Here is a 241,577-nt window from a genome sequence, read left to right as displayed (position 1 = left end):
ACGCACGCACGCACGCACGCACGCACGCACGCACGCACGCACGCACGTACGCACACACACCCACACACACGTTAGATTAATTTAATTATTTTTTTTAATTTAGATTAATTTAATTTTACTCATTTGCTGTCTCCACAAATTACATTTTTTTCTTATTATACCATTGTATTGGTGTATATAATTTTTGCATAACGACAATTGTACTTTGCCATTGGAAGATTTGCTGTACCCATAGCACAGGTTTTCTCGACCCAAGCAAAATTAACCGTATTAGTATGGGATTTTTTTTAATTCGAGCTGAGGTAGTATTATAGACTCTTATAATATTCATTTTTGTAACAAAAAGTAGCCTAGCCTATGTCCGTCTTCTAGATTCCACCTATCTCTATACCAAATTTCATCAATATTAATTCAGAGATTTAGTCGTGGAAACGTAACAGACAGAGTTACTTCCGCATTTATAATATTAGTGTGAATAACATGTGCCTGATACACATCGATTACCTGGCCACAAACTAAGGACCAGTGCTAATAGAGAATTCACCCTGGGGCACTACCCAGAACACCCAAACCAGAACCAATTTAGAAAAGTTCAATTCCTAAATTGGTCCTACAGCGAATCCACCACGGATCCTCTTCATCCACCGCCCACATAGCAAACCGTTGAGCAACCGAGGTGATCTAATACATATTTTGGATTGTGCTCAAGTTTTTCTACTGACAAGTAAATGTGGTACGATCATAACATTATTTTGGTATAAAAATTGTTATTTGTTATGCAAGGCTGCAAAGTTGTTGTTTGACGGGAATGGAATCCTGAACGTAGCGAGGGTTTCAAGGCAAGAGACGCAAAGCCATTTTGCTGCCGAGCGAAACGCACAACTTTTCACCTCACTATAGCGAGGAAAATGGTAGATGAATGAAAAATAGTTGAACTAATCATCAAACAAACAACAACATAACAAATCACTCAAACATAACAATAATTACAAACATAACAAATCATCAAATTTTGAGTGTTCGATCTTTGTATTAATAATTATAACAAACTAGTGGAGTAATTTCACAATAAATAATTGAATATCAATTCAATAAAAATTTAAAATATAACAAATCAGTTCAGTTTTTCGACAAATTAAAATAATTTTATAAACATAATCTCAGTACACTACTTCTTCTTTCTCAGTACATTACTAAAAAAATCGATCTCAAAGGTACGTGGAATTACATGTATTTGCCAAGTTTTATTGAAGTCGGTTACCGGAAAGTGCGCAAGCCCGGTTTCTATACACTATACGGGAATAAAAATCGTTTCTCACTACTCAGAGTATATTGAGAAATACGCCTTGAATTGGATAATAGCAAAATCATCCATTAAAATAATTACTCATAATAAAATTCAGGCGCTATTTATAAAAATGAATCTTCATGCGTGAACAGCCAGCCTTAGAGGTGGTGGTATTTTCTTCAAAATTAAATGGGACCATTAAAGAGGTACCCTCTTTCCAACAAAAAAAGAATCATGAAAATCGGTTCACAAACGACGAGTTATCGCGAAACACACATACAAAAAAAAATACATACAGTCGAATTGAGAACCTCCTCCAATTTTTTGAAATCGGTTAAAAATCAGTTATCGTTGTGAATTTAATGTCAACAATAAAAAGAATAAAATATACCAACCATATTACCTAATAATGTACAACAAATCGCGTACTTGAACGTGTCATTATGTTTTTTTTTATAGCCTATAAAGGAAAAGTTAGGTGCACACACAGTCCATCCTTAAGTTCGAATTTCAAAAACATTTTTCACCACTCTATCGTGGCAAAAACGCTTTTGCACCCAAACTTCTAACGAGAAAGACGCCTTTCTTAACTGCCTCTGTGGCAGAACGGTCATCATGCCGGACTGCCACGCAGAGGTCCCAGGTTCAATTCCCGGGCCGAGAGAAATATTTGTATGACCTATATTTATTTCTCTCGTGAGTTTGGGTGTAATTTGTGGTTGTCTATGTGTGTGTCCATGGCACCCGCGACACAGGGTTTCCCTAGTGCGGGGCTATGTTGAGTGTGTGCGTTAAAAAAGTTGAATTAAGTTGAAAGTTGACTTTCCGAGCTAGTAAGGCGAAAAAGTAATTTTTGTATTGCCGCAAATGAAACTCAGGAATAACTTTTGTACCACATTGTTTAATGTTGGAGTAGATAACTGGACATTGCGGTTGAGCTATCCTACTCTCCTCTCGTAGCTTCCAAACCTGCATTCCTATTCTGCATTCCACGCCTACCTTTCTATTCTACCTTAATAGTGCGTGAAATTTGAAATTGAAACTATTTGACATAGCAAAAGGACTTAAAATTATTCAATAAGACCAATTTATAAAATTTGTTTCTACTTTGTATTATGTGATCACATAATATGAGCATATATAACAACAACTGTCTTTGTAGATTGATCACGTTGTCTATATTATTCTTTGATTTGTTGATATTCACAGAGAGAATACAATTGATTAATATAGCAACTTCTATATGCAATGGTTGGGAATAGCAAATACTACGCACTATGTAATCTTCGGTCTAAAACGGTATTCCCAACCATTGCATAAAGAAGTTGTTATATTAGTCAATTGTATTTTTTCTGTGAATATCACCAAATCAAAGAATAATATAGACAACGTGATCAATCTCAGAGTTATAAGATGATAACAATCTACAAAGACAGTGTATAAAAAGGGTTTGTCTTATTGTTGACACTTTAAATGGATCAATACAGTTTAGCGGAATGGCTGTGTTTATGTTTAAGAAGATTTTTAACCACAATACGTTGGTGATAACAATTTTGGTTATACTTGTAAGTTGTTTCATTGAAATTATTATCCAAAATTAGATTGATTTTTATCTCAAATGTTAAGTCGACGATAATAAGTAAACAATTTAAATAATTCTACAGATTACGCTTGAAATTGAATCTTACTGTAATCTAAACGTTCCAAACGATGAGTTTTGTGTTTAAAGGTTTTTTTATAATACCGACAAGTCTTGCGCCTGGTGTTAAACGACACGCCTATCCATAACAGTTGCAGTGCCACTCAGAGCTTTTAATCACAAAGATCTTAAGGGCACTGCCATAGTGCCCGTCACCTTGAGACATAAATTGACAAGTCCCACGTGCCTGTAATTTCACCAGCACCCTTACCCTTCAAAACCGAAACACAGTAATGTTGACATTACTGCTAGGCGGCAGAAATAGGTAAGGTGGCAGTACTTCCCTGGATGAGCTCTTTCCCTGGTTTCTATAATCTTTTATTTGGAAGAATTATTAAGAGGACTTACTACGGCACTGTAGTTAAATTGTTCTTAAAATTTAATTTGTATTGTATTGTAAGTTTGCTTGTTTCTTAATTTAATTTTCTTTATCAGCATTCTTCTTTTCAATCAAGATGCGTCGATAAAAAAATATACATTTTTGTAATAATGTGTGGATAATGTTACTGATTGAACAATTACCGATATATTTTATTCTTAGTATGTGTAATTCACCTGTTACATAAAATAAATTTGTTCGTCATACCTCAACAAAATATAATAAGAGTTACAATAGATGTTAATCTAATGCAACTCTCTTTGCATAAGGTAACTTTTCTATCCAAGGATTGTCTAAAGACATTGCTTTTGATTATTTCATAATTATGTTGCGGGACATAGTTTGACTATGGTTCATTTTGTACTTATCAGTTGATTGAGAAGCATTATTATGTTATTTACACATTTCTAAATTTATCAGGAATGACCCCGTTAATTTTAAATTGTATATTATCCATTATTTACTAGGCAGTCTGAAACATGGCGGGCACCATAAAATTAAGATATTCTTACCGTTTTACCTTCTCAGATTCGTTCAACGCAAGGAATCAACCTCGGTCTCTTCGCAGGGGACACTAAACCCAATTGTGCACCGGTTATTATAAAAAAATATTCGCACAAATCTCCCGTCGTTATTAATGTTCACTCTAATCCCCTCATATCCCCTTTATCTCGTCCCAAACTACCCGCAAAACCACCTCCTTTAAAACTATCTGATCCTGTCCGATCACTTTCACCTCTGAGAAAGCCTTTTTCCCCCTTTTCAGGAGGCTTACCTCTGATCCCAGGATTACCTTTTGTACCTATGTCCTTAAAACGACCACCTTACCTACCAACATTACCAATAATACCTAAAGTACCATTCCTTCCAGCAATAACAACAGTACCGTCTCTTCTGCTCAAGCGTACTTTACCTTTTCAACCTTCTTTACCGATTTCTATAATAACTCCTGTTCATCCATTACCATACACTCCAATACCATTTAAACCAATATTTTCTAGTGCACCTACGATGTCATTGAAGCCTTTAAAAATACCCATTTTGGGGAAAAGATCACCACTTCAAAAGGTGTTGGATGCAGGAATTAGAACAGTGACTCTTCCGTACACTATGGCAAAGAGGCAGGAGAATATTTTAGGGAAAGTGTGAATATTAAACAAAATAGGATCTTTAACGAACGCTGAATTATCAAACATTAAGAAATGTCTACCTTTGTGATATTCATAAACGTATTTATTTGCAGAGATTTAATTTCTTTTTATGTAATTTTAAATGAAATTAAATTCCAATGAAAGCATTTTCTTTAAAATGGTTTAATTTTAAATTTTAAAAAAATACAAAGAGGTAAGTACGTACTTTCACTAATAAAAAATAAATAAATATACTCTTACTAATAACAAAATTTTATATTGTTATGAAAGTAAAATACCTTCAATCGTAAATTAACTAAAGCTAAATGATTCAAAGTAACCGATTTTTACCTTAACATTTATTTACTTATGTCAATCGCACATAAGCCTAATCGTATAAAATAATAAAATATTTGTACAATACATATAGGTCATAATATAGGTGCAGATCATCGCGTTGCACTCTCAAGGGGCAGTATGTATAGTTTTCAATCTACACACCATCCAGTACTGAATCTTGGCACTCATTGGCATAAGCACTATGCGAGTTTTTCTTTAACATTGTCCATAAGAGCGTTGACGCCTCGTACTACAGAGTCCTTCATCTTGTTGAAGTATTTGACCAGGGGGTACCACGGGGGTTGGTCCTCTGCCCGGCACGTGAAACACTCTTTGAGCCCTCTCGGGTAACGCAGAGAATTCTGAAGAAAGGCACTGCCCTGAAATGTTGCAATTAACACTAAGAAATATAAATAAAAATAAATCTTTATCTTTAATTTACCTTTACTTATTTATATTTTACCTAAAAGATTAATAAATAAAGATATTGTCTACGAAAACGTTTGGACTTATTTGATATTTTTTACACGAGTGTAAATTGAAAATTATAGTTATTCATTACAATCATTTATTTATTATTAATTACAGTAATTTTGTCTGAAAGAAACATAGAGAAAACATTCAATAAAATACTTAATTAAGCACTCACTCTTTTATTTTATAAGCACTCTGCAAAAGCAATTTAGTACTTGTCAATAATAATAAATGTGAAAAATAAACAAAGTTCCATACCTCTACAACAGCTACGATAAGTACCACGCCGAGTATCACCAGCACGAGCCTTCCTGAATTCATTCTCAAAGTAACTCCTTGCAATCAGATACGTGACCACACTGCCTGCATAGCACCCCGTCAATAGCCACTCCATCTTTCACTACTTCACAATATCACCTAAGATGCACCTTTAACTATGTAGATTCAATTTTAAGATCACAACGAAGCACGTAATATAGATAAGCGGAGACTGATTTCTCGACATCCACTTCATAAAGTACCACAATAAAATAATCAATGCCAATGTAATATTTTCGTGAGCTATTTAAGAGCCAAGTTGTCCATCATGATCGTTAGATTATGACGGTATTCAATTACGACGCGATCGTTTGGTTTCGTGTTCGGAGTAGAAGCACGTCATAGGTAACACCTTTTTTATCAAATGTTAATTTGAGGATTCCCCCGTCTATATGACGTTTTAGAAGGCGATAATATTACGTAAAACACACGTTTAGTAAAATATGCTTTACAAAAGGTGGTTTATTGTAACAATTTTCATATTTTACCAAAACTGGCTTGCAAATTTTATTACATTAAATATTTTATAAGTCTGAAATTAATTCTAATAATGTAACTAGAGTTATTAATTAAACATGTTATAAGTAATTAATAATAAATTATTGTCATGTCACGCACAAGTAAAAATAAAATAATAATAATATAATAAATTCATGTCATTATAGGTCAAATCAATTATATAGTCTTTGAAGAGCTTTATATGAAAAGAAGTCTGTAATGGAATAGACATTTTTATCTCTCAGCCATGACATCAGCTTATGTTTAAATAAATGATTATTATTTATATCTTTTATATTAAAAGGTAAAATTTATATATTTATATTATTATATATTATATATTTTCACACACATTGCCCCAGATTGTCTCTGGTAGTAACTTAATTTGGTACTACTGTGATTTACTAATCTGTCTGGGAACCTTGAAATTTTATTGTGAACGTCCCGTGTCCTTTTAAAACGTTTATAATTATTATTGACAAAAATAGACACTTCAAAAATGTTTTAAACAAAGGTATACACGATTCTCGGGGACCTAAGCTACATATTTCCCGTACACAAAAAAGTTATGAATAATGATGAATATGAATAATTTATTGCATGTAATTCGTATTATTTTTATAACTTTCGTGTGATAAGAGCACATTAGACGGATGATCACGTGTAGTTTGAATAAACCAAGAGGGTACGAAACATTTACGAAATTGTGTCCTGAAAATCTAGGTACAAGTCTCCAGAATATCACCGAGAGCTAGAGAACTTGGCTACTCGCTCTACCATGCAGATAACCAAACTCGCAAACTAAGTTATTCAGGGCGGTACTCGATTTCGCTGATGAGCAAATATTGCTCATACGTGAGGATTCGCAGTTATAGCATGCGCTCGCTATAATGCGAGTGTGCCGAGATCATGCTCCGTTACGTGGTGATTACCCTTTATCTGGTTCGTATCTTTTGTTTCCTGGAAGACGCCAAGTGAACCTATAAGGGAAAAAATAGTGCAGTGATTTTGGAGATCTCGAGAAGTTTACTTGCCTTGCTTGAAAATTAAGATGAAAATCCCGTTAAAACACGCGTATCCGTGAATGTCGTTATGATAATAATACAGCTGTTGTTAGGTTTACCCATAAATAATACTAAACAATTAGTTTCAGATAGAGCCAAGCTTAGTGGAGGCTCCACCGCCATTGAAACTCGCTATAGACTGTTCTAAAGGATCGGTGAGTGACCTTTTAACATAAGTGCTTATATGCGTTTATTATATATCATATATGCAAAACATTAATACGTACTAGAATGAAAGGATTAGAACAGGCCACGTCTTTTTTAACCGACTTCAAAAAAGGAGGAGGTTCTCAATTAGAGAACATACAGTCGTTCTTTTTTTGTATGTATGTTACGCGATAACTCCGGTATTTGTGAACCGATTTTCTTGATTCTGTTTTATAGGAAAGCGGGTACTTCCATAGTGGTCCCATTTCATTTTGAAGAAAATCATCCACCTCGAAGGGTGGCTGTTCACGCATGAAGATTCATTTTTATAAACAGCGCCTAACTTTAATTTAGGAGCAATTACTTTAATGGTTGATATTGCTATTTCTCCAATTCAAGGCGTTTTTCTGTCGATATACTTTGAGTAGTGAAAACCGATTTTTATTATCTCCAGTATCAAGTCCTGTATAGTGGCGAACATATTTCAATAAAACTTACCAAATAGACGTAATTCCACGTATTTTTGAGGTCGGTTTTTTTAGTACTCTATACTGAGATTATTTATGATATCAAGTGAGAGAACGGACAAGTCGTGCGCCTGGTGGTAAGCGACACGCCTGTTCATAACAGTTGAAGTGTCGCTCGGTGCTTTGAATCACAAAGATCCGAGGCGCACTGCCACTGCGCCCGTCACCTTGAGACATAAGTTGAATTCCCACGTACCTGTAATTTCACCAGCACCCTTATCCTTCAAAACCGGAACGCGTTTGTTCACATTACTGCTTGGCGGCAGAAACAAGTAAGATGGCACTACTTCCCTGTACGAACTGTTTCTCAAAGAGGTTTTTACGGATGGAATAAAGAATAACAAAATAGTGTAATATTATTTTAGAGCAGTTGACCAATAATAAAATAATAAAAGTTTTTACACTTTGCGGGGAGACCCGTAAGACTTTACCGAGCCTCTCAGATTTCCTGCCATCTCCCCGCCATTTTTCGCGCTATGACACTTTCGCTACATTACAAGACTGAAACTAACAAATGGCGGTGTAGATAACCGGAAATGCACAGTCAGTAATGCGACAATTAAATGAAATTAAAATAAATTGCCTAAAAGCAATTACGATTAATTATTTAAAACATTAAAAGAAGTTTTACGATTCTTACAATATTATTACGAATTAAAATGACAAGTTGCAAAATTAATAATCTCAGTACACAGTACTAAAACAACCGACCTCAAAAGTTTGTGGATTTACATCTATTTGCAAACTGCGCGAAACCTAATTCATCCCCTTGTTTGCCACCCTTAGAGGCGGAATATTTTCTTCATATTTAAATGGGACCACTACCGAGGTTACGTCTTTCCAACAAAAAAGAATCATCAAAATCGGTTCACAAATGCGTGAGTTATAGCGTAACATACGTCGTACAGTCGAATTGAGAGCCTCCTCCTTGTTTTGAAGTCGGTAAAAAATCACCAATTGATAACAAACTGAAATCAATAACACAATCGACCCTTTTTGCGCAGACTAAAGATCAAAACCACATTATTAAAAAACGTTAACAAATTAATACTATGCCATGCTCCATGTCGACACCACGACAAAACCAGAGTTGCATAATCTACTCACTTTCACAAATAAACAAATACCGTAGAAATAAATTAAAACATCTTTAATAGGTCATGTAAATTATTTATTTTGTCATAAGTAGTTCAAACCACCATCATCATAATTTGTGTTACCCACAAATTTTAATAAACAATTAGCGAAGAACTGGTATAACGCGCTTAGGATAGGGTTCCGTAGTTATAACGCAATATCAGCTCAATTATTTAGCAATAAAAGCGACTTAAAGTTGAAAAAAATTGGGAAATATGTAAAAAAGTGTTTTATCTTCACATATATCATAAACCCTCCAGCATAAAGATAAATTGTTTTGTTAGAACAAATTTCTTATCTGTGAAAATGTTATTATTGCTTCTTATTTGCATCGAATTCATTGACTTACAATTATATGGACGTCGGGTCCGCGCTAAAAAGTGTCCGCACTTGTAAAGCGCTAAAATCGTATACAGAGCGCGACACTCCGCTTTAGTCTTCATTTGTTCTACGGACAGCGCGATACTGCGATGACATTACAATTTAAATTTCGAATAGGTTGACTTGGGACATTTTTTTCGTGGTTTTTGTATTAGACCCGTCGTCCATTTATTTGTAAGTCAATGATCGAATTCGATGTTATTATTACATTTAAATTTCGAACATCTGTGAAAAAGAAAACAATTTGATTCGACCTCAATTCTAATATCAGTCGAGATGAAATTTTATTCGAAATGAAATGTCAATAGCAAACAACTTTGACAAATTTCACACGTTACTTGATATCGAACGATATGATAGTTGGGGCCGACTCTAATAGTCTAATTTATCTATGAATTAAATAAAAACTACAATTGTGTGACATGCGCGAGAAAAGTTTTTATTTGCCGCCATTTCGCCAGTCGTAACATGCGGTCCCTGAACACATCATAAAGAGCTTAAATATGTGTATAGATAAAGCAGTGTATGAAACTGTACATAATTCCGGTATTGAAGGGTAAGGGTGCTGGTGAAATTACAGGCACACAGGACTTGTCAACTTATGCCTCACGGTGACGGGCGCAGTGGCAGTGCCCCTGAAATCATTGCGGTTTAAAGCTCTGAGTGGCCCTGCAACTGTTATGCACAGGCATGTAGCTAACCATCAGGCTGACGACTTGTTCGTCCCGTTACTTGATATTATAAAAAAAATATTGATCATGTGCTAAATTTATTTTCTGAACTTTGACAAATATGCGCAACAATATTTTGTATTGTGTGTTATAGACTACCTGATTCAAAAAATAGCGCTTGCTCATGTGGGTAAATGGCACTAATCCCAAATAAAATAAAAGATCATATCATAGCATATCCATATCCAGTATCCATAAAAATCTGTGCAATAAGCGCCATCTAGTTGATTTGCTTGTTATCACTAGAAATTAGAGTAGCTTTGATAAATTGCAGCTTGTCAATGTAAAAACAAATTAGTTACAAAGAAAACAATATTTGGTACTCGTCGCGACATCTGGTGTACCAGTAGGTACTAAATACCTGATTACGCTTTCTTGTGTCGCTATTAGCAGTCTCTGAAGTTATTGATCCATAACAGGACTAAGAAATATATTCTGAATTATTTTGGATTCATCACAAGGGTAGTTCAAAGTTAAAGCAAACGACGACCAAAACACCACTCCAGAAGCGAACATTCTGTTATATTTAACAAAATCTGTTGTAGGTCATCTGATTCTATTCGTCTGTTGATGACCTCGATAGTCCAACGGTTTGCACTGTGAGCATTGAAGGTGGAAGTCCGGGTTCGATTCTCGGTAGGACGAGATTGGGAAATTAAGTACCTGGATTTTTTTATAATATCAAGTGATGGGGCAAACGAGTCGTGCGCCTGATGGTAAGCTACAGGCCTATCCGTAGCAGTTGCAGTGCCACTCAGAGCTTTGAACTGCAAAAATCTGTCACTCTGAGACATAAGTTGACAAGTCCCATGTGCCTGTAATTTCACCAGCACTCTTACCCTTCAAAACCGTAATGCTGGCATTACTGCTTGACGCCGGAAATAGCTAAGGTGGCAATACTTCCCTGGACGAACTCTTTCACAAGAAGCTATACTGCTACTAAATGATGTTCTGGGTAATGCGCCATAGTGAATTCCGTTTCTCTGGTACTCACAGAACAGGCAATTCCCTAGTTTGAGATCATGCCTCTACCAAGAGATTACATTGACAGTTATCACTAGCGACCACGTAAAATGTTTGTATTGTAATGAATGTATTGCCCTTAAAAATATACACAATTTTATAACGAAAGAAGATATCCATAATACTGACCTTAGAGCTAAATCCAAACTCATAAACGACTCTTTCATAGATTCCGCAGCATCATTTCCTAAGTTTAAAAACTACATTAAAAATATTTTAATTGAAAAGTCATATTGCAAAATACGCGCTAGATAAAGATATATGGAAAGACGACACGGCTCTACATTCCACACAAATTTGATTCAAAGTGTATTCCATAGCATTTAAGTTTATTTGAAACGAGCAATTCCTAGACTTTCTTGCTCGTTCTTCTCAGGGAAGTCAGCATAGTGAACGAGCAGCGGCTTAAAAGTGACATTTTCAAGTGTACATTTATTTTACATATGGAATAAATGATTGTTTGACTTTGACTTTTCGTACAAAATGTTGTTTCTTCTTGTGACCACTAGAGACCCTGTATAATTTGCCATACAACATTGTGAAGTTATTTACGCAATCGCTGGCGACAGCTGTCACAGTAAACTTTGACAGCGAGACCCTAATTATCGAAGTAATGTATCAAACGCATTACATAATTGTAATTACATGCTTACGAGTAGGTATGTAAAGAAACTTTTCGCTCATTAAAATTAGCTCTAATTTGCTGAACACATAATATAACATTCTTGTATAAAGAAGAATGCTCAGCAAAAATATATGATTATTTTGCAAAACGTACTTAATTGATTTATTTACATTAACATTTTTATTTAATGAATGTAAAGTAACGATTACGTTTTTGATAAAATAAAAACTGTGATGTCTTATACTGAGTCACTCAATAGAGCATCAAGGTAATTTTCTTCGATAATTTGTAATTATCAATTCCTTTTTAAATCATGAATTTGATAATAGTAATGTGAGTACTCAGAGGCTAAGCTAAAAAATAGTCCACATTTCATAACAGTGTTTTCGTATGTTTTTGTGTTATTTACATTTTTTTTTAATCTTTAACGTTTCGTTATGACTGGTACTATTTCAGTGAGTTAATTGAGAACTGAATTAATCACATCAATATAAACATAACAACATTGTTTTTCAAACTGACTTATTAAGCTATCACTTTACTACCTCTAATTTAAAATCCGACTATATTATTATTTATTACCTATTTAGTATTACAGAACGATGGTAGGCCACTGGAAGAGCGATTGCTTCTCAGTTGAGCGCTCTAGTTAAAGGAGACTAGTGCCCAGCAGTGGGACGTATGTAATGATGAGGTTGATGATGATGATTGTAATCTATTTCGAACATTGTTATTAAGTTTTATTGAATGCCAAGATGTTTCACCATCTTGATATTCAATTAAAACTTAGTTATATACAAAGTGACAACTCTAGTCAGCGGCTGGTAGCTGTATCCTCGCTGAGTGAAGAAAAACTTCCATAGATTTCTCACAGATGTTGACTACTGCCAAGAAGTCGTTAAAAGCCTTAACAAGGATCTGCAACAAACACATGGAAAAATTCGTGAGGTCCGTTCCGTGGCTTAGTCGTTAACGTTGGTTCGAATCCAATCTGATCGAAGTGATTTTTTTCTAAGTGTTTGATCTTTGTTTAACAATTATTACGAAGATTCTCAATTCAGTTTTCTTAACAGAAATCTTAATAAGGCGTTTAATTTATACGACAAATGCAAACACTATGTGGAAAGATGTTATTATCATAGTTTACAAGGACTAGTTTACTAATACAATACGCACGTACATTCATTGCTGGTAACCGAACAATGTAGGTACGGGTTCAATGCAACGTTAAAGACCTATGGGAAATAATATGCAAGTATTACTAATAACATAACTTTTGAAACAATTTCAGGACGCTCCCTACAACTCCATCTACAAACCAAGATCACACCAAAACTCGAATAATCAATACAGATCTGACTCGTTCTGCAGCCTTATTCATAACTCAATCCCAGAAGCCGTCAAGGACGGGAAATTCCTTTTAATCAGAGATCCAGACCAAAGCAGTTTCGGAAACGAACCAATTTCTATATCGGTACTACCTCCTAAAGGTTTCATTCCGAAATTTGGACCAAAATTTAAAATACCAAAAGTAAGAGTTCCGAAATTGAAAGTGCCGCGCTTAAAAACGTTCGAAGGCCCGTTGGCGCCTAGAGTCGGTTCTCCGATGAGGTTTGGAAGCCAAAGAGATTCTGCCGACGAGGAGTCGAGTGCTGAACGTATGGAGAGGTTAGTCACACTGCACAATTTATTATTTCTAATCTACATTTTTAAGTTTGACTAATGGAATATTTGTTTTTTTATAATACCAAATAACTTAATGAACAAGTCGTTCGCCTGGTGGTAAGCGACACGCCTATCCATAACTGTGACAGTGCCACTCAGAGCTTTAAATTGCAAAAATCTAAGGGGCACTGCATTGTGCCCACCACCCTGAGACATAAATTAACAAGTCCCACGTACCTTAAATTTCACGAGCTCGTTTATATACCCTACAAAACCGGAACGCATTAACTGCTCACATTACTGCTTGGCGGCAGATATAGATAAAGTGGCGGTACTTCCTAGGGCGAATTCCGTCCGAAGAATCTGAGGGACTGGTTCCGCCCTAGCACACGTTCCCTTTTTCGTGCAGCAGCTTCAAAAAAGAGAAGAGCTGCTGTGAATGCTGCTGAATAACAGCTGATGGTCGCCTTCGTTGAGAAGCGGCACACTAAGAAGAAGAAGCATACGATCTTACGATTTTTTGTATCGATTTATTTCAATGCATTTTCTAGCGAATCGAACATCAATAGAAAGGCAAAAAAATCGCCTAGATCAGAAAGCATTCCGTATTAATATCATTTAATTTGAACAAAACTCAATTTAAATACAACAAATATTTAGTTTTAAATAGTTTTTGCCCTCTAGTCTAGGCTCTGGGGTTTCTCTCAGAGAAAAATTTAAGGGCACTGGTATCATGACTGTGCCATCACAGTACATTTACTCAAATATTTTATATGCCCGTAAAAATGTACATAATTTCAATAAGAAAGAAGATATCCATAATATTAACCTTAGAGCTAAGTCCAAACTCATGGTACCACGATTTCGTTTAACCAAGGTAAACGACTTTTTTATGCGGAACTGTATACATGTCATGTTACAAAATTGAAGACTACGTGTTAGATAAAGATGTATGGAAAGACGACACGGCTCCAGAATCCACACAAATTTGATTCAAAGTGTATTCCATAGCATTTAAGTTTGTTTGAAAAGAGCAATCTCTAGAGTCTCTTGCTCGTTCTTCTCAGGGAAATCAGCGTAGTGAACGAACAGTAGCTTAATGTAATGTAAATGTGACGTTTTCAAGTGTAAATTTATTTTACCTATGGAATAAATGATCTTTGACTTTGACTTTGACTTTGACTTATGTGCGAAAACTAATTTGAAATTTATCATGAGCTTTACGGCGAAGGAAAACATCGTGATGAAACCTGTACGTTGAAGAAGGTTCACAACCCTCGGAAAACGTGTGGAGTCCCCAACGCGCATTGGACCAGCGTGGCGGACTATGGCCTAAACCCTCGTCTAAAAGGAGATCCGTGCCCAGCAGTGGGACATATAAATGGGTCGATGATGATGATGTTGATAATTTTCAATAATTGTACGATTACCACTTATCATTATATCATCGGTAAAAAAGACCTAAAACGGACTGAAACGGACTGAAACGGACATTTGTATAATTATTACAGTAGTAAATAATTCATTTGCAGGTTCAAGAAAGGAGTGCAGAAGATGCTGCATGTTGTCAAAGTTCTGGGTCAAATTGACCAATACTTGTCGGAGAGGACTCGCATAATAGTCGACAAACTTGCTAAGACCTTTTCCGAGTGATGATCACAGTGATTTTTATTAAGACTTTTTATTGTAATATTTTTTGTAATAAAGAAAAATAGTGTTTTATTAATTGCATTGAATGAATACTCTTTATTGCACAAAAGACACAGAATACTCGGCGAAAATTTGAGTGATTAAATGAATAAAGTATTAGTTATTGCACATTAACATTACAATGGCAACACAGAAACAATGTAATGTAAGTATCACAGAGTATGCTAATGTGCAACAGGCGAACTTATGGCTAAGTAACAATTTCTTCTAGGATAGAATTTAAACATCATATAAAATAATTTATACCTTGAAAAGTGTAGTTGTAAGTAGCATGCTGTTTTTGATACCTTAACTATCACTTATTATTTGATTTTTAAATTCGGGACTTTATCGTGTATAAAAACATTAATTACATTAATGTAAGAGGAGAATCAGAAGATGTTGACACTCGCCTCTTCAGTTTCTTCGAGACCATCGACGTTGCAACACTTTCGAAATGTCGTGGTAAATAAAGTATGGTTTTATGCACGATTAAGCTCCGAACTTAAAATCAAATAATGTGCGAAAGTTTAAATAAATGTACGCTTACATCACTTTTTTTCGTTTTGAATCAATTCTTACTTCTTACTCGTAGAACCTGTAAGAACATCAAAACAATACACAAATAAACTAGATTCTATTGACAATTGATTACAACAACCTAACTGTTGGTATACAAATATTTTTAAATTAACGCTCATGTATATAATTTTATTTAATATAAATTTTTTTCATATAACAATTCACTTTACGTTTAATATAAACTTAAATTCCATAATTTCTTTCTTTATAACAATCATTAACACTTACACTCATTTTTAATGACAATTTATGACTTATAAACCTCAGTTTACATAACTAAATAGATTGATATATTGATATGATTGACAGATATACATTTCACCTAGAACGTGATCGTAAATGCAAACAATAAAAATTATCTGAATTAACAATATGATTATAAAACGTGAATATTGTCACGAAAATTTTATTAAATAAGGGCTGTATCTATTAAAATCGGGTGCACCCTGCTGTCATGCTTGTCTCATAAAAACACGATATTTATTTTTTAAACCTTAATATACTTTTGTTACCAATTCACACTTTACCAAAAAATAAGAAACAGATAATTAAACACGAGAGGCTTTTATAAAAGTAACAGAACTGAATTTCGTCATCTAAATGCCTATTTACAATCGATCCACAGCGCAGGTCATAAGTCGCGTGTGCCAGAGGAACCCGTAACTGACACTACCACTGGTTGCTTGGAGTAACGTTGCATTAAAGCCATCGTTGTCTCGTTTGAGGATGAGGGCTAAGAGAAGACGCTCGGAGTAAGGTGAGTTTCGAACGAAGTTGTCGCGACCGAGATTTATACAATCGCATCTGATTTATTCTCCTGTAAGCCGCATTAATCCACGCTCGAGTGTACTGAGCTGAATGTGGCACCCTTCCTAACAAAACTCCAACATACGCTTGAACCTTGTCGTCCCACGACGGTGCATTCGCGAGGGCCTGATCTAGCCCTTCATAATTATTCATCAAACTGAACATGTACCTCCCCACTTCATCTTGCAATCTTTCTTCAGTTTCATATTAACTAAGTTGATCCATAAGCGTGTCTTGAAGCTCCACTGGAGTACCACCAATACAGAAGACCGTGCCAGTCAAATCGAGTTTTTCCAGGACAGCAGCCGTCTCTAAGGCTACTAGGACTCCAGATTCATATCCTAGTAAGCAGCTAAAAGAAAAAATAATTATTATAGTAAGCAAAACTATTTCAATGAGAAAACCTGGTCTAAATGTTTACAAGTACTTGGGCGTATCTCTCGGTAGTTTCCTGAATGCTTTCTTGCAACAAGTCGAGACCTGGCTGCAACACGATGGCGGGCATCTTGACTTTTCTCGCACAGCATTCGGAATCTCTCATGATGGCCTTCCATTCCGGGTATGACGCACAAGTATCTCTGAGTTACATCGAAATCGTCATCTCTCTAAAACGATTCAGGCATGTGAACATTTTGTTACGAAGTTTTATCATAATTCGATATAAATATTATCAAACCGGGTACTCATAATTAACCCGCTATTAATAAGGGTGGGTAAGAACACCAACTCTGTGGTAGCCAAAAGTTCATCAGGGTCGATGTAGGAGAAAAAAGTTTCAAGACCACGCATTTCCTTGAATTGATAACCGAATATAACTTCCTCCAGATGCCTAATTCTGGTAAATAATAACAATAGACAACGTTAAGAACATCATTAGTTAATATTAATATTATGTTGTTTGAAACTTACTGCCGAATAGTCAATTTCAAAATATCTTCTTCGTCATATCCAATATTGTGGACGTTACGTAGAAAAACTTGAATGATTTGTAACTTTGTTATCTCAATATCCATGTCTTGAAGAGTAATGTGATCTAACTATATAAGAACTATACGTTAAAGATCACATTGGCTTAAAAACTTTCTTACAATATCATTCGTAATGAGACGACTAGGGAGCCATACCAAAATAAATTGTTAAAGATTAAGTTTGTTTAACAATTTTCTCCACATTCTTGTGCTCAGAACCAAAAGGTCGCCAAAGTCGGCTTGGGGGTCAGGTATCTTGTGTATATGACTGTACTTAATTTCATATAATTTCTACTGCCCCTGCCGTTTGAGGGTTATAATGCCGGTCCGCCTGCCACGCAGAGGTCCCGGGTTCGATTCGAGAGCCGGTAGAAATATTTGTATGGGCTACATTTATTTCTCTCGTGAGTTTGGGTGTAATTTGTGGTGTTATATGTGTGTGTTCATGGCACCCGCGACAGAGGTTTTCCCTAGTACGGGACTATGAAAGTGTGCGTTTTTTGTTTAATTATTTTTATGTGTCTTTAATTATTGTAATTAGTGCGTTCGTAAGGAATAAAGTAAAAATTAATAAATAAACCATCTGCTTTGAACAAAGTTCCAAGTTCATCTTATGACGATCCTTGATGGAGAATGGATATTTGATATATAATTTAATGACAACAATATTATAATGAATTGTTAATTTTCTAATTATTGTGTGCTTTTCTTATAATTTTCCTTTTTGTCTGACGATCTCAATATAATTTCTTATACTTTGACGTGTAGTGCATTTTATACTGTAATGTTATATTTGAGATATAAATGAATCTGAATCTGAATCAAGTAGTTCTATTTACCCATTGTTGCATACTTATAGATCGCCAATGCACACTTAGCCTATTTTAATTTACTCACAAAACTTATTATTTACTTATTTACAACACCAGACACTTGATACTGACTTGACTTTGCTGACCTGTATCATTAAGTTTAATTGTTATTTTTCTATGATTTTCATTCATTTTGTTCTGGTAAGTCGGTTTCCGTATACCCATGTTATCGTGATGCTAATTTTATTATAAGTAGATAAATATCGATTAGTATAATCAACATAGCGAGAATACACCAGTCAACATTGAATCTTTAAGTAACTAAAAACACCAGTACATAGACCACATACGGTAGGAGATAGGGTTGCGAGAAACTGACTAATCATTTCCGGGACAATTCTACTATTGTAAGGGAGATAGATATGAATAGGTATTTTTATTAGGCCTCGATAATATTTTTAATCGTTGTATTATAAAGAGAAAATACACAGCGCTGCGTCTGCGGGAGTTCTTTTATGAAAAGGACTCTAGTAAGTATGTAAAAACAACTTCTGAATGTTTGGAATCCGGGACGGGACACGGGACAAGACGAAGCATTCCGGACAACCCAGATTTCCCGGTCATCTGGCAAGCCTAGTATGGAATGATCTTTCACAGTCTCCGGACTGCGCAGTGACTGCCTTGTGCGTTGGCGTACACTGAAAGGGGTAGGAGCTAAGTGTCGTATTCCAGAACTGTACTCAATGCTCAAGTCAGGATTTGAGCAGACTTGAGTATGATTTCAAGCACTGGAACTACGACCCTAATGGCAAGGACTTGAGTATGATTTACAGTGCTCACTGCAATACTCAAGTCCTGACTTGAGTATTGAGTAGAGTTCTAGAATACGACCCTATGAGTCGGAAACTTGTCCGACGCTCACAAGATTTTCTAATTAGTTAGGTGCGATGTTGCTTTGAATTAGACTGTTAAATTAATAATTCATTGAATTAATAGATAGTAATATTCATTACAAAGACAAGTGGGGTAGTATTTTTTTTTAATATTGTTCCTTTTTTGTTGTGAAAACAAGTGTGAGACACAGGTTATGGACGCGCCACCACTTAGAAATCCAGACAAAGAAATATAAATGTACTATAACGTCGACGTACGAATTTTTCGTTGGTGTATACTTGACTACAAAAATATTACATATATCTTTCATCATACAATACTCTAGTACTGTTTGATGGAAAATGTGATCAATATAAATATTGTTAGTTACTTAATTAGTTAGTTAGTTAATAGTAATATCAGTTAATGTAATAAAAATTTAAAATATTATTATTAGTAGCAATAGTTACAATTTCTCTTGTTTGATATTATTTCTTATAATTTAGTATATTTTTCTTTTTCTTTTTCTAAAACAAAACGCATTAAGCTGTGCGATGACTGTAGCTACCTACGTATAAACCTGTTAAAGGGGTTGCAGTAAGTAGAATAGATTTAAGTACCAATGTAATTTCGTTTTGGAAAATAAATTTTTTAATTTATTTCCAAATCGAATCACGAATCACGAATCTATTTTGGCCACTTATACTAAGACTTTCGACCACGCCGCGGAATAATCAAGGCTGGGAAAATCATTTTTATACGCCAATTTGCCTGCAGCATTTGATAATCACACACATTTGAATGTGATTATGCAGTTGTCAACATTCGACCTCTCGAAGTTTTGCAAACTTTTAAAAGACTCTATATCCATACCCAGCGACCTTGTTCTCCTTCTTTATTATCCCGGTAATTAATCGAATCTTATAATCTCAAATTATATAAAATCATCATCACCGTCATCATCAAAACGTATACGTAACGTACGTACTTCTTGGCACGGATCTCGAGAGTTTAGGCATAGTCCGATGCGCTGGTCCAATGCGGGTTTGGGACTTGACCCGTTTGTCCGAGGGTTGTGAACCTTGGACGTGCAGGTTTCATCCCGATGTTTTCCTTCACTGAAAAGCTCAAATTACATTTCGCATATAAATTCCGAGGTGCGAGCCCATATTTGAACCATATTTGGCCTCTGCTTGGGAGGCGGTAGGTCATACCAATAGGCTACCACAGGCTTCTATACAGGGTGAAAACAAATCGCTGATCATTTTTTTTTCTGTGCGTAAGATTCAGTAATAGAACACATTAGTGAACGAAAACAAAAAAATCCCCATTTTTTCATGTTAATGTTTCGCAATAATTTCTAATGCGTGGTTACCTCAAAACACACACCGTTCTTGTTGCAATAGCAACGGCGTCTGCTAATCTAAAATAATAATATTTTGCTTTGCACGACTGAACTTCTACTGGTAGAAGTTAAACTTGCAAAATAGATGAAAAAAATTATTTCTTTATTTATTTTGCTTAGTGTAACATTTTCCTATTCTGTTTCGTACTATCAGTATAATAAACCTCCTTCTAACGCTGTCGAGTAAAAATATACTTGATCGTAGATGAGGGGAGTGCATCCTAGCGGGTTAATCTTTGTGACCGTAAGGTAAAAATCATTTGCCCGAGGTCCACTCAAGTGAAACAATCAGATAGTCCACGATCGTTGATAAAGAAAGTCAAGATTCGCTCTGGGTTCTGGGTTCGCTGTGGAGGGAAAAGTGTCGTTTTTATTTTGACTTTCAATTATTTTGTGAAATCTAGCTTAAAGTGGAATAGGATAGTGCTATTGTGCCTTAATCGAAGATTAAAACGCGAAATTATACGAATCTCCAACTAAAATACCCGTATCGGCCCGTTCGCGCGTTCTAAGGAATCCCGAGTCAATCCAAGCACGCCGCCTCAAATTGCCTATCCTCTTCGGGGCGGCCATATTTACAGAAACATAATTAAACGAAGACATGTCTCAAAGGACTTGTATCCAAACCAAAATTATTAATAAGAAAAAATAATAAGAAAGTCAAATTTATGACTACCCTAATAATAAATACCACCAATACCAGTAATTTGGTTACCTATAAAGATAATTTGACATTGACTTTGTTGTAGTCTATAAAAAAAAATTAACATGACATCTTCCAATATAATTAAGAACTAATATTTATTTTAGCGCCATCTCGTGAAGATGGTACAAGTTAATATCGATGCCATCTAGTGACAGTAAATACTAACTATTACGATGCTTGCTTACTTTTTAATTTTTCTATTAAATACTAGATGGCGATCTTTAAATTATTCTTCTACTGGCCGTCAGATGACACTGTAACTAATAAAATAAAAATAAACTATTTTTTTTTCCATATGGCAACAAAACTTGTTTTCGCAAGAAAACCTTGTGATTGTGGAGCATCATAAATATATATTTTGATAACGAGAATCTTCATGAACTCAACTTTAAGAGTGTGTAGTTTTCTGAATTAATAGGTTTTTAGCGGTATGTTTTAATGTGGCTAGTGAAAGTATCTCATTCCAAGTGGAGCTGTTAAAGAAGCTGCTCGCCATGGCTGGCGCGGGCCCATCCGACGGCGAGCCGGACGGATGGGTCGAGTTTTGCGAGCGTCAGGCCAAAGCTGCCGCCCAAGACTTCGCCAAGGCGTGCCTGCACTATGTACAGACCAGCAACGATCCCTCCCGGCCCGCGCCACCTTCACATAAAGACGTACTCAAAAGATTCGTAGACTGCTTTTCGGACCAGTTTGAATTCGAAATCGTGAAGCTAAAAGCTCAACATAAGGTTCCAAACGGAACTCATGCTCACGATGAGAGCGACTACTCTGAAGACACGGACTCTCCAAAGACTCAACACAAACCATTCTTCCGGAGACTATCATTTAAAGGGCTAAGGCGCGGCAAGGGCCTGTTCCACAAACAGCATTCCGACGAAGTTGAACTGTCGTCGAATTTAAACAAACAGAATAAGACTAAGTTAGCTAAGATAGTTGTAGAGTGTAGGAAAGAGGGCTTGGTGAATTATTTGACTCCAGAAAGCTTGGAGCAGCCTGGAGGTCCCCAGAAGTGGGAGAGATGTAGATTAGCACTTGTGAAGACAGTGGGGGGTTATATGTTAGAATTCTACTCCCCACCCAAAGCTCAGAAGCCAAGAAGTGGTGTTTTTTGCTTCCTTATCACTGAAGCAAGGGAGACTACAGCTTTAGAGATGCCTGATCATGAAAATACATTTGTATTGAAGGTGAGTCATGATTAAATTATGAATGAGGAAAAGTATTGTAATTTGTAATCTATATAATGCCTTCGCTTGAAGTAAATTAGAGAGTAGCTGCACAGTCTGGAATCAGTCAGCTGTAAATCACAATGTTGTAACAAATCCAGTCATTTTGCAGTTATTGTACTAATGTCTTTATTTTGGGCATGGTATTGTATATGGGGTTATTTGTAAGATACCAACAACCCTACAGGATGAAGTATATTACTAACATCATGAACATTAATTTAGTTCCATGACTCAATCATTCATCAAATTTCACTTTCATACAAAAATAAAAGTATTTAAATAGATCACTCCATACATTCCCAAATCTGTGCGGTAACAAAAGAAATTGTCAGAAAGGATGCTTACTCTTGCACATTGGAACTTACTACTCGTGTCTTACTACCAAATATAGACCTAAAAACTTAAAAAACTATTTTTGGTAAACTTGTTACTTTTCGTGCAGCCTTGCAGCTGCCTTAGGGAGATGCCACATGGGCGTTGCGTCAGCGTTGCGTCGTCGCAACTGCGTTATACTACATATAAATCAGAACGACATGCCACACGAGCTATTCCATCGACGCGCACTGCTCCAACACACCGTGTGGCATGTCGTTCTGATTTATATGTAGTATAACGCAGTTGCGACGATGCAACGCCCATCTGGCATCTCCCTATATGTTGACGTTTTTGACCAGCATTAACTGACTGTGTTCTTCGAAACTGTTGATCAACATTAACTGACTGCATTGTTCGAAACTGACACTGGCCCAAGCCTAGTGGCTGCCATTAAGGAAATAATAATAATATGGTCTAGAGAGGTTGTTAGTATTTTACAAATGAACCTGTATATCTCTAGAAGGTCTTTGTATCAATATTGTAGCTTGACATTCTGTGAAATTATAGATGCTAGGGAATCAAATGTATTATTGGCTTCGTTTTCTTGGTGCATTAGTTCTTAACTGTATATAGTGTAAATGTATTTACAATAAATTAATGAATAAAATTTACCTATTAATTATTTACTACAAGTACACACATCAAAAGTGTCCAGGGATCAGCACATTTTTGCCAATAACGGAAAATTAGGTTTATTATTTTTTTTATGACCATTGAATTTTTTGGCAATTTCATAATTTGGTTTGTCATCGAGTATATAACCAAAAATAGAGGCGAAATGTCATTTAATTCTCTAGAAAATTACTTAACCTAACTCTCTGTGTTTTCACAAATAAATGAATTATTATTATTATTATTATTATTATATTACTGTGACAACTGCACTCCGATTGGCTAGCCCGAGTTCGAAACAATTGACGGGTGTCGTCAACTGTTTCACTTCAAATCGACCAATTAACTTGAGCTTTGCTATAATGGACGAAAATTGCAAAATTACATATTTAATTACTGATGAAATGTGATTCTGTTTGTTTTGTAATTAGATGTCAGAGCGGCATTGTTAGAGATGCTATCTTTATTACAATAAATACAGAATATTTTTTGGAATATATGGAAACGTACACACAGGTCAGTAGTTGGCCTGTCTATATTTCAGTGCAAACGAGAGTTGATATTTATAAGAGCTGTAATGTGTTTCCAGGAATATATGGCCCTTATTTAGTCTCTATTTCTGGTTATATACTCGATGGAATTTGTAAATGTAGCCATTCTTTGTTTTTTGGAATCCAACATATGATTGGTTTGAATTGTACATAAAACTATTTTTTAAATTATTATTTCTTTTCCTTAATTATTTAATTATTGAAATTCGTAGTGTAGTAATTAGTAGTTAACAGTGTTGGTGACACAATCATTTACTGTAAAAAAATTAGTTAAAGTTTTAATTGTGTGTATTGTTTGTTGCCCCAAATAAGTTAAAAAATAAATAATTTTGAAGAATCACACTACATTCACAAAATGCCACCTGCATTTGCACCTGAACTCAGAGGCTTCGTAGTGTTTATTGTACCTTCTCTGGCAAGAAAGACTCAAGTAAAAACTTTGCAAATCTCAAATAAGCATATACAATTTTGTATATTTACTTCTTACAGGCAGACAATAATATGGAATATGTAATAGAAGCAACAGATGTGGACGATATGAAGTCGTGGCTTGCGACGATCAAGTACTGTATGCGCTCGGCGCCGACATCACAGCCACCACCTGAAACGATGGCTGGCCAACCCGAACCGGCCCCACCGGACCTGCCGCCGAGAAGGGACTTACCGGCCAGTACGAGTAATGCAGATTTGACTACGGACACACCAGAAGAAGGAGAACTCGGTAATGACAACATAGCAGTAACGCCTCCTGCTCGGTATATTTCTATTACACCTGTTGTTTGAACTCATAAGTTTCAGACAGCAATAAACGTGGCTACAAATTACTAATTCTAATAATTATAGGTTTTTTTTTAAATTAAGCGAACAAGCTCGCTCCGAAAGTTAACCTGTATCGCCTCTCATTTGAGACTGGTGTAGTTCCCAGGTCGTGGAAGTTTGCAAACGTGCAATCTGTGCCCAAAAAGGGAAGCAGAGCTGACCCTGTCAACTATAGACCTATTTCAGTCACGTTCATACTCTGCAAGACTATGGAACGTGTACTCAACAACCATCTCCTGTCATAACTTGAAGACAATGACCTCCTCAGTGATCGCCAGTATGGATTCCGATGAGGGAGATCTACTGAGGATCTTCTTGTGTATGCCTGTCACATATGGAGTGAGGCTATAGAAAAGCAAGACAAAGCACTTGCAGTGTCTTTGGACATTTCTAAAGCTTTTGACAGGGTCTGGCATGCAAGCCTTTTAAGCAAGCTTCCATGTTATGGGCTTCCCACTGAGCTTGGCAATTGGATCTCGGATTTCTTGAGTGAATGTTCCATTCGAGTGGTCTTAGAAGGCTACTCTTCCGAACATATGGCGATAGAGTTCCTCAGGGTTCCGTACTGTTAATTCCAGGTACCTTTGCGTATGCTGATGACAGCACAGTTGTAGATAGGTACTTGACCAATGCAAAGGTCAGAGGAGAGGAAATCCAGTCTTGTCGAGAGTCCATGGTCAGCCGTTTAGATTTGACGCTCAAGGCAGCCCCCGATTGGGGCGATGCCAATCTTGTAAAATTTAACGCTACCAAAACGCAGGCGTGTCTATTCTCCACTAAACGGAGTCCCTTTGAGCTGACTCCGACTTTTCGTGATATATCCATACCAATAGCCGACCGTCTCCAGCTACTTGGAATGGACCTGTCGTCCAATCGGAACTTCGGCAGATACATTGAATCCATGGCCAAAAATGCAGCCAGCAAGCTTGGCATCCTTTCCAGAGTGAGGCGTTACTTCACACCGGGACAGTTGCTTCAGCTGTATCAAGCACAAGTCCGGTCGCGTATGGAGTATTGTTGCCACCTTTGGGATGGCTCTGCTACATATCAACTGGCCACCTTGGATTCAATTGACAAGCGTGACAAGAGCCTTATAGGTGACTCGGAATTAGTAGAGGCGAAGCTGCAGAGCCTTGAACACCGCCGTAAAGTTGCCTGCTTATCGGTATTTTACAAGATATATCACGGAGAGTGTACAATGGAATTACACGATTTAATTCAGCCTTCCCCTTTCCATCAACGGGGGACTAGGCGTAGGCTTGGCTTCCACCCCTATATTGTGGATATTCCAAAGATTCGCACGAAGCGTTACGCTTCCACACTCATTTGGCGAACGCCTGTGGAGTGGAATTCTCCGCCTGCAGACTTGTTCCCTGAACGTTATAACTTGGACCTTTTCAAGGCGAGAGTGAATAGGCATTATCTAGGTGTGTATGCTCCATCGTCGACCTCATCGTCACTTTCCGTCAGGTGAGATGTAGGTCAAATGCACACTTATATTAGAATTAAAAAAAAGCCTAATCAGTCTTGCCTTTAGGGATTGTCATTAAGGCAAATATGTCATAGTTTAGATCATCACGTTGCTCCAGTATGAGTGGGTTCTTCAGATGTTTTCGACGGCTTTCGACAATCTATTAGGTCAAGCAAGTGTTTACAAGATTCGGATATGCTCCTGAACTGCTTTGATCACATACAGTCCTATTGTTTTAAGCAAGTTTTCTTTGAGAATTTTTTTTAGGGATTCTTCAGTAGTAGCAGTAGAGCGTCTTGTTAAAAGAGTTCTTCCAGGGAAGTACTTCCACTATTAGTATATTTGCCGTCAAGCGTTATGTAAGCATTACTGCGTTTCGGTTTTGGATGCTGGTGAAAAATACAGGCACATGGGACTTGTGAACTTATTGATTATCACTAGTATCAGGTTTCTTACCACGGTATGACTTCTTTTTATTTTCCCGATATTTCGGAACGGTTGCACGCTCCATGGTCACGGGTTGACTGGACGTCGGCAGATGACAGCGCGATTTTCGTCGAACAAGTCGTCGACAGCGGAAGAGGGTAGACAGATATGTCTGCTCATAAAGCTGTCATCTGCCGCCGTCCAGTCAACCCGTGACCATGGAGCGTGCAACCGTTCCGAAATATCGGGAAAATAAAAAGAAGTCATACCGTGGTAAGAAACCTGATACTAGTGATAATCATTTAGTGAATAACCACAAAAGTCTTAAAATCTATATTGTGAACTTATGTCTCAAGGTGACGGGCGCAGTTGCAGTGCCCCTCAGATATTTGCAATTTAAAAGCTCCGAGCGGTACTGCAACTGCAATGGACAGGCGTGTCGCTTACCACCAGGCGCACGACTTGTTCGTCCCGTCACTTGACACCTTACAAAAAAGAATACCTACAAAGGATATAAACATTCTTGAAAACTAGGATAGCTATCTCTGTTAAAGTAAACTTGAAATCGTCATACTGATTAAACTCAACCGCTCATTTGTAAGTCATGGTACCTGTCTTACTAATTTCCCTGAGAAGAATGAGCAAGAAGAATGATCTAGAGGGATTGTTAGGGTTCCATAAAAAGCATGCTTCTGTTTCAAGCGTCGTAGTAAGTTGTGACTTCATAAGATCACACCAGCTGGGTTGTCTTTGCAGGGTCGATAGCGGAGGAATGCGAGTCATCACCGCGCCTGTCGCTGTCCGAGTGGCCGTGGTTCCACGGCACGCTGGCGCGATCGGCGGCCGCGGGGGCCGTGCTGGCCGGCGGGCCGGCCGCCCACGGCTGCTACCTCGTCCGGCAGAGCGAGACGCGACGCGGGGAGTATGTGCTCACCTTTAATTTCCAGGTGTGTATTATATCTCTAAGTGCTGCATCAACAAATATGGAAATTACGGGCTCCCCGGTAAGATCAGGGTGCGGCGGGCGTCCGGGCCAAGCCCTCCGCCAGTGATACGCCTTCACGGGCGTCTGGCGGCCCCGGAATCTGGTTCTGGATCTGGGTACGGACTCGCCGGGGCTTGTAACAGCTGCAGAGACAGACATGTTTGTCTGCTCCGGTCATCGAGTATATAACCACAAATAGAGACGACATAAGGGCCATCCATCCCTGGTAACTCAACAGCCAAATGGGCCTTATATCACTTTTAAATATCAACTCTCAAAAGCTGAAATAGTACAGCGCCAAAATTGACCTGTGCGTACGTCTCCGTATATTCCAAAAATATTCTGTAATTATTGTAATAAAGATAATATGTCTAACGATGGAGGCTGTTCCATTCGACGGTGTGGGAAAAACAGCAAAACATCTAATTACAAAACAAACAGAATTTCAGCGATGAAATGTGATTCCGTTTGTTTTGTATGAGTGATAGAGACCCCTTCGCCTGACGAGTTGCCAGGGATGGACGGGCCTTCTTTCGTCTTTATTTCTGGTTATACACTCGACGGCTTGACACACCGAAAGGAGAAACAAGCGTACGCCACTGACCCGCGTCATGTCCGCCGCAGGGCCGCGCCAAGCACCTGCGCATGACCGTGAGCTCCGGCGGGCAGTGCCGCGTGCAGCACCTGTGGTTCCCCAACGTGCACGACATGCTGGAGCACTTCCGCGCGCACCCCATCCCGCTGGAGTCGGGCGGCACGGCCGACGTCACGCTCACGCAGTACGTCGTGGCGCAGCCCGCGCCCGCGCCCGACCGCCAAGTGAGGGTCTAGCTTAACTTGTTGTCTGTTCCACCATTGTACTTGGCTGGCAATGCAAATTCAACTTTTTCATTCTGGCAAACACAAACTAAACGTCACTTTTTTTGCTCCATCATAACATGAAATGATGCTTTTGCCAATTTCGCGGTCGAAAGAAATGTATAAAAAGAAAACAGTTCTATTGTGACTTTAATCGGTGTTGACGAGAAATTCTCACGTAAGAATCTAAAACAAAAGACAGCACGCTGGGAAGAGGTGCTACCGCATTTGAAAAAAAAAACCAGCCCCCGTAGAATGCCGCCTCGACAAAGCTATTATATCCACATCTGGCTGTCAAATTCGAGTGATAAACCGGTGATAAATGATAAGTGATGAGTGATAAATTTTAAAATTTTATCACAAGAGTGAACGTGACGTCACATTTTTATTTCATCGTGAATGCCGGCGACCAATGACTGCAAAAAATTAACACAATGCCAAACATGGCTGCTAGGTCACAGCTGATTTAAAACATTTGCACAGTAATTTTATCAACGTAAAAATTGAGCGCGACAAACGAGATGAAAAGACATTATTTGTTTCATGGTTTTCGCGGCGATTGGTCAAACGACAAAGATAGCTGCATACGCAATTTTGTATCGTTGTCCTTGTTCCTCAAAATGTATTACAATAAGTTCATTACCAAATAAGCAAACTTAGTGATTATCACTAATTTCAGGTTTCTTACCACGGTATGACTTCTTTTTATTTTCCCAATATTTCGGAACTGTTGCACGCTCCATGGTCTCGGGTTGACTGGACGGCGGCAGATGACAGCGTTAAGCTTTTCAGCTTTTTCTTGCGCTGTCGACGACTACTACCTTCATCGCGATTTGTTGTGGCGTTACCATTGTAACTCACTTTTTTCACACAACAGTGAGTGTGGTTTGTGTGAAAAGTTAAACTTAAGTTTAGTTTGCGTTTACCTATATCAACAATACAGTTTTAATATAACTCCACCGTGTTAATGTTACAATGGCAACACAGTGAGTCTGCCATTGATTATTCCATTGTCAGCCAAGTACACGGCTGCAGTGTACTCATCGCGAGCATTCGAGCAGTGAGTAAATTCAGTCGATTACAAACTTACATGCAATTCAGTCAGCCCTCTAGTTGTTACAAAATAAAGCAAAATTCGCCATAAAAATATATTATTAGGTCGCTGGCCACCTCAACACTGGCAAACTTGTGGTAATGGAACTTGTTCAATAAAGTACTAGGCTGCTTGCTGTGTGTACTTTTCATAAAATTATAGAGCTATCTATAGAACAAAAGGACTGCCAATTGCCATATAAAAATTGTAGCCTATGACGAACACTGTGTGAGCGAGAAGATAATTCGATCCCTCCTACGTAAAGTATTTCAATTAATGAGTGAGCATAACACGTGAATTTAGCATTTCTCAGTTTTATTCGAGACCGAGTTTTAAAAACGACGAATTTAACGAGCTTTTCCGAATAAAACTGAGAAATACTAAAGTCACGTGTTTGCTCATTTCAGTGAATTCAAAACTTTAAAACGCTCCCCTGTAAACTTGGCAATTTCGACATACTGTACTTTACGTAGGAGGGGTCGAATTGAGGCTATGATCGTAAAAGTGGTATAGAATTGCCATAATCCATAGTAATGTTAGGAATACAGTCAATTTTACGTGCTATGTTTAGTACAATACAAAATTACGTAATTCTAGAGAAATGCCACGTCGTCGTCCACTACTCTACACATGTATAGTTGCACCCAATGTTGGTAGGGGCAGTCCAACCTGTTGGCAACAACGGCTAGGATGCTATTACCGCTGCAGCGCATACGCATCATGAGTGAGGCGGCCCTCTTTCGAATAATGGCATAAAAGCCAACAATGTGCGCCTCCATGAACATGCCCTACATGCACTACATGTTGTAGCATCCTGAAAGCATTGTTATATTGCACCCTTTATGTATTCAGGGTTCTCTGCGTATACTTGACCCACAGGCTGCTCATATCATTATTTAAAGCAAATTGTCTGGTCTCATGATCTTTACATCTTTGGTGCAACGAGCAAACTTGCGGGCGAGCATATTGCATTTAACAGACAGGGCCCTTCTCTCCCTCTCCATGTCGGCACCATCAAACAATAACCGACATTTAGATTTTTTCTAATTTTTAATTACTTTAAATGATATTAAAATGCATTTAATTATTAAATTTTTACATGAAAATAGCATCCAAATATAATTATGTACTTTAAGTATAATTTAAAATGTTGTTGTAAAAAATATGGGGGTTACACCACTCAAGTCTCTATTCATAATGTCTATCCTCGTATGCGAAAGAAGAACAAAGCATGTAGCCATTCATCTTCTTCTAACTGAAGAATCCATCGAAATAAACGATGTCAACTAAAAATGATTATAATGTTACGATCCCGCCAATGCCAAGTTGAGGAGCGCACGCGTTTTTAACTCAAAGATTGACCGGTAAATTCCGAAAAAGTCACATTAAAACTTTCGAAACATCTGGAAACCAGTTCTCGAACGCCTCGACATTTTCAAAATTTAAACATTTTGAAATAATCTTCTTACCTCATGGTCTATAGAAAATCTATTTTGTACAAAAATATCTCGATATCAATAAAGAAGCTAGATTGAAATTTTGAAATGTCTATTAATAGACTTCCGTTTTTATACTGGGTTATTTGTCAGATCTTTACATCATAAACAACAACTTTTGTTCCATGACGTAATAATTCATTCGATTTTACTTTTGTACAAAAATAAAAAATGTCTAAATAAATCATTCTAAAAGTGACAACTCTGTGCAAAACACAGGCAGGGTTGCGAGTCGTCGGAGAGGACGTTTGCACGTTTGAACTTTATCTACAGATCTAAATAGGACAAAAAACTTAATAGTTTCTTTTTGGTAAATTTATTATGTTTTATCAAAAGCTATGGAAGAAAAGTTGTTGTATAAGATGATAGTAATATAGTCCTGCAAGGTTGTTAGTATTTCAAAACGAACCCTATATATTGTATTCAAAACATAATCGATAGTTTTGTTTTCTCACTAAATTAAATCTGTTAAGTCTATTCTGATTGTTTAGTAAAGCTTATTTCCCTCAATATTACAAATTTCATACAAATACAATTACATGTAATTTTATACTACTCTTCGAAAAGTGAGCGTCAGTTTACAAAATAATTATATAATAGTAAGTCATAATAAGTACTGAATAGTGTACATATACAAATCAACATAATTAATTATACTAAATAAATAATTGAATTAAACTAACAATGTCAAGTGTATACAGGAAAATGTCAATATGGATTCTGGATGGAATGTAACGAAGCGCTATCTTACATGTTTGTGCTGTCTTTTGTTTTAGATTCTCATCTGAACACTTCCGTGGACCAATCCATAAACACCGGTTAATGTCTTATTAGAACTTGGTGGTTTTCTTTCCAAAAATATCAAAATCATCATTGTATGTAATGATGGAGCCATAAAAATAAAAAGTGAAGTGAAGCTCTATCTTCTATTAATTTGGTGGTCAAATTAGATAAAAAACATTTGTAGAAAAACTTCTGGACGTTTATATGGCGAATTGTCCATTTCAAACCGCGGCAATGTCCTAGAATAATCAAGTACATTTTTGTAAAATACATTCAGCAAGCATCCACTAAGTAGCTTATGTATACAATAATCGTTGCAACGATGTGTGCGACACGAAAATCACTTATATGGAACTTGTATATAGTACTGCCAAGCCTGTGTTGAAGCTCGTTAATAAATCACCCGTACAATACAAATTAACGTAACCTACGCCTTGAAGAAAATGAATTATTTCTACATGCATTGTCAATCGAGATCTGTAAATAACTTTTTTCGGACAATATTATAAACTACGACCATTCGTGATGCTACGCAATGTGTTAGAATCTCCATTACTTTCAACTTTGACATTTAACGTGTCAAAGGCTAATGTGTAAATAAACAATTCAAAGTTCAACTATCTACAGTCGCTAATTTAATTTTTTGGGTATAACATGTTATGGAATTGTTATCCGGTTCTGTTTATACGAATATTCATCAGAAGATCAAATTAGTAGTTAATTTCATTGTTGGAGTGTTCTATGCGTATAAAAATATATACGCTAAAAATATATTTTTATTTTTTTTTATTTATTTATTTTGGTACAAACAGTCATTACAATATAAATTAATACAGAAATTTGAACTATACTATAGACGACGAGTACCGAATATAACACGTAAATATTAATAACATTACTAAAAGAGCTTAAATATATAAGTAGAATACAAAATAAACGCGTTTTTGAACAAAAATGGTTAACCATATGGGTGCTTAGACAAATTACTACTTAGAACTAGAGGAAATTAAAACTAAACTAATTAACCGGGATATAAACCGGCTTCAGGTTTCATAAACAGTAAATAATTTGTTGTGGATGCTTACCTTAAATCTGTTCAATGAGATACCAAACATATCCGTGTCATAAAATGTATTATTATATAAAGATAACGAACGATGAAAATAACTGTTTCTCGTATAGTTCTTACGGAGTCGTGATGGTACGAAAATTTTTATTTTACGTTGGGGGCGTGCTGGTAAACGAGCTTTATTTATAAAATTAACCTGCGATAACAGAGTCGGTGAATCAACCCTATTGTTAAGTATTTTGAAGAGAAAAACTATGTCAGATTTCTTACGGCGATTTTGTAAAGTAAGTAATTTATTACGCTTAAGAGGGTATTCGTATGGTTCAATTCGAACGAAAATTAAGAATCCTGATGAATTTCCACTGGACTCTTTCTATTCGATCGATATTACATTTGTAGAATGGATTCCAAACCACGCTTCCAAAGTCGAGAATGGACTAACGAATGAATAATATAAAATTTGACTTGCTTAAATGGTTTGGTAATGCGATTAATAAAGCCCAGGCTTCTAAAGGCTCGACTGAGTATTGTATCAATGTGCGAGTTGAAAAATAGTTGATCATCCATAACAATACCAAAATCTCGATTGGTTCTTACTCGTTTCAAAATAGAATGCTCAAGGGCATAAGTATAATATGTTGGACATTTCTTGCGGGTATAAGCGATGATGTTACATTTGTCTATATTTAAGAAAAGTTGATTTATGGTACAATACTCCCGAGAGAGTTGCAATGTCCGACTGTAGCAACTCACAATCGCTAGGAGAGACTACTATTCTATAAAATTTGGTGTCATCTGCGTAAAGCAGATGATTTGAGTGGTGCAAAGAGTCTCCTAAATCGTTGATATATAAGGAAAACAGTAGCGGACCTAAAAGGGGACCCTGCGGGACACCCGAAGGAATCGGCAGGAATTTAGAACAGTAACCTCTTAAACAAACCGTCTGACTTCGGTTGCCTATGTATGACTCGACCCATCTAAGCAAACTGCCATGTACACCGATCTTGTTAAGCTTTTTTAAGAGCAAATCGTGATTAATTTTGTCAAATGCTTTGGAAAAGTCTGTGTACGCGACGTCTACCTGTAAATTTAGTATTATCCATAGCGCACAATAAAAGATTAGTGAATTGAATCATGTTTGATTCGACACAACGTGACCTCATAAAACCGTGCTGGTGTTCCGAGATAAAGTTTTAAGCAGAATGGAACAATTGTGCAGTTACAATCTTTTCAAAAATCTTGCCAAGAATGCACAGTTTAGAAATAGGTCGGTACTGGGTGATTTGATCTTTTTGATTATTTTTAGATATTGGGGTTATGAGAGCCCTCTTCCAGATAGAAGGAAAGACTCCCGTACTCATAGATTGTTTAAAGATACTTGTGACGGGTTTAAATAAATCTGCGGAACATTTCCAAATTATAATTGCGTGAATACCATCTGATCCGACTCCTTTGTTAATATTGACACATTTGAGCTCCTTCAAAATAATAATTTAGTTCTATCGAGTTGATAGCCACTGTAGTACCAGAATAGTTAAAGTCAATGAAGTAATTTTGTTGTGAAGATGACGATATAAATACAGATTGGAAATATTCGTTAAATGCATCGCAAATTGCGCTACTTTCTGATAGAACATTACCATTGTAGACCATATTTTGAGAGATGTCACCAGATTGTTTTTTCGACTTTACATAGGACCAAAAATATTTAGAATTTTGTTTGATTCTTTCCTCACATAATGTATTATAATAAATGTAGCACTCCTGTTCCATTTTACGTAACCTTGACCGGATTTTGGAGAATGTATTGTAATCCCGATTATTACCGTATTTTTTCCACTTTTTGTGAAACTTACGTTTCTCGTTACATAATTTTATAAGTGGACGGATGTACCAGGGAGGATATTTATCTCTGTTATAAGCAATACGAGTAGGCACATGTTTTTCTAAAAGTTTATTAAGTATTTCATAAAAAAATTCAATCGTAGTTCTACGTCAGGCATTGAGGAGAAAACATTATCCCGATCAACAGTCTTAAGTCCAAACGAAATGGCTTCAAAGTTTGCCAGAAATAACATTTTTCAGGTTTTACATTAACAGGTTTGTTTTTTAGAAACATAGGAAGACTTAGAAGTAAGGCAATATCTAAGGATTTATGACGAGGATCTTCGGGTACTAAAGGAAAAGGAGAACATTAAACTTTACAAAACTTGCTACAAAATACAAGGTCCAAGAGTCTACTATTATTATTGTATACGCAGTTATATTGGGACAATAAAGGTAGGCTTAGGAAATCAATCGTCAAAGATGTTAATAAATCAGTATTGGCGCGTATACACACACATATTTAGGTTGTCGTCATCATAGTACCCGGTGGCATTAGTTACATTAAAGTCCCCTGAAATAAGAAATACATCGTCTGGGTGAGAATGTATAATATCGCAAGTCCTATCGTAAAACGACGTGAGAAGCGATTCATAGCGCGGGCCGTGCGGTATGTAGGTACATACGGTATGGAGATACGTCTGCGTATTAGTGAGAGAGCCACCAGCAGCGCTGGCGCCACGCAGCGGTACGCTCACCCAACACTCGTCCGCGGCCGGCGGTGCACACCATGCATGGCGCGCGACAGAACACAACTCCCGTCGCACTGCCACACACACCCCACCACCCCGTCCCTTACCGCTGATGCTTGAATCACGGTCGCATCTAAAAACTTCGAAACGGTTGTCAAAGACTTCTGAATTGTAAAAGGAGTTGTTTAACCACGTCTCTGTTGTGCAGATAAGGTCATTATTGCTATTCAAAACATTACTCAGGAATTCATGGGATTTTGTGCGCAGGCCCCTAACGTTTTAGTAATAAATAGATATCATTTTAGTCCCGCTATTCATTTGAAATAGGGTAAAGTTTCTACTGTAGTAATTCCTATTGACACGTACGAATATTTGTAAACAACAAGTACGACACCAACATTTTCGGCACCTCTATGAAATTACAAACATCCTTAAAAATTCTAAGCATCCCACAGAATTAAACTAAAAGATGAAATAAGAATTAACATTTTACCATGGTGGGGTACATAGAAAAACAATTAAACCTTGACATATCTTTGGAATGTATAAAAACAAAATTATGGTGTGTTGTGTAAAAATATTTCAAAAAACAAAACAAATAGTAAATACAATAAAAAACCCAACGAAATAAACATGCTATTAGTAACTTTATTTTAATAAGATCGGCTTCGTTAGATATTGAAATTACTTTTGAAGTGTCGCTTTTACGAACAAATATCTCGCAATCGTTTAACCAGATGTATTTGTAACAATTCTTTTCTAAGCTTGCTAAACGTCCATATAATAATTTATTCTGGGGAGCAAGATGGTCTTTTACAAGAACGGGACGTGCCGGGTCGTCTATGTAGAGATCAGCTGTTGTCAGTCCGCGTCGAGCACGTATTGCTGCCAACATATCACTTTTCCGTTTACGTTGGGAGAACCTCGCAATTATGTTAGGTACGTTCTGTGATGAAAGGGGTCCAACGTCCTTTTCAGTGGAACTCGGGTTAATGTATCGCCTGACACGGTGAATATAATCGATATCAAAAGGAGTCATGGTGAAGCCCGCTTTAATTGCAAGCTTGGTGAGAATGTTGTTCAGATTTTCTCCTTTTGTGACTGGTACTCCCGTAATTTCTAAATTGTTAATCCTGCCCTGTTGATCTCTTAGTGATAATTGCTCCGAAACTACAAAAAATAACACTTAGTGTTAGCAAGGTCCTTTTCCAGGTCCATTAGCTTTAATTTTGTGGCGTCACTTTCTCGTTTCTGTTCTGCAATAGATGATTTTAATTGTATCTGTTCTTGCTGTAAATTATAGTTGGTTTGTTTAATTACAGAAATTTCATTTTTTATGTCACGAAAATCCTCTCGTAATTTAATCAGAATATCGTTTTGATTGTCTAATTGTGTCTTGAACGATGATCGAAGATCCTGCCGAACTCCAGATAATGTTTTATTAAAATCTTGCTGGTAATTGGACAAAGTTTTCTTTAATTCGCGGCGAAATTCGGTGATAACAACGGTAACGTCACAGTCAGGGGTCTTCCTTTTTCTGTTCGTAGTATTAATAGAAAAATCATCGTCCCTTAGAGTCGAAAGGTCAGGGGTTAATCCTGCACATTTAGCCGGTGGACTATGTTGCAGACTCATTTTTACTTATTGAGTAATATGACAAATAAAAAACACGAAACGGCGCGCACAGCTAGATAATAAGTGGGTAGAACGTTCACGGAGCATAGTACATCACACTAAGACACTAGGGAAATGTAAACAAATATTTCACAGTATTTGAACGGAATTGCACTTAGTGAGTCTTTACTGGTGTGATAAGTTTAAAGTATTAAATTCACGATATGATGCATTTCGAATGTTGTTCGTCTGAGTACAAACAACACACGTCCGTACGGTAAAAAACCTGACAATGAAAATGTGTTTAATGGTATTTAAATATGTATTTAATAGTTCTTTGGATGTTTACGAATCTATCTATATATATTTTTTACAATGAAATTTTTTTAAACCCACCGTAATTTCAAATTATCAAATTGAATGTTTATTAAAAAGAAAATAAAAAAAATTGTGTTACAAAAAACATCTAAAGATAAATTTATGCATTAGTGGTAATTTATATTCTTCTGAATTTCGGGACTAACGTATTGTTTCTTACAGCACTATTGTACGTAACTTACAATTTTATTGTAACATAATTGAATTTCGACATAGAACATTTAATTTTTATATCAAAGTATGTAAATAACGATTTTTTTTTTCAAAATTGTAGTTTACGTCAATTTATGCTTAACGCGACACGTACCGACTGTCCGGCTTTGCGACACGAAGGCAAAGTACTTTATATATTATAATAGGTTATTTTGCTTTATTGAGATATTATTTTTAAAAGCGAGTAAAACTGTATTCAGATTTTTAATTAGCTTGCAAATGGAAAAAAAAGTCATAATAATACAGGATTTTTGTGACACCGATCGAAAAGGTTAATTGTAAGGATTAATTCCTTTTAAGTAACATAGCATGTTAACTTAAAAAACACCAAGAAATGTCATGTTAAAAACTTTTCTTCCGTATCTCATAACCGTGAGACACCTGTATATTTAGTAGGCAGCATTCACAACGTTATTTACATGCCTAGAATGTATATTTAGTACTCAATTTCAGTTATTAAGAGTAATTTTTAACACTTTATGTAGTATATCTGTAGTGTTGTAGCAATTGACATTTCCTGCGTGTTATTGTTTCAATTTTTGCTTTCTAATTTCTAAGTTGATTTGCTCAGTAGTTTAGCTGTGTCAGATTTAGATTGTGTGATTTGCTTCCGCCATTTTTAAAGAGCACCATTGTATGTGTTAATGTTTCTTTACAAAATATTTCGTTCTCATCAAACAGCTGTAATAAAAAATATTGTTCTGATACTAAACATCTGAACTAAGCTAGAAAAATATAATTTAAAAACGTTCATAATGAAATGTTTTTTTTGTTGTTTGAACACAATCAAGATAGATTAAAAAAGCCCAGTTGCTTTGAATTATTGATTCCTCAGTATGCATTTTATTTATTTATAATTGATATAGGGAATAAATTGTATCATATTTATATTGTAAGATTTATGGTTAATTTATATTGACATATAAATTAACATATAGTATAGTAAGTATATTTTAGATTTTCGTAAAAACAGCATCACAATATTTTTTGTACAAAATACACAAATTTGTGTAATATTCGTGTACTAGATAGAAAAGTAAATCCTACGAGAAAACGAAAGTTTTTTTTTGTAACAAAATTATTATGCTTCGAATATGTGATCTGATCAGATATGGATAAAAATTGGTTTCATTATTTTTGAAGATATTTTACCAGTGTCGTTATATGTTATTTTGGTAGTTTATAATGCTAACCCCTAAATTTTTAGGGGTAGAGGCTGCATATGCATTGTTCTGGTGCCAGGAATCTTTATGAAGTTCTAAATAAAAGTTCGGTTGAAATCATTAGAAAATACTTACTTACCTAATCTGTCATAGATTATTTCAAGATGGCTGCCGTATGGTATGCTAAGTATGGTACTGCGAAGTCCCAAACCTAATTTCACTAAATCTTATTAATATAATATTTTAATGTAATTTCCTGGCACTAAAATTGTATTTAATGGACTGTTCATATTAACAATTAGTTTTAGGAATTTTGTACAGGACTAGTCGAAAGGGGGTGACAATTAGGAAAAAAGGGGTAAAGTTAGAATTATAACAATATGTTTGAACAAATAATATACATTATTATGTTTGTTAAAGATCTGTTGTTGTTGGTCAAGTTGGTATCAAGTTGGTACAAAATCTACGAAATAGACATCATACATAATGTAGGCTGTAGGCATTATTACAGCCATTATTGAAGGGCCATTGCATATTGCTTACTGGGGTTAATAAAAAAGGTTAAAATGAATGTTTCATACTAAATTAATATTTCACTCTCCACCTTAATTGAGCTTAATAGACATATTTGAACATCATTAAAGTCATAAGTGTCGTATATAGATAATTAGTCAAAATGAAAAAAAAATACTCCAGCCAAATTCGACATAGAATGTTTAACAACAAAACGGTGCTAGGCAACTAATATTGGTAATTGTAAATAACATCTTTTGTCAATGCTCACAGTTGGGCTAGTTCTTCCCACGGCCTGCTCGCGTTATTGGAATATGAATAAGTTTTCTATTGCTCTTCAACTGTTTCTTCTTTTATTTTTTGTCTATTCAGACATGAACATAAATTATGAGCTTATTAGACTCATATTCCAAGTTGAAATAAAAACAGAAAAATATGTCGCTTGACACTATGATGTAGGAAATGACACCCGAATTATATAATTAAATATCGCCCAAAATGTCGCTTGAGTCAATTCGCCTTTTAACCGTCGATAAAATAAACTATTTCCAGACTTGCGCGAGACCGACATAAAGCGAGAGATACTGCGATTCTCGCATAGAGATCTCGCTCTTCATGTCGCTCTCGCACAATTAGTATTAATCACCGCCATCCAGATGTGGGCCGGGATTTTGACCTTCTACAATTATGATCTGTAATATGGAAATTAGCAATCCGAGTTATTGGTCCGTGGTATTACAATAGTCTAATCGAATTTCGGGGAAAAATATGAAAAATTTTAGTAAATCTAAAGTTGTCACCTTAAAAATCATAATATTCTTGTTTGTTTGTTGACATTTATTTTACATCGAATTTGGCTAGAGTATAGGTTTATAGTGCATACTACGAATATTGGTTATTGTACTGGTACGCTTATCGTCAAAATGCTCATTATTGAAAACTTGATTGTCAATTAATCTCCAGAAATTAGTTATTTTTCGTATGTTACAATTTAAGTTGTACAAAACAAACTTACGTTTTTCTGAGCTTTAATATTAATTCTTGGTTGTATATTTTATTATTAAACTCTTTTCATGGAATGGCTTTGTGTTATTATTTTGCGATTTTCTTTTGTTTCCGTGTTTTTTTTATCATGATTGTGTTGTGTCTTATGTTGCGTTGTGTGGGTAAGTGATTGTTTATGCTATTTCTTTATTTTGCTGTTGTTGTTGTGTATTAATTAGGTGTATAGGTATAAATCATAGTTTGCTTTACTATATTGAGCACATATCGGTCATTATTACCCCGAGAAGTTACTAAAGGGGCAACTTTGCACCTGCTTTTTTTGTATTACATTTTTTTAATTGTAGGTATGCACCTCCACAAAACGTTTTATTAACTACATGTGCATTACATTGCAAATATTCTATAAAATTCTGCGTAGGAAATTTTCTTTAAAATATATAATTACTTACATATTTATTAATAGGTGTTTTTTTTATTGTCTAAAATAAAAATAATATTGTCTAAACTTTTCGTCTATTTTTTTTAGATGGTCACCCACGGCAGCGATGTGCGCATGCGCCGGGCAGAACTCGAAGCGCTGTTGGTCGCAAGCGGCGCACACCACGACAATCGCGCTATAGACAACCAATACAGTTTCGTTTAGCGAACACGATATACTGGAGTCCATTTTCACGCGGGGTTTTTGTGCTGTGTACTTGATATGTACGGCCAGGAAGGGAGAGTTCCTTGGGGATGCAACTGTGCCCGTTTTAGGGGGCAAACTGATAATGATGATTTACCCCCGTATCATAAAAGTACTCTGCACGATGATAAGTTTTGAACTAGGGAGAGGAATTGGATATTAACATTTTTTTCCTTACCGATTTTGTAGTGCATTTTCACGATTTATCATTTGCATGTTTAAAATTTAAACCATTCTGGTTTACCCTATTTTCCAAATTTAATATTTGACATTATACAGGGTGTAATGGTTAAGTGCAAAGGCTTTAGTTGACCTACTTTAAGAGGTAATAAGAAGTTTACTGATAATGAAACTGCTTTATATAAAGTAATGAAACTATCTTTTAATTGAATAACAACAATGATGTTTAGTTTTAAGTAAGTTCAAAATGTTGTATTCAAAGCAGTTGTTCGATACTTTAGTAGCCTCTCTGCGAATGTCATATTATATGTACGGAAACGTTTAAATTTTTAATATTTCTAGTTTTATTTAAAAAAGTTATTAATGTCGTTTTACTCATTAGTAATTAGGTAACGTACTTTCGATATTAGTTCAAAGGTTATTGATATATCTTATGTTTACGAAATAATCGCCTGGGCACACTTAACGGTTACACCCGGTATAGAAATCTTTTTTTTTATTCCAAAATCGTTATTGCAAGTAATAACGGCTGAACTTGACGGACAATGCAATTTTTATTGATGTTAATAGGTTTCAGCCTGTATTGCCATTTTCAAGACTCGAAATAAAGGTGAGCATCACTGATGTTACAATCCACAATTTACTTAAGTGTACATGAGCTGCATTACGACTCGCAACTGTGTGAACAAGTGAAGTGCTCTATCTTTTGCTATTTAAAACAGAAATTTCACCATTTGTCACTTAGCCGCCTTTTAGTTAGTGGACGGCAGCCAATTTTTTATTCAATGTAGTCGGAATGCAGCTCATGCACCTACGCATATATGTGTTCAATTTTGTAGTTAAATCTTGTTTAATGGAAATTCATCATTGCAACCACTTAGAACAATTTGTTTAAGCGTAATGTTTACTTTGTGCAATATATAATCGATTATTATTTATTATTAGCTTCAAGCTTAGCCAAATTTATGTACTTAGAAAATTTGTGTATTAGTATAGGACGTATGATTTAAGTATCGCTTTCGAGCTTAATTTTAAACAACATTCTAGATAATTTCGATGTTATGAAGTGGAAGTGAAATTTTGAAAGTAGTGATAGTATAATTCAAAAGCCTATTCGTTCGCTCGCGTTATACATGGTTATTTGTGAAATACTAAAAACCTCGCAGGACTATGTTACTAACATCTTAAGGTGCGTCTACGCTTACGAACCGAGCACGAATTCGTGTAATGTGGACTGAGTTATGAGCCTCGAACGAGGGTGCGCCGAGCGTTCGGCTCGTCTATGCTCCGCCAATTATCGGTTTTTTTAAAAACACAACGGCATTCGCATCTAGAGGTGGGCGTTTAAACGAACTAGAGGAGGGCGTTTAAAAATGCACAGCACAGCACGCTTTTCAATTTAAATGTAAGCGTTAACAACGTGCTTATCTTCAAGTCCCGCCATCTACGTTTCCTAAACAGATTAATTTGTCAATGTTAATAATAATAATATAAATAAAAATAAAACTCGTATTTTACAAATAAACTTAGGTACTTATCTTAAAACCTTTAGTGGTCTACTCTTTATTTTCGCTATGGACACAACGTTGCAAGCTTTTTTAACATAAAAGTCTTAAACAACAACTTTTGTTCCAAAACTTAATAATTCATCAGATTTTATGATTTATAATAATATAATAATAATAACGCACACAATCAACATAGCCCCGTACTCGGGAAACCCTGTGTCGCGGGTGCCATGGACACACACATAGACAACCACAAATTACACCCAATCTCACGAGTGAAATAAATGTAGGCCATACGAATATTTCTCCCGGCCCGGGAATCGAACCTGGGACCTCTACGTGGCAGACATGTTATATTAACCGTTCGGCCACAATGGCATTTGTTTTTAAATCTTATTTTCAATAAGGGCTGTAACACTTGGGTGTCAATGTTGTCCTTGTGAGGTTAGACCATGTTGAGTATTCTACTCTATCGTGACGCATCGTAGCGAGAGGCAAGACCTCACATATGAGTACAGTTTGAGCCTTCTTCGCCAACGGGTCACCCAACACAACAATTTAACTCCCAACCAACCTGCCAAATATCCCCTAATTGAAATTGGCTTCTTATTCCATCAGATGTAGCATATCTTCAAGTTTCTTACAAAAATTACACAGTGGAGATTCTGCTCTTTATAATAGATGATGGAATTTATTTAAGGGAAGGTGGCCAGCACGAACTCTAAAATTACAGATCTCAAAAGTGTCAGATAGCATTATTTTTTGGTAAAATTATTGTTTTGTAAAAAATCATGGAACAAAAGTTCTTGTTGATGATCTTAGTAATATAGTCTTGCAAGGTTGTTAGTATTGTACAAATAACGCGCGTCGCGTGATAGCCCTGTGGATGTTGACCCTTAGGCCAAAGTCTAGTGTACTATCACAAGTTTCAATATTGTCAGAGTACAATTTAATTGTTGGATAATTGATTGGCTACGACACAAAGGAATGGAAAACAACGCTCCAGTATAAATAAATTATGTAGGTACCTATCTAAATGCTAAATTAAATTCTTGAGCTGGTTCTTTTTATTTATGTCATTGAAATTAAAAAAGTGTGTAAAAGATAGGAAAGTCAGCTGTTGAATATTACTAGGTCTACACGGGTTATTCGCAGACAGATACTGTGGAACATCCATGTCGCCGCACACGTGTACAATGCTAGCAATGTGAAATCATCTTGCAACCGATAGTAATTACTTTTTTCACTCGCGTACTGCTGTAGCACTCGCGTACTCATGAAAGGTGGCCATAGTATAATAATAAAACAAGTATAGTAACTCCATACATAAGTAGCAACGCCGTTTGTATGTATGCGCGCCCACATAAAAATGAAAGGCGCATGTGAGGCTATGCAACGCGAGTGCATCGCGAAATTATGCAAATGCGTGCGTCCATATACGGCGCGCGACCGGCGTGCGCGCTGTTGCGTATGTATGGAGCTACCATACTTGTCTTATTATACCTCTATGCTATCGCGCGTTTCCGGCTCGTGTCTGTTGCGGTTACCCGTGTGCTGCTAACTCTATATCATGCCTAACGTGATCATACGTCCCGCTTTGACAAAACAGTAAGGCTAGCACGATAGAGCGCGACTTGCGCGAGAGCGATATAGAACCGCGAGATATTGTTATTATCTATGGGAGTATAGCAGTATCTCGCGCTTTAAGTCTCTCGCGCAAGTCGCGCCCAATCATGCTTGCCCTACAGGACACACGTGATAATAAATTTTAAGAAATGGCGTAAAATATACGAAGCCAGCCCACCAGGCTATACAAGTTTTTTTTTTGATCATTAAGCATTTTTAGTTTTCTTTAATCATTAAATATTTCGTAACTATCATAAACACACACACATGTTTTATTTTTAAAACAATAACAAATTCACGTGCGTCCCACTTTGAGAGGAAAAAATTATGGTCACGTTAGTCATGCCCCCGTATCGGTAAATATGAAGTTGTTGATTCACATAGACACATTTGTAAATCTTCGAAAAGTTGTGGTTATCGTACGATAATCTACTTCGTGTATTTTAAGGACAATTGCTGTTGTTACATCGTACATATGTTTAGTGATAATATAATTAACAATATCGAAAATAGAGTACGTTAGCATCAAAGAACTTATATGTATCGATATCGATGATAAAAAAATAATGTAAAAATGTTTTGTAATAGATATACTCGGTAACAGGCCAAACTGTCGCTTTTTCAGAATGCAAATTGAGCGCTATGGAAATGATAAATGTTACAATTATTCAACAAAGAATTTCCACTCAAATTGTGTATTGTAATAATAATAATGTACCAAGCATCCTCACCAAGTACCTGGTCACCCAGAACACCGGCCAAAATCGATTTAAAAACTTTCGTTTTTGTCGTTCTATCGAGAATTGAACCCGAGACCTCCGCATCAAGCGCCCAGTGCTAACCGCTTGGCCACCGAGATCGTCAACGCACCCCTTATGGAAGAATGGCATAAGTAGAGTTACGTGAAACTTGTTTATTGCTCCATTAGAAAAATATAACCCACATATATCCAATTCTTGTAACTCTGTCTATCATGTTAGTCGAAAGAGTTACAAGAATTGGAGAGGAAGTGGATTATATTTTTCTGTATCTAATGGAGCAATAAACATGTTTGACGTAACTCCACTTATGCCATTCTTCCACGAGGGGTGCAAAATATGTATAAAATTTAGTTAGCATAGTAAAAATTGTACTTAAAGAAACAAAGTTTCAACTTAAATTAAGTGTGCATTAGCATACAGGGGATAGCTTAAAATCCTATTGGATTTATTTGTAACTTCTTACATGTCTTTACTCAAATCTATTCGTATCAATGTATAAGTCATATATTTCGGCGATGTGGGCAACCGTAAACTAAATTAATGTTCAGTGCATCTGTCTCTTTCGGTATGAGTAGGAAAAAGACAAGAGATTTTTATTTAAGATTAGAGCTGTCAAATCGTGACCTTCGCTATCAAAGTTAACCGATTCGACTAGGTGTAAACACTGTCGGGCCACTCGGTCGCCTTCAGGAAACAACGGTCGACTAAACAAGTTTCAATTTCAACGTGTCGGGAGCTCTACCCTACCACGAAGCGCAAGGTTTTGTGACGTCTGAATAATTTATTGTGTTTGTGCGCAAACTTCTATTTTTAGTGACTTGATGATTTTATGGCAAAGGAGGCAGTCGACGCAGTGTAAACTGCATAGACCACGCCGCGTTTGTCAGCCGAATTCCTTCCTTCTTCAAGGCGAAATAGTCTGCCGAATGTGTAGATACGCCATAACAGGACTAAAACTTAATTAAATCCTTTACTAGTAACAAAAGTGAAGAATACACTGAACTTAAGTTTACGTTTGCCTGAATTGACGCCATTGAGGTAAGAAAAGACAGATTATGGTATAAAAATACATGTCGTCTAGATAGGAGTAACATCTAGTCGATCGTGGACTAGTTGATAGTACTAAACTAAAATTTAATCATCCGTCTCTTTCTTACAGATAATGAAAGAGATAGATGCACTGAATCTAAATTTAGTTTAATAAGTCTTTGCCCGAATGGCCGCCACTGTAATTGACAAGATTTAACAAACTCACGTAACGCTGAATATTTCTTCCATTAAGCCGAGTCGCCCCTACCTTTTTTATGATACGAACAGTCATGCGCCTGGTGGTAAGCGACACATAACAGTTGCAGTGCCACTCAGATATTTAAATCACAAAGACCCGAGGGGCACTGCCACTGCGACCGTCACCTTGAGACATAAGTAGACAAGTCCCAAGTGCCTGTAATTTCACCAGCACTCTTACCTTTCAAAACCGAAACGCAGTAATGCACACATTACTGCTTGGCGGCAGTAATAAGTAAGGTGACAGTACTTCCCTGGACGAACTCTTTCACGAGGAACTCTACTGTATCAATTACAAGGTTAATTCTTAGACTCGACTAAACGGAATCGACGTTACAGTAACAAGAAACAATGCAATTTTATTGTAAATGGAAACGTGTGTAAAGTATGTGTAGTTCGTTTGGTAGTGCAATATTTTTATGCGAAATATTATGTGTTCTTATTTTACCGAGGCATTACGACGAGTTGAGTGAGAAATCTGAATTTAAACCACTAGTTTTGGTTGTTATTCCTACTATAACCACCACCTACCAGTGACGGGAGGGTGCTTATTACAAGGTAATCTGATGTAGATTGTAGGCAGTAAAACATCTCAAGCCGAGGAGAATCGCGTCGTCTTCGTATCGGATCATCGTTTAGGTATGACGAACAGACTTTTATGTAAAGCGTGTATCGAGGGGGAGGTAATGACCACGTATATCCTACGTATCTCCGGCGTGAGAAACCTGCAGGCGAAGTATAGGTACCTTGGAGTGTCGAGGTCACTCTCCTAGGTCTTCAAAATGCAAATCCATAGAGGATTCTGAGATGCTTGGAGCTCAGGTGGACCCTGATACGCAAAATAGGAGCCTAAAGTCCGAGTACACCAGCTCGTTACACCACACCTAAAAATCGGGTCAATAAAGCCCTCCGCCATTGCTATCCGCTCAAATAAATAATTTCTAGAGTTGCAACTAATATTCTATTTTATTCGGCCTACTGAATACCTAAAAACAAGAGGAAGAAATAAGAAAATCACAGATAATTATTATGAATTTTATTATGCTGAATATACACGTAAATAGTTCGCGAAAGCGCAATTTTTCGCTTTTCACCTAAAAGATTAAAGGAAATGTGAGTGATTTTTCCAAAAAATTAAAAAGTAACATGAAAAAAAAAACTACCTGCTTTCTATGTAGATTATTCATGACTAAATAAACTTTCATAAAATCACCCTAGTACTTATTATTTGCAAACCAAAATAAAATCAAGGTTTAGGTTTAGTCAAACTGAAATTAAATACTTACCTAAACAATTACTTTCTTCTTTAAGTCATAAGCTTTAAACAAATAATAAAATTGAAAATTAAAGTACTTTTTAGCCTCATTGTACAAAATTATTTAAAATACATAATCGAAATTAATAAGTGGTATTTTTCGTGTCAATTTTTGTATATGAGTTAATCGTTAATCAGATCGAATATTCTATTCGGCCAAACTCGACCCCGAAGCAAAGATTCGGTTTTCGACCAGAGGCCGAATATACTATTCGTTGCAACACTAGTCATTAGAAAGATGTCCTCGACATTTACTTTAATTAACAACTTTTGTAACTATAGTGAAAAACAGAGTGGTTTGCATTAATAACATATTGATGACTTCACCATCTCAGTCTGCCGTGACCACGAGCCCGAAACGTTGGTTTATTTGAAAAAATAAATAAAACAAAAATACGCGAATAAGACCGTAAAAAAAATTGAATTTCCGGTCAGTGGAAAAAATATAACTTAAGTCTTCAATTTTGATCGCGTGTCTACTAGAGCACCAGGGCCATTGATTGCAGCCGGGCGCTACATAGGCTAACGCCGGCGCTGTAGACCAGATTTCGAAACTGATTGGCTGACCACCCCTTAGTCAAGATAAAAAAAATTATCCAAAACCACCACAAAAAATAATCGAAAACACGTATTTTTTTATATTAACACAAAAAGTCACAATGATAAAATATGATATATATAATGTCACTACATTATACACTAGTTCATATACATAGATAATTTAGGTTTTTTTTTCAAATGCGGTAGCACCTCCTGGACAGCATCAACGCCCACCGCCCCCACTCTAAAACACTTCAGCACCCTCTGGGGGGCGGTACGGACCACTTTAGGAAACTATGCTGTAGACCAATAGAAAACATTTATTCACAATGCAATTTAGCTTATTCTTAATATTATTTTATTAAATCAAAAAATGAACTGTTTTGATTTGGGTCACTCTTCTTGAGCGGCGATATGATACCTTTTTTTATCGCCGCTCAAGAAGATTGACCCAAATTAAAACAGTTCATTTTTATTTGATTCATATGTATCTCTACCATCTAAATCAACTTAATCCATCGCAGGATGTGAGAAATTTCACATTTTCAATAATGACTAGGTATTGCAACATTTGGAGCCTGACTTTTTTAATTAATTTTGTTTTATAATTGCGACGCGTCTCTTAGTCCAGCGTAAACGTGCTCGAGTTTTTAAAATTTTACTAGTCCGGTAAAAAGACGCCATCTAGTCGCAAGAAACCAGATTTAGTCGGTTCGTTTCATAAGTTATTTACTAGAATAAGTTTATTCCAGCGGCACCATTCCTGAATCTCGAGAACCACGCCACCTAGTTTAGATCTGTTTGCACTAAAAAAGTCGTGATTTAGTCGCTTATTGTCGTAAAAAGTAGATTTATTCTTTCTGTTTTAAAGTTTGTTTTACTGGCCATGCTGGAACATGCTTATTCCGGCGGCACCATTTTTCAATCTCGAGAACCACAGCACCTAGCTTAGATCTGGTTGCACCCAGAACAAGTCCTGAATTAGTCGGTTCTAGTCGTAAAATTTTAGAGCTGACTGATTTAGAATGTAGACTTGACTAAAAAAAATCAAAAATTCGACCTGGTCACCTGGAGTAACGGATGCATTTGCGACTAGAAAGAGAAAGTCAACAACAACATACCCAAACTAGATCGAGATGATCTTCCTGTTTAGGTCAAGTGCCATAAATAAAAAGAGTGAATGAAAAGACTGATGCGACTGAAGCGAGAAATGTATGTCAGAAACAGCGACTGGAGGTCCGTCGTCTCTGCCAATATCATTGGGACCCTGTCGTTATAGCTCGTAGCAATAACATCATTGCTTTCATAAGTCAATACAAACGCTTTCACTATTAAATTTACGACAAAAACTACAAACTTAACTGTGACAAAGTCGTGTCGGTAGTTACTAAACAATTGCTGAAAAAACCGCTAGTTAATTTGACGTTGTGATCATGTCGGCTTTAATTTTATTAATACATAGATCGAACACAAAGAAAAATTCCTTCGATCCGGCTGGACTGGCTGAGTGAAGAAAAACTTTCATGGATTTCCCACAGATTGGCAAAAATCTCGTTAAAACCAAAAACAAAGATTTGCAACAAGCACATTCAAAAAATCGTAAGGTCTGCTCATTGACTTACAAATAAATGGACGACGGGTCTAATACAAAAACCACGCAAAAAATGTCCCAAGTCAACCTATTTAAACGTAGTGACATGTAAAGGAATATGAAAAAGCTAAAACGTTGAATTTAAATTGTAATGTCATCGCAGTACTGTCTTATTTTGCTTGCTTCGTTGTCAGTCGAACAAACGAAGACTAAAGCGTGAATGACGCTCTGTATACGATTTTAACACGCTATAAGTTCGGACCCTTTTTAGCGCGGACCCGACGTCCAAATAATTGTAAGTCAGTGGATCTGCTAGTTCGTTTCGTAGCTCAGTTGGGAGAGCGTCAACCACGGTATGGCGTGGTTGCTGGTTCATGTCCAGTTCGAAGGTATTTTTCTTTGTGTTCTATCCTTATATACTACGGACACATAATTCGAGCCACCTCGCATTTTTGTCGTGAAGGGCTAGAATACAAAAATGTGTTGTCATCGAAGATTTTCCCCCGGTTTTGCAAATCCAAATTCCCAACAAGGACTTATGGAAAAGACGTTCAGTATACTAGTTTCAAATTTACGTAATACTTTTTGATCAATCAAACATTGTTTAAGCTTATGGCACTTAATACTGAACATGCGTGGTGGCTCGAATTATGTGTCCGGAAGTGTATTAATAATTATAACCAAACTAGTTCAGTAATTTCACAAAAATAATTGAATATCATGATCGTAAAATATCATGATATTTAATCAACTTATAAGTTTAGTTATTTTACAAATAGCCTTTTAGCATAAATGGGCGTTAACTTGCCAATCAGATGTTAATCGGACGTAAACAATCCAATTAATAAATCCGTACAAAATAACTACGTTTGTGTTGAACATTTTTTCAAGCACTTAATTTACTGCATGAAAAAATATACAAAAAGAAATTTAACACAAGCGCAGCTATATTGCACGATTTAACCTTCACTAGATTCGCGGAGTGGCAAATTCATTTACTTCCATTTTTTTTGTAAACATTCCATTTCCGTCAAATTGCAATTTACGTCTATTAATGTTGGACGGTGTCACAGATAAGTTTGTTAAGTAACTTTTAGACGTAAATATTTCAATACAAATATCAAGTTGCCTTAGCTGTTTTGTCTTGAATATTTACGAAGATCGACAGGTGAATTAAATACATATGTGCTTTATAATATTGAAAGAAGATTGATATTGGAATTGACAAAAGTAGTAGCGCTAGGTATAGATGAAGCAAAATGATTATTAAATGATGGGAATAGTAAACCACATACTGTGTGCTGTCAAGTGGAGACAATTCAGACAAATAAATTGGTGTAAGAGCTAATTTTTTTAAATATTTAAATTATAAACAAAAACGTTTAAGAATGTTTAACCGCGACTTGTAATCATGTAAATCATGGAACAATAACTGTAAGAGGACTGCTATACTCCACGTTCCAGTTCGAAATGACATTTTCTAGAAATAACGTTTGCTCGAATTTTCATAACCTCGAAAATAATTTTGAGAGGAAAATGTTTTTTCTTTTAAACCGAACCTAATCGTGTCTTTGCGATAAACATCCAACATTTCCTGAAAGAACAACCGTTTCGTTGTAATTCGGTTTTCGGTGTAATGAAAATTCGAACAAACGTTATTTCGGAAAAAATCCGAGTTTGTGATAGGTTGCCATACATTACATACGTTAAGATCGTAACACCGAAAAAGGTCAAAATTCCGTCTTATATATAAATGGCGCCGCTCAATAGCCTGAAAGTGGTTTACATTATGTAAATGGCCGTGGATAATTATCAATTCATTTCTCTTTAATGTGAAATATAATTCAATTCCTTTTTTTGTAACGTTACTCAAATATTGACATTATTTTATTAACTTTGACAAATAAACCTGTCAATAGAAGACATTACGTGCTACAAACTAAACATGGTTAGATGGAGCCAATCCTAGACAAAAAAAAAAGAAAAACCGGCACTAACCATAAAAATTCGTGCAATAAGCGCCATCTAGTCTAGTGCATACTATCATTACAAATTAGAATAGCTTTCATAAACAAATTAGTTACAAAAAAAGACTAATATTTGGTACTCGATGCGACATCTGGTGTACCAGGTAGGTACTAAATACCCGACTACACTGTCTTGTATCGCGATTAGCAGTCCAGTTATTGCTCGATGATTTAAACAAATAATCAACGCAAAAAAAAAACACGTGAATTTCATAGAAGCAAGGGATAATATGGCGACATTCCTTTGATGTAATGTACGTTTTCAAATGTAAATTAAATGTATAATTTTGTATCGAATGTATTTTATTTTCACAGCCTTCACTTACAAAGTTCACTATAATCTAGACATGGCAGTGTGCCAGGCAAGTTGTGGTTTCTAATTATAAAAGTCAAATGACGAAAAGTTAAAATTAATATGTTTTGTTTCTGTAACGCCGAATCTAAGACCAACTTAAAGAAGAAACTAGATTATTTCAAAATGAAACTATTGTATATGGGAATGCATTTTAATTTAACAGCTTTTACTTACTAAAAAGTATCTTCCTAGTGTATTCAAGAATCTAGGCATGGTAGTGTACCAGGCATGTCGATTCTAATTATAAAGGGCAAATGGTAAAACGGTAAAAAAGAGAAACCGTAGTCGCCTAATGGTTTGACCTACGACCTCTCAACTGAGGCCGTGGGTTCGAGTCGATAAACTTTGGAAAATGTGTAGTCCTCAGCCCGCATTAGGTTAGCGTGGCGCACTATGGCTGAAACCCTCGCCTAAAAGGAGACCAGTGCCTAGTAGTGGGTAGTATGAGTTGATGATGATGATGGTAAAAAAATCCGTGTAACGCAGAATTAAAAAAGTTTTAAAACGTTGATGCAAATTTCAAAACATTTACTCAAATATGTGGGATCAAATACATCGGTTATTTGGTATGGGCTCCATGATAAAAATATATCACAAACCAAGTCAGTGCTTCGAGAACTTGGCCTGTGGGCACTGTCAACTACTAAAAGTCGTCCAACAAAGGCACTATGTAAAATTCTGAGAACATCTGTCGCTGTTCTTCTTTTTCTAGTTTTAATTGAAGAAGCAAAAGTCCATTGGAACTACATCTAAGCACCACCTGAAAATAAATTATATTATCATTTGATTTTAAAATGAAAGAAAACATAGTGATGAAAACAGTCATCGTTGCCCATGGATATCTGCAGCATCAGAGGAGCTGCCTATGCGTTGCCAGCCTTTGAGAGCCCTTTTGAGCTCTGTTTTATGATTTAAAAATTTACAATGCAAGGATACGGGGATGATCCTTTGGCGGCAGGTGCCATGATGGAAACGTAACAGTGGCACCAATTCGAAAAGTTCCTCTGAGAGCCAACTTTTCTCTGAAGACTAAGGAACTAAAACCATCTGTGAATTTGTATGTATAAAGCCCCCACTAACGTGAGCCACCGTTATGTCATAGTATAATAAGACAAGAAGTGTAACTGCCACCTATTTGGTGCCTTTAATGCCTTCACTTCGCTCGGAGCGTAGGGTTGTCACATTATTATTTTATTTGTACCTATAGGTTGTAAACAAATTTGAAGAAAATGAAACTATTCATCAAATTTCGTGCTATTTAATAATAATAATAACGTACACACTCATAGTTCCGCACTAGGGAAACCCTTTATCGCGGATGCCATAGACACGCAATAGACAACCACAAATTAGATGCAAACTCATAAGAGAAATAAATGAAGGCGATACTAATATTTATTTGCCGCGCTGTTATGTATTACTACTATAGTTATGTGCACTATGTTTTAGACCCTGTTCTTTGAAGAGACCTGTCTGTACTGTAAGATGAATAAACGTTGATAACAAACCTTGGTAGAAACCGCGAGCGCCTTCATAATAAGCCTGATATGCGGTAACTGGTACTTGATAGTAATGGAGTTCTCGCAGCTGAAACCTTGCACCATTTCTGATGTCTTCGGCACATCGATGCAAGATCGGTCCTGAAGTATGAAAATTACAAGATTATACAGGTGAGATTTTTTTTCATGATGTTTGATGTTTCTGCTCATCAGCACGAGCAACATTTGTTATAGGAACACATACAGCAACAGCTGTTACATACGAAATCTACTATTCTCTAAAGGGCGTCCTACGGTTATGAGACACGGAGGGAAAGTACTTTAAATATTGTAGATAGGATATTTTCTTTCATGGAGGCATTAATTTATTTTTAAAAGTAAGTGATACTGCATTCAAAGACTTAAAAATTTGCTTGCGTCATCCATCAGATTCAGCCGGTCAGCTATTGAAAAGGGTATTTTACTGACCACACTGAAATAAGCTTATATCAGCGGCACCATTTCTCAATCTCGAGAACCATGATTCCTAGCTTGGATCTGATTGCACTAAAAGTCTTGATTTAGTCAAATATAAATTAATATAAATATACATAATTTCAATAAGAAAGAAGATATCCATAATATTAACCTTAGACCTAAGTCTAAACTCATGGTACCACGATTTCGTTTAACCAAGGTAAACGACTCTTTTATGGGGAACTGTATACGTTTTTATAATAAGATTCCGGAGCATATATTAAGTTTATTATTTCCTAAGTTTAAAAACTACATTAAAAATATTTTAATCGAAAAGTCATATTACAAAATTGTAGACTACGTGTTAGATAAAGATGTATGGAAAGACGACACGACTCCAGAATCCACACAAATTTGATTCAAAGTGCATTAAATTATATTTAGCATTACAGTTTTTAAGCATAGCATTTAAGTTTATTTGAAAAGAGCAATCCCTAGAATTTCTTGCTCGTTCTTCTCAGGGAAGTCAGCGTAGTGAACGAGCAGTAGATTAATGAAATGTAAATGTGACGTTTTCAAGTGTAAATTTATTTTATCTATGGAATAAATAATCTTTGACTTTGAGTCTGTTCTAGCCGTAACAAAGTAGATTTAATTGTTCGCTGTTTTAAAGTTTTACTGACCCTTAACGGCACCATTTTTCAATCAAGATCTTCCTGTTTAGGTCAAAAATACTGAATAAATTTAGCTAATAAATGACGACTTTTTACTGGATTAGTCAAACATAAACTCGACCTCATTCACGCTAGTATAAGAGACGAAATTCATCCACGTTATTCAGACGACAGGCGAGAAATAACATATTTACCTGCATCCCGTAGGTGACAATTCTCACATTTGGATAATCTGGTGACAGATTTAGTTCAATAATGTCACACGATCTTTCAATATCAGCCAGTAAGCCCAGAAACGCAGGCGCCTTCAACACGAGTTTGGCTACTTCTGTGGCGTTCTCGTCGCGAAGTTCCAGCACTGAATCGGCTGTTTGAGTTGATATCTCGCAGTCCGTCATTATGTTGTTGAACGATTGGGGTTGGAGGCTGTAATAGAGTTAAGGACTTATATCAATGAAAACTGATGCGCATGGCAGAAAATGTCAATTATAATAGAGGTCAATTAAATGGAAATAATTCAAATAGAAGTATACTATTGTCATTAATCACAAGTTTTTTATCATGGCATGACTTTTATCGCGGTATGAGCTTTCTTGATAATGGAACATGAGATAACGTTGAAATTCGAATTCATATCATTTATTTCGGACTTATAATAACTATATACAATTAACAAGTTAATACCGACACTAAATTATCATAATAATAAGCAAGCCAGCTCCGTTGACATCTTGGGGCATTTGCTAGTAGTTTCCAGCACAAATGCAGAATGCGGTGCTGCTCGATACGGTTCGCAACGTACTGTGGCATTATTGAGGAATGCTGCTAACCCCATTTAAGCTCAGGCCGAGGCGGTGCAGCGGGAAAAGCGGTTCGGGGGCGAACCTGTGGGAAGCGAATGCGTATCGGGGCGTGCCACACAGCATTCCCAAGCGTAGTTCGCGGCGGAATAGCGGAGCGAAGACGGCCAGTGTGACACCAAAAGCAGCCACGTTTCATTTTCTACACAGATTTTAAAGAAAGAACCGTATCGCTATCGGATCCCAACTTGCACACAAGCTCTAATAACAAGCCGTACAATAGCCAGTTAGTTTTTAATGAAGATCAAGAAAACTTTCTGCTTTTATTAGTGCGTTGTGCTTCCACGTTTATATGGCGAACGGCTATGGAGTGGAATTCCCTGCCTGCAAGGCGAGAGTAAGTAGGCATTGCTTAGGTGTGTATGCTCCATCGTCGACCTCATTGTCACTTTCCATCAGGTGAAATGGAGGTCATATGCGTACTTATATTTAAAAAATCATCATCAGTAACACCATCGATTGAGGAGACTACGATTAAAATGATTTCCACTACACCTCTTATATTAAATGAGAAATGTATGAATTATAAACTAATAGTAGAAAGTGTATAATATATTGGGCTTACAATCAGTTGGAAAAAATTAAAATCTCTCAGTTACAAAATAACAGTGCCTGCATTGAAGTTGTATACAATAAACTTACTTTGTAAGTGTATTATTTATTACTTTTGAGAATTTTGCATGCATTTAAAAATATAGCTTCATCATCAAACCAAAACGCAATATCCAAACTTAATGAATGTGGAAATAGAACGTGAGTGAAAATGGTTGATTTCGAAGTGGATAAAACATATAAAATTGTGGAGATTAGACGTATTTCGTCGAAATATCGCTACGACGCAATGCAGACTGTGGTGCATTTAGAAAATGGATAAGTTGTGACATTACCATCGAGATTTTATAATATAAACGAGGATTTATTAAAGTATCTGCAAACTGGTGGTGTTTACATGGTGAACATTGGAACACGCGGGAAGACATTCGTCGTAAAGTTTATGAAATTACCATAAAACGTTTTTTTTTCCAATATAATGTAGCGGCACGAACAATTAAACAGTTTCACACATGTCCGCACAACAAAAAACAAAAATGAATGGTTGACTATTCTAGAGAGCAGTGAGTTGTTATGGGGGGTAGATGTACCATTGATTCATATAATTAATGGAATCTATAACCTCCTTCACATGCGGTACATTAGCTTGGAATCATTATAAAATAAAACAACTTTTGTTTTTCATTTTTATTTTTTTCCCCTTAATAGTGTAAAACTTGCAAACATCCCTCAACATAACCTACAAAAAATATCATATTTTTTTTATCTTTTTTTCTTTAAATAGTTTATAACATGTCATATTTGATCACATTTATTTATCCAACGGTCATGCTTCTTCCAAGGTTCATCTTCATCCTGCCAGTACTTCAGCGTAACCCCGCAACAATAACATATGGTTTTATCACCACCGCCAGTATAGAAGAAACCAGCTTTCGCCAATTGGTAAGGCTTTTGTCGTAGACACGTTGGCCAGTCTCTAAAAGTTGTCAACCTTTTTACCTCAGTGCTAAACAAGGGAAATTCACACAACATCATCACATTATCATCAGCTTCAGCACCATCACCATCAGCACGAAAGGCAGGAACATTTTTATTCTCCGTTGCAATATCCCTCATATCCCTTACTCCACACTCGCTCACGCCCGGACCTGGATCTTGCGGCTTCTTCTTCAATCAATACAGATGTTGATAATGATGTCACATTCGAATCATATAATAGTATATCCACAGGATAAAGAACTCGACGCCTCAGAGCTTGCGTGTCGTGGTTTTTTTCTCGTATATTATGATGTCTTCATCATCATCATCATTGTCGGCCAATAATGGAGTTTTCATATCAGCATGATCGTCCATCTCCTACCCGATTGCAGCTGCTTCATAATTATTCCTTCATCATCACCGGTGGGAAGAGTGTATGTATTCATTTTATTGCCCACAATGATATATATTCTTTATTGCACCAAAAAAACAAACAACAAGAAAAAATCTGTGAACAAAAGTGAGCAAAGGTGGACTTATCTCTAAAAGAGATCTCTTCCAGTCAACCTATGATGGTGAGAGCGTAAGTTGTAAGCGGGCAACAGCGTGCAAGATAGAGAGGGTGAAATACTATAAACTATCGAAAAAATTTGTATAAATACCGATACACACATAAGTATTATAAATAAATACAATAAATAACGTATAATAAATAGCATCATCATAATATATATAGATATATATAAATATATAATAATAAAAAAATAATAATAATTAAGAAACAATAAGATGATTACGAAGAAAGTTCTGCAAGAAAGTGCGCTTTCAAACTTTTCTTGAAAGAAGCAATCGACGGGCTCGCCTGGATGTGGGAAGGGAGTTTATTCCACAACTGCACTGCACGACAAGAAAAGGAGTTAAAAAAAGTGAGTGATAACTGAATTAGACTCACAAGTACTGCGGAGACAGCGAGCGCCCACCTCTATTCGCTTTCAATTATAAACTAAATAAATATTCCAACCAATTCAATCCTTATTATAACCCCATACAAACTCGCACATCTGCTGCACACACATCCAACAAACACAAAGAAGAGGTCGTTGACCGCCGAACTGCGCGCCAGACCCAGCCCCACGTCGCCGCACGTGCACCCATCATTGACCCCACAGCTCATCGCAAACAGCCGCACCGCAAAAAACAATACACCAAACCAACGTCACCTGGCTCCCCGCAACCCCCACCAAAACGTCACAACTCACCACCGGTAACCTACCACAAACTCGAAAATTTTTTGTCCGAAATAACGTTTGTTCGAATTTTCATTACACCGAAAACCGAATTATAACGAAACAGTTGTTCTTTCAGGATATGTTGAAGGTTTATCGCAAAGACGTGATTACGTTCGGTAAGGTTAAATTAGATTTAAAAGAAAAAACATTTTCCTCTCAATATTACTTTCGAGGTTATGAAATTTCGACCAAACGTTACTTCTGGAAAATGACATTTCGGACTACTGATAGATAACCCTCACCACCAAAACCCCTTCACACAAAAACCAACCATATGCTAACCAACATAAGACCCACACAAAACATTACTCAACCAAACAACTACACTCACTCAGAAACAAAACGACATAACTCCTTCGCTTCGCTCGTGGTTCAAAAATAGATTCCTGAGCGTAGCGAGGGCTTCAAGCCACGAGACGCAAAACAAATTTGCTGCCGAGCGAAACATACAACTTTTCACCTCACTATAGCGAGGAAAATGGTAGATGAACGAAAAACAGTTGAACTATAAAACATCAGTTTTTTTAATTAAAATAAAGAGTTTATCTTCGGATGCGTTCTGAATTTACACCTCATCGTTCTTGCTTGTACTTTTATTTTGTGTGATTAAGTGATTATTGAAATTATTTTAGTTCTTCGACGAAATAAAATAATTTAATAAACACATATAGTTATCATTGTCAAATTAATGTTCTCAATAATAAGGATAAAATAAACCAGTCAACGAATTTATATTACATAAATAAGTAATGTAAGACAACTCGCTGTCATTATATTTTTTTTCATCGAAAGAAAATTTAGGTGTACCAGTCCATCGTCAAGTTCGAATTTCAAAAACCTTTTCCACGCTAGCGTGCAAAAGCCGCTTTTAAGCGCAGATTTCTAATGAGAAAGTGAGCCTTTCAGAGCTAGTGAAGTGAAAATACAATTCTTACACAAGTAGCAATGGTGACCCCTCACATCTGTAGTACATTTTCAAGCTGGACTCTTCTCCAGAGCCAAAAATATTGAGAGTCTCTGCTAGTACTGCTATACTTATCTGAAATGTACAATACTATCTTCATCATCAGGCTATCACAGTCCACAACACTTATGTAACAGACTAATTTACTATAAAAATGCTATGATGCGCAATTCACATACAACTAACCATTAGTAAGGCCATGGACCAATAAGTCAAAAAGACTGCTAATGTCCATACTTCCGATTGTAACTATTCGTAACTCTGAAAAAGGTCAAAATTCCGTCTTATATCTAGATGGCGTTGATCAATAGCCTGAAAGTAGTTATATTAACTAATTCCTCTTTAATATGAAATATAAGAAGTCAGTTTATTTCTTTCTAATATTATTCAATTATTGGTATGATCTAAAATTACGTTCTGAATTTTGACAAATATGCGTGTCAATAGATGGCATTGTGTGTTACAAACTAATTTATAAATTAATGCTTTCTAATATGGGTAGATGGCGCTAATCCTAATCGAAATAAAAGAATAACCGACACTATTTATAAAAATCTTTGCAGTAAGCGCCATCTGATTGATTTGTTTGTTATCACTATAAATTAGAGTAGCTTTGATCAATTGCAGCTTATCACTATAAACTGTTACAAAAATCTCTCTCTAACAAAGTACCCCACAACTTTCTTTCTGCGTCACCGACGACGCCACTGGAATCGATACGTTCACCTAAGAATAAACACCTGGTCATTGGCGATGATCGCCATGGTTTTTATATTTCTTACATTATACCCATCTTAGCGAAACGCTTGATGCTGGCGAAAACCTAAAACGACACCGCCAATAATGAAAAAGAAGAAGGTACTTGGTACCCGTCGCGACATCTGGTGTACCAATAGGTACTAAATACCCGACTAAGCTGTCTTGTATCGCGATTAGCAGTCCTCTTGAGGGTAACCTATCACAAACTCGAATTTTTTTTTCCGAAATAACGTTTGTTCGAATTTTCAGTACATCGAAAACCGAATTATAACGAAACCGTTGTTCTTTCAGGATATGTTAGATGGTTATCGCAAAGACACGATTAAGGTTCGGTTAGGTTAGGTTTAAAAGAAAAAAACATTTTCCTCTCATAATTACTTTAGAGGTAACGAAAATTCGAGCAAACGTTATTTCTGGAAAATGTCATTTCGGACTACTGATAGGTAACCAACCCCTCTTGAGTTATTAGTCCACGGTAAGGTTATTTGCATGTACAATGTGTGCAAAATGATCTTAAAAATATCACAGTGATAGTACATGAACCCTGTTTGGGGTATTGCAACTTATGATATTTTAGAGAAAATATTATAATAAAATACAATTAAATAATACACAAGGGGGGTGAAAGAGCGAAAAGAACGTTGCGCGTTTCGCGTCACGCCTTAAAGCAATTCCGTGTCCGTAAGTGTGGTGAATACCTAAAATAAACTACTTCAAAGCATCAAAGCACTACCACCAAGAAGGCTTCGGTCCATAGAAGCACTGAGATTCCTGAAGGAGGTTGGATGCTTAGTTTAGATAGTTACCTTGAACATGACATCAATGTCGTCCCTCACATGGTAGTTGGTGAAATTATCAGCAGGGATGTAAGCCGAGGCCTGCACACACTTGCCCTCCTCCACGGTCAGCTTTAGACCTTCAGGGAGGGCACAAAATATTGCCAACTGAAACGCAAAGAAGAAAATTTGACAACCTCGAGGCCCACCATTGGGATAATAAATAATAATAACGCTCACACTCAACATAGGCCCGCACTAGGGAAACCCTGTGTCGCGGGTGCCATGGACACACACACAAACAGAAATTACACCCAAGCTCAAGAGAGAAATAAATGTAGGCCATACAAATATTTATCTCGGCCCGGAAATCGAACCTAGGACCTCTGCGTGGCAGTCCGGCATGGTTATCATTCGGCCACAGAGGCAGTTTGAATTGGCAATTGAATTGGGAATGAAGTTTAAACGTGTCAAAGGGAGTTAGGTTCATTTGTTAGTTCGATGATGTCGATACCTCCAACGCTATGCCAATTTACTTTTTGGACCTGTTCTGTTTTTATTTTGTTGTTCTCTTTTTTTTTTCACTAAATTCGTTTTTTTCGAAGTTTGTTTTTTTTTAATTTTTTTTCACAAAATTCAGGGAGCATAATATTATTAGTAAATAAATATGGCTGTTTATAAAAATAACAGAAAATGACTTAAAAATAAAGTTCATTGGAGTTATCGATGTGGTCTTTATGGCACAGGAAATTCTCTGTAAGACCAGGTGGTATGGTTCCCTAGAACATTAAACAGGGCATCTGAAGGCCATAAGACATAGAGGGAAATACCTTAAATATTTTAGGTAGAATATTTTGTTTAATGGAGACATTATTTCATTTTTAAAGTAAGTAATACTGCATTCAAAGGCATTTAAAAAGTTACAAGAACAACAATATACGCGATTCAAATCCGGAAAAATAGTTTCATTTCAATCGCGAAAACAAGAACTCGATAGCTAAGTACTATATTTTTATGAAGTGTTTTGGATGTGTGACTTGGAGTTAGGTTCATTTGTTAGTTTGATAATGTGGTCCTTATAGCACAGGAAATTCTCTGTAAGACCAGGTGGTATAGTTCCCTAGAATATTATACGTATCCCCATACTATAGGACATGGCGGGTAAATACCTTCACCAGCATTGGGTGAAATCAGGCTGGATGATGATAATGACGATATTTTTATGATGCCAATTGATAGGGTTGGGTAAGGATTAGTAACATAGTATCTAATTCAGTACTGGAGAATAATAGCACAGCATTTACTCTTGTTTTAGATAGCTCCACTACATCTTGAAAATGTGGCGATTGTGGTAAATGCTAATTTTAGTATTGCTAAATAGTGTTACTTTTTAAAACTGCTTAGTGGCTTAAATAATGGGTTCCCAAACTTTTTGTCTCTCTACCCACTTAAGGCAAAACAAAAAAATTTCAATGCCCACCACAACAAAAAATAATTGAAAAAGCGTATTTTTATATTAACGCAAAAAGTCACAAGGATTAAAATTATATACGTAGATAAGTCAGTTTTCCAAATGCGGTGGCACCCTCTGGACAGCATCTACGCCCACCCAATTGCTTCCGAGGCCTCTACAGCCCCCCCTAGAACTCTTCAGCGCCCACCGGAGGGCAGTAAGGACCACTTTTTCAAGGGTTGTGCAATCTACTTTTCTTATCTGCCCCAGTTTATTTAATTGTAAATGCACAATTTGTTAAAAGTTCACAAAATTTTGTGAACTTTTAACAAATACCACTTGTCTCATAAATATATTGTAAAATTTTGTGTCACACACAAAACATCAGTGTTATTGCAAACTCCAAAACACACATTTCACACACACACAAAAAACAAACCTGCCTAGTTTTACAATGTGTCACACTTGCCTCCTGAAACTGTATAGCCTTCAGCAGGCTACATAGGGTACGTCCAGAATCCATAGATGCTGTGAAATAGTAGTCAGAAGTCCCGCTATCCATTTTGCTCCAACTCAAACATGGATCGTACGAGCATGAGGTGTTGTTCCTGTGTTACTACATGCTCTGTTGTTCGGTGTAGAATTTGGGCAAGGCGGCCTTAAAATAAAATTCAATAAAGGCTGTTAAACAGGGAAAAATCCATTGCATAAAATAACTTCTATTGGATACTGTTATATTATTATTAGGGGCCTGCAACTTTATTGCTTAACCTCTAGGGGATGCAAGTTAAATAAAATTATTATGAGGCGACAAAGCTCGGTGCTCTAATTTGCCACTTTTAAGTTTTTTTTATAATACAAAGCAATGGGACAAACAAGTTGGTGCCTGGTGTTAAGCGACACGCCTGCTGCGCCCATCAGCCTGAGACATAAGTTGACAAGTTACATGTGCCTGTGGAATGCAGTAATGCTCACATTTATGCTTGGTGGAACAAATAGATAAGATGGCAGTACTTCCCTGGACGAAGTAGCAGTAAAACTTTTTTATAAGGATTTCTACTGCTACTGATCATAGTCCATTCAATAAACACCTTAATCTAAGTATCCTTTTAATCTAGGTATCACAGACAGCCTGTATGCAGAGCGTGCTTTTTTTTTATTTTTTTTTTTATTGTGACTCGGCAAAATGACTGCACCGCGCCTGATGGAAAGTGCGAATACAGTCCAGAGATGAGAGTAACGGATGGAAAACACAAATATCTTCACTCCGTCACTATCATTTTGGAGGGAATAGCACTGCATTTTCTACTCCAGTGCTCTCCAGTGCTCAGGATTACTATCATAGTGATATTAAGTCAATATACTACCAGCAATAGTTGACGCAGTCCCGCCTTAAGGGTGGATGTGACCACTGTTACCTGCAGCTTACTTGTTCTTGTCACCAATGGCCTTAAAGGACAAGATCAAGTTTTTTGAGTGGTGAAATTTTGAAGTACTTAGTTAATTTCATTCTTTATAGTAATATAAACAAAAGGTTTTCTCAAAAAAGTCTCCAAATAAGATTTGAAGAGAGCTGCAAAGAAAAACGGTTTGAAACTGGAACTGCATCAAGTTTGCCGATAGTGCAGTTGATAAGATAAGCCCTAAGATACCTGACCCCTAGCCGATCTTTTACTTCTGAGAGTCATCTTATGCATTCATCTGAAAAGTGTAAAGGTAAAGTATGTAATGTAATTAAAGAGGAAATTGACATCTAAGGTTTCTGAAAATGTCATTGACTAATGATGCAATAACGCAGTTGTACCAAAATTAATGTTACGACCCTCAGGTTAAAGGTTAAGTTTGTTTAACACCTTTCTCCACACTGATTTTCTCGGAACCAAATTGACAATACAGTTCGGTACGAAAGACGGTTAAGGGGTCATCATGTTGGCCAACTAAACTATAATAGTATAGTGTCAAAAAAATTACCCGCTAAAATATGTTTACAGCAAACTTGGATTTTCTTCTCCAACACGTAATGTTTAAACGCTAAACATGGACAATAATTGATCTTCGGGAATATTCTGTAGTAACTGTCGTTTTCGCCGTTGATTTCGATCAAAACTCGTAGTTTATTCGCTGTCGTGTAGGCGACGAAAGTTGGATATTTTTCGAGTATGTCTAGAGCGCGTTGTAATACATTACCAAAGACAGAATGAAGTGATAACAGTTCCTCGTCTGTAACTATTAATGACATAAGTTTAGTTCCCCCTTAAATTAACTTTTTTAAACAAAATAGACGTTGGAACTTACGTTGCTTACTAGCCTCGTCCTTTAACCTGTTTTCTACTGAATTTAAAACGTGTTCTGCCACAGTGGGTATTTTAGATAGCGCGCCAACGCTCATTATTCATTAAAATTTCTGTTTTAAGGGAGCAATCCGCTTCCGCAAATCTTATTTTCGTTAATATTTCGACAAAAAACAAAGTTGCCGCTCGCGAGTCAGAATTTCAACTTTTTTGTTTTTTTTAATTTTTAGCTCTAGATACTCTAGAAAGATTGACATTTGCGGCCAATTCATGACCTTGGATTCAAGACAATGTGGTACGCAGGGCTTATTACTCCAGCAGGGGTATTAAATGAAGAGTATCACCAATTTTACTAAATTACATCATTAAATGTATCAATTATATTCTATTTTGGTACGATGACGGTATTTGGGCACAGTTGAGGAAATTAATCCAACTTTATAAAAAATAATTTTGCTGATGAAATTACAAGTACATGAGACTTGTCAACTTATACCTCAGGATGACGGGCGCAGTGGCGGCACAGTGGCGGTGCCACCAAATCTGTATTAAGTGTAGGCGTGTGGCTTACTACCAGGTGCACGACTTGTTCGTCCCGTCACTTGGTATTATAAAAAAACTTAATTTAATAAAAAAATAACCGTTAATATTTTCCCTTTTACCCCACGACGACGTGGCGAGGAAATAATCATCGATAGTATATAAGTCTATATAATATAAGACATAAAAACAAATAGTAATATTTAGTGACTCTTTATTCATAATATAAGCTGATTTAACTTTTAACTTAATTTAATTTTTTTCTAGGCATAATAGGAAAGCTGTCAAGGTGAAATATTTTCTTTTGGGGTATTTTTTACTTTCAGGTGATAATTTTGTTATCTCAGACTTCGTTCGTTTTTGTCAAAATCAGAATATATTTTTTTTAGCTTTTTGTTTTCCAGCACTAGTTGAATATTTTTTCTTTTCAGAATATATGCAGGGCTTCCATATAAATTTATTATCTCTTGTAGGATTACATTATTTTTCCTTCTTTTTCGTACATACATACTTCCATTTCTGTCTTTGTATCTCTTGGTCTTTCTCTCCTCCGATTCCCGAGTAAGTAACTTAAGCATTTGTGTTATGGAAATCGAAAACAACGACAGTACGACAAACACCCATGCAGACCCGAGACAATATAGATAAGTTAGTTTTTTGAATTAACTCGACCGGGGATCGTACCCGGGGACTCAAATATGGCGAAACCATGAAAACTCACAAAACACTGGACAACGGAGGTCGTCGATTATATAGCATTTGATCGGTAACAAATATAACTCCATAATTTTGTATGGTTAGAAAGAGCTCAATGTGATCACAGGCTTTTCCATATCATTACGTGACGAAAACCGAAAAAACCGACAATAAAAAACCAGGACAATATAACTTAACTCTTTGAATAAACGCTCGCAAATGTGACCAAATGAAGCCTTACTACGTAATTTGAATTGTACACTATAAAAACAAATAAATATTTAAATAGTCTGATAGGTTTCTTACCGTAATCACTGAAATTTCGTGACGACCTGAAATTGGGGTGCGATCAAATTCACAGTTGACGTTTTAAAATAGACGTATATCTATGGTATACATACATTCGTTGATAGAATGACTATACCTACATTAAAATTGATTATTATTAGTTTTTAATGAATCTGTAACTGTTATGAAAAAAATGTTAATTAATGACAAACAATTGTCTAAATTCTATGACATTAATCAGACAACAATTGTCCGAACGAAACAGTACGCGTCATGATGCTATGTAATGTGTAATATTATTCTAAGTGTGTAATGTTGACATCACGGAGTGATGTTTGCTCTTAACATTACTCGTAACAGTACGCGTGATGCATCATTATAAACAGTACGCGTGTGTGATGTATTACCCGAAACATCACCCGCGTGATACATTACCTGAAACAGTACGCGTGATGCGTAATGTAATGAGTGATGTTGATATTACGGAGTGATGTTTATAGTCTAAGTAATGCGAGTGATGTTGTAATGGTAACACCACGGAGTGATGTTTGTTTAAGACTTGAATGCACCTTTTTGCTTGTAGTACTACCCCCACATCACATTAATCTATAAACTTTTAGACTGTCTAAAATAAACAATTGTCTAAACAAAAACAATAATCTATAAATTAATGACAAACAACGAGGGGACTGCGTAAAATGTGCTTTGCCTCTAAAGTAAAATACAATTTCGAGTTAAGTATATAAACACGTTATAAAACTGCCTTGTTTCTTATTTAAATTTGTATTTATTTCGGTTGTGAATAGAAAATCGTTTACGTTTCCTTTTATGTGGTCTTTGCACTCTTTTTCTATTTTTTACAACAGTTTGCGCATGAATTTTATTTTGCGTGCAACAGATCGCACCTGTCATTTCTCGATATACAGACCACTGTGCTAGTTTGTGGAAAATTAAAATAAATTATTTTTTCCACAGAGGTAGAAACATGGATTATTTATAGAATTACATAGGCATAAAAACTAATAAAATTAAATCTATATTTTGTAGAATAGGTGGTCTCGAAAGGTGAGTAAACGAGATTGAACTTAAAAAGAAGAGTTAAGTTCGATGACAAAAAATTGTAATTTTGACGTAGTGGAATGTGGTTTCAGGTTATTCCTGAGCTATGCCGGAGCACCTAGAGCTGCAGCATCTTGTGGACTTATCCACGGCAAGTGGTGACGAGACTATACCTAACCTTTTGGAAAACAAGAGACCTCTGTTAAAAAGATGCCCATATTTGGGCTTAATACTGGCTACTCTATCGTCCTTATTCTTTTCACTATGTTCAGTTATCGTCAAAAGCCTTGTCAACGTAGATCCCATGCAGTTAGCCATGTTCCGTTTCATAGGGGTCCTATTGCCCACTGTACCTGTAGTTATTTACACTGAACAGCCAGTATTCCCTCCAGGCAAACGAGTTCTGCTTGTTCTGCGCTCTATAGTAGGCACAGTGGGTTTAATGTTAAGTTTTTATGCATTCCGGAATATGCCTTTAGCTGACGCCTCTGTTATAGTATTTTCTGTACCTGTATTTGTTGCATTGTTTGCTCGAGTTTTTTTAAAGGAACCTTGTGGTATTTGGAACACAGTATCAATAATTTTAACTCTAGTAGGTGTGGTACTTATTACCCATCCTCCTCTTTTATTTGGAGATGATGTAACATCTGGTCACAATGATAATTATAACAAGTTAAGAGGTGCAGTTGCAGCATTTGTTTCTACAATATTCGGAGCTAATGCTTATGTGTTGTTAAGAGTCTTAAAAGGCTTGCATTTCTCTGTTATAATGACAAACTTTGGTGCTATAGCCATATTGCAAACTTTATTATATTCCTTTGCATTTGGTGTTTTGTGTATGCCGAATTGTGGCACAGAAAGGTGGTTGGTTGTTTGTTTGGCATTATTCAGCTATTTGGGACAGATTTTATTAACAATGTCTTTGCAAATGGAACAGGCAGGACCTGTGGCTATAGCTAGGTCAGCAGACATAGTATTCGCATTTCTTTGGCAGGTTATGTTTTTCAACGAGATACCTAGCATGTACTCTGTATTTGGTGCCATTTTAGTTCTTAGTTCAGTAATGTTGGTAGGTCTTCGGAAATGGGCGTTAGCATTGCCTACAGATTCTCAGTTGCGGGGTAAATTAGGTGTATTAGCTCAATAATGAGGTTTAGTGGATCTATTACTGTTAACTCACAACATCTTCATATATCGACTACACATCATTTTAAAAATAATCCAGTAAGACGTAAAGACGTATGTAAAGAGGCACATGTTATTTTTATGTTGGCACTTTAGTCAGTTATTCAAAAAAATCAAAGACATTGCATTTAAAATAAGCTATATTTAAATTAAAGACACAATAATTAATGTAAACTTTTGAAGCATTTTTAAGTCACAATTCACCCTAAAAGACTGTTACCTGTGTCCTAACTTGAGTTGTGTAGTTATTGTTTACACTCTGATTTTACATATCATGTGATATTTCTTTGTTACCCATAAGTAATCTTTTAACTTATTTATAAGTAACTAATTTTGAGAAAGTTTTGTCTAGTTCATAGAGATAACTATGCAAGTTATAATTTATAATGTTTCTGTAACACTTTATATTGAGTAGTTCTCAAATACTTCTAATAGTATTTTATCTAGTCAAATAATGTATTGTTAGTATATGGACGTAAGAAAAGTATTTTTTGTAGCACACTTCGGTGGCCTCCCAAGTTCGCAATGAAAATTGCGAAATTATTTCATCGACACTATGTATATTTATTCATATTTAAGAGCTTTGCTCATTAATGTAAATGCATTATTAGCACTAAAGCATACACAAAAAGTTATCTAGTGTATTCGCAAGCTTTCAAGTGAAACTTTCGATCAAATAATGTAAATGCATTATTAGCACTAAAGCATGCACAAAAAGTTATCTAGTGTATTCGCAAGCTATCTGAAGTACTGTAATGTATCATTTTTTAAATTATTGATAACGAGTTCATAGATTTTTATACATATTATTACATAGATGAGATTGCTGCATATTTGAAATGAAACTTTGTTTAAAAAAAATTGGAATCCGAAAAAATAGTTTAATCTTTAATATCATTGATAATGTTATTCTCAAAGGTATATAATTTGAGGGTGTCGTTCTTAATTTCGAATAACACTATTTCCACTCGACAGTACTTCGACTACAAATTAATTCGAGAGAACACTACTTCGACAAAACACTCGTTCGACAGGTCTTTAGTTCGACGGAACATGAAATCGAGAAATAACCGCTTAAGCAATTATTAATTATTTCTCAGACTAGTTATTAATTATTTCTCAGACTAGTTATTAATTATTTCTCAGACATATTTATGTATATGACATATTCCGCTCAAGAATAAAGTGGTCTCTCAATACAGCAAATATTTATATTAAATATTGTGTATTCTGTCGGAATAGTGAACTGTCAAACATGTGTTTTGTCGAATAAATGTGTTAGTCGAAGTAAGTAATGTCGAGCCGAAATAGTGTTATTTGGAATTAAGAATGATATCTATAATTTGACCCTGCTAAGTCGACGAAAAAGGGCACAGTGTATTAAGGCGCACGCGTTCTGATATATACCACATATTTATTTTCAGTGTGTATATTCACATTGTTGTTAGAACGCTATATGCACACTTTGATTTAACTGTTTTTATTGTAAGTGACATAAAGTTGATTTCAAATTTGACTATGGTTTTGTTCCATTTTCATTTTTAGGTTGAAATTTGACACATAGCAAATTAAACTATTTCGTTTCGGGCCCTTTACTGAGCCCATGGTCAGTCAGTCGCGAAAAGTTGGTGTATTTGAAAAAACAAATATACGCTACTTAGATTAGATCTGATAAAAAAAATATTTTCATTTGCTATGATGAAATTTTTTTTTTTCACTTACAAATTTGATCGAAAGTTTACTTAAATATCATCTTAGATCTATCTAGTCACGGTTCTGTTTCTCATAGTTTCTAAGTTAGCAAAGAGCTCTAAATAGTTACCACTTTCTGTAAATACTTACACAAACTATTTATTAAAGAATTGTGATATTGTACTTCTAGTCTTAGAATACTTATTTATTTATGTTTTTGTGCTTGATTAAGTAATAAAATGTTACTGAACAGTTTTCTTTCAATTAAAGTACACTTTCTCTCTCTATATATTATATCTAGCTCTCTGCTCTTATAATCTGTTAATGCATAGTTTTGTTTCGTTTCTTGCCTAAATAACTGGAACTCCATTAATGAACATATTAAGTGATGCTGGTCGTATTAGAACTGCCTATAGCAACAACATATGTGATAACCTTAGAGGATGGAGTCTCTAAACACATTAAAATTCAAAAAAGTGGTCTCGCTTTCCTTCCTATACCTACCCACAATGTTACGAGGTTTTGTGTATATACTAAAGCCAAGTCCAGGTTTCTTCAAGACTTAATAAAACCAATTATTATACTTACATGGTTAACCGTAAAAAGTTTGCGAGATATATATAATAGGGTTTCCTACAAAAGTTGTTCATATTAATTTTACAATTAATCTAAGAATAATATAAACTAGGAATCTTCCAATAACATAATATGAAATCAGCCTGCTCATTTTGATTCAAATCTGAATTGATTCGACCGGGTAGTCTCGAAATCAGATGGGTTTCTGAGCGAGAAGACGAACCTGATTACTACTATATCTTTCTAATTTGTAAGTTAAATCAACTATTGTTCCAATTTGAAATGTCAAAAGTTTCCGATTGGTCAGTTGTGAATCGCAATTACGCGCCTCGACTCGGAAAAGACGCAGTTTCCGATCGGGAGAGGCAATAAAATCTTATATGTACAAATAGACAGGTTTTTTATAGGTACTCGAGAAAAAGTTAGGAAAAGATAATTTTTTCGCGGTTCTAAAGATGTCCGCATCATAAAAGTTGGCAGTGTTGATTGGTATACATAATTATGCCATTGGAAAGCTCAAGGACCATAGGGGTCATCAATGGCCACGAAAATGTTCTTCTTTTTTTAATTATTTCAGGTGCCCTTTTAGGTTTTCGCCAGTATCGTGTTTTCCGCTTAGTACCTATAATTTTACATTTTAATTTGAATAACATTTTATTAATTTGACCAACTTCTGGCTGTCCTGACTGTTTTCATTCAATACAATAAAATCATTATTCTAAGAGATTGAGTCTATCAGTGTTAAAAAAAATTAGTCAATTTTATTCATTTTGTATGAAAAAATATTTTATTAAATTTGACCAACTTCTATTGACCCGATTTCTGCGATTCTGCCCATACAATGAAATCATACTTCTAAGAAACGGACTCTGTTAAACGGTCTCCACCTTATTTTTTTTTTGATTAATGCTAATTTAAAAAAATTATTCAATTTTATTAATTTTATATGAAATATATTTTATGAAATTAGACCAACTTCGGCAATCCCGATTTTTTCGTCTCATACATCCATACTTACATACATCATTTCATTGATCCTTTCATTTATGAAAGGATCAATGAAATGATGTATTCGAGTCGATTAGCACTAAAAATATTTTGATCAATTTTGTTCATTTTTATGGCTCAGGCGTGACCAAAAAATTGTTCTCACAAAAAATACTTAATTGTCCCTAAGACAGTTTCTTTGTATCTTCTAAGGTTTCGGATTTCCCCATACTGTCCCATTATAAAAAACACTCTGTATATATATATAAATTATTATTAATTGTTGGTAAGTACGCTAAATAAGATGCCCGCAAATTATAATCTTACGTTATTGCTATATAGTAATCACAAAGATCGAAAATAAAAGGAAAATTGTTACGAGTAAGTGTTAACGGTAGTTAACACCTAGGTTAACACAGGATATTTTTTACGGTGAAAGTAGCACTATACCTAATTCAAAACTGGTGTTTTCATTAATTTAAAGTTTTTAATACGATTACTTGCGCAATAATCGTAAAAGTTAGTTGGAAGAAATCCCTTTATGGGATAAGCTTGCCGTTAAAAACGAACGTTTTAAATTCTTTGTTAAAATTTGTGATTTATTTTAGTGTTTATTAGGTATAGTGTTAGTCGTACGTGATACAAAACTGCAAAGTAAAACAACTTAAAAAAAACAGACGTCAGTAAATATTTAAGCAAAACAAGGATTTATGGTATGATTTTCTTTTGTTGAATAAGATTATTGTAAAAAAAATTATAATGTTACCATATTACGGAACTGGCCAAATTGGAAATAATAGTTCTTAAAAGTAATAGATGATTTTTGATCGATGCGAGTATTTTTTTGAGATATAGAAGTACGAAATTATGATTCATAATACTATTTCAATTAGCGCAAGAGATACCAGGCCAGTATTTTAGTCTTCAAATTGAGTGAATTCTCTGTGTTCTTCTTCTTCTTTTAAATGTTATGGCTCCATCGAAATAATCAATGATTTTGCCAATGTCAAGTAACAATAACTATGTACGGTAGTTTAATATTATTATAAAAATTGTACAAAAAAAATGGTGATTGCGCCAATGTCCTGTGAGAATAATGTAATAAATTCTCTGTGTTACAAAATTTGCAGGATTCAATGATCTTTTATGGCAATTACATTTTTATTTGTCACTGTCAAAAAATAGTTTACGTGAGTATGGTGTTATTTTCTGTTTAAACAAATGTATCTGTTTTTTCGATTGCTCAGTATTAATTATCTATTATAAACATGGCAGACAGGCTCACACAGTTACAAGACACAATCAATACGGTAAGAAGTTTAGTTGTAAATTATGTCGAAAGATTCACACGAAGTTTACAGCATTTTTTCTTTTTGTCCAGCAAGCAGAACACTTCTGCAATAGCATAGGCATATTGCAACAATTCTCGACACCTAGCAAGTTTCTTGGTTTCGATCGTAGTGGCTCTCAAACGCCACAACAGCAGCAAAATCAAGAAGATTATGCAGTTTTGTTCGCGACTCTTATTTCACGATGTGCTAAAGACATTGACACATTGATTGAGTCTCTACCGAGTGAGGAGAGCTCTACAGAGCTTCAAGTTCAGAGCTTGAGGCGTTTGGAGGCTGAAAATAAAGAGGCTGCAGAGAAATTGGAAGAGGTAATATTTTACTGTTATTGTCTGGTGAAACTACTCGAGATCCTTGTCAAGACTTATATATACGCCTATATATTTTTTTTTAACTTACACACTCATAGGGATACCCTGTGTCGTGGGTGCCATGGACACACACTCAGTCAACCACAAATTACACCCAAACTCTGAGATAATTGTAGACCATATAATTATTTCTCTGGGCCTGAAAATAGAAGAAAAAAAGAAGAAAATAGAAATTGGGACCTCTGTGTGACTGATCAGCACGGTAACCGTTCGGCCATTTAGGCAGTTAAATATGTATAACACATACATACCTATACAACATTACAAGGTGCTCTCATTTCACTAATGTTGTGGTTGTAAGAATGGTGTCTATTTTACATTAAGGTATTGTGTACAGTGGACATAGCAAACAATTTACGTACTTATGTAATATTTATTTACTATTCTTTCAAACAAAGGTTAAATTTTTAAATTCTACAAATAGCAATTTAATAAAAATATTGATTATTATATATATATAATATATTGATATTTTATTACAACCATTTTACATTATACTGGAAACCTATATTATTATTATGTTAAATGTAATGATGCATAACATCAGTTGAATTCGTAAACCTCCTAAACTCCAATAATGTGAATTTTGGAGTAGGCACGAAAATCAGAATTACTAAAAAATAATTATACGACATTCTATGATTATACCTCATAACTAAAAGTGGTCTTACATAATATTATATTTTAAGCTTTAATTGCTCAAAATGGGTTTATGAGGTTTAGAAATTTAGTCTACAATATGATGGTGTAAAAAAAGATAAGAAATTTGAAATAAATTTTTAATAATTGTTTATATTCCTGCAGGTAGTCCGTCAAGGAGAAATACTTCTAGAAAAGATCCAAGGGGCACTTAGTGATATTGCCCAAAGTCAATTGGATATGCAGAACCCAGCTCTGATTTTGAATAAAGATATCAAGCCACAGTTATAGGGATTGTGGAAACACCGTGTTTATTACAGTAGATGATAATTAATATTATATTCTTATAAAAAAACAGCTCCTTGACCCCATATTCAAGGTCACTTGTGTCAAACCAAAACACTGCAAGTCCCACTATAGTGTTATGTAATTTCATAACAAGAATGTTTTTACAAAAGAAATTCTTTTTGCAGCTTTTCTTCAAAATGCTGACTTTGATATTAGATACAGTGTATTGGTTTTAATTGTTTTTAATTTAAATTAACACACTCATAGCCCCGCTCTAGGGAAACGCTGTATCGCGGGTGCCATGGACACATACATAGAAAACCACAAATTACACCCAAACTCACGAGAGAAATCATAGTAGGCCACATAAATATTTCTCCCGGAAATTGTACTCCGGATCTCTGCGTCGCAGACCAATATTGTAACCGTCTGGTCACGGAGGCAGTTTAAAATTAAGAAAATAATAAAAAAAGTAAGAATTTTCACTGAATAAAACACGCATAAAAAACTTTAGTACATAGAATTGTTTTTTGTAATGATGTTTTATTTCTGCCAGCGGCAACGTGGAGAGGACTTATATTTAAATTTAATACTGAAATTCTCCACATAATTAATATAATGAATATGAAAATCAGTCAATTAAACAAAATTCTTCTTTTACCGTAAAGAAGAGAAATTGTAGCCAAGTAGAGAAATTGTGTTTTTGGTATGATTATTGTGAAGTCAGGTTAAGTCAAGTTAGTTCGAGAGTCTAGTAGGGCTAGCATGATAAGTCGTGACTTGCTTGAGAGTGACATAAACCACGATATCTCTATGCGAGACTAGCAGTATCTCTCGCTTTATGTCGCTCTCGGCTAGTCGTCGCGCCCTATCATGCTAGCCCTTCGGGTCAAGAACATGTCACGCTGCTGTGTATGATAAGAAGGGTCCAAAGTCCAAAGTCTCAAGCTTAACATTTTCTTGACTATTTCATTTGATCTAGTTTATTTTTTATCTGTGATCTTTATATCAATATTTACGTAAGAATAAATGAACTTACAAAAATACCTGAGTAAAAATATCTGAAAAAATTATTATTGTAACTCTTGCATTGTATTATGTAATCAATGGTAGGATAATCGGTTTCTTCTTTTTATTATATCGATGGCATGCACTATAATGCCTGCCATCGTGGTAAAAGGATTTGCCAATCGGCGTAGGGTACTCGTCTTGTTGCCTAGGGTGCGCCAGACATACAGGGAAGTAATGGTATGTCGTGTGGGAAGACTGCTTTAGTGCACCTTATTAGTAGGGCTAGCACGACAGCATCTTGCGCGAGAGCGACATTAAGCGCGAGATACTGCTATTCTCACACAGATCTCGCGCTTTAGTGCATAAACCTGTACAGATTTTTCGTACATAATTATTCAACAGAAGCGACTGTATCGATGCAGTCGCGCGTTTGTATCGATGCAGTCGCGCGTTTGCATCGCTGCTAAAAGTCGCCGAGTGTAACCACGCTTATATGTCACTCTCGCGCAAGTTGCGCTCTGCCGTGCTAGGCCTACTGATGCTTATTTACGTTTTGCGTACAATTCGGTTGCTCACTAACATGGAATGCGTTTTTGTATCGAAAAAATCCCGTGACATTATTGAATCCATGTATAAAATTAAAGGAAAATAAACGTTTAAAATATTTGTAATTTTTTTTTATACTGAGATCCCGTTGTCACATTACTGCTTCATCATTAGACCTTTAAGAGTCAATACAACCTCAAATGGCTTTGGTTGATCCCGTATAACGGTGAAAGTGTTGAATCAATCACTTTGAAAAAAATGTGTAGTCAAATTGAGGATATACACTGATTACTACACAATGTGAAAACACGATTCTTAAAAATGTTCACGATAGAAAAAAACCACAAACTTACCTCGAAATTTACAAGAAAATCGCTTTATTCAATAGGTACCTTACGTATACCAATGTTTTTTTTATATCAACTGAACTAAATAGAACACCTATACGATATACATTTTTTTAAATGGCTTAATTTCGTTTGTAAAAAAATAAATCCAGTGTTCCCGCCGTTCGTCCCGCGCAGTAGAAACGATTCAGTACAGGAATAATTTGAATTCGAGCTGAGGTAGTATCAACTTTGAAGGCTTAAAAGTGTGCCAGCGTTTTAGTTTAGTTTAGCATGGCTACTCATGATAGTCGCGACACGCGCCACAAAATTGGAATAAGCGCGCGCTATTGGCTGTCTCCATCAGATCTAATTTAGATAGCCAATAGCGCGCACTTACTTCAATTTTATCGCGCGCGTCGCGACTATCATGCGTAGCCATGCTACGGGGGCGGGCCATTTAATTCCTGCCTCAATATATATTTCTTTTAAGAAAATATTTAATGAAAAAGTTTTAGTAGCAGTAGAGCTTGTGAAAGAGTTCGTTCAGGGAAGTGCTGCCACATTATCTATTTCTGCCGCCAAGAAGTAATGTGAGCATTACTGCGTTCCGGTTTGGAAGGGTAAGGGTGCTGGTGCAATGACAGGCACTCATACACCCATGTGCCTGTAAATCACCAGCATCATTCATTAATTTCAATGTCACGGGTGCAGAGGCAATGCATGTCAGATTTTTGTGATTTACAGCTCTGAGTGGCTCTGCCACTACTCTGCCGTCCACTAACCAAAACGCTGCTAAGTGACAAATGGTCAAATGACCGTTTCAAATAGCAAAAAATGGAGCACAAAATTCTCTTTTAAAAACAGTTTGACTGCCTTAGTGGCCGAACGGTTACCATGCCGGACTGCCACACAGAGGTCCCAGGTTCGATTCCCGGGCCGGGAGAAATGTTTGTATGGCTTACATTTATTTCTCTCGTGAGTTTGGGTGTAATTTGTGGTTGTCTACGTGTGTGTCCATGGCACCCGCGATACAGGGTTTCCCTAGTGCGGGGCTATGTTGAGTGTGTGCGTTATTATGTTATAGTTAAAATTAGTTAACTTGTTCGGCATATCGGAACTTACCCTAACGATGCATAGCATAACTATAGTTTTGTCTTTGTTATTTACTTTCTGTGTAAGACACTGTATCTGATAAAGACTAGTTATCCCGCTTGTTAAGAACCGTACTGGTGACACGGCTGATAAATCCAACTATAGACCAATCTCACTAGCGACAGTGACAGCTAAAGTTCTGGATAGGATGTGAGATGATCACGTAAGTGGCCAAATACTATTACACGATTCGGCTTTAAAGAGGGCTTGTCAACCGAGACTGCCATTTTGTCACTAAAATATGCTGTTGATTACTATATCAAAAGAGAGACCGGGGTATATGCCTGCTTCTCAGACCTTTCAAAAGCTTTTGACCTAGTGGCATATAATATGCTCTGGACAAAATTGAAGAAAGCGGGCATATCACCTGAAGTAGTTGATATTTTCTCACATTGGTATAGTAATCAAAAGAAGGTAGTAAAATGGGCAAATGCTCAATCTGATGAGTATGTTTTGAGCTGTGGCGTTAGGCAAGGAGGATTAATCTCGCCTAGACTTTTTAATTTGTTTGTTAATAAATAATTTTTGTAATTGGGTACCTACTAATCCTAATACTAACATAGTTATATAAGATGTCATGTACTATATATACTATACTAACTTGTATGGACTGCATTGTCTGAAATAAATTATTTTCCTTTTTTTATTTTACTTATTATTTATTGCTGAAATATCGTTAAACAATTTCAATATTCGGAAAACGGGGTTATGGTTTTTATGATATCTCAAAACATTTTTTTGTCACTTTTTTAGTTAGTTAGCGGACGGCAGTAGGTATTATGGTCAGGCGTATAGCTTACTATCAAGTGCAAGACGTGTTTGTTCCATCACAGTATCATAAAAAAAGTTAGTTCCTTCCACGGATTTATATATTTCATAAACAAGTCCGTGGTTCCTTCAAATTAGTTTGTTCGTCGTCGTTCGTTCAAATTGTGGTGTGGGTCAAATCTACGGCTTAACATAATCGACTGTGAACTGGCACCCGGTAGTATCTCACTTTTGACAACTTTGCAGGTGAAGAAAAAATCATTTATATAGCATCTGGTTTATTATATAAAAATACGTACTACATACATATATGTGTAATAAAAATATTTAAAGATTACGTATTTTTTTTGTTTTGGCTTCTGTCCCACTGAGTACAATTCTGCCAGTGTACGTATTTTTATTTAATAAACCAGATGCTATACAAGTGACGCAAATACTTTTTTTCTTCATTCTTTAAAGTTGTCAAAATTGAGAAAGTACCGATTGTCAGTTCACAGTCGATATTACCTATAAGCCTTAAATAATTTCAGGTTTTCGTCCCTGAAAAGGTTTCCAATGTTTCAGTACAGTTTCATAATCGAAACATTCCAAACTGAGTTTTAAGTACTGCAGACAGTAACATACTACATACTTTACAGTACTCTGTACAGAGCTACACCTTACCCAATAAAACATTCCCCTGTATCAATACGAAAGAATGCGCAGGAATTGTACGTTTACACCCAAACTATCTCCAGTATCCGGAACTTCCGAGGAAGAAGCAGTCCTTCACTTCCAGTTACGGCTTCCTGTCGCACCTCAATATCCGCACCGGCTCGACTCATCAACAAAACCTGTCTCGAAGTCACATTCACGGCCCAGCCTCTCGCCGCGCCTTCAGTTGATAACCGACCTCCTTGCCGCGATCACGTCGCTCCACGTTGCCGGTTTCCGAACGAACTCTCACATTTCGCTACTTCTATTCTAAACAGTTTTCCCGCGTAAAAGTTATTATAAATATATTCGTGATTTTGTTACTTTTGAATTTTAGAACGGTATTGTGAACTGTTGTCTCTATAAAATGAAGTGACTGTTTTAAACTTTTGAGTGTTTTTCTTTGGATTTGAATTTCGAAGGAGGGAGTGGATGTGAAAACTGGAAAGGGCCCGGAAGAACGGGTCAGCTCTCCCTTCGAATTTCCTATACAGGTAGGTTTTGTATTTTAGTTTGTTGTGAAATTATTTTATATTTAGGTATGTATGCAAATTAGTATTATTTAAAAAAGTATATTGAGAGCTTCCAGACAATAATTCTTACTTTAGGAATGTAATAAGCAATAAAACAAAACAAAAGAATGTGTTTAGAGTGATTTGATCAGAATTTGAATTTTAAAACATTTAATTATACGAAATATTTAATAAATTAGAAAAAAAAAATTTTTTTTAATATCAATTAGACAAGTTTTAAATATGTCCATATATTAATACAAAACGTCAATTAGGAAATTTATTACGAACTTAATGAAGTATTTTAAGGAGATGATTAAACGGCATTCGGCCTCGGTATTGAAAGATACAGCTAATTAAACATGAAGCGATCGTTTAGAATTTTCCACATAGTACATTCTGTGTATAATTCTATATTGAAATTTTGGTTGTTTTAATATAAGTAGGCATAATATTAATTGCGCGCACTCTTATCAAGAAGTAATATAATGATAAGTTAAAAAATCTTGCACCGGATTAAAATGAATTTTGTATTGAACTGAATCCCTAATTACCTAAACAGACATTTTTCATATATTTCATAATCTGTGGTTTCATATTTTTTTTATTACATACATGGGTATTACTTAATTCAAAAACATGCTATCCAATTAAATAATCTACCTATGTACATATAGGTAAGTATTTTTTATTTATTTATTTAAATTCACCAAAGCTTAATACATTCGGTTACAACAATATTTTACACACATTTGACAGGGTGTTACAGTTAAAATGCTTAACCAATTACAGGTGAACATGCCATGATGAGAGTATTAAAGTTAAGACAATTATTATTAATTTACTGTTAATTTTTTTTTCTGTACTTATATTACATATGTTTACTGTATTAATAAATTAAATTATAAAATAACAAATTAAATTATAATTTTACATTGGTATACAAAAAATGTTAGGTACATACTTGGAAATGGTACCATAAAATGTGATTGTAATCACATAGTTACTGTAAATATTAATGTCCAATAAAGAATATTTAATACATCAATAAAAAAATCAAAAATTAGCAACGATATTAAATACTTAACGAAAATATGTATATGTTGGTGGCACATACAAAATGCGCGTGTGTCAATCAAGGATTTTACAGATGGGGAACCAAGACAACGACAAAATTTTTAAACAACTTCATAATCTATAATCTTTTTTCTTTTTCCGAATAAACTAATTGTATTTCGTATCTACTTGGACGCTGTTAAGTAATAACGTGTCAACCAAATATGATCGTAGTTTTGAGAAAATGGCGCCTAAAGAATGGATTTATGACAAAAGTTTTTATAATTTTTTTAATATTTGGAGGTTTTAAATCAGCTTCTTTATGTTTGTAAAATGCAGACGAGATGACAGGCTGCAATTTGGCATTAAAAGTCTCAATTTACGAGTTTTTGTGTGTTATTAACACGTTATTGCTTATCAGCATCCCCTTATCTTTACTCTTTAACAACAAGGGATATCTACGTACGCGTTAGAATCTTTAAAATGAACTGAAACAATCACACACGAAGGTACCGTCTATCAAGATAGTGTAATTGCGAATTAATTGCTGTCCAGATTGCTGTAATTACTGTACACTGTGGAACAGTGCGAATGCGGTACTCTTTGAAAGTCAATGTCTTATTCAGTACGTTGCTTTTGCTTGTTAATTAGTTGGTATTTCTTTGTAAAGCAGCTAAAAAAAATAAGTCTGTTTACTGTTGATTTACCGAATGTTGTAATATGGTATTCTTTATTACATACAAAGAGACATTGCATAAAACAGCTATCTACACAAAAGCGAGGTGCAATAGTTGACCTCATTGCGAAGTACCTATCACTTCAGGAAATACTAAAGTTGATTAAGTCAACTTGTGTATGACCGCACTATCTTTTTGTATGATTTTTGATACTTTGTCTTTGGTTTTCTTTTTCGTCTTGTTGTCTTTAAAGAGGATGGTGTCGTGCACAAAGGACCATATATTTCTAGAAAGGACTGTAAATTATATTTTTGTTGAAAAAAAGGTTCAAAGTACTTTCTGACAGCCTTCGTCTAACGGTTACCATTCTAGACTGTTGGCAGTCTCCGCTTGGGCAGAGGTCACAGGTTTGATTCCCGGATTGGGAGAAAGATTTGCATGGCCTACATTTATTACTCTCGTGAGTTTGGGTGTAATTTATGGTTGTCTACCTATGGCACCCGCGATACAATGTTACCCTGGTGCGGGGCTATGAGTGTTGCCGTAAACACAACTGTTGAAAATAATAATAATAAATCTGCCAGACAATTGCACCTATTATCTAGTCTCTAAGAAGGAATTCCACGTAAATAACATGAGGAATGAAATGAGTCTTATTTTCCTAAATTTGCTCTACCGGGAATTAAACCAGATTGGCCAACCAAAACACGTCGACTCTATCTTAAATAGAGCTTGCTCTAAATTTGAAAATTTGCTTTGCTCCAGCCTTCAAGTTTCTACTAAATTATCTACTTTCCTATTTAATTATCACTGTTTCTACTGTGTAACTTTTGACAGTGTTGCCATTTAAATGATCGTTTCCGGTAATTATCTGTCAAACTTCTTTTGATAGATAACTAGTGGAAACAGTAGCCCGAAAAGACTGAATATCAATCCCAGGCGGTCTTTCATTGTACTCGGTTGATTGGCACAAGTTAAGGTTCTCATTGGTTGATAAGTAGTCACCTCCGAAGACCGAATGCACTGGAGGAAGTTGGTAATTTTTTTTCTGTACGACTTCTGTGTATTCTGCCGACTACTTTCATTTTCTATGTACTACATAAATTTAAACTAAATTACGCTTACATTTATACATAACGCTGATGTTTGTAGATACACCTTTTTATTCTAATAATTGAATTAGTAACAGACATATTTTATTTATGATATTGTGACAAGACGAACAAGCCGTGCGCCTGTTTGTCCATATGCTTTTGCAGTGCCGCTCAGACTCTTAAATCACAAAGAGTCGAGGGGCATTGTCATTGTGCCCCTCACCCTGATACATAAGTTGCCAAGCCCCATGTGCTTGTACCTAATTTCACTAGCCCCTTACCCTTCAAAACCGGAACGCAGTAATGCTCACATTACAGCTTGGCGGCAGAAATAGGTAAGGTAGTACGTGCCTGGACTGACGAACTGCTACTAAAATGTTTTGGGTAGCAATAAAAAAGTGTATATTATTAAAAGGTTTCACAATTTTTTTAAATTGGTACCGAGCATTGTCTTGATCACTAAAAATCGTACCCTTAGAAACGACCTTAATGGCATGGCATAATGATTATAAACTCTTGGGGATAGATGAAAAGATTCCGAAATCGATTCCTGGTTGGATCAATAATTTAGGAAACGATCTTGCTTGTTAGTATTGTTCTTTGGAGTATTTCCAGATTTTATTGTGTTAATCTGAGGTTTTCTACAAGTAATTAGCTACTTTGCGATGTCGGAATTTAATTGTCTGGTACATTACCTATAAGTTATTTCATCGCTACCTTAGTTAATAACAACACAATAACAATATTTTTTAAATAAATTGCTATCCACTCATCAGATGGGTATTTAATAACATTATTTTGATTGATGAGCTACGTGCGGTTTAATTTCCAGTTAAAATAACAGAGTTCACATGGTGGTTCACCTCAAATAAAGGTGATTACCTACCTGTAATGTCAGGGGCGGTTTGAATACAATTTGTAACTTAACATATTAGAATCTCACTTGAGTTCTTACGAATAAAAAACACTTTTGAGACTGTTTGTAATACCTTATCTGTTTATTCCTTGTTCTTCCAAGAGCGTCATCTCTTCCACTAGGCTTCGCTCGGGAACGTTCCCTTGTACAATTTCGGATGTCTCATGTCAAAAGTTCCTTCACCAAACTGTTAGACATGTGCGACAACTGAAGATGTTTATTATAATAATACGAAAATAGAGTGTGTCGAGAGTGAGGCGTTAAGACAACAGATTCCGGACCTAACGTTGTGGGCAGTGGCCACATGCAACAGCCTCTTGTCTAACGAGTCGAAGGTGTAGTATAACATATAAAAATCTATTCCATTATTTGACTCGGGTACACGGGTCTTTCGTTTCCTATCATACCGATTGCCATCAATCTTGTAAAGTTAAAATTATCTTTTAATAAATCTTAACTACATAATAATTCAATGTTTTGTATCTACTCGTATGTGCCAACCAGAAACTAATAGAGAAATCATTACATTTGGAAGACGGATTGGCAATGGCCATAAAGCACTAATCTAATGCAAATGGAGATGTTTTTGCTTGTGTTTTATAATTATAGAAATTAATATGTATTTTTATGTAATATGTGTATACCGTTACACCTCCAATTGCTGTTAAAGTACTTGTCATATTATGTTAAAATCGTACAGGCTATGTAAAAAGCATTATGTATTATGTCTAACATGGTTCGGTTTTCAATATTCGTATTTCCAAGCGTCCAACGATATCTATCTATATTCTGTTTCAACTGAATCCCAACTAATATTATAAAATATATTTGATAAAATTCCACAACGACTAAGCCAGGCAGATTGAATGTTTTCATGCATATTAACTGCCTCCGTGGCCGAACGGTTACCATGCCGGACTGCCACGCAGAGGTCCCAGGTTCAATTCCCGGGCCGAGAGAAATGTTTGTATGGCTTACATTTATTTCTCTCGTGAGTTTGGGTGTAATTTGTGGTTGTCTATGTGTGTGTCCATGGCACCCGTGACACAGGGTTTCCCTAGTGCGGGCCTATGTTGAGTGTGTGCGTTATTTATTTATTTATTTATTATTATTTATTATATTGATTCTTTTGGTAATACATGTCACAAAACTATTGAAATAACATATACCTACAATACTAAAGAAAATATAAAGCTTTTTCATGCAGACAGATTCAGTAATAATGTACATTTTTCGTGTTTTTTTTAAATAAGTACGTAAAATCAGCATCCGCGTCCGCTGATGTGTAAAAAACCTGCATCAGCAACAACCCTGGTCTAAACCCCTGAACCAATATTGATGAATTCTGGTGTAGAGACAGACAACTTCCACCTAATACCCATTTTCACTTGTTTTAGAAAATTATTCAACAGTCATTGAAATAGATCATAATTTATATTGCAACTTCGAAACAATATTTTATGTGATAATCTTAGAATATCCAACAAGCGTCTTCAAGTTCTTTTTAGTTCTCAAGGAAATGTCAATGTCAAGAAAGTAATGAATCAGGCAGCCAATTCGGTAGCACTTCATTGGATGAATGGATGAATGGAATATTCTTCAACTTACATTAAAATAATACTGATAAGTGATAGCACAGAACAATAATGTAAGTAAAATAAAATTAATTAATTTAAGTATAATTAGACAGCATGATTGAGTTGACTGAGTTGTCTTTAAACCATTGACTGACTTATAAGAATCACGTGTATAGGTACTACGCCTGTGTGATATCATAAAAAAAAAACAACATGTTATATCTAGTTTAGTCTTTTGAAGTATGTGTGAGAAAAAGTACAATATACCTTTAGTTGACATGGACATTATTATGTCTGCCCAATGTGTGGCGCATCGCACTTGTGTGCGTGAAACTATACCTACTTATTTTTTTACAAGTCAACTTCTATAGTAATTTGTGTTTTCACAAATTAATGAATTATGATATACTTCGTTATATTCAGCTATTTACTATTTATGTCCCACATAGGTACGTACCTGTATTTATTTAACAACTTTGTCGTATGTTAAAAAGAGTAATAATTAAGTTATTTCCTATAAAATATTGGTTAGTCTAAAGTTTCTTTTAATCTAAAAATAAAGTTTAAGCCACTTCTACTACAAAACCGGACGGCAAAGGTTCATAACACGATTCTGCTTTAAATCTCTATTAATCTTGTTGAGTTTTGTTGTTGATATATTGTTTGACAGCGTTCACGACATCTGTTGATTAAGTACTTTAGTTTAAAAGTATTTCAAATAAGACGTTAAATAACAAATTATCATCATCATATTTTTTTTATTATACCAAGTGACGGGACGAACAAGTCGTGCGCCTGGTAGTAAGCGACACGCCTGTCCTTAACAGTTGCAGTGCCACTCAGAGTTTTAAGTCGCAAAGACACTGCCACAGCGCCCGTCACCTTGAGTCATAAGTTGAAAAGTCCCATATGCCTGTAATTTCACCAGCACCCTTTATTTTTATTTTTTTTTGACGGGGGGGAAATCTTTATGGATACCCCTGAGCCCAAGTAGACTCAGGAGTTATGTGGGGACTCTCCCTCCAGACTGGAGGGACTACCCCACTAGAACCCCCCCGGGTTTCCCTCTCGCCGGTTACCGGCACCAGCACCCTTACCTTTTAAAACCGAAACGCAATAACGCTTACATTACTGCTAGGCGGCAGAAATAGGTAAGGTAGTACCTACTTCCTGAACGGATTCTTTCACACGGAGCTCTACTGCTACTAATCATCATCGTCATCATTATCAGCTTCTCGAAGTTCACTGCTGGACATACGCCTCTCTTAATATGCTCTATTTCGTAATGTAAGATCGTTACTCCATCTGGCCAGAGTGCATCCTACAGTACATTTGCCGGACCGTGATTTCCTTTCCCCCAATCGCTTATCGGTTCTTCGACAGATACAGCCAGCCCATTGCCAACACAATCCAAAATTGTCAATATAATAATCTCAGTATAGAGTACTAAAAAAACCGACCTCATAAGTACGTGGAATTACGTCTATTTGCTCAGTTTTATTGAAATATCCCCTAGTTCGCCACTATACAGGACTTGACACTGGAGATAATAAAAATCGGTTCTTACTACTCAAAGTACATTGAGAGAAAAACGCCTTGAATTGGAGAAATAGTAAAATCAACCATTAAAATAATTAAGTAAAATTTAGGTGCTATTTATAAAAATGAATCTTTATGCGTGAACAGCCACCCTTAGAGGTGAATGATTTTCTTCAAAATGAAATGTGACCACTATGGAAGTACCCCCTTTCCAACAAAAAAAGAATCATGAAAATCGGTTCACAAATACCGGAGTTAACCTCCTCCTTTTTTGACGTCGGTTAAAAATTTACATTGAAAACAATACTATGTTGACTGGTCCTTTATCAGCGTACTTTGCGTACTTGACACCTGGGTAAACAGATCCATTTCATTGTTCATTCAACCAGCAGGTTAACCAAAAATTTTAGACGTAAAATAAAATAAGGATCGCGCAATCAGTCATTGTACTAATTTAGTACTTTTATGAAGTTTGGGAGAAGCTTTATCCCACAGAATCAATAAATTAAAAAAAAGATGCATTCTTAGTCAAAACAAACAACTACACTGTTCCCACTCACTTCAGACTGTTTTTTTTAAGATATCAAATGTTGGGAGGAACAAGTCGTAGGCCTGGTGATAATCGACACGCTTGTCCATAAGGCTCAACTCACACTGGCGCAGAATCGAAGCGTCGCGTCGCGTCCTGTTTTTCTACTACAACGCCTGGCAACGCGCGGCGACACGCGTTTCCATATTTACATAACACAAATTTGTACCTTAATAATGGGAAAATAGAGATGAATATACTATAGGCGAAAAACATGACGCGCCGCGCCGCGACGCTTCGACTCTGCGCCAGTGTGAGTTGAGCCTAACAGTTGCAGTACCACTCAGAGCTTCAAAACGCAAAGACCTGAGGGACACTGCCACTGCGCCCGTCTCCTTGCTGACATAAGACAAGACATAAGCTGATAAGTCCCATGTAGGTACCTGTAATTCTAACAGCACCCTTATATCCTTCAAAACCGGAACGCAGTAACGCTTGGCGGCAGAAATAGGTAAGGTGGCAGTACTTCCTTGGACGAACTCTATCATAAGAAGCTCTAACGTGTATCATGTGATATTTAAATCAAGTAACATACTTGCAATAATATTTACTAAAGTCCAAGTTCGAAATTGAATCGAGTTTTATGAAATAGGCGAATATAATTTATTATTGAGAAACTCAATAATTCTATGAAACGTCACTTCAAATGTGAATTTTATATATAAACTGTTGGAAAACTTGTTAATCAACTACGACGATGTTCTAATAACAACATGGGCATGTTTTGAAGAAAAATATCCGGTGTTTCGAATAAATAAAGTCACCGCCTAACCTTAAACGAATATGTTAAGGTACACTTTTGATTGCAATCCTAACCGACCAGCGAGAAAATTGTGAAAATGGTTCACAATGCATTCGTTCATTTCCGTAAAATCAATAGCCCTGATGCTTGGACTTTAAATAATAGCAGGTACTGTGTTAACAATGCAGTCACGAGCTGCCTTGTTGTCAGCCATTCCGTTCATATTTTACTTGCAAATACATAGGTATTAAATTTCTCCACCAGCATTTATAAGTTTGTATGTACTAATACGAGGCTAACATGAAGTTTCGTCGAACAAACTTGACCCTAAAAGGTTGAAAGTATATACAAACACATGCAGAAGGTTTCTAACGTTAACATTAACCTAGCAAATGCAGTTTTTGGATGACACTAATAACAACCATACAGGGTATGACAGTTATCAATTGTCATTGTCATTATCAATCAAGATGGCGACAACAGACTCAGATTTAAAATGTTTCTAGAATGCAAAGTTAGTAATAACATAATAATAATATTTTTTTTATTTCATATAATTTCAATCCATAACTTGTTAGATACACACACTTATAGCTATGTTAGTTTTGTATTATAGCCTTAACTAAAACGTTCAACGTCAGTATTTTGAAATCTCTATGGCGCATGATTATAATATCAAACAAATAAGGGAAGCTAGTTTGAATGTAAATTCGAAAAATAAAAACATCTAATTGCAAATGACAGACGCTTATCCATGGAAATCTTTACGAGAGAAATGATAGCGGGCGACAGCTGACATGCTATTCTAATGTTCATTAAGCAATGACCCTTGACATTACACATATTTTAAGAATTAGATACGTCGTTTTGCATCCTTGGTGGATCACCAATAGTGGTTTAAAGATTCTAGGAACGAAATTAGTTGATACCTTTTATTCTTATATAGGAAAGTTATAAAATTTAACGTATAAATAATTTGTTTTAAGTAATGCTTATTATTTTTGTTACTTTCATGCTATAAAAGCAGCTTTGATGATCTATATATGGCATGATTTGTAGGTCAGTGAACATATCTGGCTACTCTAGAGATTGTATATCACTATGATTATGAGTGATATAAGATCTCTACAGTAGTTACCAGATTAAAGATTGACAGGGAAATAGGATAAGGATGGCAGTATAATTAAACTAGGTTAAATTTTAGCTTTACTCCACAGTAACCCTCGTGCCTAGTGGTGAAGGTCGTCTCTCACATTGGAAAATAATAACAATCGACAATAAGGAATAGAACTTTCAGAAAGTATTTAAAATAAACCATAATGGTTAAATACACCCAAGAAAAATATTATTATTATTTTATTTAAATGAAGCTTTTCAAATCCCTAGAAAAAGAAATCATACTACATCTTTTTTTTGATTCCAAGTGACAGGACGTACAAGTCGTACGCCTGGTGATAAGCGACACTCCTGTCTTTAGCAGTTGCAGTGCCACTGCAACTATGCTAAGTTGACAAGCCCCATGTGTCTTTAATTTCACCATCACTCTTATTCTTCAAAATCGTAACGCAATTATGGTCACTTCACTGTTTGGCGACAGAAACAGGTGAGGTGGCAATACTGATACTAATGTCATATTGTCAATGAAGAACGTGTAACGTCATTGACATAGGTGGTCAATGTGCACTTGTTACTTGTGAGAATTTGACGATTTTGTTTGATTGAGTCCTCAACAAAGAAAAAACAAAAAACAAACGGTGAATGCAGTGACTTTTCTTTGCTTGTGTGACGTCACGTGGTATGGTTGGTGTTTGCTTATCAGATTAAAAATATAACAATTTTCCGATTTAATTTAACGATTTTAAAATACAAATTATTTATTATTTCACTGATATATTGATTGAATTATTTTCTGATTTTTGTCCGATTACCTTTTGTAACTTGACATGACGCGGTAGTGCAATGCATTACTCATTTCCAATGTATACCAATCGCGAAAATCTAAGAACCCGACTTGTCAGAGGTCCTAATAGAGTTGTGGTCAATACGAATTTGTGAATATCTGTTACGTATAAGCGAAATATTAGAAAAAGGCCGACGTGGATGTTGCGAGAAAGTGTTGACCCCGCGGAACCGGCTCACCGCTAAACGTTTCTCGCTTGGCTCTGTGTGATTGGATGGTGATATTTTGGCACTGTTTCAAAGCTACACTAAAATATCTACTTCTCTATTTACATTAAGATTTTGAATATCGAATTCTTTGGTTGTCGCGTTTGATACACACTGGAAATGTAACTACTTTCTTCTACTTCGTTTTTTTAGAATTAGAAAACCCGAAAATGAACAAGGAGCGACAAAACATTTTTTTAGGCAATAAATTACAGTAATGGGAAAATATGAGACAAGTGACATTAAAGCGTGAAACACCCAGAAAGCGGGTGCGGGTCGGGCGCGGGTCATATCGGGACCGCAGCCGACCCGCACCCGCTTTCTGCATGTCGCTTTATAAATGACACGATAATATGTTTAAGGTCAGGTAGGTTAAGAGGAACATGCTTTATTATGAGTCAAATGTTTTGAGCTCTAGGAAGAACAGATAGTCTTATACGAATTTTGAAGTATGTTAAACTTGTCTTTGTTTATTAGTTTTAAGTACATATATTTGTCGAAAATGTGCAAATTGTGACTTTAGAAACGTTTCTCTTCCCCCAAAAGATGCCAGATAAAAAAAAAACGAAGTATAAGTCGCGTACGTTTTCAGCCAGTCAGCCGTGACCATGGAAACCTGTAAGCCGCAAACGTAACGTTTGTTTGTTTGAAAAAAAAATTAACATATGCGATTTTGATCCGAGAAAAAAGATTTACCTAGTTTTCAATGTTAAACAATGTAAAATAACAAATTCAAAAAGCTTGCGCACCTTAGGGAACAGCCGCATCAACAAACTTTAGGGTGCGTACAGATCTGGATCTCGCGTGCTGGTTAATGTAATGTCGTACGTGAGTGTGAGCACGCGAACAGATCGCACAAACATGGAAGAAAAAAAACACATTGGATCAGGGATTCAACAGCACACTTTTGTAAGACTTACTTTTTGTTAATTTACTTTATTTATTGTAAATATATTTACACGGTATTATACAGCTAGAACTAATGCACCGCGAAAACTAATTATGAAAATAATAATAACAATTTGATATAAAAAAAGTAAAAATAATAAAACGTTCCTCCAGGTACGGCAGTAGGCACGTGGGCTTCACGAGCCGTACGACCTCCGCGTTATGATAATAAACTAGATACACTTCACAAACCTCGAATTTCCAGTTGTTTGGCGCCATAAAAATTTTATATAGAAAAATTGTTCGTGCTTATTTAAAACGTATACAGCCGACCGTTACGAGGGGAATCTTTTATATACGACCATAAATGTAGACCCCCTTTGCTGCAAATTTTCTTACCTTTATTTGTTATTCCGAAGTAAGTATGTACCATCACTACTCTCATTAAATTATATGCATAACTAAGTAACTATTATATTATATTGTATTTGGCAAGTTTTATTGAAATCGGTTACCGGGAAGTGCGTGAACCCGGCTTCATCCCCTAGTTTACCACCCTTAGCGGTGGAATGTTTTCTTCAAATTTAAATGGGATCAATACGAAGGTACCCTCTTTCCAAGTAAAAAAGAATCGTTAAAATCGGTTCACAGATTGTACAAGAGTTATGGCGTAACATACAAAAAAAAAATACAGACGAATTGAGAACCTCCTCCCTTTTTTGTAGTCGGTTAACAATAAGGTAGCAAGAGTAACTATTTTTATTAGACGAACTCTAAAAAAAAGATTCAAGTTATGATAACAACGTTGATATGAACCTTTGGCCACATAATATCAGAACTTTTAATCGAAGTAGTTTTAGAACACGTTTAAACTTATTCTTTTTTCAAATTAAACAGATGAATGTAGGAAAGAAAGAAAGAAAACTGTTTATTACACAAGCACAGACACGCATATAAACAAAACAACAGAGGAACAATAATAATAACAATTGAAAATGATTTTTTTTTACGAGAAGCGAGAAAATACAGATAGTATCCATCCATGTCTTTCGGTGATTATAGAGTCACTTGAAGATTAACAAGCAGCCTTGTGTATAGTGTGGCGATTATGAAAACGGTCTTATGCAGTAAACGTTGTGGTATTATAATAGTAAGCAATACATACAAGCAACTTTTACTTGTCCTAAGGAACACCGCCATACTTTCACCAATCCGTTTAATACCCCAAACAATCCAAAGATAACGCGTTACCAGGCCAACAGAAGCAGGCCGAAGTTTACCCCATATGCAACTAAGCTATAATAAATAATGATACAATAATAATAATAATAATAAAAGAATAAAAAAAAAATTAGAACAATTGATAATGCATGCACCTAATTCACTGTCATGCGTGTCGTGTCTGGTGCAATCGGGACTTGCTCAGCTTTAGCCACAAAAAGGCTTTTTTTTAAACCGTTTCGTGGCGCTGATTTTCAGCAAGCCCGGGCGAGTGAGCCACTGACAACAATACATAACTCAACAATAAATAAATAATCAGATAAGAAAACCTTCACAATAGGTAGTGTACGTATTGCAGTAGTAGTAATGTACATAGAGGGCAGCTCCTTACTCGACTTGTTAGCGAAATTGATCTAATAACATATTTGTGATCAACGAAACAAAATCTACAACCTCTAATCGGTTTTTTTTATATCATAATTTATATAATTTCACTTGTATTGATAAGCAAAATATTTTTTTTAGCAAAAATAACTTTAGGTGAGAAAGTTACATGCGTTAGGTATGACAGAGGGCAGCATAGTATGTAACTTCATGTTTGGAACACAATACTGAGTTTGGTATCTATAGTTCAATACGTATACTTACCTATTACGCACTGATAAAATGGACGCTAATGAAGCGCGCACATCAAGATTCTTGATAGAAACAATCACAACATGATCAAATTCATTCTTATAATTTATTTGCTACTATCATTGTGGAAACAAGTTACATTATCACATTAAACAACATCTTGTTTATTGCAATCACTTTTTATGTTACCAAGTAACGGGACAAATGAGTCGTGCGCTTGGTGGTAAGAGACACGCCTACTCATAATTGTTGCAGTGCCACTTGGAGCATTAAATCGCAAAGACAGCGATACTGCCACTGCGCCCGTCACTCTGATACATACGTTGATGAGTCACAAGTATCCTTCAAAAGTGGAACGCAGTAATGCTTACGTATGGAGACAGTGCTTTCCTGGGTGAACTGTTTCACAGAAAGTTGTATTGAACTTTTTCCAACCGAATTTAAAAAAAGGAGGTTCTCAATTCCACTGCATGTTTTTTTTGTGTGTATGTTATGCGGTAACTCCGGTATTTGTGTAATTTGAGGAAAATATTTCACCTCTAAGGGTGTGGTAAACTAGGGGATGAATGGCTTTTGAGGTTGGTTTTTCTTAGTACTTTGTACTGAGATTATTCAGTGTAAATTCAGCCCGTCACAACTTACTTTCTACGATACTCTATCTCACGACGTTTAAAGTCGTAACTCCTATTACACCTTATTTATTACCACGTGCAGGTATTTCTTAGTAGGTAACAGGGAAAATTATAAAACCGCGATTTAAAAAATAATTCGAAAAATCAATGCCATCTAGCGGTATAATAGAAACAATTTCTAAAGCACATTCCACATTCAAACAATTGTATTATTACTAAAATAAACCTGTACCTAATTATAAATAGGTATGGTTGGTTACTATCAATTGAATTAAGCATTCTAAAAAAAGCTATATAGCATAATACATAAGTGCTTAATAAACCCTGCGTTTTGATATCAGAGAATATAAAGGTTTAATGTTTAATTTATTCAAACTGTCGATTTAAGCCCTACACTTACAAATGGATTTAAAATGTAATCTTCATATCGACTAGATTCTTCGAGCTCAATAATTATTGGAGCAAAAGAAATACCTTTAATGGTATGGTATCAATTGCAAAAAGAAGTGTAAATAACGCCCTAGGATTTTAAAATAAGAGTGCAAATGATTGGAATTAAAAGCTGTATTTTGCGCGCCCATTTTCGTCTGACGTTTTTGTTTTATTTTCATAACGCCATCTTGCGGTTCACCTTGACATTTAGCGCATCCGAGTTGAGCTTGAATCTTCTTTTGATTTTTTTAAAATGTACTCTTAATTTAAAACAGCGTAGATTTGTTTATTTTTGCCGTTGTGCAACGTGCACGTTATTAAGTTAAATAATTGCGACCGTAATTTAAATCGATTTACTTTTTCATGCCGTTTTATATGTATAACAACAATCATAAAACAACTCTGGCCACTTTTGGAATTACAGTAAATAAAAGTTGCCAATCACCTTTTACCATATTTTAAAACAAAAAAAAGTAAATGGCGTTTCCAAATAATTCAAGCCAGTTTGTCAAGTTTAATTTTTTACAAAGAGAAATTATCAAGCTGTGTTTGCTTCAGATTATTTTTAATTGACACTTTTAGTTTTCTGAAGATTGCAGGTCTTGAAATTGCAGTGTATTTTGACGGAAAGCACAGATGAGGATATCACGTGTTTCTGTCACTTCATGCAAATTATTTACCTTTCTTCTTTTTCGGCTCCCCGTGAATAGCGTTTAAACCAACGACAACATTATTTGATTTTTGTTTTTTTTTAACCTGAGGATGTGACACAAATTTCTCTATAAAGAACATAAGAAACACAGCTAGGGAGAGCAAAATTTTACATTTTACAAAATAATAGAAATCATTATAGTATAACATATAGGAATTGAAAATATGAATCCACTATTTGGTGTTTCAAACAAGCACATAGTCACGTCTAGGACCTATAAACGGCCCAAATCGTTGCTTTATTTGAAAAAATTTTACGCGAATAAGATTCGAAAAATTAGTTTCATGTACAATGTGTAACAATAAACTTAAGAACTCGATAAGTATGAGTTCTTCAGTCGTTCATCGTTAGTCGTTCATTACCATACTATAATAAGTGCAAGTAGGGCAACTCCCGCGTGTTTGGCGCGTAAAAAATGCCTACACTGCGCTCGGAGCGCAGAGTTGTTACACTATTATTGTACCTACACAAACATAATTTGAAAAATTTAAAGGTGTTCATCACAGTATTTCGTATATAGAAATAACCTTTGTTAATGTAAGAAAGAAAGAAAAGAAAATAAGTAATTTATTCAGCACAATACAATATTAATAATTAGTATTAAAAGTGTATTATTGCACTGAAAAGGACCTAACTCAGCTAATACAGCGGCAGGGCCACAGCGCTGGTTTTCAGTTAATGTGAACAACGTCATAATATTAAAAGTAATATACAGGTTCTGGTAGTGACCCGTTTACCCCTGCTACTCGCGGTTACCGCTCTTGTTATAGCTAAATGTAAATATATTCTCAAACCTCAAATAATCTTTATTGCATAGGTAAGTAAATTCCTTCCCATTGAAAACGTCATTTTGATTAAACTCTACTGCTTGTTCGTAAGGCAGATTCCATTAGAATATATATATATTCCATAGATTTCCATTGACTTTGACTTAATTGGTGTAGGTACTTACGTATTGATAAGATACCAGCATCGCAAATTGTATCTAGTTTAAACTACCACAAACACAACAATAATCACATCTACTAGGTATTTAATGTCTTTTTTATTAAACCAAGCGATCGCATCCATTCTATAATTAATGGCGCGTGTGATGATCCGCGCTATGCAACGCGAGAGCGCCGTGAGATTATGCAAATGTATGCGTCTGTACACAGCGCGTGGTGGGCCCGCACAAATACAAGCCGTGCTGCTACGTTTATATGAAGTTACCATGCTTAATGTATTATATTAGGGGTCATATTAAAAACATTTATGCCGTGTCAGGATAAATTTTCACCTAAAAATTTCTTTTATAATCTAAATTTCATATTTTTACAATACATATTTGTTAAGCAACATTGTGTAAAGGTGCATTAAGTTCAAGGCAAGTCGAGTTACATTAGGAATAAAAAATTTACTTTTCACTAAACTGTTTGTTTTGCGTCACACTTTCAATGCAAGCTGAGGTATCGCTTTGTATTAACTGAAAGCGCTTATTAGCTAAACACTAGCTAGCAGGAAGTCATAGCATTTTTAAAAAATTAGTCTGTTATTACAGGGCAAAAGTTTCTCCTCTTGACTTCTACAGATCCCGGTTTGACCATTGCCACATATTAGCGTCCAAGTCACGCAGATCGTTCTCCAGTAACCACCTAGTGGCTGCGTGAGTCCATCTCTGAGTATGTATGCGACAGCAGTTCTTTTTCAACATCAGTTAGTACATAGGGTAGTGTTCCGGATTCTGTTGGTCCTCTTTACACCTAATATTTTGCGTACCATCGCTCTTTGGCAAACTTTGATTTTGGGCTTCTTATTTACGGTTAGAGTAGGTTAGGTTGAGGAAATTATTGATGAAAAATAAAACAATGATTAATACTTAGTCAAGATTCGTTTATTTTCCCTAAAAATATGATTGACGTGATTGCAAAATTAAAATATTTTATACCGGTAAAAAACTTAGCAGCTGTAGAGCTCCTTGTGAAAGAGTTCGCCCAAGGAAGTACAGCCACCTAACCTATTTCTGCCGCTCCGTAGTAATGTAAGCATAACTGCTTTCCTGTTTTAAAGGATAAGGGTCCTGGTGAAATTATAGCCACATGGGACTTGTTAATCTATGTCTCAGGGTGATGGGCGCAGAACTCTGCGATTTAAGGCTCTGAGTGTCATGGAACTGAATGAACAGGTGTGTCGGTTACCACGAGACGCATGACTTCCTCGGCCCGTCACTTGGCGTCATAAAAAAGCACATAAGAAACATTAATTTGTTAGTAGAACAATTAATATAATAAATAATCATTCTAAGTACTGACAGCAAAATGCCTCTAATCTCTAATTACGAATAATTTGCTTTAGAATGTAGACCTAATTATAAATTATCAATACGACTTATAATGCAGTGCACGTAATAAATTATAACGCGTTTATAACGCGAACATGCAAGCATGACGTATTTCATCATCATCAACCTATCGCAGTCGCATGTCTTGTTTATTTACTCGTTATTGAATACCAAACGAATCTCACCATAGACTATCATCTCCAACGTCTATCACATATTTAACAGCGTCATTATCGCATTATTTATTGCGTGCGGTTCGAGAATATCCCCCGTTCGTGTTCAAAATCATTTCGCTTTAACGATGTCGGCGTTATCGGGACTTACCGACGCTTCTTCAATATGATAAACAGTGTTATTTTGATTGTACGGTTTTGTAGCTACAATATGTTTTTAGCACATTTATAAGAGTGTTAACCGACTTAAATAAAGGGACCTTTTGTGTTTCCGTCATATGTCGGTGTTGTTGTTAAATTTTATAATAGAAACCTATGAAAATTTTTCTTCATCAGTATAATATTTTTTATAGTGTTATAGCTTATGTCGTCTTGGTCATAGTCTTATAGACTATGTTGTCGTAAGCAAGCATAAACAAACAGTACTTTAGTGAAAACAATAATAAATAACACACGTACGACACGTACAGGGCCAGGAATAGAATTCGGCACCTCTGTGTGGCAGACCAGTATAGTAACCGTTGGGCCGCGAAGGCAGTGAAATGCTTTTTCAATTTCGTAAGAGTGACAAAGCCTCTTTTAAAGATGAGACACGTGCTAAAGGTTTCTTTTATTATTTATTATTATTCTTCTACAATACGGATGTACAAAACCCGTTTTTTTCACATAATTTACGCTGTCCTACAACAACATCATCAAAATACAAAATCGAAATCTCAAATTCATTCTCTCATTCACACCTTGTCACCTCAACGCCGAGGTATATTTCGAAACGGCACAACAAACATTTCTCGTTGCAGCCTTTGCCTCTTGTTATAGAAGATTGCCTAACTCGAATTGACCAACGATTCATTTTACTGGACTTTGGGGAGGCTTTACTGTTTTTTTCGTAAAAAATGAGAGCGCATTTGACCTCCATCTCCTTAAGTGTCCGTTGCGGTTGCAGTGCCACTCAGAGCTTAAACTGCGTCTGTCGTCCTGAGACATAAGTTGACAAGTACCATGTGCCTGTAATTCCATCAGCACTCTTGCCCTTCAAAACCGGAACGCAGTAATGCTTACGTTACTGCTCGGCGGCTGGCAAGCCCGGATTCGAACGCACATCTGCTTGACAGGCGGTAGGTCATATCATTACGCTAGCACGGCTTCTATTTTCTTTATGAAGATTGATTCTTTAATATCTAAACCAGAATCAAATTTGATTTGTATGAAGCGCTTTCTGAATAGTTCATCTAAACACCTACTGTTTAATTGCTCTAACTCATATTCGTTAATTACCAGATTGCAAAGAAAGGCACGTCGAAATAAAGTCATTTATAATAATTAAACATAGCTTTGTATCATAGTCTACATTGTGCGGGCCAGAAGCTGAGATGGGTAAAAAAAGGCGGTCCGACCTCTTTTCACTTTCGTCGTGATAGCGGTATCTGTAGTACAGTCGTGTGCGGCGATGTTTTTCTAAGACGACGGAGTTTGTATTCATGAAATATAAAGAAATGATTTTTATTAGCATTAGAAAAGTTTATAAACAAAGTCGTGAAAATAAATAACAAAGATCTGTAACAAGCACGTAGAAAAATTCGTAAGGGCAGCGGGTTCGTTCCGTAGCTCAGTTGAGAGAACGTCAGGCGTGGTATGCTGAAAGCACTGGTTCGAATCCACCCGGATCGAAGGATTTATACAATAGGCAAAATTGTTTTTTTAACGCTCACACTCGTAGCCCGTAATAGGGAAACCCTGTGTCGCGGGTGTCATGGAAACACATGTAGACGACCGCAAATTACACCCAAACTGACGAGAGAAATAAATATAGGCCATACAAATAAGTATTTCTCCCGGCCCGGAAATCAAACCTCTGCGTTGTAGTCCAGCATGGTAGCCGTTCGGCTACGGAGACAATAAAATTATATTATAAAAACAGTGATGGTGAAATTTTAAATTTTGAATTACTTACATACAACATTATAATTCATTACCATGTTCCAGAAAGTGTTTGATGCTATAGAAATAATTTTACAAAAATCTATCGGTATCACTTTTAGTTATTTTAATGAAGTACTTGTAATGGCAGACTGCTAAAGAATCGAACACAAAAACTGATATTAAGACTTTTAAAACTCCAAAACCACAGAAGATGACGAAGTTCGCCTTGAAAAAGCATTTACACTTGAAATTATGCAAAAATTAAACTTTGCCGATAACTTTGATGGCTACTTAAAATTAATATACTAAACATTAAGTAACATGTAAAGAACTTTAAGTAAAAAAAAATGTTAAGGTCACAACTTTTCATTTTGCATTGCAATTTTTTTTTATATTTCTACAATAAAATTAATTTTAAAGAAATTACACAATCAAAATTTCATCTTTCTTGTTCTTTTATTTTAAAATGATATAGAAATAATTACGTAGGTAAATAGTATTATTGAAAAATGTAGTCATCACTCTCATTGAGCTATTAGTTAGTGTCGTGTTCAATAATCATTACACATTAAATTTTTCACATCGAAACCCCTTTCGTTAAGTTGAGAAATCAAATTACAAAAAGTAGTTGAAACTTTTTTTACAAATTTTTACCGACATTTCGCAGCTCTAAAATATTTTTTTATTCAAGAATTCTGGCGGCGAGTACACACAACACGTGGTGACTGAGTTAACAAGCGCACACTTGTACCGTGTATAATTTGTTAGAAAATAGTGGTGTGGCCAACTTTAGAGTTAACTGTGATAGTGCTAGTTGCAAAGTTAATCGTAGACCGAAACATTTATTCAAAAAACGGAACAAAAAACTAACATATATTAACATAATAGATCATTCCTTTCGCTTTAAAAAGTTACGAGCGGTAAGGTGTTTCATGCGACTGTGAGCTCGGTGCCACAGCGTTATTAACTATAAAAAAAATACTTTAAATGTTAAATGTGTACAAATGTTTATTTATAAAGAGCAACGCCTAGAGTTTCTTGCTCAGTCTTCTCAGGCAAAAAGGGTTTATTCGGTAATCAATGTGATTTTCAAAAGCCATTTGCTTACCTATGAAATAAAGATACTTTGAGTCTACTATCGACACCACCCACCGTAGCATGGCTACGCAAGATAGTCGCGACGCGCGCGATAAAATTGAAATAAGCGCGTGCTATTGGCTATCATCTAAATTAGATCTGATTGAGACAGCCAAAAGCGCGCGCTTATTCCAATTTTATCGCGCGCGTCGCGACTATCATGCGTGGCCATACTACGAGGGCTGATGTGATAGTGGCAGTAGAGCTTCCTGTAAAAGAGTTCGTTCAGGGAAGTATTTCCACCTTCCTATTTCTGCCGCCAAGCTGTGATGTGAGCATAACTGCGTTCCGATTTTGAAGGGTAAGGGTGTTGGTGAAATTACAGGTACATGGGACTTGTCAACTTATGTCTCAGGGTGCAATTATGCGTTAGCATTTGATTATATGAGTATCCATTTTGGTAATTTGGTCCCTAATCAAATCTGCGTAAATGTCGTGGCAACCAAATTAGCATGATTTATCGGAATCTATTGTTATCAATCCTATAACATAAATTAATGCTTTGCAAAAATGAAAGTTGTAGCCAACATTAAATCCCTCTGCTGTGAAATTTTCAAATTTGCCGCAGATACGCAACTTTTACCAATACTACATACGCGGCTTTGCACTATCCCCGACGAAAAGATTTCGTCAAAGAGATTACGTGAAACCATAGCACAATAATGAAATGGGTAATCATAATAATATGTGTATTTCTAACAGTGATATAATAGGTAACATCAAACTTGATATTTCGCGTCCAAATTACGTAAGCGACATTTGCCATTCATACATAGTAATGTAGCTAGCTAAAGTGTGAACAACGGCGCGCCTATTACAAATAAAATTGAATTGTGACTGTACACCATTTACGTTAAGACTATTGTATCTCTAAAGGTGAAACGCTGTGTGGTTGACTGTTCTTACTAAAGTTTCGCGTGGTAGATTGTCATTTGTTTTTGATCGCTGACAACCTACAGTGTCATCTAAAATTATGTAATGATCTGCGTAGGTACCATGAAATGCAACTTAAGGCTTTTTTAGCGCCTTTTGAGATTCATCAAAATATTTGAATATAGTTACGCGATGGATGTAGAAATCATGTCACTTGACCGTAACCACATATCTAATGTACAGGTTTAATAATAAAGTTTATCATCCTTCGGGACAGGTTAAGGCATCTAATCAGCCACACTGCCAGTTCTTAGATTTTTCATCAATAATTTAATTTCTTGATCTGTTTTCGCTGATATCGTTATGTATTGTTCCGAAAAAAGCAGATATACTCGTTCACTGTTCGGCCATTTTGTCTGAAATTTACAGATTTAAATTTAGGAAATGAAACTATTTTGCGGGATTCAAATCCCGTATATTTGTTTTTTTCTAACAAACCGACGTTTCGGGCCCTGTACAGGTCCCATGGTCACGGTTGACTCAACTGTCAACCGTGACTCAACTGTCAACAAATATAATTTAAATCCGGAAAAATAGTTTCATTTCCTATGTGTAACAATCGCGAAAACCTAAGAACTCGATAGATTTAAATTTGATAATTTTTTAATTTTTTTAGCTTTGCGGATAACGTTTCAGTCTATGCTGCGTTTGCCTTATCTATCGTTTTTTTACGCATTTTCTGAGTATGTGCGTGACAAGCATGATCCATAACTAATAACTTAGAATGATAAGTAATATAACACTGATTAAGAACACGGTAAGTGTAAATTCCCCACATTGTGTGTTTTTATTGACGTCATCATGGTAGACATATATACATACTTTGGTTGAAGTACGTTATATTATTTTATATTATACTCTTTTGAATCTGAAAGTTTCTTTGATATTTTCGATAATAATCCATTTCTCTCCTTAGTGTTGTCAATTTATAAGTAAGTTCTATTTTCAAGTAATAATGATCTACATAATGTACATGTCTTAAGATAACAATGTAGATTATATATAAGACATTGTAATTAAAATAATAATATACTTAAAATTGAATATAAACCGTTTGTACAGGGTTAAGAACACGTGAAGCTTGACACTTAAGATTTAAAATCAACTCTATGTCGCTTAATACAAGAACCATCTAAAGTCTTAGTAATCTTGGCTATACATATATAATAAAACAAAGATATAATATTATGACGGACCTAGTTTTATGAAATAAAACAGAAATAGAAAACACGATTTATAATTTATTTTCAACGTTACAATTTTTGAGTTAGATTCGCGATTTGGTGAATTATTTATGATACAAAGTAATAAATAGAATTATTTGTACACAGTCATGAAATGTGTTTACACATATGATATATTATGTAATGACGTATGTTTCCGAATGATCTAGGCAGACGGAGACCTGTGTCATCTACTAAACGGAGCGCAGAGAGCTGTTTTAGCACCTAATAAATAGTTCTTCGTTATGTGGCTATATCTACGCAATTTAGTTTTGAATAAAAAAATAGAGAAATACCACACGACGCTTTTGTAGTTGAGCTTTAGTATTATGCAACAAAGTTTCTAAAAGATTCTGTTTCTGGTTTAAGACTAGTAGTTTCTTTTTAACTGAGCAGCAAGTATGCACGAAAGAGTTGCTATACCCCCTGAAACTTATCGCTATCACAATTTATTTAGTTTAGTTGCCTATTTACATAGCTTCATGGTGGTATTTACATAATCTCGCAAATATTCACATTTCCAGGTTCTTTATTACCAATTTGTACAATGTTGTTTGAAATACATCATTGATTTGAAATACTTATAATAGTTCCTTTTTATCTTTTAATAAAGAAAAACCCGATTTGTACGCTTCCTTAATGGTACGCAAATTTCAACTTTTATTTATAATAATAATAATATAATTTATGCTGACTGTTCAGTAATTAAAACTGTGTTACTTGTATCATACCTTCCGTGTTGATTAAAAAACAAAACCATATTGTATTTGTACTGTTTTACGTATCAAGTATTATTTAAGTAATGTAACTTAGAATCTATCTTTAATGTACAACTTAGCTGTGGAGAGTTGGTGCATATTTGCCAGCCCCGACTTATGTTCAGTACAGAACATAAAAGTTTAGTTTATTTATACAACATATTAATTTGCATAAAATAGTAAATATGTTTAGTCTTATTACAGCAACACCGGTAATTTTTGTTGTGGTCAACACCGGTGGCCATTTCCCTTTCTTCCAATTTGTAACATGTAACGTTGAAGATTTTTCTTAGCCTTTTATTAAACACTGACCACAATAACATTTGCAGGGAAATAAAGTTTTTTCTTATATTTTATGTTAGAAAATGACAATGATAGCCCAGAAACTAAAATCGTGTTACATGGTGTAATTAGTCATCTATAAGCATACTAAGGGGTAACATACATTAACTAGGACTAATACCATCGGCAACTGGATGCCAAAAATGTGGACTTTGTATGGCTATGCTAGTACAAGGTACTAATTTATTCATTTTGGTAGATATAATTTTATACGAAGAAAAGCATTGGTACATCAAGGACCTATTAGGATTTCATCAAACCGTCAAATTGTGGCTTAAGAGTAAAACTTACAATGAAACAGGTGGCTTGCTGAAATTTCTTTCGTTATTATTTTTATATAGGTAACCATTAATTTATAACTACTGATACCATATAACTACTGATTATTTTATTGTTAAAAATAGAAAATCTCTTTTTAACATGTAATATAAAGAAATTTACCCAAAAAGATGTCTAAAACACGCATTTACTTACTTTGGGCAATCGCAATTAGACGTTAGGTTCTGATATTAAAATGTATAGCTTTATTATGAAGATTGTACAGATTCCCTTCTTAATACTTATTTTAATACTATCATAACTTTATTTACATTTGTTTTACTTGTATTGTATTAGATTAAGTTATATTGAAATAAATTTATCTTTATCTTTATCGTGCAGCAAAGAAGTAATCAAAATAGAGGATCTGGTTGGTACTTTTAACTTTATAATCTTTCAGCTCGCTCGGCTATGGACTTCGTTTCGTTCATTCACTTCAGCTCTTTAATACACGCTTATTCTATTTCTAGTATTTACTTAAAGTTACATTATGTTGGTTAACCAATAATGTTTACCTTAAATGAGAAGTCAAAGGTTTTACAAATAGCACCCTTGGTGTAATAGGGTCACATCTGCAAAATGACAACTTTTGAGGAGAAATGTTTAACGATTCTACGAACAAAACCAGTCGTAAACTTTTTTATGCTTAAATAGGAGAATTATTAAATTTGATATATACATATTATTTTTATGACTTTCACGTGATAAAATCAATTCAGACGTATGATCACAAGGCTTTATAAACGAAGTGTGTTACATACGTGTAAACGCTAACAAGAATCTCAAACTATTGTACAGTAAGTACCAACGAGCGGTGCTTTAATAGGCAATAATCTAGATTTTTGCTCCGAATTTCACGGTCGTGATTGGTTGAAATCGCTCGTGAGCCATTATTACGTGATGTATGGTTGTATACTGTACGATTATTATTGGAACCGAAGATTATTCCATTATGAGTGTTAATTTACTATTAAGTCTGGAAAAATAATACTTACCTACGCCAGAAGTCTACGTATATTTTTTGTTGAACGACTTGAATAATCACTTTAATGTTTCATTTAATTGCGCGCTTGGGCAGTTGAAATAGGAATAATACCGTTCGTACGACGACGACGTGAACGTCTTAGAGGTATACCCATGTATACCGTATCGTTCTGTCAGATTATACGGCTTCACGAACTGTGGGTGAAATTGGCAGCTCTACCCCGCGACCATTACTTGATTGCGAGAAAAATACGCTCAAACCAATACAGTAGATACATTCAAAACTCTGTCAAACGATAATAAAGCGAAAATTGTTACTGTAAACTTTACAGTAATAAATTGTCTAAGTGTGAATCACGATACCTACGGTAAATAGAAAACGATCGGTAAGAAATATACTTTGTGCGCTGTGTTTTCTGATAGATGCTGAAGTTTGACAAATGTTTGAAACTTATATTCAAATTTCATTCAACGTGCTACGATATAGCGGCAATACCTGAAAGACTATAAGACGACGAACGATTAACGTCCTCCAAAAAAAGTCAACCATATTGCAACGGTATAAAGTTTACTTTCGTTTCTATAATAAAAAATCTATTACTATAAACAGAAAATGGAAAATTTGTTGAAATTAAATGAAATACCACCATGGGATAAGTAATATTATAGGTGCGACTATCTTTTTTGCACTCCAAAGTAACAAAGTAAGGCATTTTTCCACGATTTTCGAGGTTTTGCGTGAGGTAATTGACACGACCGTAACTGTCCATTACGTTTCTAACGAAAATGGCAGACTGAGCTGTACTACTGTATTTATTGTTCTGTATTTAAAACCCCTAAAGTTTCTTACTCATTCTGAAAAGAATCTGTCTTCCGAATGAGTAGTAGAGTTTGACCAATGTAACGATTTGTAGTGTAATTTGCTTACCTGTTAAATAGATTATTTGAGTTTGACTTTGAATTGCCTGGTCTGAAGTTAGGAAATTCTCTGCGCTGTGAGTACCAGAGCAAAGAATATAAAATAAATAAATATAAAAGTTCGTTCCTCAAGTTTGTTTTACTGGGAATCGAATCTTCCTCACCTAGCACCCATAGTGTTAACCGCTGGGCAACCCAGGTCGTCAAACTAATTGCATGAGGGGAAACTCATCAAAGTTTCAAAGCTTTTCCTTGGCGATATCTCAAGCGAAAGTCGGCGAGAAATGTAGGTACATACACGCCTGACGTCTTCAGTTCACGTGTTTGATGTCCAGTGCAAAAAGTGCGGTATTTGTAATGAGGATTGGCCAACTGCCACTACACCTCATGTGGTGCTATTAAGTGGTGCAGTAATACGAGTTAAACAGCTCTCTTATGTACACAGAGTTATAAAGAAAAATGTTCGTGTTTTCTTCTATGCAAATTGAGATTTATAAACAAGATCAATCAACGACTTGTATGAAGGAATGTATTTACATGTCGGCGACAGATCTGTTTCATATACTTTTTTCATGTAATTTTTATATTTGTAAATAGTTTTGTTTTTATATTTTTGACTTACATTCTTGATATTCATTGTTTTATTGTCCCTGTGAAGAGCGAACTTTTAAAGTTTATTATATAAAATTTTGGCCGAAAATAAGTGCTTTCCTTCTGCCGCCGCCGCTGTCTGCTGCTCATACCTGCTGCTTATCTGCTATCGTTTTTATTTGTAAATTAAATTTCACAAAATAAAATGTGTCAGTTAATTCAATTGTTAGGAGAACGCTTGTTTCATGTGTTACAGAAACTTTTTAAAACAAAAGTGCAGTTTGTAACAAACGTTGGGTTGATGAAATGATGGAAATGGGTTGGGGACGATTTTTTGCTTTGAATCGATTTTTTTGATCTAATAAAGATCGTTTCAAAATTTGTAGTAAATAAAACACCTTTACTATTTGATTTAATAAATTGATTTAATTGCCATAATAATATGTAAATATTTTCATTTTGCTTTTCACAGATGCCAATCTTTTACATTTAACTAAACTTTTCATTAATATAACTTAATATCCGACGCGCTGTCGTCCTTGGCGAAATCATTAATAAGATGAGCCTTTGGTTTAAATTATGAACACGATTGACACGATTCGATTCTCTTTAATTTTGAATCGATTCGCTTAAAAATTGCATTGAAATTAATCGATTAAAAAATCGCTAGATCGTATGCAATTGAATCGGTCTTCGTAGAAATCGAATTCTAATGTGCATCCCTATAACAAAGCAGTATTTCGGGCTCTTTAAAGGTCCCATGGTCACGGTCGGCTGAGAAGATAAAGTCATCAACCAATTATGTCCAATAAATTGGAACCTAAACCTTAATTGGGAATAATAGTTTCATTTCCGATCGCGAAAACAGAAGAACGCGATATATGTAGTTGACTAATTAATTTATGACTACAGTGAAGAAAAACATTGTGATGAATGCAGGTTGCAGGATAAATAAATTCTTAGAACACAATAATGTGTAGTCCACGAGTTGCAAAGGACCATAGAAACCTAAATTGCTTATTTATTTAGATTTCAGTGGGCGATGAATTCGTTGTTCTTCTAGATATATTAATTTAAAAAATATATATTTCTTTTTCTTTTCTATATTAAGCATATTTAACGTACAGGTCCCTTTACATATCATATGAATATTTACATAAATAAATTACGGAACTTTAATACACACGTAAAAACTGTTCTTTTTTGTTTATGTTGTAAAAATAATTTACTTAAATAATTGTAATCGTTGATTGAAACGAGGAAAAAACAAATCAACACTTTTTTGCGTACAATATCGAACTTGGAACGCTCGTAAATTTACCAACAATACGGCTAAAATGAAATCCACTCTTGTCCGAATCAGCCCATGTAGAACTAGTTGTATAATAAAGAGGTATTATTCATTTATTCAATACCAGTCTCCATTTACGACTCGATCTTTTAGGCTAAGGAATTCTGTTGACGAAAACGAATTTATATAAGTTTGCTACATAAATCAGTGATGTAGAGTAATTATTTTTCTCATAAAGAATAAAATCGGCAGCCCGAATGGCATCCTAAGCGCCTTTGGTGACAAATGAGGACAACAGTGGTTGCATTGCAGCTGTATACGGCTTGAAATCAATAGCTGTGGCTCGCAAGGGGCGTTTACAAATCTACTTAAATTAAAAACATGTCCAATTATTACTTGCACCATATAAAGTTACATTGTTAATAACTCAATGGATCCAAGGTACTAAAGTAATAGTTTATAATATTGTTTCAGATCTCTGTTTTAGACTCTCGCCTCTCAGATGATCGAAACAATATATTATTTTTAATTTTTTCGTGGAATATGTGATATTCCACGGCCTTAAAATATTTTAGACAATTAAAAATCAAAAACTTGTACGATAAATAACTTTGACTTTGCCGGTCACCCCCTGATTATAATTAAAATGATAGACAATCAGAGTAAATAGGTCTTTCATTCAAATATAGGTATACCAATCTGGTTCACGTTTCGATTTTTATTAAGTGAGCTCACTTGGATTGCTTAAACATTGTTAAATTGCAATCTCTTTGGAAACAATGATATTATAATTAGAGATGATACTGGCTGGGTGTGTCCGATGACGGCATGATTACTTCAAACAAGTAAACACTATAGATAATTCCTTTTTTTTCCGACCTCTAAGTAATATCACACTTACAAAATAATATCTGTTTAACTTCTTGCTCTTAAAGTTTTATATACATTGTTAAAGATTTTGCCATTTTTTTTCAATTTTCGCTAAAGATTCTATTTCCAACTTTTTTATCAACCTTAAATTAACAGTAATAAGCTTGATATTTGAATTACTTAGATGCCAAGGCAAACAAGCATTATAATTTATATTGAGTTTTATAATTAAGTTGACCGAATGGCTGTTTAAAATTCGCGAATGTATCATATAATGACAAACTGCACAATAAAATTTTAAGTTATTAATTTTTACCATCTTAATGTAGTTGGGTAGTGGAATAGACCTATGTCTTCTTCTTGTCTTTACAAGATGCCATTAAGGAGATTCCATCAACAGTGAAGTTTGAATAACGTAACGTATTTATTGTGTATGACGTATGACAGATTAATATGAGTGGAAAAAGCGAAAGCGATATATCAAGTCATTACCACAAATGAGAAGATTGAAGCTTAAACACTGATAATTTTTCTACTTATAGGCAATCCAACATTGGAATAGCGTGCCAATGCTTCTTGTGGTCTCAATCAATTATCAATTAATTAATATTCTATAATCACATTTTTTTTTATATATCGCATTTAAATATATATTAAATTAGGGATATAACCTACGTAACTAATTTGCACTGTCGCAATGTTTCTAATATCACTAAATATATGAAGAGGCTGTAAGTTAGAACCTTTGCCTAAAACTTATTGAAAAAAAAAAACTTTTCCAATGCTTGTCAATTACCGAATTCAATTACCAATTGATAGTAAATGCTTAATTGATTATTTTGTTCACGCTATACGCAATCGTATTCTGATGTCACAAAAGACAAATCGTAATGGATAACGAGCGGTGCGAAATGTAATGGAAAGTTGTCTAGTTTGTATTATCACAATACTTTAGCTTTACCCATTTCATTCCAAAATGTTTTGACAATTGAAATGCTAAATTATAATTAAAAGTGCTTTAGATGTATGTATGATGGATGTATTTACGTCAATTTTACAAACAGCGTCACAGTACGTTTATGAGAATTTAATTTATGTTAAGAAGAATAGTATTTATTTTTGAATTAAAAATAGTGACAGACATAGCACTGATGCGAGGAGTAAAAATAAACAGTTGTTGTTGTTGTGTAAGTTGTTCTTGACAGAAGCTGTCTTCACAAAGTCACAAATTCTTTTTCACCTCACTAGCCCGGAAAGGCTTTCTTTGTCATTGGATATCTGTGCGTAAAAGCATTTATGTTTTTTTGCACGCCAGCGTGGAAAAGGTTTTTCGAATTCGAACTTGACGTTGGGGTGCACCTAACTTTCGATGAAAAAAAAAGATAATGATACGTTCAACTACGCGATTTGTATTACTTATTTATGTAATGTAATTCCGTTGGTATATTTTATTCTTATTATTGTTGACATTAAATTGGCAATGATAACCAATTAGTCACTAATTTAATATCACATAATTGTGTTATTAAATTATTTTAATTCGTCGAAGAATGAAAATGACTTCAATAATCACTTAATAACACAAAATTATAATGTACAAGCAAGAATAATAATTGATGAGGTGCAAATTTAGAACGCATCCGAATATAAACTTTTTCTTTTAATTAAAAAAATTGATGTTTTATAGTTCAACTGTTTTTCTTTCGTCTACTATTTTCCTCGTTATAGTGAGGTGGAAAGTTATGTGTTTCGCTCGGCAGCAAAGTTGTTAAGTGTCTCGTGTCTTGAAACCCTCGCCACGCTCAGAAATCTATTTTCGCTTGATCAGGTTTCAATACAAGCACTTGCGTCAAACAACAACTTTGCAGGCTTGCATAACAAATAACTATTTAGGGGCAATATCTATACGCATCTATAATAAGATTCCGGTTGACATTCAAGATTTGCCATTTACGTGGTTAAAAATATAGTGAAACAAAAACTTTATGTTAATGGTTAACTTTATAAAATTCGCTCTGGACCTTTTGGAGGGAAAAGTGTCGTTTTTATTTTGACTTTCAATTATTTTGTGAAATTTAGTTTAAAGTGGAATAGGCTAGTGCTATTGTGCCTTAATCGAAGATTAAAACGCGAAATTATTTGAATCTCGAACTAGAATATCCGTATTGGCCTATTTTAAGGAATCCCGAGTCAATCCAAACACGCCGCCTCAAATTGCCTATCCTCTTTGTGGCGGCCATATTTACAGAAACAAACTTCATGTTTAGGCTGATGGTTTTGCCAAAGCCTTAATATATTAAAAAAAAAAAATTTGTTGGATGACAAAAATCAATGTTAGCGACCTGTTCAGCTTACACAAATGTTAGCAGAAATGTTTATTTACAAACAGCAACCCCTACAGTTTCTTTATCATTTTTCTTGGGGGAATCTGCCTTTTGAATGAATGGTAGAGTGTAATCAATATGACGATTTCAAGTGTAATTAACTTACCCATGAAGTAAGATTATTCGAGTTTGAGTTTGAGATAATCAATTTCTCCAACTGCAATTTGATATGTTTCATTCCACAAATCGAATTGTAGAGTTACGTAGGATAGGCAGGAAGCTCGATCAATCGTAAAAGTTTCAATTGTAAACAGAACCATGGGAATCGACACGCCCTTGGTATCGATTAGTAATCGATTTATGAATCGAAAACGATGATTCGTCAGTTTCGTATTGTGTGTTTCCGTATGATTTAAATACTTGATAACATCAAACTGGTGGCCATAGGTATTTATATAGTTTTTTGTCTACAAATGTAAAAGATTTATAAATGCGTAAATATACTTGTTTTCGGCGCTTTTTGTATTATGGAATATTATTTATTGTTATTGCTATGTTAACAATCGACGAATAATTTTAATAATATATAAGATTTCGTGGTTATTTACTCGTATGATACGCAACAGTAGAGCTCATTGTGAAAGAGTTCGTCCAGGGAAATATTGCCACCTTACCTATTTCTATCGCAGTAATGTGAGTGTTATTCCGTTCCGGTTTTGAAGGGGCGCTGGTGACATTACAGGCACATGTGACGTTTCAAGTTATCAAGGTGACGGGCGCAGTGGCAGTGTCCTTCAGATGGCAGGCGTTTTGCTTAAAACCAGGCGCATGACTAGGTCGTCCTGTCACTTGATACCATAAAATTTTTTTTATATATTAAGTGTAGATTAGACACATAAAATTTTAAAAATAGGAAGTTAAAAAGTCATACCGTAGCAAGAAAATTTTTATTAGATATTTTTATTTGTATTACGGAATAAATCCATCAAGCCAAATCTTCGACAATTTCGTCATTTAAAAAAATCCGGTATTGTTATATTTTTTTATTTGAATATATTTTTTAACAAAATGAATAATCTTACAGCATTCTAACCTTATTCAATTTTCTTTTTTTATTATTAAAATGTAAATGTGCATTTGACTTCCATCTCACCTGGTGGAGAGTGACGATGAGGTCGACGATGGAGCATGCACACCTAAATAATGCCTGTTCATTCTCGCCTTGAAAGGTTCAAGTTATTTATAGTTTAGGGAATAAGTCTGCAGGCAGGGAATTCTATTCCAAAGCCTTATACATGTGGAAATCCACAATATAGGGGTGGAACCCAAACCTACGCCTAGTCCCCCGGCGATGGAAATGGGAAGGCGGAATTATATCGTGTAATTCCATCGTACACTCTCCGTTATATATCCTGTACTACTGTAATACCGATAAGCAGGCAACTTTACGTGGTCAAGGCTCTGCAGCTTCGCCTCTAATAATTCCGAGTCACCTATAAGCCTCTTAGCACGCTTGTCAATTGAATCCAAGGTCGCTAGTTGGTATGTAGGAGAGCCATCCCAAAGGTGGCAGCGGTACTCCATACACGACCGGACTTGTGCTTGATACAGCGGAAGCAACTGTCCCTGTGTGAAGTAACGCCTCACCCTGGAAAGGATGCCAAGCTTCCTGGCTGCATTTTTGGCCACGGGTTCAATGTGTCTGCGGAAGTTCAGATTGGACGACAGACCCATTCCAAGTAGCTGGAGACGGAGATTCTTCTAGTAAATAATATGCTTACTTTATTTGTAAGCATAAAAACTATTCATACACATGACTTTAAAATGTCCTAAATGTCATATATTATATATAGCATTGTTAAAAAATAATCAACATTGATTCGCAAATTACAAGATCAATTAACGAATTACAAAATCGATTAACGAATTGCAAAATTGATTATCGAATTACATAGTCGACGAAATCATGTTTCAATAAAAAAAGACGTGGCGAGGACATCGCTTGCTAATTATGAGATAAGATCAATTAATCATAATTAATAAAGAATACAAGTATCTAATTAAATAATTGATTAGCGACGATAGCAAATAGACAATGCAAATGGCGTCGGTAAAAAGTTTATGAGTTTTCTCATAATCTAAGGTAGATATTCTGCGTGTGTATCTTGCTGATTCGTGTTAGGGTGTCACACTTATCGGCACGAAATGGGCTTGAATCGGATTCGCGTCGTGCGTCGTCGACAACAACTTTACAGCTTTTATTATGTGACGGTACAGCTTTTTCTGACCGACTCAAACTGTTTGCTTTTCCGTATGGGAACGTCTTTTTCACTCGACGAACGGCATGAGCCGATTAAGTCTCAATAAGGGTGATGGTTCCTTCAAGATTCATATTTTAATTAAACTTAACTGTTACTACAATTTATTATGACGACTTCGGTGGCCAAGCGGTTAGCGCTCTAGTCTGGGTTCGATTGTCGGTCGGACTAATTTATTAAACGAAACTTTTCTAGATTGCTGTGTGCCTCAGATATAATTTTGTGACTTTAGTAATTATAGTACAGGGATTTAAGCGTATGGTGTTAAGCGACACGCCTGTCCATAACAATTGCAGTGCCTTTCAGAGCTTTAAATCTGAAACGTCCCATGTGCCTGTTATTTCACCAGTACTCCTTCCCTTTGCTAATGCTCACATTACACACACATCTTCTAGTCTCACATTTTCTAGCTTTAGACCAGAAATAGGTCTACCTCTTCATTATTAATTGGACTACTAACTAATGTAAATATTTATAATACCTGGTCATACCTGTTTCGTAAATGAAAGAGCGATAATCCTAGCACAAGTAAACATTTACTTAAAAGGAGTGTCGAAGCCAGACTATTGTAAACTAGGTTGAAATAAACAAATTTAGTTTAGCTTTTAAAGATACTTCATTAATATTGTCAATGTTTATAGACAGCGGTTACCACATTCCATTGGTTGGGCGGTCTATTTGCCGACTTGAATAACAGATAATACATCTTTTGTAATATATACTGAAGTCAATAGATATGTTTAAAACATATGCCATCCCATAGTACATATAATCACAGCTTCCACATACGGGTCAATTTGGATAGGCAGATAGATAGAACACGTGTATTGATTCCACAAGCGCACACAAAAATATGAAATAATAAGTAAGAAAAAAAAATAGAAAAGAAAACGAACAAAAAGGATACCAGATAAAACATACTTAGAAATCGACATAAGTCTGCTAATTAATGAATAGCAAGTTGTGAGTGCTACAGCAAGTCAAATATGCCACAGCTCAGTGCGGGGTCTAAAAGCAAAGCACTGATCTTCAGCTATCGCCTTGTCTTCACGATCCGTCATTGCAGGCTGATTGAAACGACGTATCTATGGTGTATGTTTATGTCGTTAATGACATTGTATGTATAAACACTTACACTTACAACGTAACATACTAACAATTTCCTTCTAATATGTTTAAAGCTAATTTAACAACAGGTAATTTTAATTTTCGCTTTGATTCTGCTTTATTTTGTAATTATTTATGTACGTACACATATTTTTTTGACGGCGAAATGCTCGGCATTTCTCGAATCAGAAATGAGGAGATCCGTAGAAGAACGAAAGTCACTGACATAGCTCAAAGGATTAGCAAGTTGAAGTGGCAGTGGGTAGGGCACATAGCTCGTAGAACTGGCGGACGTTGGGGAAGAAAGGTTCTTGAATGGAGACCACGAACCGGAAGGCGTTCAATGGGACGGCCCGCTACTAGATGGACGGATGATGCACGTCGCGTCCGACCGGCAAGTCTGGCAATCTTTGGGGGGAGCCTAAGTTCAGCAGTGGGTCTTCCGGCTGATATGATGATGATGATCATTTTGCCTTATGTCTACCTTCCTTACGTATGATTAGAGGTGAAAGGGTGAGGGGCTGGTGCTCTGTAACACAGGTTAATCGTAGTATGGACACCAGACTTTCACAAATGAAACTATGTTCAATCACATGTGAGGACCATAGGCATACACGTATAAGTTTCTTTTGTGAAATATAATAAAGACATTTTCATTTTCATAATTAACTTGAACGCCACAGGATTAGCGATGGATCGATACGATTAAAGTGACGATAATCGAAACGAGGGATTGTCTGTATATGGGAGGCCAGTAATATCAGCTCATATGTGTAAAGTGTATGACTTTTTTTATGATAACAAGTGACGGGACAAATAATTCGTATGTCTGGTGATAAGCGACACGCCTGTCCACAACAGTTGCGGTGCCTATCAGAGCTTTAAACCGCAAAGATCTAAGGGGCACTGCACTGCGACCGTCCCCCTGATACATAATTTGATAAGTCTCACTTGCCTGTAATTTATTTTTACGACTATTTTTAACATAAAAAAGAAACAAATCTGTCTCAAGAAAACCAAATAAAATTAAAATTTAAAACTCAGAATGTCTTCATTAGATGTCTAATTTAGTTCTCAATTACAAGGTGTACATAAATTAAAAAGCGTGGATTTTTTTTATTATCTCTTTTTATAATGTATTACGGACTATATCCAGTTGACGGCTCACGCCCCAAATAATTTGTGACTTTCACTGCTACTGGACTTGGTTTATGAGGAATGAGTAAGTAGGTATTTAGTGCCTGGAATTATGTGAAGATTACACGCCGGTCTAGCGAGATGAATTAATCATACATACATTTTATATAATTATGCACACACAACATATGAATTAAATATTCTCGACTGTTGGGTTTCTTCTTGTTGAGGCTATAGTATTTCGTTGTTGTTAGATGTCACACATCCGGCCTTAACGCTACCAGAGAATAAAAAAGTAAGAGATTGGACACTCTCCGCCCCTCCCTAGATTTAAATACCGCACCACGCCCCGCACATTGACGGTCACATTGACTGAACGACAACAAGGCTGTCAACGAGCCGTTTTCGCGTCAAGACAGCTTTGATATTTGAATATAGTTTTCATTTATTCATCACGAAACTTATACTATATATATAACATCATTGTACGTTACTATTTATAATGGTCGTGAATTGTGCTGTGTACGGCTGTTCATTATCATCTAAACGGGATAAAGAGACAAGTTTCTTTCGTTTTTCGAAATATGAAACGAAGATGACAAAAACTTATGTCTGAGACTCATTCACTCAGTTATGTTTTTTTCGTTTATTTAGTGCAGAGTATGTAATATAAAATACAGATTTATTATATCAATATAATGAGACGCCATAACTTCGTGAGTTAGTAGATAAAGGTTCTCGAATTTTCAATTTGTATTGCCGATAAATATTACGTAGTGAATATACCTAATTATTAACTAGGTAATGATAAACTTGGACACGCAATTTCAAATACCTTGGTTACCTTATTTAAAACCTGTTCAAAATACAATCTTTTAAGTGCTGTTAATATATTTTTTAAATAAATCTTCACTATTATTCTAGTTAGTGAATTAATGAAAATATATAATAATAAAATATAATAATTTTATCGATATAAATGCCTAATGAACATGTGTAATTATTAGGATTCTATTAATAGAATTAGAGATAACAGATTTTCCGCTCTGACCACGTAACGTAAATTGTACGAGAAAGTGATGGTCACCCAGTCACTTCACGCACACATTTGCATGTGTGCAGATAGCGCTTTGCTGTATGTAGTAGTAGTAGGTAAATAACTTTCCACCGTTGTATGCAGTGTCCGGGGTGTGACGCTACTTCCCGTGGATTCGCCATGCGCCGCCGATGGCAGCTGCGGAATACTCGCGAATGTGCGAGCATTCCGCGGGAGACGCGCGATGTGATTTTTGGCTCGTATCTAGTTTGTACGTTAGATAATTGACCAGAAAGTTCATTAGACTATGTACAATATCGTTAAAATTCGCTTCGATTACGTTCCGCCGCAATATACGAGTAAATTGTGCCTTATAATATATATCCTTCCAATATAAATTGAGCCTTATAAATAGCCCTTCAAATCAGATGCTTATTTGCTTCAAATTAGATGCGCTTCAGGGGCGCCACTGTGGCACTACAGACGCGCTGCTACTAATTTTCATATAATAATATTTAGAAGCGTAGCTGTAGCGTCACTGTCGTGTCACGCGCGCGCCAATGTAGCAGTCACAATTAGTGAATTAAAAATTACTGCTGACGCGCCACTGCCAAGGCTTAGTAGTCGCCAACCATTTCTGTCTAGCGCCTTCACTTCGACTTCCTAATACGATACGACATATCTTTTGTCCTTATTTGATCTAAATAACTTTGTCTAGGGTTTCCTCTGATTCACTTCTATAATGCTTCTAAGAAAAGTGTGGTGTCGAGGATGCCCAAACATCAATTTTTTTGCGGTAGTCTAGTTCGCTTAATAAGCTTTTTCAAAAGTTTAAACCTATAATACAGGTAAAAAAATATATAAATAATTACCTTATAATTTAACGAGTTTTTAACGCTTGCCTTTTTTGTTGAGTAACTCAATATTTCAACACATGCTACAGCGCAACAAGAAAAGGCACGCGCAAATGAGATAAATTATTGTATTGGTAAGTATTTACCTAACATGCACCTGTAAGTGGGTAATTTTTAGATTCGTTTCCGCTACTTAATTTTGGTGGTCGCTTTTGTTATTTAAGTATTCGAATAAATTATCGTAAAATATTAAATAATACCTGTCCTCATGATAATATTAGACAATATTTAAATTTAAAAAATGAAAATTGCCACCAAAATTAGTCTGAGAAAACCAACCTGAAAATTATCCAGGCGCATAGTAAATATTGTTTCAGGATTCCTTTTTTATTTTAAGTATTATACAACAGAAACAATTAACATATTGCACATAATAACATATATAGCAACATCAACGTGTGGAAGATGCCGGCGGAATTATTTTTCTCTTTTATAACCGTGACCGAAAAAGTCCTGGAGACAGAAGTCCCAGTATAACTGTTCAAAATGGCAACATATGGGAATCAAGTGATAGCTTAACACGTTTTTTCTGGAGACAATTTCTATATAAATAGATATACTATCACGCCTCCTTCGCCACGTAATTTTAGTTACTCTTGATCTGGCCTTTTTTTAAAGATATCCTCAACCTGGTATGGTTCCAGGTAATGCTGATTTTAGCTTACTTGAAACTATGTTTTAAATGCGGCTGAATTATGTTGTCCAAATTTGGTAAGTGTAGATCGGAAGCTGACCAAGTTGAAGAGGGACTTTACTGGTCACGTCTGCTGCATTACGAGCAAGTTGTGGACCAAGATAGCCACGGAGTGGAGGCTCTACAACTCGAAACATAGACGCTGCAGTCCACGTCGGTGATAGCGGGATGATTTGGACTCCTTTTTAAAGGATTGGAAAGATGTTGCCTAAAATCGAGATCACTGGAAAAGGAAGAGGGGGAGCGTCCTAAGGCCTCATAAACAAATATAGAGCAGTTTCCGCAAACACTTCGTATCGTGACTATTTCTAATAATCACGATTTCTGACAAAGAGAAGTTTAAAAATAAAATGAATAGTGTTTGCAAATTCTCTCTATCATTACCTCGGAAACAATAAAACAGAACGGAAAGATTTACAGCATTGTAAATTGTTATGCTAGCTTTTATGACTCTTTCGTATTTGATGTTTACATTTTCCTTTTTTTCTGATAGCGGTGTATCAAACACTGTTTTGCAGGATGTTGGTACTATGGACACAAAACAGTATAAGTGAAAAAAATGCTAGGTTCAATATCGAGTTCTTAGGTTTTCGCGATTGTTACACATAGGAAATGAAACTATTTTTCTGGATTTAAATCGCGTATATTTGTTTTTCAACCCGAAACGTCGGTTTGTTTCTTTTCTACACTCCTTTTCTTTTCTCTTTTTCTTTTTTCCTTGTCTTTGTTTCCTACTAGATTCAATTTAAAAAAATGTACTCCTCTAACATTTAAGAGAAAAAAAAGTTTTAAAAAATTAAAGAAATAGTTTAATCAAAATACCATACAGTTAATGGATGCATTGGGAGACTCAATAGCTAGCAACTACCTTACGTAACGTATTAGTAAAGCCAAACGAAGAGGGAGATTCAATTTCATTCACATAATCATAAACCAGGATTTGAAATTATCAAGAGATTTATTTTCTTGATAATTATCCGATATATGTTCGATAATTATCCATGCCGAATCATAGTTTTGTCTCTTTAATTTTTGTCTACAAATGACAAACGGTGAGAAAATTAAATAAACCCGCAGAAAAATAACCACGGTTTGTGACTTTTTTGAGGTTGGCATTTGACACGCCTCGGATACAAAAGTTGCGACATTACTAGTGGTAGCATTTTGTTGTTCCAATTAATTTCATAAATATCAAAATAATTTGTAAGATAATTTATCAATGATGATTTTTTTATGATACCAATGAAGTCATGTGCCTGGTGGTAAGCGACACGCCTGTCCATAATAGTTACAGTAGCACTGAGACCTTTAAATTGCTAACGTCATAATTATCAGTTCGAACTCTGTCATAAACCTATCATACGTTTCCCTGCTGAGTACGTGTTTTCTGTAATAAGACGGTCATAGTTTTCGGCACTGCTTAAAGCGGTTTGGCCATTTTATACCTTTTTTTAAAGGTTTTAAAACTTCTTCCCAGGTTTTATCACGACTTCTCCAACATAGCTTCTGCTTAGTTTTACATTAATATCGTTATATTTAATCGTAGCAATTTTTTTATCAGGAAACTGAACGCTCCAACCTATAGGTGTTACTGGTTAACAATTATGTAATAGTGATAGCGTGCAATATATAATTGATCGAAACTGGCAATATAAGTCGAACCCAGTTTAACTAGGTTTTTTATTTTAAAAATGTGCTGTACCCGCCTCACTGTGTTGCCGGTTTTATCGATATAATTTAACGATGCATTAAATTTTTTCTATGAATTCTGCACGATATATATGTATAACTCTTCACGCGTCATGGATCAAGATAATAGAAGAAAACCGACTTTTGAAATGCAATTGATGTCTTTTGATTATGCAATTTTGATTGTAACTCCTGTGGCCTCTTTCCGGGTCTATTCACAAATTGTAGACAGAAAATTACAAAGTTGATGATATGCCTAGTTTCGTTTTTATAATGAAGATGTAGTGGTATTACAAAACAATTCAAATCAAAATTAAAATATCTGTTGAAATATTTTTAATTTAGAAAATGAAACTATTTCTTCCGATTTAAATCGCGTATATTTGTTTTCAAGCAAACCAACGTTTCGGACCCTTCACAAGCCCCATGGTCACGGCACGGCAAAGGAACGGTGGTTTGTTTGAAAAAACAAAAAAAAATAGTTAAATTTGCTATGTGTAATAATCGCGACAACCTAAGAACTCGATATATTTTTAATTTACTCATTAAAAACTATAATGACAAGACGTAACGTTAATATTATGTGTGTTCGAATATGTTAACGCATAACAAACGCCCTTTTCTTAAGTAGCAATTTCGTCCATACAATCTTAACATAGAAAATTCCTTCTTTAGTACTGACAACTGTGAACCTTTTATCTTTTTTATACATTGTTTTAGCCCAAAACATTTTTTAAAATTTATTCTGATCGATAAAATAATAGTTGAAAGTTGACGATGAGGTCGATGATGGAGTACGCTCACCTATATAATGCCATGATGAACAAATAAAGAATAACGTCAAAGTGAACAGCTTTAAAGAGGTCAAGGAGTTGATAATGGACCGTGAGGAGTGTAGGAGGTTACACCGAAAAGAGCCTGGCTTTTAAATAGGACGATGATTACATTGTAAAGGTGGGCTTTAAGATTTGGTATCTGACCTGTCTCATCTTAAGAGGCATAGAGTTCAATTTTAAACCTTAATTTAAAGAAAGACGCGTTACTCGTGTATTTATGAACAATAAATATAAATCACAATATCTTCCAAAGAAACGAATATATATACCAAATTGTATGTGCTTAATTACCCGCAACGCGCTCAATCGCATCTCTGCATCGTCACCATTATCAAAGTTAATTTTATTCTTTAATCCAACGAGATAAGATTCAATATCAAATGTTAAATTATTTTGGAGAACGTTGCGTGCGCGAGTAAATGATATACAGGGTGATTGCTATTGTCAAGAATGTATTAAAAACCGTGGCTATTTGGTATATTAAAAAAGTGTGAAATGCGGTTCGCGTTGGAGAAAATAAAAATTTATACGGTGATTTCTTATTTATAACGTGTAAATTAATTAGTTTAGCGCTCAAATTTGTACTTAATCACGAAAGTAATTTAGAGAAAGCGTGAAAACAACACCTGCATCAATAGATTTCAAGTATGTGGATCGAATGCTAAAAATAATCGTTAGAAGATATTTTTTGGTGCACCCCTTTTCCAACTCTTAAATTTCCATCCTAATGTTGCCTAGAAGACAATTGTTACTTAGCACTAATACCAAAGTAAATTAAGACCAGAAGGGTAACTCCATACAAAAGTAGCAACGCAGCTTGTACGGACGCACACATTTGCAGAATCTTGCATGTGCACGCACGTTGCATAGCGCGGGTTGTCGCACGCATCATTCTATAATAAGCGTTTGCTCGGTGTTTAAAATATGACATAAAATGTTAAACTTGTTTATTGTTATGTTTATGGTGGTTTAACTTATTGTGATTCAGATTCAGTATTGCTCAGCATTTAATTTCTATTTCGTAATCTTACTCCTATAATAGATATATCAATCCGCGATTCTGGAATTTACTCCCGTTCTCCGTCCCAAACAAAAACAAAAAAAATTAAAACACGTGATGAAGACATGAAGCTTCTTATTTGACATTGTCTTTTGATTTGATCGAGTATGACTTATTTGACAGGAATAGTTTCGGACGGATGTTGGAAGGAGAATGGGAGTAGACCTCCTGGTATAAAAATATCAATTCGTAAGTACTGGATTTAACAAATTTTATTTCAATATAACAAGATAAGACTGTGACAAACACTTTATTTTTAAAATTGTATTTACAACTTGTAGGTACAATTAAAATAATAATGTGAAACCCTACGCTCCTAGCGAAGTGTAGGCATAGATGCGCCGAAAAGGCTGTCTTGTTATTTACTATGCTAATATCGTCTACGTCTGTTGTGCATTATTATTCTGTTATACTTATATAGCTGTTCTGTGTTGATGATTTCGATTAAACGTTCTGGGATATGTGGTTAGTGATTCATACGAACATTGTTATCGCTATTCAACCTTTCTTAAGCGTTTCTCTAAATATGTCCATGAGTGTATATTTTCAGATGTAGTCCAAATGTCTGTGTCACGCAAAGGTTCCAGGTTCGATTCCTGGGCCGAGAGAAATATTTGTATGGCCTACATTTGTTTCTCTCGTGAGTTCGTGTGTAATTTGTGGTTGTTTATATTGTGTGTGTGTGAAATTATTGAATATTTTTACTATTATTTGCAATTGTAAATTTATTTACATCGTCATAACAGGTTAAGTTCTGTTGGGAACTTTACTCGTTTGTATGATTCTACATAATAGAGTACGTACTTATGCAAAATCATTAGCGATTTCGTAAATTTAGTGTACGGAAGAACGAACTACTATATCATTAAAGAACTTACGCAATATCGCACAGTGAAATTTGATGATTGTTGTATGTGGACTATAATTTGAAAACAATTTTTTTTTATATAATTGTGTATCAAAATATTATATATATTTTCTTTACTAAAACAAAGAGATAGAATTAAGAGTGTAACAGTCAGAGAAATAACAAAACTGATAAATGTGATCAAAACTACGATGGAAGAGGGCAAGGCCTGGTAGGGTGGATATAATGATCGACGGAAAAAGAAAGTGACTGAATTGATACCAAAAAACAAAATATCACGTAAATCCGGCCGAGGAAAAGATGGGAAGACACTTTTATAGAAAAGCAGGACCACAATGGATAACGAAAGTCAGGAATAAGGAATTGCGTTGTTGTGTACGCTTATCTGATTACATATCTGAAAACACAGAAATATAATCTCAGTACAGAATACTAAAAAACCGACCTCAAAAGTACGTGGAGTTACATGTAATTACCAAGTTTTATTGAAATCGGTTACCGGAAAGTGTGCAAACCCGGATTCGTCCCCTAGATCGCCACTATACAGGACAAAGGAGATAACAAAAATCGGGTCTCACTACTCAAAGTATATTGAGAGAGAAAAACGCCGTGAATTAAAATAATTGCTCCTTACAATCAAATTTAGGCGCTATTTATAAAAATGAATCTTCATGCGTGAACAGCCACACTTAGAGGTGGATGACTTTCTTCAAAATTAAATGGGACACCCGTGGAGGTAACCTTTTTCCAAATAAAAAAGAACCATGAATTATCGCGAAACATACATATAAAAAAACATACACTCGAATGGAGAACCTTCTCCTTTTTTCGAAGTCGGTTATAAGTTTAAAGCCCAAAAATTACGACTTATTGTTCCTCAGACCGTCTTTTGTTGTATCAGGATCATCTCTGCAAATATAACATACTTAAAAACAACTCGTGAACAACATCATAATCCATTTGTTTCAACAATTTACGTAAAGACTAAATGCGTAAAATCATTTGCACTTGTACAAATAGCTGAGCTATTGCAAAAGGCAAAGGAGGCAAAGCGAATTTAATTATGTACATTGTATATATCTATTATTTCCTCCCATTGTATGGGTTCTCAAAACATTTGACATGCTGGTAGCACTGTTCAGACACCATGGTTCAATGACGCACTCCTTTGTTTTCTTCAAAGAATAAAAACATAATGTACATGTTCTACGTTTCGTTGGTTACAAGAGTGTGTTGGCCTCTCATTAGACATTTAAAATATTGTGTAATAGTCGGATATTTAGTGGGTTGCTAGTTGACAACATATTCCAAACCAAATTAAAATATCTCTTGATAAATGGGGGCTACTACAGTGTGAGCGACTTTACGGACTCTCTTTCAAGATGATCTGAAAAAGCTGGTGAACTTTCAACTCTTCCATAATGTAACAGTTCACTTTCCTGTTAATGTTATGTTCTTTTTAAGTACTTTAAAGTCTATGTTTGTTATTATTATTTTTTTAATGCCAGAATGTTTCACCATGGTGGTTCAATTATTTTTTGTGAAATTACTAAATGATTTCTTTGTTATAATTATTAATTTAATAAATGTTATTATTACTAAGATCGAACAATTAAAAAAAAATCCATCGAACCTGCCGGATTCGCACCGATGTCTTCAAGCAAACCGTGTCTGACGCTATGCCAACTAAGCCACGGAACGCACCAGCGGACCTTACGAATGTTTCTGTGCTTCTTGACATTCAATAAATTATTCATTCGCGATTTTAGAAGCAGTAGAGCTCCTTGTGAAAGAGTTCGTCCAGAGAAGTACTGCCACCGTACCGATTTTTGCCGCCAAGCAATAATATGAGGATTACTGCGTTCCGGTTTTGAAGGGTGCTGGTGAAATTACAGGCATATGGGACTTGTCAACTTATGTCTCAGGATTTTCAGGGGAACGATTTGCGATATATATTATACCTGTATATGCTACTATATATATTAATATCTATGCTTCTTGTATTACGCAAAATTGTTAATTATCTTCGTTTTGTTGCGTTATTAGAAAGTACAGGATATATAGCCTTACCTACTATGAGCTAGGGGAATGACATTCATACGGCCTTTGTCTATAATAAAACATATATTCATAAATATAGTATTTATCTTTATTTTTATTACAGTTTCTGTAATGCAAATACTTTAAATTGTCTGATTGTTTTTAAACAATGCAAGTTTTCATGCAGATAGTCATTCCCAGTCTCAACAGAACTTTTAACAATAGTAATAAAAAAGAAAACTAACTGGACCGCGCATAAAAACTGAAGACTTAGTCGTGTAAAAAATCTTATATAAAACGTGATCTTTTATCGGTATTTGACAAGACAATGAGTGTCGAAAAGCTATAAATTGTTACAAGCTTCATGGAAAAACACAAAAAAATCTATGTTTTTCTTTGCAATCCCATGACTTCCAGGATTTTTGCATAATAAAACCAAAGGAATGCGGTTGCATAGCGTGAGAATGTTCCTTTTTGAGTGCGAGTATAATTCCATTTTAAATGCAATTGTATTTGAATAGATAAGAATGATTTAATCATTAATACTTACTATTTGCTTACTACTTAAATGCTTCATTCGTTAAATTGATAAATAATTATGGGAAACGGAACTATTTTTCCGGATATAAATCGTGTTTTTTGTTGTCTAAATTGTTTTATAGAACCGAATTTTTTTTTATAATATTTCAAATAATATTTCATTTCCTATGTGTAACAATCGCTTAAAACCCAAGAATTCGCTAATTAAATTTTTATTGAATTGATTTTCAATTATTTTTTATGTGAAATTTACTCCACTAGTTTGTTATAATTATTAATACAAAGAAAAAAAATACTACATGACGAAATACTTACGATTTCTCATAGACGGTGCTAAGGCTAAAAAGTCGTTGAAAACCCAAATACAAAGACACAACAACAAACACATAGAAAAATTCGTGAGGTGTGCTGGTTCGTTCCGTGGTTTAGTTGGTATATCGTCTGGCACGGTATGCTAGAAGACGTCGGTTCGAATCCGGTCGGATCGAAGGAATTTTTTCTGAGTGTTCGATCTTTGTATTAATAATTATAACAAACTCGCTAATTATTTTTGCACTTCAAAAGTAAATAGTCGTCTACACAGTATATTTAATGTTTCGCTATGTCCATTAGGTACATAAAAAGTTAGCAATAGTCTTAAAAAGAGGGATGTGCTGTGTGGAGGGAGCTGGGTGGACATTAACAAATGGCTTTAGCTTCAAGGAAATCTTGTATTATTTAAAAAATCATATGTGTGAATATTTTAATTAGACGTTCTTACAGTAGTCGAATCTCAACATTTCGATTCCGGGCGTGCTAATCGATAGAAATAGAGAGCGATAAAATGTTCTCTGTTATAAATGTTAGAAAGAGACAGAAATCAAACAAACCACATATCCTAGATGTGGTGTGATACTCGTTCTTTCAATTTCAAGCTCTCGGTAGGCGTTGGCTGAGTAGATTTGAACTTTCCTGCATTGGTGCTGATCTGAAAGTTCTGGGTAGTGAATTCCGCTGCGTTGGTACTCACTCTACAGGGAATTCCCTATTCTGAAACAAGCTATTTGATGTGGTTATCTGGCATATTATAAATATTATTATTATGTAATTGTAACCTTACATCTTGTCACAAACAATAGATGCGAACAACTAATACAGACGATTAGTTATTATGAAGTGGGAGTTTAGTTGACTGCAATATGGCCCATTAGTTCGGGAAAGGTTATGGCCTTATTCTGGGTGTACCAATGTAATTGTCGTTGTTTGTTTCTAGCGTTACCAAACTGGTAGGAGGGATAAGAAGGTAGCTTTTTTTATGTTACCAAATGACGCGACGAACAAGTCGTGCGTCTGGTGGTAAGCGACACGCCTGTCTATTGCAGTTGCAGTAAAGTGTACAGTAAAGCTTTAAATTACAAAGATATACGGGGCGATGTCACCGCAACGCAGTAACGGTCGCTTCACTGCGTGGCGGCAGTTATAGGTGAGATTTTACAAGGAGTTCTACAAATAAATTCTGCATTAACATTGGTCCTAACATAGCTATGATTTGGGGTTCTTCAAAAAGCGTGTCAACATGGCTCATCTGATGTTTATGGGCGATGACCACCTCCTAGTGATCTCATTTGCCTCATTTTCACATAAAAAAGAGCCCTTTCACAGCTACGCAAAAAATCTGTTTTTGCTCCTGTATTTTATCTGTACCTCTAATATTAGTGTTAACATTGTTTATTGTAAATAATATTGTTAATAAACATCAGCATTGAATCAAGAACCCAATTAAAAACTAACTACCAAGAAATCTAGTACGAACAAAATCTGTAACCAGAATAGCTAGCAACCTGTAATGCCCACGAGAAATGTTTACACCGCCTGACCGCATTCCTCGCGAATGTCCGCGAGTGTACGAATCGAATACTGAACGTACCCTTTTACCGTGCTGCAGTGTACTTAACGTCATTAGTGTCATAACTGTCAAAATAAAGGACCGCTAATTGTGTGCGCCTCAGTTTGATAAACGAGTCTATTTGTTATTGCATGTTTAGTCATTGACCAGATTTGATAAGTTAAGGGTCAACTTGTTTACTGTAGGAGGTCTACATTATGACCTATGACTGATTTTTATATATTACAAGACGAAATAATCAACTTCAAGTATGCGTGTAAACAATTACTTAATAGCTCTATCGTGTCAAATTAGTACACCGTATTATCAAAAACAGCATTTTGGAAAAAAAACTTTCAAAAAGGATTTTTCGTTTTTATCAGTTTAACAACATAAAACATCCATTTAACTTACTTTGTTCATTACATATTAAAAAATGGATTTTGCAAAATAAGCTATTTCCATGGAAAAACTAATAAATTATACTTTGATAACCGAAACATTCTTGTTAATGAAATTACAAAAGACTTTACTGGGACTTGCAGTGTTTTGGTTTCACATGATAGAGCTTTGACGTAATCATCGATTTAGCGGATAAGTAGATACGTAGAGAGTACCCCGCGCATACCCCTCTTAGCGGGACTCGATGTTTGAAGCATTTCTCTGCATCCGATTAGTATTCGTTCGTCGGCGAGTTCGGATGCTTTTATAACTAAAGAAATGCAAATTGTTATGCATATCCGTAATTATTTGCAAAATTATTAAGTCGCATATTCGATTCTTTGAATTTAGGTATACATTCATAGGTATAATACTGGATACCAGTGTACAAAATCAAACAATATCGTTGACTTACAAATAAATGGACGGCGGGTCTAATATAAAAACCACGAAAAAAATGTCCCAACCCAACCTATTTAAACGTAGTGACATGTAAAGAAATATGAAAAAGCTTAAACGTTGAATTTAAACTGTAATGTCATCGCAGTACTGTCTAATTTTGCTTGCTTCGCTGTGAGTCGAACAAACGAAGACTAAAGCGTGAATGACGCTCTGTATACGATTTTAACGCCCTATGAGTTCGGACACTTTTTAGCGCGGACCCGACGTCCATATAATTGTAAGTCAATTAACAATATATATAATTCAAATCGGAACAATAGTTTATTTAACTCACAAATTAGAAAGATATATTAGGAATCAGGTTCATCTTCTTCTAGCTCGGATATCCATCTGATTTCGATACTCTGATGGGTCACCCAATCGGATCGGATCGGAAAATCAGCATGCAGAACTACATTAACGCTTGCCGCAAAGAAGTATAACAAGGTTTAATAATATAACCATTTTTTATGATACCACACTTGGTATCACTATAGGACCTGGTGATAGAATCCTGCCTGTAATTTCACCAGCACTCTTAGGCCGTTTGCACACTACGTCCGATTCGTATCAGTTCTGAATCGGAGAAATGAAGATCTGAAATGTCACAGGGATCATTTTATCTGTAGGTGTACAAGCGGTATTCGTATTTTCGGCTCGGATTCGTCGGACTTAGTACGCAAGCGACATCCGAAGTGGGTCCGAGTTTTCTCGATTTGTATAGTCTCGGATTTGGAACTCATACGAATCGGATGCAGTAAGCAAGTTCGGAAGGGTTTTGTGCACAAACGTGTGTCTTGTGTTAGATACAATAGATGAGGTAACGTCTATGGACGAATTCTTTCACAAGGAACTCTATTGCTACTTAATTTTTTTTAAGTATTTACTAACCTAGTGCATTGGTGGATGATATTCAAGCTATCATTTTCATCGTTTTTGTACGCACAGTCAGCTTTAGACTTAAATATTAAATTAAACTTTACGCCACTTATGATAAGAACGACTCAAGGTGCCCATATAACAGGCAGATTGTGAAATGTTATATTTGAACAGATGATCTGTAACAAAAGTATAAAATTCGTAAGGAGTTTATAAATACATACATAAAATAAGTATGTAGTAGCTATAAACATACAGTATTTAAAAATCAATTAAAGTATATTGACTAAACCCGTTTATTATACAGTAAGTTGAAATATGTAGGTAACGTACAATAAAAGCTTAAGTACTAGAAAGTAAAACTAGGAACTTCGGCACCTTGCCGCGGGGATCCAATTTTATTCAAATTAATTGATTATGTGAATAAAATTTGGTCCCCGCGGCAAGGTGCCCAGATTCTGGCACCGTCCCACTTTGTATGGCTATGCTAATTAATATAATAGTCGTTGATTTCTTGGAAAAAAACAAATATATTATATTTGTTTCAAGTTTTCTATGGGTATTTTCGCTTCTTGCCCATAGGTCACTTAACTGGTTCACCTCTTACGTATAAAATAGAAAAACACAAAGATATTCGAAACTTTCTACAGAAATGTCTGCACTGTGGAACTGCTGGAACTTTCCAGCAATTTCTAGAGATGCGCAGTGTTCTTAATTGCAAATAGAAAATGTTTTGTAGAAGCATTTTGAAATATAGTTAAATTAATTGTAATGTAATATAAAGCCGTGGTAGCCTAATGGTTTGACCTACTGCCTCTTAAGCAGAAGGCGTGGGTTCGAATCCGGGCACCTCTGAGTTTTTCGGAATTTAATTTCGCACATCAATATGCATGATAAATTTCTCATGAGCTTTTCGGTGTAGGAAAACATCGTGATGAAACCTGCACCTCGAAGAAGGTTTATAACCCTCGGAAAACGTGTGAAGTCTCCAGGGTATGACCCCTGGCCTGAAAGGAGACCCATGCCCAGCAGTGTCACGTATAATGGGTTGATGATAATGATGTTGTAGTTAAAATCGCCTTCTGTTATTCTTACACATTTGTGTCCAAATTCTGAAGTTAGCGTTTGCGCTAGAGATGTCGTTTTTCTATACACCACTATAACCTACAATGGAACCTAAGCCAGGTCCGCAGACATGTCTCCCAGCTATATATCAACCGCACCCACAGCAGGTGTTAATTATAATAATTAAGACGCTATTACAATATAATGAGCGATGTCTCCGACGTCCCCGGGCATTGTGCGCGAGCGCAATTCTCACGCGGAGAAAGCTCTAGACGGTTCGCGGAAATTTTAATTCCTAAGGCACGTTCATAATACGTTACGCCTACAATAGATATATATTTGGTTTAATTCTCAGTGGCTTCAAGGGTTCAAGTTCAATAAATTCGGCTGTGTCAAAGTTGTACGTCACTCGATACATTTTACTCCTTAATTTGAATCTCTTTTCGAGATCTTAGGTTTTCGCGATTGTTATACACAGGAAATGAAACTATTTTTCCGGATTTAAAAGGTAAATTATATTTTATGTTTAATATTAATGTAAACCACCCTATATTTTCACTATAGTTACAAAAGTTATCAATTAAATACACTATTTTTAATTTTACAAAGAACATTCAAATTTTCGCTACATACGTTTTACAAATTATTGTATCTTAACAATATGAATTTTTATTATGTTAAATTTATTATTAATTAATAATGGAAATTAAAATGTATTAAAGCAGAATTTTTCATCAGAGGAAATACTCTTCTTCTTCTCTATTGAATCTTTTTGTTGAACAATCATACAAATTCCAGTAAAACGTAGAGAGCGTAAAAGACTTCAATGTCATTTACAGAAAAGATCTCGGATTTTTAACATTGATTTGCAAAATAAAGTGGAAGGAAAGGAACCGATGATGGCTCAAGTAGATATTATTATTTACTGATGTATTGCATTTTAATACTTGGAAGAAATTTTGCGAGGATGACGCGATGAGTGACTGTTGAAAATCAATAGATTCAGGCTTATTTTGCAGATGTCCAATTTAATTCCGTTTTTATATGTCGAAAATCAGCGCTGAGATCTTGAGGTTATTCTGAGACAAAAGTGCCTATGATTGTCAAATGAATCTATAAAATAAAAAAGTTTACTACTGAGTTCCTAAAATTTTCATAAATATTGGGAAAAGAGAGGTACAAGTAATGGAAAAATGTTTTTTGAGTACGCATTAGAAATAAGCGAGTATTAAGGACTTCTGTGAATGGAGGAAATTAATGAAGAACGCAGCTGAAAGTTTAAAACGTTAAAGTTTTGGAACAAAGGCTTCCATTGGAGTTGAAACTCTACTTTCTATAAAACGGTATCTTCTCCTCTTCTTTTGCCTGGCCTGATTCCTATTTATTTGGGGTCGGCCCTTCTGGTCACTCTTCTCCAAGACAGTCTGTCCAAGGTCGTCTGTGGTCTTAACTGTTGCTTTCGCAGATCTATAATCAGGGGTCTACCACGTCTCATGGGCTGGTTGCTCATGTCAAGAACTTTCCTTGTCATGTGATCAGGCGGTCGTCGCATAACATGTCCGTACCATTCAAGCCAGTTCCCTGGCAACTTTTCCTGGATAGGTCTCACTTTAAACCGTTATCTAATAAAATTAAATAACCCACTGGGAGACCTGAGAATTTAATTTCCTCGCCCAAAATATTAACACAACCATATAAACGGGGGAACGCTGCCAGCAATTACAGAATCATTTCGCGTCGACCCAATGTCATTCATATCATCTACTATCTAAACTTTATTTTAGTTCTTGCAACTTTATTAATTAATCTATACTTAAATCTGTGATTTGTGTTCTTTGTTTATTGGTACCTGTGGTTGTTCCTGCATGTTTCATGCATTTGTATATGTATGATATAGTGTTTATGACATTTAATATATGTGTGACGCAACATTGCCCTCTTTATTACCACCGCACTTAGTATCTTTTTCCAATGCTCCTGAAAACGTTTTCACGGTGAAATTTCTGTCGCGTCATCGAACTATTGATCACCGTGATACGCAGATTATATTGTAGTAGAAAATTGATAATACGCACTTGATTACGGTACCGGGGTACAGAAAAGATATGTTGACCCACTTTTCTTTGACACTACACATCTTTGTTGATTGATTGACTCATTGAGGATTGGATCCATTTCTGTGACTAATAAGAAGGAACAGGTGAGAATATAAAAAGATGTTCTTATTATTATTGATACAAAGATCAAAGAAACAGAAAGAAAACTCCCTTCGATCCGATTGGAATCGAACCATAGTCTGTTGCCTCAACGTAGATAGAACGCTAACTGAGCTTCGAATCGAGCCAACAACTTTTACTAATTTTTATATGTGCTTGTTGCTGATCTACGAGAAACACTGTATCGCGGGTGCCATGAACACACACATAGACAACCACAAATTGCACCCAAATTCAAGAGAAAAATAAATGTTGACCATATAAATATTTCGCGAATCGAGCTCGAGACCTCTGCGTGACAGTCTAGCATGGTAAAGCGTTAGCGTTAGCTGTAAGAACTTCACTCAGCTAGATACCTTTACAGCTACCAGAAAACTGACAGAGATGTCGCTGTATTAATTGCAACGTTTTTGTTTTTATTGAATGTCATGATGTCTTTACTACCATGAGTTTCATCTGTTAATTTTAGTTAAATTTTTGTACCAATTATATATATTTTTTAATTTGTTGAATATCACGAAGCTTTACTATCATGATATTTTGTTTGCGTTGTTTGTTGCGGATCTTTATTTTTTCTTTTTAACGACTTTTATTAGTATTTTTGCTAAAGTTAGAAGTGCCATTATCGACAATGTGGTATATAAAAATTAGAATAGAGTACAGTGCATTAGAATCCCACAGAATAATATGGCACTTGTTCACTGTGAACACAACCCTTAGTGTCATCATAAGCGAAGGTAGAAACCGACCAGTTTCCGGCCATGCATTGCTAAAGAGCGTTATATTTTCACCAGCATACAACCTAGGGAATATTTTATGGCTGTTCTTATTCAAAGTCCTAACAGCATTCTAAATTCTATTGCGGTTATATATGAGTATTTTAATATTTTGTACAGAGCAAGTTCATGGAGGAGCGCTGTTTGTAATATTTTTTTGGATTTAAGAAACTTTGTTTTCATAGGAATTTACATTACTTACTTAGAACTTACGGACTAACTAATATTTAATAAGTATATTACTGCATACTCCGTGCTTCATTTTCATTCTTAAGTAATAACTATTGTTTATTTACAAGGAACATAAACAAAGATTAGGCTTATATAAAAAAAACAAGATCTCAATTCGACGTACTTTCTTTTTTGTGTACTTTACGCGATCATTCCGACATTTGTGAATCGATTTCGATTATGCTTTTTTGTCGGTAAGGGTGGTACCCCAGTAGTGGTTTCATTCCAGTTTCAAATTAGGGAATGAATCCGATTAGGGAATCATCGAAATCAGCTCACAAGTATCGGCCTAGTTGCGTAACATACACACAAAAAATATAGACGAATTGAGAACCTCCTCCTTTTTTAAATCGGTTAATAACAGTTTCTAATATAAACAGTTTTATTGAATTGATATTGCAATTATTTTTATGTGAAATTACTCCACTAGTTTGTTATAATTGTTAATACAAAGATCGAACATTCAGAAAAAATTTCTTCGATCCGGCCGGATTCGAACCAACGTCTTCTAGCATACCGTGGCAGACGCTATACCAACTAAGTCACGGAACGAACCAGCGGACCTCATGAATTTTTCTATAATTTTGTTCTTGTGTCTTTGTATTTGGGTTTTCAACGACTATTGGCGACCTGCATCGTTATTTTCTTCGTCGTTCTTTTGGTCATTAAATTCAAAATTCTTGTTCCATTTTTGTAATTGACTGTACCTTTCAAAAATAATATAAGCGATAGTGTGAATTTTGCGGCGACCGGAACCGGGTTTTAGTTCTCTTCATCCTCAACAACGACTGGTTGAAAAACCAAATCGCTGGTTTTTAACCGTAGCGCCATGTATGAGAAATCTGTGATATTTCGTCACCCAGTTAGATACCTTTACAGCTACCAGCCCAGGCTAGAGATGTCGCTATGCATTGTATTTAAATTTTTATTGAATTCATATTCAATTTTTTTTTAAAAAACTGTCTCCGTGGCCGAACGGTTACCATGCCGGACTGCCACGCAGAGGTCCCAGGTTCGATTCCCGGGCCGGGAGAAATGTTTGTATGGCTTACATTTATTTCTCTCGTGAGTTTGGGTGTAATTTGTGGTTGTCTATGTGTGTGTCCACGACCCCCGTAATACAGAGTTTCCTTAGTGAGGGGCTATGTCGAATGTGTGCGTTATTTATTATTTAAAAATGATTTTTTATGTGAAATTACTCCACTACTTTGTTATAATTATTAATACAAAGATCGTTTCGAAAGTTTCTAATATAATTCTTACGGAAAACATAATATAATTGAGTCAAAATTCTGTTTTGCAAAGTTTTTCTACTAATCTTTGTTGTTAATTTCACATAACAATGATTTTTTTATATGCTGCTCCCAAAGTAAGTAGCTTAAGAACTTTGTTTTGGAAATCGGAAACAACGACGGTACTACAAACACCCAGACCCGAGACAAAAGAAATGTTAGTTTTTCTACATTGAATTACCTTTGTATGTGATGAATGACCTTCTATTAGTGAAACTAAAGTTACTAATTATTGTTACAGGTACGTTATTGACTGAAGACATAAAAGAGAGGGACGTTTGTCAATAGGTTTGTATGAAGTGGAAACCAATTTCTACTTAGTTTCATTGCATGGAAAATCAAACCTTGTTCTAGCGAACTTACACAAAAATGTAAGTCTTATTAATACGACCTCGACGATCCCACCGAGTAAATGTGTATTATCAAAATATTCAGGAAAACTGAAAAGAATAAAAACTTCAATAATTCTGTACCTGATGGTACAAATAAATTATTTGAAAAAATGTATGACGGAAACGATGGACATAAATAAACTTGTGTTTATATTACGTAAATGAATTTTAAGTTTTCATTTATTATTATTTTTTATTTACTTTTGTTATTTTATTAGTACGTAATTTATATTTAGGATTTCCCTAGAAAATAAATATTTGACTATTTTTTTTCGTGAAAAACGAAGGAGATTCATAATAGACAATAGGACATTATAGCCTGATAAAAGAACACTATCATCCTTTTCGCTGCAGCGTTGTCGGTTTAAAATTGAGAATTTCCGTTCATTGTTTAAAAATAAAAAGCGTAGACATCTGCTTAAACGTTTATTTACCGTGAATCATGTGATATGTGAGTCATATCAGTTGACACCTTTTTAAATCCTGCCTTACCCGTTCATGTTGCAAAACTAACTACACTGCCCAAAGTACGTTACCGTCTAACAAATTTTAACTTGTGAATTTGAACATATTTTACTTAAAAAGTGGGAAAACTAATTGAATCTATTTTAAAGCCACGTTTAGGATTACATGTCCTGAATCCGGCCTTAAGATAACCAAAGAAACTTTTATACATCTGTGACATTTAAAAAAATATCCGCTATTAAGCTATTAAACTATATTTTGCTAGAGTAGGTTATATACATATATGTATATATGGGATATAATAAAGGTAAACAAATGAAATCCAGCTAAATGAGGCTAACTCTAATAGGAAGCTGCATTAGAATGGGTTATTGGAAAATAAACGAAATTAATCACACTTCGTCGCCTTACTTTCTCAATCTCATATCTTATAAAAAGTGATTATATAGGAGATGGCAAAACTTTCTATTTATTTTAAATTTCTTATCAAGGGTTTTAATTTGGATGCATTACTTTAAGAATGGGCAAAAGCCAGTGTGTAAATATGAAGGAAATGTGGTGTGACATCAGCGTGCAAAATTTTTATATACAATCCAATTTTTGCATTTCAGTAACTTTGTGCTTTAAGAGACGAGTTAGAGAAAGTAAGGTGACGATTTAGTAAACAATCAAAAACTTCAAAATTACAATTTTACAAAAAGTAAATATGCTTCCGAACAATATAATTTACTTCCGAAAGAAATACTAACTCACCGATGTACGTGAGGCACACTATAAGTTTCCGGAATGAATAAGAAAAAAATACTATAAATGGTCAGAAATGAATTTATTGTTTCTCAAAATATTCTCCGTTAGCGTTAATGCACTTTTTCATATGAATGAACCAATTTTGAAAACATTTATGCCACTCCTCCGTGACAATCTCTGAAACATATTTTCATATTCTCCGACAGCCTCTTCAGGTGGTGAAAATTGTTGACCGGGTAATTTAATTTTTGGAAATAAAATAACTTCCGGCAAACAAATGGTCGTATACCAATCACTATTCACGGTACAACGATTCTCCAAAGCAACAGTAGCCACGTGTCCAGTCTTATTAAAAAAAGAAGCAATCATCTGCTTAGAGGCACTTAGCACGCACGCCGCTTCGGTTGGTTTCGGCTCATCTCGAAAGACCCACACGCTCGATTGCTGTTTCGTTTTGGGATCGTAACTATAAATCCATGTTTCGTCACCTGGTATAGTATACACACCAAATTTGAGGCCCCTTCGTTGAATCTGGTAAACATGGCATTGCACCAAGTGATGCGATCCGTTTTTTGAACCTCAGTCAAATTTTGTGGGTTCCACCGAGAGCACAGCTTTTCCACACCCAAATGTTTGTGTAGTATTGATTGTATTTGATTCAAGCCTATGCCTAAAGACGCCCGAATCTCATGGTATGTTACATGCCTGTCTGTTTTGATCATACGGCGCACAGCATCGATGTTTTTGTTGTTCACAGCAGTGGACGGGCGACCATCACGAAATTCATCACTGAGATTCATACGACCGCGTTTGAATTCTGAAAACCAGCTATAAATAGTCGTCTTGCATGGTGCTTCATCGCCGAAAGCACTTAACAGCTCCGTTGAGCTGTTAAGTTAGACTTAAAGTCGTAGAAAATCATACTACAAAAATTTTCACGAGTTAAATCCAAGGTGATGTAGACAACCAATTTCTAAAATGACGCCACAATGTAAAAACAAGTGACAGTCAGATGAAACAAACTGTATTCTACCGCCAAAGAGTTCCATTTTCAAATGGCGTAATTACTTTTTAAATATTGTTTATGTAAGTGGCCAGTTCCGGAAACTTATAGTGCGCCCTATGTATGTTTTTACGGTACCAAGTGACGGGACGAACAAGTCGTGCGCCTGGTGGTAAGCGACACCTGTTAATAACAGTAGCAGTGCCACTCAGAGCTATAAATTACAAAAATCTAAGAGGCACTGTCACTGCGCCCGTCACCCGGGGCGTAAGTTAACAAGTCCTATATGCCAGTAATTTCACCAGCGCCTTCAAGACCGCAACACAGTAATGTTAACATTACCACTTGGCGGCAAAAATAGGTAAGGTGGCCGTACTTCCTTGGACGAACTCTTTCACAAGGAATTGTACTACTACTAATAATTATATAGGTATAGTATTTATAGTATGACGGAATAGGTTAAAAAGTAACAAACTTTATGAAATATAATAAGGTCGCTTTAAATGTATAATAACGGACTAAGTTGAAATGGCTACCAATCCAACTTCGCCGAGATATGCACGTTCTTTGTCTCCTTTACAAAATTCTACATTACCCCCAGCTTCCTCATTATCTATGTTCCCGTTTTTCTCCCTTATCCCCCAGTTACCGCCCAAAACGTACCTGTGACACTAGATCACTAATAAATCCTCAATCCAACTCGAAATTCTTCCACAACTCTTTCACGGTAAGTGCAACTCGTATGTGGAATAAACTGCCTGCTGGCATTCGTGACAGTCCATCGGTGGCATCTTTCAAACATAAATTAAAAGAGCACTACCTGTCGAACGCGTTAGATAGTTAATAGGTAACATATATTATAAGTACTAATTTGTTTAGATTATAATAAATATTCTGCTTATGTTTGTATTTATGTATATAAAGTTCATGTACGTATGTCTGTCATATGTACATATATTATCTCATATCATATCATATCATCATCCTTTATATGTATATATATTATTTTTATATATATATATATTATTAAATTATTTTTTTTTACTCACATTTAAATTTAAATTTTATTGTGCAATAATTAGTCCCGCAGACTTCATTTTTCACCTAGGCTAGGGTTGGCTGGAAGAGATCTCTTCTAGAGATAAGCTCACCTTTGTATATGTTCTTTATAACTTGTGTTTCATGTATCTTTTCTTTGTGCAATAAAGAGTTATTATTATTATTATAATAATAAGTGATTTACGATGAAAAGGTTAACAATAGTTTTCGGTAAAATATAAATTAAGTTGATACAGTAGTATTCGGAATGTCAGCTATATTTTTCGGAACTCTTAGTTTATTATCATCATCGTATTCAGCCGGAAGACGTCCACTGCTGAACATAGACCTCCCCTAAAGAACGAACGAATGAACTTTTAGTTGTTTTCGTTTATTTATTTGTATATTTATTGCATAGGAAAGCAAATATGATGCATATAATAACAATAGCAATTATGCATTAAGGTTACTAAGTTTAAAGGCAGATTTTCATCATACGTATTGGCTAACACAGCAAGCTATACAGATTCGAGAATGTGTGAAAACGAATTATTCAATTAAGTACTCTTTTTTGTTATAATTATAATTTTCTATCCAGTTAAAAAGAAATAGTAGACTGTCTGGGAAACCCAAGGGCAGCTATCTTGTCCAGCGCATTAGCATAGCCAATACAAAGGGGGAACGCTGCCAGCATCTCGGGCACCTTGCCGCAGGGACCCAATTTTTTCATATAATTTAAAAATCCTAATTTTATTTTCTACTAGCTTTTTTGCTTTTATTGGCTTTTTTACCTTACCTGTATATTATCAATATAAAAACAATTTCATTTAAGAAGAAAAAGTAAAAAAAAATGAAATAAAAAAACATAATAAAAATGGTGACTGATCGAATTTTTATTATATGTATTTTTTAATTTTATTTTTTAAAGGTAAGCTAGTCAGTCCTTAAATATGACGAGATTCGTGGCTTTAAATACATTGTTTTATCTTTTTATGACTCGGTTTACAGGAGTACGTACTTAAACCTAAATTTATCCTAAAAAAATTCTGTTTCGTCTAAGAATAGTAAAGTTATTTTTTTCCAAAAGTTCGTATTTTTATTAGCACAAGCGTTACGGTAGCTTAGTGAATAACGCATTCATAATTTGAAAAAGCTCATTTTTAATTTACTTTTCGGAGCATGTATTACTACCCTATATATATTATTCAAATTTCGTACTGTGTAAAACGGAGTTTGTTTTATTTACCAAAGTAAATTTCAAATATACAGCCTCTAAACAGTACATGAGAACTCGTCTAAACTCCAATACCCCTACCACATGACTTTTCTCTACATTGCCTACATTCACCATTAACGTCGTAACTAGCTTCATATAACTAGAGGTCAGTGACCCCACGAGCATTGTCGGCGAAGTTGCCCTAATGGAAATTGGGACCGTTGAATCATGAGACTTGAGCTTTAAACAATGTGCTGGTAGGTTGTCTATCTGTAGTTTCTCTACGAATATAGAGACATAGGTCCAATTTGTCTTTTAAATCGACGCTTCATCAATCTATTTCAATAGTAGGTATTCTTGTAGCTTTGTAAAAAGGGAAAACGTATGTGTCCACATGATGATGTAGTCGAGTGTCTGTAAAAAACTACAGAGGGGACAGTTTCAGAATATATGAAATTTCAAATATAACATAGTTTTTCAAATGTTATTGAAGAAGATAAAAATAAATAATTAAATAAAATATGGTTACATTTTATTTATTTTATTATTGAAGAAGTAAAAGTCATTAAATAACTTTAATTACAATTTACATTGCGTAACATTTAACCAACAACAACTAAAATACTTTATTCATATCAACTGCCTCCGTGGCCGAACGGTTACCATGCCGGACTGCCACGCAGAGGTCCCAGGTTCGATTACCGGGCCGGGAGAAATAGTTGTATGGCCTACAATTATTTCTCTCGTGAGTTTGGGTGTAATTTGTGGTTGTCTCGGTGTGTGTCCATGGCACCCACGACACAGGGTTTCCCTAGTGCGGGGCTATATTGAGTGCGTGCGTTATTTATTTATCATATAATGCAAAAAATTGTTAATAATCGATTTCATCACACACATGATTTTTTTTTTATTCATTAATATCACTTAGGCGATTTTGACGATATTTTAAATGTACCTTCGCCAATAAAATAGTTAACTAAAAATATTATAAAGCTGCTGAGAATCCTCCTAACACAATTAATGAATTTAATAAAAGTTTTATAGTCGAAAATAAGAAATCTACGAAGGTAGTGAATTTTGCTTACGTAGAATCGAATGCTCTGAATTCAACGGTTGCATTGACTTGATTTAGTGTCTTTAATATTTCATGGCTTTTATTTCATTTAATTAACCAATTTTGTGAGAGAGATTTTATTCTTATAATTAACCCTATCGATCGATGCAATAAAAGTGCAGGGTGCATTTTTTTCAGATTAAAGCGAGTTCGATTCCCGCGTGTTGCTAGACATTTTCGAATATCTATGAATGCAGTTTTATTTCTTTTAAATTTTATTTTAAGGGAATGTTTCCTTTAAGTAAAAATTTATATCTCCAGTATTTAGAGGACTTTCCCTCCAGGTGGCATTACAAATTTCCACCCGGTATATATATATATCTACTTTTAAACTTTCGCGTTGCATTGTCCTAACACTTGGAAATGGCAATAAACGCGTTCACATACGAATAGGTATTTTTCACACCTACCTAGTTTCTCGACGTTTCGGCCTGGCCGTGGTCACGGGCTGACTCTCCTGACTAAAACGTCGGGAAATTAGCTAGGTGTGATAAATACCTATTCCTATGTGAACGCGTTTATTTCCGTCTTCGTAAATAGGTCCCAGTTACATTATTATATGAAATTTAAAATATGTTCTTAAAAATAATACCAGTGTTACATATTTTAGGTTTTAATAAGTATACTTATATAACGACTATTGTAAATGGCTAAGGTACTGGAAACATCGTCGTAAACTCTTTAAATGTTTCACTATTTAGCACGGTCTTCCTCTAAGAAGACGTTTTATGCCGTAATACGCTGGCCGTGACACTAAAGTCTCCATGTCACTTAACATTTATTTATTAATGTATGTCGATAAGTGTGCCGGCTCTCTTATCCACTTAACAGGCTTGAACTGTGATTCTCACGCAGGCGCAATAAGAATTGGAAACTTCACACACATCATTAAAATGCTTTTCAGATATATGCAGGGTTCATCACGTTGTTTTCGTTTACCGGAAAGGCCATGGTAAATTTACAATTTCGCACATAAATTTCGTGAAACTCAGAAGTGCAAGCCCGGATTCGAAGTCGGTAGGTCAAACCAATCGGGCCAAATATAATCGGGGAAGTAAAATTCGCCCGACTTCACTGGCTGGGGCGTATGAAAGAATGGGAGAGGATCGAGTTGCCAAAAGAACGTATTTGGAGCGACCAACGGGGCATCGTCCAGTGTAGCGTCCGAGATATCGCTGGAAGGATGGAGTCGGTAAAGACGTGATGGAGCTGAATGTGCCCGAATGGTTGTTGGAACTGGCACAAAACCATAAGAAATGGCGTACTGTCGTGTCACAGGCCAAGATCCACGTCGGGTCACTGAGCCAGCGACGTAAGTACATTTCTAATCCCTATGTTCAGCAGTGAAATTTTATGGACATCCATGTGGAGTGGCAGATTTTATTGAGTGTAACTATAGTGCGTTCCATTCTCGTTAGGAATGCAGTAAGTAAGTCATACTGTGATTGAGGCCATGTAATTGGTCCGTTTGGATTTCCTACTGCATATCACGTGATAATAAAACCATATAATTGGTCAGTTTTAATTTCCTGCTGCATTCCTAAAGCCAATCCTTGTTTAGTAAGCATTATTCTAATTCGTTATTTATTTCATATATAATAACTACTTTCGGTTTTGAACAATAAACCTTTATAATGGTTTATCAATAGGGAAGTTATTGTAACTACTCTACTACAGAAGTTCAAGCACCCTGTATGCTTATGACGTCGTACTGGTAACTTTTTACAATGATAATAATAGGTTAATTCCAACTACAACTCTCGTTGACAACTTGAGGCGGTTGGGTTTCTGTGGCGAGTTGCGCTTGTCAACCGCCGGTTCTTGAACTTGAGTCCCTAACCCCGGCCGACTATGTTATTGCCGGGGAATAGCTCGTCCAGAGAAGTAATACCACCTTTCCTATTTCTGCCAAGCAGTAATGTGAACATTAATGGATTCCGGTGTTGAAAGGTAAGGGTGCTGGTGAAATTATAGTTACATGGGACTTGTCAAGTTATGTCTCAGGGTGACGGAGGCAATGGCAGTGTAAATGTAAATAAAGTTCTGTGCAGCACTGCACTGTTATGGACACGCGTGTAGCTTACCTTCAGGCGCACGACTTGTTCGTCCCGTCACTTGATATTATAAAAAATGGCGTTTGTAGTTAGTTACGTTACGTTAAGAACAAGTTACTTTACGAACGAGTAACGTTACGGACAAGGCGTGCTCCTGGTGGTAACGACTTTATCACCCGGACCACGACTTGTTCGTCCCGCCGGCGCCGCTTGCTATCATACTAGATAATTCTTTTTTTTTATGATGGTCGGTGATAGGACGAACAAGTCGTACGCCTGATCGTTAACGACACGCCTGTCCATAACAGTTGCAGTGCCAGTCAGAGCTTTAAATAGCAAGAACCTGAGGTGAACTGCCTCTGCGCCCATCACCCTGAGACAAGTTGAAAAGTCCCATGTGCTTGTAATTTCACCAGCACCCTTACCCTCCAAAACCGAAAAGCAGTAATGCTCAGATTACTGCTTGGCAACAGAAATAGGCAAGGTGGCAGTACTTCCCTGGACGAACTCTTTCACAAGAAGCTCTACTGCTACTAGTGGTGTTGTCAAGTATCGAACCGGCAAATTCCTAAACTCGCGTCAAATAAGATATTGCAATAAAAATTGTGAATTGTATACGAATTGTGAATTGTATAAGAAGAATCTTTATTATTTTAAAAGCCTATTGTATGTTTTTAAATATAGCGCAGTTAGTTTCTCGGTAATTGAACCCGCTCGGCCGTCGAGGCTGTCAAATTAGTTTACATATTGGTATAATAGAGGGTATGGGTTAATGATAATGATGATTGGTATACGTATTATACATTCCCTTTTTATAAATTGGTTTACGTAACTGCTCTCTTTTAAAGTTGGGCTATAATAAAAGTAATTAGTGCATTGCATATCAGACGTAACAAGAAGTCTTTATACACGGTGCCTGGTTTTTAACTTCAAAATAGGAGACTTTCTATTTAACTGTATTTTTTTGTGTGTATGTTACGCGGTTATTAAGGCTGATTTTGATGATTCCTTTTTTGTTGGAAAGAGTGTACCTCAATATTGGTCCCGTTTAAATTTGAAAACAATGTTTCGCCTCTAAGGGTGGCAAACTAGGGAATGAATCCGGTTTCGCGCATTTCCCGGAAATAGATTTCAATAACCCTTGGCGAATAGAACTTACTCTCTCGTGAATTTGGGTGTACGTAATTTGTGATTGTCTATGTGTCCATGGCACCCGCGATAGGTTTCCCTAGTGCGGGGCTGTCAGTGTGTGCGCACGTTTTTAGTTGTAGATCTCTTTGTGAAAGAGTGCGTCCAAGAAAGTATTGCCACCTTACCTGTTTCTGCCGTGAAATTACTGGCACATGGGACTTGTTAACTTATGTCTCAGGGTGACGGGCGCAGTGGCAGTGCCCCTCAGATCTTTGCGATTTAAAGCTCTAAGTGGCACTACAACTGTTATGGACAGGCGTGTAGCTTTCCATCAGGCGCACGACTTGTACGTCCCGTCACTTGATATTATAAAAAAAAAGTGCGTTAGACATAATTGGAAAAATTGAAATCAAAATACAGGTCTTAATTTTTATAAGGCTATAACATAAAACGTAACTAGTCAACTTGTATAATGGTGGTTCATGTGTATAGAGAGACAAACTTATGAGATGCGTGTGTAAAAGTCGAAACAAACGTGTTATATCAATGAGGACTTCGCAGGGGACAGTAAAAGTGATTTGGTGATTTAGTAAGCTGGTGTCAAGGCAAGAAATGTCGTTCCATCTTAATTATACTCATGACACTAACAATACCGTAGGTCGGAGGAATTAGCACACTACGCGTACAGAATAAATGCTCACTAAAATTTGTTTTTTGTTTCCGTCAAGTTATAACAGATCTTATAGTCATATTTGTAATGGTTATTTTTGGTTATTCGATAGATATTCTAATTAAATACCGTTTGCAATACAGTCGTAAAACAGTTTGGGTGCAGTCAAAGTGCAGTCTTCTCATCGTATCGATGACATACACTGCCTGCATATATTATCGAGACGTGGTGTGATCGAGACTCAGAACTTAGCCACGTTGAACACGCCTTAAGTAGCTGCCATGTAACAGTGCATGGGATACGTTTGCCATCGTGGTGAAAGGGTTTGCTAATTGGTGTAAAGTTCTCGCCGATAGTTGCCCGGAGTGCGATAGATGGACTAGGAACACGATTAGTACGTCAATGCGGGGAGGCGGCTCCTTTCGTTCACCCTAATGGAGTGTAGTGCTAACTGTAATTTAGTTATTATTATTATTACTCAGACATAACTATAAATATTTTTATTGTTCGACTTGTATTATTTAATTTCAGAGCACACTGTATACTATAAGTACAGTCAAGAGAACATGAAGCTTGAACACTTTGGACTTTGGACCGTTCGCATCGCAAGCGGCATAGAGTCTTTTTTGATTTTTAAGTTTTTATTTTTTTATAGCAGTACCAAGTGGCAGGACGAACAAGTCCTGCACCTGATGGTAAGCTACACGCCCGTCCATAACAGTTACAGTGTCACTCAGAGCTTTAAATTGCAAATATCAGAAAGTGACCGGCGCAATGATAGTGCATTGCGCCGGTCACCCTGCGACACAAGTTGATAAGTCCTATTCCTATTGCGCCTGTCATTTCACCAGCACCCTTACCCTTCAAAACCGGAACTATGTGGCAGTGCTACCCTGGACGAACTCTTTCACAAGGAGCTCTGCTGCTACCACTTTTTCTCTCTTTATTTTCTTTCTTTCTAATTTTGCATTTGAGATGCTGACATAACAAACTGCAGTTCGTGTGACTATACCCTTAGGTTAGCTGCTATTATTTCTCTATCATATTTATCCTTAACCTAACTTTCCCGCCTGAAACCAGTGGTGTGAAATTACAGGCACATGGGACTGGTCAGGTTATGTCTCAGGGTGACAGTGACAGGGTGGGTGATAGTGCCTCTCAGATTTTTGTTATTAAGGGCTCTGAGTGGCACTGCAACTGCTACCACTGTGTTACCAGGTGCACGACGTGTTCGTCTCATCACTCATCATTTACCATTGCGTGATTTTTAGCTTTTTAGAAATGTTTGTTAAAACATTTAAATTTCAAAATATGGACTTAACCTTCTTTATCTCCCACTACCAGGATATTTTTAGTATGAAATAGTACAGTTACAACTGATAGCAATTAAAGTAAAAATAACCTTTCATATGGCTCCATCATTTTCATGTTAAATAAATTAATTCTAACTTTGGAAATAACAAAGGCGTGTTCGTTTTATCGCCTCACACAATGTTAGTTGGAATTAGTTTTCTACTCCTTAAGTGTTGATGTTTGATGGGATAACTTCCGATGTTGCCTATGTAATAAATAGGGTGGAAAGTTCGTGAAATACTTTGCGGAATGTGGAATTCCTACCGAAGCTCACTAGTTTATTTTTATAGTACTAAGTAAATTTGGGCATGTAAAATTTTACAATTGAACATTTTTTGTTCATAATAAATCTATAAGAGCGGTTACACACGGCGACATAATCATCGCTGCTAAAACTCGCCATGTGTAACCACTGTGTGACCTGTATAACGCCGTGTGTGACCTTTGACTTAAATTATCTCAGGTCACAGATACAAAATTTTGGTGTCGTCACGACCTGTAAAATTTTATTCTTTGCTAGTTTTAAGAAAGACACGACCGAGTCATTTCGATTATGGCATTCGAAGAGGATGCCAAGAAAGCTTCGCTCGTTGCACTTCGGTAATTTTAATGGAATATTGTTTTTTAATAGCGCCATTAATCAAGAAAATCGAAATCGATAATTAGTTTTTTTTACAGTGTTTGTTTGAAAATCTAAAATAGATAACCCAAAATAATAATGTGTCAAACCATCACACTAATTACCAAGTCTTAAAGTAGATAACTCTTTTTTTTTATGATGGTTGGTGATAGGACGAACAAGTCGTGCGCTTGATGATAAACAACACGTCTGTCCTTAACAGTTACAGTGCCACTCAGAGCTTTAAATTGCAAAGATCTGAGGGGCATTGCCACTGCGCCCGTCACCCTAAGACGTAAATTAACAAGTACCGTATGCCTGTAATTTAACCAGCAATTGGTATTTGTATATAATATTCGTGTATTCGAACAGAAAAATAGTGATTAAGAAAAAGAAAAAAAGAAAGATGGCGCGATAATAATTATTTTTAATTTTTTGTTAAATTTATATTAGCAATCTCTACGGCTACTACAATTTTGATTGAACGAATTGATATTTTTTAAATATATGCCTACTTTTAAGTGTTTTTTTTTGCTAGAGCTAGGTCCGTGTGTAGTAGAACGTGTTATGACTTGATACACTACTAAATCGCTTACAAGCCAAGTCTTTAACAAAGTTTTAGCACCCCCAACCGAAGCTGAAAATAGATCGCGTGACTGTGGCTATCGCAGAACACTATCTGCCTGTCTGGTGACGTTGACGCGCCGTTCCCGTGCCTTCACTTCCTAACATTTAGTTACAATAGCCTAATAATAAGTTCATTGTTATTCAGGAGGTTAGAAATAGTCGTTGTTTTGTAGAAAGGGCTATAAGCGCCATTTTGAAAAATTGCTCAGCGGAGCATGTTTTAGTGTTTCACGACTGTCCTGTCCTGTTTTAAATTCAATTTTAAAACTGAAACTTATCCATAACATTGGCAGTGCTACTTTGAGCTTTAAAGTACAAAGACCTGTGGGGCACTGCCACTGCACTCGTCACCCTGAGACATATCTTGACAAGTCCTACGTGCCTGTAATTTCGCCTGTTTATTTTTATGTGACTGTTTTTTCTTTACAAAAATCATTTAAGTTGATTATTTTTTCTTAACTACAAGTTAAAGCATAGGTTTCCAAACTTTTTGGCTCACCACCTACTTCCAGGCACCGATGTGCTTCAGCGGGTAAATGTCTTCGGCATTGAGGGATATTTAATGCGGCGTCAGCTACGTTGGTGTGGACACGTCTCGCGCATGAACTCCAGAATGGCAAGCGGAAGCAAGGCGGCCAGTTCTTGAGATACAAGGATGTTCTGAAAAGACCCATGAAAAGTTGCAACATTGACCCCTCGAGGTGGGAGATGCAGTCGAGTTGCCGTTCTGGGTGGATGCACTTTGTAAAAACTAAGGTGACAAAATTTGAGGAGCAGAGACTGTCAGACCTGGACGCGAAGCGTGATGTTCTCAAGGCTAAGACACCTGCAGCCATCTTTTATTACTATATTGACGTTGTCATTACGTGTCGCCACCAATAAGATTGGCTACTGTAGCCATCTAAGGGCACATGAAAGAGCAAACAACCGTAGCTCTAATTCTAAACAATAGCAGTCGCTGTAGCCGAAAGCGGCTAGGACATATACACTTAGGCAAGACAACAAAATTTCAACGCCATCACAAAAAAATTATCATAAACGTATTTTTAATATTAACTTAACATAAAAAATTACGAGGAAAGGAAATGATTTATTTATTTTTTATTTATTTATTTATTGTAAATATATCCACATGGCCTTACAGTACAAACCAATGCCCCATGTGAACTAAACATAACAAAAATTAGATAACATATTATAACTTAAATTAAAACAGTTGATTCCCTATCACCCATCATCTCACAATATCTCAAGCATTCACCATACACAGCCGTCCTTCGCCACGCAAAAATATCACACTCCGGTGCTGATGCTAAGAGTTTATTCAATATTGTAAGGGCACTGTGAATAGGCGAGTTTCTATGTGAAACAGTACGTGCCGCCGGCACCGCCAATAGATCACGTCGCCGCGCTCTGAGTGTTATTCTGGGGACGTCTGGAACTGCTAGCTTTACCGTTTGAGCCACCAACTCAAGACAATCCGCCTCTCCGCGTAAAACCTGACAAACAGACACCAGCAAGCTGTAATTCCGTCTCACCTCCAGAGAATTATATCCGAGAGTCCCTAATAAATATTTCGTCGGATATAAGTACGGGTAATAGCCGTAAATTTTTTTATATAGAAATCTAAGGAAGGCTTTCTGGACTTTTTCTAACAATGATGTGTATTTAGCTTCATGCGGATTCCACACAAGCGACGATGTCTCAAGCTTGCTTCTGACTAAGGCATTATAGACTATTCGAATAGCATCGGTGTCACAAAAGTCTCTAACGTTACGTATTACAAAACCAAGTCTCCGAAAGCAACTAGCAGCAAGTGTCTCTATATGGCCATGAAAAGTGAGGCGCGGGTCAAAGACTACCCCCAGATCCTTTACTGAGAAGACTCGATTAATTGGCTGTGACCCAAGCATGTACTGCACATGTAAAGGAGCTCGTGCACGGCTGAATGTACAAACGAAACACTTATCAGGGTTAAAAAGGAGTTTGTTTTCCACACTCCACCGGAAAACCGCATTGACGTCGTCTTGCAACGACTCATAGTCCGCTCTCCGCTCCACACCATACACTAATTTAAGGTCGTCAGCATAAAGGAGACACCGGGCACTCTTAAGAACTAATTCTAAGTCATTGACCATTAAATTAAATAAGAGTGGACCCAATACCGAACCCTGACTTACACCAGAACGAGTATGGTATGGAGCAGAGACGTAGCATCCATGCCGTACATACTGCTGCCGATCTCGCAAATAACTTGAGAAAAATTTTAGCATTCTAGGGGAGAAGCCTATGCCATTCAGCTTGTTTAGAAGCACTTCATTATCTACGCGATCGAACGCCTTTTTAAAGTCAAAATAGAGGACGTCAACCTGAATTCCCCTATCTAAATGTTCAGATATTATGTCAACCAAAACCAAAAGGTTTGTGTTGACAGAGCGATTTAATCTGAAGCCATGCTGTGAATCACCCAAAAAAGGTTTAATTTGTGGAGACAAGGCCCGATGTAATACCGATTCAAATAACTTAGCCAGAGTAGAAAGAACCGCTACAGGCCTGTAATTCTCAACATTGACAGTATCATTTGTCTTCGGAATTGGTCTGACTCTCGTGAGCTTCCACTGGTGCGGGTATACTCCTGATGATAGCGCCAAATTAAACATAAAATGTATTGGCACTTTAAGTTGGTCTATACAGCCTTTGACAATATATGCAGGCAGATTATCAGGGGTTATGATAGTTACATATAGTGTAGTTTATATAGATAAGTCTTCCGAGCGCCTTCCAATTGCTTCCGAAGCCCCTACCCCTAGGACTCTTCAACGCCCACAGGGTAGGGTAGAGATCACTTTGGGGAACTATGTGTTCAAGTGTGAAAAAATTGAAAATGAATGAAAAGGTTGATTTAAACAATGTTTTAGTGTTTCTATTAAATACATGAAAAATGTATACTATGTCACGCCGACTTCACGCTGTCGCCGTCGCAGCCGGTCTAAAAACCATCAGCGCACGTCTCTAGTAGGTACACATACGTAGGTATAAAATCATCACGGTTAGCACGCGTTCGTCAAGCAATGATCAAAGAACGCCGCCGGCAGCGGCGCGGGCGCTGGCCGGCGTTATAACTCAGGTGGATCCGTGCCCTTTCACTTTCGTGCATGCACGCACCGATTACTTTGTTAGGCGATACGAGATTGAGGATATATTTGTATAGTATGTGTAGCTATTGTCAATTGGTTCATCTCCATCTTTTACAAGGCAGGTGACTCACTCCACCTGATGTTAAATGGAAAGTGGGATCCAAACGTGAAGGAACCTAGTGAAGTATTGAATCATTATCCTACTATCTCCACCCTGCATGTTACAAGATGCATCGTTTGAAGGATCCCATATCATAAGAAAGAGGCAATACGTGCGCTGGAAGGGAGCTCTATTCGATTGTGCGAGAGAGAAAGGTGCCACCAAAACTTTTGGTTGATGGAATATGGCAAGTTGTAAGATTATATCAAGCCCAGTCCCAGAACCCGCTATTTCAGTGTTTGAACGAGAGTTATGTAGTCGACGTCGGTGGTCCAATGGTTAGTGCTGTGGGCGATGGATGAGGTTGTCTCAAGTTCCATTTACAGGTGGGACCAATTTGAGACATGAACTTTTTGAAATTGGTTTTGCTCTGAGTGTTTCAGTAATCGCCCCCGGATTAAATTCTGCTTTTTGATATTAAACTAAACCCATAACTAAATATCCATTTTTTTGATCGTTATTCTGCTATTCTGTTTTAACGTTAAGCGGCCGCCGTTTTATCTGTCCCTTTTTACTAAGTATCTACTTTTATCACACAAAAAAGGTTTGTTTCTGCTTATCATAAGTACAATTTTATAGCTTTGTGTGGCCTGTAATTATAAACACGCTAAAACAAAACAACAAAACGCTGTCTTAAAACAATACAACGGAAAAACATCAGTAAATCTAAATTCCAATGAAAATTGCACACAGTAATCAGAATTAAGAAAATACAAATTGTGTGATTTTGTATATGGAAAAAAGAAAGCAAAAACAATACAAAAAGTATTTTAAATTAAAAAACTGAAATCTAAAGAAGTATACATATCCGTCATAAAATAATATTAAAATACTAAGTTCAAATGAACTGTGTGGTCACAGACTTTTCGAATTCGTGAATGCTATCATGGAATATATCATGGTTACAACAAATTTGATCGCATGATCTATTTATATATTCATAGCGGTCGCCGTTAATGAAACAATAATAATCCACAGATTCGATAAAAACGTAATTGTGATATTAACTATAATTATGTACAATGTATATTCTGTCAATATTGTAAATTATATCCATTCGTGCTAGAAGGATTCGAAGAGATTCTTAATGTGAAAACGTGTTGGCAACAAAGTATTAAATTGCAGTGAACATATTTCAGCTATTCGTAGTAACCTGGAACTAAGCTCTCACGGATGACGGTTCCGCAAGTTTTTGCCCGGGGCGTCGCCGTCGCCGACGCGACTCGCGTTCGCAGAAACGAAAGTCTGGCAGAATGCACGGCTCTGTACCTTCCGGTACAACACTGATATGGAAGTATGGCAATTTCTAATTGCTATTTTCCACCTTCTTGTTTGATGTAGCTTGTTTTTAATAGGCTAAAGTCTATGCATCCGCTTTTCACTTAACAGTCTTTACAACCTCAAATGGCTTTTGTTGATTCTGCATAACAGTGAGTACGAATCATACACTTTGGAAAAAATCCATAGTAAAATTGAGGACACACACAGATACACATATACATACAGTGTGAAAACACGATTCCTAAAAATTTTCGCGATAATAAAAAACACAAACTTATCTCGAAATTTTACAAGAAAACCGCTTATTCAATGGTACTTTGCATATTATGATTTTTTTATATGAACAGAACTAAACAAAACACGTATATTATCGATAATACACAGTTTTTTAAATCACTTTAATTTCATTAGTACGGGAAAAATTTGAATTTGAGCTTAGGTATCGACTCTGAATAGAATATTGGCAGGTTATTCATTTGTCACGATAAGTATATAGGCCACATCAGTAAAATGACAATTAAAGATGGTATAAAGATTCTACGAAAAAAATAACTTTTATGCTTAAATAGGAAATTATATAATTTCATACATATATAATTTGTTTCATATAGTTCGTAATATTTTTATTATTTTCACACGATAGAAGCACTTTTAACATGTCATCATAATGTGACTGTATTATAACAAAGGCATGAATAGTTATTTTGACATAAAGTAATTTGTTTAAATGGAATTTTCCAGTTTAAGCATATTTTATAAATCCACTTTGGTAAGACAATATTGTATGGAAAAAATATTGGTAAAAATCTAGAGCACATTAAGTTTGACACTATGGATCTTGGAGCGTTCTTAGAACAAGTAACGTAGAGTCGAATTTAAATCTTGAATGCAGAGCTAAAATTAAAAATGTATCCCTTTCCATATGGGCTATAACCTAAATTGAAAGTCTTTTTAAGATTTAAATTCAACTTTTTAATGACCTCGGAGGCTTAAGGGTTTACTTTGTGAATGCGGAAGTCCCGTGTTCGATTCCCGGTAAGACCAATTTGGGAAATTATCTTTTCTAAATCGGTTCTGGTCTGGCTGTTCCTGAAAGTAACTGACAGGCAATAGATGTGGTTGTTTTTTTTTAACTATGGCGATTTTTCGCAGTGAAAGTCAAAGAATCATTTATTGCACAGGTAAAATAAATTTACACTTGAAAACATCACATTTAAGCTACTGCTCGTTCACTACACTTGATTTCCCTGCGAAGAACGAGCAAGGAACTCTAGGGATTGCTCTTTTCAAATAAACTTAAATGCTATGGAATACACTTTGAATCAAATTTGTGTGGAATCTAGAGTCATATCGTCTTTCCATACACCTTTATTTAATACGCGGTCTTCCATTTTGTAATATGAATTTTCAATCAAAATATTTTTAATGTAGTTTTTCAACTAAGGAAATGATAATCTTAATATATGCTCCGGAATCTTATTGTAAAAACGTATACAGTTCCCCCTAAATGAGTCGTTTACCTAGGTTAAACGAAATCGTGGTACCGTGAGTTTGGACTTAGCTCTAAGGTTAATGTTATGGATATTTTATTTCTTATTGAAATTATATGTATATATATTTTACTGCACTAAGAACCATCGGAAGGAACTCCAAAATGTAAAGCTACATTTGCTCTTGACTGTACGCACAGAAATGACTGTGACAGGGAAGTCTCGCTCTTCCATATCTCGGTTATTTTATGACGTTTCTATTTACACTTTTCTCTGACCGAGCCGAACTTTCCCACAGGGCAAACCGCAGAGTCCAATCTCATCCGAGACTTACTGCAAATGAGCTATTGATCTTGAACCACGTTCAACTTCGTTTGGCAATAAAGTTGCAATCAGATGTTTATTTTTAACAATCTTCGAAGTAATGAATGTTGATAGCTCAGCGAAAGTAGGAGTGTATGTAGATAGATATATATACACTTTATTGCTCGCACACAAGAACAAGAACAGTACATGAACAATTTAAAACTAATGCGGGCACAGGCGGTCTTATCGCTAAGAGCGATCTCTTCCAGACAACCTTCGAGGTAGAGGAAAGCTAATCTGAGCGGGTGAAGTAATGAATTGCATTATATAATTAACAGTACAGGACTTTAGACTAAACCTTCTCTTTAGTTTATAGTTTGTTCAAACATTAGAGGATGGAAAACAAACAAAGTTCAAACGCAGCTACGAAGTTGTTAAAGTTTATGCACTAGATTATCAAGAGACGTTCAAATTGACCAATAACACAGATAAATGTTATTTGTACGATCGACGAGAGATGAGAGACGATCTCCCGGGACCCGGGTTCAATTCTCAGTGCGACCAATTTGGAAACTTTTTTAAATTGATTCTGATCTAGATGTTTAGTATCCCTTAGTCTATTATTATTATTACTATTTTGAGTGCCTATTAATTTCATATTTTCACCTCATTATGAACTACATGATAAATTTTAAAATAAGAAAGGCTGTATTCTGGGGCAATGGCGCAGTCGGCCGGGGTTAGGAACTCAGGTTCAAGAACCAGCGAACGTTACTTGCCGAGTAGTACGCTTATTATTATCATCCTTACTAATGTGGTGGCGCCACTGTTCGACATTTTTTTTAAATTCATTTATAATAAGATTTATAACAAAATATTTTATCATTGAGACACATTTCATATTAGTACGTTTCAATTACTGGGTGTTTATTGTTGTTGAGTGTCGATTATAGTCAATTAGTGGATTTTTGGTTTCCATTACCGGAGATTTAGAGAAATTCTAGTGTAGGTTTTTGTAAGTAATTTTCGTCGTAGACATCCGTCCGAAACAATTACTGTCAAATAAGTAATATTCGAAGCTTCATTCGCATCACGCGTCTTTTCGTTTGGTCAAGTATTGTTTATTTGGCAGTAATTGTTTCGGACGGATTTCGGACGGAGATCGAGAGTAGACCCCCAGTTCCGAATCCGAGAAAATGACGGTCCGAAATGTCACAGGTGTCCAAAGTGCTTTTTTATATCTAAGTGTACAAACGATATTCGTATTTTACGAGATTAGAATCGGACTTAGTGCATAAGCAACATCCAAAGTGGGTCCGAGTTTTTTCGATTTGTATAGTCTCGGCCACGCATACGAATCGGATGCAGAGTGCAACCGCGCTTGACTAGAGGTATTGCTATTGGTATATTGGTATTGCTATTAAAGATTCACAAATGTACGTGACTTAGAAAATATAAATATATTAAATTTTTATTGAATTGATATTCAATTATTTTTATGTGAAATTACTCCACTACTTTGTTAAAATTATTAATACAAAGATCGAACATTCAGAAAAGAATCCTTCGATCCGGTCGGATTCGAACCGACGTCTTCTAGCATACCGTGCCAGTCGCTATACCAATTAAGCCACGAAAGGAACCAGCGGACCTCACGAATTTTTCTATGTGCTTGCATTGTATCTTTGTATTTGGTTAGCAACGATTTTTTAGCCGTAGCGCCATCTATGAGAAATCTATGATATTTCGTCACCCAGTTAGATACCTTTACAGCTACCAGCCCTGGCTAGAGATGTCACTATTCATTGTATTTTAAATTTTTATTTAATTGATATTCAATTAGGAAATGAAACTATTTTTCCGGATTTAAATTGCGTATATTTGTTTTTTCAAACAAATCGACGTTTCGGGCCCTTTACAGGTCCCATGGTCACGGTTGACTGAAGTGGTACAATCTTCAACCAGTTATGTCTAATATTAATGCAAACCACCCTATTTTTTCACTATAGTTACAATAGTTATTAATTAAATACCTTATTTTTAATTTTACAAAGAAAACATTCCAATCTACGCTACATTAAGTTTTACAAATTAATTTGATTGAATGAATTTTTATTAAGTTCAATTTATTATTAATTAATAATAGAAATTAGAATAAACTAAAACATATTAGTACTGCAGTCTTATGTCTGTTTGGGATTTTTCATCAGAAGAAATACTGGATCCCAAACTGGTGGTACGGAGAAACCATATTCCCTGTTGAAATTAGGATGTTTTTTAATTTCAATGGCCTCTCGCAGCATCCTGGGTAGATAACGGACTTCTTTTGCAAGGGCCTGGGGTTTGTCAAACTTCATTGAATGTGTAAGTTTATCCATGACATGCTCGCAGACTGCAAAGTCAGCAGTTGACGCGACGGTGTTTGACATCAGCTATATGTTCTTTGACGCGGGTACAAATACTTCGCTTCGTTTGTCCAGTATAAGAGAGACCGCACTCACAGTCAAGCTTGGAACAATCGCGAAAACCTCAGAAAAAATTCCTTCGATCAGAAAATAAATATAATTAGTTAGAAATTAAAGTTGAGTTGCCCGTTCTTCTTCGTATCGTATCGAAGGCATACACTATAATGCTTGCCATCGTGGTGAAAAAATTTGCCAATCGCGTGAGGTACTCGCCGATTGACACCTAGGGGTCAGTGGGCCTCCTGTACGTTAAGGAGGTCTATTCCCGTCCTGTCCGAACCAGTTTTACTTATTTCGTAGTAATTGTAAGAGTAAGAGGAAAGGAACGGCGCGTTGTGCTGGGAGGCTCTTTTCGTACACTTCATTCGTTGTACGTTAAGAAGCAACTATTCTTCCGGTTTTTTTATTGTGTTTTAACACAAGTCTGAGTCTCCCTTAATACAGTCCTGCTATACAGCTGGACGACAACTTATTTTTTTTTAGAATAAGTTGTCGTGCAACTCAAAATCACAATGTTGAAATGAAATGTTGAATCGCGCACTTCTCGAAAGTATTATTTACGTTCGTATGATTGTAACATGAAAGTCGTCACTTCATACCAGTTCTATAATTGAATGAGATATCGCCCCACATTGCTAATGAGGCTTCCGCATGTTACATATATCAAAACAAGGTCGGTTCCCACTAGCGGTCACTGTGCGGTCGAAAAAAAATATATTGCGAACCACTGTACAAAATCAAAATTAACGAGACGAAATTCTTCAATATAAAAACTTAACTGCCCTAATTCTTGTATCAAACAGGTTCAATCTTTAAAGCGCACTGTCGAGTCTTACACTTAGAACACTTGTATCCTTTGGGTGAAGTTATACTGAGGTATATAGATACACCCTGAAGGTACAGTAGGTACAACAATACATTTAGGATGTTGTTGGGGTTACCGTGACACTGTAGCGCTTCAAGCAAATGTTCCGCCGTGCTCACCTGGGCATCCTCTGATCCGCTACTTAAATTATTACATGAATTAAGAGTCTTTAGAAGGTCCTTTTGTCTGGCGCAGTCAGATGCCAACTGCAAAATAAAAAATAGCACCGCAGCAAAACCTTAAGTGTGTACTCTGTACTTACTTATTATATTATTAAAAAAACAGTGAAGCTCGTTTTGCAATAATTATTAGCTAATCTGACACGAGCGTTCTGGGTTATAAGTTGAAAACTATTGTTTTTAAAATTATGTAAGGTTACTTAATGTTAGATCTTTGAATATGCTTTTGTGTTCCATTATTTATTGCTATGTGAAGTATGTAACTACTTGGTGTATTCTTCCTGGTTCTTAATTTGTTACCTTGTTAAAATAATGTTACTCTGTTAGGTCATCACATGCAGAAATATGATAAAAGACAATGTGATGAATAATTTCTGTACATTCTGCCATTTAGCAAACTTTCTAGAAACTCATTCTAAAACGTGTAATATTTTATCATATCTTACACAAGTAAATATCTATTTACTAGTGACTAAGAGTACAATGTAAAACATTTCAACGGAAAGCTGTGCAATAACCTATATTATTATATTAATAAACTATATTATTGATATAGTACTAACTAAAACTTTAGTACTAACTAAAGCCATGGTTAATTGATGCCAAACAATGACTTAACCAAAGAAAGCACCGGAAATTACAGACAATCATTGGAACAATTATTTCCAAAAAACAATAACACTTGCACGCATGGACAATTCGCCTGCCGCAATTGTTTTTAACAATCACCATCAATTATAGGACGTCTCACTTGAAAGACGGGACATCTACCTTTCTCACTTGCACCTGTGCTTTCTAATTACTTTGTTTCATAACTTGTTGCTATTTCAAATCGCTTAAGTGAAACTATACGGAACGTGGTTGGTTTTTCTAAGGACTGAAAGAGACAACTTTTCAGTAGGTAGCATTTTAATTATCCGACGGAACACGGCAATGATCAACGGAAAAAAATGTCAGACGTTTTGTACGTAAAATAGACATATAAAATAAGAATTTAAATAAATAATAATGAAATAAAATTGTTTATTGAATAACTTATTGTACAAAGGAATAACTAAAGACTAATTATGCGAGTCATTGTAAAATATAACACATATACCTGAACTAGGAGAATCCTGTAGTTCAGGTAAAAAGTACTAATTATATAGGATATATGATTAAATTATAAACAAAAAAAATAGAAAAGAACATTAATTAGCGCTTAAATTAGACAACATTTATTTTGGGATAATTAATAAATTCTCTGTATCATCGTAGGACATATTTTGAAAGAATTCTTGGAGAATTTTCTTAATCTTTATGTAACAAAAATGGTATATGGATAATTTGGCGTTTAATTTATTGTACAAAAATGACCCAAGAAACACAAAAAATGTGGAAATAAACACGTGTTTTGATGATACAATTTTAAAAAGACATTTATTTATTAAAATTGAAAATTACAATGTAAAACAATAATAAGGCAAAAAAAAGAAAAAACAGCCTAGAAGATTTTCAGTCTATGCCTATAATAACTATTCACTCACCGCACCAAACCGGTGAGAGGAGTGTATGTTAAACCCTATATAAATAAAAAGGGGTTGGCTGTCCTTCTTACATTTTGTATAATCGTTGTATTTTTTAATATAATAATTTAAAATTAAAATTTAGTTATGCTTGTAGCTTTAACCAAGGACCAATTTTCGAATCGATATCTGAACAGATCGAAGTTACTGTCTGTATAAAATGCAACTATTATGGATAGGCGTGTCCCTTACCACCAGACGCACGACTTGTTCGTCCCGTCACACTTGGTATTATAAAAACAAGCGACCTATATGCCTCTGTTAATAAAATTGTTATGGCAATTCGATATAAATCACGATGAATGGGTAATCCATTCGCTAATGCTATTTACTTACATGATAATTGTAAGTACAATAGGCAACAAACGTTGCTTACACCTAATTGCCGCTGAAATGCGAAAGATATTCTTACTTTTTAAAACAGAAATACCTGTGTTACTTTCCCATCCAAATTACTCTCAAAATAAAGGTAGAACCGACAATAAAGCACTTACGCAACGTAATTGGCAATTACTTTCTCAGTGAATGTCAGAAAACAATCGACGATCAGGCGGACTCGCTCGACAATCAAAACATAGCCTTTCAATATTGTGTAATATAAAGACGTTAATTGAAAGATTGTCTCAAATATAATAATGATTGTGGTTTTGACGGAATACTTAGAAGTTTGAGTAGTCACAAGATGAGAAAGTATACCTTGTGCATTAATTGAAGTCAACCGATTTTGACTAATGAAATGAGGTATCATAAGGAAAGATCTGTAGTATTTCAAGGAGTGTATGTGGTTTTAAGTCTTAGTATATAGATGCTATCAACGCAAAAGCAGTGGTACCCACTAAATGACACTAAAGTGCATATTATTTTATATTTTGATGCTATTCTCATGTTTAAAAAATATTTAATTATAATTTTTTTTATACATACTTCACAGGCACCTACCTATAGGACGTCAGCTGACATTTTTGCATGGTCCATGCTCTGCAGTTTGTATGTATTTAGTAGCAGTAGAGCTTCTTTTGAAAGAGCAGAGCAAAGCAGTTGCAGTGCCATTGAGAGCTTTACATTGCAAAGATCTGAGGGGCACTGCCACAGCGCCCGTCACCCTGAGACATAAGTTGACAAGTCTCATTTGCCTGTGTTTTTTCTATTTCTAAACCGGACCAATAGTACTGACATTACTGCTTGGCGGCAGAAATAGGCAAGGTGGCAGTACTTCCCTGGACGAACTCTTTCGCAAGGAATTGTACCGTTGTTAAAAAATAAAACAATTTTTTCGGATTATTAGTATTTTCAAAAAAAACCAACGTTTCGGGCCCTGTACGGGTCCCATGTTCATGGCTGATTGATTTGTTTGAAAAAAAAAAACGGAATTTAGATAACCTAAGCACTCGATGTATATATTTTTTTTCTTATTTACCAATTTGAATATGACGAAATGTAATTTTTTTATCACGAGCGACACATTGTAAGGATTTTTTATTACTTTCTGTACAAATGAACCGCTCTTGCAGATATGTATCGTCATATTATCTTTGACGTCGAAAGATTTTTGTCCGAGCTTTTGAAAGTAGAACCGTGTTTAATAGCCTGCGTTAAGAAAAAATAATCAATCGTATGTACATGGCATAAGAGCGTTAAGATTAACGATTAAACACAAGAAAGCTCGACCACCAACATGCTAAATAAATCACTGATATTATCATTTACCTTTATATGAAGGCTCTTCATAAAGACCCGTACACTACCTGTAATTTGTATGACTACCATGAGCCCTGAAATGTAATCGGTTATGACTGTCAATAATAGTGTCTGAGGAGATATAAAAATTAATACACGTTCGGTTTGGTTCATTCAAGGCAACCAGATAAATGAAAGAGGGCGTAACGCATTTATTTATAAGTATGAAGGAAATAGGAAAAAGTTGGCCAGACATTTCTTTTCAATTGGCCTTATTATTTTATTATACCAATAATAATTAATAGTACTCCACCCTTAATTATTAATACAAAGATTGGATACAAAGAAATAATAATTCAATCTGGCAGAACTCGAAACTACTCCGTATGCCTAACAATCATTGACCTACTACAATGCTTTTGTGAGAAATAGGCTGGAATACTGCGCGGATATCTGGGATCCTTATGAGAATAAATGCTGTCTCCTGACTGAAACAACTCAACAAAAAATTCGCTCGATACTTGTACAAAAGAAAGTATGGTTACTATCCGGTGCTCTTTTCTTCCGTATTCGTACGCAATGGTCGGTGTTGACACCTTGGTGGTAAGACGTAAAGTTTGAACCATACTCCTTTGCGTATTTCTCTTGCAAGGTAAAGTGGACAACAAAAAGCTAAATTGTCTGGTCGTCAACAAAAAACGCGCAACGAGAAGTGAGCGTGCCTACATAACAGCCCACCCTTACATACCCTTCAAAACAGGAACTCAGTGATGCTTACATTACCGCTTGGCTTCAGAAATACCTCCGTGACCTCTGTGGTCGGTCTATTCCACTAGCTCCTACCAGGTGTGCCCCCTGGTGGCGTCAAGTGGCTTGCACACCGGTTTTCATGGTGTCGCCATCTCTGAGATCCCAGGTTCGATCCCCGGCCGGGACAATGTAGAAAAACTAACTTTTCTGTATCCACAAACACCCAGACCTCTCGGGTCGGGTTTGTGGTACCGTCGTTGTCGATGTGCTTTATTACTTTGGGATCAGAGCATCGTATGTGATGTTATATTGTATAATATAAATATAACTTCATCGCGTAGTGTCTAATTGGCTTTTTGTAATCTGTATAGTAAATCGAAGGAAGCGTATAGAATGAATTACGGTTCGACAGGTGGAAAGCGGTATTGCCACGCGGAAACGATTTAAACACGCACTGTGATTCCGTATAGACACGTGGAACAATAAAAAACAAACCCACCTCTAATGTATAGCACGTATTGGGTTAAAATAAAAAGTCGTGCGGTATCAAAGCATAAATGAAAAACATTTTAAAAAATTAATCAAATTTTAATCAATTATGTATTAGCCATATTGAAATACAATCTTTTGTAATCCTTCGGATAATTCTAGAATTACCTTTCATAAAAATACCAATCTTAACTTATAAAGTACAGCTCTAAATGTCTTTGTCTCTTCGTTATTAAAGTCGTGTCCATCCAAAGAATTTTGAATAGACCGAGTCTTTTACGAAAATGAAATTTTTATAGAAAAAGAACAAGACAAAATCTGAAGGGGCTAAGTGGGCGAATACGGATGATGCTAGCACATTACAACCTAAAATATATAGTATTTGACGGATTATAAGGATGTGTGTAAGTTTGGCATTATAATGATAAAATACGGCATCTTTATGATTTACCAGTTCTGGGCATTTTTTCATGAATATTAAACTTAAAACTTTTCCACCTTTTCTTAAAATGCGCGTTAAATGTTAAATAAATAAATTAGTTAATTAATCTAAAACGTGCATCACGTTTGCATCGCGATTGTATCGCATTTGCATCGCTGCTTAAAGATGCGCGTGTGTATAAAGGTAGACGATTAGCGAATGTATAGCTACTGCAACGCGCTTGCGCTTGTAAAAGTTACCGTGTGTAACCGCTCTTAAAGTTAACTAATGGCCGCAACGACTTTTTGGGCGGCAGATAGTGAATTTCCACTTGCTACAACTCTTACATACGTTTTTGGCTCCATCAACACGCATCAATGCTTTCATACACGCTCGTCAGTTGATGAGGCGCAATAAATAAAGCTATTCGATACATAAACGCATGTGCGGGTGTGAGTAATTATAGCTGTAAGTGTAAATTGTGATTGGAATATGTTTCAAGTGTAATAAATTAATATAAAAGTAAATAATTTAAAAAGGTTAAGAACTATGTTAGACAAAGAGTATGTGTGGTATCTACTCTACTTTGTACAGGGATATGTCAATAAAACAGCGATTGTATAGATTAACTATCCACGTGTGCGTGTGACACGTCCGTTCATACTGTTATATAGCGTCGGAATTGCGTGAGCAGGTGGTACGCAGAGTAACTTTTATTTGCTATCTACCACAGTATGAAATATTTTCAAAAAAATTATACTTGTTATAATTATTAATACAAAGATCGAACACTCAGAAAAAATTCCTTCAATCCGGTCGGATTCGAACCGACGTCTTCTTGCATACCTACTATACTACCATCTCTCGCCAGGACTGGTAGCTGTAAAGGTACTAACTGGGTGATAAATCTGTCAAAGATTTCTCATAGATGGCGCTACGACTAAAAAGTCGTTGAAAAACCAAATGCAAAGACACGACGCAAGCACATAGAAAAATTCGTGAGGTCCGTTGGTTCGTTCCGTGGCTTAGTTGGTATAGCGTCTGGCACGGTATGCAAGAAGACGGTCGGTTCGAATCCGACCGGATTGAAGGATTTTTTTCTGAGTGTTCGATCTTTGTATTAGCAATTATAACAAACTAGTGGAGTAATTTCATAAAAAATAATTGAATATCAATTCAATAAAAATTTAATTAATTTATACTTGGTTAAGAATTGTGAATCAAAATGCATTTTAACACATTTTTTTTTTACATTCTGATTTCTGATTTCTTAGACGTCTACAATTTGTTAGTGGTAGTTCGGGTAACCTATTACAAACTCGTTTTTTTTCCGAAATGACGTTTGTTCTAATTTTCATTACACCGAAAACCGAATTATAACGAATCCGTTGTTCTTTCAAGATATGTTGAATGTTTTGTCGCAAAGACACGATTAGGTTCGATTAGGTTACGTTAAGTTAAGTTACGTTAGTTAGGTTCAAAAGAAAAACATTTTTCTCTCAAAATTACTTTCGAGGTTACGAAAATTCGAACAAACGCCATTTCTGGAAAATGTCATTTCAGACTACTGATAGGTAACCGGTAGTTCGCCGTGGTCGGCCTTTACCAATGTACCCGTTCATACTCGCCTTGTATTATTATCTGTTATTAATATATATTTTTAATTATAAATACAAATCTAAAGAAATAGATACAAAATCATACAGGAATCAGAGTCACGTCTCACTAAATAAGATATCTAACGGAACCATTCAAAATATTGCAAACGTCGACATAGTCATTTCTTGCACTTCATACAATTCATACACTTTCATAAAATGATGTTTCCTGTCATCATACAGTCACCAACTCTTCAATGCGGTTGCTTAAATCAGATACTCGCGTTTTATCTGTAAAGCTGTATGGAACAGCGAGTGTATTATAAGTTTGTGTTATTGCAGACATCGCGACCGTCGTGATGCCACGATTTCATTGAAATACGACATCTTTGTATGGATTTCTGTTGTTCTATATACATTATGGATTTCATATACATTGAAACAATAGTACTGTATTAGAAATACTTCCTACATTTCAGAATAAATGAAGAGATAGGTTTGTTTTTATTTACTTGTATTGTAACTGCATTGTACTTCAAGTTTGTTTTAATTTAAAATTTATTTACATTATTCGGACAAGAAAGGCATAAAAGATTCTATACTAAACTAAACTTCAAAGTTGTCTGTCTATCAGATTTCTACAGAATATATTTCGGTGAGTCTATCTATGAGCTCCAGTAGCTCATCCGGCCCGCCCCCTTTTACCATCGGACATTCAGAGATATAGCGGGATATCATCCTTACTTGGTTCATAGTCCCCTCAGACAGACTAAGTGCTTTTCGTCATGTTTTAATTAAGCGCACAGCTCAGGAATGGAATTCCCTGCCTGCGACTGTGTTGCCGAGCAGATACAAGCCGAGTATCTTTAAGGAGCGAGAGAATAGGCATCTTCTGGGCGTGCTCGTTCTATCGCAGATTCTATCTTTGCTCCAGGGCTAGGTAGTATTTAGGAACAAATCAATTTACTTTAAAAAGAACTTACTAGAACCATCTAAAACTAACATAAAACCTTAAATGGAAACAAGCAACATTGAACGAAAAGCACTATACAAGGTGTTTTAAAGAGAGATTTTTTCAGAATATTTCTTTTAGAAGGCAAGGCTCCATTTTCTTGACCTGCGACTTTGGCGAATCTGCTCCTCCATCAGAATCACTCACTCAGAATACTCCCAATAATTACAATTCATCCTTCAGGCCAACGTTCGTTCCTCCGAAGCATCAGTTTCGGCAGTGAATTGAGGCCCCGCATCCGCGTATGGGAAATGAATAGAAGTAAAACTTCACTTAAAATGAAAGTTACACAACAACAATGGCATGAACTTCGAGAACGGAACATCAATCAGTTCACAAAAACAAATGATACAGTACAAATGATCAAGATCTTCTTAGTGTATAATTAAATGGTAATATACATATAGCTCTAGGTGCTGGCAACATTTTAATATGATAAGTACTGGTGTTTTTATTAGACGACTGTATTTACAAAGTATTTAATGGGATATGTTAACTTTCTTAAATAGGCTAACAGTGAAACGTCTACCGGATGGAAAAGGTTTGTCGGCGTCTATAAACATGTGTGACACTAAGGGCGCCTTCAATTAGACTAAGCTTGTAAATATAGACTAAGCTGCAGTAGTATTAGCGCGTCTGTGGCGTAGCAGTTGTGCTTCTAAATAGAGATGGAAAAAACTGCGTATTAATTTTAAACGTAGTGATTGTAAATAAGCATGCTTAAAAAGTGCTTTTCATTTACACGCTTTTTAATTTGAAGCTCATAAAATTGTTTAGAAAAACGTTTAACCAAATACGACGTTTTTTTCATTTTTTTTAAAATAGGTCCGCAATTGACCTCCATCTCACCTAATGGAAAGTGACGATGAGGTCGACGATGGAGCATGCACACCTAAATAATACCTATTCACTCTCGCCTTGACAAGGTCCAAGTTATAACGTACAGGGAACAAGTCTACAGGCAGGGAATTCCACTCCACAGCTGTTCGCCATATAAATGTGGACTTAAACGACCTTATGTTAAAAAAGGCTTGCAACCGTGCGTCGATACAATAAGAAAAAGCGATTGAAATTGCATAATATAAATAATGGGCCGTTCGTCTATCGATAACAAATTTGAAGCACAAGAAAATTTCAAAACATTTGTGATTTGCTTTAAATAAGGTCAAAAGTTAATCCATGTTATGTTAATTGTATAGGTAAAAATTTTGAATTGTAAAATTTGTATGCGCAAAAATGATGTAAAAATGCTCTTTTAGGTACGTATGTATATATGGTATGACAATCGGTCTAAGCAGAAAATTTTTTTATCTCGACAATTGTTTACTTATATAGATTTTAAGACTTTCGTGGTTGTTCACTAAATGATTATCACTAGTATCAGGTTTCTTACCACGGTATGACTTCTTTTTATTTTCCCGATATTTATATATTTATATGTCTGCTCATAAAGCTGTCATCTGCCGCCGTCCAGTCAACCCGTGACCATGGAGCGTGCAACCGTTCCGAAATATCGGGAAAATAAAAAGAAGTCATACCGTGGTAAGAAACCTGATACTAGTGATAATCATTTAATTGTTTACTTATACTGCATGATAATACATGTTTTCTCAGATTAAGCTATATAAACGTTACTTCTAAAAATTTAAATTTGTAGGTTACCAACGTCAAGGACATAACAATGAATTTTGCTTTGTGAATATAAACTCTACCGCACACATACCAATATTAAAAAAAAATCTTGCTATGAGAATGTTATGTACCAGGTATAAGTAACAACAAACAGGACTTATTTACTTTTACAATATTTTAATTCAACTATATAGTTGAACGTTTTCATTAAGACAATGTTGTTGCAAGTATAAAAAACAATAATGAAAAGTTAATTAATATATGGATATTAAAATGTTGCTAACCCCTCCACTTTCACTCGACGCGATCACTTTGTTTGATACTAACAGTTGGATTCCGTACATCCACTGTTAAATATTACTTAATATAAAAAATATGTATGTTTGTTTGATGAGAACTATAGACAAAGTGACATGGGTTAGAAAAATGACTTATTACTGTTATGTAATGCACGTTACACAGCGCATATTTGTTTATTCATTATAATCGTAAAGTGACTTAAGTTACTCACAATTGTTTTTGTTACAGGTAATGGGTCTTTCATGTTAACCAGTAACCTTCCAATTTAATCACGGAGCTATATTGTCATTATTGGTAAGTGACGGATTGGTCAGAATTGCTTGATGAGTGTATAGATCAAGTTTCAAATAAAAAAGTTATATTAAGCTGTTGCTAACCCCTTGACTCTCAATCGAAGCGACCACTTTGTTTGATACTAACAGATGAATTCTGTACATCCACTGTTCTATATTAAGCAATATAATACGTATGTATGTTTGTTTAAAGAGAACTAACTATATAGTGACGAGCGCGGTGGCAGTGCACCTCAGATGTTTGTGTTTTAAAGCTGTGTGGCACTGCAAAGTGATCTATCACAAACTCGAAAATAACGTTTGTTCGAAGTTTCATTTCACCGAAAACCGAATTATAACGAAACAGTTGTTCTTTCAGGATATGTTGAAAGTTTATGGCAAAAATACGATTAGATTCGGTTATGTTAGGTTTAAAAGAAAAAAACATTTTCCTCTCAAAATTACTTTCGAGGTTATGAAACTTCGACCAAACGTTATTTCTGGAAAATGTAATTTAGGACTACTGATAGGTAACCGCACTGCAACTGTTATGGATAGGCGTACCGTTTGTCACCAGACGAGCGACAAAAACATTGCTGGGCATAAATTTTCTCCATGGAGAGACTTAAGGCCCATAGCCTGCTACACTGGCCAGATGCGGGTTGGGGCCTTCACACGTTTTCCGAGAATTGTCAACCGTCTTCGACATACATGCTTTATATGATTATAGCTACAAAACATATATTGCAATCATCGATCATTATATCCAAGTTTGATTATAAAAAATCCGTTATTCAAAGATGAATAACATAACATATATATAGATTAACATCGATATTATGCTTTGGTTACTTACCGTTGTTGGCATCGAGTATATAAATAGAGGCGAAATAAGGGCCATACGTTCATGGTAACTCATCAGTGGTACATCACTTATAAATATCAACTGTTGTTTGCACTGAAATATAGACAGCGCCAACAACTGACCTGTGTGTACGTCTCCGTATATTCAAAAAATATTCTGTATTTATTGTAATAAATATAATATCTCTAACAATGGCGTGCTGTTCCATTCGGTGCTGTGGGGAAAAATAGCAAAACATCTAATTACAAAACAAACGGAATCAAATTTCATTGGAAATTAAATATTAAATATGTAATTTTGCAATTTTCGTCCAGTACAGCAAAGCTCAAGTTAACTGGACGCTTTGAAGTGAAACAATTGACGACACCCGTCAATTGTTTCGAATTCGGGCTGGCCAATCGGAGCGCAGTTGTCACAGTAATGATATGGCAGAATAATTTTCAAACAAATTAAATGATATTACGTCTCTATTCCTGGTTCAATACTCGATGGTTGTTGGTAACAAAATGTCAGAAAATCGACGTTACTTAGAAGACTGTTTCAATTTTAATTTCTTGATCGTGTAGTTTAAAAAAAGTCATCAGTGACGGTACATTACACTATATTATCAAATGCAATACAATAAAAATCATACAGAAAATAGAGACATACAAAAGAAGACGGGGTATGTATAATTGCATCATATTTATTTTGTCTTTGGCAAGAAAATATCGCAGCTGGAAAGTGCATTTGGAAGAAAAAAATCATAACTCTTATTTTATTTGTTACATGGAAAACCAGAAAGTTTCAGCATTTCTATATAACAATTAAAATTACAGTTATGATTTTTTTAAATTACTTTAAATGTCTCTCCCATAATATATTACAAATGCACGTTAGACGTTTTACCTTTCCAGAGTCGATATGTTCTCTTTTTAAAAAAAAATTCTTGCATATAGTCTAACTATAAACATATAAGATAACGAAGTAAAAGTTATTCTATCAATGAATAAACCATTAGTTAAAAAAATATTGTGTAAAGAATGAAGATAGAGCAAAATTATAATCCAAACTTCCAAACTAATATTATAAATGCGAAAGTAATGCTGTCAGGTCCGTTTTCACGTCTAAACCACTTAACTGCCTCCATGGCCGAACGGTTACTGTGCTGGACTGCCACGCAGAGGTCCCGAGTTCGATTCCCGAGTCGGGAGAAGTATTTGTATGGCCCACATTTGTTTCTCTCGTTAGTTTGGGTGTAATTTGTGGTTGTCTATTTGTGTGTCTATGGCACCCGCGACACAGGGTTTCCCTAGTGCGTTGCTATGAGTGTGTACGCGTTTTTGTTATTGTTATCAATACTTTTAAATTCCGGTATAGAAATAGATGGGACTTAGAAGAAGAACATAGGCTACATTTTGTCACAAAAAAAAACTTAAAAGGGGTTAAATAGGCGAAGAAAATTTGTATGGAGAACCAATAAAAATATGAAATATGAAATATTGATATAATACAGTAGGCTACTCGAAGAATCTATTCCACGCAGACGAAATCGCGGGAACCAGCTAGTTACATAATTATAATTTGTTCACTCAAGAACAAGGACGGTGAAACAATTTAACAAATTACGACAATAATAAATGCAATTGCAACATAATCGATAATTTGAATATCGATATCTCTAATCGTTAGACGTGACGATAAAGCGACATAAGAATCACGCATCGATTTGAAAAATATCGGTTTCGTCACCGATTATAGATAATGTTTTGTGTCGTGATCAAACGGTGTAATGCGTAGGTCATTATGGTGTATCATTGTTTTCTTTGTACATAATTATATGGGTGTTATATCAATGACACAATCTTGTGCCCTTAATATGGCATATTCAATATTTTGTAACATCACGAAAACAGTCGCGTAGAATAGAAAAGTATAAACCTAAAATGGTCGTCTAATGAGTGAATGAATGGAATAGTCTTTATTGCTCATTAAAAACTACAATGACAATACAGAAGCAGTAATGTAACTTTATTATAAATAAATACTTCAAAAAAAAAATACCAACTTCAAAAACCACAAACAGTTAAAAAGCGTAAAATAACAAAATAGAGATTCAATCCAAACGACAACAATGAACGTAACTCTTTTTATTTATTTTTCTCTTATTTCGTTTCGTATACAGTATTATAATAATTTATTAATCTATCTATCTACATTAATGGTTTATTTATGCATTTACAACGTGACGATTCTTGTCCAAACTTATTACCTATAATTTTAATAAAATATTATTATCAGTATGTGCTACCACTTACTGATCGATTTGAAGTTTTACTTTACCACAAAAAAAAATATTCGTACTTAAATATTTACAAAATCTAATTAGTTATTTTTGGAGTCTTTACCAGGCAAGGAATGAAAACAAATAAATACTTTAATGGATTCCAATGCTATACAGTAAAATTGCTGACAATGGGATCACTTCGAGAGGGTGCACCCTTTCAAACAAAAAAATAATAATTTTCAAAATCGATCCACAATTGACGTAGAAATCGGACAACATACATAAAACACAACACCCGAACGTATAACCTCCTCCCTTTTTTTTAAGTCGACCTCAAAAGTTTGTGGAATTACAACTATTTACAGGCATCTGTTAGCGGACAGTGGTTGAAATCCCACAAACGGATTTAACCACTAGTTTGCTAGTCTTAGAGGTGGAAAGTTTTCTTCAAAGAATGAGACTACAGAGGTACTCTTTTCCGTAGTAATCGCGTAACACACATACAAAAAACAACATTTGAATTGAGAATGTCCTCCTTTTTAACCGACTTAAATAAAGGAGGAGGTTCTCAATCCGAATGTATACCTTTTTATGAACCGATTTTGATAATTCTTTTTTGTTTGAAAGAGGGTAGGATGAATCCGGTTTCGCGCACTTTCCGGTAACCAATTGTTAACTTGTTTTTAACAAGTTTCGGTTTATATGTAGGTACATATAAGCAAAGTTTATAGTCGGTTCCTTTTTTAATAAAAGTTATATTATGTTATCTTTGAAATCAACTAAAAACAGTTTCATTTTTTATGTGTCATTATATTATTTAAGAGGTAAGCTGTTATCAATGTAGCATCCTCCACTCCTTACGGAGCATAGCCACCATCTTGATGTATTTTTACTTGTTTATTGAAAAAAAAGGCATTTTTAGAAACAGCACAATGTGTAACAATCGCGAAACCTTAAACACTCTATATCATTATGCAAAGATATTCCGATTTATTTCCACTATGTAGAGTCAATACCATCTCGACGTTAAGAATCACAGAACAGATACTATCACTGTATTAAGTTTTAAATGCAGTTTATTTGCACTATAAAGAAAATAAACAATAATATTTTCACGCCATGATTGAACGGATTATACGAGAGGAAGAACTAGTTTATGCCATGCATGTGGAGTACTTCCACAATATTTCATACCATGCGAACGACCACTTGTTATGACTAATATAATAACTAGTCTTAGAAATACCGATATGTAGGAATTATGACTAGGTTTGTGGATTTTACGACTTTTGAAATAGATAATTTCCAGAACGTGATAGTAAATAAATAAACGTTTAACTACAGGTGATAACCTGCAAGTAAATGACAATTTGTTTTTGTATCTAGTCAGTACTTTGCAAGTAGGGTCAGGTGGCGTGAGAACACCGGGAAAAAAGGGACTTGAAGCCATAATTCATAATCTAAATAGATTAGCACTATAGTTTCTCAGTTGGTTAAACAGACAAACTTATTAGTTTAAACAATTTTAAAGAGAAGTCGCTACAATGCTTTTAATCCAAAAAGGCGGAAATAACAAAGTTGACAGTTTGTAAAATCTTGAGAAAACGAGTTATAACATTACCTTTTTAAGAAACTGAGGTCGCCCTGCGGCGCGTGGTCGGGTTTAGATTACGAGGTGTGCTTATATTGCGTGATGCGCCATACCCGCAGCTCATACTTCTAACCTACCTTTCTTATAAAAGTAGGATAATACGATGTAGTAGTAATACATATTGTAATACGATGACTATTTCTCTTACCCCATTTTTTAGGAGAAGAAAAACGTCAGCACAATTTGCACGTTTTCGGCAAATACATCGTAAGTATTGAATTTAGCGTTATGATTGTTAAAACATAAGTAATGTTGTAGTACAGTAATGCTGATAAACAATGGAAAGTTTTGTGCACTTCAAAATTTATGAGATTATCTGTTCTTCCTAAAGCGCATTTGACTCAAAATAAAATATGTACCTCTTACTCCATCTAACTATACTCATCTGTAATTAGAGTAGAGGGAATTTTTTAGTTTGAGAATTACATATTGGTGTCACTGTTAGGTATCTTAAAAGTTTTGTTAAATGGGAAAATTAATGACAAGAAAGAGGACATAGGCATGTTTCGTGTCATGTAGAAAACATACTTTTACATTGAACATAGTTTGCATTGTATTTTATACATCATTAAAACTTTAATTAAAAAAACTCGATGGAAATTTCTCCAGTTTTCCCTAAAATTCATAATTTACAATAACAATGTAAGTAGCTTAATTACCCACATGATTGTGATTCATTTAGAAAGAAAGTGTGGGACTGATTTCTAAACGAAATTATCTGTCGTATAACATGTGTGAGAAGTTTGAACAAAACACAAATGTTTTCGCAGTATAAAATTATTAGCCAGTGTTTTATTTTTCAAGATGGCGGACCAGTTCACGTTGGAAACTCGAAGAGCAACGCAATAGTTACATTCGCATAATTAATTAAGTTGAAATTGTGTTTTAAATACACATTTTTTCACATTATTAAAAGAGAAACTAGATTTTTCGTAGTTAAGTTTAAAAAATGAAAGTACCTAGTCTACTTTTTGAGAGTTGTTTGAAAACGACCGGTTCCACTTGTGACCGAATTTCGGGCGTTATATAAATCTGATATAATTCGAAAAGACAAGATCTTGATTTCACAGTTAGCTGTGTGAATCTTCCTTGAGAGAAAAAACATAATATTTTGATTAGTTTCTTATTGTTTTATTAAAACTGTGATCAAAATCTGTGATAAACAGTGATAAAAACGATTTACAAGCTATTAACACGATTATGTTTAGTAATACGCCCGAGTTACGTTTCGAATCTACTTATTTGTAATCGATTTCGAAAAAGGAAGAGGTTCTCAATTTGATAACATTTTTTTATGTGTGCATGTTACGTGATTAGTTGGATATTTGTAAACCGATTTCGATGTTTCTTTTTCTGTTGGAAAGGGCCTGAGTTGGAAAGGGTCTGAGTAGTGGCCCCATTTAAATTTGAAGAAAATATTTCACCGCTAAGGGTAGCAAATTAGAAGATGAATCCGATTTTTCCCGCATTCCGTTTAACAGATGTAATTCCATTCCATTGTTGTACTTTGATCGGTTGTAGTTGTATTAGGTGGGCCATAACCGCTTTATTTTTAAAACTGTAGTAAAAAAATTGACAACCTCTGTGGTGGAGCGGCTTGCACATCGGTTGTCGTGGTGCCATCTCTGAGGTCCCGGGTTCGATCCCCGGCCGAGTCAATGTAGAAAACTATCTTTTCTATATTGTCTCGAGTCTGGGTGTTTGTGGTACCGTCGTTGTTTCTGATTTCCATAACACAAGTGCTTTAGCTACTTTGTTTGGGATCAGAGCGACCGTGTGTGATGTTGTCTACGTAAGTACCTTTTTGATGATAGCAAGTGGTAAGCGACTCGCCTGTCTATAACAGTTGCAGTGTCACTCAGACCTTTAAACTGCAAAGATTGGGCACCCCCACTGCGCCCGTCACCCTGAGACATAACTTTTGGTGCTACTAAAACCTGTAATAATTATAATGCACCAGATAACTATACCAATTACTTCTTCGTCTTGGGGTTCCTCTGCTATCGGGTATTGGACAACATCATGACAATTTTGAAATTGGAGGATGCCCCTTTAAAGAGCGAGGTGGTACTGCAGCTGAACTATTCCCTGAAATTTTTCAACCAGGATTGCGACGTTCTACCAACACTTCTTTTTCCAGCGATTATGCCTTTTACCAATTAACTGATCTCAAATTAGGGAATTCCCTGTACTGTCAGTGCCAGAACAACAGAATTCACTCCAGAGCACTATTTAGAACACACAGAACCAATTTAGAAAATTTCATTTCCCGAATTGATCCTACCGAGTATAAAACGTAAGGATGCAAAGATTTCTTTGGACCACCAAGATTGGCTTTCTCAAAGTCTTTAGTTATCTATTAATGTAAACTTAGTTTAAATACTACAGTTCAGTTTAAACATTGCAATCGGTGTACGTAGTGCACTTTCGATGTAATACGTAATTATCGTGTTCAAATGGAGACATATAAACCACAGAGGCAGCGCCGTGCAAGCTATTAGTATGTTAATTGAATATTTCTTGTAATTTCTGTTTATTTGTTTGCTTGTCTAGTCTTTTTCTTCTTAGCGTGTCGACTCTGACGTTTATATTTGTGAGGATCAGTACTTAGCGACTGACACAGCATTATCAGAGGCGTTATACAGGTGTAGGGACACGTAGGGCAGGACAAAAGATTGTCGGAGAGAGATCACACATATATGTACTCTCCGAGCTTGAACCCTACCTGTGCATCCCTCCTCGCTGTAGCCGACTTGGGGCCGCAACTTTTTTCATTCATTTTTATTTTTATGAGAATGTAAGTGCACATTTGACCTCCATTTGACTCCACTCCTAAATAATGCCTATTCACTCTCGCCTTGAAAAGGTCCAAGTTATAACGTCCAGGTAACAAGTCTGCAGGCAGGGAATTCCACTCCATAGCCGTTGGCCATGTAAACCTGGAAGCGTAACGCTTCGTGCGAATCTTCGGAATATACAAAACATAGGAGTGGAATTCAAGCCTACGTCTAGTCCCCCGGTGATGGAAAGAGAAAGAAAAGAATTAAATCGTGTAATTCCATCACACACTCTCCGTGATATATCCTGTAAAATACCGATAAGCTGGCAACTTTTGGCGATGTTCAGGGCTCTGTAGCTTCGCCTCAACTAATTCCTAACCTATTCAAAGACTTTGAAATTTGCCAAGGTAAATCATGCCCAGGAGGGAGGTGCTTCGACAGCGGAATGAGTGATGCCGTGGGGTACCTCTCCTTCCAGACACTTATTCGGACTTGGTTAGCTTCCCTGTCTAGAAGGAATACTTCTTTAAGAAACCTACGGCCACGTTTAGCCTCTGGGTTATCGGCACGTGGTGGTGAAAGGGGGTCAATCTCTTTTTTAAGAATTCCAAAAAGCCACGAGTCTGCGGACGTCCAGAGGGGCATATTCTGTTTAATTATTTGTTTAAGGCGAGGTATACCAAAGCGAGCCTAGATTTTAGGAGGTGGGATGTGGGGGTCACCTCTTGTGACCTGCAATCCGCGCGCTGGAAATTAATGTAAATAAAATAAGAACAGGCGGAGAAAATTTAACACAGATCCGACGCCAACAAGCGCCCGATGGCGACTGACAGGGCAGCGGGCAGCGCTGCGTGATATGATCAGATAGAGTACATCTTATCGTGTAACAAATCAGCAAATTCTTGCCAAGGACACACACAAAGATAGACAACCACAAATTACACCAAAACTCACGAGAGAAATAAATGTAGGTCATACAAATATTTCTCCCGGCCCGGGAATCGAACCCGGGACTGGCAGTCCAGAATGGTAAACGTTCGGCCACAGAGGCAGTAAGAGTTCAGTAGTTGAGAATTTTATTACGTATGTGTTGTATGGCAGAAAAATCATAGTTTTCACGACTGTTTACTTCAACAAAACAGGATTAAATTCCGGCTGTCCTCTTTTTTATAAATCACCCAGATTTACGAAAGTAACCCAGATTCCGAGAAACGGTGTCTAATTAAGTATTGCCATTTCCTAAATTTGCAAGTAAGCAGTCCATACGCCAGGAAAAAATGTCTTAATTAAAACGGAATTTGTCGATTGAAATTTTATTCACAAGAGTGTAAAGTCATCCTGATGAAGGTGTTATTCAAAGTAAAAACTCATGAATGGCAACGAAACATGCGAATAACAAGCAAGAACACCTATTTGTACTGCCAAGCAAGTAATTTGAGCATTTAACTCCGTGGCCGAACGGTTACCATGCTGGTCTGCCACGCAGAGGTCCCGGGTTCGATTTTCGGACCAGGAGAAATATTTGTATGGCCTACATATATTTCTCTCGTGAGTTTGGGTGTAATTTGTGGTCCTCTATGTGTGTGTCCATGGCATCCGCGATGCAGGGTTTCCCTAGTGCGGGGCTGTGAGTGCGTGCGTTATTATTACTGTTTCAGTTTTTCATTATGCTAGTGAAATTACAGGCACATGGTACTTGTTAATTTGTGTTTCAGGGCGCAGTGACAGTGCCCCTTAGATCTTTACTATTTATATACGACACGATTTAGTACGACAAGCGTGCCGCATACCATCAGGCGTATGATTTGTTCGTCCCGTCACTTGATATCATAAAAAAAATAAAAAAACAATTGTCTGCAACATTGAAACTGACACGTAGGGTTTAAAGATTTGAACATTTTGCATGTTTACAAAGTAATCTCAGAAATATCAAGTTTCAATAGAAATTAAATAATATCAAATAACATGACGTTGTGGCAAACGTCCAAAGCGACGAGGAACAACTTTTACCTCATACCGTATCATGTTGGGAAAGTAGTAGGTGATAAATGTTCACACATAATGTTGTACGGTAGGTGACCTATCGATTTATATCGACTGTCGATTATTTAGTTAGTTTCTTATACAACGTGTTGATTTGCATTCTCGCCATATTTACAGAGGTCATTCTATATCCGAAACTGAAATAGTTCACTAAAAAAAATAAAAAAAATTGTTATTCTTATTTTTATCTTATTCTATCTCAAGTTTGATCCAAATGTCATTGACTTGCACTACACGTGTCACAGGTACCGGCAACCATTTTAACAATGACCTATGCGCAGTATGCGCAGAAAATATGCATTTTAGATCTATTTGGTGGCAGGGTACAGAGTAGTAGAGACGGAGAATTGCGCGCAAAAATCGTCTCAGGTTTCTTTCTGTTTTTTCTGTTGTGAAGAATGTGCTATGTTGAAACGAAACCCTATCATAGCATATCTGTGGCTTGCCTGTGGTCTGTGGCCTGCCACCAGCTTTGGAGCCAGATACTTCTAGCACTACTTTCATGTAACCTAAAGTTGGTAAGTGCCAAATCTAAGTTACAAAAATCTTTTTTTAGTCACTCTTTTCTAACTCATGTAAATAATTAGTAAATTATAATAATACTAGTACATAAACATGATTTTAAAAAAAGGTAAATAAGTGATCGAGATAGATTACGTATCCCTCGATGAAGCGTGTCGCGGGGTCACTGTCCTCTGCGGTCAGTACACTTGCGGGAAAATTTTACAAAACTTTACTAGATACAATTAGCCAGAATATTGAACAGAATATTTTTGAAATATTTTTAAATGATTTAGCATTATTTCTGACCTCCTTATCATAACTAACGTAATTGCCATTTTTAGCGAAATTGAGTTGTTAACATATCTGGAAACAGCCAAAAGAGGTCCACAACCCCATCTAATCGATTTTTATATCTTACTTGCTTATATCTCGAAAGGTACCAAAAAGTACTACAAAACGGCTTTAGTTATGACAAGGGGGGCAGTATAGCAAAATGGTCTGATTTGAAGATAATCAATAGGTTTTGCAAATAAAAATGAACAAAAATGTTTAAAGGGTGATTTGCTAATGATGCTTGCTATCATAGGTAGATACCATCACTAGCTGGAATACTTCTTGTCCTCACCAAAAGGGTTTACCGTCTTCATGATCCATCATAAATCTGTCTTTGAAGTACTACAAGTAGATAATACGGTTATCCAAATTATGATCCTCACATTTCTTTCGCTTCCTTAACTCGCGTTATTAGTAATTTTTACAAACTTCATAACAATATACAATAAAGAAATGTGATTTTTACAATCGCCACACTTGGCAGGCGCATTTTCGATTACAGTTAGCAAATGGACATACTATTTTATATAGATACATTTTTGTTGATTTTTTGGTTACATTAATAACACCCGCATTTCATTAGTATAAAAAGAATCGGAATTTGTCGCTACAAATAACGTTTCTAATAATATCAACAGAATGGCATTCATTTGTATGTATCGATATTAAATTTATCGATAGTTTCACAATGTGAATACCTATATCCTAAACATAACAGCACGTAACGCCCTTAATGCAAACGGAGTAGAGTTCAAAATGCTAATTTAACAACTGGTTAGTTTCGTAGGTGTAATTGCCTATCCCTATTATGTGCCTCAATTGATAATTTATAGAGTTGATTTTTGATTGAGGTTATGTTTATGTCCGGTACATAATTTGTCGTTTATAGTTTCCTGTCAAATGAATTAATTAGTTTTATACGAAAAAAGGAAATAAGTAGTTATTTCTAGCAATAAAAGCTCTTTGAAAGTATATTAATTATTACAATAATGTCGTTTTTCATCAAATAAGTTCAAGTAAGACGAAAGCATACTTGTAAAATAAATAAAATTCGATCGGAAATTGAGAAAGTGACGTAATAAATCGTGTTGCGTTTGGAATCGTGATTTGCTACCAGGCTGACAGGAAGGCACGGAGCGGACTCGTTTGACTGTTTGGTAATAATGCTTTTAATGTTAATAAATGTAAAAATAATGTAAAAAAAAGTAATATATTCTTTCATTAAAACTAGCAAAACAAAATTTCATCAATTCTTGGCTGTATAGTTTCAAACCTTTGCCTTTTCTTTAATGGAAAATAATTAGAAAACAACATTACTGTTCTGTGCTGTGTTGTAATTATTTTATTGTGCAATGAAAAATAAATAATTATAAATATAAATAATAAAATAATTGGAATGAAATCCAATTTCAAGTTGCCAAACAAGTTGATTGTTTAAGCATATCTAATTAGCACCGCTTCTAAAATTTTCTCATATATACTTAAATAATAAATAAGATGTATTTTTATCTTGATTGTAAGCGAAATTTTCTTAATCTTAAATGTATAATTTATTTTATAGCAATAAAGCACGAGTTATATTTATGTATTACTTTACATTGAATTTAAAATATTTTCAAAGTTCAAGACCTTGGCGTGGATTAAATCGAAATCATTCGTGCTTATAAATCGAGAATTATTCCAACTATCACACAATATTTTATAATGTTAAAAATAACTAGGAGAAAAGGAAAATCCAAGAAATGACATAAGAAATCGTGCAGTTCATTCGTGAGCAGCTACCAAGCGATCAGGAAGGCACGGAGCTTGCAACTGGGTAGTTCAACGTTGCGTGAGATAGCGCCTCTCCCACGGCTGTAAGATTCGCTATTTAGTGTGCCTATAATTAAATAAAGATTACTTACGATTAATGTAATATTGTTATGAGAATTTTTGTATGTGATAGCATTCAATATGGCCCTCGTGTTGGTACAACCGACATGCAATAACGACAGTAAAAGGTATGGACGATCGCAGGCAGGGGCTGTGCTTGTAACTATAGATATTGTAACCATAAAAAGTAGTGCGCTAACGTTATATAAAGCCAAGTCATTGTCCTTAATTATGTAACTTGACTTATCTGGAGATAGGTAAAAGTGTTGAATTTCTTATCAATTAAGTAGAATGTAAGTATGTTACATGCATACGTTCTCCGATTTAAAATAAAACACCGAAATTGTAAAGAAATACAATTAACCAAGTACCAGGCAACCAGAAGTGTTAAGTAGCTTAAACAAACTCCCAATACGAGCGTTGCGTGAGATAGTGGCTCTCTCACGAGTGAAGCCAGCTCGATGTTTAAACCGATTGTACATGGGATTGTTGGCTTCAAAGTGATCATTGATGATTCTAGTTACTATATTACGTTTCCCTTGGAGTGGGCCGGACACTGGTGTAGGAACTTTCCACTGGGAAGCCACATGTGTTGACTCACTTGCCCCATCCCATCTCCAGCACACCAGCAAGAGGTCTGGCTCTGAGCTGGTGGAAAAGCTAAAGAATAATAAGTATCAGGACTCTTTGGAAGTCGATACTCTTGACCCGTGGGGTCGCAGTGCCCGTCATCTTTACAAAATTTTATCACAAAAATTAATAGAGTGCCTGGAAAACTTAAGAGCCGGCCCAACGTATTCGCATATACAAAGGGGAAATACTGCCAGTATCTTTGTTAATCCCCAGCTTTACATATCTCTACCGTATGAAAGTGACGTGGTAAGTCCAGGAGATAGGCAATACAAACTTCTACCATACGTTCTCATAACCGAACACATTTGCTATAAATGTTACTGCTTGTCCCAAAAAAGCATTGCTTCCGTAGACAGGTTTTTTCTGACAATTTTACTTACTGAAACCAAGAAACATTCCAATAGGATCACCGAGCGAAGCAATTATGGTAACCCTGGTTTTTTTAGATATTCTGATATCTGTCAGCAGGAAGATTACGAAACAGATATTACAATTTGTCAGTCGTGACTATGGAAGCTGTAAAGTGACTGAAACGACGGTTTGCTTAAATAATTTACGTCCCTATAAAGGACATAGATTAAGGCTAATAACCACTTCAAGGAAACGCCTCAGAAATCTGTCAAAAGAGCTCTTTGGGATACACATTACAACACTTGTGAGTAAGTGAATTATGTCTATCACAATATGGAATGTGAAATTCTGTGTCAAATTATGTAAATAACAATTTTCCGTCCAAATTGTGAGTTGCGTCTATATGTGATATCCGGAACGATGTGGGATCTATCATTACTGTGTTTCCCCAAATGATGATGATGGCTAAGTCTAAAGACACGTTGAAAGAAGGCGGAAGCGGTGGCGTAAGAATTTAATCGAATGGGCTGGTAACTGCTGTTTCGCTTGGCAAAAGACGAGAAAAATATGCCAAGCAGACGACGAACCCCTGACGCATTGGTAGTGCAACACTACGATTATCCGTAGATAAAGTTTCTTTACCATTATTCATGAATTTCTTTCTGTACATTATCATTCGAAGAAGACGGAAATGTTCTTGCCAAGACTTTTGATGATCTTTAGAACTTCTTGGGACTGTTCATTACTTTTTAATGTCTTTTTATTGTACTGTTATATCAGAGCGGTTCATGCTCCATAGTCACGTGTTGTCTGGTTGACAGCAATTTTAGTATAGAGATAGGAAGGAACCTGGAAGAAGGACATAAGACTACTTTTTGTCATATAAAAATGTCTTAAAGATGGTGAAATAGGGGATGAGAGTTTGCATGGAGAATCAATAAAACTATGAAAATTTCTACAGTAAAAAAGGCTACTTACTCGAATTACTTAGTTCTACGCAGACAAAGTCGCGGGCACCAGCTAGTTTATCATAAATTTGTGAATAATCGAACATGAAACATATTGTGTTCGTTTGAGAAAAATACACGATTTATATCCGAAAAAATAGTTTAATTACCAATTGCGAAAACCTTAGAACTCAGTTTGTGACCAATTGCCCAAATAAAATGCTTTCTCCAAACTATCTGTAGAAAGCCATTGATAATATCCGAAGTAATCTCTTAGGCCTATCGGCTATCGTATTATGAGCTAATCATAGGGTGATCATACACTGAGATGTGATTTGTAGATTAACATGAGTAAAGCCTTAGTAAAGCAATGTATGTATATACTTGGTAGATAGTAAGTCTATAGATTGGAGTCTTTTAGAAAAAAAATATTAATGTAATTGAATTGATTTGTAACCTTCTATGGGACGTTTCATAATAATGATTTTCAGAAATGTAACTAATTTATTTCCTGAAAGCTTGGAGAGGATTATTTTTGTAGGGTTAGCGCCCAGTTACACGAGGCGAATGTTATCGCGCGGCCGCCGCGCGGTTACGCCCGGTGAATTCTATTTACTAGGCAACAATATTGAAATTCCTCTGAATAATACAACCGCGCGGGCCGCCGCGTTGACTAGTTTCAAGCCAGACACGCTCGCGTGCCCGGGACGCTCATTTAAGTTAAAACGTAAAAACTAAACAAATAGAGTGATTTTGCCATGACAGTTAGACAAACGCGGTAGCTGCGCGGCGGCAACGCGGGCTCTGCTCGGCGAACGCGATGAAATTTGTGTTGAATAAACGCGCCCTAAGGGTGCTGGTGAAACTACAGGCACATGGAACTTGTGAACTTATGTCTATGGGTGACGGGCACATTGGCAGTGCCCCTCAGATTTTTGTGATTTAAAGCTCTGAAGGGCACTGCAACTGTTATAGACAGGCTTGTCGCTTACCACCATGTCCACGACTTGTTTGTCCCCTCACTTTTGGTACTAAAAACGTAGTCGTCGATTTTGCGTGCATAATCTGAATTTTTATCGTATAAGTACAGTCTCATGACCAAAGATACTATAATATAAAGATTATACTACCTGCAATAATTTTAATTGATATGTAATGTGTACCAACCTTGATGCGTATCACTTGATTGCAATAACAATATAAGAGATCGTCTCATTATAATAGCAACTTGTGAGTAGCGGCACTTAAAGAAAGCGAACGATGGTAAAAAGTAATCGAAACTTTCGGTTTCACCTCATTGTATGTACACTATGCTGCCGTAGAAAAAAAAGTAATGTTTTATCGCGAGAATGGGCAAAGAAACGGGCCATTGTGCCAACTCGTGCTGTTGTTTAATTCACCCGTTCATTTTCTTTTTTTTTTCAAATTAGCTGGGTTTTCTTTTTAATTCGATTACGATCGGCGTCAGTGTATTTGTGAATCTTTTTATTTGTTTTATTGGGAATTTTTCTCAGTAGAATATAAATTTAAAGTATTTTTTTTAAAAGAACTGTTTACCATTTGATCTAACTAATGATACGTAAAAAAGGGAATCTAACCTAGGGGGCAAAGGTAGCCAAGAAAAATTTATTTAAAAAATAAAAACGTGATACCTTCGCTCGATACGAACATAAAGAGATAGATAAAGAGTTTTAAAGGCCACCGTAAAGACATATCGATTCCCCGCGTAAAAATGTCAAAAAATTAAACTTTTGAAAAAAAAAATACAATAAGATCTGATAATGTGGTCAATTAGACGGCCTTGCCTGTCCTGTTGGACGAAAAATTTTACTACTAGAACCTAAAAATCTATGAAGGCACATATGGCACGTCTACATACAAAAATCTAGTTAAATCATTACCCTTTCTTAAGGCTTCATCGTATTTAGACAAAAACCGTAATTTCCACTATTAGCAAGACGAGAAAGACCATTATTGTGTCTAGCAATTCCAATACCTTGACCAACATGCTTTTTATTATAACCGATCACGGTTCCCACATTAACAATACTAGGTTTTTTTGTCGAGTACATCACTATTATAGTGACTTGTATATTTCGCACTGACACTATGCCATTGTTGAAGAACAATTTTGTTTTTTGCTGATCTGTGAGGGAAATTGACTTTATTGATTAACTGTCATACTCGTTACGTGAAATCTGTCAAATATTGACTTTCGGATTTCGGATTATTTGAAATTATATTTTTATCGAGTTCTTAGGTTTTCGCGATTGTTACACATAGGAAATGAAACTATTTTTCCGGATTTAAATCGCGTATATTTGTTTTTATATTTTTATGTTCAACTAATTGGTATAGTACTTCAAAGGAAGGCTTAGACAAACTGCACCCAAATTGCTATAATAATAACAAGTCCTTTCCCTGTATCAAGTTCTTAGATTTTCGTGATTGTAACACATAGGAAATGAAACTATATTTGCTATAAACAAACTGACTTTTCGGGCTCGCTGCACACCGGACTTAGTGCACCCACTTCGGATGTCGCTTGTGCACTAAATCCGATTCAAATCCGAGAAAAATACAAATATCTCCTGTACACCTAGATATAAAATGACATTACGGACACCTGTGACATTTAGGACCGTCATTTCTCGGATTTCTCGGATTGTCGCGGGTGCCACGGACACACACCTAGACAACCACAAATTACATCCAAACTCACGAGAGAAATAAATATAGGCCATATAAATATTTCTACCGGTCCGAGAATCGAACCCAGGACCTCTGCGTGGCAGTCATGGTACCTGTTCGGCCACGAAGGCAGTTAAGGATTGTATCTAAGGAGTTCCAGCCATGCTATTTGCGAATACTTCAAAATGTGTCAACTTATACGTTCAAGTTGCAGTATCTACGTGAATACCTAACTTCTAAATACCTAAGCTAAAGTTTAGCAATGTACGATAAGTGCAATACATAGTAAAACCAGCATCACGTAACGATAATCAAAATGCTATTTTCCATACACGCGGAAATGCACCTGCGACTGCCCATCTCCCACGGGTCTCGCTTCCTTACAGCTCTCTACAAAATATATAAGTACTTAGAGTCATTTGCACATTACGTAACGCTATAGGTGATCATTGTACATACGGTTTTATATTGAGGAAGATGTTACGAGACCTTTTACCTGTGATTTTATGCAGAAGAAGCGCTATTATCTACCTACTAAGGTGAATCCAAGTGCATGTTTTACTTGTGTATGTACGCATGCATAGATTCTTTATAGACGTTGAACTACCGATTTTAATGTCTCGAAGAAAAATCCAATATGACGTCTTTAGATCCTTTTTGCGTTTTAGATGATTTTTCATTACTATTATCATCAACACTTCAGCCCAACGGCGTCCACTGCTAGACATAAGTGTCCTCCAAAGATCGTCACGGTCTTTCCTTTCTTTTGTTTTCTTGTCTGCCATGATTTACTATCTTTCAAAGGCAAAATTAAATTTAAAGTTTCGGTCTTGTTTTAAACGTTTTCATACATTATATATAAAGCACACATCTTCACATCCCAAAGTTGTCTTTCACGACTCATTAAATAAGTTGAAACGGAATGTCACAACTGGCTTAACATTGGAGTTTAGGGGGTTTTGTTTGATAATCTCTTAGATAATAGTTTTCGTTCCCTTTTTTTTATATTAAAGTTTTTGATGTTATTTGGCGTAATAGCTGTATACGCTAGTAATGGTACACATACTGTATATAACAAAACTATTATGACAAAATTTATATGACAAAACAGTGTAAATTTCTTTATATATGTGTAGATGATGTATCTAAATAAATAAATCACAACTGTGGTTAAGAATAAGCACTTACATAATAGAAACCGAGAACAAAACAAAAATAAATAAACCAACGTTATTTATTATATATTTATAGACTTGGTTCGTCGAACTAGTGAAAACGGGCATACTTTGTCAACGTCTTCAAGCGGGATTGCAAAAGCACTTCGGCACCATTTTATAAATGCAGCCGACTGCAGTGATCTTTGTGCACTTTATATAAAAAAAAAATGTAAGCATCTACATCGGCAAACTGGCACAAATTAATGAATGCAATTGATTTTAGTACTATTTTTTAATATTTAATTACTAAAATATTAACACAAGAATTATGTATCTGTAAATTTATTTCGTTAAATCTCATCTACGTCATAGGTATGCTGAACACAGCTTTATCAATGCTGACAGATTTTGATGTCATTAGGTAAAAAAAATAATGAAAAACGCATTTATTTTTTCGATAAACATAGGAATATTTACTTAAAAAGTAACTGGCTCCGTGGCCGAACGGTTACCATGCTGGTCTGCCACACAGAGATCCCGAGTTTGATTCCCGGGGCGGGAGAAATGTTTGTAGAAACAAATGTAGCCAACTTTTGTTTCTTTCGTGAGTTTGGATGTAATTTGTGCTTGTCTATGTCCATGGAACCCGTGATACAGGGTTTCCCTAGTGCGGGTTATAAAAAAAACTTGAAAATACTATCAAATGATGTGGACAAAAAGGTTAAAGACTCAGCGTTGCTGATTTTCAGTCTTCACCTGGAGCCAGCTGTTCGCTTGTTGCACCAGGCTAATATGCGGTGTGTACACGAAGCATATCTACCTTAAATAATAAATGGTAATAAGAAAGTTTAAAGGATGTCCGTATAAAGATATTCTTTTATTTATCCTTCCGAAAAGTTAATTAGGAACCAGTTGTTATTCGATTTCTGTATTGACGCCATTCTCGTGAACAAAATATTATGTCCACAATTTAGTCACATGTATATTTTGGTTGGTAAATCAATAGGCATTAGAAAATACAAAGCATTCCAAGAACGAAAGGACCGGTGAATGAATATTTGTCTACCTTGTCGAGTGTTGTCACTGATGGATGCCACCAAGTGTATGATAAGTGTTCAGTAAGTGTATGCAGATGGCTTCCCTGTGTGGTCTTTGGATTACTATGTTTTTGTGCTGGCGAGTGTAAGAGTCAAGTTCACGGTTAGTGAGGGAGTGATCAATAATTTTGCTTGGAAGCGCGTTTAAGTTTAGATTTTAAAGAAAGATGGTTTATAGCCAAGTTCGTCTTTTCTTTTAGTTTTTATTGTGTTCATTTTGTTCTTTTGACTGTAATTATTGTGAATTCGTATAACAAATTATGATATCAAGAGTTGGAAGAACTAATCATGCACCTGGCGGTAAGCGATCTTTGCGATTTAACGCTCTGAGTGGCACTGCTAATGCGCCTGTCACCTTGAAACATAAGTCCCATATGCCTGTAATTGACCAGCACCCTACTTACCAAAACCAGGATACAGTAAGCTCACATTACTGCTTGGCGGCAGAAATAGATAAGGTGGCAGTACTTACCTGGATGATCTCTTTTACAAGCTCTATATATTATAGTCATAGATCGAGTTGAATTTGAATCTTAAGGCTCAAATCACACGGGTGTAGAGTCGAAGCGTCGCGACGCGTCATGTTTTTCGCCTATAGCATATTCATCTCTATTTTCCCATGGTACAAATTTGTTTTATGCAAATATGGAATCGCGCGTCGACCCTTGGATAAACAAAAGTTGAGCGGTTTCGCACATCGTCGTGCGTTACTTGCGCGCCACACTGTGATCCGGGCGCGCTAATGCGAGTGTCGTCGTGCGACGACGAGTGTCGTAAAGCGTTGTAGTTGAAAAATAGGACGCGACGCGATGCATCGACTCTGTGCCAGTATGAGTCGAGCCTAAGTATAAAGTTGGACATGCGCTCATCTAAACGTAGGTATATAAACATATTTACAAGTATTTTATGGTACAGTGAAGTATAAAATCATCTCGACCTTGGTCGGTTCGCTTTGTGGCAAAGACAATGCGTCCAGAATCATTAGTATTTATCACACGTTGTTGTGCATGTGCGATATTGTTTATGACTCTTATGGAAAATCTGCGTTTCGAAAATCACATTGATTCCAAAATAGGAAAATGTTACTCAGCATTGAAGCAACTCTACAAACTAAGACCTTACCTGAGTACAGCTGTTAGAGTAAGATTGACTGATTCGTTGGTGCTGTCCCAATTAGATTACTTAGATATAGTATATGGCCCTTGTTTAAATAAGAAAACTTCTGATAAAATACAGAGAGTTCAAAACTCTTGCATTAGATATTGTTTTAAAGTACCACCCCGTTCTCACATTACTCCCTTTTTAAATACGTATAATATATTAAATATGAAAAATAGATATACTCTAAAACTTAATAGTCTGGTACACACCTTGAGGATCTCGTCTACCCCGGAATATCTAGCCCGTAAACTTAACTGGAGTGACTCGTCACACAGTGGTAATGTCAAATCGCAACGGTACCCTCACATACGTGTATTAGTCGTTCCTCGTTTAGCACTCTTCAGGGGCAGTTTTCGATTTGCAGCAAGTAAGTGCTGGAATGACCTGCCACCTCCAGTAAAAAATGCCAGTACGCTATATTCATTCAAAAAAATGTGTTTTAAATGGCTCCTGTCTGTACAGAAATCTAGTAGCAATTGGTCTATTATTAAAACTTGTAGCAACACTAAATAAATAAACTTTTTTAACTTTGTTGGTTTTATAATATCTGTAGTTTTGTAAATTATTATGACTTTTATAGTTTTTAAGTGCAACACAGACAGCCTCTATGTTTCATTAGTTATGTAAGTAGTAACCGAGTGTCATTACTACATTATACATTAAATATTCAGTAGTATTTATTTGTTTAGTTACCGATTAGTTAAAAACCTTAAGTATAAATTAAATATTTAGTGCTCCGTTTGCCGGTCGGTTGTAGCAAGCGAATAGATATAGTTTTAGGTGTAGACTGAAAATCAGCAATGCTGAGTCTTCAACCTTTTTATTCACATTTCTGTTTTAGTTGTCGCTGTTTTTTTATTTGTACTAGTTTTATGTGTATTTTGTGGATAAATAAATGTCTTTTTATTTTATTTTTTTTTTTTTTAATCCTTGACAATCTTGCAATGTAACGTTTTTAACGTAAAGTTCTACAGCTCTGATCATCGTCAAATACGTCGCAATGCTGATTCATCGTTCTCCTCAAAATATATATCTTTTGTTTTTTATGATATGACGGGACGAGTATATATATAGTGAGCCTGACGGTAAGCGACATGCCTATCCATAAGTGTCACTCAGAGCCTTCAATTGTAAAGATACTCAATTATTGTGTAACAAAAACTATACGATTTCGTTTAACCAAGGTAAACAACTCTTTTATGGGGAACTGTGTGCGTTTTTACAATAAGATTCCGGAGCATATATTAAGTTTATCATTTCCTAAGTTTAAAAACTACATTAAAAATATTTTGATCGAAAAATCATATTACAAAATTGAAGACTACGTGTTAAATAAAGATATATGGAAAGATGAGAAAGAAAAATTTTCAGGATTTGTTCGTCAAAACGCCGTTGTAAACATTTTCATCCGAATGTTGACAACGATTGAGACATCCTTCTTACAGAAGGAGGCAGGTCATTGTATGCTGCACAGCTTGTCTATCGTACCTAAGACAACACTGTAAGGTCTATTATCTATCAGAGCGGAGCGGACTGAGTTTCAACAAGCAACAGTGTTTCGTTATTTTCACTAAACGACGGCGTGAAGATGTCAAAATAAAATTGTATCGGTTGCTAAAAAAGCCGCTCTTCTCCGAATCTCTTTTGTAAATAATGGGCTTAATTTACACCATTAGCAATTACCATTTAAATACAATGTAAAGAAGTTATTGGACGGGTCTGTGCTAACAATCAAAACATTATCGTGTGTGGGATTCCTACATCGGAATCCCACGATATTAAAACATTGATGTAAGCTAATAAAAAAACTAATTACCTAATTTTCTATCGACCTAATGCTGTTACATCACGATACAAACGACACGAAGCCTTGTGAGATTGTCTTTCATGCGATAATGCAGGGTGAAAATAAATTAAAAAGTTACTGATTAATCCAATATACAAAATCTTAAATTGTGCGACGAACTAATTATTTGTGGGAAGCACAATAATGAATATTAATTTTATGAGGTATCCCTTGGATGCGCTCTCTTTGTTACTTCGCAACAAGAGCGTCTGCTTTACTTTATATTACTGTGTTATGTAGTCATTGTAATTGTTACATAACTGTGGACTTTAAAAAATATGTTTAGATATGATTTACGAACCTCTCTGTCCTCATTTTGAATTTGTGCAATTTAAATATATTCTACTTCTGGGTCTTAATATGATCGTAGGAAAGTCATGGTAAAAAACTTGCAATCATAATTAATAAGTAACTACGACGCCACAACACAACGACAAGCAAAAACTTAACAATTGGAAAACGAAAGCAAAAACAAATGAAACAAGAAAATAAATAAACGTAGAACAATGTAATACTCTAAAGAAATAGCTTTTTTGCTAATTGTAGTAATTATAAATGGATTCTAACTAAAACGTGACCATAGACAGGAGTTTTTAATCAGCTGTGATTAAGAACTCCCGTCTATGTCCTTTTAATGATTTCATGGTATGCTATTCGCCTACATGAGTGCAATTCTAACTGAGAATCTTTTAAATCTATAGACTGTATCACTGTAAAGTAACAAAACTTTTAAACATCACCTTATATTTTATCCCTGTATAAAATTGAACTTCGTGTGTCATGCAACGTGGAACGCATGCTTAGCTACTGCTTAGATTTAATTTCTAATATAATTACTGTACAAGAAAGACCTACAAGTAATTACCATACATCTAAAAGCAATTATCAGTCCACCACCTTTGTTTAGGGTGATATTGGCATTGTAATTACGGTGTTCAAAGAAGTTCTAGGATGTTCTAGATACACCTTCTATGTTAGGTACTTGTATGTTTCATTTGATTCATTTTCTTAAGTAAGTAAGCAGCCTTACTGCTCTGTAGACTTGGGGCAGTGTCGGCATTGTCTATGGCAGGGTTTCTAAGGGGATTGATCCCCGGTATACATTACCCGTTACCCTTAGACATAAGTTGACAAGTCCCATTTGCCCGTAATTTCGTACCTACATGGGACTTGTCAATTTATGTCTCAGGGTGACGAGTGCAGTTATAAGGCCCCTCGGATTGTTGTAATTTAAAACTCTGAGTGGCACTGCAACTGTCATAGATTGGCGTGTCGCTTACCACCTGGTTCGTACCGTCGTTTGATATCATAAAAAACCACTTGATATACAATAAATAAACACTTTCACCAGCTTAGTACAATAAACATTTTATTTTCACTACTTTAGGAACTACGCACATGAAAAACTTTAACAGTTAATAGATCATGGATACCCATTGAGTATATAACCAGAAATAGAGAAATGTCATTTAATTTGTTTGAAAACTATTTTGCCATATCATTATTAATCAGTAAATTAACAAAATTCCAAACCAATTAGATATAAATATAAGTTGAGAATCCCACTGTTTACAAATTTACATTATTATTATATAAATTAAATCTCTATTTCAGTAGTGAATGGTCGTTGATAATATGTTTATATGATTTTGATTTAAATAAACTAAATGACTCCGCATCCTTCACATTTGACAGCAGTTTGTTAAAGATTTGCACTCCTTCAAAACCTATCGACCTCTTGCCGTAGTTAGTTGTAAGTGTAAAGTGTTATGAAAAATAGTAAGGCTGCTTTCAAATAGACGCTTGTAGAAAAATTGAAAAATTTGTTAGCGGCTTTGTATACCTCGGACCTTTGCTTACTAACGAACGAGAAGACATTATTTATTTATCCTTCTATTGATCTCTCGTTAGAAGTGAACGATTCAAATGGCCACAGCTACTATGAGCAAGCTAACACACATCAGGCGTAGCATAAAAGTCTCCAACGTTACGAAATCGAGAGTCCGGACATTGGTTTTCTCGATTTTTCTATACGGCTCAGAATCGTGGACGATGCGAGCATCAGAATGAAAGAAATAGACGCTGTCGAGATGTGGTGTTGGAGAAAGGTGCTCCGTATACCGTGGACCGCTAGAAGGACAAATCAATCCATACTTAAGCAGCTCAGTACAGATAGACTTTCCACAATATACTACCAGAGAATATTAAAGTATTTTGGTCATAATGTGCGCCGACAACCAGACAACCTTGGCAAATTGGTTGTGGTGGGTAACGTGGAGGGAAAGAGACTCCGCGGTCGATAACCTAGCTGATATAGTGACCAAGTGATCACCCTCACTGGTCTCCCTATAACAACTGCCCTGAGAGAGGCCGAAGATAGAAACCACATGGAAGAAAATCGACCATAAAGTCTCGAAAACCTTTCAGGGACACGACCTTCAGCAATGAAGATAACGACTAAGAAGATCTAGTTTGCAAAGTGGTGCGCGCGTGACGCATGCGTAGAGCCACTGCAGTACATCTACAAGTATCTAATTTGAAGGCCCTAAATGCAAGAAATGAAAATGTTACCATAATCTCTTGAGAGAAAATAGGAATAGGTACTCCAAAAGGGGCTCGAAATCGTTACTTTGCAAGAACAAGCCTAGGGCCTACGTGCAGCATTGTTTTATGATCCCTTTTGATAAGCAAGGCATTTACAAGAGAGCCTTTAGGTAGTATAACAAGGTGTTTTTGTGTATAAGGAATGTCAGCATTATGGAGCTTGCCACCCACTCGCAAGAGCCCTAACTCGTCAAGGAAGGGATGTACAGTCTCTATTTTACCTTTTATATGGCTACCTTTGCTTCAAAAATCAATTTCATTTTTGTAAATCTTACTTAGCTCATATTTGAATATTGTCATAAGAGCATTACTTAATTCATATCAATATAAATAGCGACCCGTATTTAAGCGACACTTCATCTATTCCCCTACATAGAGTACGCGCACAACATCAGTTTTGTCTGTCTGTACACAAAAGGTATTGTCGTCGAGTTCTCAGACTATCTCGCTAGAAAGCGCTTTCTTGCGCTAGCGCAGATTTCAGATGCAGATTCGCTTTAAAACAATGACGGTGTCCCACAAGGGCGTAAATACGCTTCACTCGACAGTTTTCAAGTTGAAGAGTGACATTTGCGCAAGCGACTGACGAATACATTATTTATGTACAATTAATACATTAGTTATGAAACTGTCAGACATTGAAGACAATAAACGCAATAATAAAATACTATTTGTAATTAATAATTTATTTAAATCAAATAAAAGCAATAATGTATAATAACAAAGTATAAAGCCCAACATCCTGTTAACAATGTTGGGCTTTATACTTTGTACTTTTAAATCTTAAATATCGAGTTATTAGGCTTTTGCGATTGCTTTCCATTGCAGATGAAACTTTTTTTCGGATCTAAATAGCGTATATGCGTTTTTTCAAACAAACCAACTTACGAGCTCCTTCCAGTCAGATCCCATGGTTACGGCTGACCGAGATGGTAAAGTCATTGACCGGTTATGTCTAATAGTAATGCCGGCCTATTTTGAACTATAGGTACAAAAGTTATTAATTTAAATGCCTTATTTTTAATTTACGTAATTTAAGATTATTTTTTTGTGACACTATGAATTTTTACTAAATTAAGTAAACTTAGTAAAAAGGAAGTAAACGTATTAATAAACGACAGTCATAATTTGACGACCTCGGTGGCCTCGTAGGCACTGGACGAGGGGACCTCGGGTTCGATACCCGGTAGGACCAATTTGGGAAATACATTTTTTAAATTGGTTCTGGTTTGAGTGTTCTGGTTTGTGCCCCAGAGTTATTTCGTTGCTCTGGTAGTCATAGTACAGGAAATTCCCTAATTTGAGACATTACATTATTATGTCCTGGATCCCAAACTGGTGGCACTGAGGAACCATCTTCCCTGTTGAAATTAGGATTTCTTTTTTTATTTCAATCTCTTGAAAAAATAAACATACGATTATGATAAAAAAATATTTTCATTTTAAACCTTATATGTAAGGAAAGCAATATTAAAACCAGCCATTTTATTCCATTGAGATTTACCATTGACTGTTAAACAAACACAAGGTGAGAGCAAAGTCAAGGTAGATCGAGTCATATGTGTTGTTTCTGCTGTTTTGCCTTTTTCATAAAAGGAAGGAACTTCCATTTTAGTTTTGACCTGAAGGCAATGAAGGATAACGATCTTATAAATAGATTATAAGCTCGTTTTTATATAGCTATATTCGTTGTGCGAGGTCAACTAGATTGGAAAACTGTGGGTAGTGGGCAGTTTGTACGTGGATCAATTGCTAACAATTGAGTGAATGAAACCAGTCAAAATCTACTTCAAGATAGATACACCCTCCTTACACATAAATAGATATACTTCATAAAAGAATAAGGGTTTTTCGATTACATCTACTCTACTGCACAGTCGAATGTCCCTTCCATCACACACAGCTATTGGTATTGCCGTTTTACAATTATCGATTCTACTTAAAACAAATCAGACGAATCTTGAATTAAACAATGCACAAATAAATAGCTAGTGCTATCATTTACAAGTAAGGAAACAATTACACGCCAAAGCACCAATAGAGTAATAAAAATGTGTCATAAAAAGCTACAAAAATAAGTGTACATTGAAATTTGGAATCTGAATAAAAAGATTTTGAAATGCACAAATTTTGAAAATTATGTCTGTTACGCCAAGGAGGGCAATATTCATAGGCAACTAGAAGTCAATGATTACGGAGAAGGTAATACAAGTAATAATGAAACTTATAACGAATTGAAAGTTAGGTAACCTTTTCTTAAAGTTAATAGGATAACAACTAGATAGACGATCAATAAATCTATTTTATAAGCTTACGCAAAAGTTTGCAGTGTTAACCTCCAAACTAGATAGCCTTCTGTTTATAAAAATCTTAAAACTGCGATTGATCTTTTAACCTAATAAATTACCCCAGAGAGACGTGTTAAACACGTGGTGTGCGCTTTTGGACAAACCCATATAGCAGTAGAGCTCGTTATGAAAGAGTTCGTCTAGGGAAATACTGACACCATACCTTTTTTTGCCGCCAAGCATTTTGGTGAGCATTACTTAATGCTGTGGTTTGACTACAGACACACGAAACTTATCAATTTTATATCTCAGAGTGACGGGTTCGGTTGCAATGTCACTGTCTTTCCAATTTAAAACTCTGATGCTTCAATTCATCACCAGTAGCACGATCACCTTATCTATTTCTGACGCCAAGCAGTAATGCGAGCGTCTCAGGGCAATCAACACTGCCAATATATAATTGTTCATTACATATTGATTAAACCCTGATATTTATTTTTAAAATGTTTTTGTATTTATACTTTGATATCTCAGGTGACTGACGCTATGGCAGTATCTCGGAGATTTAAAGCTCTGAGTTGCACTGCCCCCGTTATGGACATGCGTGAAGCTTACCACCAGGCGCACGGCTTGTTCGTCCCGTCACTTGATAAACATAGAAAAAGATATTTTATTCATAAAGAAGGACCATCATAGATATAGAATCATCATATTTTTATTTAGCAGTAAGGCTGTAAAGTAATTCAAAGGAAAATGCACCTTCTGCCTTAGGAGCCGTGTACCATAGAGCCCTCGAGAAATGAGGTTTCGTTCAAAGGGGGTTTCACGTAGGTTAAAGTGTGTGGGTCGATAGAATATTTCTTTACTTGTTCAAATAAGAATACCGAAGGAAGGGGGGATCCAGCCTTTCCATGTAAAGGCTGGATCTGCACTTCGACATTAAATGCAACCAGGTGCTTCAGTACTAAATATTGAAGTCAAGCTCAGTTTAACAGAAAACTCCTTATCGTTTACATATATGCATATACATTTATATCCACTATGTCTACTATGTTGTTTGATTTGTTCTGCATTTAGCAAATAAGCACAAAAATCTCATTTAATTCATCAAAGAGGTAGGAAGTCCAAAATTAGTCTTCGTAGTCGCCTATCCAGTACTCTCTTAATGATGTGAACCCATTGTGTGTCGCTGTAAAACTGTGAAATCAGACAAACTGAACAATGTCGCAGTGGGAAAATGGCGCGATGCAGATACTGGACGCTTCCGCGTGTCACTGTCGTAATTACCACTAATTTGTTATGCCGTTAATGATTTTCGTCTAGATAATCAAATGTTTCTTATTTTTTCAAGTTCTCTTATCTCAGATATTTTTTGTATTTCAAATAAACTGAAATTGCCTGTACGAACATTTCTTAACGTGATTCAAATAATCATCATCTCTAAAAACAGCATTAACTATGACCATGACATAAACAAACACGTTTAGTATACTATTTATTGTAACCTTAAAACCTATAATCAAAAGTAATTTAACATTTACAGTTACGTAACAAGAAAAATACATCTAAATGATAAAATGCTGTATTAAATAATCAACCTCTGACCCCAACACGCGATACGCCTATCCATGGCAGTTGCAGTGCCACTCAGAGCTTTAACTTGCAAAGGCATTTAAATCTGAGGGCACTACCATTGCGCCGGCCACTCTGGTACATAAGTTGACAAGTTCCATGTACCTGTAATTTCACCAGCAGCCTTAGCCTCCCAAACCGGAACGCAGTAATGCACATTACTGCTTGGCGGCAGGAATAGATAAGGAGGCAGTACTTCCCTGGACGAACTCTTTCACAAGGAGCTCTACTGCTAGTAAAATAAGCCAGACACATGTTGAAAAACTTAATATTTGGGCGTTAATCTTCGTAAATTTTATGAAGTTTTTGAATAATGACTTAATGTAACATTTCATTAAATTAAAATTCAAATAATTACCTTGTTTTGAAGCAGTCGGAAATGCACTAGTTGTTATGTAAATGTACTTTGAGGTGAAACAATAGGAAGATAGCGAGTAACATATTTGAAACATAAGCGGTGAGAGATTTTAAAATAAATCCCTGGACTGTTTAGCAGACACCGTTCAGCTACGGAGGCAGTTAAATTATATTCTCCAAATTTAAAACAACAAGAAAAAGAAATAAATAAATAAAATCATTTTACAAAGTAATTTGTTCAAAAAAACACAATGTAACGGAACACAAAATAATTTAGAATTAAAATTCAAGCGATACACGCAATTGCGTCTTGTATATTCCATTTTAGAGTTAAAAACATCCAGATGAGGCGTTACCTTGCTTAATTTAACGCCATCATATAAGTTCAACACATTTTTACTATAGGTTTATAGAAAGATTAATTGTTATAGAAGTGGGAAAACAGACTCATTTTCTCTTATAACATTATAAAGTTGTCAAAACAACTCACTAGGTTTTGACTGTTAAAAAATCATTCACTTATCGCTTCATGTCATAATTAACTCCACAAACCAAAGTGTTAATTAATTCCATATTACGCTTCACTGGGAAGTAGTTTTTTTACCAAAACTATCACACGGTTGCGACAAATCCATTGTTTACATTGTTTTAAACATTTTTTGTACTTTAAAGTTTTTCTATCGAGCTTTCACTTTGCTTAGATTAATTTTAATTGGAACCACTGGGAGTTTCTATTGTTAAATAAATGGTTAGATCATGGTTTTGGTGAGATTTTGGCAGTTTGAAAGAAAATATTAATGATTAACTTTTAAATAACCACTAAACTTGATAAATTTATATGAGCACAGGAATGAGTTTTACGAAAGCTTTTTAATTTTAATAATTAGATAATAAAATAAAAATAACGTAATACGTCGTTACGTAACGTTTTTAAGTCTTTATACTATTTGAAGCCTCCAGTGATCAGAAAACTAACAGCTATTTCCGCTAAAGAATATGCCTAACTATCCAAATAAAAAACATAGCCAGCCAACCGGGCACGACGCGACGCCTCAGGGCGTGGCTCTTGACGCATGTTTTCTTTTTTCCCCTGTATTAATAAAGATCGCGTAAACATACGAATTAATAGTTTAAATAAAGCGCACAACTCTTTTATCAAATACTTCAACAATTTTCCATGAACTTTGCCCAGGCCAGTCGTGCGTTATTCACTTAACTAACAATTATTGTAACATGTATCCCTCAGGGAGAGGTTTTTGGGCCTACTTTGTATTAATTAGCATTAATAACATATGCCGTATATTTTATTTGCCTAAACACGACAAGTAGGTACTAGAATTATATAACACAAGTCAATACGTAAGTGAAAGTACCCGGACACGCCGAGAGTGGCTTTAAGCACGTTCGATTAATTAATTTGATGTTAATGATTTACGATGCCTGCTCATTGGAGGTTATAATTAAATTTTACGCGAAATGTTGGAGATGCGTAGGTTTTTTATTATTGTAAATATTTATCTTCGCAATAATGTTACATGTGTTATTATTGCCTTCTTGTGATGATCTAGTTTGATGTACATTTGCCTCTTATCCTTCTAAAACCCAGCAAACTACAATGGGAAAAGCTCTAAACGTCTGATGTATTTTAAAATGTACTAAATGTACAGTCAAAAACCCTAAGTCGCGGGTGCCACACATATACCACAATTTACACAACCACAAAATTTCACACAAAGTCACGAAAGAAATAAATGTAGACCTTACAAAGTCGTTTGGGGCTCGATTGGGGCGATGCCAATCTTGTCAAATTTAATGCTACCAAAACGCAGGCGTGTCTTTCCTCCACTAAACGGAGTCCCTTTCACCTGACTCCGACTTTTCGTGATATATCCATACCGATAGCCGACCGTCTTCGCCTACTTGGAATGGACCTGTCGTCCAATCTGAACTTCAGCAGTTACATTGAATCCATGGCCAAAAATGCAGCCAAGAAGCTTGGCATTCTTTCCAAGGTGAGGAGATATTTCACATCGGGACAGTTGCTTAAGCTGTGCTGTGTAAGCACAAGTCCGGTCGTGTATGGAGTACTGCTGCCACTTATGGGATGGCTCTGCTAAATACCAACTGGCCACCTTGGATTCAATAGACAAGCGTGCTAAGTGGCTTATAGGTGACTCGGAACTGGTAGAGGCGAAGCTGCAGAACCTTGAACACCGCCGTAGAGTTGCCAGCTTATCGGTATTCTACAGGATATATCACGGAGAGTGTGCGATGGAATTGCATAATTTGATTCCGCCTTCCCCTTTCCATCATCGGGAGACTAGACGTGGGCGGGGGTTCCACCCCTATGTTGTGGATATTCCCCGGATTGGCACGAAGCGTTTCGCTTCCACATTTGTATGACGAGCGGCTAGGGAGTGGAATTCCCTGCCTGCAGACTTGTTCCCCGAACGCTGTAACTTGGACCTTTTTCAAGGAGAGAGTGAATAGACATTTTTTAGGTGTGCATGCGACATCCTCCCCTCATCGATACTTTCCATCAAGTGAGATGGAGGTCAAATGCGCACTTAATTTTATATAAAAAAATAGTTTTCCCGGCCCGGGAATTGAAGCCAGAGCCTCCACGTGGCAGACTAACATGCAATAGAAAATACTACATTTGATATATTAATATTATAATGTAAACTGAGCGTTAAAAGATCATAGGAATCACAATACTTTGGGTTTAAATCACCCCACATATTATATACATTTTGATGTACACAGGGCTTTAGAAGGCTATAGCTGTCTTGAGATCTATTCTTACTCTTGGAGGAGGGTCTAGAGACAGCTGCATTTTTCCCACACAGATAATAAATTGTACAAACATGGGTTGTATAGAACATGACATATAACAAAATAAGTACAGTGTCATACAAATATTAAGCATGCAGACATATTGAGTTTTTTTATGATATCAAGCGACAACGAGACGAACAAGTCGTGCGCCTAATGGTGTGCGACACACCTATCCATGATAGTTGCAGTGCCACTCCGAGCTTTAAATCGCAAATTTATAAGGTGGCAATACTTCCTCGAAAGAACTCTTTCACAATGAACTCTGCTATTAAAACAATTATGAAGAGGCTTATTCAAGGAGAGGATTATTCCTTTATGCACAACCCGTGCCTATGCGAATTGGAGATTTCACAAGCCTCCTCCAACGTTCTTTACTTTAGTTAGGTATAAGTAAACATTCCTAAATTGATTTCTTCACATAAGATGTTAAACAAATAAAATCCACATTTACTAAAAACGATCGTAATTTGAAAAAGAGAAAGTTATAGAAAGTAACAAGAATAAAATATTTTTTTATGAGGCAAGTTACTTTTCGCTGCCGTTATGGTTAAAATCAATGTGGAATGCATTAATAATGCTTTTCGAGTACGAGTCAAAATCGATGAAGATTAATGTGTGAAGTCGGTAAAACGTAATGGTATTTGATTTTATTAAAATCTAATAGTGATAAGTAAGCTTTAGTAAGGTGGAATAGCGGACTCTTAATGATTAACCATTCATATTTAGTGCATAACAACTAAGCGCTAAGGTTCAGTAAGAATATTGAAGTGCACTATGATTTTATAAAAGAATATAATGTAGAGTTAATATTGAATTTATTTAGTTAATAGATATCGTTTACGGAGTAAAGGTTTCATGATTGTACAAGCATGCAAATATATATTTACTTTTTTTTCTTTCAGAAACATGACGGTGAAAAAGGCCACTCGCTGCGGTGGCTTTGCCGCTATTGTGGCTCGCCAGAAGCTCCACGCAGCATCACAGCAACTGGACATCATGACCATTACCAAACCCATCCATCAGACATATAATATTATCGTAGGATTCAATGAGAAAGATCAATTACAACTTCTTACAAAAGAGGAAGATGACGACAAAAAACTCATCAAGGATTACCAGAACCTAAAAATGGCTAAACAAGAAAACATATCCATAGACGACATAACAAACTGTGTCAACATCGAAAACTACCCAAACTGTAAAAACACTCTAGTCTTTTACATAACCAAAAACCTTGTAAAAGAAGCTATAGCGCTGAAATTTGAGAATGAACAGGACTTCAAACGAATATACTTTACGTACAAATACTTTAAGATGCGAAATAGACTGACGAATAATACGACAAATTATTCAAATGATTTGTTTTCGAAGAAAAAATACGATCATAAGAATAGAAAGAATAGTATTGATGACTTTACTATTTATGATAAGGGGAGGGATAATGATTGGCAAATAGATCATGATCTTACTCATATATCTATGCAGCATAAAAATTCACGTTTCGATCAGCCTATGAGTTTGATTGGAATAAGGAATGACTCTGACGCTGGAGAGATAGATAGCATTATCTACACTGATGTGGACATCCCTGCAAAACCTGAGAGGAAAAGACTGTTCCATAAGAAACCAAAAGCTCCTCCTCCCCCTGTGAATAAAGAAACAAAAGTCCTGAAAGGCGAATTCGTTAGAGTTAACGTAGAGAGATCTCCGGATGTTATCCCAAAGGATAATAAGATTAATAAAGTGCCGGATATCCTTATGTTTAGAGATGTAAAACCTAAAAGAAGCAGTCCACCAAGTACCTTGTGGTCAACTAGTAATAAAGGTAGGTTATATTTCCATTTTATTTCATAATAGTTTATACAAAAGGGCTGAAACCAAACTGAAAGATTTTGTTTGCTTTTGAAGATACGCACAAGTTCTTATCAAATTCCTGCACAATTATGATTCAAGTTTTATAAGAAGAATAAACAGGGGAACAAAAATTGTACGAGTAGAAAATGAACCTGAAATTTTATTTATAGTTTTAAAACGTACATTTAAAGATGTTATTATGTAAAACGACACGGAATTATGATGATGTTTTGGCATTCATGATGATGTAAGATCAATTAATAGGCGTACGTAAAAATAAAGTTTTTGTTACGACCACGAAAAGGTCAACAAAAGTTACTACTTAACAACATAACAAGCTAGTTAAAAAGTATGAGTTCAAATATTTATTGTTTATACGTTTTATTGAATATTTGATATCGCTTATTACGTTTCTTGGTTTTAGTTAATTGGCAATAAAAGAGAAGAAACACAAATTTGCAACAACGAAAAACTAACTAAGCAATTATAGGAAATAATATAATTATAGAAGAAAAGGAATCAAAACAAAATAACAGTAATTGTAACAAAGTAAATAGGTTAAATGGATCGACGATTTGGCAAATACGTTGTAGGCAGTGGGACTCAGCAACAAATCTTGTCCGCACGTGTGATGTAACTAAATTTTTGGTGCACGTAACAACTGAAAAGTGCACCTTGAATTCATGACATCATTTCATACCATCAATAGCGATTTTTAATGTTTTTCTTTTAAATTTAATATTGTTCTTTTTTGATTAAAATTTGGTTACGTAATGTTCTCTTTTATTTTTACTTTATAATTATATTTTTAACGGCGCTTTACTAGCCGTTATTCTGCGAAAACCATGGAACTGAACACAATATATAAATTTTATATCTTTGCACCGATTATTAACTATTAAGTCCAAATTATTCATTCAAGAACTTGTAACAACTTAAACTTGAATTAAATTACATTCACATAAATAAACATAGCTAAGAAAATAATCACAACAAGCAAATATCAAATATTAATCATAACGGCAAACTAAATAAAATTATTTTATAATCATAATGATTTCTAAGGAAACACAATATAAATATGCAATGCAGAGTGTAGAGGACAATATCAAAACACTTTATGACGCTGACGCTGCTGACACTGCGTGGCAATCACAATTATACGTCACAATTAATATATATCGGTTTCTTCAATTGGCATCACTGACAATTTTTTTAGGCAAAAAACAATAGGAAAAAAGGTATTAAAACAAAGGAGTCCGTAACACTTTTTAAGCTGATAATTTCAATTACATCATTCGAAACAGCTTCTACTATTGCGACCATATTCGGTAAATGAAAACAAAATTGAACCTTCCGTGTAAAAGTTGCTAAATGTGCTTGTTCCAAACTGGAACATCCAGATCTTTATATTTTGGACTTTGATCTATTGCTATGAAAGTGGCATAGACTTGAACTTAAGCCTTGAATGTAGAGTCCAGGGTGTTGTGCAGCTGATTTTCAACTTGTTAAAAACGACATAAAAAATAAGTTTATATCAACTAATTAGGAATTAGTATGTCCCTTTCATGATATCATCATCAACCCATTTGTGACGGTGTGACCTCCTTACATAGTCATCACACCTTTTTATCGCATTTTCTGCGGTTCCTAGCCACTCGTTTTTAAATTTTGAATTGCTTTTTAATTCCTTTAAACGTTCTTTAATGACGATGTTTTCCTTTAGCGAAAAGCTCATAGTAAAATTGAAATGAAATTTCGCACACAGAATTTCATGAAACTCAGAGGTGCGGACACGGATTCGAAGCCACGACCTCTGCTAGAGAGACGGTAGGTCAAACCATTCGGCTAGCATGGCTTAAGATCATTCTATAGACGTTCCAACGATAATTACACGAGTCTTCTATAACGTGTGGGCTTGAGCCTTTTAAAAGATTTTTCACAAGTCGTCGAAGTGGTTTTTGTTACAGCAAGTGAAAATCAGCAAAACTAAATTTTGAATTGAAGATGAAAACATTCAATGGTAAACCCCCGTGGTAATTGAACCCAGGTTCTATATAGAAGGCAAGTATTTTCCTAGCTAGTCTATCACTACCTTGCAAGATGTAAAAATGACGCATAATTGCATCATATTTCTAGACTTAGGTCTGAATCAGTCTAGAGATAACGATCTGGAAAAGTAATTTTTCTTACCAAGTAATTAATTTTATTATTACTAATAATCTTGCGACGTTTTCCTTCATGAAACTACCTGATGTAACTCAAGAAACAATGGTGTTTACATCACTCATCGTAATATTATGAAAAAAGTTATTTATAGAAACTTTATGTAAGGTATAGGAATATTGAATGACCATTTAGAACGATCCATAGACATAATGATTCTTACTTCTAATGATAATTGCTTAAATAGCTACAGGAACAGAAGCTGTCTGTTAACGAACAAGTAAAAGTAGTTTTAATTAGGTAAGTATCTATATGTTAGTAGCAGTACACCTGTTTGAGAAAGAGTTCGTCCAGGGAAGTACTGCCACCTTACCTATTTCTGCTGTCGAGCAGTATGTGTGCATTACTGCGTTCCGGTTTGGAAGGGTAAGGGTGCTGGTGAAATTACAGGCACATGGCACTTGTCAACTTATGTCTTAGGGTGACGGGAGCAGTGGCAGTGGCTTAGATCTTTGCGAGTGTCACTGCAACTGCTATGGACAGGCGCGTCGCTTACTGCTGAGTGTGTGCATTATTATTGTTATATCTATTTTAAACTGTCGCCTCTCCCCAGGCCTAAAAATTATTTTTGAATTTTTAAAGGAGAGAGGCGGTATTTCCCACTTTATTATTATTATTAGTGATTAATCATTAATCATCATAACCACGAATGGCTTAAAATCTATATTTTTGTAATTGGCGTACTTACTTACTCCGTTGGCTCAGCGACCCGAAGTGGGTCTTGGCCTCCGATACAATTTGCCGCCAGCGGCCTATCTTGCGCTCTCTTCTCTCAATTCTCTGCGTACAGGGCACTGAGGTCTTTCTCCACTTGTTCTCTCCATCGGTATTTGGTCCGACCAATCGGTCGACCACTAAGACGGTCCATCCAGGCCACATTTTACATCATCCGGTATCCTTTACATGCTGTTCCTGTAAAATAGTTCTTAAGAGTTGTGTTGTGTTATGCTGTTGAATGTCGTTTAATACAATCCTTTTATATAGTAGAACTATTGATTTTCAACGAGATACTTTCAAGATAATTAATTTTTCTTGGAAATTTTCATTTATGTAAATATTTACTTTTTTTTACAAAAAATAATACTCTTAACGTTATGAAATAAACCTTATTAATATTATTTTCATCTACTCAATTGAACATCTTTAAAATCTTGCAAAATCACTAAACTTTTAACCCCTTCTTCGAAGATCAGTTTGCGAATAAATTGTCAATTTATGAATAAAATATCTTACATTTAACACAGGTCTTTGTACAGTATTACCGCAACACCTACACTTCAAGCTATCAAAACATTACTGGCACTCAGTGAAGAAACTCGATATTTTCACAGAGTTTAAATTTCTAAACAGGCCAATTCGAGATTTATGCTACTTGACCCATTGAACTCGGCTTATCCGAGTCACTTTCGTTAATTTAGGGTGCGTACATACAAATTTCACACAATAAGTTAGATTTTTTAGTACAAGTTTTCCATGGTCCGGTATTATATGAATTTACGACTTGGTTTAAAAACTGTTACCACGACATCATCGCAGCAACTGTTATCTATTTGCTTCGGTTAATAAGTGGTAAGCCCATTTTGTAAGTTCTTTCAAAATGGACTTTGAAAGAACGTACAAAATGTATGTCCGACAAACGTACTTTGCTATAACAATCGTACTTGTTATATTACCAAGTGACGAGGCGAATAAGTCGTGCGCCTTGTGGCACGCCTGTCCATAACAGTTGCAGGGCCGCTCAAAGCTTATAAGAAGCAAAGATCTGAAGGGCACTGCCACTGCGCCTGTCCCCCTGAGACATTAGTTCACAAGTCCCATGTGCCTGTAATTTCACCAGGCAGCATCCTTATCCTTCAAAACAGGAACGCAGTAACGTGAACCTTACTGCTTGGTGGCAGGAATAAGTAAGGTGGCAGTACTTCACAAAGCGACTCTTTTCCTTTAGAAATGTCATGTATGTTTATACGTTTGTCCCGTATGCATCCATTAATATTCATTCGATTGTCATAAAACTTTTGTGTGCTACAACTGCCGCTAAAGCATTATAGCTCTGCTGTAGTCCAAGCCATTGGGGACTTCTCACATTTTCTAGTTCAATATGAATGTTTGCCCAATCCAAATACACCAGTTCCTTTTGTACTATATGTACTAACCTGGCTTAACGTTTTCTGGCGCATCTCGAAATGTAACGAAGCCAAGGCCGTCTTGCGTCATGGGTCATTCACTTGTCGTCCGCTCGGACTGGCGAAGAGCTCCAAAACAATTGATTTGCTAAAAAGTTGTTTGTCACTAAACTCATTGTTAATTTTGTTAAATGGAGAGGAACGAAGACTTTTGTTTGATTTGAAATTCCGATCGTCAAAGAGGTTTGATTAGTTTATTGTAAATTGTTTTAATGTAAGTAATAAATTGAGATTGTTTTTGCGATTGTTTCACAATTGAAATGAAACTATTTTCTTATGTTTTTTCAACGTTTCGGGCACTTGTCCTATGATCTTGGTTGACCCATGGGTCATGAGACCTGTGACCGGTCAAAATCATTGGTTTGTTTGAAAAAAAAAACAAATATACGTGTTTGTTGCAACATTATTTCCACGACCACGACCACTATGTAATTACAGTAATAAATAAAGGTTAAGTCTTAGAATAAAAACGCATAGAATGATAGTTTCATATCAAACGAACTGTCCCAAGTGAGGCAAAAATCAAATTCATGTCGGCTAGTTTTAGTAGTAGGTTCATTTTCGATTTTAGTGAATATTCATATAAAAATACAAGTTGAAACGCGTTACTTCCTTGTGGAACGTGATGTTAGTATCTATTTCATGTTTGTCTGACGTATTTTTACACTCATTTACCGCACATTTCGTCATTTTTAGCTAAAATTATTGATCTGTTCGCGGTGCAAGTTGACCACTGAAGGCCCGCCCGCTCGTGTAGGCCCTTTTGGCGCGCTTCAATTTGCCTCACTTACCGTGTGCGGGCTAGGTTTCTATGCGTTATTATTCTAAGGGTTAAGTCTACAAAAAAATCTCGTTATACATTATAATACGTCTATGGTTGTGATATCTTCTAAAGGGCTTTTTTAAACGACTTCAAAAAAATTCATTCAATTTGACTGTAAAAAAAAAATATGTATGTTACGCGATTTGTAAACCGATTTTGATGATTCTTTTTTTCTTGGAAAGAGGGAACCCCAGTATTAGTACTTTCCGGTAACCGATTTTAATAAAACTTGGCAAATAGATGAAATTATATCTATTGTAATTATTACAATATAACAGTCATGTAGATATACATACCTTACTGTATGTAGAATACTATTTTTACACGAATGTCAACTCCAAGGCCGACACACGTCAACATGTAACAATACAAAAATTTAAACTTTTAAACGAAACCTAGTTTCCAATCTCCATATGTTAACCTAAACCTTGGAAAATTGCTTTTGTTTACGGACACGTGCGGTGATAATTGGTTTTTTCATGTCAGTCGGTCGCTTTTTGTTCTGCTGTGGGTTAAGTGCGAAAAATACATGAATTTTAACTATACTGTCCGTTTCGTATTTCAGATTTCAGATTTCAGAAATCAGAATAGCCTTTGCTAAGGCATTTTTTAACTCTTTATTTATTTAGGATCATTATTGAACATCAAACCCATTAGGAGAACAACACGTCAAAAAACACTTAATAGAATGCAAGATAAATCTGAACGCTACCCAATTATACGAGCACATGGAAGAATGACTTGATCAGTTGGTAAAAGTGGTTGCCCCGACATGGCAACATACGCTGGTTCGAATTCTATCAAAACCAGAATTGTTTCTTATGTTGGTCGATCTAACCAGTAAAGAGCTAGAAATGCAAAAAGAAAGCAAAAGCAGGTAGGAGTGACATCGACACCAAAAATGCTGTCAAATGAATGAAGAAGACAAATAGATTTTAAGGTGTCAGATTTTTTTATTTGAACAAGGTTTTGTTAAAATTACTTATTATATATTCTGAATTGTGCAAATTCTGCAATTACCCACTGAACTGTACAAAATCGTCTAAGTTCAATACCGTATCATTTGATTCATATTTTGCATTCAGGTTTTATAACATCTTTAGATATTTCCATTCCTATGCTTATAACTTTCTTGGGGTCTTTACGATTTTTTCGGTGCCTATAGCAGTCAACTTTTTCTTTGAAATTTTATAAGCAAAGTTATGAAATACGGAACTTAAAATGTTAAAAACTGATTTCTTCGTAAGTAGGTAAACAGAAGTAATCTAATGCAAATAGGTTAAAGGTTATTTGGTAACTAAGTGCGGTAACCATGTAACCAACCAAGACACCTTAGAATGGAAGCCATTTGTCACTACGTGTATTTTGTATGTAATAGATTTTTGATACCTTATACATGACACAATATAGACTTTATTAGGTAGTAATCATTAAAAGTTTCGTAACCAACAAAGGTATTTTTTCTATAATAATTTATTACTTGTAATATCAAGAGTAAAACAGGTTAATAAATGAACTTGATAAAAAATGTTTATGATCTATGAGACATCATTTTGACAGTTGGTTGTTTACATTTTCGATCTCGCATACCTTGTAAGTGTATAGGATAACGTTTGAAAATGACGCACAGAATGGATGCGGTGCTAACACGAGTATAACTAGTTCTTAGGTTTTCACAACTGTTACATAAAGAAAATGGAAATATGTTTTCGGATCTACATCGCGTATCAACGTTTTTCATACAATTTCGTGTCATGCGTCTTTTATTTAGACGAATACACTCAGGTTCCATGGTCATTTAGATCCGAAAAATTAATTTCATTTACAATTACACGAGTATGGAAAAGGCTCTATAAATACTTACTTTGCGCCATGAAAATGTCCTTTACACGAAATGACTTCAACCAGAAATGATAACTGTATTCTAAAAACATTTATTCAAACAAATCTGTACTTTTTATTACTAAAAATTTTCAGTACAAAAACGGCTACGTCATAATAGTTCCTTGTGAAAGAGTTGGTCCATTACTGAGTTCCGATTTAGAAGGGTAAGGGTGCTGGTGAAATTACAGGCACATGGGACTTGCCAACTTAGGTCTCAGGGGGGCGGGCTCTGAGTGGCACTGCAACTATCATAGGCGTGGCGCATAACACCACGACGCGACTTGTTCGTACCGCCACTTCGTACTATAAAAAAAATGATCCCAATTTGTCAATGTGCGGACTATGGCATATACCCCAAGACAAAACGTGAGTAAACCTATATAGGCATCTTAACACCTCTATAGATACTAGTGTGACATGCATGTTCACGGTTACAGGTTGACTGGCAAGCAATAAATAACGTTATAGATTGACATATCTGTCAATCCTATATGTCGATGAATGCTGTGATCTCTATTTCTTGCAGCGTTAACATTGTCACTCATTTTCCCTACGCAATTAGTAACATCGTTCATTGATTAACTACAATATAAATTTTAATACTTTGATAATAATTTTTAATAATAATTATAACAAACTAGTGGAATAATATCACAAAAAAATTCTTTAATCAGTTTTCATTTAATGAATAAATTTCATATTTAATTCATTCCATCAATGACAGTACAAAATGGTAAATATTTAACAGGTGATCGTATTGTTAAGTAGCAGTTTCTTCCAGGTTTCTTAAAGAAGAGATTTCTTAATTCGAGCAGAGGTAGTATCGGCTACCTCTGCTCGAATTCAAAGTTTTCCGGTACGGTTCATTTTGTTTGGGTCGAGCGGAAGGGACACTGGCTTTATTTCAGAATCTATTTTTTTACAAGCGAATTTAAATCCATTTGAATGTATATATTAGGGGTTAAAGTATGAAATTGCCGTTTTATTGCAATAGGTTCTTTGAATTTTCATAGAATCTTCATGGTTTGAGGTTTTCGAATGAACCTTTTTTCAAATGGTTTCTGTGATTTTTTTTTTTAATTTGAAACATTTGAATATCGACTTTCAATTGTTTTTGTTATTCAATTTAGACAAGAAAGATGGATACTGCGAAAATTCGAGTGATTTTTGAATACGAGTTCCGACGCGGAACTAACACGGCAGAAACAGCCCGCAAATCAATGCTGCGTTTGGAGAGGGGTCTACTAATGAACGCACCGTGCGATTTTGGTTTAAACGCTTTCGTGATGGAAATTTCGACTTAAAGAACGAGTCACGAGGAAGACCGCCCACACAGGTGAATAACGATGAATTAAGAGAGATAGTGGAAGCCGATCCTAGTCAAACTACCCAGGAATTAGCGGCATGGTTTAACGTTACCTTACCCACAATATTGACTCACTTGCGTCAAATCAATAAAATAAAAAAATACGAAAAATGGGTGCCTCATGATTTGACTGATCTGCAGAAAGAAACGCGTGTTGAAACTTGTGTTGCCTTGTTGAACCGGTACAGAAATGAAGGAATATTGGATCGAATTGTAACATGTGATGAAAAGTGGATTCTTTATGATAACCGGAAAAGAAAAATGCAATGGCTGACCCCAGGTCAAATGCCACAACAGTGTCCTAAAGCAAAACTTACCAATAAAAAGGTAATGGTAACTGTTTGGTGGTCTCAGCATGGCGTTATTCACTATAGTTTTCTCCGATCTGGTCAAGCAATAACGGCAGATGTCTATTGTGCCGAACTCCGAACCATGTTGACAAAACTAGCAGTAAAACAGCCCCGACTCATGAATCGATCTTCACCATTATTGCTCCACCACAACGCGAGACCTCACACAGCACGAGAAACCATTTTGACCCTTCAGGAACTGCAGTTAGAAACCATTCGTCATCCTCCGTATTCACCAGACCTTGCTCCAACGGACTACCATTTTTTTCGTGATTTGGACAATTATCTACGTGACAAGAAGTTTTCTTCCCAGGAGGCAGTACAAAATGCTTTCACACAGTTTGTGCAGTCTAGATCGTCGGAGTTCTATCGCAAAGGCATTAATAACCTTCCCATTAGATGGCAGCAATGTATAGATAATAATGGCAACTATTTTGATTAAATAAATTTGTTAAAAATTTAAAAATAAACAATTTAGATTTTCAGTACAAATCGGCAACTTCATACTTTAACCCCTATTACTATACGTGTTCCATTTAGTTCAGTTGATATAAAAAAACATTGGTATATGTAAAGTCCCTATTGAATACAACGGTTTTTATTTATTAAATTTCGAGGTAAGTTTGTGTTTTTTTTTCTATAGTGAAACGTTTTTAGGAATAGTGTTTTCACACTGTAATAAAATTATTTTTAAATTTTGTATTGATAAAAATATTACATTTACGAATATCTTCCAAACTTTGAATTCTATTAACGATAACACACCCTTAAAATAAACGAAGCAATTTTGATTACTACGATAAAGAGATAGGCATCTACCAGGTACCTACATAAAACTTTCTATAGAAAAGGATAAGGAAATAGTCGCATAGACATAGTTACCTAGATGCATTTACATTCTGTGCGATGGAAGCGCGTCGTTTTAATTGCAGAAATAACTGCATTGCACACGTTCAATACAATAGTTTAATCATTATTTAAGCTATGTGTTGTAAAAGGTGCTCATGAGTTAGCCATCTTCAACTAGACGTAGGCTTGGATTCCACCCCTATTTTGAGGATATTCCAAAGATTCGCACGAAGCGTTACACTTCCACATTCATATGGCGAACGCCTGTGGAGTGGAATTCTCCACCTGCAGACTTGTTCCCTGAACGTTATAACTTGGACCTTTTCAAGGCGAGAGTGAATAGACATTGCCACTTTCCATGAGATGAGAAAAAATTGTCAGTTAGTATCATATAAAAAAAACTATCACTGGAAACTCATGTAAAAGCACTGATTTATGTAAGGTCTTGCGATTATAATTTCAAAACATATAGAAGTCACGTCGTGGTAAGACACCTGCAATAATTAATAATCAAGCTAACATAATCTAATGACTGATAATAATCCACGCTTCTTTTGGATACTTCAGTTTGTGCCTTGTGGCCATAGATATAGAAAACTTGTGGCTTACAATAGGACGAACAAGTGCGTCTAGTGTTAAGTGACACACCTCTCCACAGCAGTTGCAGTGCCACTCAGCCCACTCAGCTTTAAATTGCAAAGATCTAAGGGACACTACCACTGGGCCCGTCACCAGAGACATAAATTGACAAGTCAAGAAAGAGAGGCAAGAAAGTATAGATAAAAAAAGCTTATAAAAAATAAATATCAGGGTTTAATAAGGATGATGTTTTATGAGTTGACAAGGACTCATGTACCTGTAATTTCACTGGCACCCTTAGCTTTCAAAACCGAATCGCAGCAATGCTCACGTTACTGCTTGACGGCAGAAATAAGTAAGGTAGTACTTCCATGGACAAAATCTTACATAAGGAGCTCTACTGCTTCCACTGATAAAGAACGCAAAATTCGAGAAACGTGGCCCCGGAATTCCTAACAAAATTTCTCAAAGAAAACTTGCTTAAAACAATCGGATTGCATCTCAAGTGTTAACTTCCTCAAGGGCAAAGCGGATGAATTCAACATAACTGAGTATTTGTCGATTTCAATTGCGGATGTGTGCTTTCCATTTCTAATATTCAACTCTCTCTAGCTTTTTGTTAGCTATATGGCTAAAGACCAATATGTGAACAGTTCTGTGATTGGAGATAGTAGTTTTTAGTGTTTCTTGTTCTCTAAAGTTGCATTGCATTGTGATTTTAGTAAGACAAACAGATTAACTCTTTTCTATGGGAGTTTTATTTTAATTTTTGGTTTTAGTTAATCGTTTAAAGTGGTAGAGAACACACCTGGAATACCCAAATAAGTACCAATGTAGAAAAGTTACTTCTCCAAATATATTCGTCGTCAAATATATTGTCTTGTCTTATTTTTGAGGTCAAGAGTGCGTACAGTCCTTGTTCACATATCTTCATTCACCATCAGATAAGTTTGATTGGACAAACGTAAGTCTTGACTCAAGAAAAGAAAACGATGTATATCTTAATTTTTCGGACACAATATTAGGTAATTTTTATTTCGAGAAAAATTTGTTGTTTTTAAAATAACTTATAATGATGTTAGGATATTTAGGTACACGTAGACAATATTTTCTTTAATAATACCTGTAGGTATCAAACTTTAGCATCTCGTCCTCTATGGGGCGTGTTTTCTAATTTATCTCTCTGGTTTTCTTTATTAAAATGCAAGGAGTTAATATGAAAGCTTTAACACCATGACCAGGGCTAGGTTCATCATTTACAACCTAGTTTATGCCATCCACCGCGATCTTGCGCTAGTCTTACCTATCTACGTATCACGACTTTGACGATTTTGTCTACTCGCGACTAGATTAAATAAATGAAATTAGTGTCATCGCAATATTTCCGAAATGTTGGCAACCTTCTTTATGCTAATGCTAATGCACTACGCTAATATGTTGAACAAAATAGCTGTTGGTTGTAGTATTTCTAACCCGACCTATGATTCCATGACATGACGTCATGGAATCATCCTACTGGTAGTCTACCAGTCTATCTCACGTGTGGTACTCTTTCTTCATAGATGAGAGACCCCATAGAGTATGTAGCTAAATTCTTTCTCCTTCGTGTATACCATTTATGGGAGATGTATTTTGATTTTTTGTTTTAGCTAATCTTTTTATATTCTAGACAATCATACTTAGAATACACAAACCAGTACCAATTTTGAAAAGTTGATTCACTTTAATCGTCGTCGTAATGCCAGAAGTCTTTTCTCCTTCGGAAATGCCATCTTTAGATGAATTATTATCATTACACATTTAAACAAAAACAGTGTTGTTTAAAAACAGAGGCTTATACCTGTCGCCCTAGCCTTTATTGCCGAATCGCCGGCATTCGAGGTAAGTGGTCGCAGAGTCAACACCGCAAATTGCTTAATTTCACTGCACTGCGTTTTAAGACTTACGTGATTGAATCAAGACTTATGCAGAGTAGTTTATTGTACAGAGACACTCATAGGAATACCTTAGTTACAATAATTTCATATTTATGACAAATAAATATACATAACGAAAAATGTAGCATTAGATCTGCTTTTTAAAGAGTTCGTCCAGGGAAAACTGCCACCTTAACTATTTCTGCCACCAAGCAGTAATGTGTGTTCCTCGAGCCACTTATAATCCTAAAAAAAGTTATTCTATTTTTCCTATTCAATGTTACTATTTGAACCACGCCCCTATTCTCTGTCAAATCTTTACTACTGTTTCTATTCTGTCAAACTATTTATCTATTTAAATCAATGCTGCCAAATAGCTTATGAGACAATATTTTATGAATGCCACTTACAACACTGTTTCAAGTTTGACAACTTCGGTGGCCTAAAGATTTACATTCTGGGCACTGGATGCGGAGGTCCCTGGTTCGATTCCCAGTAGGATCAATTAGGGAAATTAACTTTTCTAATGATATTGAGCACTCGTGTAAAGACATTGGAAGGAAAAGGGAAAGATGGTGCGATTGAACTCCTGTTTTCCATTGCATTTCCATTGCACTCGCGCAATCCTGTACGCTCCTGATCACGCGCGATAGTATGACTATGTAAAGGGGACTATTGGTTCTGGTCTCGATGTTCTGGGAAGTGCCCCAGAATTCCAGTGTTCTGGTACCAACAGTACAGGGAATTCCCTAGTTTGGGTCCAGGCAATTGGCGTGGTTGTTTGGCACAAGTTCAAACTTAAGTCCTACTATTATTATTTAAAGTAATATTCTATTTGCCTATCAAATTTGCACACCCATCTATACTGTACACCCGCCTACCGAGTTTCGCAACCTTACAAGGATGTCGTCGTCTATTTGACAACTGCTTCTAACAAGGCGGTCAGGTCGGCACGTACCTGACATAGCATCACTTTAGTCTCGAGGGTATTACGTTAACGCTTTGACAAATAGTAATGTAAATGTAAATGTTAAATAAGTTCATTACGCAGAGGATGACTTTCGGACCCTGTTTATTTTTCTCATCATTGTCGTTGGAAGAAATTCCATTCTTGATATATTATGTCGACGTTGGAAAGGAAGAATCATTGAAGCGACATTTTGGATGAAATTGAGTTATACATATTGTTAAATTGGCGTTTTTTTCTGTGTCATTTGAACTGGGCTTCACAACTATCCGATTATTTTGATGTCGGTTAAAGTATTCAGAAATGAGCGGTAATTGTAATAATACCAAATGACGGGACGAACAAGTCGTGGACGTGAGTGGTAAGCTACATGCAAAAAGAGTTGCAGTGCCTCAAAGCTTTAAACCGCAAAACTCGGAGGCGCACTGTCAATGTGCCTGTAATTTCACCAGATAGGCGTGTTTTTCAAAACTGGAACCAATCACCAATCATGCCGACATTACTGCCTGGCGGCAGAAATAGGTAAGGTAGCAGCTACTTCCCAAGACGAACTCATTCACAAGTGCTCTACAGCTGCTTAGATGGTAAATGATCCTAAAAATTTGATAGTCCGATAAAGAAAGTCGACGATGTTCATTTTAGTTATCGATTACACAAGAACAGCGTTTCTTCAAAACATTTACGTTTATTTTTATTTCATCATTATTGTAGCGCGCCATCTAATGTAAAAACCTCGTTTGTGTTTTGTTTATGCCCTGCAGCTATCTCTTGAGTCGGCTTAAGGTGGTTCTCCACCGATGAGACGAGAAGACACGAGAATTGAAATCTTGCCGGATTTTTATTGTTCTAACAAAAATTGTCATTAATAGCTCGCGCTGTTATTATGGATAGTGAAGATTCAGTGCTGTTCTGTTCATCTCACAATAAAACGCGATTAAAGTAACATGTCCCGTAAATTATTATTATAAATATGTTAACGGAAGAAGAATCAGATGAAATGAAAAAAATTGAGCGATCTCGCGAGTGTCCGCACGTTCTCGCGCGAGAAATCGTGTTTCCGTTGCAGAGTATGTAGGCAGCAATACGGTTCAATATTACATCGACACATATTTCATTTCTCGCCTCGTCCACTCTCGTCAATCCAGACCATTTCCACCGAAGATGGGCTAGGAGAGAATTGAAATTTCGTCATAAAAACTTCAATCCTCGTTTCGCCTCACCTCGCCGGTGGAAAACCACCTTTAAACAGATAAAAATCTACTCCATTTCAATATGTCAAATCACAGCTACGTGGTAATTCTATCAAATAAATACGATACTTGTCAATCGCAATAGTGTATCGGTATCGAGAGCGCGACACGATTCAACCGTGAAGGGCAGGTTCCATTCTCGGGCTGGTCACGTTTCAAGCTTCCTGTAATATTAACTATTGTGTGTAAATAGTTTTTATGAAACATTATGGAAGAAATTACTTAATAATACTAGTTAGCCTATATACAGTAACACTGCTCGGCACAGATCTCCAATGCGGATTGGGAACTTCAGCAGATATGTGCTGGTTTCTTCACAATGTTTTCCTTTACTGAAAAGCTCATGGTAAATTTCGGAAAATTCAGAGATGCAAGCCCGGATTCGAACCCGTCTGCTTGAGAGGCGGTAGGCAAACCACTATGCTACCACTGCTATTAAAATATAAATAGTCTTATCATTTTACAAAAATTGCATAGTTTATCGAATTTGGTGACGTATTTCATTATTTTAAATTCAGAAAAATGAAAGCATTGCTAACTTATTTTTGCTTTTAGATGTGATTCTATTTACGATACTTGTGAAATTGTTATTCGTCCCGCCACTTGATATTATAAAAAATTCCCTATAAATCCAATTTATAATTTTTTTTTTTAGTTCATCGCTAGTCTAATCACGATGTCAGTTACAGTCATTGCAGTCACCCACAAACACAGTTCTCTCTAAAGTTACCGCAGCTAATATTGGCAATACGTATTTACATACGAATGCAATTGTTTCGCAAAATAAATTCGATGCCTTATGCCCGTGTGTTACGAATGCGGACAAATGCATGTCGCACGTTATGCAAGTCCTTTCAGTGTTTACTTTTACCACATTTTTTCGCTTTATTTAAAAAAATAATACGCATTTTACCTCCTCTATGGTCGAAGATGGAGGCCCAAGTTCTACCGTTCAGGGAACAAGTTTGCAGGCAGTGAATTCCACTGGCTAGCCGTTCGTCATATAAATGTGGAACCGAAACGCTTCGAGAAAGTCCTTGGAATATTAGGTAAAACCCCCAGCATACGTCTAGGCCCCCGATAATTTGAAAGGTGAAAGCGGAATTAAATCGTGCAATTTCTCACGTATATTCTAGCCATGGCGAAATAAAAATGAATAATATTCTTTGAAATGATGATAAAATTTACGAAACCATTTCAGTCTCTCTCTCTTGAGTCAATGCTCATTAGATTTGTTGATAGTCTTAAGCACCCAGTAAACGATCCAATTTGCTTGTCAAATTTAACGTTTCTCAAACCATGCCGCAAATTATCAAAAATCAAATAATGTTCTATATGCTTGTAGTTCAGACTCGGCCTTTAGGCGACAACTGACTTTTTGTTTGACAAACATGCCAATGCTGCCAATCTAGATTTCACATTGTTGAAATCTTATTGTACATTATGGTTTTGCAATAAAATATTGAGTATTGAGTATTTCCGTCAAACGTGTAATTTTTTGACAAACGCATCAAACACGACTGTAGACGGCCAAAAATTTTGACAAATATGTAGAATATTACAAATATTTTGATCGTTCATGGGGCGCTTTAAATGAAATAGGGTTTGAGAAGAACGTAAAATGAAAAAAAAAAATCTAATATGCACAGCAAATGAGTGAAACAATTTTAATGTGCTAGTGAATGTATTTTCTTTCGCCTATTCAGTCATCGTCTTCTTTAGATAACAATTCGCACAGGAAGTATTTCGATTGGCTAAGGATAGGAACAAGATTTCCACAATGACGGCCAATCTCCAGAGTCCCAAGTCTGCTAATTTTAAATCATCTCAGTTGTGTGTTCATAGTGTCAATGCCAGGATATTGCACGTTATTAATCTGCTATAAGTTAAGAGTAGTAGCTTTCAGTGGTTCATTATAAACTGTACGTTTATTTTTGTAAAAGTTTATTAAGGTGTACTTGCAACAATTCACTTGCCTTCCAGCTTTTGCAAATCTGTCTTCGTGCCATCGCCATTCGTGCAAATTAACTGTCGCGCTATTCTAATGCCATTGCAATTTTTGTTTGCTCTTCAATGGCGAGTCGGGGATACATCGATAGTGTAATGTACTAATATTATTACATATTTAACTCGAAGACTAAACTGCTGATTATAGGAGATAAAAATTAAGACATGTATAGTAATTTCTATGATAGTTTAGTAAGTCATCAGTCAGATCGTTAGTGATTTAATGAATGAATGATAATGGCACAGGCCATTCCACTGACACTACACTGAACTGTTGTGGGAGGCACTTTAAGAACACAGGACACAAAAAATGTATATTTAACTATATCGAGTCTGCAATTAAATTCAACAAGTATCTAGAAAATTATTATTGCAGTGGGTTACGTTAAAGAGTATATCGTTGTATAGCTAGTAACATCAAATACATTGTTGTCCAAATCAGTACCGCGTGGATAATCAACTGTGAAATTGCCTTTTACCGTGGTAACACAAAAGATATTGCTGTTCCACTGTGTAAACATATACAATGTTTGTACCTAATTCAATTTTATGTTCGCCATTTTAAAAACTTACTGGCTTAATCTGATAATTTGATGAATTTTGTGCTAAGAGAGCAGGCTTCATAAATTTTCATACAAATAACCTAACCTAACGTAATTTTTGTGAAGATAATATAAAATTTTTTGACTACTCTTAAAAAGTATAACCATAGTTACAATTAAATTAAATAAATAAACGCACACAGCCATCGCCCCGCACTAGGAAAACTCTGTGTCGCGTGTGCCATGAACACACAAACACAACCACAAGTTGCTCCCAAACTCACGAGAGAAATAGTAGGCCATACATACCTATATTTCTCCCAGCCCGGAAATCGAATGGTCACTGTTCGGCCACGGAGACAGTTAATAAGTTATATTCACTAGTTTGATATAATTATTAATACAAAGATTGAACACAAAGAAAAATACTTTCAATCTCACAGGACTCGAATCTGTCTGTTTTGCCAACATGGAACAAACGCTCTGAGTCAGCAGACCTTTACGAATTTTTCTATGCGTTTGTTACAGGGGGCCTACTCTGACTGAGCTCTTAGAGAAATCCTATGTATGACCTCACAAAAACAATTCGCTGCAGTTTATGTTTCCCATTCGAAATCAGTTCACCTTTTCTTTCATAGCAAAATCTATCACGACTATCTATCTATCTATCTGTAAAAATAAGCAATTCAAAAAAGTTACAACGTCACTAACTTTTTTAGATTTTGGTACGTTTTTAAGAAATTTCGTTTAAGTTTCATTATATTTTTAATTAACCGACTTCAAAAAGGAGGAGGTTCTCAATTCGACTGTATGTCCTTTTTTTTGTATGTATGTTACGCGATAACTTCGGTATTTGTGAACCGATTTTCATGATTATTTTTTGTTGGAAAGGGGGTACTTCCATAGTGGGACCCATTTCATTTTGAAGAAAATCATCCACCTTTAAGTGTGGCTGTTCACGCATGAAGATTCAATTTTATAAATAGCGCCTAACTTTATTTATTTATTTTTTTATTTATTTATTTATTTCAGGCAACTAGGACCCATAAATACATACCTTACAGACTAACATACATATAATATAACAATAATATAATAAAACAATAACAGAAATATTAAATAAATACCTTACGGACTAATCATAAATACAATATAACATGATAATATACATATAACCCTATTTAACTTTAATTTAGGAGCAATTATTTTAATGGTTGATTTTGCTAATTCTCCAATCCAAGGCGTTTTTCTCTCCATATACTGTGAGTAGTGAGAACCGATTATTATTATCTCCAGTGTGAAGTCCTGTATAGTGGCGAACTAGAGGATGTTTCAATAAAACTTAGCAAATAGACGTAATTCCACGTACTTTTGAGGTCAGTTTTTTTAGTACTGAAATTATTTCATAAATATTTGTTATCTATAAAGGCTATATAGCCAATGGTCAATAAATAAATATAGTGTTTTTTGAAAATGTTAGTTCCAGTTCCCAAAAGTATTGTTGATAAATTATTGGCATGAATGTTATTGCAATTTTAATAATTTGAAAAATTTTATTTACCGAAAATCGTGAAATAACTTTTAATTATTGTTGCCAAATTTGACTTTAATGCAATCAATGAAAATGTAATAATACAAGATACGTTCCAATTATGTTATCAAATTACAAACTCACCTTATTAATTTTAATGATAATGACTAGACATGACATGTAATTTTGTCGTACGACAAATTGTAAAGTATGATTGAAAAGTTGCCGATATTACAAAACAATGTAATAAGTATAAACAATAAAAAAATATATAATAATAAAATTAATAAAAAATATAATTACCTACTCCCATTTTGAACACAATCGGTTAATAGTGCTTGAACGCTCCCAGGATATGCGATCAGGATATGATATCATATGATTTAGTATGTAGTTCCCTTTTTTTCCATCCTCTAAGGTAGTTCCATCTCGCACTTGTCAGATGTCAGCTAACCAGCCAGAGACAATAATTAATGTTTAAAAAGTAAAACTCATCATCCTGTCTTGCCAATCCCGTTCAACTTTGTGTAGGTCATGATATCATGATACGAATTTAAGCAATTCAGTTTTACCACGTCATGTGAATTGCATGGAACTTGGCGGGTTGCTTATAAGCTCATAGTAGGGCCTTTGATCTTTGTTTTTTTTTGTTGTTAACAGCTTTTTTGCCAGACATCTATGAAACATCTACGGAGAAGTAGATTTCTCACAGATGGTTTTACGGCAAATTAAAAACAAAGATTTGCAACAAGCACATAGAAAAATTCGTAAAGCTCGCTAGTTCTGACCGTGAATTTTTGGCATAGCATCTCCCACCCTACCGTGGCAGATGATACACTGCTGGTAAACATTGGTTCGAATTCTCTTTCACAAATACGTTCGATCCGGCTGGGTGCGAACCAACGTCTTCCAGCAAACCGTGCCCGATGCTATGCCAACTAAGCTACGGAACGAATTAGCGGACCTTACAAATTTTGCTGTGCGCTTGTTGCAGATCTTTATTTTGGTTTTTAACGAGCTTCAGATCCTATATTTTAGTTGTGGTCCACCGTACTAGTAAACATTTCGAAAACGTCATTGAGCATTTCTACTGCCGAATGGAAGAACCTGCAAGACTGTTTAGACATACGTGAAGTTTATTTCAGTTGTGTCTACATCACTACGAGTGATTTTACGGCAAAAATCCTTTGTAAAGTCATGTGTTGCAAGTTGGCAAATTGCATATTTTGTGGTAATCATAAACCTATTTTGACTTCAGTCATGTGGTAACCCGACACTTTGTCACTATTGCACCTACAGGTTGATGGAACTAACACGGCTTTACGATTCCCAGTGCGCTTACATAAAGTCATCAATGTAATAGCCGCAGAGATTCGAGTTTGTGACGCCTCATTCGCATAGGCTTTCGAAACTTTAGGGTTTGGAAAGAAAGTTTACAGCTCACGTTTGCAATGAATATTTATATATATGTTGGTAGTATTGGGTTTATTTACTATTGTTGTTTTATTGTTAGAATTATCATAAGAGACGATTTCAGTGCTGTTACACTTGTGTGTCGCCAACCTAGCAAACTATTCGCATTTATCACCTCGTTTATTTGACATCTGCGACTGATATGTCTTCCAACCGCTCTTTGATGGGAATGTTAATAATTTCAAGTATTTTCGGTATTGACCAAACGAGATTAACTACATTGCGTATACATTATCGTGTGAACAGAAATAACTTCAGATAAATACGTAAAGTCTGAACTTCAAACGACTGGTCATAAATGTTTGTATAAATATAACGTTTTATTTCCTAAACATACTTTCTAACGTTTCCAAGTTTGTACGTATTGGAATCGTGTACATTTCTAAAATCAAACACCGAACTCTACAGGGAAAAAATGGTCGTTCCGGGATTTAATCTACGCCCTAGAAATCCTCAAATGTTCACCACTGGCACCACCTCTTGTACAACAGCTCTTAAGAAAAAAGTACGCCCTTAACATGGTGCCTCAATCTACAACAAACTGCCACTAAAAATCCTATCCTTGGATATGTTCAGGAGGGAATTGTCAGGTCTATTGATTAAAAAATGCTATTACAAGGTTGATGACTATTTGAATGACAATATAGTGTGAATTATTATAATGTATATTCTTATAATTGAATATTACACAATAGAATGCATTTAAATTTTATCTGACATCGAATAGATTTATTAGTTAACCTTGAAATGTTAATTAAATATTTAGATAAATGAGATTAGATAAAATTTTCGTATGCCTCTATAAGAGGTGCATCATAGCTGTGTTAAACTAGACTGTACACCCTATCATGTTATGACCTATGATGACGAATAAATATATTAATTGATTGATTAAATGTGTGTTACATTTATATTATGGCAAATTATTTATTTACCTTAGAGTACTAAATTACTAACGCGCATTTTTTTATAGTTTGCTCTCAACCTATGCACTATTGACGGATGGCGTCAGCTTGCATATTTTTTACGGTCACATTAGCAATAATTGTTCACTCCCTGGTGAGAAAAATTGCTCGAATAGGTATAAATTTAGATTTGCAAAGAATTAAAACCTTCTGAATAAATGTCACCATATCGTACCACAACAAAAAAATACTATTTTTTAAGGTAACAGCACTAGCAAATGGTGTATAGCCAATCACTTCCATTCGGATTCCAATAAGAGTCGCGAAAAGGATAAAATGCTTACATGCGTCGGCTTACACATTACTGAACAACTTAAAAGTCTTAGATGTTCAATAATAGTTAATACTAAACTGTAGTGCATAAAAGATGCATTTGACATACCACTAAGAAAGTAACATTAATACGCTTAAAGTTAAGTTTTAAAATTAAAAGCCATCAGAGCGATGTTTCTAATACTTTTACATTATAAAAACAGTGAGTCCCAAAACATATCCTTGAGCGACACTCACTCTTTTAAAAGCTGTTATTGAAACAAAAACAATGATTCTGGCTTGTAATACTCTCTTCACCTTGCCATTTTGCCGAATGGTTCGATTTGAGATGTAATATTTAAATTGGGCAATTCACAAAGCATTTGTTTGATATTACCGACACAATCAAGAGCCTCTCTGTGTTCAATTAGAAATCGTACATCGAAAGTACATGTATTTTATGGACATCTTTTATTATTTGTAGTGCAGTATTTTAATGACACAGTTCCCTGTAAATGAAACGTAATATACGTCTGCTAAGTGTATTGTTTTTTTCTTGGAAAATTGCTCAGTATTTTATCTAATGTATGTGTAAGGTATACATTACATCACTCCCACCTTCATTACATGCAAGGACTTTAGACCTAACATTTTCCTTTAGACGTTGCGAAAAAAATCCTTGTTTTATTGTCTAGGTCATCAGCATACTTAAGCTAGAGAGCTATTTGAATGCCACAAGACACGGAAGCCTTATTAAGAATATTTTAAAGCATTTAATGTAACTGCATACAATTTGATTCACCTAGTTGACCTTAGCCATTTTAACAAGAATAATTATTTGTCTATATATAAATTTTAATTAATGGATTTTCTTAAATCTTTAAACGGCTTTTGACATAGTTTATTAATTAAACAGGCATGGTCTCGATTTGGTTGATGTATACTAAGACATTCAATTCAATATACATTGCAGCTATAAAAATCATTCATCAGAAAATATCAGAGAAAAATAATAGTATAACAAACGTTTTTCGTACTTCTTTTATTTTATTTTTAGTAGTAAAGATGTTCTCATCAGCAAACAGAATAATTTCAATAACGCAATATTTTCTTCAATTTCAGTGACAACGGGCTACGAATCCGACCGAGAGGAATGGCGAAACAGTCGTTCTCAGTTCTCAACAACAGCATTCGATAGCCTTGCTAGGCCGACAAAAATGGCCATGGCTCTTACCCTGAGGAAACCACCTACCAGAATCGAGCCAATACAATACTATAGGATGCCAAGCGAGATTCCGAAGCTGGCACCTCTGTCTTTCCGTCCTAGCAACTTCGTCCCACGAGCACCAAGGTTACCACGCCCTATGACAGAAGTTAAAAGAAACTTAACCACAGACCATAGAAAATTCACATCACTTCAGAACTTAGAATTATCTAAGAAGCTAAGTGAGCCGAAGAAGCAGCCAGAAATGAAGAAGACGAACTATTCTAACCTGTCAACAAGGCTAACGGGGATAACGAATAAGCTAAGGGACTTGGGAAATCCAAGTAATACACTAGGACGATTCAAGGCCCAATCACATGGTGATGTGGCGAATTTGAAACCAGTACTAAAGAGTCAAGATGGGGGGAAAAGATCAGTTGTTAGGACATGCAGCGCTGAACCACCAAAGAAAGTCACTTTCAGCGCATTTGCTACCGTCCAAGTCGTATAAAAACTTAGATTCTGTTTAGTTAAGAGTTTTCGTGTGAGTTATTTTGTGTTCTATTTTAGGTAGAGAAGTTGATTGACACCTTTTCCAGTAGACTATAGACGTTTTTGTTGATTTTAACGCAAATCAATTATGAATTATTGATTTCAACGTCCAATTAAAACCAGATAGATGATATCTACATTTTAGATTTTAAGAAGTAGATATACACACATGACTTGCTTCAACAATATTGATAATTAAATAAGGTGGAAATGGGCTTCTCTTGTACTGTATTATATTTAGGGCAGAAAACAGGTCGGGATTTCTGTGTTAATAACAAGTTTTGTCTTAATACTGCGGCTATCCGCGTTTAATTATGGAATTATAATACGAAAGAATTGCTTTTATTAAAAAAAGTTCTGTTAGGGCTTGAATCCTGCCATTAGATGAACTTTAGTTCGTGAATGTATATCGCTATAGACCCATCAACTGCCTTACTTACAACTGAGCGAGTTCCTTCGCGTCATTTGTTGTGATCAGCAGAAGTAAAACATTGTATCGATGGCTTCCTAGAATAGTGACCTATCTCAAAAGCTTCTAATTCACAAGGAAGATGGTTTAAAAAACCTGAAACGTGTCTAACGCGCAAAATTGACACATAGTAGACAGTCTCAACGTTGTCAGTAGACAGTCTCAACGTTGTCATGTGATTATTAACCAATGAAAAGCTCGATGTCTCATTCGCAGTAAAATTCAGCACTTTCTGATCAAACGTCAGTAATAAGTCAAAAAAGGAACTATTTTGAAATGGGATATTCTTAATGAGCAGTGATATGTATTGCTCTGGATTCAAGCCTTACAGCTGTGATTAACTGAAATAATACTTCTTCAATTTTTAAAGAATTAATTGTGATTTAAACAAATCTAATGTGACTTTTGCAAAAAATTGTGCTCTACACTTTGTGTACCCAAATAATTCGTTATTTTTTTTATTCTGAGTAATAATGTTCATACTTTATTATAATTATTGTGTGTAAATAACATATATATTATTGAATAATATTATTATTTATTATCATTCTAATTCTGAACTGACAAAGACGTTTATTATATATTTGACGTAGTCGTTTATTTACTATCTAGCTAGTTAACTGCATATTTGACCCATTTTTTACCTCAGTTTTGCCATTTCTACCACTGTTTTTACTAATTACCTGTCAAACTTTTGACAGTGTTGCCATTGAATCTACTGTTGCCGTCAATTTAAAGAAAATCAATCAAACTGTCATATGTATGTTTTTAAATCAATCAATGTGTCAAAATTTCTCGTAGTTTGACTTTTGTTCTTTCTTTTCATAAAACCTTGAAAATAGGGCCTTCACATTAGACACTTATAGAATCACCTCAGTGGCGCTACTGTGGCGCTGCAGTAACGCCACTACGAATTTTCATACAATATTGAGAAGCGCAGTTGCAGCACCACAGTCGTGACACGCGCGCGCCACTGTCACAACTAGTGTAATAAAAATTACTGAAGCGCCATTACAGCCGCTACTACAACCTAATTTGAAAAGTTTCTTGATTGGTTAAACTGTTGACAATATTAAGAAAACGATAAGAGCCAGTATAATTTGTACTATTGTCGCATACTAAATTTCCAATCATTATGCTGAAGGGATAACTAAATATTACAATACATACGTAATTAAATAAAAAAATTTTAAGCGTTCATATTGTCAGAATTATCCGAATGGTCTACAAGATTTTTAGCTGTGGTTCTATCCATCAAAATTACTCCTTAAAAATCCTTTATGTGTTATCGTGTGTGATGGTTTTGGAAGGGTAAACAACCAGGAAATTAGCGGGCTATATTACTAACGTCATAAACAATAACTTTTGTTCCATGACTTTTATTAAATACAAAAATAATTTAAAATTTAAATAGATCGCTCTAAACGGTGATAACTCTAAGCGGTAACAAAAAAAGCACTAACGTGAATCAACATGATATCAGTCCCATACAAAACACAGGAGCGGGGGTGTAGGTCGTCGTCGGAAGGACGCTTGAACATTTGAACTTATTACTAATCTAAAAAGTGTCAAATAGTACAACAAAAACTTAAAAGTATATTTTTGGTAAATTCATTACGTTTTGTAAAAATTAACGAAACAAAAGTTTTTGTTAAGACCTACGAGGTCAATAGTATTTTACAAATAACTCTGTATATCGACGGTAGAAATTTGAAATGTCGTAAGGAATATTTTGGTGGGAAATGTTCCTTACCACAAAATGTCGCTTACGACATTTCAAAATTACCTACATCGACGAAATTATTATCCTTATATCGACGGTAGAAATTTGAAATGTCCTAAGAGACATTTTGTCGTAAGGTCATTATGCCTTTTAAGGACATTTCAAATTTCCACCGTCAACATAGAAAATGAATCAGAAAGTGCTAAATTGTAGACAGCACCTTGCACCTCTGTCCTATGTCTCCTCTCGAGGCCAGATACCACCAACTCCGTGCCTCTACCTTCTTCTATTTTCACCTACACACTATATCTATCATACTCTACTACGTTCTAACACTTAACCGCCGTAACACGACGTTGTCACCCAATATGGATAACACATTTGGTAATGAAATGCCACCAATCTTTAATAGATTGATGTCGGTCACTTTCAAATATATTATTTTTATATTTGACATAAAAACGTATATTAGACTATATATTTATATGTAACAACAACACAACGTTGCAATGCCACAGTAAACTTAAAGTCGAAATTTTCAACTTGCATGGCCTAGTGGACCACCACTATGTATTAGGGCCTTAACCCTGTCTTTAAACGAGATCCATGCTCGGCAATGGAATCTAATACTTCAGTAACTTTTGCACAAAAACTCCGGAACGGACGTATTTTTTTATGTTTGCTTTTATAATAATAAAATGTATACAAGTATAAATGTATAGATATACAGTTTATATTGTCATAGGTGTCTTATTGGCGGCGCTATGGCAAAAAAGCCGTTAAAAACAAAAAACAAAGATCTGCAGCAAAAACTAGTGGTGTACTTTCACAAAAAAATATAAATAAATATAACATACGTACATTCATATTTATCTATGTATAACCTCCTCGTAAGTACTTACGAGGGCGGTTTGATGAAAAACGTGACTTTGAGGTTAAATAGAAACTTTTTTGAGAATGTATTTATAACTCCTTAATAACAACTGACGTTACTTTTTCAAAATTAGCCCGACAAAATAAAAATAAAAAGGTAGGGGAGGTCTATATATATTTTTTGAAGATAGTGAAAACGGAATTTCGAATATTCTGTGTGTCATCTGCAACCACAACATGAAATTTTGTCGAATTATTGTACGAACTTTTACCGCACTCCCCGTATTCACCAGATTTATCTCTTTTATCCATTTAGAGGACGGACGTGATAAGTGAAACAGGGGCTTATTTTTCAGTTTGATAAAAAAGTTTTTTTTTTATGAAGTTATAATATCACTAGTCAAGTTGTATAGAGTAAAGAGGAGATTACGTACAAAATAAACCATAATTTAAAAGAGTGTTTTTTTTCTTCTCAAAGTGACGGACGTACCAAACTACCCTCGTAGGTATGTAATAATCAGAACGGATATTTCTGTTACATGATAAACATATTATGTATTATTGACTTTGTAAATATATTTTATAATCAATTTAATACATACCCATACGTAATAATACATTTTTTCATAATTAAAGTACTTAAATTATTTGTTGTATTTTATAATTACTATTTTTTCTGAATTCTGTGATTACTAGTCGATTTTGTCATTGGTCATAAAAAGTTTTATATAAAATATTCTGAATAATAAAATTATAACTAAAAATCCTGAAATTATACGATTAAATTAGGTCAAAATATATTTTAAAATACTTAATTATCTTCTATTTTTAGTAACTCTTAAGCGATGCAAGAATTTGCACTTTAATATCTGTTTTAAGAGAAAAAGTCATAATTATTGTCATAATAATTTGTAATTAATTCAGAATTATTGTTATAATTATGTGTACGTAGTGATTATTATGTTTGTAATTAACATTTTTGCAGTTTTTAGTTTGTTGTTGTTTCTAGTTTCGCTTTAAATTTGTTGGAAAAATAATTAAATGTGTTTTACTAAATAATATTTTTTTATTTGAAATGTGCCCACAGTGATTTCTGACTATATTGACTTTGAATAGTAGGTTGCCTTCACTGCGTTAACCGTGGCCGCGTAGAGATCTTCCCTCGTTCAGGGTACAAGAGGCACAATAGCAAGTGCTGTGTGGGCTGTGTTGCGGTATCGCAGAACCCCCATTTACACATTTTATCTATGCAGCGACCTAACAGAGTGCGTAGTCGATTCAAGGAAACACTGGCCACCGCAGAATGAAATCGGTTATCGGTATAGGTGGTATTCTCAACGAATTTTAATAATATATATCATTTATAAGACAATAAGTTGAAATACACAGGTACGTTACAGTAAAATTTTAAATACTAGAAAACAAAACTAGGATTAAATCATATGAATAAAATTGGGTCCCAAGGTGCCCAAGATGCCTGGCAATATGAGACAACATCACAAATGTTCCTCCGGGGAAGTACTGAAATAAGGGGGTAGCTCAGATTACGTGGCGAGAGGCATTTCTATAAATTCAAACTGTAATAATCTTTAAGATATTTGGTTTATTTCACTTTTTTACATAATTTTAGTATTGCGTTACAAATCAAAACTGTCTGTCTGTCAAGATCTTCTATTCTTACTTATTTCATTTCTTCGAAAGAATTCTAAATACAAACTAACTCATTCAGCCAGAGATTCTACTCAGAGTACAGCCTAGTCTACATCCCTCTTCCTCACAGCTGAAGGGGTGAACATCCCTAGCTGGTGCTCTACCTATGATAGGCAACTTACATCAGTGATCAGCCTTTACTACAGGCTAGCCACACACTGCTCGGAAGCTATCAACTTACCAACAAGTAACCACCGAGGAGGCTATGGCTTTAGTCTGCCAAAAACCTATCCAAAAAGACAGACCATGACCACGTCCTAAACAAACAAATCAAAAAAATATATAATTACTCGCTATCCTAGCTAAATAGGGAACCTGACTAAACTCTAACACTTTATTTCATCGACCCTAAACTGGCTGAACGACCCTATCAAACTTCTAAACATTGCTACAAAACTATTTCCCTAAACTCCCTAAACCTAAGCTATCTCCAACGTGCATGCTGCCACAATGACGACACAGGCTTGAACATCCATCGGACGATCACTGGGTTACATCACTATTGATCTCCCAGCTGCCTTAGTCCTCATTTTGCAGCTATCACGTTCCATCAGCTTCACTTACTATCTTTAAACAAACAAGAACCAACACACATATAACGCTAACAACATATCCTAACATACACATGGGATGGGGATATCCCATATGAAAGACGCCTAATTAATTAAATAAATATACTTTCCCCGAATGCAGACAGTCCTTGTTCAACTGGAAGGATGAGCACGAACTATTCGCATATACAGGATAATATATCTATCAAATTAAAAAAATATATAAGAAAAACAAAAGTAAATGTTATCTATTTGATGGTGTATCCTCTCCTCCCTTCCTTCCAAGTCTGCATGTACAGGAAAATATTAATTTTTCTCCAATTATTTCTCATAACGTCAATGTGGGACCTTATGTACGCTTTCTTGATGTTGTGTCGTAACAAGACATAAAAATATTCTACACCGGACTTTTCTTCATCGGAATCCTTATCCACGGTTCTTTTTCTTTAAAGCCGGCGCAATCCACCAACTTGTAATAGGGGTCATAGCTCTAATGCATTGCGAGAGGCATTTCTATAAATTCAAACTGTAATAATCTTTAAGATATTTGGTTTATTTCACTTTTTTACATAATTTTAGTATTGCGTTACAAATCAAAACTGTCTGTCTGTCAAGATCTTCTATTTTTACTTATTTCATTTCTTCGAAAGCATTCTAAATACAAACTAACTCATTCAGCCAGAGATTCTACTCAGAGTACAGCCTAGTCTACAGTACTGCCACCTTACCTATTTCTGCCACCAAGCAGTAATGTCAGCATTACTGTGTTCCGGTTTTGAAGGGAAAGGGTGCTGGTGAAATTACAGGCAATGGGAGTTGTCAGCTTATGTCTCTGGATGACGGGCGCAGTGGTAGTAACTGTCATGAACACATTAGTAATGTGAGCAATACTACGTTCAACGTGTCAACGTATGGCTCAAGGTAACGGGCGCAGTGGGAGTGCCCCTCAGATCTTTATGGTTTAAAGCTCTGAGTGGCATTGCAACTGTTATAGACAGGCGTGTAGCTTGATGGTAATCAAATGCACGACTTTTTCGTGCCGTCACTTGAGTTTTATAAACAAGAAATAATCCATTCACTGGCAGGTAAATATTGCATACTATTTATTACTATGCGTAGCACGTTTATGCCGGCACTGTTTTTTTGTTACAATTCCTGTTAAATCCATGTTTCAAGCAAGTAAACTAATTATTATTATTAATCAGTACCGTTTTATGTGGATTGACTCGTATTTGGTGATCTCTTGGCCACAAATACGCAACGGTGCACAGTGGGTGCAAAAACGAGCTTGCCTATCGTAGGATTTTTTGAAAAACGAAATGTTATTTTCGACTGTCAAAGACGTCAAAACACTGAATAATCTACTGGTCACGAGTTTTTTTTCGTGTTAATGTCATAAAAATACGAGTTAGTACATTTCAAATGAGATAGATTTGTTATATTATAATCATAACTTTTTTGTCTTATACGGCAAGGCTGAAACTTTTAGGTGTTGTTACAGAGTCTATGACAAAGTAATAAGACTTGGCTTTTACCCCAGACGTCCCCGTTCAAAATATATAAGTAATAAAAACTGCATATTTGAGCAAGGCCTAAGGGGCAATGTGCCGCAAGAATCAGTTTGTGCAAAATTGGTTTAATCAGTATTGTTACCTGATAGACAACAACTCCATATGACCTTGACCCAAAAGATTCCCTTCAAAAGATATGAATTCATCATGCATATTTGGGCGATATTGTCTAAGGGGGTAATGTGATGTATGCTGAACGCACCACCGTTGCTGAATACATCAAGTTCACACTTGTATGGTTTGCCGAATCGTTTTTCTGGACGGTTTCTGGGGGTGAATGCGATTCTACACAGAAGGGTGAATTCACAATATAGGTAACACCGTATATGGTGAAAAAAACGGTTCATTTATTTTCCGTGCCGTGTCACTGGAAACGTGAGCGTAGGGTAAAAAAACCGAATCGGTCGCAACCGCAATCACTCGGTTCGGTTTTTCGTACTCCGCCGCAACGTCCTCGTCCATCTTCCACGAAACTGTATTATGAGCGTTGCAGCAAAACTTCCGGTTTCTGCCCCAAAACGGTTCTACCGTAACGGAAAACTGGCTCACAAAACGTATAAATGAGAACGCGTGTACGTTTTTTAACCTGTACGTTTACTGTTTTAAAGTTTATTGTATTGTCAACCCAACGTGCAGATCGTCAAAACCTGTAGTGCTCTCCAGAATCATACTTCGGAATTTGGAGATGTGAATTTCTTGTCATGCTATTTCGTTATCTGCGCGTCGGTTGCTCTCAACCACAATCAGCAGCGCAGTCGCAGGCCAGTGAGCAGTGTTATTTAGGTTGCCGGTAAATATCTACGTTTGAATAGGTAAGTTCAATTTGAAAATAATTTTTTTGCTGAATAACTTTTCTATTTGCACAAGATTTTTCTTTTTTATTTTAGATTTTATATTATTTTATTATAGGCCGTAAAATAACTATTTTTTAAATTTGTGTTAAAAATGTCTATCGGTTTTTGTATCGCACTTGGTGTAATAAAGTCACATTTTGTAAAATGGCAACTTTTCAGGAGAGAGGTTTGAAGATTAAAATAAAATTAATTATTAAAAATAAAATTAGTCGATAGCTTTTTTTACACTTAAATATGTGTAAAAAAAGTTATGAAATTCGTATTATTTTTAAAACTTCATGTGACAAAAGCACTATTCGATATGTTATTTTTGTAAACAGCCATATTTATTTACTAATATTTTTTTGCAAAAAAAAAACTAAGAAACAAAAACAGAATTGTTATAATTATTAATATAAATATCCAACACTTAGAAAAAAATACTTCGATCCGGCCGTATTTGAATCGACGACGTCTCCTAGCAAACTGTGCCAGACGCTATGCCAATTTAAGCCACAGAACGAACCAACGGACCTCCCGAATAATCTATGTGCTTGGTTTTCAACGATTTTTCAGCCGTAGCGCCATCTACGAGAAATCTATGAAAGTATTTCGTTACCCAGTTAGGTACCTTTACAGCTACCAGTCCTGGCTAGAGATGTCGCTATTAACCGTAATGAATTTTTTGGTAAAATGCTAGTGGAGTAATTTCACAATAAAAAAAATTATATGATGGTGGTGAAATATTCTGATATTCAATAGAAATTTAAAAACACGACTAGTCCAAATACTAAGAATACTAGTTAAATGGAGATATAGTTTGGATGTAACCTATACACGTGGTTTTATTATAATAACCGTACGACATCACAGTTACTATCTATGCAAGTCTCCTTCACAAAAATAAATCGGTTTGTTAGGTATGTTTGTTAAAAATATATTACGAGCAAATAAATAATTTATTAATATTTATATCTCTTGGCATATCTCGGGCCTAAATTGCCCTTTTGAGGACAAGCATGGCAATTCATACGGGGCAAGTTATGAATGAAATAAACAGAAAAAGCAAACTAAAACGTGTAATTCTTGTCTCTCTTACACAATTACTCCATTAACTGGTTCTTATGTACGGGATAGTATTTTTTTAAATAACGCCTTTATGGAATAGAATACATTTACGGTCTGAATGTGGTGAACATTAAGGTCTTATGAATATAATTACCTGCTAAACTGCCTCTGTGGCCGAACGGTTACCATGCCGAACTGCCATGTATGTTCCCAACTTATTAATGATATTTACATATATTTATAACTTTTATTTAAATACATACGTGTGTCGTAAATGTGTAGTGTGGCTTAAAAGGAAGGATATACATGTACCATTTCCTCGGGACTCAGTCGACGCCGATACAGGAACGACTGAAAATCAGCGTCTGTTTCGACCGAGATAGACATATTGCTGAGTCGTATCCTTTTCCTCGCTTGAGCCACTGCGCACACTTACTAACTTAAATTAGTAAATCACTTGTTGTTTTCTTTTTAGTTGTAATTTTAGATATAAGTGTGTGTAGTGTTTCAATTCAGTGAATAGACTTCTTTCTTTCTTTCTTTCCATGTAGAGGTCTCAGGTTCGATTCCCGGGCCGGGAGAAATATTTCTATGGCCTACATTTATGGAATTTGTGGTTGTCTATGTGTGTGTCTATGGGACCAGCGACACAGGATTTCCCTAGCGCCGGGCTATGTTGAGTGTGTGCGCTATTATTGTTATTATTAATTACCGTCCTCACAATCTACCCGCTACGGGCGTACAATGTTTAATTGTTGTTGTTTTATGATTTGAAGTGACAGGATGAACAAATTGTGCGCTTGGTGTTAAGCAACATGCCTGTCCATAGCAGTTGTAGTGTCACTCAGAGCTTTAAGTCGCAAAGATTTGAGAGACACTGCCACCGTCCTGTCACCCTGAGACATAAGTTGACCAGTCCCATGTGCCTGTAATTTGACCAGCACTCTTACCTTTCAAAACCGAAACACAGTAATGCTCGGTGGTAGAAATAGGTAGCAGTAGTTGTGGTGGCAGTACTTCCCTAGACGAACGAAAAAATATCCACACTGACCCAACCGGGGATCGAACCCGGGACCGCAGAGATGGCAACACCATGAAACCGGTGTACAAGCCACTCGACCACGGAAGTCGTCAATTGAAATCTATTTGCCAAGTTTTATTAAAATCCGTTAATGAGTAATTAAATTGACCACCTTACATTACATTAATTTACAAATGAGTAATTTACCACCTTTGTAGGTGAATATGTTCTTCAAATTTGAATTTATCCACTACTGAGGGTACCTCCTTTCCAACAAAAAGAATCATCGAAGTGAGTTTACAAATGTCGTGGTAAACGCGTAACATAAACAAAAAAATACAGTCGAAATAAAATTCTTCTCCTTTTTTTGGAGTCGGTTAAAAATTGCCATGCGTGCCAATTTCCACATTCGCAGAAAGGCGACAGTGGAATAGACAAAACTACAGTATCTTTAAAATACAATGATTGTTAGTATAATATAAAAGAAAACTATATTTCTTCGATTTCAATTCACAACCGATTGTTACAATTATGTTACAATAACACTGTTATACAGAATGTACGGCATTTTGCTTTGGGGTAATGCCGCCGATATCAACAGAATCTCTGTCCTGCAGAAACGTGCAGTTAGGGCAATTTACAATCTGGGCCCCAAAGTATCTTTGAGAGATAAGTTTAAGGAAATTAACATTCTTACACTAGCCTCACAGTACATTTATGAAAATGTAATGTATGTTAAAAGGAATAGTAATTTATTTATGAAAAATAGTGACAGACATAACATTAATACGAGGAATAGAAATAAACTAGCTTTTCTTGATAGTCGTCTTCACAAAGTCAAAAAATCATTTAAGGGGCAATGTATACGCTTCTATAACAAGATTTCGGTTGATATACAAAATTTGCCTTACACGAGGTTTAAAACTATAGTAAAACAAAAACTTTATACTAAAGGTTATTATACAACTTCTGCGTACTTGGATGACAAAAATCCGTGGTAATAACCCGTTTAGCTCATGGAGGTAGTCTCGATCTCTGATGTTTCAAATAATAAAAAAAAAATATTGTAAATGTTATTTACAAAGAGCAACCCCTAGAGTTTCTTGCTCATTCTTCTCAGGGGAATCTGCCTTACGAATGAGCGGTAGAGTTTAACCATTGTGACGATTTCAAGTGTAATAATGCTTACCTATGAAATAAAGATTATTTTGAATTTGAATTTGAATTTGTATAAAAAAATATCACTGAAAAGCTCTTCAAATATTTGTCTTTTCCTTTGTGGCTTTTCTTCCGTCTTAACCTTAACTTTGACATAGATTTACCTTTTTTTATGATATCAGTGACGGGACGAACAAGCCGTGAGCCGGGTGTTAAGCGACACGTCTGTCCATAGCGGTTGCAGTGTCACTCAGAACTTTAAATCGCAAAGATCTGAGAGACTCTACCACTGCGCCTCCTGAGACATAATTTGACAAGTCCCAATTTCACCAGTACCCTTACCCTTCAAAACCAAAACGCAGTAACGCTCACATTACTGCTTGGTGGCAGTAGTCTCTGGACGAATTCTTTGAAGATGATCTGATGAGGTCTAAGAACGTCAAATATGCAGGCAAGTTAAACTGCATGTGATTCGAGAATACTTTAGGTTAGTAGCCACTCATCAGGCCGTCTTGGTGGCCTGAACCTCCTCCATAAAAAAGAGCCGTGCTCGACAATGGACCGTACAAGAATCGATATAGTACTGATGGGTGTCACGCACTGCTGGCACCGCTTAAGCATGTCCTATAGATTGTAATGTAACCTGGAGACAGCGTTGCCACACATTGTGGGGAATTTCAGCTCACTTGAACTCGATTGGGGCCTTTGTGGGGATTAGCGCTGTGTGGGTTTGGTTTAATTGGCTCTATTGACGCTATGCCAGAATGCCCGCATTGTCCCACAAAAACCCCAATCAAGCTCAAATGATTTGACATTCCCCACACATTGGCAACGCAGCCTGGAGAGTATAGTAGCCTCCGAAGCCTTCACACATCTTGCTTAGTAAGTTTAAAGTTCAAAATGAAAAAGGGAAAGTATTTTGATCTTTTAAATATTTATCGCACAAGAGATTTTAGTTACCTTCAAAAAATTTAAGAGGAGACATGCTCGTTTCGGCGATTGAGCAGAGAGTGATGACGTAACGAAACAAAATGAGAATGGCGAGATATAGGAGTTAAAGAACATTTGAAAACAAGTGGCCAGAAACCAGGGAAAGGTGATAAAAGGTCACACTACTACGTACTACGGTCGAACTCTTTTCCGAAAAAAAAAGTTAACGTTTCTTTACATGTTTTCAAACATCCTATATACCTATGCTCTGTATATAATCGGGTAAAATGTTTACTTAATTCCTCAGTTCATCATGTCTCTGGTCCCGAAGGCTTTCGAGTCGAGCAAGATTGTGCCTGATGTCATACCAACTCCACCCACCGCCAGCATTGAGGTCAGTGTTTATACTTCTTCATTTAGTGTCAACATCATCATCATGAACTCATGTATACGTCCCGCAGGCAACACCGCGAACGGAACTAAACTATCTTAGCCTAGCTCACGTAGTCGGGGCATCTTTTCATACTTCGATTCACACCGCGAACTAACCGAGCTACCTTTTTTTTATTACCCGGAATCTGTTAAAGATACTCCGGCCCTGCGGGGGCAGAACCGGGGTTATGTGGGACTGGGCTGAACCCTGAATTGGAGCAACCCGACTTCACCAAACCCCCGGGGTGTTCCTCCTCTCCGCTGCAGGTAGAGGCACGGGTACGCTATCGCTCGTCCGCGCCTCCAGCGGCTGGCCGCGCCCAGCGCAGGGAAGAAGGGAGACACAACGGTCCCCCGACTCCAAATGTAAGGCTCGCCGAACACCAGACGAGCTTTCCATCTCGGGCCCCTCCATGCTGCGCAACGAACTCCCCCGAGTCCGCTACCCAGGGGCCATGGGGCCAGGACGAGATCCCCTCAACTGTGAAGTTCAGAGGATGCTCCCCCAGCCGTCGCGGCGGATCTGTTGGTAGGCTCCGCCGCAACGCTCTACGCGCATCCACGTGGACTCTCCGCAGAGAGTTCTTTAGAGCGCCCACCGCACGGGCCAATCGCCCAAATTCGGCCGCGGAGGACAGGACGAGCGGCAACGACACACCGACACGTCTCTTCCCCCGCGACCATCCACACCGCATGCGTCCGCGCGGACCCGCTCGGCCTAGATCGAGACGAACCTACGCGATACACTCTCCTCCTCGGGCCAGCCTAGCTCCATCGGCCGGCCCGTGAGTTCCTCTTAGCTTCACCGTGCTAACTAAACTAACCTAACGGTCCCCACGATCCACGTGTACATAGTTTTCTTTTCATAACATCAAGTGACGGGACGAACAAGTCGTGGTATGTCAGGCGATGGTAAGCTACACGCCTGTCCATAACTGTTACAGTGCCACTCAGAGCTTTAAATTGCAAAGATCTACCACTGCGCCCGTCACAAGTCCCATATTCCTGTACTTTCACTAGCACCCTTACCCCTCAAAACTGGAACACAGTACTGCTGACATTACTGCTTGGTGGCAGAAATAAGTAAGGTGGCAGTAAATTAGCTGGCATCGTTGGTTGTATGCAACGTGAGTTAAGCTGAGTTAGCTAGCTTCGTTCGCGGTGTGGCTTGCGCTTTAGTCCGCCACGTTGACCTAATGCAGGTAGTGGACTACACGTTTTCCGAGGGTTGTCAGCCTCACCGAAAAGCTCATGGTAAATTTCAAATTAAATTTCGCACATAAATTCAGAGGTGCGAGTCTGGATTCGAACCCACGGCCTCTGTTTGAGAGGCGATAGGTCAAACCATTAGAGCGATTGCACACTCCGTCCAATTCGTATCAGTTCCAACTTCGAGAAATAACGGTCCGAAATCTGACGTCCACGAACTAAAACGCGGCAAATTGACAAAATATTTTTTTGACATTTGTCAAAAAAATAAATTTGTGTAAGCTCCGATAAATCGAACACGTTAAGTAATTCTGTTTTTAAAAGAGAATTTCGAGCTCTCTTTTTTGCTATTTCAAAACGGATATTTGACCATTTGTTACTTGTTACATTTTTTGTTACTAGTTACATTTGTGACGGCAGAAATGTCACAGTGATAATTTTATCTCTAGGTGTACAAGAGATACTCGTATTTTCTCGGATTCGTAATAAATACGAATCGGATGCAGCACTGGGCTATCACGGCTTCATTTAGTGTACTTTTCCTTTATTTAATGCCTTGTAAATGTAGATTTCGCCTTATTAAAGAAACTAGACAACAAATCAACCACGCAAAGCTTTCACCCCAGCGGCCGTTGGACACTTAGAAATTCAATAAAGTCATAAATCATTAACCACCTAAACACTAGCATCGCCTCGCCTTAAAACACCTCCTCCACTTACTTAAATGTAAATTGAAATATATCCAAACTTTCTACTCATTCGTAAGGCAGATTCCCTGAGAAGAAAAAATAAGAAACTGTAGGGGTTGCTCTTTTTACGATAAAAAATATTTACAATAATTATCGAGACAACTTGAAAGAACTAAACGGGTCAGTACCATAGATTTTGTCATCCAAGTACACAGAAACAGCATGTATCCGTTAGTATAAAGTTTTTGTTTCTCTATAGTTTTATATCATGCATTTTTATTTGTCGTACCGAGTGACAGACGAACAAGTCGTGCGCGTGGTAAGATACACGCCTGTCCATAACAGTTGCAGTGCCACTCAGAACTTTAAATAACAAAGATCTGAGGGGCACTGCGCTCGTCACCGTGAAACTTAAGCTGACAAGTCCTAAGCGCCTGTAATTCACTAGCCCCTTACCATTCAAAACACAATAACGCTGACATTACTTGTTGGCGGCAAGATAGCATAGTTGGTCGGTAAGATAGCAGTACTTCCCTGGACGAATTCTTTCACAACGAGATCTACCTGCTTCTAATAAACGGCAAATTTTGAATATCAACCGCGATCTTCTTCTATCTTATTTGTACACTTTGTGAAAATAACTGTCAAGAACCGCTAGTTTATTTTTATTCCTCGTATTAATGTTATGTCAACTTATCAATATTTAAAAGTACTTATCACTATTATCTTTGAAAGACCTTGACATTGCCAATTCGATTATAAGACGGCTTATTATTTACATTACATAATAAAATTAATACTTAATCAATTATCTTAAATATCGCGTAATGTAGGTAACTAAATGACAGCAGCACAAGGTCGTAAGTTACATGAAAATAAGCGAGTTCTTTGTAGAGAATTTGTGTAATGACGTTCAATTTCTTTCTTCATGAATGCCAATAGCAACATTTTGTCATCGCAGCGCTCGCCACCGGCAGGGAGTGCATCCTCATACACTGGAACCGACTCGATCTCGTTCTGTACGGTTTCAGAGGAACTTCCTCCCACGTACAATTAGGTCGTGAAATGAGCTCCTTATCGGGGTTTTCCCGCAGGAATACAGCATGGAGTCCATCCGTCCGTCTGTGGTCCTAAAGGGTTGGCAACGCGCTCGTGACGCCCCTGGTTTTGCAGGCGTTCATACGCGACGGTGACCGCTTTCCATCAGGCGGGCCATACACTTGTTTGCTGCCTATATAATAAAAAAATAAAATGAAATAAAATAAAATGTATACGCATTATTTAGCGAGCTTTCATTAAGCGACTTCAAAACAGGAGGAGGTTGTCATTTCGATTGTATTTTTTTTTTGTTTTTGTATGTATGTTACGCGATAACTTCGGCATTTGTGAACCGATTTTGACGATTCTTTTTTTTTTTGTTGGAAAGAGGGTATCTCAGTATTGATCCCATTTAAATTTTAAGAAAATATTCCACCGGGGAGGGTGGCAAATTAGGGGATGAATCCGGTCTTGCGTACTTTCCAGTAACCAATTTCAATAAAATTTAGGAAACAAATTAACTCCACGAACTTTTGAGGTCGGTTTTTAGTACTCTGTACTGAGATTATTTAGGCTTCTAGTTGGCATCTACGACGGCCTAAAGCTGTTCGTTTATGTTCATTCTGCAGTATGGAATTGTAGTGCTTCAGAAGATTTCCATAGCATGAACAAGCATAATTGTCTTTAATCTAAGAGGACACAAAAGTCATTATTATATCCTCATTTTATATCTGCGTCAAGTGTTACTGATTCACTATCGTGACGGCCAGGCAGATCGGAGGAGAAGCAAGAAGATATTTTTATCTACATTAGTCAAAATATAAGTCTAACCTTTTTTCAGCTCAAGTTCCCCAGTGGCGCGCAAGCATCCTATGGCAACGAGCTTACTCCCACGCAAGTTAAGGACCAGCCCACCGTCACGTATGCGGCGGATGCAAGCGCTTATTACACTCTTGTCTTTACCGGTAAGAGATTAAAAGAAAAATGAAAATGGCAAATCAACACAGAACCAAGTGTTATAAAGCGCATGCATAAAAAATTAATGTAAAAACTCATGAATATAAATTTGCTCGTCACAATTTGTAAGGAGTTTCAGCTAAAAATATTCAACTACAATTTAATTTAACCTTTTCTGTGCGATAGATCCCGACAACTATGATGGACCTGAGAAAATTTACAGAGAATGGCACCACTGGCTAGTTGTGAATATTCCTGGGAACAACGTGTCAGAGGGTGAAGTGTTATCCGGTTACATCGGATCCGGGCCGCCACAAGGCACGGGAATTCATCGCTATGTGTACATACTGTATAAACAGCCTGGAAAGTTGCAGTTCAATGAAAAGAGATTGACTAACAAGTAGGTTTTAAGTTACTTCTATAATCTACAATGTAAACATTTTCTAGGCTTTCTTGTAACATTCTCGACTTCTTTCAAATTCTTTTGATGTACGTTTGAGCTTGTATACGTTGGTAAGGCCGTATAGGACACTTGTACTATAGCATTATTATCATACATCATTATGGTTTAGTCATTTGCTAAAAAATGGGTAAGCCTAGGTTAGGCTCAAACTCGCGCGGTTTAAATATGGCTGAGATTTATAAAACGTACCAAACGACTATTATGAAATAATCTCAATTTTTAATTTAATGTCTTGCTTAAACTTGGTATCATACGAAAAATTTTCTTAGATCGCCATTTTGGCTTAATCGAGGTCAAAGTTCGGCTTTATAAATCTCAGTTTATGACAAGACCATCAAAATACTAGTGTTGCCTAATGCGAGACAAAAATAACAACAAACAGACTGAGGTCTTGGCCTCGCGTTCGTATACAGTCTTGCTCTTGGTCTTAGTTTTACTACAGTGAGATTGTTTTGGTCTTGCAAAAAAGCAAGAACAAGCCGAGGTGTTCCCGAGCCGTGATAGGTAACTGCATTTTACAGTACAAGTACGGCTTAATCGACTATAAACTTAATAATTTGACCTTCACTTCTTCAATTTGACTTCATTCATTTGACCGCAGTCGCATGTATGAAATGAAATAAATGGCATGTATTTAAATGATCATTTTAAATTTGCAAAAGCAGCAGGCAAAAAAGTCTAAACGGTCATCTTTTTTAATGATTGATCGTTGTTCTCTGAGACATGAAATATATTAAATCAATGTACTTTTAATCTGTTCTGAGCTAATGTTTGAACCTGTAAAAAACCTGAAACCATGTTCGGAAACGCTCTGCTTTTTCATATACAAACCTTTTTTATTTCCTGAAAGAAGGTTGCTTCCTGATACCCCGGCCCTGCGGGGGCAGAGTCGGGGTTATGTGGGGTTGGACTGAACCAATCTAATCTACTGAATGGAGGGCGCAACCAACATATGACATATATGAAAAAAATCTATTAAATATTATTTTTGACTATAAAATATTAATTTAGTACGCTTAAACATAATTTAAGTGTTACCTTTAATGCAGTTATTTATAATTTATCCGTAGATCAAGTAATATAGACGGAAGAGTTAATATTATAATTATATGAAACATAAAACACCATAAACAATATCGTTTATTTAAAAAAGGGCACATTTACAATAGATCAATTAATATAGAATAGACATTTATTGCAACGCCACAACACATAGATACAAAAAAATATTGATACCACTTAGACAAGCAAAACAAAACAAAAAGACGTAATTAACAAAATTAAAATAAAATAAAATAAGACAATAACAAACAAGGAGCAAAACAGAAAAATACTAAATATAACAACTACAAATGTTGTACTGTCATGTGTGCGGTTGTGGCGTACGCAAAAGTGACTGTGGCGCTGGTTTTCAATGAGCCCTGAATATTTTCAAGGATCAAATAATATTATCCCGAAATAAATTGTAAACTACTTTTGGTTTGGGTGTTCCAGGTAGTGCACCGGAGTGAATTTCTCTAGTTTAAGATTATTGATGTGGTTGTTTGGCACGTTATTATTTTATTAATTATACTGGGTGACTGGTTGAACGATATAAATATTTAAAGAGGCGAATGAGTAGCTGATGTCTAATCCGTATATGTATAAAGAATCGTCTCTGAACATAAGATAAATTCGTGCCATTTTACAAATACTAACACACTCTTTATTTGGGCTACTCTACGAAACAGAACACCAGTAAGGTTAGCACGGCATGGTGCGACTTGCGCGTGAGCGACATTAAACGCGAGATCTCTATGCGAGAATAACAGTATTAGCAGTCGCGCTTCTATGTCGCTCTCGCGCTGGTTACGCCCTGTCGTGTTAACGGCGACGAGGACGACATGGCCGTGTTAGTACCTACTGAACGGTAGTAAATTGAACACCCGCGTGTCAAGCCTTCGTACTTAAAGGGTACTATTAAAATATAATAATAAAATTAAATTTTCCCCTCATTCAAAGCATGCGCAAAGGCTGGTAAGGGTAGCGGGTACTCGCTGCATGTTCGATTATTACAAAATGTTAGAGGCAGTATTTTCTTTAGAGAAAAATATTTAAAAATAAGGCAGTGTTTTTTTTACATATCTCTTTAAATATTTATCT

General features: G+C 35.7%; 7 protein-coding genes across 9 annotated transcripts; 6 read left to right on the top strand and 1 right to left on the bottom strand.

Annotated features, from left to right (window-relative positions):
- Window positions 1-7,034: 7,034 nt before the first annotated feature.
- On the top strand, window positions 7,035-15,090 carry LOC113240111. The gene is made up of 4 exons (XM_026477333.1): window positions 7,035-7,067; window positions 7,279-7,344; window positions 13,052-13,428; window positions 14,958-15,090. The coding sequence occupies exons 1-4, from the start codon at window positions 7,035-7,037 to the stop codon at window positions 15,076-15,078; spliced, it is 597 nt and encodes a 198-aa protein (XP_026333118.1). The 3' UTR covers window positions 15,079-15,090.
- A 6,654-nt stretch (window positions 15,091-21,744) lies between these two features.
- On the top strand, window positions 21,745-41,572 carry LOC113240129 (SH2B adapter protein 2). The gene is made up of 5 exons (XM_026477354.1): window positions 21,745-22,451; window positions 24,521-24,752; window positions 27,504-27,694; window positions 28,357-28,551; window positions 41,020-41,572. The coding sequence occupies exons 1-5, from the start codon at window positions 21,762-21,764 to the stop codon at window positions 41,134-41,136; spliced, it is 1,425 nt and encodes a 474-aa protein (XP_026333139.1). The 5' UTR covers window positions 21,745-21,761; the 3' UTR covers window positions 41,137-41,572.
- Window positions 41,573-52,361: 10,789 nt separating this feature from the next.
- LOC113240130 (cell cycle checkpoint protein RAD1) lies at window positions 52,362-64,730 on the bottom strand. Of its 2 annotated transcripts, none has more exons than XM_026477356.1 (7): window positions 64,597-64,730; window positions 63,095-63,283; window positions 61,203-61,340; window positions 59,609-59,727; window positions 55,189-55,420; window positions 53,874-54,005; window positions 52,362-53,125 (listed from the first exon to the last, which is right to left on the bottom strand). In XM_026477356.1, exons 2-7 carry the CDS (start codon window positions 63,185-63,187, stop codon window positions 53,009-53,011), a joined length of 831 nt encoding a protein of 276 aa, XP_026333141.1. In that variant the 5' UTR covers window positions 63,188-63,283; window positions 64,597-64,730; the 3' UTR covers window positions 52,362-53,008. The 2 variants fall into 2 exon arrangements, with proteins under 2 accessions (XP_026333141.1, XP_026333142.1); XM_026477357.1 differs by having other exon boundaries at window positions 52,367-53,125; window positions 59,609-59,712.
- A 2,634-nt stretch (window positions 64,731-67,364) lies between these two features.
- LOC113240151 (solute carrier family 35 member G1) lies at window positions 67,365-69,720 on the top strand. The gene is made up of 2 exons (XM_026477382.1): window positions 67,365-67,505; window positions 67,592-69,720. The coding sequence occupies exon 2, from the start codon at window positions 67,606-67,608 to the stop codon at window positions 68,644-68,646; it is 1,041 nt and encodes a 346-aa protein (XP_026333167.1). The 5' UTR covers window positions 67,365-67,505; window positions 67,592-67,605; the 3' UTR covers window positions 68,647-69,720.
- Window positions 69,721-73,142: 3,422 nt separating this feature from the next.
- LOC113240135 (mediator of RNA polymerase II transcription subunit 21) lies at window positions 73,143-76,405 on the top strand. Its single transcript, XM_026477362.1, has 3 exons — window positions 73,143-73,249; window positions 73,321-73,599; window positions 74,464-76,405. Exons 1-3 carry the CDS (start codon window positions 73,208-73,210, stop codon window positions 74,587-74,589), a joined length of 447 nt encoding a protein of 148 aa, XP_026333147.1. The 5' UTR covers window positions 73,143-73,207; the 3' UTR covers window positions 74,590-76,405.
- Window positions 76,406-79,262: 2,857 nt separating this feature from the next.
- On the top strand, window positions 79,263-225,960 carry LOC113240121. Of its 2 annotated transcripts, XM_026477345.1 has the most exons (4): window positions 79,263-79,579; window positions 198,870-199,792; window positions 222,107-222,582; window positions 222,854-225,960. In XM_026477345.1, exons 2-4 carry the CDS (start codon window positions 198,874-198,876, stop codon window positions 222,869-222,871), a joined length of 1,413 nt encoding a protein of 470 aa, XP_026333130.1. In that variant the 5' UTR covers window positions 79,263-79,579; window positions 198,870-198,873; the 3' UTR covers window positions 222,872-225,960. The 2 variants fall into 2 exon arrangements, with proteins under 2 accessions (XP_026333130.1, XP_026333129.1); XM_026477344.1 differs by lacking the exon at window positions 222,854-225,960 and having other exon boundaries at window positions 222,107-222,847.
- Window positions 225,961-230,414: 4,454 nt separating this feature from the next.
- LOC113240127 (phosphatidylethanolamine-binding protein homolog F40A3.3-like) lies at window positions 230,415-239,583 on the top strand. Its single transcript, XM_026477352.1, has 4 exons — window positions 230,415-230,449; window positions 234,955-235,041; window positions 238,857-238,980; window positions 239,159-239,583. Exons 2-4 carry the CDS (start codon window positions 234,961-234,963, stop codon window positions 239,374-239,376), a joined length of 423 nt encoding a protein of 140 aa, XP_026333137.1. The 5' UTR covers window positions 230,415-230,449; window positions 234,955-234,960; the 3' UTR covers window positions 239,377-239,583.
- Window positions 239,584-241,577: the final 1,994 nt, after the last annotated feature.

Source organism: Hyposmocoma kahamanoa, unplaced genomic scaffold (genome assembly GCF_003589595.1).
Source record: "Hyposmocoma kahamanoa isolate Upper Pololo Valley unplaced genomic scaffold, ASM358959v1 120, whole genome shotgun sequence".
NCBI lineage: Eukaryota > Metazoa > Arthropoda > Insecta > Lepidoptera > Cosmopterigidae > Hyposmocoma > Hyposmocoma kahamanoa.
Note: the sequence above shows the minus strand (reverse complement) of the source record. Positions and strands in the feature narration are given on the sequence as shown.

Bases quoted from the DNA above. Each gene is read 5' to 3' on its own strand.
- LOC113240111 (XM_026477333.1), top strand. From the start codon at position 7,035: ATGCTCCGTTACGTGGTGATTACCCTTTATCTG. The intron at 7,068-7,278 runs GTTCGTATCTTT...AATTAGTTTCAG, and splicing joins TGGTGATTACCCTTTATCTG to ATAGAGCCAAGCTTAGTGGA. The intron at 7,345-13,051 runs GTGAGTGACCTT...AAACAATTTCAG, and splicing joins TAGACTGTTCTAAAGGATCG to GACGCTCCCTACAACTCCAT.
- LOC113240129 (XM_026477354.1), top strand. From the start codon at position 21,762: ATGGCTGGCGCGGGCCCATCCGACGGCGAGCCGGACGGATGGGTCGAG. The intron at 24,753-27,503 runs GTAATGACAACA...TTGTCTTTGCAG, and splicing joins ACCAGAAGAAGGAGAACTCG to GGTCGATAGCGGAGGAATGC. The intron at 28,552-41,019 runs GTGAGGGTCTAG...TATTTTTTTTAG, and splicing joins CGCCCGCGCCCGACCGCCAA to ATGGTCACCCACGGCAGCGA.
- LOC113240130 (XM_026477356.1), bottom strand. From the start codon at position 63,187: ATGGATAGCGGGACTTCTGACTACTATTTCACAGCATCTATGGATTCT. The intron at 61,341-63,094 runs GCAAGTGTGACA...TTTGCGTTTCAG, and splicing joins AGGCTATACAGTTTCAGGAG to TTGGCAATATTTTGTGCCCT. The intron at 55,421-59,608 runs GTAAGAATTGTA...ACTCTATTACAG, and splicing joins GGGTCACCATTGCTACTTGT to CCTCCAACCCCAATCGTTCA.
- LOC113240151 (XM_026477382.1), top strand. From the start codon at position 67,606: ATGCCGGAGCACCTAGAGCTGCAGCATCTTGTGGACTTATCCACGGCA.
- LOC113240135 (XM_026477362.1), top strand. From the start codon at position 73,208: ATGGCAGACAGGCTCACACAGTTACAAGACACAATCAATACG. The intron at 73,250-73,320 runs GTAAGAAGTTTA...CTTTTTGTCCAG, and splicing joins TACAAGACACAATCAATACG to CAAGCAGAACACTTCTGCAA. The intron at 73,600-74,463 runs GTAATATTTTAC...ATATTCCTGCAG, and splicing joins CTGCAGAGAAATTGGAAGAG to GTAGTCCGTCAAGGAGAAAT.
- LOC113240121 (XM_026477344.1), top strand. From the start codon at position 198,874: ATGACGGTGAAAAAGGCCACTCGCTGCGGTGGCTTTGCCGCTATTGTG. The intron at 199,793-222,106 runs GTAGGTTATATT...CTTCAATTTCAG, and splicing joins GTGGTCAACTAGTAATAAAG to TGACAACGGGCTACGAATCC.
- LOC113240127 (XM_026477352.1), top strand. From the start codon at position 234,961: ATGTCTCTGGTCCCGAAGGCTTTCGAGTCGAGCAAGATTGTGCCTGAT. The intron at 235,042-238,856 runs GTCAGTGTTTAT...ACCTTTTTTCAG, and splicing joins CACCCACCGCCAGCATTGAG to CTCAAGTTCCCCAGTGGCGC. The intron at 238,981-239,158 runs GTAAGAGATTAA...TCTGTGCGATAG, and splicing joins TTACACTCTTGTCTTTACCG to ATCCCGACAACTATGATGGA.